Source organism: Bufo gargarizans, chromosome 5, assembly GCF_014858855.1.
Source record: "Bufo gargarizans isolate SCDJY-AF-19 chromosome 5, ASM1485885v1, whole genome shotgun sequence".
Taxonomy (NCBI): domain Eukaryota; kingdom Metazoa; phylum Chordata; class Amphibia; order Anura; family Bufonidae; genus Bufo; species Bufo gargarizans.
The window spans coordinates 24,191,602-24,442,594 of record NC_058084.1 but is presented as its reverse complement, the minus strand read 5'-3'; the positions used below and the strand labels follow the sequence as shown (position 1 = coordinate 24,442,594).

The window sequence follows — 250,993 nt, the reverse complement described above, 5'->3', positions numbered from 1 at the left end:
GTGCTGCCAGGTAGCAGGGGGCAGTCTTGTACACAGTTTGTAGTGTATTCTAACTAGAAGCGTCCCCATCACCATGGGAATGCCTCTGTGTTAGAATATACTGTCGGATCTGAGTTTTCACAAAGTGAAAACTCAGCTCTGAAAAAGCTGATCTTCGGATCCGTCTGTATGAAAGTAGCCTACGGCCACGGACCACGGACGCGGATGACAATCTTGTGTGCATCCGTGTTTTTTCACGGACCCATTGACTTGAATGGGTCCGTGAACCGTTGTCCGTCAAAAAAATAGGACAGGTCGTATTTTTTTGACGGACGGGAAACGCGGATCACGGACGCGGATGAACAATGGTGCATTTTCCGAGTTTTCAACTGACCCATTGAAAGTTAATGGGTCCACAGAAAATCACGGAAAACGGCACAACGGACACGGATGCACACAACGGTTGTGTGCATGAGGCCTTAGAGAAGTGGTGGGGAGGGTGAAGAGTCTGATGATTATTTGGAGGGCTGAAGAGGAGGCAATATCTGAGGAGGAGGGTGGTGGAAGCGGCAGCAATAAAGAGCAAAAGCGACTTATGACCCGAGTCTCATAAAGAACTGGTGATGAGGCTGATACTGTGAGTACAGAAGGCCCAAAACGGGCTGTCGTTAGCTCTGTGTGAGTATCTCCCATCTGTAAGTCTTTCTCATTGCTTTAGGAAGACAGAAGCATTGTCCTCTGCTAGACCTGCAAGAGTAAAATTAGCTGTGGGCAGGCAGACACAAACATAGGCACCTCAGCTCTATTGGACCACATGAAGTGGCGTTAACCCATCCCGTGGGCAAACAGAGGTGGCCGCCAGCTATCGCATGAAGAGTTTCCGACTTCTTCCGTATCCTTTCCTGCCCCCCGGCCTCATCCACATGGAGCAGTTTCTTTTTGTCATTGTTATCATCAGTTACCGCTCCCCTCACTTAGATTCCCCTTCCTCCGCTCCGTATATATAATCTCTGTAAGTGGTGGATTTAACATACGGTATATGTAGGTAAGGCTGCCGTGCAGCCTGTATTTGTGGGAGGGGCATAGGCCCCGCCCCTTGGCTATTAAATCCCACGGAGTGCAAGGGACGGGACGTGCAGCCAGGTACATGGTACTTCCGGTCACGTCTGGTTCCTGCACGTCCCGCTCCCTTAAGCCTCGATCCGGGTAAGTAGTTGGATCGGCTTCGCCTCGTCCGGGTCAGGTAAGCAACGTGTATCCGATGCCAGCAGGCCGGTCGGATCCTTGCCACGGTACGGGGGCAGGCGGACAGCGGCTCTAATCCTAACCACACCGGGGACGCCGCAGACACGCGGGGGGGGGAGTTGGGGCCGGAACTCCACACCTCACCTCTGGTTCAGGCCGGGCGGCGCTGGCTGTTCGCGGACGGGCGGGTGGTCCGGGGGCGGCCGCGTGTGCCGGTTGCTAGGCACGCTCGGCGGCTCCGCCCCTGGTCACGCTCGGCCTATGTTGGTAACCCCGCCGCCGGCCGGGGCCCTGCGGGTGCAGTCACAGAGGCGCACGTACACCAGCACGTGCACATCACTATGCACGTGGCTGGTACAGGGGAGCGTCACCCTGTTTCAGTGTTCCACATACGGTGCCCACATTACTGAACTTCGGTCAATACCATGTCAATAGCATTATGTCTGGGCTCAGCTCACTTAGGGGCACAGTCACCCAGCATCACATACCTATAGATCTGCGTCTAGTTTCTTTAGGTAAGGTGGTGCAGTTGAGACAGTCTACCTGGGCATGTATTCATTGTAATTCAGGGAACCTAGACATGTATTCATTGTGCACATTCTCATTATGTTCCCTGAATCGCATACGGCGGCCACCCCCTGACCCGGTTACCCACGGGTCAGAGTACTCCCGGTGTCACCAAGGCACTGGGGTCGCCAAACCTCGCAAGTGTACGTTTTTATGTTGCAGGGTTTTTCAGCTGTGAATTCCTGGAATCAGTCGGGGGTCATACGTTCCCCGAACCGCTCAGGCGCTTGTGTTTGTGGTATTTCTTGAAGCACGCCTGTGCTCTGGCTTCCCTGAATCGCTCAGGTTTTGTTCCCTGTTTCGCTCAAATGTCATGTTTTCCCCCGAATCACAGGTGTCACGTGCCCGGAATCGCAGGTCACGTTCCCAAAATCGCTCGTGTCATGTCTTCCCTGAATCGCTCAGGTTATGTTTCTCCAACTCTCAGGTGTCATGTCCCCAAGAATTGCATGTGTCATGTCTTTCCTGAGTCCCTCAGGGTTATGTTTTCTCTAAATTGCAGGTGTCTGGTCCCCAAGAATTGCAGGTGTCATGTCTTCCCTGAATCGCTCAGGGTTATGTTTTTTCTCCAAATCACAGGTGTCAGGTCCCCAGGAATCGCAGGTGTCATGGCTTCCCTGAATCGCTCAGGGTTATGTTTTTCTCCAAATCGCAGGTGTCATGTCCCCAGGAATCGCAGGTGTCATGTCTTCCCTGAATCGCTCAGGGTTATGTTTTCTCCAATTCACCCTGTTCCCATTTTTCCCAGAGCTGTATCCCATGCTGGGTGTATCTGAATAAGATCACTGATCACGGCGCTGGGATATGTGGGCTGGGAATTGTTGGCAGGAGCTGTTCCAGAATATTCATTTTACTAAACACCTTTCTCACTCTTTTCATACACACATCATATTGGTGGCAATACGTGACAGTTACGTCATGCCTCCATAGTTGTATCTGAGGCCATGTCCATAGCTCCTGCAACCCCGGTGGTCTGTTGGGCCGTGGAGCACACTACCGGAGTTACCTTATCAGGCATGTATAGATAAGACCGCTCCATGTGGTCCATTTGAATACATCTTACCAGGATCCAACAGGTATCCGGTGGGTTCTAACATTGCCATTGGTCAGCCGGTATTGTGGACTTGTGGGGCTCTCCGTGCTGGGGCAGCAGTTGCCTGCGTCCTGTGGCTCCGGCGGGAAAGCTGGGCTGGCCCGGCCCTGCTAAAAAAAAAAAAAAAAAAAAAAGTTCCGCCATACAGTTACATTGTTGTGATGCATCATCATATTTCAGTGGCTTCGTTCTGGTCGGTTATCTGACGCTTGACACCATTCCAAGGATTCCCGTACGTACAGTAGGTGGTACGTTCTGATTTTACATACGGGTATGTTATGTGTCACTGTCACAGTGGGTTTGGCCGTAGGCACGTTCTCACGTCTCCCACTCACGAGAGGTGGCCAGCCGGGGTTCCTTGGTGGCGTACTCACCTACGTTGTTTTACGTCAGCTTGGGTTTCAAGTCATGTTATGTCCGCCGCTCCGGTGGCATGTTGTCCCGCTTGGCAAGTCCAGGTTGTCATACTCGTCTCTCTCGTTGCTCGTCTGCTTGAAGCGTTCAGGCAGTGTTCTGTCAGCCACCCCGGTGTCACATGATACTGCCTGGAACATCCAGGTTGTCACTTTGTCTATTATGGTACGTCTGCTTGAAGCGTTCAGGCAATGTTACGTCCGCCACTCCAGTGGCACGTGGTCCTGCCTGGAACGTCCAGGTTGTCACTTTGTCTATTGTGGTACATCTGCTTGAAGCGTTCAGGCTATGTTACGTCCGCCACTCCTGTGGCACGTGGTCCTGCCTGGAACGTCCAGGTTGTCACTTTGTCTATTGGGGTACATCTGCTTGAAGCGTTCAGGCTATGTTACGTCCGCCACTCCTGTGGCACGTGGTCCTGCCTGGAACATCCAGGTTGTCACTTTGTCTATTGTGGTACATCTGCTTGAAGCGTTCAGGCTATGTTACGTCCGCCACTCCTGTGGCACGTGGTCCTGCCTGGAACGTCCAGGTTGTCACTTTGTCTATTGTGGTACATCTGCTTGAAGCGTTCAGGCTATGTTACGTCCGCCACTCCAGTGGCACGTGGTCCTGCCTGGAACGTCCAGGTTGTCACTTTGTCTATTGTGGTACATCTGCTTGAAGCGTTCAGGCTATGTTACGTCCGCCACTCCAGTGGCACGTGGTCCTGCCTGGAACGTCCAGGTTGTCATAGTCGTCTCTTGTGGCATGTCTGCTTGAAACGTTCGGGCAATGTTACGTCGTGGTCCTGCCTGTTAAACGTCCAGGTTGTCTTACTCATCGCCCTTGTTGTACGTCTGTCTGAAGCGTTCAGGCAATGTTACGTCCGCCGCTCCGGTGGCATGGTGTCCTGTCTGAATATGTCCAAGGGGTCTTTCTCTCCAATCTTGGCACACATCCGCCATAGCAGCATGCATGACTTTGCAGCACCCCCGGGGGGCTTGTCCCCTGGTTGGTCTGCTCGTCAGTCCTCATCATTGTTTGCCTGAAGCGTTCAGGCCATGTTTTTCTTTACCCTTAGGGGCAGGCTGCACGGCCTGATGCAACCAGGTCGGTAATATTTCCAGTGCACTAAGATGTTCATACATTGTTCTTTGTTTATACAGCAGCACGTTGTGGGGTCTCAGTGCCGTCGTCCTTCCTTAAACAAGGCCTCCATCTCGGTCAGTGGGTACGGGCCTCCGGTACGGTATCTGTTCCATTCTCATCAAATTCCATAACCAGGTGAGTATCGGTTCTGACCCTTGTGGCACATGCCAGTCCATTTTTCATGCCGCAGGATGGTGCCCCAACGAGGCGGCCGTTTAGCCAGACAGAGCCTTCCAGGGACTTCGGGGGTCCCCAGGGGCCCGGCCCTCATGGACAAGTTTGGTAGGCCGATTGTGTATCTGGGCAAGAGCCAGATGTGCAATAAGTTCAACTTCGTCTCTCTCGTTGCTCGTCTGCTTGGAACGTTCAGGCACTATTCTGTCAGCCACTCCGGTGTCACATGTTGTCACTTTGTCTATTGTGGTACGTCTGCTTGAAGCGTTCAGGCAATGTTGCGTCCGTCACTCCTGTGGCATGTGGTCCTGCCTGGAACTCCAGGTTGTCACTTTATTTATTGTGGTACGTCTGCTTGAAGCGTTCAGGCAATGTTGCGTCCGCCACTCCGGTGACATGTGGTCCTGCCTGGAACTCCAGGTTGTCGCTTTATTTATTGTGGTACGTCTGCTTGAAGCGTTCAGGCAATTTTTACGTCCGCCACTCCTGTGGCACATTGTCCTGCCTGGATCTCCAGGGTGTCTTTTCGTCTCATGTCGTACGTCCGCTTGAAGCGTTCAGGCGTTATTGTGGTGGTCACTCCGGTAACAGGTGGTCCTGCCTGGAACGTCCAGGTGGCCATAATCGTCTCCTGTTGCACGTCTGCTTGCAGCGTTCAGGCAAAGTATGTCTGCCACGCCGGTGGCACGTGGTCCTGCCTGGTACGTCCAGGTTGTCTTGCTTGTCTATTGTTGCACGTCTGTCTGAAGCGTTCAGGCAATGTCGCGTCAGCCGCCTCGGCGGCATGGTGTCCTGTCTAAGTACGTCCAACAGGCCATGGCAGACCTGTCAATGTGGAGCACATTCATGTCCTCGTGGAACGGCGTGAGCTTGTTCATTCCCCCTCGTGACCCGTCCTCTCCCACGGTCTATTCTGACGCGGCCGCATCCAAGGGCTTTGCAGCCATTTTTGGCAACCACTGGCTTGCCGGTGCCTGGCCGTCCCAGATGGCAGCGGCCCATGTATGGGGCCACGATTGGTCAGACTCAAGGGTGTTATTCATCACCGAGAGTCAGGACTTGGTTGACATCATCTGCAATGGCAGAGGAAAATCCCCTAAGATCATGGCTCTCATGCGTAGGCTGGTTTGGTTGTCCATGGTGCATAAGTGTTTGCATTGAGTGCTCCCACATTCAGGGTTCCAGGAATACTGCTGCTGATGCGCTGTCCCAGTTTAACGTCAATATCTTTTTCAGAACATACCACTCGCAGACGCAACAGGGGCAGGCGTTCCAGCGTATAGTGACCTGGTGTGGAATTAACATCATTGGTCAGCACAGCAAAGGACCTGTGGCACCAGAGCCTGTCTGAGAATACAGTCAGGAACTATCGCACGGGCTGGAATCTGTATGGAGAATTTGCCGTAAATCATCCACAGGGCAATGTGGATGACTTGTCATTCATAATGGCTTTCATCGCGCATTGCCATGCCGACCTCGGACTCGCTCACAATACCATCCGCCTGTATTTGGCGGGGGTTCAACATCAGTTCACGTTGGTCAATCCGGCCCGGATCTCTTTCTTTACATCGCAGGCCATCAAGGCCACGCTTCGGGGCATTGAGAAAGCCGGTGCAAGTAGGCCGGTGGTCCGTCAACCTATGTCCGGCTCCTTGTTCAGGCAGTTGTCCTTGGCTCTGGGTGGTGTTCCTTTTGGGCCCTTGGTTAGCACAATCATTGAAGCCGCCCTTTACCTAGGGTTTTACGGGTTCCTTCGACCGGGGGAATTCACCACTTCCGTCCGGAACGGCTGTCATCTCCAGAAGCAGCACTTGACCTGGCATCACGACCTGTTGGTTCGAAGCATTCCGTCTACTAAGACCGCTCAGACAGGGCCTCCAACCCTGGTATCATTCTACCCCTCGCTCAACGACGGGTGCCCGGTCAAGGCGCTGCGACAATTGTCTGTGGCCCTGCAGGTGGCGGTAGCAGACAGTCCTCTACTTCCCTTCAAGGGAGGGCCGTTGTCCACGCCCCAGTTCATGTCACACGTATGCTCATTGATGGCGGGGTTAGGTCAGGACCCGAAGGGCATCTCGGGCCACTCCTTTTGTATTGGGGGCTGCCTCTGCGGCAGCTAGGCACCAGATTCCTCCGCATGTCATCAAGTGCATAGGGCGCTGAAGGTCGTCGTGTTTTTCTAGATACGTTCCAAATCCTCAGTCAGAGGTCCGTAATGCTTTCTGTTCTCTGGCCCTGTAACAGTACAACAAAGTGTCTGTCCGTATGGTTGGGTCTCCTTTTTGGCCCCTTTTAGGCCTATCCTCGTTACAGGCTTCCGGCATTAACCAGCCAGAGGTTGGCGCTAGTTCCTACGTCCAGGGGCCGTCGCCCTGACCACAAATATATATATATACACAGGAAAGCCCAGGTTTCGTTCACTGTGCAACCTACTTATCCGTATTTTAAAGTAATACCTAACTAACAAGCACATGGATTTTATTTGGTTAACACCGAAGCTTGATCCCCTGATGACATCAGAGAAAGCCCATAAATATCCCTCGCTTCCCTACCAGCGTTAGGTTGACCCCAATACCCCTGAAGAAGCTGCAGTATGTGGCAAAACATGTCATGGGGCTGAACTTGAAATAGTTTTAAACTATGGACAGGCGACAGAGTGTGAATTGTATACCGCTCGGGGGCTCCTCTGCAGCAGAACAGAATGCAAATAAAGCGATGCTGCTGATTTCCTATATCTGAATGTCTCCATTCATTTCACTCGAGATGTAGGGGGTCATTTCTTAAGACTAGGCATGAGCGAATCGACTTCAGATGAAACATCCAAAGTCGATTTACATAAAACTTTGTTTCAATACTGTACGGAGCGAGCGCTCTGTACAGTATTAGAATGTAATGGCTCCATTGAGCCTAATTACTTCAGAAATTTATTTCCACCAAGAAGTCCCAAACCGGTCCTCCCATACAGATCCGCTTCTTTGAGTCCGAAAACGCCTGGTGTCCGGTGGTGGTACTCCGACGTCTCCTAGATTCCACCCCATCTCCAGATCCAGAGTCTCCTTTGCTTCCATTCCAAGGGAAACCCCTATCCACGCCACAGTTCGTCTCACACATCAGATCCCTGGTCGCAGGGTTGGGGGTGGACCCCAAAACTATATCGGGACATTCCTTCCACATCGGAGCTGCCTCAGCAGCTTCCAAGCACGGGACGCCTCCGCACGTCATTCGTCACATGGGTAGGTGGAGATCTGCCTGTTTCTCCCGGTACATTCTGGATCCGCTGACTTAAACCCGCCAGGTATTCCGTTCCTTGGTTTTGTAAACATGTTCTAACATGCATTAAACAAACAGCACTTCCCCTACCCCGTGTCTTTTGGCCCTCTTTTAGGCAGGCCCACGTCCCGTGGCTCCAGGCACACACCAGCCACTGTTAGGGCCCCTTCCTGTCACTGTTAGGGCCCCTTCCTGTCACCTTACTGATCGTGGACACAAATAGTTAAGGCTGCGTGCAGCCTGTAATTGTGGGAGGGGCCAGGTCCCCCTTCTTAAACCCCCTCGACCAGTTCACCTCACCGCGCCCGGCTACTCGTACTCCCCCCCCCTTTCCCACCCCTTTCTTTTTACTCCTCCTAGGGTTGGCCCTCTTTTAGGCAGTCCCACGTCCTGTGGCTCCAGGCACACACTAGACACTGTAAGGGCCCCTTCCTGTCACCTTACTGACCGTGGCTGCGGCCACAATGTAAAAAAACATTTCCTGAACTCAGGTTCAGTTCCAAGTGGTACCTTGGTACCGTACCTACGTTCAGGAAATGTTTTTTTTACAGTATGAATTAATTTCTGAAGTTATTATGCAAAGTCTCGCAAAATAATAACTTTGGCCCATCGGAGCCAATACATTCTAATACTGTACGGAGCGCTCACTCCCTTGCTGGCATAGTTTAAGACCATTTTCAACACCATAAAATAGCATAGAAAATGGTAAATGAGATGGGCTGGCTAGCCTCTGTGGGGAAAAGTCATAGATTTTGCAGCAATACCCCTCTGCGACAAAATCTACTCCTTAAACATGCCAAAAAGTGGTCTATATATAAGAACTGTTCCCCGAAATCTGCACAGAAATCTGCAACATAATTCGCACGCACAATATCCATCTGCAACAAAATCCATAGCATAATCCACGATAAAAAACGCAACTTTGCAAAATCTGCACCTGCGACTTTTGTTGCGGAAAGTTCCCTAATAAGCCCACTTCTAGCGGATAGGTGGGGGATTTTAATGACAACTCAGTCGGCACCCATAATCACGCTCGGGTGGCTTCCTATAACACACTGACGGCTCCAGGTCTTTGCTGAGACACTGTTTCAATTTAACCCCTGCTTACAAACACACCTTTGCTTTGAGACAATGGGGCACATTTATAGAGCTCGCCTTTTTGTCGAGTTGCATATTGTCAACTCCTTTCTTTAATTTGTGTCTTTTATTATCTTTTAATAAATCAGGTTTTTAATTTGTGGTTCAAGTCTGACCTCTAGTGGTTGTTACTTGCAAGACAGGTTCAAATTCACTACGACTGGTCTAATTGGTATGCGTATGAAAATGTGGCTGAAAAGTGAGCTGTAATTAGGCGCATGTCTCCATGAAAGAAGGCAAAATGTGGCGCTTCTCACCACTCAAAGCAGAGGCAGAAAGGTACGCCGGCTCTGGTGTAGAGCAGAAATTAGACTGTCTTTACAACTACAGTAATTCAGGCGCAAACAGGTCTGTTGTTGATTTCATGAGCAAAAAGCTGTTTTGAAGTCTCATTTACTAACTGATATTTCCCCCATTTTGGAGGCATTCGCGCCTGGCTAATGCCTCCAAAATGGGGGAAATATCAGTTGGCAAATGAGACTTCAAAACAGCTTTTTGCTCATGAAATCAACAGACACTATAGTAAATGAGCCCCAGTGTTCTCTATAGCAGCTACATACAGCCACCATATAGCCACCACGCCTGGGATTGTGCTCATGACGTAAGCCACTGACATGGTTTCAATTTAAAGGAGTTGCGCCACTAATATGAATGTGTCCCGCCCAGCAGATATCCCTGTTATGTCACTTCCCCAAATATCGCTATTTATGAAAACTGCGTTATTCTGAAGTTATTAGCCGAGCATTGCGTCCTGTGGCCAATCGGCTTCGTTACGTCCTGTAGTGGCTTGTAATACAGGACGCACATGCTCACAGCGCTTCTTGTCCTTACCTACAATAACCTCTCTTCTATGTGCAGGGTCAGTTACGGATGGACAGACAGACAGATAAACATAAGGATGGATTTTGCTCTGCAAATGATGGACATTCACACACGTTGTTACAAATCTGGTTACACAGAGCATTTTGAAAATGCGACTTGGAATGTCATGTATGTCGTGTGTAATGGCAGACCTTTCTGCAAGCCAGTATACTTGTTTTTTAAAAAGCCTTACATAACTACATTAATGATGTGTGACATGCAGGGGCCACGTGTTATTTCCCCCAGGTCCAGCACGACCACAATGTTGGGCCATTTCGCTGATGCACTTTAGCAAGTGATCGGCTGTGTGGGTACTCTCACCGGATGGCATGGTGTCACTTTACACATTTGATAAGAAGGAGGGGAAGAAGGCGTGACGCTCTGCCCTGCTGCTGTTGGGGATGACAGGATGTCTATGGAGGAGGAGGTTTGATAAGTGCATGGTGTGGGAGCCAGGCAAACACAATCATGGAGATGTCAAAAGGACCTGGCCTTGTTGCTACTGTGCTGAATCACCACTGCCAAGACAAAAACTAATTTAGAGAGCTGTGAAAAACACGTACTATCTCTGCCCATAACATCTGCTCCAAGTGTCCATCGTGGCATACATCTCGTTCTCTGCCATGTGACAGAACAAGGCCGGGATGGCTTTTTAGGAGAAATAATGCTGGCTAGGTATTTCCCAACAAGCACATGCCATCAGCTCCAACGGCAGTGACTGCACCTCCAGCTACACAACCAGGTGGGAGTCAAGCTTGCGCACCAGTGAATTGCTGGGCAAAAAGTATTTTTTCAATGGCAAATGGTGATATATGTCCCTAAAAAATTACTATGTGCCAGAAGGAATGGTAGCACAGAAGTCTTCCTTGATGAATGTAATGAATTAAAGCATAAGGACCTGGAAAGAGGATATTTGAAAGCACCTCTAAAAAAGGTCCAATGGGCAAGACAGACACAACATTGGTACCCACAACTGTTTCTCTGTGGGTGTAAATTCCTCTGCCAGCGCCCGCAACAGCAGAATGCAGCATCTCTCGCAGCAAGGCCCTATTTGATGCTGGTAACATGTCCGCCATTTTGTGTTTCTACCGGGGGTCTAAGTACATTGCCACCCAGTATTGGTCCTTGCCCTTTATACTTTTTATATGGGGGTCCCTCTTAAAAGACTGGAGCATGAAGGCCCCCATTTGCACTAAATTGGAAGCGGTGGAGTGGCCTGACTTCTGCTCATTGCCCAGGAGAATGTCGTCCGTGTTCTCCTTCCCTCATCCACGGACAACACCAGTTTAAAGCATGCTCTTCTTGCTCCTCTTCCTTCCCCCAGGCACCATCCTCCTCTGACTCCTCTTCAGACTCCTGTTGACTTGTGTCAGATAGAGTAGCCCCCTGGGAATTCCTCCAGCATTGCGACTTAATCATCTTCCTGCTCCTGCTCCTTGACAGCTTAATCAATGACACGACACAATGCATGCTCCAGAAAGGAGGCGTAAGGTACGATGTCACTGATGGTGCCCTGGCTGCGACTTACCAGTTTGGTGATCTCAAATGGCCGCAGAAGTCTGCATGCATCGCACATGAGCAGCCACTTGCGCGGTGAAAAAAAAAAGCTCCCCAGAACCTATCCTGCCGCAGAGTTCGTACAGGTAGTCGGCTTCACGTCAGCCACCACTGTAACAGTCCATTGGCATATATTTAAGCCCAGCACCCAGGCAGAGGAGAAAGGTCCCGTAACAGAGAATATGGCTTCATGTCAGCAGAGAATTAGTCTGCATGTCATAGCAGAGAATCAGGCTTCACGTCACCCACCACTGCAACAGTCCATTGTCAGATATTTAGGCGCAGCACCCAGGCAGAGGAGAGAGGTCCCGTAACAGAGAATCTGGCTTCATGTCAGCAGAGAATCAGTCTGCATGTCATAGCAGAGAATGAGGCTTCACGTCACCCACCACTGCAACAGTCCATTTTCATAAATTTAGGCCCAGCACCCAGGCAGAGGAGAGAGGTCCCGTAACAGACAATCTGGCTTCATGTCAGCAGAGAATCAGTCTGCATGTCATAGCAGAGAATCAGGCTTCACGTCACCCACCACTGCAACAGTCCATTTTCATAAATTTAGGCCCAGCACCCAGGCAGAGGAGAGAGGTCCCGTAACAGAGGATCTGGCTTCATGTCAGCAGAGAATCAGTCTGCATGTCATAGCAGAGAATCAGGCTTCACGTCACCCACCACTGCAACAGTCCATTGTCAGATATTTAGGCCCCGGCACCCAGACAGAGGAGAGAGGTCCCGTCACAGACAATCTGGCTTCATGTCAGCAGAGAATCAGTCTGCATGTCATAGCAGAGAATGAGGCTTCACGTCAGCCACTACTGCAACAGTCCATTGTCAGATATTTAGGCCCAGCACCCAGGCAGAGGAGAGAGGTCCCATAGCAGAGAATCAGGCTTCACGTCACCCAACATTGGAACAGTCCATTGGCATATATTTAGGCCCCGGCACCCAGACAGAGGAGAGGTTCATTCAACTTTGGGTAGCCTCGCAATATAATGGTAAAATGAAAATAAAAATAGGATTGAATGAGGAAGTGCCCTGGAGTACAATAATATATGGTTAAGGGGAGGTAGTTAATGTCTAATCTGCACAAGGGATGGACAGGGCCTGTGGGATCCATGCCTGGTTCATTTTTATGAACGTCAGCTTGTCCACATTGGCTGTAGACAGGCGGCTGCGTTTGTCTGTAATGACGCCCCCTGCCGTGCTGAATACACGTTCAGACAAAACGCTGGCCGCCGGGCAGGCCAGCACCTCCAAGGCATAAAAGGCTAGCTCTGGCCACGTGGACAATTTAGAGACCCAGAAGTTGAATGGGACCGAACCATCAGTCAGTACGTGGAGGGGTGTGCACACGTACTGTTCCACCATATTAGTGAAATGTTGCCTCCTGCTAACACGTTGCGTATCAGGTGGGGGTGCAGTTAGCTGTGGCGTGTTGACAAAAGTTTTCCACATCTCTGCCATGCTAACCCTGCCCTCAGAGGAGCTGGCCGTGACACAGCTGCCTTGGCGACCTCTTGCTCCTCCTCTGCCTTGGCCTTGGGCTTTCACTTGTTCCCCTGTGACATTTGGGAATGCTCTCAGTAGCGCGTCTACCAACGTGTGCTTGTACTCACGCATCTTCCTATCACGCTCCAGTGCAGGAAGTAAGGTGGGCACATTGTCTTTGTAGCGTGGATCCAGCAGGGTGGCAACCCAGTAGTCCGCACACGTTAAAATGTGGGCAACTCTGCTGTCGTTGCGCAGGCACTGCAGCATGTAGTCACTCATGTTTGCCAGGCTGTCCAGGGGTAAGGACAAGCTGTCCTCTGTGGGAGGCGTATCGTCATCGTCCTGCCTTTCCCCCCAGCCACGCACCAGTGATGGGCCCGAGCTGCGTTGGGTGCCACCCCGCTGTGACCATGCTTCATCCTCATCCTCCTCCACCTCCTCCTCATCCTCGTCCTCCTCGTCCTCCAGTAGTGGGCCCTGGCTGGCCACATTTGTACCTGGCCTCTGCTGTTGCAAAAAACCTCCCTCTGAGTCACTTCGAAGAGACTGGCCTGAAAGTGCAAAAAATGACCCCTCTTCCTCCTCCTCCTCCTCCTCCTGGGCCACCTCCTCTTCCATCATCGCCCTAAGTGTTTTCTCAAGGAGACATAGAAGTGGTATTGTAACTCTGATAACGGCGTCATCGCCACTGGCCATGTTGGTGGAGTACTCGAAACAGCGCAACAGGGCACACAGGTCTCGCATAGAGGCCCAGTCATTGGTGGTGAAGTGGTGCTGTTCCGTAGTGCGACTGACCCGTGTGTGCTGCAGCTGAAACTCCACTATGAAAGTCCAGCAAGAATGATATCGATAATATAAAGCATAGGGGTAATCATATATAAAACAGAACGTCCAGCAATAGACCCTATTGAAGGATATAATAACTATATTTAATGAGGAAACTATAACTCTAACAAAGTCAGATCGGGTGGGCCACAGATAAGTAGGACAAACTGGGTGAGCGGTGGGGAAGATATCCCTGCCACTGTTACCTTGATCTAGTTCTATGCCCAGGGACGTCTCCTGGTGGTGGGGACTCCCTGTCCTCGTGCCTAGCCTGAAACTCCTAACAAACCCTGATAAGGTGACGATAGGATGAATGCTAATGACGGAAAGTGGCCCCCCTCGAGGATTGACTAACACAAAAAAAACACAAAAGAATAAAAAGAGGTGTCCACAGTATACAACCCTCGTGACCTAGTGACCTATTGCCAGGAGGTACCAGGTTCACCTAGTGGTTAAAAATTACGTAGACAGAACACACGCACAAAAGAAACATATATACGAAAATTAAATGATATACAAAGGATGCAAAATTAACCCCGACGCGTTTCACCCACGGAGTGGGATCCTCAGGGGGTAATGCGAGGTAGATATATGAAGTATGGAAGGCCCAACTAAAAGATGCAGTGGGCCCCGTCTAATGATAATACGTAATTAATAATTGTGTTAGGAAAATACACCAGACCCAACCAAATTATTGAATAAAGATAGATAAATCAGCCCCCGAAGGAGAGTACATACAGTCAATGGGAAATGAAGTGAATGGCAGGATAACATGCGTCAATGCGAGGTTGCGTATCTAATGGAAACATAAATGTAGGTATAAGGAAAAAAGAGAACATGAAAGGTGCACGTCCACATCTAAATTGATACGTAGATGAACGGATACCTGAAAACAGAGGGAGCAGCCCTATCTCACAAAGATAAATAATGCGGGTGCTCAAAGAGGGGCATCAAGGATGATGACCCCACATCATGGTGGATGAAGCTGCCGTGCACTCCCAGTGTGAGGATGAAAATAGCTCCTATGGTGTAGAGCTATCCACCCAAGAGGACCTAAAGATAAACAGAGGCTAATGTGGTAAACCTAAAGCCGAACAGTTCCAAAACCAGGAGATCATTAAAGTAGGTACTCACATGTTGATGGAGCTGATGGGAAGAGGGTCTGGAGCAACACGGATGAAAGCCAACCTCTCCCTTATTTATGTAAATTAACCGACCCGCCGTCTAAAATAAGGACCTCCCCCAGATGAATGGTCGCGTCAACTGCCGCTTATATGGTGCTTTCCACAGTGGGACGCACACCCAGGGCTGGTGAATGAACCGCTCCCGGGCAGATCGTGCGTTCCACGGTGGGACGCACGCCGAAGACACATGATCGCGGCACTGCCGGGCGGATATCCGGTGTATGAGCCGCACTTCCTGTGTGGCCGTCATTATGCGTGTCAGTGTGGAACGCATGCAGAGGATAATACTTCCGGGTTAGAGCCGAACAGGGTGACAGATGCAGGGAATATACAGATGATCGTGCTCAGTCCTCAGTAAACCCTGTAAGATGTCGGCCTAATTAAGTTACAGTGATAGAGGGATGATATTAATAATGATGACCTCTAAAGATCTATGAAATACATGGCGGAGCGCTAATGAAGGTCTATGTTGACGTATGCAAATTGCTGATTAAACATTAGAGCATAAAAAGGGAGGTGCAGACGGGTGGGGGGGGGGGGAGATTGTGCAGAGAATAGAATGCATAGAGATATAGAAAAAAATACTCAAAATATACTGTAAAAGACTGGCTACCGCATTAAAAACCGGATGCCAGATACACGGTGTGCTTAGATATAGAGCTACACCTAAATATTACGTTCGGGTACTTCACGTACCCAGGCTACGAAACAGGGAATAGTAAATAATTCTACGGATGGCCAAATTGGCAAATGGGACCTAACAGGGAGAGTCACCGCACAGGGCCAAGGATGCAGCAAAACAGAATAAATGCAATATGATAGAATTATGTATTATAAAGTATAAAAGGATGGAAAAATGAAGAGGTAGAGCCTGTATGACAGGCGAAAAAGTAGGAGAGAATAAGAAAAATATATGGAAGAATAAAGGCCCCAGACGCAGGTAAAGCTCATAAAAAGCAAGAAAAAGTTAGACGCTCATTGAGACCACGAGGAGATTGTGAACGGAACCTATGTATCCATTCGCTCTCCTTTTGTAAGATTCGCCTATCCCAGGCACCTCCACGTGGAGAGGGGGGCACCAGTTCAAGGACGGTAAACCTAAGTACTGAGGAATCCCCCCCATGAGAGTCATTGACGTGGGTGGCCAAGGGTGTTGGCTCCTTCTCGGCTAATGTGTTAATGTTTTCAAGGATCCTTCTCCTGAACTCGCGTATGGTCTTGCCCACGTAGTCCATAGGACAAGGGAACTGGCAGAGATACACCAAACCTTTAGACACGCAGTTGATGAAATCGCGAATCTGATATGACTGACCCGTGACCGAGCAAGTGATGGTCCTTGCAGTCGAGATGTATTTACAGGCCTTACATCTCCCGCACTTAAAGACGCCGATAGGTTTACGATCGAGCCAGCAGCCACCTCTCATTGGTGGTGAGAAGTGGCTGCGGACAAGGCGATCCTTCAAGCTCCTACCTCGTCTATAGGGAACCGAGGGGTATTTGCTCACAATGTCCGACAGGTCCACTATGGCCTGCTGCTGCTCGCACAGTCTGTCCAGCATGTGCAAGGTGGAGTTCAAGGTTGGGGTTGAGCGGCACTCCTATTGGAGAGTAGACGGTGCTCTGTGGTAAGGGTATGTCCAAATTTATATCAAAAAACCACGGCACTCTATAGAGAATTTATAAGTTGCTTATTTTATTATTATATTTCATATCTTTTTGTAAATCCATCCATAATAGTAGCCACTGGCCAACGTTTCGGTCTAATCTTAGACCTTGATCACGGCCTTAGTCTGTATAGTAGGGAGAATGGTGGATCCACCATTCTCCCTACTATACAGACTAAGGCCGTGATCAAGGTGGAGTTCCACCTGGTGGGCACGTCGCATATGAGGCGGTGAGCGGGAAGGCCGAAGTTACGCTGTAGCGCAGACAGGCGAGCAGCGGCAGGATGTGAACGCCGGAAGCGCGAACAGACGGCCCGCACTTTATGCAGCAGCTCTGACATGTCGGGGTAGTTGTGAATGAACTTCTGCACCACCAAATTCAGCACATGCGCCAAGCAAGGGATGTGCATCAAACCGGCTAGTCCCAGAGCTGCAACGAGATTTCGCCCATTATCGCACACCACCAGGCCGGGCTTGAGGCTCACCGGCAGCAACCACTCGTCGGTCTGTTGTTCTATACCACGCCACAACTCCTGTGCGGTGTGGGGCCTGTCCCCCAAACATATGAGTTTCAGAATGGCCTGCTGACGTTTACCCCGGGCTGTGCTGAAGTTGGTGGTGAAGGTGTGTGGCTGACTGGATGAGCAGGTGGAAGAAGAGGAGGAGGAAGCCGAGAAGGAGGAGGTGGCAACAGGAGGCAAAGAATGTTGCCCTGCGATCCTTGGCAGCGGAAGGACGTGCGCCAAACAGCTCTCCGCCTGGGGCCCAGCTGCCACTACATTTACCCAGTGTGCAGTTAGGGAGATATAGCGTCCCTGGCCGTGCTTACTGGTCCACGTATCTGTGGTTAGGTGGACCTTGCTACAGATGGCGATGCGCAGTGCACACTTGATTTTATCGGATACTTGGTTGTGCAGGGAAGGCACGGCTCTCTTGGAGAAGTAGTGCCGGCTGGGAACAACATACTGTGGGACAGCAAGCGACATGAGCTGTTTGAAGCTGTCTGTGTCCACCAGCCTAAATGACAGCATTTCATAGGCCAGTAGTTTAGAAATGCTGGCATTCAGGGCCAGGGATCGAGGGTGGCTAGGTGGGAATTTACACTTTCTCTCAAATGTTTGTGAGATGGAGAGCTGAACGCTGGCGTGTGACATGGTTGAGATGCTTGGTGACGGAGGTGGTGGTGGTGTTGGTGGTACATCCCCTGTTTGCTGGGCGGCAGGTGCGAACGTTCCTCCAGAGGCAGAGGAAGAGGCGGAGGCGGCAGCAGCAGAAGAGGCGGAGGCGGCAGCAGCAGAAGAGGCCGAGGCGGCAGCAGCAGAAGAGGTAGCAGGGGGAGCCTGAGTGACTTCCTTGGTTTTAAGGTGTTTACTCCACTGCAGTTCATGCTTTGCATGCAGGTGCCTGGTCATGCAGGTTGTGCTCAGGTTCAGAACGTTAATGCCTCGCTTCAGGCTCTGATGGCACAGCGTGCAAACCACTCGGGTTTTGTCGTCAGCACATTGTTTGAAGAAGTGCCATGCCAGGGAACTCCTTGAAGCTGCCTTTGGGGTGCTCGGTCCCAGATGGCGGCGGTCAGTAGCAGGAGGAGTCTCTTGGCGGCGGGTGTTCTGCTTTTGCCCACTGCTCCCTCTTTTGCTACGCTGTTGGCTCGGTCTCACCACTGCCTCTTCCTCCGAACTGTGAAAGTCAGTGGCACGACCTTCATTCCCTGTGGGGTCTAGGACCTCATCGTCCCCTGCATCATCTTCCACCCAGTCTTCCTCCCTGACCTCCTGTTCAGTTTGCACACTGCAGAAAGACGCAGCAGTTGGCACCTGTGTTTCGTCATCATCAGAGACTTGCTGAGGTGGTATTCCCATGTCCTCATCATCAGGAAACATAAGTGGTTGTGCTTCAGTGCATTCTATGTCTTCCACCGCTGGGGAAGGGCTGGGTGGATGCTCTTGGGAAACCCTGCCAGCGGAGTCTTCAAACAGCATAAGAGACTTCTGCATAACTTGAGGCTCAGACAGTTTCCCTGGTATGCATGGGGGTGATGTGACAGACTGATGGGCTTGGTTTTCAGGCGCCATCTGTGCGCTTTCTGCAGAAGACTGGGTGGGAGATAATGTGAACGTGCTGGATCCACTGTCGGCCACCCAATTGACTAATGCCTGTAACTGCTCAGGCCTTACCATCCTTAGAACGGCATTGGGCCCCACCATATATCGCCGTAAATTCTGGCGGCTACTGGGACCTGAGGTAGTTGGTTCACTAGGACGTGTGGATGTGGCAGAACGGCCACGTCCTCTCCCAGCACCAGAGGGTCCACTAACACCACCACGACCATGTCCACGTCCGCGTCCCTTACTAGATGTTTTCCTCATTGTTATCGTTCACCACAACAACAAAAATATTATTTGGCCCAATGTATTGAATTCAAATTCAGGCCTTTTTTTACAGACACCTAACACTATCTGGCTATCTATTTAGGTACCGTATTACACTAAAACAGGCACGGCAGTAACCACAGATTTAGCTGGATATAAATTTGAGGCCTATTATTTAGCCGCTGGGTGATAGGTATAGGTTTACTGACAGAATTAGACTTGGAAATGCACTGTAGCGTGTGTGTGAAGATATTCAGAATGACCCTATGTGCACCTTGAATCTGATATACCCTTTTAGGGATAGAATTAAAATAGCTCTGATACAGCAGAAGCCACTAAATTAGAAAATTGCTAAATTGGGAATTGTATTTCAACCCAGAACAAAAACTGTGCTTTGACGGACACTAAATAACTTGTCCAGCCACAACAGGACAGCAGTAACGACAGATTTAGCTGGATATAAACTTGAGGCCTAGTATTTAGGCGCTGGGTGACAGGTATACGTTTACTGACAGAATTAGACTAGGATATGGCCAAAAAATAACCACACTATTGATGGTTAAATGCACTTGGTGTGACAGCTTGACCAACCACACTACTGAGGGTTAAATGCACTTGGTGACAGGCGCAGCTTGCCCCTGATGGAGTATATGGCCAAAAAATAAACAGACTATTGCTGGTTAAATGCACTTGGTGTGACAGCTTCACCCTGATGTAGGAATTTGCCAAAAAACAACCACACCATTAAGGGTTAAATACACTTGGTCGCAGCTTGTGCTGGCGCACCACAAGACACAAGAAGGCTGCCGATCACCCCAGTAAAAAGTGACTGACAAACGGTCTGGGCAGCCTAAAAACAGTGAGCAATTGAATTTCAGCAGCTCAATGATCCACAGCTGCAGATCGATCAATAATCAAGTCCTTTGGAGGAGTTAATCTGCCTAATCTCGCCCTACTGTTGCAGCTGCAACCTCTCCCTACGCTAATCAGAGCAGAGTGACGGGCGGCGCTATGTGACTCCAGCTTAAATAGAGGCTGGGTCACATGGTGCTCTGGCCAATCACAGCCATGCCAATAGTAGGCATGGCTGTGATGGTCTCTTGGGGCAAGTAGTATGACGCTTGTTGATTGGCTGCTTTGCAGCCTTTCAAAAAGCGCCAAGAAAGCGTCACAAAAGTGCCAAGAAAGCGACGAACACCGAACCCGAACCCGGACTTTTACGAAAATGTCCGGGTTCGGGTCCGTGTCACGGACACCCCAAAATTCGGTACGAACCCGAACTATACAGTCCGGGTTCGCTCATCCCTAATAGAGATGTGATTTGCTCCGTACGGCCCGACCGCAGGGAGGAATTAGATCTCTATTTGTTTAGGGTGACCGAATTGGGGTACAAATATGGTGGTAGTTCATTCTACGATTATCACTGCTCATTTTCTGCTCAATTTCAATTTCTCACAAACTGGGCTAATATCGACACCGAGATATTTTGCTGACACTTTGCTGGCCTTAGGGCTCCTGATTAGAGTTGAGCGAACACCTGGATGTTCGGGTTCGAGAAGTTCGGCCGAACATCCCGGAAATGTTCGGGTTCGGGATCCGAACCCGATCCGAACTTCGTCCCGAACCCGAACCCCATTGAAGTCAATGGGGACCCGAACTTTTCGGCACTAAAAAGGCTGTAAAACAGCCCAGGAAAGAGCTAGAGGGCTGCAAAAGGCAGCAACATGTAGGTAAATCCCCTGCAAACAAATGTGGATAGGGAAATGAATTAAAATAAAAATTAAATAAATAAAAATTAACCAAAATCAATTGGAGAGAGGTTCCATAGCAGAGAATCTGGCTTCCCGTCACCCACCACTGGAACAGTCCATTCTCAGATATTTAGGCCCCGGCACCCAGGCAGAGGAGAGAGGTCCCGTAACAGAGAATCTGTCTTCATGTCAGCAGAGAATTAGTCTGCATGTCATAGCAGAGAATGAGGCTTCACGTCAGCCACCACTGCAACAGTCCATTGGCATATATTTAGGCCCAGCACACACACAGGCAGAGGAGAGAGGTCCCGTAACAGACAATCTGGCTTCATGTCAGCAGAGAATCAGTCTGCATGTCATAGCAGAGAATCAGGCTTCACGTCAGCCACCACTGCAACAGTCCATTGGCATATATTTAGGCCCAGCACACACACAGGCAGAGGAGAGAGGTCCCGTAACAGAGAATCTGGCTTCATGTCAGCAGAGAATCAGTCTGCATGTCATAGCAGAGAATGAGGCTTCACGTCAGCCACCACTGCAACAGTCCATTGTCATAAATTTAGGCCCAGCACTAGTGTTGAGCGGCATGTCCCATATTCGAATTCGCGAAATTTTGTGAATATTCGAAAGAATATTCGTAAAATATTCGCGATTATTCAAATTCGTTATTATTTCGCATATGCGATAATTCGAATTTTCGCATCGCATAATACATATGCTATGCAAAATTCACATGTGCGCTAATGAAATCGCCTTACGAAGATTCGCAACTCAATTCAATCACTAATGTATGAATGCAATGCCCTTTGCCTCTGTTCTGGGACAAGTGTAGATATTCGCATGTGCGCTAATAAAATCGCCTTACGAAGATTCGCACCTCAATCACTTTCTAGGGAATGTGAGACTTTTGGGAATCAATCGAGATACAGTGGGGGGTGATGACAGTAGTTGACAGAGTACAGATCAATGTAATCTGTAAGGTGGAAAGTAAAATAAAAAATACGAATATTCGTAAATCGAATTTTACGAAGTTCTACGTATTCGCGAATATGGTGCTATACTATATGAATGCACAGGCCTTTGCCTCTCTGTTCTGGGGACAAGTGTAGATATTTGCATTTGCGTTAATAAAATCGCCTTACGAAGATTCGCAGCTCAATTCAATCACTAATGTATGAATGCAAAGCCCTTTGCCTCTGTTCTGGGACAAGTGTAGATATTCGCATGTGCGCTAATAAAATCGCCTTACGAAGATTCGCAACTCAATTCACTAATGTATGAATGCAAAGCCCTTTGCCTCTGTTCTGGGACGTGCCGATATTCGCATGTGCGCTAATAAAATCGCCTTACGAAGATTCGCGCCTCAATCACTTTCTAGGCAATGTGAGTAAGATCTGAGCTGTTGGACCTTTGGGAAACAATCAATTATATGTGTACTGTAATTTTGTGGGGGGGGGGGGGGAAACAAAAAACGAATATTCGTTTTTACGAATATATAGCACTATATTCGAAATATTCGCAAAATCGCGAAGTTGCGATATTCGCGAAAAAAATTTGCTTTTCGAATATTCGCTCTCAACACTACCCAGCACCCAGGCAGAGGAGAGAGGTCCCGTAACAGACAATCTGGCTTCATGTCAGCAGAGAATCAGTCTGCATGTCATAGCAGAGAATGAGGCTTCACGTCAGCCACCACTGCAACAGTCCATTGGCATATATTTAGGCCCAGCACACACAGGCAGAGGAGAGAGGTCCCGTAACAGAGAATCTGGCTTCATGTCAGCAGAGAATCAGTCTGCATGTCATAGCAGAGAATGAGGCTTCACGTCACCCACCACTGCAACAGTCCATTGGCATATATTTAGGCCTAGCACACAGGCAGAGCAGAGAGGTCCCGTAACAGACAATCTGGCTTCATGTCAGCAGAGAATCAGTCTGCATGTCATAGCAGAGAATCAGGCTTCACGTCACCCACCACTGCAACAGTCCATTGGCATATATTTAGGCCTAGCACACAGGCAGAGCAGAGAGGTCCCGTAACAGACAATCTGGCTTCATGTCAGCAGAGAATCAGTCTGCATGTCATAGCAGAGAATGAGGCTTCACGTCAGCCACCACTGCAACAGTCCATTGGCATATATTTAGGCCTAGCACACAGGCAGAGCAGAGAGGTCCCGTAACAGACAATCTGGCTTCATGTCAGCAGAGAATCAGTCTGCATGTCATAGCAGAGAATCAGGCTTCACGTCAGCCACCACTGCAACAGTCCATTGTCATAATTTAGGCCCAGCACCCAGGCAGAGGAGAGAGGTCCCGTAACAGACAATCTGGCTTCATGTCAGCAGAGAATTAGTCTGCATGTCATAGCAGAGAATCAGGCTTCATGTCAGCCACCACTGCAACAGTCCATTGGCATATATTTAGGCCCAGCACCCAGGCAGAGGAGGGAGGTCCCGTAACAGAGAATCTGTCTTCATGTCAGCAGAGAATCAGTCTGCATGTCATAGCAGAGAATGAGGCTTCACGTCAGCCACCACTGCAACAGTCCATTGGCATATATTTAGGCCTAGCACACAGGCAGAGGAGAGGTTCATTCAACTTTGGGTAGCCTCGCAATATAATGGTAAAATGAAAATAAAAATAGGATTGAATGAGGAAGTGCCCTGGAGTCCAATAATATATGGTTATGGGGAGGTAGTTAATGTCTAATCTGGACAAGGGACGGACAGGTCCTGTGGGATCCATGCCTGGTTCATTTTTATGAACGTCAGCTTGTCCACATTGGCTGTAGACAGGCGGCTGCGTTTGTCTGTAATGACGCCCCCTGCCGTGCTGAATACACGTTCAGACAAAACGCTGGCTGCCGGGCAGGCCAGCACCTCCAAGGCATAAAAGGCTAGCTCTGGCCACGTGGACAATTTAGAGACCCAGAAGTTGAATGGGGCCGAACCATCAGTCAGTACGTGGAGGGGTGTGCACACGTACTGTTCCACCATGTTAGTGAAATGTTGCCTCCTGCTAACACGTTGCGTATCAGGTGGTGGTGCAGTTAGCTGTGGCGTGTTGACAAAAGTTTTCCACATCTCTGCCATGCTAACCCTGCCCTCAGAGGAGCTGGCCGTGACACAGCTGCCTTGGCGACCTCTTGCTCCTCCTCTGCCTTGGCCTTGGGCTTCCACTTGTTCCCCTGTGACATTTGGGAATGCTCTCAGTAGCGCGTCTACCAACGTGCGCTTGTACTCGCGCATCTTCCTATCACGCTCCAGTGCAGGAAGTAAGGTGGGCACATTGTCTTTGTAGCGTGGATCCAGCAGGGTGGCAACCCAGTAGTCCGCACAGGTTAAAATGTGGGCAACTCTGCTGTCGTTGCGCAGGCACTGCAGCATGTAGTCGCTCATGTGTGCCAGGCTGCCCAGGGGTAAGGACAAGCTGTCCTCTGTGGGAGGCGTATCGTCATCGTCCTGCCTTTCCCCCCAGCCACGCACCAGTGATGGACCCGAGCTGCGTTGGGTGCCACCCCGCTGTGACCATGCTTCATCCTCATCCTCCTCCACCTCCTCCTCATCCTCGTCCTCCTCGTCCTCCAGTAGTGGGCCCTGGCTGGCCACATTTGTACCTGGCCTCTGCTGTTGCCAAAAACCTCCCTCTGAGTCACTTCGAAGAGACTGGCCTGAAAGTGCTAAAAATGACCCCTCTTCCTCCTCCTCCTCCTCCTCCTCCTGGGCCACCTCCTCTTCCATCATCGCCCTAAGTGTTTTCTCAAGGAGACATAGAAGTGGTATTGTAACGCTGATAACGGTGTCATCGCCACTGGCCATGTTGGTGGAGTACTCGAAACAGCGCAACAGGGCACACAGGTCTCGCATGGAGGCCCAGTCATTGGTGGTGAAGTGGTGCTGTTCTGTAGTGCGACTGACCCGTGCGTGCTGCAGCTGAAACTCCACTATGGCCTGCTGCTGCTCGCACAGTCTGTCCAGCATGTGCAAGGTGGAGTTCCACCTGGTGGGCACGTCGCATATGAGGCGGTGAGCGGGAAGGCCGAAGTTACGCTGTAGCGCAGACAGGCGAGCAGCAGCAGGATGTGAACGCCGGAAGCGCGAACAGACGGCCCGCACTTTATGCAGCAGCTCTGACATGTCGGGGTAGTTGTGAATGAACTTCTGCACCACCAAATTCAGCACATGCGCCAAGCAAGGGATGTGCGTCAAATTGGCTAGTCCCAGAGCTGCAACGAGATTTCGCCCATTATCACACACCACCAGGCCGGGCTTGAGGCTCACCGGCAGCAACCACTCGTCGGTCTGTTGTTCTATACCCCGCCACAACTCCTGTGCGGTGTGGGGCCTGTCCCCCAAACATATGAGTTTCAGAATGGCCTGCTGACGTTTACCCCGGGCTGTGCTGAAGTTGGTGGTGAAGGTGTGTGGCTGACTGGATGAGCAGGTGGAAGAAGAGGAGGAGGAAGCCGAGAAGGAGGAGGTGGCAACAGGAGGCAAAGAATGTTGCCCTGCGATCCTTGGCGGCGGAAGGACGTGCGCCAAACAGCTCTCCGCCTGGGGCCCAGCTGCCACTACATTTACCCAGTGTGCAGTTAGGGAGATATAGCGTCCCTGGCCGTGCTTACTGGTCCACGTATCTGTGGTTAGGTGGACCTTGCCACAGATGGCGTTGCGCAGTGCACACTTGATTTTATCGGATACTTGGTTGTGCAGGGAAGGCACGGCTCTCTTGGAGAAGTAGTGCCGGCTGGGAACAACATACTGTGGGACAGCAAGCGACATGAGCTGTTTGAAGCTGTCTGTGTCCACCAGCCTAAATGACAGCATTTCATAGGCCAGTAGTTTAGAAATGCTGGCATTCAGGGCCAGGGATCGAGGGTGGCTAGGTGGGAATTTACGCTTTCTATCAAATGTTTGTGAGATGGAGAGCTGAACGCTGGCGTGTGACATGGTTGAGACGCTTGGTGACGGAGGTGGTGGTGGTGGTGTTGGTGGTACATCCCCTGTTTGCTGGGCGGCAGGTGCCAACGTTCCTCCAGAGGCGGAGGAAGAGGCCGAGGCGGCAGCAGCAGAATAGGCCGAGGCGGCAGCAGCAGAAGAGGTAGCAGGGGGAGCCTGAGTGACTTCCTTGGTTTTAAGGTGTTTACTCCACTGCAGTTCATGCTTTGCATGCAGGTGCCTGGTCATGCAGGTTGTGCTCAGGTTCAGAACGTTAATGCCTCGCTTCAGGCTCTGATGGCACAGCGTGCAAACCACTCGGGTCTTGTCGTCAGCACATTGTTTGAAGAAGTGCCATGCCAGGGAACTCCTTGAAGCTGCCTTTGGGGTGCTCGGTCCCAGATGGCGGCGGTCAGTAGCAGGCGGAGTCTCTTGGCGGCGGGTGTTCTGCTTTTGCCCACTGCTCCCTCTTTTGCTACGCTGTTGGCTCGGTCTCACCACTGCCTCTTCCTCCGAACTGTGAAAGTCAGTGGCACGACCTTCATTCCATGTGGGGTCTAGGACCTCATCGTCCCCTGCATCGTCTTCCACCCAGTCTTGATCCCTGACCTCCTGTTCAGTCTGCACACTGCAGAAAGACGCAGCAGTTGGCACCTGTGTTTCGTCATCATCAGAGACATGCTGAGGTGGTATTCCCATGTCCTCATCATCAGGAAACATAAGTGGTTGTGCGTCAGTGCATTCTATGTCTTTCACCGCTGGGGAAGGGCTAGGTGGATGCCCTTGGGAAACCCTGCCAGCGGAGTCTTCAAACAGCATAAGAGACTGCTGCATAACTTGAGGCTGAGACAGTTTCCCTGGTATGCATGGGGGTGATGTGACAGACTGATGGGGTTGGTTTTCAGGCGCCATCTGTGCGCTTTCTGCAGAAGACTGGGTGGGAGATAATGTGAACGTGCTGGATCCACTGTCGGCCACCCAATTGACTAATGCCTGTACCTGCTCAGGCCTTACCATCCTTAGAACGGCATTGGGCCCCACCATATATCGATGTAAATTCTGGCGGCTACTGGGACCTGAGGTAGTTGGTACACTAGGACGTGTGGATGTGGCAGAACGGCCACGTCCTCTCCCAGCACCAGAGGGTCCACTAACACCACCACGACCATGTCCACGTCCGCGTCCCTTACTAGATGTTTTTCTCATTGTTATGGTTCACCACAACAACAAATATATTATTTGGCCCAATGTATTGTATTCAAATTCAGCGGGATATAAATTTGAGGCCTAGTATTTAGGCGCTAGGTGACCGGTATGGATTTAGTGACAGAATTAGACTTGGAAATGCACAGAAGCGTGTGTGTGAAGTTATTCTGAATGACCCTATGTGCACCTTGAATATTATATACCCTTTTAGGGATAGATTTCAAATATCTCTGATATAGCAGAAACCACTAAATTATGAAATTGCTAAATTGGGAATTGTATTTCAACCCAGAACAAGAAATGTGCTTGAACAGACACTAAATAACTCGCCCAGCTACAGCACTAGGGACAGATTTAGCTGGATATAAATTTGAGGCCTAGTATTTAGGCGCCGGGTGACCGGTATGGATTTAGTGACAGAATTAGACTTGGAAATGCACAGAAGCGGGTGTGTGTGAAGTTATTCTGAATGACCCTATGTGCACCTTGAATATTATATACCCTTTTAGGGATAGATTTCAAATAGCTCTGATATAGCAGAAACCACTAAATTATGAAATTGCTAAATTGGGAATTGTATTTCAACCCAGAACAAGAAATGTGCTTGAACGGACACTAAATAACTCGCCCAGCTACAGCACTAGGGACGAGATTTAGCGGGATATAAATTTGAGGCCTAGTATTTAGGCGCTGGGTGACAGGTATGGGTTTAGTGCCAGAATTAGACTTGGAAATACACAGTAGCGGGTGTGTGTGAAGTTATTCTGAATGACCCAATGTGCACCTTGAATATTATATACCCTTTTAGGGATAGATTTCAAATAGCTCTGATATAGCAGAAACCACTAAATTATGAAATTGCTAAATTGGGAATTGTATTTCAACCCAGAACAAGAAATGTGCTTGAACGGACACTAAATAACTCGCCCAGCTACAGCACTAGGGTACGAGATTTAGCTGGATATAAATTTGAGGCCTAGTATTTAGGCGCTGGGTGACAGGTATGGGTTTAGTGCCAGAATTAGACTTGGAAATACACAGTAGCGGGTGTGTGTGAAGTTATTCTGAATGACCCAATGTGCACCTTGAATATTATATACCCTTTTAGGGATAGATTTCAAATAGCTCTGATATAGCAGAAACCACTAAATTATGAAATTGCTAAATTGGGAATTGTACTTCAACCCAGAACAAGAAATGTGCTTGAACGGACACTAAATAACTTCGCCCAGCTACAAGCACTAGGGACGAGATTTAGCGGGATATAAATTTGAGGCCTAGTATTTAGGCGCTGGGTGACAGGTATGGGTTTAGTGCCAGAATTAGACTTGGAAATACACAGTAGCGGGTGTGTGTGAAGTTATTCTGAATGACCCAATGTGCACCTTGAATATTATATACCCTTTTAGGGATAGATTTCAAATAGCTCTGATATAGCAGAAACCACTAAATTATGAAATTGCTAAATTGGGAATTGTATTTCAACCCAGAACAAGAAATGTGCTTGACGGACACTAAATAACTCGCCCAGCTACAACAGACAGCGGTAACGGACAGATTTAGCGGGATATAAATTTGAGGCCTAGTATTTAGGCGCTGGGTGACAGGTATGGGTTTAGTGCCAGAATTAGACTTGGAAATACACAGTAGCGGGTGTGTGTGAAGTTATTCTGAATGACCCAATGTGCACCTTGAATATTATATACCCTTTTAGGGATAGATTTCAAATAGCTCTGATATAGCAGAAACCACTAAATTATGAAATTGCTAAATTGGGAATTGTATTTCAACCCAGAACAAGAAATGTGCTTTGACGGACACTAAATAACTTCGCCCAGCTACAGCACTAGGGTACGAGAGATTTAGCTGGATATAAATTTGAGGCCTAGTATTTAGGCGCTGGGTGACAGGTATGGGTTTAGTGCCAGAATTAGACTTGGAAATACACAGTAGCGGGTGTGTGTGAAGTTATTCTGAATGACCCAATGTGCACCTTGAATATTATATACCCTTTTAGGGATAGATTTCAAATAGCTCTGATATAGCAGAAACCACTAAATTATGAAATTGCTAAATTGGGAATTGTATTTCAACCCAGAACAAGAAATGTGCTTGAACGGACACTAAATAACTCGCCCAGCTACAGCACTAGGGACAGATTTAGCGGGATATAAATTTGAGGCCTAGTATTTAGGCGCTGGGTGACAGGTATGGGTTTAGTGACAGAATTAGACTTGGAAATACACAGTAGCGGGTGTGTGTGAAGTTATTCTGAATGACCCAATGTGCACCTTGAATATTATATACCCTTTTAGGGATAGATTTCAAATAGCTCTGATATAGCAGAAACCACTAAATTATGAAATTGCTAAATTGGGAATTGTATTTCAACCCAGAACAATAAATGTGCTTGAACGGACACTAAATAACTCGCCCAGCTACAGCACTAAGGACAGATTTAGCGGGATATAAATTTGAGGCCTAGTATTTAGGCGCTGGGTGACAGGTATGGGTTTAGTGCCAGAATTAGACTTGGAAATACACAGTAGCGGGTGTGTGTGAAGTTATTCTGAATGACCCAATGTGCACCTTGAATATTATATACCCTTTTAGGGATAGATTTCAAATAGCTCTGATATAGCAGAAACCACTAAATTATGAAATTGCTAAATTGGGAATTGTATTTCAACCCAGAACAAGAAATGTGCTTGAACGGACACTAAATAACTCGCCCAGCTACAGCACTAGGGACAGATTTAGCTGGATATAAATTTGAGGCCTAGTATTTAGGCGCTGGGTGACAGGTATGGGTTTAGTGCCAGAATTAGACTTGGAAATACACAGTAGCGGGTGTGTGTGAAGTTATTCTGAATGACCCAATGTGCACCTTGAATATTATATACCCTTTTAGGGATAGATTTCAAATAGCTCTGATATAGCAGAAACCACTAAATTATGAAATTGCTAAATTGGGAATTGTATTTCAACCCAGAACAAGAAATGTGCTTGAACGGACACTAAATAACTCGCCCAGCTACAGCACTAAGGACAGATTTAGCGGGATATAAATTTGAGGCCTAGTATTTAGGCGCTGGGTGACCGGTATGGATTTAGTGACAGAATTAGACTGGGATATGGCCAAAAAATGAACAGACTATTGCTGGTTAAATGCACTTGGTGTGACAGCTTCTCCCTGATGTAGGCTTTAGCCAAAAAACAACCACACCATTGAGGGTTAAATGCACTTGGTGACAGGCGCAGCTTGCCCCTGATTTTGTATATGGCCAAAAAATGAACAGACTATTGCTGGTTAAATGCACTTGGTGTGACAGCTTCACCCTGATGTAGGCTTTAGCCAAAAAACAACCACACCATTGAGGGTTAAATGCACTTGGTCGCAGCTTGTGCTGGCGCACCACAAGACACAAAATGGCCGCCGATCACCCCAGAAAAATGTGACTGACAAACGGTCTGGGCAGCCTAAAAACAGTGAGCAATTGAGGATCAGCAGCTCAATGATCCACAGCTGCAGATCGATCAGTTAATCAAGTCCTTTGGAGGAGTTAATCTGCCTAATCTCGCCCTACTGTCGCAGCCGCAACCTCTCCCTACGCTAATCAGAGCAGAGTGACGGGCGGCGCTATGTGACTCCAGCTTAAATAGAGGCTGGGTCACATGGTGCTCTGGCCAATCACAGCCATGTCAATAGTAGGCATGGCTGTGATGGCCTCTTGGGGCAAGTAGTATGACGCTTGTTGATTGGCTGCTTTGCAGCCTTTCAAAAAGCGCCAAGAAAGCGTCACAAAAGCGCGAAGAAAGCGACGAACACCGAACCCGAACCCGGACTTTTACGAAAATGTCCGGGTTCGGGTCCGTGTCACGGACACCCCAAAATTCGGTACGAACCCGAACTATACAGTTCGAGTTCGCTCATCCCTACTCCTGATTGTTCTCTGTCTCAATCCATCTACCACACAGCAAAATGGTGTCACAAAGCTGCCTCAAGTGCAGATAGTAGCCCTCCCGCACAGCCGTCTAGGCACCCTGATCCCCAGTATGCCTCAGGTTTAGTCAACAAATTGGGAAGGCCCATTCAATACCTCGGCCGGTCACAGATCTGTAATAATTTTCCCTGCTGCAATTATAGTCAGTGTAGGCTGTTACATGTTTGTGTGAATTGTTTCAGAGCCCATCCCAAGTCAGTACATTAAAGGTGGATAAGTCGTATCTGAGTGTCCTGTGGGGATTTGCTCGTGGTAGGCTACGGTAGCGGCGGCAGTATTGAGGCAATCATAGACAGTCTTTGTGATACACTGTGACTTTATTCACACCAACGGCATAACAGGCAATGTGCAGACCACACAGGTGCATATCCACATAGTGCATAAAACAAAAGTCCTTCCATAGAAAATAAACAGCAGGTTTGAGTCACCTTGTTTTGGACAGACCACAGCAGTTCTGCAGGCTTCTAGGCTATCTGCCTTTGTCTCCCTCAGGCCAGAGCCCCTTCGGCTCGTAGCACCACAGGTCCCAGGGCTATCCTTCAATGTGTGCTGCGCCCAGACTCTCCTTCACCAGCACTCACTCTGTCTGTGGAAATCTCCAGCACAGCAAGACACACCCCACCCCCATCATCAGCAGGCTGGGTTCTTAAAGGCCCAGCTCCACCAAAAACCTGGGCTGGCCGTGGGGAACAGTAAGAACCGGCCCGGACACGCTGCGCCAGCAGCATTCGCCGCTGTAACCGCAATGATCCGGTTCTTACTCCACCGAGGCCAGGACCTCTGGTGGCACGTATCGTCCGTCCATTATTATTCCGGGGACTCTCCTACATATCCCCCCCCTTTGTTCACCCCTGAGGGCTTGAACATACCGTTCAAGCCTGAGGGGGTGAACACACGCACAGCAGTGTACCCGGGACAGGGCATCTGCGTTCCCCTGTAAGCGGCCGGCCCTGTGCTCAACAGTGAACTTAAAGTTTTGGAGGGACAAGAACCACCTGGTAACCCGAGCGCTCCCCTCCTTAGCCCGACTCATCCACTGGAGAGGGGAGTGGTCGGTCACCAGACGGAACCTTCTCCCCAGAAGGTAATATCTGAGAGACTCGAGTGCCCACTTGATGGCGAGGCACTCTCTCTCCACAATGCTATACCGGGTTTCTGCTGGGGTAAGCTTGCGGCTTAGAAAAACCACGGGGTGCTCTTCCCCGTTGAGCTCTTGGGAAAGCACAGCCCCTAGTCCTACTCCCGAGGCATCTGTTTGAACTACAAACTCCCGCTTGAAGTCGGGCGTCACCAGAACTGGGGACTCACATAGGGCCGACTTCAAACGGGAGAACGCCTCCTCCTCCTTCTCCCCCCAGCGAACCATCACCGACTTTCTACCCTTCAAGAGGCCGGTTAACGGGGCTGCCAAGGTGGCAAAATGGGGAATGAACCTCATGTAGTACCCAATCAGGCCCAAAAATGACCGTACTTGCTTGGACGTACGAGGCCTGGGCCAATTCCGGATTGCTTCAACTTTATTTACTTGGGGCCTAATGACTCCGCGTCCAATCACATACCCCAAATAGCGAGCTTCCTCTAGTCCCACCGAGCATTTTTTTGGGTTGGCAGTTAACCCCGCCTTCCTTAGAGAATCTATCACTGCCTGAAGTTTTGACAAATGACCCTCCCAGTCTGGGCTAAACACGACTATATCATCCAGATACGCGGAGGTATACTGGTGATGGGGCTTGAGGACGACATCCATCAGACGCTGGAACGTAGCCGGAGCGCCATGTAACCCAAAAGGCAACACCCTATACTGAAAAAGCCCCTCCGGGGTGACAAAGGCCGTCTTCTCCTTTGCCGCCTCCGTCAGAGGTACCTGCCAGTAGCCCTTCGTGAGATCTAGGATCGAAAAATACCGGGCTTTTCCCAGCCGCTCTATCAACTCGTCTACCCGAGGCATGGGATAGGCGTCAAATTTTGATACCTCATTCAATTTCCTAAAATCATTACAGAACCGTAATGAACCATCCGGTTTGGGAATAAGGACAATCGGGCTAGCCCACTCGCTCTTTGACTCTTCTATGACCCCTAGACGTAGCATCGATCTTACCTCCTGCGAAATGGCCTGTCGCCGAGCCTCCGGTACTCGGTATGGTCTTAGGCGGACTTTCACCCGGGGCTCGGTGATAATGTCATGCTCGATCAAGGTGGTACGTCCAGGAAGGTCAGAGAATACGTCCCTATTCCGACTAACAAATTCTTTCACCTCTTGTGCTTGTTTGGTCGACAGTCCGTCCCCTATCGTCACCCCAGCGGCGCTCTCCGGAACACCTGGTGACCCCGGGTCACTCCCTGACGTCCCGACAGAGGGCGGGCTGTCTGCAAACAAATTCTCTCTGTCTCTCCAAGGTTTTAGTAGATTCACATGATATACCTGTTCGGGCTTCCGCCTCCCTGGCTGGTATATCCTGTAATCAACTGGGCCCACCTTCTCCTTAACTTCATAGGGTCCTTGCCACCGGGCCAAGAATTTACTCTCGACCGTGGGCACGAGTACAAGAACTCGGTCCCCCGGGTGAAATGTCCTTACCCGGGCGGTTCGGTTATATACCCGACTCTGGGCCAGTTGTGCCGCTTCCATGTGCTCACGGACGATCGGCAACACGACCCCTATTCGGTCCTGCATTTTTCCTATGTGCTCTATCACACTTTTATGAGGCGTAGGCTGTTGCTCCCATGCTTCCTTAGCGATATCCAGTAGCCCACGGGGATGTCGCCCATATAACAACTCAAAGGGCGAGAACCCCGTGGACGCCTGGGGCACCTCCCGTACCGCAAACAAAACATAGGGCAACAGTAAGTCCCAATCCCTCCCGTCCTTAGCCACGACTCTTTTTAGCATGGACTTCAGGGTCTTATTAAACCGTTCTACTAACCCATCGGTTTGGGGATGGTAGACGGACGTGTGCAGGTGTTTAATATTTAATAGCTTACACAATTCCTTTGTTACTTTGGACATAAAGGGTGTCCCCTGGTCCGTCAGAATCTCCTTTGGTATCCCCACCCGGGCAAACATACTCATGAGCTCTTTAGCTATTACCTTGGCCGACGTATGGCGCAATGGGACCGCCTCCGGATAGCGAGTGGCATAGTCTAACACTACCAGGATGTGTTGGTGACCTCGGGCTGACTTAATAATGGGGCCTACCAGATCCATGGCGATCCTTTCGAAGGGCACCTCTATAATGGGCATAGGGTACCAGTGGACTGCGATAGTGAGGTTGGGGGCTAGTCAGCTGACACACTGGACAGGACTGACAGAACCTCCGGACTTCCTCATATATCCCAGGCCAATAGAACCGTTGTAGAATTCGCTCCAGCGTTTTCTTAACCCCTAGATGACCACCCAACACATGCGCATGCGCTAAATCCAAGACCATTCGCCGGTAAGGCTGGGGCACCACCAGTTGTTCCACCACCTCCTGCCTCACCTTGTCTACCCTATATAACAGGTCCTGGTTATAGGCCAGGTGAGGAAATACGGTATCGGCGCCGGGACGCTGGGCAACACCATTAACCACCGACACACCTTCTCTAGCCCGCAATAACGTCGAATCCTGGAGCTGTGCGGTCCCGAAGGTTTCTCGGGGTACCTCCAGATCCAGGATGGACGAACTTTCTACTGTCTCACCCGCCAATACTTCTAGGGGAAACCGGTCAGGGTTACACTCTACCTCCTCTACAGTGACCCCTACAGCTGGGGTCCCTGCCTCGGGGTCCTCGGGCTCGGGACCTGGACATTTTCCTTCCCCATAGGTAGGCAACCCGTTCCTCCACAAAGTCCAGAACAGGGGAAAGTCCCTCCCCAATATTGCGGCATAAGGGAGCCGTCTCCCCACCCCGACAACATGTGGTACCTCCTTTCCACACACTGCCAGGGTAACCTTAGTGGTGGGATACTCCCTGCGATCCCCATGTATACAGACAATGGTAAGGGTTCGCCTTTCTGGGAGTTTTTCCGTTACCAGCGACTCATGGACCAGAGTTACCAGGCTCCCAGAGTCCAGCAGGGCCTGCACGGAGTGTCCATTAACAACGACATCACACACCGGAGGGTTGTCCGCCGCCAGCAGGGGGTCAGCTATATACACCGGTTGGGCATAAAAAGAGGACCGGCGAGCGAACCCGCAGTCCATGGGTTCGGATGCCCTAGGGCAGTTGGATGCCACATGTCCCCAGTCCTGACAATGCCAACATCTGATCCTCGCAGCCTCCCTCCTCCCCAGGGTATTCCTCCCACGGACTGGAGATCCACTCCCCTCCTTATGTGGTGGGATCCCTTTTCCAGGATCCCGGGTCGGCAACGGGGGCTGACGTGACTTCGGTAGTACCGCTGAGTCCCGCACCAAATCCTGAGTGGCCATATACCTCTCCACCAGGCTAACCAGTTGTTCCAGGTTGCCTGGATCGCCTTGTCCCACCCAGCGCTGTATGGCTCTCGGGAGGGTACGCACGAACCTGTCGACCACGACCCTTTCAACCATCTGAGAAGTGCTCAATATTTCAGGCTGAAGCCATTTTTTTACTAGGTGAAGTAAGTCATAGGCTTGTGACCGGGCGGGTCGGGACTCGGCAAACACCCACTGATACACCCTGTGCGCTCGCACATAGGTGTTTACCCCCAACCTGGCCAACACCTCAGTTTTTAGCCTCTCATAGTCCTTGGCCTCATCGCAGCTGAGGTCAAAATAGGCCTTTTGTGCGTCCCCCACCAGAAAAGGCGCCACCACCTCGGCCCACTGCTCCAACGGCAGCCTCTCTTGCTCCGCGGTTCTTTCGAATACCATCAGGAATGCCTCTATATCATCTCCCGGACCCATTTTCCTCAGGGCGGATCGGACTTTGTCCCTGGCGGTAGACACAGTCGGGGTTGTTGCAGTTGAAACTCCTTGCAGGGATGTTCGCACCGACTCTTGCATGGCTACCAGCTGCTGCATTAGGAGATTGTTTGTTTGCTGCTGTGCACACATAGCCTCATCATGTCTTTCCTTCTGAGCCTGCAATGCCTGTTGCTGCTGTACATTACTCTGAATCAGGTGCTTAATGGCCTCCTCCATCTTGTCAGGAACCATAAAACTTGCAGGCCTGATATATGACATGCAGTCCAACACAACTTTTGCCTCAGGCCTGCCTCACTGCAGGAATGCCCGCTCCAAGCCACCAATTGTGGGGATTTGCTCGTGGTAGGCTACGGTAGCGGCAGCAGTATTGAGGCAATCATAGACAGTCTTTGTGATACACTGTGACTTTATTCACACCAACGGCATAACAGGCAATGTGCAGACCACACAGGTGCATATCCACATAGTGCATAAAACAAAAGTCCTTCCATAGAAAATAAACAGCAGGTTTGAGTCACCTTGTTTTGGACAGACCACAGCAGTTCTGCAGGCTTCTAGGCTATCTGCCTTTGTCTCCCTCAGGCCAGAGCCCCTTCGGCTCGTAGCACCACAGGTCCCAGGGCTATCCTTCAATGTGTGCTGCGCCCAGACTCTCCTTCACCAGCACTCACTCTGTCTGTGGAAATCTCCAGCACAGCAAGACACACCCCACCCCCATCATCAGCAGGCTGGGTTCTTAAAGGCCCAGCTCCACCAAAAACCTGGGCTGGCCGTGGGGAACAGTAAGAACCGGCCCGGACACGCTGCGCCAGCAGCATTCGCCGCTGTAACCGCAATGATCCGGTTCTTACTCCACCGAGGCCAGGACCTCTGGTGGCACGTATCGTCCGTCCATTATTATTCCGGGGACTCTCCTACAGTCCTTAACGTTGATTGCCCTCTGCATTTCCTACGCAACCACCACGACCCTAGCTTCGTACAGTTCCTCATGTCAGGGTTTAGATCAGGTTTCCACACTGGCCTAATTGCCCTGCCTGAATCATCTTATGAGTGCCGGAATTTATTGTCAGCGGAGCTTCCCCCTTCAGGCAGCAGATGAACTGAACTCCATCGAGTTGGCTAAGGGATTCCTAATAGGCCCCTTTTCTTCTCCTCCCTTTGGACGGTGGAGAGTCAGCCCTATAGGCGTAGTCACAGTCAAATTTAGTAATAAAGAAAGATTGATCATCGATTTATCAGCCCAACACGGTCACTCCACTCCTAGTATCAACTCTCTCATACCCTCCGATGAAGTCAGCATGAAATATTCCTCCAAAGATCAGGCTATCGCCATTATACTGCAGTTAGGCTGCAACTCTATTCTGTCAAAAGCTGTTATATCTGACGCCTTTAAGCTACTCCCCATCAGCCAACTTTGTGGCAGTGGCATGGTATAAAGTGGAGAGATCTTTATTACTTTGCCTCTAAACTCACCTTCGGGTCAAAAAGCAGCCCATGGTTGTTTGATAAACTGGCCCAGACTCTCCACTGGATACTTGTGCACGAGTTCCATTGTAGTTTTGTTATCCACTACTTGGGGCCGGCTACAGGTTAAAAGGCTTGTGCCAGCAAGCGGGCATGTCTTTTGCTGAAGGGAGGTCACATCATGCCATGTGTGTAGAGGGACCTGCAACCAGTTGACATCACTGCTTCCCATGTGACTACAGCTAAGAACTTATCACAACCCAGTCTGGTAAACAGACTTTTGTTCTGCTTAACCCTGTTTGTACCACGCCATCTGTATTTGTAACCTCAGACCACTGTATATACAGACGTGGACAAAATTGTTGGTACCCTTTGGTCAATGAAAGAAAAAGTCACAATGGTCACAGAAATAACTTTAATCTGACAAAAGTAATAATAAATTAAAATTCTATAAATGTTAACCAATGAAAGTCAGACATTGTTTTTCAACCATGCTTCAACAGAATTATGTAAAAAAATAAACTCATGAAACAGGCATGGACAAAAATGATGGTACCCCTAGAAAACACAGAACATAATGTGACCAAAGGGACATGTTAATTCAAGGTGTGTCCACTAATTAGCATCACAGGTGTCTACAACCTTGTAATCAGCCATTGGGCCTATATATATGGCTCCAGGTAATCACTGTGTTGTTTGGTGATATGGTGTGTACCACACTCGACATGGACCAGAGGAAGCAAAGGAAAGAGCTGTCTCAAGAGATCAGAAAGAAAATTATAGACAAGCATGTTAAAGGTAAAGGCTATAAGACCATCTCCAAGCAACTAGATGTTCCTGTGAGTACAGTTGCACATATTATTCATAAGTTTAAGATCCATGGGACTGTAGCCAACCTCCCTGGACGTGGCCGCAGGAGGAAAATTGATGACAAATCTAAGAGACGGATAATCCGAATGGTAACAAAAGAGCCTAGAAAGACTTCTAAAGAGATTCAAGGTGAACTTCATGCTCAAGGAACATCAGTGTCAGATCGCACCATCCGTCGTTGTTTGAGCCAAAGTGGACTACATGGGAGACGACCAAGGAGGACACCATTGTTGAAAACGAATCATAAAAAAGCAAGACTGGAATATGCCAAACTACATGTTGACAAGCCACAAAGCTTCTGGGAGAATGTCCTGTGGACAGATGAGACAAAAATCGAAGTTTTTGCCAAGGCACATCAGCTGTATGTTCACAGACGAAAAAATGAAGCATATCAAGAAAAGAACACTGTCCCTACTGTGAAACATGGAGGAGGCTCTGTTATGTTCTGGGGCTGCTTTGCTGCGTCTGGCACAGGGTGTCTTGAATCTGTGCAGGGTACAATGAAATCTCAAGACTATCAAGGAATTCTAGAGAGAAATGTACTAGCCAGTGTCAGAAAGCTTGGTCTCAGTCGCAGGTCATGGGTCTTGCAACAGGACAATGACCCAAAACACACCGCTAAAAACACCCAAGAATGGCTAAGAGGAAAAAATTGGACTATTCTAAAGTGGCCTTCTATGAGCCCTGACCTCAATCCTATTGAGCATCTTTGGAAGGAGCTGAAACATGCAGTCTGGAAAAGGCACCCTTCAAACCGGACACAACTGGAGCAGTTTGCTCATGAGGAGTGGGCCAAAATACCTGCTGAGAGGTGCAGATGTCTCATTGACAGTTACAGGAAGCGTTTGATTGCAGTGATTGCCTCAAAAGGTTGCGCAACAAAATATTAAGTTAGGGGTACCATCATTTTTGTCCATGCCTGTTTCATGAGTTTATTTTTTTACATAATTCTGTTGAAGCATGGTTGAAAAACAATGTCTGACTTTCATTGGTTAACATTTATAGAATTTTAATTTATTATTACTTTTGTCAGATTAAAGTTATTTCTGTGACCATTGTGACTTTTTCTTTCATTGACCAAAGGGTACCAACAATTTTGTCCACGTCTGTATTCTTTGTGTGTATGGTGTTATTTATAGTGAGCCCTTAAGGCGATTAAATATATGATTTAATCTTGTTCTGTCTTGTATCTCGATCACAAATCTCCATGTCTGTGTTTCAGCCTAGTAATACGCTACTGGGGGTTGGTTTCTTACCCTATATAATCCGGTTAGCGGACCAGGCTTATATCAAACAAGAAACTGGTGGCAGTATACCCGGGCTGAGAACGCGCTGTTTCACTAGGGCAGTAAAAAGGCTCTCTCAGCTTGTTGCCTCAGTACCAGTGTGGACAGGAGAAGTCTGTGAAAATTGTACCAAGCTGGCCTTACCTGCTCCTCAGGGACAGCGTAACGTCATGCCTTGGTAACCAGTGACCATACCGTATCTAGCTGGCTCTACGTATTTGATGTTCAACGTCAGTCGGGGTACGGTATTCATCACAGAACCATTCTTCTGTGCCAGGGAAGAGACTGGGAAAGCCAGCCCCATGCCTTGCCTGTATTGTTTTGCCCATGAATTCCTCCAGTAAAGAGGCACACACTGGTTTACTGCAGACCCTGAGTCTCTATATTTAATTCCCATTGGGGTGCACCACACCTTACCTTCCTTTCCAGAGAGCAGAAACATGTGGTGACACCTCGATGGAGTCCGGGGGACCCAGCGTAGTATTGGGGCAACCCTAAGCCACTGCATGGGCCACAAATGTCTGATAGGCAGGTATCCATCTTTGTTACCCACACCTTTAATGAAAAACAACTAAAAGCCCCATCAATATGATTACAAGTTCTGGGGTCAGATTTTTTTTATAGGGTACTGGTCCACAGCCTGAGTTTTCTTTAAGCCACTCTATAAAAGGCCACTACCAGTTTCTTCCACGGTTCACTGCATGGTTATAACCGTCTAAAGGGTTATCTGAGGTTGACATCTCTGAACTCACCCCACTGCAGCACAGCAGCTAAAGATTCACAGGTCAAGGTAGTATGGGGGAGAAAAACTGCTCGCTGGAATGGGGACTGTAAGAGGCACAGGTTCCACAAGAAGTGTCTCACTTATGGTAGGCTGCAGGACTGCTGATATAGTGGGAAGGACCGGACTAGAAGACTCCCATGATGGGAAAAGCAGGAGGAGGAGCAGATCCCAATCCTGTAGCCAGGAAATTATTAGCTTCCAAAGCATCCCTGAGCCTAGAATGCAAAAACACAGATTTTTCCAACCAGCTTCACATGCCAGCGACATGCGTCTAGCGGTAACAATGTCCTCTGTGATGTTGCAGCCCACTTATGATGATGCCAATGTGTCTAATCCTGCTGACGGGAGCAGGCCATAGATGTTATTGTTGCTGGGTGGAGGCTCAGACATCACTTCTGGGTGCCCAGAGCTAATGATAGACGACAATTCCCGGGACCAGGGAGGGCATCCTAAACGGCCTGTCTCCACAGACAGGATAGAGAATAAGCCATTCACTGCTCAGCCAACACAGGACCAGAAGAGGGCAACAGACACTGCAATCCTTGGGCAGCATGAGAGCAGGAGTGGAAAAGCCTGAATTACAGGGCTGCACCCAGGCAGAACATTCTCCTTTACAGCTACAAAGTGTACACCTTCTGCCAGTGATCAGTTTATAGTATTCTATTCTTCCTCAGGTCATCCAGATGAGCTTTAAAGAATACTCTGACAGAATACACAGTGAGGTGATTATCTGCACGTCTCAGGATTCTGACCATAGGGGGAGCCACAACCTCAAGAAGCCAACTGAAGACCAAGGAAATCATCATGACCAGAAGCAAGAACTTCCACCGAGCCCTGTGCCTCTGGCTCCTCATCATACTCATCATTATTGGGGTAAGAGGGCTGATTATTATATAATGTGAGGGCTGACCGGGAGGGACCCCAAAACAAGGAGAGGCAAACAGAGATAGAACCCAAGACCCATGACCTGGAAATCACTGAGCTCCACAACTAGTATAACCGGACTGAGGGCACAACGCAACATCATTACCTTGTACCCCAAGGGTCAGTGTCCTGTACCCCGAGTGTCAGTGTGTCAGCGTCCTGTACCCCAAGTGTCAGTGTCATTATCCTGTACCCCAAGTGTCATTATCCTGTACCCAAGTGTCAGTGTCATTATCCTGAACCCCAAGTCTCAGTGTCATTGTCCTGTACCCCGAGTGTCAGTGTCATTATCCTGTACTTCGAGTGTCAGCGTCATTATCCTGTACCCCAAGTGCGAGTGTCATTATCCTGTACCCCAAGTGTCATTATCCTGTACCCAAGTGTCAGCGTCATTATCCTGTACCCCAAGTGCGAGTGTCATTATCCTGTACCCCAAGTGTCAGTGTCATTATCCTGTACCCCAAGTGTCAGTGTGTCATTATCCTGCACCCCAAGTGTCAGTGTGTCATTATCCTGTACCCCAAGTGTCAGTGTCATTGTCCTGTACCCCAAGTGTCATTGTGTCATTAACCTGTACCCCAAGTGTCAGTGTAATTATCCTGTAACACGAGTGTCAGTGTGTCATTATCCTGTACCCCAAGTGTCAGTGTCATTATCCTGTACCCCAAGTGTCAGTATCTTTATCCTGTACCCCAAGTGTCAGTTTCATTACCCTGTATCCCAAGTATCAGTGTCATTATCCTGTCCCCCAAGTGTCATTGTAATTATCCTGTACCCCAAGTGTCAGTGTCATTATCCTGTACCCCAAGTGTCAGTTTCATTACCCTGTTCCCCAAGTATCAGTGTCATTATCCTGTCCCCCAAGTGTCATTGTAATTATCCTGTACCCCAAGTGTCAGTGTCATCATCCTGTACCCCAAGTGTCAGTTTCATTACCCTGTTCCCCAAGTATCAGTGTCATTATTCTGTACCCAAAGTGTCAGTGTGTTATTAATCGGTGCCTCACGTGTCAGTGTCATTATCCTGTACCCCAAGTATCAACGTTATTATCCTGTACCCCAAGTGTCAGTGTCATTATCCTGTACCCCAAGTGTCAGTTTTATTATCCTGTACCCCAAGTGTCAGTGTCATTACCCTGTACCCCAAGTGTCACTGTCATTATCCTGAACCCCAAGTGTCAGAGTCATTACCCTGTACCCCAAGTGTCAGTGTCATTATCCTGAACCCCAAGTCTCAGTGTCATTATCCTGTACCCCAAGTGTCAGTGTTATTATCCTGTACCCCAAGTGTCAGTGTCATTATCCTGTACCCCGAGTGTCAGTGTCATTATCCTGTACCCCAAGTGTCAGTGTCATTATCCTGTACCCCAAGTGTCAGTGTCATTATCCTGTACCCCAAGTGTCAGCGTCATTATCCTGTACCCCGAGTATCAATGTCATTATCTTGTACCCCAAGTGTCAGTGTCATTATCCTGAACCCCAAGTGTCAGTGTCATTATCCTTTACCCCAAGTGTCACTGCCATTATCCTGTACCCCAAGTATCAGTGTTATTATCCTGTACCCCAAGTGTCAGCGTCTCATTATCCTGTACCTCGAGTGTCAGCGTCATTATCCTGTACCCCAAGTGTCATGTCATTATCCTGTACCCCTAGTGTCAGTGTCATTATCCTGTACCCCAAGTGTCAGTGTCATTATCCTGTTCCCCGAGTGTCAGTGTCATTATCCTGTACCCCGAGTGTCAGTGTCATTATCCTGTACCCCAAGTGTCAGCGTCATTATCCTGTACCCCAAGTTTCAGCATCATTATCCTGTACCCCAAGTGTCAGTGTCATTATCCTGTAACCCGAGTGTCAGTGTCAATATCCTGTACCCCGAGTGTAAGTGTCATTATCCTGTACCCCAAATGTCAGCGTCATTATCCTGTACCCCGAGTATCAATGTCATTATCTTGTACCCCAAGTGTCAGTGTCATTATCCTGTACCCCAAGTGTCATTATCCTTTACCCCAAGTGTCACTGCCATTATCCTGTACCCCAAGTATCAGTGTTATTATCCTGTACCCCAAGTGTCAGTCTCATTATCCTGTACCTCGAGAGTCAGCGTCATTATCCTGTACCCCAAGTGTCAGTGTCATTATCCTGTACCCCAAGTGTCAGTGTCATTATCCTGTACCCCGAGTGTCAGTGTCATTATCCTGTACCCCGAGTGTCAGTGTCATTATCCTGTACCCCAAGTGTCAGTGTCATTATCCTGTACCCCCAGTGTCAGCGTCATCATCCTGTACCCCTAGTGTCAGTGTCATTATCCTGAACCCCAAGTGTCAGTGTCATTATCCTGTACCCCGAGTGTCAGTGTCATTATCCTGTACCCCGAGTGTCAGTGTCATTATCCTGTACCCCAAGTGTCAGTGTCATTATCCTGTACCCCGAGTGTCAGTGTCATTATCCTGTACCCCTAGTGTCAGTGTCATTATCCTGAACCCCAAGTGTCAGTGTCATTATCCTGTACCCCGAGTGTCAGTGTCATTATCCTGTACCCCTAGTGTCAGTGTCATTATCCTGTACCCCAAGTGTCAGTGTCATTATCCTGTACCCCGAGTGTCAGTGTCATTATCCTGTACCCCAAGTGTCAGTGTCATTATCCTGTACCCCAAGTGTCAGTGTCATTATCCTGTACCCCGAGTGTCAGTGTCAATATCCTGTACCCCGAGTGTAAGTGTCATTATCCTGTACCCCGAGTGTCAGTGTCATTATCCTGTACCCCAAGTGTCATTATCCTGTACCCCAAGTGTCAGTGTCATTATCCTGTACCCCAAGTGTCAGTGTCATTATCCTGTACCCCAAGTGTCAGTGTGTCATTATCCTGTACCCCAAGTGTCAGTGTCATTATCCTGTACCCCAAGTGTCAGTGTCATTATCCTGTACCCCAAGTGTCAGTGTCATTATCCTGTACCCCAAGTGTCAGTGTCATTGTCCTTTACCCCAAGTGTCATTGTGTCATTAACCTGTACCCCAAGTGTCAGTGTAATTATCCTGTAACCCGAGTGTCAGTGTGTCATTATCCTGTACCCCAAGTGTCAGTGTCATTATCCTGTACCCCAAGTGTCAGTATCTTTATCCTGTACCCCAAGTGTCAGTTTCATTACCCTGTTCCCCAAGTATCAGTGTCATTATCCTGTCCCCCAAGTGTCATTGTAAATATCCTGTACCCCAAGTGTCAGTGTCTTATTATCCTGTACCCCAAGTGTCAGTATCTTTATCCTGTACCCCAAGTATCAGTGTCATTACCCTGTATCCCAAGTATCAGTGTCATTATTCTGTACCCCAAGTGTCAGCATCATTATCCTGTACCCAAAGTGTCAGTGTGTTATTAATCGGTGCCTCACGTGTCAGTGTCATTATCCTGTAACTCGAGTGTCAGTGTCATTATCCTGTACCCCAAGTGTCAGTGTCATTATCCTGTACCCCAAGTGTCAGTGTCATTACCCTGTACCCCAAGTGTCAGTGTCATTATCCTGAACCCCAAGTCTCAGTGTCATTATCCTGAACCCCAAGTGTCAGAGTCATTACCCTGTACCCCAAGTGTCAGTGTCATTATCCTGAACCCCAAGTCTCAGTGTCATTATCCTGTACCCCAAGTGTCAGTGTCATTTTCCTTTATCCCAAGTTTCAGTGTCATTATCCTGTACCCCGAGTGTCAGTGTGTCATTATCCTGTACCCCAAGTGTCAGTGTCATTATCCTGTACCCCGAGTGTCAGTGTCAATATCCTGTACCCCGAGTGTCAGTGTCATTATCCTGTACCCCAAGTGTCATTATCCTGTACCCAAGTGTCATTGTCATTATCCTGTCCCCCAAGTGTCATTGTAAATATCCTGTACCCCAAGTGTCAGTGTCTTATTATCCTGTACCCCAAGTGTCAGTGTCATTATCCTGTACCCCAAATGTCAGTTTCATTACCCTGTTCCCCAAGTGTCAGTGTGTCATTATCTTGTACCCCAAGTGTCAGTGTCATTATTCTGCACCCCAAGTGTCAGTGTTATTATCCTGTACCCCAAGTGTCAGTGTCCTTATCCTGTACCCCAAGTGTCAGTGTCATTATTCTGCACCCCAAGTGTCAGTGTTATTATCCTGTACCCCTAGTGTCAGTGTCATTACCCTGTACCCCAAGTGTCAGTGTCATTATCCTGTACCCCAAGTGTCAGTGTCATTATCCTGTACCCCAAGTGTCAGTGTGTCATTATCCTGCACCCCAAGTGTCAGTGTGTCATTATCCTGTACCCCAAGTGTCAGTGTCATTATCCTGTACCCCAAGTGTCAGTGTCATTATCCTGTACCCCAAGTGTCAGTGTCATTATCTTGTACCCCAAGTGTCAGCGTCATTATCCTGTACCCCAAGTGCGAGTGTCATTATCCTGTACCCCAAGTGTCAGTGTCATTATCCTGTACCCCAAGTGTCAGTGTGTCATTATCCTGCACCCCAAGTGTCAGTGTGTCATTATCCTGTACCCCAAGTGTCAGTGTCATTAACCTGTACCCCAAGTGTCAGTGTAATTATCCTGCACCCCAAGTGTCAGTGTGTCAATATCCTGTACCCCAAGTGTCAGTGTAATTATCCTGTAACCCGAGTGTCAGTGTCATTATCCTGTACCCCAAGTGTCAGTATCTTTATCCTGTACCCCAAGTGTCAGTTTCATTACCCTGTTCCACAAGTATCAGTGTCATTATCCTGTCCCCCAAGTGTCATTGTAAATATCCTGTACCCCAAGTGTCAGTGTCTTATTATCCTGTTCCCCAAGTATCAGTGTCATTATTCTGTACCCCTAGTGTCAGTGTCTTATTATCCTGTACCCCAAGTGTCAGTGTCATTACCCTGTTCCCCAAGTATCAGTGTCATTATCCTGTACCCCAAGTGTCAGTGTCATTATCCTGTACCCCAAGTGTCAGTGTCATTATCCTGTACCCCAAGTGTCAGTGTCATTATCCTGTACCCCAAGTATCAGTGTCATTATCCTGAACCCCAAGTGTCAGAGTCATTATCCTGTACCCCAAGTGTCAGGGTCATTACCCTGTACCCCAAGTGTCAGTGTCATTATCCTGAACCCCAAGTGTCAGAGTCATTACCCTGTACCCCAAGTGTCAGTGTCATTATCCAGAACCCCAAGTCTCAGTGTCATTATCCTGTACCCCAAGTGTCATTGTAAATATCCTGTACCCCAAGTGTCAGTGTCTTATTATCCTGTTCCCCAAGTATCAGTGTCATTATTCTGTACCCCTAGTGTCAGTGTCTTATTATCCTGTACCCCAAGTGTCAGTGTCATTACCCTGTTCCCCAAGTATCAGTGTCATTATCCTGTACCCCAAGTGTCAGTGTCATTATCCTGTACCCCAAGTGTCAGTGTCATTATCCTGTACCCCAAGTGTCAGTGTCATTATCCTGTACCCCAAGTATCAGTGTCATTATCCTGAACCCCAAGTGTCAGAGTCATTATCCTGTACCCCAAGTGTCAGGGTCATTACCCTGTACCCCAAGTGTCAGTGTCATTATCCTGAACCCCAAGTGTCAGAGTCATTACCCTGTACCCCAAGTGTCAGTGTCATTATCCAGAACCCCAAGTCTCAGTGTCATTATCCTGTACCCCAAGTGTCAGTGTTATTATCCTGTACCCCAAGTGTCACTGTCATTATCCTGTACCCCAAGTTTCAGTGTCATTATCCTGTACCTCAAATGTCAGTGTCATTATCCTGTACCCCAAGTGTCAGTGTCATTATCCTGTACCCCTAGTGTCAGTGTCATTATCCTGTACCCCGAGTGTCAGTGTCATTATCCTGTACCCCGAGTGTCAGTGTCATTATCCTGTACCCCGAGTGTCAGTGTCATTATCCTGTACCCCAAGTGTCAGTGTCATTATCCTGTACCCCAAGTGTCAGTGTGTCATTATCCTGCACCCCAAGTGTCAGTGTGTCATTATCCTGTACCCCGAGTGTCAGTGTAATTATCCTGTAACCCGAGTATCAGTGTGTCATTATCCTGTTCCACAAGTATCAGTGTCATTATCCTGTCCCCCAAGTGTCATTGTAAATATCCTGTACCCCAAGTGCCAGTGTCTTATTATCCTGTACCCCAAGTGTCAGTGCCATTATCCTGTTCCCCAAGTATCAGTGTCATTATTCTGTACCCCTAGTGTCAGTGTCTTATTATCCTGTACCCCAAGTGTCAGTGTCATTACCCTGTTCCCCAAGTATCAGTGTCATTATCCTGTACCCCAAGTGTCAGTGTCATTATCCTGTACCCCAAGTGTCAGTGTCATTATCCTGTACCCCAAGTGTCAGTGTCATTATCCTGTACCCCAAGTGTCAGCGTCTCATTATCCTGTACCTCGAGTGTCAGCGTCATTATCCTGTACCCCAAGTGTCAGTGTCATTATCCTGTACCCCAAGTGTCAGTGTCATTATCCTGTACCCCAAGTATCAGTGTCATTATCCTGAACCCCAAGTGTCAGAGTCATTATCCTGTACCCCAAGTGTCAGTGTTATTATCCTGTACCCCAAGTGTCACTGTCATTATCCTGTACCCCAAGTTTCAGTGTCATTATCCTGTACCTCAAATGTCAGTGTCATTATCCTGTACCCCAAGTGTCAGTGTCATTATCCTGTACCCCAAGTGTCAGTGTCATTATCCTGTACCCCAAGTGTCAGTGTCATTATCCTGTACCCCGAGTGTCAGTGTCATTATCCTGTACCCCGAGTGTCAGTGTCATTATCCTGTACCCCAAGTGTCAGTGTCATTATCCTGTACCCCAAGTGTCAGCGTCTCATTATCCTGTACCTCGAGTGTCAGCGTCATTATCCTGTACCCCGAGTGTCAGTGTCATTATCCTGTACCCCAAGTGTCAGCGTCATTATCCTGTACCCCAAGTGTCAGTGTCATTATCCTGTACCCCAAGTGTCAGTGTCATTATCCTGTACCCCAAGTGTCAGCGTCTCATTATCCTGTACCTCGAGTGTCAGCGTCATTATCCTGTACCCCAAGTGTCAGTGTCATTATCCTGTACCCCAAGTGTCAGTGTCATTATCCTGTACCCCAAGTATCAGTGTCATTATCCTGAACCCCAAGTGTCAGAGTCATTATCCTGTACCCCAAGTGTCAGGGTCATTACCCTGTACCCCAAGTGTCAGTGTCATTATCCTGAACCCCAAGTGTCAGAGTCATTACCCTGTACCCCAAGTGTCAGTGTCATTATCCAGAACCCCAAGTCTCAGTGTCATTATCCTGTACCCCAAGTGTCAGTGTTATTATCCTGTACCCCAAGTGTCACTGTCATTATCCTGTACCCCAAGTTTCAGTGTCATTATCCTGTACCTCAAATGTCAGTGTCATTATCCTGTACCCCAAGTGTCAGTGTCATTATCCTGTACCCCTAGTGTCAGTGTCATTATCCTGTACCCCAAGTGTCAGTGTCATTATCCTGTACCCCGAGTGTCAGTGTCATTATCCTGTACCCCGAGTGTCAGTGTCATTATCCTGTACCCCAAGTGTCAGCGTCATTATCCTGTACCCCAAGTTTCAGCGTCATTATCCTGTACCCCGAGTGTTAGTGTCATTATCCTGTACCCCAAGTGTCAGTGTCATTATCCTGTACCCCAAGAGTCAGTGTCATTATCCTGTACCCCGAGTGTCAGTGTCAATCTCCTGTACCCCGAGTGTCAGTGTCATTATCCTGTACCCCAAGTGTCATTATCCTGTACCCAAGTGTCAGTGTCATTATCTTGTACCCCAAGTGTCAGCGTCATTATCCTGTACCCCAAGTGCGAGTGTCATTATCCTGTACCCCAAGTGTCAGTGTCATTATCCTGTACCCCAAGTGTCAGTGTGTCATTATCCTGCACCCCAAGTGTCAGTGTGTCATTATCCTGTACCCCAAGTGTCAGTGTCATTGTCCTTTACCCCAAGAGTCATTGTTTCATTAACCTGTACCCCAAGTGTCAGTGTAATTATCCTGCACCCCAAGTGTCAGTGTCATTATCCTGTACCCCAAGTGTCAGTGTCATTATCCTGTTCCACAAGTGTCATTGTAAATATCCTGTACCCCAAGTGTCAGTGTCTTATTATCCTGTACCCCAAGTGTCAGTGTCATTACCCTGTTCCCCAAGTATCAGTGTCATTATCCTGTACCCCAAGTGTCAGTGTCATTATCCTGTACCCCAAGTGTCAGTGTCATTATCCTGTACCCCAAGTGTCAGTGTCATTATCCTGTACCCCAAGTGTCAGCGTCTCATTATCCTGTACCTCGAGTGTCAGCGTCATTATCCTGTACCCCAAGTGTCAGTGTCATTATCCTGTACCCCAAGTGTCAGTGTCATTATCCTGTACCCCAAGTGTCAGTGTCATTATCCTGTACCCCAAGTGTCAGCGTCTCATTATCCTGTACCTCGAGTGTCAGCGTCATTATCCTGTACCCCAAGTGTCAGTGTCATTATCCTGTACCCCAAGTATCAGTGTTATTATCCTGAACCCCAAGTGTCAGAGTCATTATCCTGTACCCCAAGTGTCAGGGTCATTACCCTGTACCCCAAGTGTCAGTGTCATTATCCTGAACCCCAAGTGTCAGAGTCATTACCCTGTACCCCAAATGTCAGTATCTTATTATCCTGTACCCCAAGTGTCAGTTTTATTATCCTGTACCCCAAGTGTCAGTGTCATTATCCTGTACCCCAAGTGTCATTGTAATTATCGTGTACCCCAAGTGTCAGTGTCATTTTCCTTTATCCCAAGTGTCAGTGTCATTATCCTGTACCCCAAGTGTCAGTGTCATTATCCTGTACCTCAAATGTCAGTGTCATTTTCCTGTACCCCAAGTATCAGTGTCATTATCCTGTACCCTAAGTGTCAGTGTCATTATCCTGTACCCCAAGTGTCAGTGTCATTATCCTGTACCCGAGTGTCAGTGTCAATATCCTGTACCCCGAGTGTCAGTGTCATTATCCTGTACCCCGAGTATCAATGTCATTATCTTGTACCCCGAGTGTCAGTGTCATTATCCTGTACCCCGAGTGTCAGTGTCATTATCCTGTACCCCAAGTGTCATTATCCTGTACCCAAGTGTCAGCATCATTATCCTGTACCCCAAGTGCGAGTGTCATTATCCTGTACCCCAAGTGTCAGTGTCATTATCCTGCACCCCTAGTGTCAGTGTCATTATCCTGTACCCCAAGTGTCATTGTGTCATTAACCTGTACCCCAAGTGTCAATGTAATTATCCTGTACCCCGAGTGTCAGTGTGTCAATTTCCTGTACCTCAAGTGTCAGTTTCATTATCCTGTACCCCAAGTGTCAGTTTCATTACCCTGTTCCCCAAGTGTCAGTGTCATTATCCTGTCCCCCAAGTGTCAGTGTCATTATCCTGTACCCCAAGTGATAGTATCTTATTATCCCGTACCCCACGTGTCAGTGTCATTATCCTGTACCCCAAGTGTCAGTGTCATTATCCTGTACTCCAAGTGTCAGTTTCATTACCCTGTTCCCCAAGTATCAGTGTCATTATTCTGTACCCCAAGTGTCAGTGTCATTATCCTGTACCCCAAGTGTCAGTGTCTTATTATCCTGTACCCCAAGTGTCAGTGTCATTATCCTGTACCCCAAGTGTCAGTGTCATTATCCTGTACCCCAAGTGTCACTTGGATAGCTACTCTTAGAAAACCTTCAAACAGTTTACACACAACAGGTGTTAGACTCACCGACTTATAGTTTCCATTTTTACTCATGGACCATTTTTGACACACTTTTTGTGTATTTGTTTTTCTTTTCTGCCTTTCATAATTTTTTTAATTTTCCATTCAAACAGCCATATAAGGGCTTATTTTTTGAAGAATAGATTTCTTAAACAAATTTTTTGGTATCTTAAACAGAAATTCCATTTTTGTTTGACCTCTTACAGCATTGTTGTTTAGCAATACAGTGCATTTGAAAAGTGTTCAGACCCTTTCACTTGTTGTTATATTGAGTAGTGTTGGGCGAGCATGCTCGACCGAACACCAGTTTGGCTCGAGCATCGTGTGTGCTTGAGTCAGTGTTTTTAATCTAATTTAGCCTCTATTTCTGAAAAGTTTCTGGCGTGATTTGACCTCACAATCTTCTACATTACAGCCCATAATGTTAACCACTATGCTATAGAGCTGCATGGCCAGTTACTTCAAAAAATAAAATAAAAATATGAGACTTCTGCTGTATAGGAATACTTACTACTAGTAAGTATTCCTATACAGCAGAAGCCTTATATTGTTTTTGTTTTTTATTTTTTTTTGTGACTGGCAATGCAGCTCTATAGTGTAGTGGTTAACATTCTGGGCTGTACTGTGGAAGGTTGTGAGTTTAAATCTCGTCAGAAATTGAGGCTAAATTAAATTTATATATTTGATATTATTTTTAGTTATTGTAAAAAATAAATCATACTTCTGATGTATATGAATGCATAATATGTGGGAAACTACTTCTGATGTTTTAACCATAATATATTTACATATATTATAATATATTATATATTCTAAATATATAATAGTATATGTAAATATACTATGGCTAAACACACACACATATATATATATATATATATATATATATATATATATATTTAAATTAAATGTATCCTCTATTTGGATTAATATGTGGTAAGTTCAGTTGATTTTAACATGATTTGGAAGGACTCAGCCCTGTCTATAGAAGATTTCACAGCTGACGATGGATCAGAGCAAAAACCAAGCCACGAGGAGGACACTCAGTCACTCTGCCTGACATCCAAATATCCTGTGTGCAGATGGGAGAAGCTTTGAGAAGGTCAACCATCACTGCAGCCTCCACCAATCTTTATAGCAGAGTAGACAGAAAGAAGCTTCTCCTCATTAAAAAAAATAACTTAACATGAAAGTTTGCAAAAAAGCACCTAAAGGACTCTCAGGCTGTGAGAAACAAGATTCTCTAGTATAATGAAGCCAAAATGACATTGTTTGGCCTTCGTTCTAAAAGTCGTGTCTGGAGGAAACCAGGCGCCGCTCATCACCTGCCCAATACCATCCGTACAGTCAAGCATCTCGGGGCCAGCATCATGTCTGGAGGAAACCAGGCTCTGCTCATCACTAGTGATGGGCAAACATCGTCCGGGACGGCGAACCGCAGGTTCACGGTGGGCCCCATTCACTGTAATGGCAGGTGAACCTAAAAAACCTTCAGCTCATATTTGCAGCCACCAAATACTTAGTTGAAGTGCACAAATAGTCCCATAACATGGACAGTGACATACTAGAGGGGGATCAATGACAAAAATTCCAACAAAAAATATGTGTCTCAATCAGGGGACATTTTTATGCATCTTAAAGTGAAATTCTCTGAAATGTGCCCTACTGGAGCCTAGAATTTTTTTATTTTAAGCTATGAGAGTATGGGCCTTAAAAATTAGGCATTCACCTGGCATAAAACAAATTGTGATTATGTGGCTCGAGGTACATTATGCGGTCAATGGACAGAAATTTCACTGTAGGCCACTGGACTACAGGCCCCAAACATTATAGATTCACCGGACAGAAAAGATCAAGTGATTATGTGGCCAGAGGTATATTACACGGTCACTGGATATCAATTTTACTGCAGGCCAGTACAAATAGAGGTCAAATACATACAGATGTAGCAGGGTTAGCACTCCAGCTCTTAACTCAAATTTCTTAACTCATCGCGTTATCTTGAGACAAAAGCCATTGAAAATGAATTGAAGGTGTTTGCTTAGATTAGATAACCCAACTCAGAAATCTCAGAAAAAAGGAGTGTTAACTCTACTCCATCCGTATGTTTAAAAATTAAAATAACTAAAAATATAAATTTGGATTAAAAACATAGCTAACGAAATCCCCCCTCTTGAAAAAAAAAATAGTGATAATAGTTGAAATTTGATAACACGTGGTCGTCACTGGTGTTGAATTCCTCCGAGGCCCCAACAATTATTCATTCACCGTACAGAAAAGAACAAGTAAGTATGTGGCTGGAGGTAGATTACACAGTCATTGCATATCAATTTTACAGCAGGCCAGTGGACTACAGGCCCCAAAAATTATGCATTTAGCAAACAGAAAAGAACAAGTAAGTATGTGGCTGGTTTGAAGTAGATTACACGGTCATTGGATATCAATTTTACAGCAGACCAGTGGACTACAGGTCCCAAAAATTATGTATTCAGTGTACAGAAAAAAACAAGTAAGTATATGGATGGCTGGAGGTAGATTACACAGTCATTGGATATCAATTTTACAGCAGGCCAGTGGACTACAGGCCCCAAAAATTATGCATTCAGCGTACAGAAAAGATCAACTGATTTTGTGGCTGGAGGTCTATTAGAAAGTCAATGGATATCAATTTTACTGAAGGCCAGTACAAATACAGGTCAAATACATATGTTTAAAAGAACTAAAAATATTAAATTGGATTAAAAACATGGCTAACGAAAATGATAATAGTTAAAACACGTGGTCTTCACAGGTGTTGAATTCCTCCGAGGCCCAAAACATTAGGCATTTAACAGACAGAAAAGGCCTTTTATGCTGCTGTATTTAGCTAAGACAGGGACCATTATTTGATCTGGGTGGTGGCAGATATTTGTGTGCTGTCATGAGGAAATTCAATTAATCGTGGTCATTACAGGTGTTGAATTCCTCCCAGATCCATGCCTCATTCATTTTAAGAAATGTGAGGTAGTCCACACTGTCGTGAGCTAGGCGAGTGCGCTTATCAGTCATGACACCCCCTGCTGCGCTGAACGTCCTTTCGGACAGGACACTGGACGAGTGGCAAGCCAACAGTTCCATGGCAAATTGTGCCAGCTCTGGCCAGAGGTCCAGCCTGCACACCCAGTAGTCCAGGGGTTCCTCGCTTCTCAGAGTGTCCACATCGGCCGTTAACCCGATGTAGTTGGACACCTGTCGATCTAGGCGTTCCCTGAGGCTGGATCTGGAGGGCAGCTGTCAATGGGTAGGCTGCAAGAATGATCTCACAAAGTGACCAACACATCTTCAAACCGCCCTCGTCTTGCATGCGCTGTTGGATTGGTACCCGCAACTGTTTCTCTGTGAGTGGAAATTCCTCTGCCAGCCCCCGCAAAAGCAGAATAAGGTATTTCTCGAAGCAAGGCCTGGAAGTCCTGCATTCTGACAGCCCTCTGTGATGCTGGTAACATGTCCACCATTTTGTGTTTGTATCAAGGGTCTAAGTACTTTTCCACCCAGTACTGGTCCTTGCCCTTAATGCTTTTTATACGGGGGATCCCTCTTCAAACACTGGAGCATGAAGGCCCCCATTTGCACTAAACTGGAAGCGGTGGGGTGGCCTGGCTCCCGATCTTCGTACACGATAATGTAAACCTCGGTCTCCTCCCCCCATTCACGGACAACACCAGGGATCCCAGAAAAGTTTAAAGCATGCTTTTCTTGCTCCTCCCCTGCCCCGGCACCATCCTCCTCTGACTCCCCTTCATACTCCTGTTGACTTGTCTCAGATCAAGTAGCCCCTCCTGGGAATTCATTCAGCATTGCTTCTTTCTTATCTTCCTGCTCCTGCTTCTCGACGGCTTGATCAATGACACAACGAAATGCACGCTCCAGAAAGAAGACGTAAGGTATGATGTCACTGATGGCCCCCTGGCTGCCACTGACCAGTCTACATGCATCGCACATGGGCAGCCAATGACACAGTGAAAAAAAAACAAGCTCCCAGAACCTGTCCTGCTGCAAAGTTCATACAGGTAGTCATTAACTGCACGTTTCTGCTGGAGCAGCCTATAAATCATATACAAGGTGGAGTTCCAGTGCGTCGGGCAGTCACAAATCAGACGTCTGATGGGCAGGTGGTGTCGCTGCTGAACGTCAGCAAGGCGAACCATGGCCGTTTAAGATCTTCTAAAATGGCTAGAGATTTTCCTGAACTGCCGCAAGATGTCCTGGACCCCGGGTAGCACGACTAAATTCAGGACGTGTGTAATTTTACCCTGTTTCAGCATGCTCAGCAGATTGGCACCGTTATCACACACCACTTTACCAACTGTCAAATCGAGTAGGGTTAGCCACTAATCGGCCTGTGACCCCAAAGCTGAAAGGAGTGCAGGACTGGTGTGTCTCTTGGCTTCCAGGCACAATAGCCGCAGCACAGCATGGAAATGTCTCAACTGGTATGTCAAATAGGTTCTGGGGAGCTGGGTGGTGCAGCAGAAAAGGTGGTAGCAGTGGAAAAGGAGGAGTCAGCCGGAGAGGAGACAGAGGATAGAGTAGGAGGAGGAGAAGAAGAGACAGGCCTGCATGCAATCCGCGGTGTTAACATCAAATCCACACGGGTGCCACGGGTTACATGCTTGACGAAAGTCTGAAAGTTCACCCAGTGGGCAGTAAAAGTTATGTACCTTCCCTGCCCGTGTTTGCTAGACTACGTGTCTGTGGTCAGATGTATCTTGGCAACAACACTGTGTGCCAGAGATAAATTCACTTGCCTCTGAATGTATATAGCTCTAGGATGCCCTTTTGGGAGACCTATTTCCTTCCAGGGACCTTCCATTGCGGTGTGCCAATGACCACAAATTTTCTAAAGGCCTCCGAGTCCACCAGTTTATATGGCAGTAGTTGGCGGGCTAGCAGTTCCAACAAGCCAGCGGTTAGCCATTGGGCAAGAGGGTTATCCGGATTCATCATCTTTTTCCGCTCAAAAATTTGGGCCACGGAAGCCTGCCTTGTGCCAGAAGAATGCGACGACGGCGCGGTGGAAGGTGTAGTGGAGGACAAATGAGATGAGAGAGTAGAAGGAGAAGAGGAAGGACGTGGAGCACCGAGAGTGTGGCTTTGTGGGTTCTGAGGGTGTTGCTCCCACTAGGTTCGGTGATGGGAGGACAGGTGCCTTCTTAAGGTGGTCGCCCCTAGGTGAGTGTTAGGATTACCAAAACTTAAACGTTGACAGCAGAGGCTGCAGATGGCAACACTATTGTCAGCAGACACATAAAAAAAGCCCACATTGCAGAGCTATGTGCAGGCGTCCTGGGAGCGCCAGATGTGACCGTGCATGGTGGATGGCTTGTTCCAGATACATTAGCAGTCTGCTTCTCCTGTGCACTGTAAATTCTGCCTGCTTCTCCTCCTTCTCCTCCCTATCTGCTTCTCCGTTCTGTCCATCGACACGTCATCATCGTCACCTTCACCACCACTGACATTAGAGATCTCGGAGTAGGCAGCAACAGTGGGGACCACCCTCCTTGGGCTGATCTGGGTACTGTCGTCAGTCCGCTGATGTCATGCCCCACTCTGACGATGTGCGGAGGTCGGCCAGGATAGCAGCACGAGTTTAGTGTTGTTTTGGTGCCATGCTGGATCCGCCTCTCATCAGGTGCACTGGGTGGAGTCATTAGTTTAAATGGCCTCCAGCCAAGTGTTCTGAGCAGATTATACTAATCATTGTGGTCTGGGAAGCTTGGAGGGATGGTTGGCTGGCTGTTCCTGCTCTGGAAGATAAGTGTCATTTCTAGTTTGGTTGTTTGTGTCATCTATCCCATCCAGGTTCTGTGCGAGCAGGCTGCTCCTATTTCCCCAATTCACCATCTCAGGGAATTCAGGGTTTTGTCAGCCCAGGCTGGAGGACACATCACACCTACCTTCAAGGTCTGCATGTGGGCTGAGCAGTGCAGGGAAAGAGGTCAAGGATTAGCTAGGAGGTGACCCTTCCCCTGTCTCTCCTCCAGAGCCTGGTTAGTGCGTTATCTGTTATACTGAGTGCACGTCCGCCGTGACAGCTGAATGGTGGCCGTTTCTACCTCCTCTTCCTGATCCGATGCCAAGAATGGCTGCACATCGGTAAGGTCTTGTACTGGATGGGAAAATAATTTCTCTGACTCAAGCGGAGGGAATATGGTGTTGGTGTCTTCACAGCAGAAAGTGAAGAGGGTGCAGATAGAGAGGATGAGGAGGGTGCAGAAGCAGAAGTCTGAGTGAGCCACTCAACCAAGTCTGGTGCGTCCTTTGACGTAATTGCATGCAGCTTCTGCAACTTCCCACTTAGGCTCTGGTCTGGTGCACCTGCCCAACCCCTACCACCCCTGCGGAATGGCCTGCCTCTTCCTCTGCCTGTCATTTTCAAAATTACCCTGTGCCAAAGTCTCTTGAGAAGAGCAGTATTTGTGGAATATGGTATATCACACCCCTGCTTCAATCTGTTTTTTTGGGGGGCAACTAGTATATCACACCAGTAGAAATTATTTGTTCCAATAGCGTTTGTCACTATCTGTAGCTGACGTAACGCAGCAAAACCGCAAACAAATGCTGCACTACCTAAATGCACTATATAGAAAATATATTATAGGTTTATCACACCCCTGCTTCAATCAGTTTTTTGGGGGGGCAACCGGTATATCACACCAGTAGAAATTATTTGTTCCAATAGCGTTTGCCCCTCTGTATAGCTGCGGTATCGCAGCAGAACCGCACACAACTGCTGCACAATACAAATGCACTATAATATACTTTCTATGTTAGAAAGTATATTATAAGTATATTACACCCCTCAGTATATCACACCTATCGATAGCACATCTATACCAGTCCTTAAAAGGACTTTTGTGGCCCTATTAGCTAGCGTTTGGGGTCCCTAACAGTCTGTCCCTGCTCCACACAGCAACCTCTCCCTACACTGGCAAAAGACAAAATGTAAAATGGCTGCCAGATCGGGTTTATTTATAAGGTAGGGGGTGTGTTCATGTGCTGAAACGTCTTAATTGGCTGTCCTGTACCACCTAATGGATGTGTCATGGGTTAAAGTTCTTTGCAATGTAAAAGAATATGGCGCCGGCGGACATTGCCATATGTTCGCCTGTTCAGCGTACAGCGAACAATGAAAGTTCACTGCGATATGACCTCCAGGCGAACCGCAAGGCCATCTCTACTCATCACCTTCCCAATACCATCCCTACAGTGAAGCATGATGGTGGCAGCATCATGCTGGGGGGACAGGGAGACTGGTCAGGGTGGAGGGAAAGCTGAATGAAGCCAAGTATAGTACAGATATATTCTTAATAAGAGCCTGATCCAGAGATCAGGACCTCAGACTGGGGTGAAGGTTCAGCTTCCAACCATACAATTAACCTAAGCACATAGGAATGGCTTAGGGATAACTCTGGGAATGTTCTTGAGTGGCCCAGCCAAAACCATGAATCCAATGGAACATCTCTAGAGAGATCTATAAATGGCTGACCACCGAAGGTCCCCATCCAACCTTACAGAGCTTGAGAGGATGTGCAGAGAAAAATGGCAGAAAATCCCCAAATCCCGGGGTGTAAACCTTTGACATTATCCCCAAGAAGATTGGAGGCTGTAATCACTGTCAAAGGGGCTTCAACTAAGTCCTGAGTAAAGGGGTGGAAAGCTTATGTCCAAAAAAGATTTTAGTGTTTATTTTCAATAAATTAGCAAAGATTTCTGTTCTCATTTCTCCTTATTGAGTGTAAAATAACAGAGACAAATTAGCACCTTTATATTTTAGCATAAGGAGCAACATAAAATGCACAATAAATCTGTGAAATCTTGTTTTCTTTGACTTATTCTTATGTCTTTTTACAGATCATATTCCAATTGCTCACAATAAGATCTCCAGGTCAATGGCATCCACCACCTGTCAGCAACTTGTCTTCAAAAATCTCATCCAATTCAGACCAAGAAGAGATCCAAAGACTAATCAAGCTCATTGAATGGCCTGAGGTCCCCAGTGGAGTGGACTTCATGTCTTCTACAAGTCCAAAGACCACATTTTATGTTTTGCTGCATCCACAAGAAGTCTACCACATAGGAGATCGTATAACTGTTGTCATATTTGCTCGGGATCATTATGGTCGACCAAAAACCTATGGAGGAGATTATTTTCAGGTCAAGCTGCATTCTCCAAAGCTGAAAGCTGGAGTAACGGGTGCAGTCACCGACCACAGAAATGGCAGATATTCAGCCACGTTCCTTCTGCTCTGGCCTGGAGACGCTGAGGTTCACATCTCTCTGGTACATTCCAGTGAAGCCATTTCCATTATAAGCAGGAAGAGGGACTCTCGGGCCGACAAGGTGAAAGCAGAGGTTTTGTGTTAGTTTTGATTCCTATTGATCGGATCATAAATTACTCTGATGCCAGCAGATTAAGGGATTGCAGATAACTATGCTCCATACATTAGAGCTAAAGTGGGCATAGTAAAATGATTTTTTTCCCGTTCCAAGGCATGTATCTATTATTATTATCTCAGACAACTTCATTAGGTAGTTTAGATGGCCATTTCCTAAATAACTGGTTGTTCATGGATTGTGATAGTTGTCCTTTTAGATGATAATGCTATAGATTAATATAAAAACTTCTAGTAGACCTCGGCCGATATCTGTGGCCTGGTTTGGGCTTCCATTGATAGGAATGAGATATGCTATTCTGCTCTAGAAACTTTTATAAACACACAAAAAAAAAAATCCAACATGGCAGATGAAGTGTTTGGCAGATGTCAGCCATTGGTTAGCACCTGTCATCTTAGTCATTGAAAGTGTTCTGCTTCTGAATGCACCCTGATTCCTCCTTCATCAAAGACAGGCGCCTGGAGAGCTATGTCTCAATGACACACTATGGTCTCTGAAACAGCTCTGAGTTTATTCTGAGAATACACCCTGTTATACATACATCCATTCATACAGGAAACAGATGTGGTTCACATTACACTGGTGCTGAGTAGAAACAATTCCTTTTATGGAAATAATGCTAATGTAAATACATTCACCCTCTAGTATGATGTCACCCAACATCCTGACATTCATACAGATCATATAGCTTATTCTATTTAACCCTTGAATCCCCACTTAAGTCATGAATATGACTTATCTTCTTTCTCTCATAGAGAGGTAAGTAGTAATTATAATACTGATAAATAATGTTCTTAACCAACTCAAATCCGGCAGCCAGCTCAATAACCAGTCCCACCAAGAGGATGAATCAACATCCTTCTTGATATTATTGGCAATTTCATGTAACGCTTGAATATGGGACTGGATTGATCTGGAATGGTCAGATAAATCAAAGCAACACATTCCTTTAAAATTTTGACATGCTATAATATGTTTAAGTAACAGATAATCCACAGCAAATCTAGTTTCTAGCACTGCTCCTCTTACTTCTTGTAGACCTAAAAGCATGTCTGATAAGGCGATAGAGGTATGATTCAGAGATTTAGCCAAGTCACATGCAATAGAATTTATAGTACGAGTATTATATATAGCCAGTCCAGGCACTCCTAATATAGAGGCGCCCAAACTTGTATATTCTGCACGGCTGAAAAGGGGTAAAGTAGAGTCACAGTTTTTTCATAAAGTCTTGGTAACCGATCTTCAAGCTCTCCTGATAGGGGGTTGACTGGGAAGGGCCAAAGTCAGCCTGGATAACACACAGGGACTTCCAATAACATTAGCAGGAATGTAATTGTAGGTGTTGTTACCACAAGACAAAAACCATCCCTTAGGGAGCATTATATTATAGATAAAACCGGGAGTCACAATGGTCTTATTACAACAGCAAGCCTACTATTCTTTTTACAGTTGTCGTCAATATAATCATATACACTATTCTTAGGTAATCAACTTTTTATGTCTCTATTATCACAATATAAAGTCATATCCTGGGAAAAGGTAAAACAAGTCTCTGCTGCAGTCACATTAATAGTAATTATTCTAATATTATCCCTGCTATTTCCTGATTTCTGACATTCCCCACAGAAGTCATAAAAGGGAATAAAAGATTGTGTATTGTTAGGCTTCAACCAGGCTTCAAGAAGGGATTCATCGGGTGTAGGCACAGCAATAACACATGTTTGTATAAGATCCCGTGGGCTCTGTAAGTCTTTAAGGCACAATGAACTAACATTTAGGGCATTTGCCATCCTGACTATACTATTCTGCTCAGAATAAAAGGGGATGGGAGCAAAGGGATCTTGCTCCTGAGCTCTTTTATATACTGACTGATTATTTGGTGCACCGCAGAAGAAACTAATCTCCTCTGGGTGATACATACATGTAGTTATAAGCCAGACTGGCAAGAAAACACAAATATTAATCATTATCAGCAGACAAACAAATCTCCCAGAATATTGTGGGGTCATCATCTTCAGCCTGTGGCAAGGCACTTTTCAGGGAAACTTCTTCTGAGCTTCCCTCTTTGTTCAGGGATTTCACACCTGCTTCACCCTCTTTGTCTTTGTCCGTCACCAGAGAAGAAGCCTCAGGAACCCTTTTCACTCTGCTAGCGTGAATCCAGATTGGAGCCTCTTCTGTGAGAATCGCTGTTCTGGTGACTGCTACCACTCGTGTGGGTGGTCCAAACGGGAACTCAGTCTGTTTTCATCCGTTTGCCAGGTGCTGGACTATCACCACATCTCCTGGTTGGAAAGGATGCGTAGGTTCCTGTGGAGAGAAAGGAGAGGCACAAGCAACATCTCGTTCAATTAGATCTAAAGTTTCTACAAGTTTCCTCACATATTCTGCCTGTACTGCTTCTAGATCCCCTTTTTCTATCACAGGGGCCTTTGGACCCCAAGGGGTGGGGAAGGGTCTTCCCATTAGGACCTCAAATGGTGAGTAACCAGTATTCTTATTAGGCTGCATCCTAATTTCTGCTAGGGCTATAGGCAATATTTTTTTCCAATTAGTGAACGTTCCTCCAGCAATTTTCCTTATCTTTTCTTTAATTGTTCTATTCATCCTTTCTACTACCCCGGAACTCTGTGGGTGATAAGGGAGGTGGAACTTCCAGTCAATCCTAAGGGCTTTGGAAAGCTCCTTACATACCCTGGATGCAAAAGCTAGGCCATTATCTGAGTCAATTTGAACAAGACTGTTCTCTGATCTCTTGTAACAAAATGTTTACCACAATTTGTGTTGTTTCATTGGTGGTAGGAAAGACCTCCGGCCATCTAGAGAACATATCCACAATTACAAGGGCATACTCCTACTTTCTTCCTGTCTTTGGGATATGGGTGAAGTCAATTTGTAAGTGAGTGAATGGCAAAGTCGGGTAATTCAGATGCTGGTGTTGGGCCTTCTTTGAATTATTTGGGTTGTTCCTGAGACATGTAATACACCGTGAAACATAAGATTGTACCTTTCATCTGAGACTTGGCATAAAAAAAATCTCTCTGAATGAGGTCAGTGGTTACCTGTGCTCCCCTATGGCCAAGACCATGATATTGTGCAATTAAAATCTGGGCGCTTGCAACTGGGATACATGCATCCCCTCTCTGCAGATAAGACCTGTATCAGGGTCTTGTACTGCACCTACCGACTGCCATTCTATTTTGTCACTACTGGTAGACAAATCCTGGAGGCTTAGCAATAGATTGTCAGTAAGGGTAATGTCTGGAACTAGGGAAGCATTTGAACTGTTGCTGCCGTTCTAATAGCAGCCTCCTTTGCTGCCTGATCAGCCAGGGCATTCCCTTTAGCTATGTGCGTTTGGAGTCCAGTATGTGCCTTACAATGGATAATAGCAACTCTGCTTGGTAATTGGATGGCGGCCAGGAGATCATGTACTAGGGTGGAATGTGAGATTTGTCTCCCATCTGCAGCTATGAAGCCTCTCCTCTGCCAGATTACCCCATGATCATGTACAACCCCAAAGGCATACTTGGAATCAGTGTATACATTTACATCATTCACCTCAAAAAGACAACAAGCTCTAGTGAGGGCAATCAGTTCAGCTGCTTGGGCTGACTGAAAAGGTATAGGATTCGATTCCAGTATAACCTCAGGGAGTTGAACCACAGCGTATCCTGCATGATAAGTGTTGTCATTAGGGCGGGAACAGGATCCATCCACAAAAATATCAGGTACTCCTTCAATGGGTGTGGAATGTAAGTCAGGCCTAGGTGAGGTATGTTCATGTATAAGTTCAGTACATGCATGGGGAGGAGTCAAATCATCCTGCTCCCCCTTATAGCCAAGTAGGGTATTCAGTATAGCCATTGGACCGAATGTGGGTGCTGAGTATTTGATATGAAGTTGAGGATTAAATAGCAACAAAACTTCATATCCACTCAGTCTTTGTGCTGACATATGTTGTGTATGTATGTTCCTCAACAGGGCCTGAACATTGTGTGAGGTATGTAGAGTGAGGGGATGTCCTAGGGTGATAGGCGTGGCCATCTCAGTGACCATAGCACAGGCTGCCAAATGTCTGAGACACGCAGGCATGCCCTGAACCTGTACGGGAAGCACTTTTGAGAAAAAAGCAACTGGGCAGAAATTGCCTCTATGATCCTGCGCCAGGACTCCCACCATGGTTTTACAATTGTCCCTGGCAAAAAAGTGAAACATCATGCCATAGTCGGGTAGGCCCAAACCAGGACTGGAAACCATTGCAAATTTCAAATGACTAAAAGCTTGTAACATTTCATCAGACCATTTGATGAAGTCAGGCATCTCAGTATTGGTGACTTGTCTCAGAGTATTATCATAGTAGGAATAGTAGGAACAATCAGCAATCCATTGGCGGCAGTAACCAATCATGCCAAGAAAGGTCAACATGTCTTTCTTGGTTTGTGGGCGGGGTAGACCCAGTACGGCGGTAATTCTGGCATGGCTGATTTTTCTCTCACCTTTTCTGAGAACAAAGCCCAAATACTCAACACTTTCCATACACCATTGTAATTTCTTCCTAGAAACTTTGTGACCACATTCACATAACCACAGTAATAAACTAACACAGTCTGCCTGGCAGGCCTCCCGAGTAGAACTACATATGAGGAGATCGTCCACATATTGTAGAAGGACAGAACCATGAGGGGCAGTCCAAGGGCGCAGTGTAACTTGGAGGACAATGGAGTAGACTACTGGGGAGTCTACATAACCCTGAGGCATTCTACACCAAGTATACTGGCGAAATTTAAATGTGAAGGCAAAGAGTGGCCGTGTCTCCTTGTCAACTGGGACATAAAAAATGCATTCTTTAAATCAATAGCAGAGAAAAACTTTGCATGGACAGGAATAGCCGATAGCAGAGATGGTACGTCTGGAACCACAGGGGCTATGGGTATGATCTGTGCATTTACTAATAATAATTTCCTCAATAACCCCTGCCTCTAGGAATTCCATCAACATAGAATGAATCCCCTTTTCTTTTTCTGGGGAAAGGGGATATTGTATTGTTCAATATAAACAGGTGCAGTGCCGAGCTTAAGCATTGCCTGATATGGTGTACAAGAGATAAGGCCAACATCTTGGTCAGCATTTGCCCAAACCTCAGGAGGAACCGGATCAAGTAGCAGATCCTGAGGTTGGCATTCCAAATATAAAAAACAATTACCCTTTGGTAGATGAATGGGCATAACTGAGGATGTGACATGTAGGTGTCCCGTCTTGCTAATCCCCAACAGCAACTGTAACAGAACAAACAAATCTCTCCTAATAAATTCACAGGACAATTTAGAATGATCCTAAAACTGTGTGTGAACATTGACTGGTGCTTATGTGGATGTTGGATCGAGAGGGGAGGAGTTTTATAAGATCTGGTCAGTTTAATTCCCACAGAGGGCTCAGCATCCTCTCTTGGACCACTATAATAATCCTCACATGTTTCTCCTACATACGGAGGGGGTGCAGATACCTTTCCTCCATTTCTTATAACCTAATTGAGACTGAGGCAGAGCAGAACTCTCCCCAGGACTGGCTGTACTGAACCGTAAAGGCTCCGACAATTCCTGTTAACTGGTTAGAGAGGACTTATGTCTATGCTCAACTTCCTTCTCAACTGTCTGTTAGTATTATCCCTTAAAACCGTCACTTGCTTTCACCAGTTTCTGGGTTAGCGGGTTTCCCCTTGCCAGAGTGGTGGGGCGTCTTACGGTCTTCCAGGACACACACAATAAAGTTAGTACTGAGTCTGGTCATCAGGTCTATTATTTGACGTGTGCAGTTCCTCTCAGATCCTGTTATTCTGATCTTGTTATAGTTTAGTGTATATTCTGAAATCTGGAGCTCCACACAGTCTAGTGTGTTTTCTTGTATTTTTGGGACCTGTATTTTTATGTTTTTTGTGTTTGAGATTTGTTTGCTGCTGACGAGTTCCGTATAGGGACAGTTCAGTAACGCGCCATTTCCATTCACTGTCATTTATACGCTATTTACCTGTATGCTGTAAAATACTTACAGGAGCTGATCCATGCAGGGCCGGCTCCAGGTCATGTGGGCCCTTGGGCGATAAATATCAGTGGGCCCCGCACACAGTATAATGACCCCGCAGTGGCCCTCTATTCAGAATAATGACCCCCAGTCACCCCCCCATTCAGAATAATGACCCCCAGTCACCCCCTAGTCAGTTCTATTGCACTGACATATTTCACAGCATTTTACTGACATTATCATCCCGCTGTCCCCAGGAGCTCACAATCTAAGGTCTCTATTAGTCTGTCTTTGGATTGTGGTAGGAAACCAGAGATCCTGGGGAGAACATACAAACTCCATGTACTACCATTTTGGGGTACATATGAATTTCTGATCATTTTCTATAAAAAAAAAAATTGTGAGGGAAGAGAGGTGACCAAAAATGGCAAATTAGTAAAAAGTTATTTTACAAATTTTTATATAATAATAAATGTGGTAATACCAATAATGTTTATTTTTATTGTTTATCTTTTTTTATTTACAACTTTTTTCTCTGTAATTTGTATTCCTCTTGGGACTCGAATATGTAGTTATCAGCCGATGTCTCCGCTCTGTTCACCTCTCGGCTGATGTACTATTACGTCAGTGGCGCAAAGGGGTGCGTTGCACAGTTGTGTTTAAATGAGAATCTGCTAAAATTATTTCTCCTTCTATTCTGGAAAATAAACAATCTGAAACATCACGAGAAGTCTCCTGAGCGCGCCCCTCTCTCCACGCTCCCTCTTTATTCAGTGGTAAAAGAAAACTGTTATTTATGGCGCCATTGTTCTTTAGTAAGACTAGACTGATAGGTATTAAGAATCAATCTGTGTGTTTTATGATAAAGGACTTAGACAATGTAAACTGTATGAACTGATTCTGACGCTGTGATTTGGACTTTAATAAATGCTCGGGCCACGGAGTCAATAAATTATGTGCACAGAGTTGTTAAGCATGGAAAAAGACAAAAGTCCATCAAGTCCAACCCGTGATCCTATTATATTGATCCAACAAATCCCTGGATCAATGTCTATCTTCTTTACAAAAAAGGCTGGGCCAAAGGGAAAGGGTGTGTAGAAGACGATTTCTGTGCCTTGTCAGAAGCCTCAATGTTATTTAGAAGTAAAAAGTCATCTAAACCCTTTTTGAAGCATCTCCTGGATTTGCTGTGAGCGTCTCCTGCGTCTCCTCCAGAGATTCACAGCCCTCACTGTAAAGAAAGCTTCTCACCTCTTATGACTGATTCTGTTTTTCTCCGGGCGTAGGGAGTGGCCCCTTGTTTTTTTAGGAGGTTTAACACAGAATAGCTTCCCTTGATATTTCCATTTATATATATATATATATATGCACAGTGGTGAATAAATGGGAAACTGCTCAAATTCTTATTTTCTAGATAAAAAAAGACCGAAAAAAGTCTGAAAAGTAATCTGAAGTCATAAAGGAGGATCACAAATCAGAGTTCCTCCTATCCCTGCCCATGCCTTGCTCTCCCCGCTTCCCTTCTGTCCTTTGCACAGGGTAAAGTGACAGTTTCAATTATATGCATGAGGTTTCCTGAGCTAGAGCCACTTACAGTGCAGATATAACACCTCTCCCCAGGCAGTTTAACTCCACCTAACAGCTTCAGTCATGCAAATGCTATCAATTCCTTACATGCATGACTGAAGAACGAGTCAACAGTATTTAATGCAGGAGAATTCTCGTACAAGTCATTCTAATTGAGAAAGACATGCAGATGACTAGTGAAACCTCTTCAAGAAAAAATACAAGAACTCCAGTTGCTCTGACTTATTAATACTGATATTGAACAGGTTGACTTCAATGGATATTTCATCCACAATGGAAGCAGCGCTACGGTGAAATGTAATGTGCAGCCTCCAGGACCTGACGTGTGTACATACCGTGACGTACAATCCAGAGAGGAGTGGTTCTGCAACCGGCCAAAGGGCTTTCCCTGCAGTGCCTACCAGGAGCATTCAGCAGGTGGCAGCTACCCAATACTCAATGCCACCGAGCAGCAATTTCTACAAAAGTGAGTACAAGTCAGAATGAACATCAGACATTACATCATGTCAGGTTTCTATGTGTTGTGCCCAATAGTCGCCCCAACTCAAACCTTCTCATAAGTCCCATCTTTACATAAGGAATATGGTGGGTATTAGTTTATGCTGAATGTAGATGTGCAGGGAGCATTTATTGGGGAAGGAGATGATAAAGGTTACCCAGATCAGTTGACTTCCTTGGGATTGCTCACTAGTCTTCACTCTTATACGTAGGCATTAGTGTTGGGCGCAAATATTCGAATCGCAAATATTAATCGCGAATATCGCAACTTCGAGAATTTGCTAACATTTAGAATATACTGTAGTGCTATATATTCATAATTACGAATATTCTTTTTTTTTTTTTTTTTCATCTGAACCAATAATCCTGTCTGAACCTTGCTTGTGGGCAAATGAGAAGGCTGCAATGTCTTTGTCTGAACTTAGCAACATCCCTAACAACCGATAGGAAAGTTGTCTGCCCCTTACTATATAAGAACCTCCCCAGCAGCCGATTTCTACAGTTTATTGCAGTTCTGAGAGAGACAGCAGTGACATTGCTGAGCTCTGTGCTTTCCACTCATTACATTAGACAGTTAGTTGGCTTATATATATAATTAAGATAGTCAGTGTAGGTTAGATGAATTTCTACTGTAGCTGATAGGTTCCAGTGCAGGGTGTTAGGTAGTGTGACAGGTTCTGCTGTCCATACATACCTGCTACAGACATAGTGCTGTGATGTCACAAGTTGCACATATTGCGAAAAAATATGCGCATCATTAATTGCTGAAAATTTGCAAGCACAAATATATTGGAGCACTATTGCAGCTATTGTAATATTCTGCTGTGCCAACCATGTTCTCCATTCCCAGGAAACTTAAAAACTTATACCAGCTTGAAAAATGTTGCATAAGTGACCAACACCTGTATTTTGCGCGCATTACGCAAATATTACATTGCCGATTTTCGCAATCAAGAATATATGAATTTATGACAAATATGCTTCAAAATATTAGCAAAATATCGCAAATTTGAATATTGCCCCTGCCGCTCATCACTAGTAGTCATCATTGAAGACATCCTGGACGACTGGTCCCAGATGAATCATTAGTCAGTTGGATTGTTTTGTACTTGTAGTTAGCACTAGGACCATCTGACTACCATCTCAAGTGATTCAGGTGCACATCTGTGGAAACACAGCAGGTCATAGGCTAGAATGTTCTACTACCAATCAAGAACTATGAGTAGGTATAACATACTGGATTTTATGAATCTCCGTAGGGATACCAATAAACATAATGTCTGAAGTTAAGAACCACCAGATCCCAGTCTATATGTTGTGTCCTCACAGGTCGGTCACGGATCAGACAATTTCATCAACTCTGAGACAAATCACCATCCTTCCCCAGACTTCCAGCACAGGTGAGAACATTCGGGAGGTGGGACAATCGTGGATGTATTACTTCTGGTACCATGAATAGTCATTGCACAATATTGTTGCAGGGGATAAAAGTGTTTGTAGACCTGGACTCCCCATTCCGGACCCCTCAGGGTATTATTATCAGGACGTGTGGCAGTCTCGTGTGTGCAGGAACAGACGCTTCACTTCTCCATCCAACATCACCTCCTGTCTGAAGGGAAAGGTTGTCTACATGTTTGGAGATTCAACGCTTATGCAGTGGTGGCAATACCTTGTAAAGTTCATCCCATGTGAGTTACTGAAACGGTTAACATATTAACATAGTATATAAGACTGAAATAAGACATTTGTCCATCCAGTTCGGCCTGTTATCCAGCAAGTTGATCCAGGGGAAGGCAAAGAAAACCCTGTGAGGTAGAAGACAATTTTCCTCACTTTAGGGGAATAAAAAATTCCTTCCCGACTCCAATCAGGCATCAGAATAACTCCCTGGATCAATGACCCCTCTCTAGTAGCTATAGCCTGTAATATTATTACACTCCAGAAATACATCCAGGCCCCTCCTGAATTCCTTTATTGTACTCACCATCACCACCTCCTCCGGCAGAGAGCTCCATAGTCTCACTGCTCTTACAGTAAAGAGTCCATAGTCTCACTGCTCTTACAGTAAAGAGTCCATAGTCTCACTGCTCTTACCGTAAAGAGTCCATAGTCTCACTGCTCTTACAGTAAAGAGTCCATAGTCTCACTGCTCTTACAGTAAAGAGTCCATAGTCTCACTGCTCTTACCGTAAAGAGTCCATAGTCTCACTGCTCTTACCGTAAAAAACCCTCTTCTATGTTTGTGTACAAACCTTCTTTCCTCCAGACGCAGAGGATGTCCCCTCGTCACAGTCACAGTCCTGGGGATAAATAGATGATGGGAGTGATCTCTGTACTGACCCCTGATATATTTATACATAGTAATTAGATCTCCTCTCAGTCGTCTTTTTTCTAAAGTGAAAAACCCTAATGCTGATAATCTTTCAGGGTACTGTAGTCCCCCTATTCCAGTTATTACTTTAGTTGCCCTCCTCTGAACCCTCTCCAGCTCTGCTATGTCTGCCTTGTTCACAGGAGCCCAGAACTGTACACAGTCCTCCATGTGTGGTCTGACTATTGATGTGTAAAGTGGAAGGACTATGTTCTCATCACCGCCATCTATGCCCCTTTTGGTGCAACCCATTATCTTATTGGCCTTGGCAGCGGCTGCCTGACACTGGTTTATACTGCTTAGTTTGCGGTTCACCAAAATTCCTAGGTCCTTTTCCATGTCAGTGTTACCCAGTGTTTTACCATTTAGTATGTATGGGTGACTTGCATTATTCCTTCCCATGTGCATAACCTTACATGTGTCAGTGTTAAACCTCATCTGCCACTTCTCTACCCAAGCATCTAATCTATCCAGATCCCTCTGTAGCAGTATACTGTCCTCTGTAATATATATACAGTATACTGTCCTCTGTAGTATATATATAAATATATATATATATATATATATATATATATACAGTAAAGACTAAAAGTTTGGACACACCTTCTCATTCAAAGAGTTTTCTTTATTTTCATGACTATGACAATTGTCGATTCACACTGAAGGCATCAAAACTATGAATTAACACATGTGGAATTATATACATAACAAAAAAGTGTGAAACAACTGAAAATATGTCATATTCTAGGTTCTTCAAAGTAGCCACCTTTTGCTTTTATTACTGCTTTGCACACTCTTGGCATTCTCTTGATGAGCTTCAAGAGGTAGTCACCTGAAATGGTCTTCCAACAGTCTTGAAGGAGTTCCCAGAGATGCTTAGCACTTGTTGGCCCTTTTGCCTTCACTCTGCGGTCCAGCTCACCCCAAACAATCTCGATTGGGTTCAGGTCCTGTGACTGTGGAGGCCAGGTCATCTGGCGCAGCACCCCATCACTCTCCTTCATGGTCAAATAGCCCTTAGAAAGCCTGGAGGTGTGTTTGGGGTCATTGTCCTGTTGAAAAATAAATTATGGTCCAACTAAACGCAAACCGGATGGAAAAGCATGCCGCTGGAAGATGCTGTGGTAGCCATGCTGGTTCAGTATGCCTTCAATTTTGAATAAATCCCCAACAGTGTCACCAGCAAAGCACCCCCACACCATCACACCCCCTCCTCCATGCTTCACGGTGGGAACCAGGCATGTAGAGTCCATCCGTTCACCTTTTCTGTGTCGCACAAAGACATGGTGGTTGGAACCAAAGATCTCAAATTTGGACTCATCAGACCAAAGCACAGATTTCCACTGGTCTAATGTCCATTCCTTGTGTTCTTTAGCCCAAACAAGTCTCTTCTGCTTGTTGCCTGTCCTTAGCAGTGGTTTCCTAGCAGATATTCTACCATGAAGGCCTGATTCACACAGTCTCCTCTTAACAGTTGTTTTAGAGATGTGTCTGCTGCTAGAACTCTGTGTGGCATTGACCTGGTCTCTAATCTGAGCTGCTGTTAACCTGCGATTTCTGAGGCTGGTGACTCGGATGAACTTATCCTCCACAGCAGAGGTGACTCTTGGTCTTCCTTTCCTGGGGCGGTCTGCATGTGAGCCAGTTTCTTTGTAGCGCTTGATGGTTTTTGTGACTGCACTTGGGGACACTTTCAAAGTTTTCCCAATTTTTCGGACTGACTGACCTTCATTTCTTAAAGTAATGATGGCCACTCGTTTTTCTTTACTTAGCTGCTTTTTTCTTGCCATGATACAAATTCTAACAGTCTATTCAGTAGGACTATCAGCTGTGTATCCACCTGACTTCTCCACAACGCAACTGATGGTCCCAACCCCATTTATAAGGCAAGAAATCCCACTTATTAAACCTGACAGGGCACACCTGTGAAGTGAAGACCATTTCAGGTGACTACCTCTTGAAGCTCATAAAGAGAATGCCAAGAGTGTGCAAAGCAGTAATCAAAGCAAAAGGTGGCTACATTGAAGAACCTAGAATATGACATATTGTCAGTTGTTTCACACTTTTTTGTTATGTATATAATTCCACATGTGTTAATTCATAGTTTTGATGCCTTCAGTGCGAATCTACAATTGTCATAGTCATGAAAATAAAGAAAACTCTTTGAATGAGAAGGTGTGTACAAACTTTTGGTCTGTACTGTATATATGCACAGTATACTCGCCTCTGTAGTGTATATACAGTATACTGTCCTCTTCTGTGTTAATTAATTTACACAGTTTAGTGTCATTTGTAAAAAAAAAAATAATTTTATTGTGCAAGCCTTCTACAAGATGTGAGGCAGTGACAGGCCTCATATATGAAGGATGGTATGTATCTCCCAGAATGGTGCAGGAAACCTATTAAGGAGATACATATTGTGGTTTGCTGTGGTGCACCTGAGCTGTGCCACCTTGGTGGAATGGAAGCCGGAATCTAGAGTGTCCACTAAGATAGATAGTCGACATTGGTGTTACCTAGTATATCTAGTAACAACTAATCCGAACCTGGCTTTTACTGAGAGTAAGCAAAGAGCTGAGTGGGTGCTTACTCCCCACGATCCACTCTGGGGTTTATACGTGGCCCATGTCCACGATTGTGTTTAAAAGTCAGCAGCATGAGGCAGGGTGTGTCTGTTGTGTGGGACGCTGCAGATCACACCCTGCAAGGAGTGTGTGAAGCAAACACTGGCCTGTGGATGCTTGTAAAGGAGCCCCAAGACTGCAGGACTTTATTGTGGATGATATGAACTGACTACTTGTCCCTGCTGCGATCCGGCTGAACTGAACTGTAAGTTGCTGGAACAAGCAATAAACTGCATTGAAGTGACTTTGTTGTGTCCCTGCCTTTCTTCAAAACTGGTCATAGGAGCCCATTAAAAAGATCATTAATAAATATATTGAAGAGAATTGGGTCCAATACTGACCCCTCCAATACTTACCCCTGTGGCACCCCACTAGTGACAGTGACCCCTCCAATGTTGACCCCTGTGGTACCCCACTAGTGACAGTGACCCCTCCAATACTGACCCCTGTGGTACCCCATTATTAACGGTGACCCCTCCAATACTGACCCCTGTGGTACCCCACTAGTGACAGCGTCCCAATCTTAATGTGTACCGTTAATACCTCTGTTTATTATCACTGAGACAGTTACCCACATACAGACATTTTCTCCCAGTCCAAGCATTCTCATTTTATATACTAACCTTTTATGTGGTACAGTGTCAAATGCTTTGGAGAAGTCCAGATATATGACATCCATTGATTCGCCGTGGTCAAGTCTAGAACTTACCTCCTCATAGAAACTGATTAAATTAGTCTGACATGACCAATCCCTCATGAAGCCATGCTGATATGGCGGTATTTGCTTATTTTCATTGACTTACTCCAAGATAGCATCTCTTTGAAAACCTTCAAACAGTTTACCCACGATGTTAGACTTACCGGCCTATGGTTTCCGGGCTCTGTTTTCGGACTCTTTTTGAATATTGGCACCACATTTGCTATGTGCCAATCCTGTGGAACATTCCCTGTCAGTATAGAGTCCACAAATATCAGAAATAAGAGTCTGGCTATGACATTACTTAATTTTCTTAGGATACAGGGGTGTATGCCAGTAAGCCTGACATCAATAGTGGGGAAATTAATGGAAACCATACTTAAGGAGAGGATTGTGGAACATCTAAAATCCCATGGATTGAAAGATGAAAAACAGCATGGGTTTACTTCAGGGAGATCATGTCAAACTAATCTTATTGATTTTTTTGATTGGGTGACTAAAACAATAGATGGAGGAGGTGCAGTAGACATCGCTTATCTAGACTTTAGTAAGGCTTTTGATACTGTCCCACATAGAAGGCTTATCAATAAATTGCAGTCTTTGGGCTTGGACTCCCATATTGTTGAATGGATTAGGCAGTGGCTGAGGGACAGACAACAGAGGGTTGTAGTCAATGGAGTATATTCAGACCAAGGTCTTGTTACCATTGGGGTACCTCAGGGATCTGTTCTGGGACCCATATTGTTTAATATCTTTATCAGCGAAATTGCAGAAGGCCTCGATGGTAAGCTGTGTCTTTTTGCTGATGACACAAAGATTTGTAACAGGGTTGATGTTCCTGGAGGAATACACCAAATGGGAAAGGACTTAGGAAAACTAGAGGAATGGTCAAAAATCTGGCAACTAAAATTTAATGTGGATAAGTGCAAAATAATGCACCTGGGGCGTAAAAACCCAAGAGCAGAATATAAAATCAGTGATACAGTCCTAACCTCAGTATCTGAGGAAAGGGATTTAGGGGTCATTATTTCAGAAGACTTAAAGGTAGGCAGACAATGTCGTAGAGCAGCAGGAAATGCTAGCAGAATGCTTGGGTGTATAGGGAGAGGGATTACCAATAGACAGAGGGAGGCGCTCATGCCGCTCTACACAGCACTAGTGAGACCTCATCTGGAGTATTGTGCCATATCTCCAGAAGGATATTGATACTTTGGAGAGAGTTCAGAGAAGAGCTACTAAACTGGTACATGGATTGCAGGATAAAACTTACCAGGAAAGATTAAAGGACCTTAACATGTATAGCTTGGAAGAAAGACGAGACAGAGGGGATATGACAGAAACTTTTAAATACATAAAGGGAATTAACAAGGAAAAAGAGGAGAGAATATTTAAAAGAAGAAAAACTGCTACAAGAGGACATAGTTTTAAATTAGCGGGGCAAAGGTTTAAAAGTAATATCAGGAAGTATTACTTTACTGAGAGAGTAGTGGATGCATGGAATAGCCTTCCTGCAGAAGTGGTAGCTGCAAATACAGTGAAGGAGTTTAAGCATGCATGGGGTAGGCATAAGGCCATCCTTCATATAAGATAGGGCCAGGGGCTATCCATAGTACTTAGTATATTGGGCAGACTAGATGGGCCAAATGGTTCTTATCTGCCGACACATTCTATGTTTCTATGTTTCTATGCCATCTGGTCCTGGCGATTTGTCTATTTTAATCTTTTTAAGACGCCACTGTACTGCTTCCTGGGTCAAACAGGGCACTTTTAATGGGGAATTAACTTTTACATTCTGCATTTTATCTGACAGTTAATTTGCTTCAGTGAATACAGTGGAGAAAAAAATATTTAATAGCTTTGCTTTCTCCTCATCGCTCTCTACAATTCCTCCCTCATTACTCTATAGAAGGCCGGCATCTTCAGATTTATACTGTATACTGTAGATGAATATTGCTCATTATTATATTTAAGACACCTGTAGTAACTCCTGCAGATGCCCCTAAAGACAATAGATCATGTGTATCATGTACAGTATATGGTGAGTGTGCATGTGCATTTGTCTGTATATTACACCCATCAGCGATAAGATTAAAAGGACAGGGAATAATGTAGTACCTGGTTGCAGTAGCACCTGGTGGGAGATATTAAGCAGCAAGTGAACAGTCAATTTTTTAAGCTGATTTTTTTTAAAGCAGGAAAAATGGGGAAATGTAAAGATCTGAGAGACTATCATAAAGGTCAGATTGTGACGGACAGATATCTGAGTCACAGCATCGCCAAAACATTTGGATTTATGGGATGTCCCCAGTGTGCAAGTGGTTATTACCATCCAAAAGTGGTCAAAAGAAGAGCAAATGGCTAACCAGTGACAGGCTCATGGGTGACCAAACGCCACAAATGTACCTGCAATCCATGGAGGAACCATCTCTTTGTCTATAGTTCATCGTATTCTATTATTACTGTAATAGGATTTATCCCTCCATGCCCTCACCTTTTGCTTACACATGGCAGCTAATCTGGGCAAGCAAAGCTGCAATGTAAAGCATAGGTCATAAAGGCAGGCTGAACTTCTGATGAACCAGGACGTGAATTTCTATAGTAACCCAGAGTGGGGCACTACAATTCCTACACCCTGCTACTGTCTCCAATGGTTAACAAAGAATGCCATCTGTGCATTTGACTCCAGGTCCTTTGAAATTGTGCCTTAATAATATTGTTATGCAATGTACAGTGGATATAAAAAGTTTACACACCCCTGTTTAAATGTCAGGTTTCTGTGCTGTAAAAAAATGAGACAAAGATGAATCATTTCAGAACTTTTTCCACCTTTATTGTGACATATAAACTGTACCACTCAATTGAAAAACAAACTGAAATCTTTTAGGTGGAGGGAAGAAAAAATATAAACATAAAATAATGTGGTTGCATAATTGTGCACATCCTTAAACTAATACTTTTTTGAAGCACCTTTTGATTTTATTGCAGCACTCTGTCTTTTTGGGTATGAGTCTATCAGCATGGCACATTTTGACTTGGCACAAATCTTTCCCACTCTTCTTTGCAAAAACACTCCAAATCTGTCAGATTGCGAGGGCATCTCCTGGGCACAGCCCTCTTCAATTCACCACACAGATTTTCAATCGGATTCAGGTCTGGGCTCTGGCTGGGACATTCCAAAACTTTCATCTTCTTCTGGTGAAGCCATTCCTTTGTTGATTTGGATGTATGCTTTGGGTCGTTGTCATGCTGAAAGATGAAGTTCCTCTTCATGTTCCGCTTTCTAGCAGAAGCCTGAAGGTTTTGTGCCAATATTGACTGGTATTTGGAACTGTTCAGAATTCCCTCTAGCTTAACTAAGGCCCCAGTTCCAGCTGAAGAATAACAGCCCCTTGGCATGATGCTGCCACCACCATGCCTCACTGTGGGGATGGGGTTCTTTTGGTGATGTGCAGTGTTGTTTTTGGGCCAAACATATCTTTTGGAATTATGGCCAAAAAGTTCAACCTTGGTTTCATCAGACCATAACACCTTTTCCCACTTGCTTTTGGGAGACTTCAGATGTGTTTTTGCAAAATGTAGCCTGGCTTGGATGTTTTTCTTGGTAAGAAAAGGCTTTCGTCTTGCCACTCTACCCCATAGCCCAGACATATTAAGATGAAAAATACGGGAGATTGTTGTCACATGTACCACACAGCCAGTACTTGCCAGATATTCCTGCAGCTCCTGTAATGTTGCTGTAGGCCTCTTGGTAACCTCCCAGATCAGTTTTCTTCTCGTCTTTTCATCAATTTTGGAGGGACGTCAAGTTCTTGGTAATGTCACTGTTGGGCCATATTTTCTCCACTTGATGATGACGGTCTTCACTGTGTTCCATGATATATCTAATGCCTTGGAAATTCTTTTGTCCCCTTCTCCTGAGTGATACCTTTTACCAATGAGATCCCTCTGATGCTTTGGAAGCTCACTGTGGACCATGGCTTCTGCTGTGGGATGCGACTAAGAAAATTTCAGGAAAGACCAACTAGAGCAGCTGAACTTTATTTTTGGTCTATCAGAGGCACTTTAAATGATGGCAGGTGTATGCTGACTCAGATTTAACATGATTTTAAATGTGATTGCTTTAGGCCTCATGCACACAACCGTTTTTTTTTGAAGTCCGCAAAAACGGGTTCCGTAGTTCTGTGATCTCTGTCCGTTTTTTCTTCCGTGGGTCTTCCTTGATTTTTGGAGGATCCACAGACATGAGGGAAAAGTCTTTTTGGTGTCCGCCTGGCCGTGCGGAGCCAAATGGATCCGTCCTGAATTACAATGCAAGTCAATGGGGACAGATCCGTTTGACGTTGACACAATATGGTGCAATTGTAAATGGATACGTCCCCCATTAACTTTCAATGTAAAGCCAGGAGTCCCTATTATACCATCGGATCGGAGTTTTCTCCACTTGAAGCGTCCCCATCACCATGGGAACGCCTCTATGTTAGAATATACCATCGTATTTGAGTTAGATCGTGAAAACTCAGATCCGACAGTATATTCTAACACAGGACGCTTCAAGTTAGAATATACTATGAACTGTGTACATAACTGCCCCCTGCTGCCTGGCAGCACCCGATCTCTTACAGGGGGCAGTGATCCGCACAATTGGTGGCCAGTGCGGCCCCCCCGGCCCCCTCTCCCTCTACTGTATTAATTTCATTGGTGGCCAGTGCGGCCCCCCCCCGGTCCCCCCTCCCTCCCTCTATTGTATTAATTTAATTGGTGGCCAGTGTGCGGCCTCCCCTCTCCTCCCTGCGCTGTCTGTGACCGGCCGGGCGCTCCTCCTACTGGTAAGTGACAGGTCTGTGCGGCGCATTGCTTAATGATCTGTCACTTACCAGTAGGAGGAGCGCCCGGCCGGTCACAGACAGCGCAGCAGGTAAGTATAATGCTTCTAATATTGCTAAGTAACCATGGCAACCAGGACTGCAGTAGCGTCCTGGTTGCCATGGTTACCGTTCGGAGCCCCAGCGATTAAACTGGGACTCCGATCGGAACTCTCCGCTGCCACCAATAATCGGGGGGGAGAGGGGAGGCCGCACACTGGCCACCAATTAAATTAATACAATAGAGGGAGGAAGGGGGGGGGCCGCACACTGGCCACCAATGAAATTAATACAATAGAGGGAGGGGGGGCCGGGGGGGCCGCACTGGCCACCAATTAAATTAAAACTGGGGAGGGAGGGGGGTCTGCCCCCCTGCTGCCTGGCAGCCCCTGATCTCTTACAGGGGACTATGATATGCACAATTAACCCATTAGGTTCAGCACCTAAGGGGTTAATTGTGCGGATCACAGCCCCCTGTAAGATATCGGGTGCTGCCAGGCAGCAGGGGGCAGTCATGTCCACAGTTCGTAGTATATTCTAACTTGAAGCGTCCCCATCACTATGGGAGCGCCTCTGTGTTAGAATATACTGTTGGATCTGAGTTTTCACAAATCTTTTATGCAGACGGATCTTTGGATCCGTCTGTATGAAAGTAGCCTACGGACACGGATGACAATCTTGTGTGCAACCGTGTTTTTTCACGGACCCATTGACTTAAATGGGTCTGTGAACCGTTGTCCATCAAAAAAATAGGACAGGTCATATTTTTTGGACGGACAGGAAACATGGATCAAGGACGCGGATGAACAACGGTGCATTTTACGAGTTTTCAGCGGACCCATTGAAAATCACGGAAAACGGAACAACGGACACGGATGCACTCAACGGTCGTGTGCATGAGGCCTTATTCTGAACACAGCTACATCTCCAATTATAAGAGGGCGTGCACACTTATGCAACATTATTTTAGTTTCCTTCCACCTAAAATATTTCAGTTTGTTTTTTTAATTGAGTTGTACAGTTTATAGGACACATTAAAGGTGGAAAAGGTTCTGAAATGATTTATCGTTGTCTCATTTTTTTACAGCACAGAAACCTGGCATTTTAACAGGGGTGTGTAGACTTTTTATATCCACTGTATGTATTGTATTACACCTGCTGGTAAACTATGCATATTACATGTATATGGCAGAAACAGATGTTTAGATAGAATGGAACATACCATTCCATTCTCCCCCCTATTGCGCATAAGTCAGCTAGTTCTTCTTCCTACCAAGGGAAGAGTTCTAGGAAGCTACAGTCAGTCTAGAGTGGGGTTGGAAAGATACAAGACATGGCACAATCAGCGGAATGCCCCCCCCCCCCCCCTACTTCAGCAGGGGTCTCCAAAGGGAAGCAGCTCATAGAGCACTTTTACAGTTTATAGACAGAGTATTATGAGGGGGTCAATGGCCAAAGGCACTCCACTCAAAGGTAGAAGAACTGTGAGTAAGTCTAGCTACCAGACCAAAGCCAGAGTTTAGCACAGCAGAGAAAGAGATAGCAAGGTATCCAAGTTTGCCTGCCAGTTTACCCCAAAACCTGCTGGAGCCAAGAAAAGACCAAATATTGTCTGGATGCAAGTTTATTCATTTAAAGCTGTTGAACTTTATAAAGTCTGGACTCGGATTATTCTACCAAAAACCACAACTCTTCCGTTTATTGCTATGGAGTCTAACCCTGGGGAGTGACAGTATCCAGGTAGGAGCACCGTGACACACACAAAACTAATAAGGGCGCATCACCATTCGGAATTCCTAAAAACCTGTGACACGGTCATACCTGAGGGGGGGGGGGCATGGTGAATTTCATAATACCTTAGACTCTTGTAAACAATGCAGCTGAACTGTGTCCTAACATAGCTGAAGAATGTCTGCACCTGCAGCAAAGACAATAACTTGCAGGCATCACCTTGATGGTAGTGGCTGCTTCCAGTGTATAGGACTGATGAAGGTAGCATAGGTGTGTACTTGCTATCTCCATCAGGGCTACTGATGTTTATTGGATGGCTCTGTACATAGGAGATATGTTGTGGTTTGAGTACATCCTCTTAAACTGTATATGGAATGATGTCACCTATGTGTAATATAACAGTGTGTTTTGTTTTGGCAGCTCTACAGAAGGTGGACCGTAATGTCAGCTATGCCCCTGTAGTGCTGCTGGCCACGGATACTGATCATGGCTACCTAGTACAATGGCGAGTACACCAGAGGCCACTTACCATGCTTCGCACACGTGTACATGACCTGCACTACATCGCCAATGAGCTGGATAACATTGGCGAAGGGGACAATGACCTGGTGATTGTCATAAACTGCATGGCGCACTTTGTTTTATTCCCGGTAAAATTTTATCTGCAGAGGATAAGAAATATCCGTAATGCCGTTGTCCGGTTATTGAAGCGAAGCCCCCAGACCAAGGTCATCATCAAGTCCGGGAACACCGGCTTCCTCTATGAACACGGCAGTGACTGGCTGTCCCTCCAGCTGGACACCCTAATGAGGGCCGTCTTCTCAGGACTTCCAGTTACAATAATAGATGCCTGGCAGATGACCTCCTGCCATTACCTGCCCAAAGACCTTCACCCTTCGGAAATCATAATCAAGAATATGGTGGACTCGATGCTCTCCTACATTTGTCCAGAATAGGTTGGTACAGACAACATTGTGACAGGAATCCTCATCATCATTGCTGGAACATAGGACCACAACCTCCACCTTCACTATGCCTGAAAGAGACATCACGAGCTGTTCTGTACAGTATGTTGTGGTATAAAGAACAAATCTGATGGGTTAGACATAGGAAAAAAAACACTTACTGCTCTTAATAATGGTGCAGCCATTGGCTGAATGCTCTTGACTCTCCATACACCCTTGGCTAGATGAGCGTATATGGCAACCAGTTGTCTATGGGGAGAGAGGAGAAAGCTGCCGCCATACACTTCTGTTGACGTGGTGTTATCTCTTGGAAGAAGGAAAGGATCGAGTACTAAAACGGATATATGTAACTAAGTGAGCACAAGTCGACTTCAGAGGGGTCACTCTGAGGGGTCACTCTTCTATTTGGAGGAGACTCTAGTTTTGCTGTACCAGTTCTCTGGAATGCTCTGCCCCAAGCAAATACAGTAGATGAATTCACAACATCCACAGTTTTAGATACTCCATAAAACATATATTTTTAGTTTGGCCAATCTCATCCTCTGATCTAACTTTCCTCCATTCACCGCCCCCATCCCCATCATTGATCCATCATCAAATATTTACACCCCTGCACTCAGAGGCGCTACATATATCGTCTGGTGACGGCTCGTGCAGTTTTATATCTTCTCCCCTATTGTGATAAGATGGCCGACCACTGTACAAAACCGGCTGTTGTTATCTTCTGTGTCAGGCCATCTCCTCATAGCGTAGAGTGTAAGCTCTTGTGAGCAGGGCCCTCATTCCTCTGGTTGTAATTGTTGACCTGTTCGTTGCTATGTTATTTATGACTCTGTACTTGAACCCCCTGATTGTAAAGTGCTGTGGAATATGTTGGCGCTATAGAAATAAAGATAGTTAAAATTATTATTATTTTCCTGTAATGAGCTAATTTGCATAGTTTTACCATTTTCATATGGTTTCTGCTGTTTACTGGGTTACACAAATTTTCAGCTTCAGGTCAGTGTTTCATTTTGGCTTTAAAGGGAACCTGTCATCAACGTTATGTTGCCCATACTAACAGCAGAATACAGTAGAGACAGGAGAGCTGATTTCAGCGGTCTGTCATTTAAAAGTTAAATGTAAGTGGTTGCCGAGAACCAACATCACATTCATTGCAGACTAGGCCTGGAAAAGAGTAATGGCCTCCTGAGAAGAGTCCTGGCTATTCATGAATTCCTGCTCTCCCGCCCACCTGCTGATGACTGACCGGCTTCTACCTCGTTTTCTCCCTTTCTCTCTAGGAGACAATCATCAGCAGATGGCCGGGAGAGCAGGAGATTAAGAATAACTGACTCTTTTCAAGGCCTGGTCTGCAATGACTATGATGCTGATTCTCAGGAACCACTAACCTTTGGCTCATGAGTAGGGATGAGCGAACCCGAACTGTATAGTTCGGGTTCGTACCGAATTTTGGGGTGTCCGTGACACGGACCCGAACCCGGACATTTTCGTAAAAGTCCGGGTTCGGGTTCGGTGTTCGTCGCTTTCTTGGCGCTTTTTGAAAGGCTGCAAAGCAGCCAATCAACAAGCGTCATACTACTTGCCCCAAGAGGCCATCACAGCCATGCCTACTATTGGCATGGCTGTGATTGGCCAGAGCACCATGTGACCCAGCCTCTATTTAAGCTGGAGTCACATAGCGCCGCCCGTCACTCTGCTCTGATCAGTATAGGGAGAGGTTGCAGCTGCGACAGTAGGGCGAGATTAGGCTGATTAACTCCTCCAAAAGACTCCATCCAGTGATCGATCTGCAGCTGTGGATGATTGAACTGCTGCTATTGAATTGCTCACTGTTTTTAGGCTGCACAGAGCGTTTTTTAGTCACTTTTTTCTGGGGTGATCGGCGGCCATTTTGTGTCTTGTGTTGCGCCAGCACAAGCTGCGACCAAGTGCATTTAACCCTCAATGGTGTGGTTGTTTTTTGGCAAAAGCCTACATCAGGGCGAAGCTGTCACACCAAGTGCATTTAACCAGCAATAGTGTGTTTATTTTTTGGCCATATACTACATCAGGGACAAGCTGCGCCTGTCACCAAGTGCATTTAACCCTCAGTAGTGTGGTTATTATTTGGCCATATCCCAGTGTAATTCTGTCAGTAAACCTATACCTGTCACCCAGCGCCTAAATACTAGGCCTCAAGTTTATATCCAGCTAAATCTGTCGTTACTGCTGTACTGTTGTGTCTGGGCAAGTTATTTAGTGTCCGTCAAAGCACATTTTTTGTTCTGGGTTGAAATACAATTCCCAATTTAGCAATTTCCTAATTTAGTGGTTTCTGCTGTATCAGGCCTACTTTAAATACATCCCTAAAAGGGTATATCAGAATCAAGGTGCTGATAGGGTCATTCTCAATAACTTCACACACATGCTACTGTGCATATCCCAGTCTAATTCTGTCCGTAAAACGTATACCTATCACCCAGCGCCTAAATACTAGGCCTCAAATTCATAGTCAGCTAAATCTGTGGTTACTGCTGTGCCTGTATTAGTGTAATACGGTACCTAAATAGATAGCCAGATAGTGTTAGGTGTCTGTTAAAAAAGGCCTGAATTTGAATTCAATACATTGGGCCAAATAATATTTTTGTTGTTGTGGTGAACGATAACAATGAGGAAAACATCTAGTAAGGGACGCGGACATGGTCGTGGTGGTGTTAGTGGACCCTCTGGTGCTGGGAGAGGACGTGGCCGTTCTGCCACATCCACACGTCCTAGTGTACCAACTACCTCAGGTCCCAGTAGCCGCCAGAATTTACAGCGATATATGGTGGGGCCCAATGCCGTTCTAAGGATGGTAAGGCCTGAGCAGGTACAGGCATTAGTCAATTGGGTGGCCGACAGTGGATCCAGCACGTTCACATTATCTCCCACCCAGTCTTCTGCAGAAAGCGCACAGATGGCGCCTGAAAACCAACCCCATCAGTCTGTCACATCACCCCCATGCATTTCAGGGAAACTGTCTGAGCCTCAAGTTATGCAGCAGTCTCTTATGCTGTTTGAAGACTCTGCTGGCAGGGTTTCCCAAGGGCATCCACCTAGCCCTTCCCCAGCGGTGGAAGACATAGAATGCACTGACGCACAACCACTTATGTTTCCTGATGATGAGGACATGGGAATACCACCTCAGCATGTCTCTGATGATGACGAAACACAGGTGCCAACTGCTGCGTCTTTCTGCAGTGTGCAGACTGAACAGGAGGTCAGGGATCAAGACTGGGTGGAAGACAATGCAGGGGACGATGAGGTCCTAGACCCCACATGGAATGAAGGTCGTGCCACTGACTTTCAGAGTTCGGAGGAAGAGGCAGTGGTGAGACCGAGCCAACAGCGTAGCAAAAGAGGGAGCAGTGGGCAAAAGCAGAACACCCGCCGCCAAGAGACTCCGCCTGCTACTGACCGCCGCCATCTGGGACCGAGCACCCCAAAGGCAGCTTCAAGGAGTTCCCTGGCATGGCACTTCTTCAAACAATGTGCTGACGACAAGACCCGAGTGGTTTGCACGCTGTGCCATCAGAGCCTGAAGCGAGGCATTAACGTTCTGAACCTTAGCACAACCTGCATGACCAGGCACCTGCATGCAAAGCATGAACTGCAGTGGAGTAAACACCTTAAAAACAAGGAAGTCACTCAGGCTCCCCCTGCTACCTCTTCTGCTGCTGCCGCCTCGGCCTCTTCTGCTGCTGCCGCCTCGGCCTCTTCTGCTGCTGCCGCCTCGGCCTCTTCTGCTGCTGCCGCCTCGGCCTCTTCTGTTGCTGCCGCCTTGGCCTCTTCCTCCACCTCTGGAGGAACGTTGGCACCTGCCGCCCAGCAAACAGGGGATGTACCACCAACACCACCACCACCTCCGTCACCAAGCATCTCAACCATGTCACACGGCAGCGTTCAACTCTCAATCTCACAAACATTTGAGAGAAAGCGTAAATTCCCACCTAGCCACCCTCGATCCCTGGCCCTGAATGCCAGCATTTCTAAACTACTGGCCTATGAAATGCTGTCATTTAGGCTGGTGGACACAAACAGCTTCAAACAGCTCATGTCGCTTGTTGTCCCACAGTATGTTGTTCCCAGCCGCCACTACTTCTCCAAGAGAGCAGTGCCTTCCCTGCACAACCAAGTATCCGATAAAATCAAGTGTGCACTGCGCAACGCCATCTGTAGCAATGTACACCTAACCACAGATACGTGGACCAGTAAGCACGGCCAGGGACGCTATATCTCCCTAACTGCACACTGGGTAAATGTAGTGGCGGCTGGGCCCCAGGCGGAGAGCTGTTTGGCGCACGTCCTTCCGCCGCCAAGGATCGCAGGGCAACATTCTTTGCCTCCTGTTGCCTCCTCCTCCTACTCGGCTTCCTCCTCCTCTTCTTCCACCTGCTCATCCAGTCAGCCACACACCTTCACCCCCAACTTCAGCACAGCCCGGGGTAAACGTCAGCAGGCCATTCTGAAACTCATATGTTTGGGGGACAGGCCCCACACCGCACAGGAGTTGTGGCGTGGTATAGAACAACAGACCGACGAGTGGTTGCTGCCGGTGAGCCTCAAGCCCGGCCTGGTGGTGTGCGATAATGGGCGAAATCTCGTTGCAGCTCGGGACAAGCCGGTTTGACGCACATCCCTTGCCTGGCGCATGTGCTGAATTTGGTGGTGCAGAAGTTCATACACAACTACCCCGACATGTCAGAGCTGCTGCATAAAGTGCGGGCCATCTGTTCACGCTTCCGGCGTTCACATCCTGCCGCTGCTCGCCTGTCTGCGCTACAGCGTAACTTCGGCCTTCCCGCTCACCGCCTCATATGCGACGTGCCCACCAGGTGGAACTCCACCTTGCACATGCTGGACAGACTGTGCGAGCAGCAGCAGGCCATAGTGGAGTTTCAGCTGCAGCACGCACGGGTCAGTCGCACTGCGGAACAGCACCACTTCACCACCAATGACTGGGCCTCCATGCGAGACCTGTGTGCCCTGTTGCGCTGTTTCGAGTACTCCACCAACATGGCCAGTGGCGATGACGCCGTTATCAGCGTTACAATACCACTTCTATGTCTCCTTGAGAAAACACTTAGGGCGATGATGGAAGAGGAGGTGGCCCAGGAGGAAGAGGAGGAGGAGAAAGAGGGATCATTTTTAGCACTTTTAGGCCAGTCTCTTCGAAGTGACTCAGAGGGAGGTTTTTTGCAACAGCAGAGGCCAGGTACAAATGTGGCCAGCCAGGGCCCACTACTGGAGGACGAGGAGGACGAGGATGAGGTGGAGGAGGATGAGGATGAAGCATGGTCACAGCGGGGTGGCACCCAACGCAGCTCGGGCCCATCACTGGTGCGTGGCTGGGGGGAAAGGCAGGACGATGACGATACGCCTCCCACAGAGGACAGCTTGTCCTTACCCCTGGGCAGCCTGGCACACATGAGCGACTACATGCTGCAGTGCCTGCGCAACGACAGCAGAGTTGCCCACATTTTAACGTGTGCGGACTACTGGGTTGCCACCCTGCTGGATCCACGGTACAAAGACAATGTGCCCACCTTACTTCCTGCACTGGAGCGTGATAGAAAGATGCGCGAGTACAAGCGCACGTTGGTAGACGCGCTACTGAGAGCATTCCCAAATGTCACAGGGGAACAAGTGGAAGCCCAAGGCCAAGGCAGAGGAGGAGCAAGAGGTCGCCAAGGCAGCTGTGTCACGGCCAGCTCCTCTGAGGGCAGGGTTAGCATGGAAGAGATGTGGAAAAGTTTTGTCAACACGCCACAGCTAACTGCACCACCACCTGATACAGAACGTGTTAGCAGGAGGCAACATTTCACTAACATGGTGGAACAGTACGTGTGCACACCCCTCCACGTACTGACTGATGGTTCGGCCCCATTCAACTTCTGGGTCTCTAAATTGTCCACGTGGCCAGAGCTAGCCTTTTATGCCTTGGAGGTGCTGGCCTGCCCGGCGGCCAGCGTTTTGTCTGAACGTGTATTCAGCACGGCAGGGGGCGTCATTACAGACAAACGCAGCCGCCTGTCTACAGCCAATGTGGACAAGCTGACGTTCATAAAAATGAACCAGGCATGGATCCCACAGGACCTGTCTGTCCCTTGTCCAGATTAGACATTAACTACCTCCCCTTAACCATATATTATTGGACTCCAGGGCACTTCCTCATTCAATCCTTTTTCATTTTACCATTATATTGCGAGGCTACCCAAAGTTGAATGAACCTCTCCTCTGTCTGGGTGCCGGGGCCTAAATATATGCCAATGGACTGTTCCAATGTTGGGTGACGTGAAGCCTGATTCTCTGCTATGACATGCAGACTGATTCTCTGCTGACATGAAGCCAGATTCTCTGTTACGGGACCTCTCTCCTCTGCCTGGGTGCTGGGCCTAAATATATGACAATGGACTGTTCCAGTGGTGGCTGACGTGAAGCCTGATTCTCTGCTATGACATGCAGACTGATTCTCTGCTGACATGAAGCCAGATTCTCTGTTACGGGACCTCTCTCCTCTGCCTGGGTGCTGGGCCTAAATATATGACAATGGACTGTTCCAGTGGTGGCTGACGTGAAGCCTGATTCTCTGCTATGACATGCAGACTGATTCTCTGCTGACATGAAGACAGATTCTCTGTTACGGGACCTCTCTCCTCTGCCTGGGTGCTGGGCCTAAATATATGACAATGGACTGTTCCAGTGGTGGCTGACGTGAAGCCTGATTCTCTGCTATGACATGCAGACTGATTCTCTGCTGACATGAAGACAGATTCTCTGTTACGGGACCTCTCTCCTCTGCCTGGGTGCCTGGGCCTAAATATATGCCAATGGACTGTTGCAGTGGTGGCTGACATGAAGCCTGATTCTCTGCTATGACATGCAGACTGATTCTCTGCTGACATGAAGCCTGAATCTCTGTTATGGGACCTCTCTCCTCTGCCTGGGTGCCGGGGCCTAAATATCTGAGAATGGACTGTTCCAGTGGTGGGTGACGTGAAGCCAGATTCTCTGCTATGGGACCTCTCTCCAATTGATATTGATTAATTTTTATTAATTTTATTTTTATTTTAATTCATTTCCCTATCCACATTTGTTTGCATGGGATTTACCTACACGTTGCTGCCTTTTGCAGCCCTCTAGCCCTTTCCTGGGCTGTTTTACAGCCTTTTTAGTGCCGAAAAGTTCGGGTCCCCATTGACTTCAATGGGGTTCGGGTTCGGGACGAAGTTCGGATCGGGTTCGGATCCCAAACCCGAACATTTCCGGGAAGTTCGGCCGAACTTCTCGAACCCGAACATCCAGGTGTCCGCTCAACTCTACTCATGAGTTACACAACGCTGAGATCAGCATTTTGGTCACTATTTTATGCTGCCCTCAGTGAGGTCAGCATAAAGTTGATGACGGGTTCCCTTTAAATGTGAGACAATAAGATTTTGTTTTTGCTTTAAGCTTTTTCCCTATTTTTCTACAACATAGACAACCCCGATAGGACAGAGATGAACACATAAAAAAATATACTTTGCTTAGTTTGTCAAGAAGCGAGTTAAATCAGCTATATCCTGGCCTGCAGGAAGAGTGCATTGCAGCAACATGCATAGCTAGTCCTTCCTGGCAGTGAAACAGTTACTGTGCGTCAGTTTTCACTATCAAGCTTAGTTCACACTTCACTTATTTGGTCAGTTACAGGTGCAGATCTTTTCATGATACTGTATCTGAGAGTAGGACTAGCTCTTAGTAACTCCTGCCCCCCCCCCCCCCCCCCAGGGCCGATCATGTCTCAGGTCTCTTATTCGGGGGTCATTCTCACAATGATCTTCATTGACCACAGGGTTAGGGGCCAAACATTGCTTTTATTTGGCACCTCAGCAAAACCAAAACAAACAATACAAATAAAACACCTGCCCGGCTGCGCTCTAACTAGACATGAGGACTCCCTACCTCACTGAAAGCCTCGTTCACACACGGGAAGAACATGCGGCTTTTCCCAGCCTAACAATCCAGCACTTCCAGGCTGTAACAAAGTCCAGTAGCTTTTGGGGGATTGTGGCCCAGAAGTCCTCCTGACTCTGGCCTAGCGAACGTCGATTCCAAGACCTCGCGGAGTCCCCCAAAGTTCAGGCTAAAACCTAGCCCCGTGGCCCCTCAGCCAGCTCGGCTAAGCCCACTTGTACAGAGCCTTCCCAGGCCTCTGCTGCACACAGACTCTTCCTCCTCCTAACAGTCTGGACTGGGCTCTTATCCTAGACTGATTGTTCCACCTGGTGCGGCCTCTGACCTGCTGATTGACAGCGAAGAAATGGAAACTCCTGCCATAACTCTAGCAGCCGTGAGGCCTGTCACTGCCTCACAGAATGCATAGTGATGTGGCCTTAATGGTCTCTGCGTGTGTCACGGTGCTCCTACCTGGATACAGCCGATTCCCAGCGTTAGTCTCCAAAGCAATAAAGGGGGATAGTTGAGGGAGGAGATGGAGAATCCAAAGTTCACCAGCTTTACTTGTGCAAACTTGCATCCAGACAATATCAAGGTTTTCTATTGCTTCAAGCAGGCTTTGACGTAAACTGGCAAGCAAACTTGATAACTCTGCTTTCTGTCTCTCTGCCATGCTAAACTCGGCTTGAGTCTGGTTATTGGACCTTCAGTCAGATCTGGTATCCCTGGATTGGGGTGTCTTTGGCGGTTGTCCCCCTCCTGACGATAAGTAAGTAAATTAGCAAGGAGTCAGAGGTCTCTATGAGCTACTTCCCTTTGGAGAGACTCCTGCCGCAGCCAGAGAACATTTTACCTTTGCTGCTACATCTTTCATGTCTTCTCAGGTTCACTATCGAGTCTAAACTGGAATAAACTAAAACTGCCACCACTCCTACTGGTAGGAAGCAGGACTGGTCCACTTCTGCCCAGAGGGGGGAGAATGGAATGTTGAGTTCCCTTCTGTATAGTGATAGCTTTGCCATATACACTGCCACCTGCTGGTGAGCCAAGCACATTGCATGAACATAATGGTTACATAGCAAGATTCTGAATGCATGATGTGAAGGACCTTGAAATAAATACAAAGATGACATTTATGTTAACCATTAGAGACAGTAGCGGAGTGCAGAAATGGTAATACTACTCTGGGGTATTACACATATAAGTATAATAAAAAAGACTTGGAGGCAAATACAACACCACATACCTCTCATATCCAGTGACATCATGATTGATAATGCTATGTGCTGTTTGTGTGAGGGAGTCCTTATAATTTAACTTGTGACCTGATTCTTCAAACTACCTATCCACTGCACCAATCCCCAGGGAGCAATGTCCTGAGGCAGTACATCGCGACACAACAATTCATAAGGCCCACTACCACTCCCATCCTCTGCACCGGCTCCTCAGGAGCTAATGGCAGATGTTATCAGAGACTTTACTCATTTTTATTGCCTCACTTTAATGACATCACTCATGGGTGATGGTGTCTTACAGTAGTTAAAAGGTACAGTACATGGTAAGTCACATAACATCATTGTATGGCATATTATCATGGGTGCAAGTGCTGGGAGAGTGCAGCAGAGTTAACAGTCACACTTGGTGAGTTATCACATCTAGTTAACATGTTATGACTGTGACTGTTAACTCTGCTACATCTTTATAATATCATGCATACAGTAGATAGTACCCTGAAGGAGGAATACCTTGAAGTCTGGACATTTCTGGACATTTGCAGCTATTTCCCCCATGCAAAGTCATCAACTCCTTACTTTATTGCACTTTGGGAGGTTAACTTGCACTGACTTATACTGTTTATTACTGTGTAACTGCATTTATATGTTGTAATATATATCATGTTCATTTGCACTGTATTTGCACAGTACTACGGAAAGGGTTAATGAATACTGAGAGACTTTTGGGACTTTCTAGCTAATAATGAGAAGCTGATAATTCTCCACAGTTACCATAAGAGTTTAAAAAGAGCATGTTTTGGAGGGAAAAAGACAGACTTGTTTACCACCAAAACCAGACAGACTGACCTCTCAAATGTCTGTGTTAGCTCTGTTGTTATGTCTGGAATCTTCTTTTTGTCTGGAAAAACTGATGTGTCATTGCTATTGAGTATCATTGAAGCTCTAATGTAAGTCTATACCAGATGTGAGTTGTAACATAGTATCTATTTGTGCTGAGCTTCTCCACTCCACCCCTCCCACTAGAAGGTTCTAGTTCAGCCAGAAACTGAATATAAGGAGAGCAGTCAGAGTGCCTAGTGTTCTGCAGTTATGGAACATGGCTTAGAAGAGGAGACTCTGCCAGACTATTGATTGACCATAAGAAGACACTGAGATGGGTATACTCTGCCACAGATCCTGGATCACCAGCCTTTGACCACATTAAAAGCCATCTGTGCACAATGCCTTCCAATCCCCACAGAGAGAAGCAGTATGTGGTACACCTCCACAATCTCCAGCAAAACCAGTGCAGCATTGGGGCCACTGCAATCCCAGCCACTACATATCAACATATCATTATAGCAATGCTGGCATGTTCAAGCATCGGTAACATTACAATTCTGCTAGGTGGAATTGTCACCATAACAAGGTCATTCAGTAATCCAGAGCACCAGGCACTGCACTGGATACAGTTTTCTTTGTGAAAGGCACTAGCTGATCTCAGATCTGTAAAGAATAAATCAAGGCAACTGGACTTACTGTAAATTTCTTGAAAACATTTCACTCGTTCTTCCAACGAGCTTTCTCAATTCTGAGTGACTGTACAAGAATTCTCTGGGAATAAATATGTAACTGAATCAACACCCTCCCCCTCGCTTCTATTCAAGCTTGGCTTCTCCATTTTTACGTAGATGGCCTCCTTCACACCTCATTTGTACCAATCGGCCTCCTTATCCAAAACACATACTTGACTGTCTTCAAAGGTGTAACCAGATGTTGATTCAGTTACATATTTATTCCCAGAGAATTCTTGTACAGTCACTCAGAATTGAGAAAGCTCGTTGGAAGAACGAGTGAAACGTTTTCAAGAAATCTACAGTAAGTCCAGTTGCCTTGATTTATTCTTTACAGATATACCATGACCTGGATAAATGAGAACCTTCACATACACTAGCTGATCTCCAAACATCTTACACGCTACTGAATTTACAGCCACCGTACATAAAAATTCACTGCATTAAAGGGGAGATTTATCAAAACTGGTGCTAAGGAAAAGTGACTTAGTTGTCCATAGCAGCCAATCAGATTCCACCTTTTAGTTTTTAGAACTCATTTGGAGAATGAACAGATCAATCTAATTGGTTTCCATGAACAACTAAGCTAGTTTTACTTTGTAATAGTTTTTTTTTTTAAATAACATTTTATTCCATTTTTGTAAGTATTCAAAATCACAAATTATTTGGACAGTAGTATAGGAACAGTGTTACATATAATTCTAGTACACCAAATTTCGTCCAAGAATACAAACATCGCATTTGTCAATCCCACAATAACTATGTAAACTGCCCCCCCTTCCCTCCCCCCTATGCTGTCTGAATGCGTCTCTTCCCACCTACAAACCTTTCCATGATCATACAAAGAAAATTCCTGTTTATGACACTTTCAACTTCCCCAATTCTCCACGAACATCTTTTCGTAGGTACCACTCTGTATGTTTAAAGTTATTCATAAGAGACTGTATTTCTTCTGTCGATAAATGTTTGGCAATAAAAGTTGACCATTTATTCAAAAACCCTGTTGTACTGTTATTTTTATGAGATTCCGCTTCTAGCTGGTCCATTAACAGAAAATGTCTCATTAGACCCTGAAATTCTGCAATTGTGGGAATCTGAGGCTCTAACCATTTTTGTAACATACATTTTAATGCTACCAGTAGCACCCCATCTATTAATTTGGGTACTCGTATTAGATCTGGGTACACATGAAACAAAACCACCTCTGGTTTACATGATAGATTAATCTGCCACGTATCTTTAATCCATGACAGTAGCCACTCCCAATATTGTCTTGATTTGGGGCACAACCACACCGCCCTCAAAAAACCACACTTTGGATATTTAGTCAATCTTGTATCCCTACTGTTTGCTGGAGATATATTAAAGGTGTATATCGCTCTGTTCTTAGCACTTGTTGGCCCTTTTGCCTTCACTCTGCGGTCCAGCTCACCCCAAACCATCTCGATTGGGTTCAGGTCCGGTGACTGTGGAGTCCAGGTCATCTGGCGCAGCACCCCATCACTCTCCTTCATGGTCAAATAGCCCTTACACAGCCTGGAGGTGTGTTTGGGGTCATTGTCCTGTTGAAAAATAAATGATGGTCCAACTAAACGCAAACCGGATGGAATAGCATGCCGCTGCAAGATGCTGTGGTAGCCATGCTGGTTCAGTATGCCTTCAATTTTGAATAAATCCCCAACATTGTCACCAGCAAAGCACCCCCACACCATCACACCTCCTCCTCCATGCTTCACGGTGGGAACCAGGCATGTAGAGTCCATCCGTTCATCTTTTCTGCGTCGCACAAAGACACGGTGGTTGGAACCAAAGATCTCAAATTTGGACTCATCAGACCAAAGCACAGATTTCCACTGGTCTAATGTCCATTCCTTGTGTTCTTTAGCCCAAACAAGTCTCTTCTGCTTGTTGCCTGTCCTTAGCAGTGGTTTCCTAGCAGATATTCTACCATGAAGGCCTGATTCACACAGTCTCCTCCTAACAGTTGTTCTAGAGATGTTTCTGCTGCTAGAACTCTGTGGCAACTGATGGTCCCTACCCCATTTATAAGGCAAGAAATCCCACTTATTAAACCTGACAGGGCACACCTGTGAAGTGAAAACCATTTCAGGTGACTACCTCTTGAAGCTCATCAAGAGAATGCCAAGAGTGTGCAAAGCAGTAATAAAAGCAAAAGGTGGCTACTAGGAAGAACCTAGAATATGACATATTTTCAGTTGTTTCACACTTGTTTGTTATGTATATAATTCCACATGTGATAATTCATAGTTTTGATGCCTTCAGTGTGAATCTACAATTTTCATAGTCATGAAAATAAAGAAAACTCTTTGAATGAGAAGGTGTGTCCAAAAGTTTGGTCTGTACTGTGTGTCCGAAAGTGACCATTTATTCCCCATCTGCTTGAGTAATGAATCGAATCCATTCACCTTACACTCTTGAATGACATCTTTTAGTCTGGACTTACAGTAATGCATTATTTAGTAATACTGCAGTTCTTGCCCTTTAGGAAGCTGATATTTATCATATAGCTCTGATAGTGTCAAATATATTTGTTCTTTATCATATAATAAGTGTTGAAAAGTGACAATGCCCTCCCTTCTACACTGGTGGAATAGTTTGTTAGTGCTTCCTACCTTGAAGTCTGGGTGTGTCCATAACAACATGTATTTGGATGCCCTAAAGGATAAGTTATATAACTTTCTCACTTCCTTCCATGTTATTATAGTATCCCTTAATATTACTGAGCTTTTAATATCTGATGATAGCGATGCTAGTTGAACATGTAGGAGAGATCCCAAGTTCCAACCCTGGGCTAATTCTTTTTCCAACGTAACATTTGAGTAAAAAGATGTCATAGCCAACCAGTCCCTACAATGACGAAAGAGACTAGCCAAATTGTATCTCCTCAGGTCAGGGAAACAAATTCCACCCTTGTCCACAGGTAAGTATAACTTCCTCATAGCTATTCTAGCCCTCTTTTTGGACCATATGAACCGTGAGAAGGCACTATTCAACGCCATCACATCACTATGTCTAATTAATATGGGCAGGGTCTGCATTGGATATAATAATCTGGGAACACTTATCATTTTAACCAAGTGACATCTACCCAAAATAGACAGAGGCAGAGAGTGCCATCTCTCTAGTTCTTGCTTTGTTTTATCAGTGGTGTGTAGTTGAGGCCGTACAAAGAATGAGGGGAGGGACCAATTTTAATACCTAAATACGTGACATGATTTTTGGAAATAGAAACCGGGCAATCGTGTATTTCTCGCCTTGTCCCTGGGTGTGGCTTCCCTATATAAAGGAGTTTGCATTTTTCGGCATTAACCTTGAAGCCTGAGCTTTTTCCAAAGTCTACTCATTTTTTAAATATTTGGTGTATATCCCTTGAAGGACGTGCCAAGAACAGGATTACATCGTCTGCAAAAAGTGAAATTCTCCCTTCCCGTGTCCCTACTTTTATGCCTTCAAACACTCCTGACTGTTCTAAATATCTGGCCAATGGTTCAATTGCTATATTAAACAATAGTGGGGAGAGGGGGCAACCCTGTCTTGTTCCTTTTAAAAGTGGAAAGGATTGAGAAAGAAAACCCGGTAACACTATTTGTGCCTTAGGATCTGAATATATAGCCGTTATATAAGTTTGGAAGGCTCCTTTAATATTCATTGCGTCTAATACTTGTGCCAGCCATCCCTAGTTTACATTATTGAATGCCTTCTCGGCATCTATTGTAAGGAGTGCTGGTGATTCTCCTATTTGTTGTCTCCTAGTAACAAAGTCCAGTACTGTCAGCACCCTCCTCAAATTGAACACTGCCGACCTGCCTTTTACAAAGCCCACCTGAGATGGACCAATCAGATTCGGTAAGAAATCAGCTAGTCTATCAGCCATAATTTTAGAAAATAACTTGTGATCAACATTAATAAGGGAGATAGGTCTGTAAGACGAGGGCAGAAGCAAATCCTTCCCTGGTCTCGATAGTAGTCTTATATACGCTGAGTTATTAGTACGTTTTGGGACTTTACCTTCCAGAACCCTATTAAAACCCTCCATTAACAATTGAGTTATGTCATCTTTCAGTATTTTATAAAATTCACCTGTATGTCCGTCCGGGCCCGGAGCTTTCCCTGAAGGCATGTATTTTATTGCCCTAGAGACTGGAGTTTAGGCACAGCAGACTGGTTAAGATAATGCACCAGGGATGGCTGACTGTCAGAGTCGGCTGAGTATAATTTCTGATAATAATCTCTGAAAATCTCTATGACTTTCTCAGGATTATTCTGACAATTACCTTGATGATCTAGCAGTGTCGGGATATATACCTGACCTCTTGGTCCCTTAGACAACCTTGCTTGCAACCTCTCGGATTTGTTCCCATATCGAAACAGTTTAGAGTCTTTCTGTGAGCGATACATCCCTTCCCACCTAGTGTACCACACTCTAATCTAAGGTGCTCTGTGGGGGATTGAAGGAAAGCTGTATAGGTTTTCCTAAGCAAATCTGTCATTTCTCCTAACTTTTTCTTTGTTTTTGCTTTTAGTGCATGTACATAGGACATTATTTTACCTCGCAGTACTGCCTTTTCAGTATCCCAAAAAAGAGTTGGGTCATCCCTGTGTTGAGCGTTGTCCTCAAGAAATTCCAAATGCCACCCCCTTAGCAAGTCTTTAAAGTTGTCGTTTTCCCCAAGGAATGTTGGGAAACGCCATATATAGTTAGTCCCTTTTTGTATTTGATCTTTTAGGTCAAGTTGCACTGCAGCATGATCTGAGATGACCATATCCAGTATTCTAGGATTGTCAATCATATTGCGCATTGCGGTAGAGACCAAAAGATAGTCGATTCGAGACCATGAATCATTAGGGGCCGAATAGAAAGTGTAATCTCTTCCCTCTGGATTAACTATTCTCCAAGGGGCAATGAGGTCATTGTCTCATGTCAACTGTTCTAAAACTTTTTCCCTCCCAGCAGATGCCTTGTTCATTGCTCTGGCAGATTTACGGTCCTCCCTGCTCACCATCACCGTGTTCATATCTCCAGCCATGACAAAATTACGCTGCCGTAATGTTCCTAGGCGAGTATTTAATGCCTCAAAGAATTTTATATTATCACCGTTAGGGCCGTTTATTAAGACTATTTCTCCCACTGGGGATTCTATATTCACTATCTGCCATCTACCAGCTTCATCTGTTTTATGATGCAATATTTTGTATTGCAGGTTCTTGTGAAATAGTAACAACGTACCTCCCTTCCTATGTACTGATTCAGATCCTATAACTTTCCCCACCCACATCCTCTCCATGCGAGTGAATTCTTCTGCCCTCAAGTGAGTTTCCTGGAACATTGCAATATCGGCCCTACACTTCAGCAAGTGTTTTATGACCATATTTATTTTAGCAGGGGAACGAAGTCCCTTTACATTCCATGATATTACTCGCAATATATTAACATCACACAAAGAGGATGTGGCATGGACAGTCTATCTCTGTGTTTGAGTTCAAACATAATAAGGCCTTGAGTGTTAATTGCCTTGTTCCGCAGACATTAGAAACAATATATTCAACATAATGAACATGAAATTTGACTATATAGTCACCCCTTCAACGCGATGGCAATTTCTGCGATTCATCGATCATGTCAGATTGTGACCCAACTGCTCCAACGCTGGTCTCTCCATTATTGGCTTGCTTCACTGGTGGTCTGTTTCTGCCTAGTGTTCTCGGTGGCAGGTGTTGTAGGCCTAGGTGATTTCTCACCTCCTCTGCTGTTATGTATGTAGATGTCGTGCCATCCGAATGGAATATTTAGAGAATTGCTGGGTACAAAAGCGCAAATCTGGTGTGTCTCTCGTATAGCTCTAAGCATATCCCAGAAAACTCTCTCCTCCTCTTTTGTACATCCGCCGAATAGTCCCCGAATATAAGAACTTTCTGTCCCCGGATTTCAAGGGAGGACCTCTGGCGTTTGTATGGCCGCAATATGGCTGACTTATCGGTAAAGTCCAAATACTTCACTATAACGGGTCTTTGTCTTTGATGTAAGGCAGAAGGCGCCTTTAAACTGCGATCTGCTCCAGGTCTCAGGTCAGGACCTATACGGTGGGCTCTTTCTACCGTGCATGGTTTTTAAAGCCCTAAAGCCATCGGAATCTCTTGCTCGCAAATTGCGATTAGCTCCTGAGCTGGAATCGATTCTTTTAGCCCCAGTATGCGTAAATTGCTTCTTCTTGAGTGGTTTTCCAAATCATCCACCTTCATTTTTAGGGCCACTGACTCATTTACTGCTTTATCCAGCAGTGTGCGCATTTCGGAACTCGATTCCTCCAGTATCTGTATTCTGCTCTCCGCGCTTTCCAGCCTCGACCCATGTTCAGCTGCGGTCGCTTGCAGAGATTGAAGCGTTACTGTGCTAGCCAGGGATTCCTGGAGGTCAGGTAAAATCCGATTGGGAACCTCTATTGCCAGTTTCACAAAATCAATGCATGTGTCGTCCCTTTGGAGATCAGCATCTTCTGGGGCAATCTGCTCCTCCATGACACTTCGCTGTGTAAGCAAGGGAACGCCTTCCTCCACTATCTCGTTTTCCCGCGCTGCTGATTTCAAAGATCTGCTTTGGCCTTTTCGTCTTGCTTCTGGTCCCCATGTTTAGGATAAAACGATCCATATGCTCCCGCCTATCTAGCGGTTAAGATATTCCCAGAGTTTGTCCGGTATGTAGGGGTATATTTATCCACAGAGTTCCGACTGCACGGAGCCGAGGTTAGCTGCATTCTACCATGTTGGTGCCGGAACCGGAAGTCCCACTTTGTAATAGTTTTAATAAATCTCCCCCTACGTGTCTGTGTACTGTGCAGAGAAAAAGAATTATAAGGTTATAACGGCGCCGACTCCACAGTATTTACAGGGTTAATACATGACCAGCTCCGTGTGATAAATGGTAGATCCCTCACCAGTAACCACCACTATAGATGAGATAAGATGCCTTTATTGTCACTGTACAATACAATGAATACAATGTACAATACAATCAAATGTTTGGAGCAATCCTAGAGGCCATGGACAGAGGAACAAAGAACTGACATTTTAAAGTATTATAATAGAAAAAAGAAACACATTGCACTAGAAAGCATCACTATTCACAGGTCACAGCAAATATATATATATATATACACACACACTCACCTAAAGAATTTTTAGGAACACCTGTTCAATTTCTCATTAATGCGATTATCTAGTCAACCAATCACATGGCAGTTGCTTCGATGCATGTAGGGTTGTGGTCCTGGTCAAGACAATCTCCCGAACTCCACACTGAATGTCAGAATGGGAAAGAAAGGTGATTTAAGCAATTTTGAGCGTGGCATGGTTGTTGGTGCCAGACGGGCCGGTCTGAGTATTTCACAATCTGCTCAGTTACTGTGATTTTCACGCGCAACCATTTCTAGGGTTTACAAAGAATGGTGTGAAAAGGGAAAAACCTCCAGTATGCGGCAGTCCTGTGGGCGAAAATGCCTTGTTGATGCTAGAGGTCAGAGGAGAATGGGCCGACTGATTCAAGCTGATAGAAGAGCAACGTTGACTGAAATAACCACTCGTTACAACCGAGGTATGCAGCAAAGCATTTATGAAGCCACAACACGCACAACCTTGAGGCGGATGGGCTACAACAGCAGAAGACCCCACCGGGCACCACTCATCTCCACTACAAATAGGAAAAAGAGGCTACAATTTGCACGAGCTCACCAAAATTGGACTGTTGAAGACTGGAAAAATGTTGCCTGGTCTGATGAGTCTCGATTTCTGTTGAGACATTCAAATGGTAGATTTTGAGGCTTTATGTCCCTGTTTGCTGATTTGTCTCAGCTTTGTATGGCACATGAAAGAATTGCTCCATCATGTCCATGAGACTGAACTGGCCACTGCTGTGACTTCTGCTACTTGTCTGACCCAGGGAGGGGTGGGGGATGGATATTGACCTCAGACACAATGACGATGGGAGTCTGCTCTTCGAAAGCTAGAACAAGTATTTCTTGGTAATAAAGTAATTTAACCTTGGCAACAGAAAAACATTCCCCCATTTGATAGCAGGGGTCTAAAATCATGGCTACCCAGTAATCATCAGACTGCTTCATGTGAGTGATATGCCTGTCAATGCAAAAGTAAATAAGCATACAGCTCGCCATTCTCACCAGCCAGCCCGAGATGTCTTTCCAGCCCTGTTCCCTATTAAGATGATTGGTCATCAAGATCAGTATTGTCGTCATCATCATCAGCCTTGTCCGCTGCAAGCAGCGTTTTGTTGTCCACCTCCAAAGCGGAATGGAGGCGAAATGGGGCCAAATTAAGCCAAACTGATGTAATCCGAGCGGATCCTCATCTATTCAGAATGCATTAAGGGCAAAACTGATTTGTTTTGGACCGCTGAGCCCTGAATGGATCTCACAAATGGAAACAAAAACACCAGTGTGAAAGTAGCCTAAGCTACAGTTGTTCAGACACAAACATAGGTACCGGATCTCTATTGCAGCACATGAGGCGGCATCACCATATCTTGTGGGAAAAAATAACTGAATTAAAACAAGTTTGTTCTTCTCCTATTCTTCCTTGTGGCAGCCAGGTCACATCCACAAGCAGTACCTTTTCATCATCATCAGTGGAGGTAACATACAGCCTAAACCTCAAAATAAAAGCTGTCTGAGCTAGATCTGCTTCTATTGAGGCTACCTTGAGAACCGTTTATGCTGCTGATACCATTAGTGCAGACTCAAAACGTGCTAGATGTAGGCCATGCTTGGCTGCTGGAAGCTCTGTGCAGGTGTCTCCTGAATGGTAATTTTCCTCCACAATGCCTGCGGAAAAGACCACTGCCACGTGCAAGATCTGCAGGATGAAAATAAGCTGGGGGCATTTAAACAAACACATGGCACCATGGCTCTATTGAAGTACATGAGACTGCAGAGAACTAAATCCCAACCACCTAACCGCATGTCTTCCCCCACAAAACCAAATAACCGCACAAGAACATCGATTTTGTTGGAATGAGGGTCGGTCACAGCATTATTTAACTTCTTATTTTTTCTTTAAAGGGAATCTGTCACCTGCTTTTAGCATTTTAAGCTGGCACCATCACTATGTTGACTAAAGTGCCTTATTTCCAGGACTCTTCTTTTTACTTATTTTCGTTTGGTAGTTTTGATATAAAAGCAATTTTCATGTTATGCTAATTAGGGTCCAAGGTGCCCAGAGGGGCGTTTTTTTCACTCTCCGGTGCCCAGTGACGCCCCCCTGCAGTGCCCAAGACAGCCTCCTGATCATCAAAACACCTCCCACAGCCCGGCAAATGGTTCCACCCCCTCCCGACGTCATAATCTACCTTATAGATATGCCCCGTCCTTCTTCCTGTCTGCGGCCAGAAAACTCGCGCAGGCGCAGTACCGCCTGCCCCTGCACGATCATCAACGTCCTGAGGGCAACAGCGCTCAGGTCACATCACTGGGCTCGGCGCATGCCCAGTGAGACTTTTGAGGCTGTTGCCCTCAGGAGGTGGATGATCGCGCAGGGGCAGGCCGCAGGCGGTACTGCGCCTGCGTGAGTTTTCTGGCCACAGACAGGAAGAAGGACAGGGCATTTCTATAAGGTAGATTATGACGTGGGGAGGGGGCGGAACCGTTTTCTGGGATGTGGGAGGTGTTTTGATGATCAGGAGGCTGTCTTGGGCACTGCAGGGGGGCGTCACTGGGCACCGGAGAGTGAAAAAAACGCCCCTCTGGGCACCTTGGACCCTAATTAGCATAACATAAAAATCGCTTTTATATCAAAAGTACCAAACGCAAATAAGTAAAAAGAAGACTGCTGGAAATAAGGTACTTTAGTCAACATAGCGATGGTGCCAGCTTAAAATGCTAAAAGCAGGTGACAGAATCCTTATGAAATTCCAGCAGTGAGGATGCCTATTTATACAGAATAGGGGTATTAGTAAGGAAATCAACAAGTCCAGCAGTGATACCCTGTTCAAAAATTGGATAACTCAATTTAATGAGAATAAGCAAACTTATACATAGTCAATAGGGTGGGCCATGACACAGTGAGGCACACTAACGTGAGTGGTGGGGAAATTGTCCCTGCCACTGCTGCCCTACTCTGGTCCTCTGCCCAGGGACGTCCCCTAATGGTGGGGACTCCCTGTCCTCGTGCCTAGCCTCACCTCCTGTCTAACCCTGATGAGGTGACAGGTGGAGAAAGACTAGTGTCAGAGTGGTCCCCCAGTGGATGACCAGCACAGATGACAAAGAAAGGAAAAAAGGTGACCACTGTATACAGCCCTCGTGACGGATCGCCAGGAGGTACAGGGTCAACCTAGTGGGTAAAATACGCACACAAATACACAGATAAGATAGTTTAATGATGTAGATATGATACACTACAACCCCGACGCGTTTCACCCATCGAGTGGGATCATCATGGGGTAATACGAGGTAGGTATACTACAGACAAGGGGCCAATCATGATAAAAGGAATAGGCCTCGTCCAGTAATGATGCGTAATTTAGAGTTGCGTTTAGGAATTACGTCAAGACAACAGACCCATATGCTATATGCCGAAAAATAGATAAATGTATGCCAAAAGGCAAAGTACGTACGGTCACTTGACGCAGAAAAATGACGATGGAAAATGACCAATGCACCTAAAGTGCAAATCTCTGCAAAGCATAAAAACAACAGAGATATGGACATAAGTGAAGATGAACACTAGCCATGTAAGTGCACTACCAGTACTAAATAAATACCTGAAGTCACAGAGGGCACCAAGTCAAAAAGTGATGACTTGTAGGAGTGCTCATGGAAAAGCGTCAGGGGTAATAACCCTGAATAGCCCATTCGTCGATACAACTGAGAGTGACTGCCAATGCAGGGCGGTCCCGCAGAGTATGGCTCCTAAAATCTGGAGCTACCAAACGTCCAGTGCATGGTACCACCGTCAATGTAGAGTAAAGGGTCTGAGGCAGGTGACAGAATCCCTTTAATTTCGCAAATCACAAACTTTTCCCAAAACCACAACCACTTCAGGAGTGTGAGAAGTGATATGCCACCACTGCACCCCATTGGGCAAGTCCGCCTTCTCCTCCCTCTTAGCATATTATTTGAACGGACCTACAGCTGTGACTTAACAATGATAACTGCAAAAGAAAATATATTACTAAACAATCACAAGCAGGGCAGGAAGGTGGGAAACAGCTTAGTGGAGGTGCCAGTGAAAAGAGACCGGGGAGAAGGTAAGCCCTCCAATTTAATCACTCTAGAGGAGGGACAGCCAGGACCATCATGAATGTACTGTAGGGGAAGGAGAGGGAGAAAAGGGAGGGACATAACCTGCCGGTGGCAGCAGAGAAGAGCCAAACACCCCCCCCCCCCCCCCCTTGCGGAACAAACCACAAGCTACAGGCAGAAGACATGTGGATTAACCCCTCGGGCTCTAACTCTCAGTCTCTGCAGTCAAAAACGCCCTCGCTATGCGCTGTGGCGTTAACTAGACTGCAGAGAACTAAACCCTAACCACCTAACCACATGTCTTCCCCCACAAAACCAAATACCGACACAAGAACAATGATTTTGTTGTAATGAGGGTCCGTTTATTTAACTTCTTATTTTTTCTTTAATTTCGCAAATCACAAACTTTTCCCAAAACCACAACCACTTCAGGAGTGTAAGAAGTGATATGCCACCACTGCACCCCGGTGGGCAAGTCCGCCTTCTCCTCACTCTTAGTATATTCTTTGAACCGACCTCCACAGAGGAGCCCGTGTAAACCTACACGACGCTCCGACCCCCACCCAACAAAAACAAGGCCTGTTCCACCGCATCTTGAAGGCCAGATCGAGGCCGATCTCATTCAAATGCACCCCATATGGACGCATAAGGCGCTGATTATTAGAAATAATATAAGAAATTCTGGCATTAACAGTACGTGTCCGTGTCGATTGCGCCCGTGTCCCAAACGCCCTGCCAAGTGACTCTCGAGACAATCTCCGACCAAACCAAGATCACCTCTAAAAAAAAGTACTGGATTCTCTCCAGGTCGCCTCTAATGAGGGTAATGAGCTCCACGACCTTAAGCATGCACAGATCATTCCCTCCAGCGTGAACTACTAGAATAACCGGGGTTTGCAGCACCTTGCTGAGCTCAACAGCCTCCGGGAGGGCCTGCGACCAGCGAAGCCCGCAAACACCAAGCCAGACAACCCCTATGTTTCGGAAACCCAGGCTCAGGCCACCTGGCCTGAACTCAGCTCTTTGCTCGGCACAGAGAATATATGAATGCCCCAGAAAACACACTGAGGGGTGAGGGGTGTCTGAAAAGAAAATCCAAATAATCATAACAACAACTCAGGGTGAACATAAGAAGTAAAACATGCAGACTTCCACCTGCCAATGCGCTGTACTTCAGAATCAGGTAACCCCGCCCTGGCGGCCTCCGTGGCTTCTCCAATCCTAAACAAATGGGAACCATAGTCAGAGGGAGGTAGGCCAATAGTGGCAAGGCATCGCCAAAGAACGGAGCAAAACTGAAAACGGGTGAGGGGAAAACCGGAGACATGACATAAGAAAGAGGAGCCATCAGACCGAGAGGCGGCATAATTTACCATGGCTCGGTAAGGCCAAACCGGGCCGTCGATGCGGTACAAAGGGACCCATGACCCGATGGCAAAAACTTCAGTTTTTGAGCGCCGAATGCAAATGCGGACAGATGTGTCAGAAATAGATACGTCAGAGGGGGCAATGCCGACTGGCCGGTGTCTAGACTGGGGGAGAAGTTCGCTGATCCTAAAAGCGCCCAAAAAAGTGAGACAAAAAGCATCAGTGAAGAGGGAAACTTGAGTGGTCGGATAACCAGACACGGTCTAAAGCTTGTATAAGTTGAGTGAGGACCTAGTATGAAATGGGGCGCTTGCGCTCCTTGCGAACATACTCTTTTCGCCACCCTTTAAGGGCTTGGCGAACTATAAAGAACTTGGTGACATCCAACCATCCTTTTAAACGAAAGGGAAAACCGACACGCTGCGCAACGACCTCCGACACCCCAGCAGTGCGCAACAACAAGTAATCAATAGTAACGCTAAGGCGTGTAGACACAGAATTGTGAACCAGCTGGTCCGCTGCCAGCGAAACCCATTCTGACCATGCCTTACCATAACCTGACCAGGTCCCAGGAGCCACTGAAGCTCGGACAATAGGCATCAGCCGTTCAACGGTACTTCCCAAAGCTGAGGAGGGCACGGAAGACCCTCTAGCGCAGCGTCCAGAACAAGCTCCCGAAATTCCTGCAAACGAAAACGTGAGAGAGAATCAGCAGCCACATTTATAACCCCTGGGACGTGGGAAGCCCTGAAATAGATGTTTAAGACAGGCAGTGAAGAATGAGGTGACGTAATACGGACAAAACTGGAGGGGGGGGGGAAGATGTTAATTTGTTGATGCAATAAACCACCACCATATTGTCCCTCCAAAAGCAGACACGCCTGTCTTGCAGCCAAGGACCCCAAAATTCAATGGCGACTATGATGGGAAACAATTCTAACAGAGTGATGTTAGAACAAAGACCAGCTGTGCGCCACTAGGACGCCAGGGAGCGGCACACCATTCTGTACCCAAAATTGCACCAAAACCCGTGGATCCAGCGGCGTCAGTACGAGAGAGGTCAGGGATAGAAATATCCATAAGCTGCTAGCATGTGTGACCGTTATAACTCTGCAGAAAGTCACGCCATACCGAGAGGTCACGTTTTAACTGCAGGGTTAAATGTACGTGGTGATGAGGTTTTGAAACGCCTCGCGTGGCCAATGATAGTCGCCTAGAAAAAACCCTGCCCATTGGCATGACCCGACACGCAAAAAACAATAAACCCAGAAGAGACTGGAGCTTCTTGAGTGTAACGGATTTTAAAGCTCAAAAAACGCCAATAAGGCCTAGGAGTTTCGATAGCTTATCTTGGGAGAGTCAAAAAACCATTAGGGAGAAGTCCATCTCGATTCCTAAAAAGGTAATGGAGGTAGATAGACCGAACATTTTTTCCGCAGAAAGGGGGATGCCAAAACGGGACATAAAAAAACAAAAGGAGTTCAAAAGGAATTGGCACTGGGAAGAATCATCGGGGGAGACGAAAAGTAAATAATCTAGGTAATGAATGATGGAGCGGGAGCCGGTTTCTTAGCGTATTACCCATGCCAAAAAGGAGCTAAATAACAAAAAAAATTGAATGAAATGGAGCAACCCATGGGGAGACAGGTGTCGTAATTATAATACCAGTCCACCATGCAACCCAGCAGAGGATAACATTCTGGGTGCACCGGAAGAAGCCAGAAGGCAGATTCTATGTCCGATTTTGCCATCAAAGCACCTCTGCCTGCTTCCCTGACTAATGTGACCGCCCTATCAAAAAAAACATAGGAAACGGATGCATTGTCTTTTGAAATGCCATTGTTTACTGGGGCACCCTTGGGGAAGAAGAGATGGTGAATCAGGCGAAACTTCCCGGTTTCCCGTTTTGTAACGATACCCAACGGAGAAACCCGGATGTTCGAAAAAGGGGGTAAATTAAACGGGCCAGCAATTCTACCCAATTCAACCTCCTTGAAAATTTTTGCAGGCAAAACCTCTGGGTGGCGTTTCGCGGATAGTAAATTATCAGCATGAGTGGGGGAACTGGAAAAAGAAAAAGGGATGAAAAAATCTAAAGTAAAACCTCTGCGAAGTTGGGTGGCAGCACTTTTATTGAGATACCGGTCGAGGTACGGGGACATCGCGAGTACGCTCACTGGGGTCTTTTCCACTAAAGGGCACTTGGGGTCTGGGGGCTGGCTGTCGGGAACAGTGGATTGCCGCGTGGGTTCCTCCGCATACAGGGCATTTGTGTCTATATTTGCACAGTGCGCAGAATTTGCAGTAGCCCTCATTATAGAACCAACAAGCTCCTGGTCTGCGAACAGCCACTGCCCCATGACCACTAGCGGAGGCAAGGGCCCCGGCAGGAAAGGGATGTATTCTCTGGGACATCAATAGACGTAGCCAGAGGTCTGGGCTAAGCGCCAGGCGTCTGAGAAATTCTTGATCATACTGCCACCAAGCAGACCCCCCATGGGAGAAAGACCCCAGGAGAAAGCCTGTAACTAATTACACATGGTGTAAGCCACCTTTGGCCTGCGATCAATAAATCTGTAGTTGGGCCTACGTTCTTTGTCGACCGTGTGCCGGTCAACGGTAATCAAGGACCAGGTGTCCACATACTGATTGTTCCAAATTTTTGCTTTGGTGTCATTATCTAAATGTGCTCCCAAAGTGAAAAGGCCACAAAATAGAGACTCTTATGAAACAGTGGGGTTGTTGGCCATGGTTATGGAGGGGACTGGAGGCTGATGTGCGGTGAAGGCAGTCACAGAAGAGAGCGCGAGAGCAGATGCGCACGCAACAGGAGCGGGGGGCGGAGCCACAGAACACGCAGCTGTAAGGAGAAATGGGAGTCCCTGGCTGCGCGCTGGATGCAGCGCCCACCCGCTTAGAAGAATTAGCAACTTTTCTAAGGGAGGAGGGAGGGGGCTGACTGCGGCTAAGGTGGCATGGTGGGCGGGTGTGCCAAGCGGTCCGCCGGCCAACAACTGAGGGAGATGCTGGGGGAGCAGGAGGGGGCTCCTGCAATCCAGCCAGCAAACAAGCCAAGAAGCCTGGTCCCTCAGATTGAACCCTGGCAGAGATGGCTGCCAGGATCACCTTCTCGTTGGTCATACCTGCAGCAAAACAGCTTGGTGGAGGTGCTGGTGAAAAGAGACCTGGGAGAAGGTAAGCCCTCATATTTAATCACTCTAGGGGAGGGATGGCCAGGACCATCATGAATGTACTGTACGGGAGGGAGAGGGAGAAAAGGGAGTGACATAACCTGCCGGGGGGAGCAGAAAAGAGCTAAACACCCCCCCTTGCGGAACAAACCACAAGCTGCAGGCAGAGGACATGGGGATTAATGCCTCAGGCTTTAACTCCCAGTCTCTGCTGTCAAAACCGCCCTCGCTATGCGCTGTGGCGTTAACTAGGAAGCATCAAGTGGGAAATTAGAAGTGGTCAGCAACCACAACAAGACTGGCCATCTACTGATCTCCTTTGTGCAGCCAGGGTGCATCCACACGCCTTACAGTGCCCTTGTCATCGCCTTCCTCACCTACTGCTTCTTACACTCAGACTACTCTTCTTCGTCCTTTGTTTCATCATCAGTCATCCATAACAGAATGTGTGGCCAGGAAAAAACTATATGGACCCAGCAATCTGATGGTGTGCAAGCTGAACACCCACCTGGACAAGTAGCAGCTGTACAACAAGGAGGCCAGGTCCTATTGACACCTCCACATTTGACTCAGGTTCTTATGCACCTTTTACACTTTCTTCTCAAAGGACATCCTCCTGTCTGCAGCAGAACCAGGGCAGAACTTTGCTGCCCCACCTCCCTATTACCATATATCTAAAGTGAAGCATTGTAATGCTGTCTTAGAACTCATGAGTCTGAGAGAGAAGCCACATGGCAAATTAGTTCCTTAAGTGCATCAAGCAGCAAATATCCCACCGGCTGTCCCCTTTACCAACTCCAGCTGGGCAAGGAGGTCAGCGACAATGGCGGAACCATAAAACATGCTCCCTGTATATAGCATGTAGTGGTGCAACGCTATTTGAAAAGTGTCAAGGCTTATAGAAGTTGCTGCCTCTGAGAAAAAATGCACAAATCATCTGCAGCACTCCTTCAGTTCCAAAGAATCAAGTGTGTTTGTTCACCAAAATGCATCATAACAGAACAACATTTCGACTCTTACTCTGCTGCAACCTCTGCCTTCTCCAGAAACATTTAGGCCTTTGGCATTCCCCTGTGCAGGGCCTGGCACTTCTCTGTCTGATGTACTGTTAGATCAAACAAATAAATAAAAAGGAAATTAAAACACCCCAAAAAGTCTGTAATTTTCTCACTTCACCATACATCGGCTAATAAGTCCTTTTTCCCCCCACTAATAAACACAAAAAAGAGCTTTAGAACATATAACTGCACCTCTGAATGGCAAATATATTTATTTCTTTTTCCACTAATACATGCCACAGAAGGCTTTAGAACATATAACTGCACCTCTGAATGGCAAATATTTGTTTTCTCTTTCCTCTAATGCACGTCACAAAAGACTTTAGAACAGGCATCTCAAACTGCGCCCTCCAGCTGTTGCAAAACTACAACTCCCACAATGCCCTGCTGTAGGCTGATACCTGTAGGCTGTCCGGGCATGCTGGGAGTTGTAATTTTGCAACAGCTGGAGGGCCGCAGTTTGAGATCCCTGCTTTAGAACATATAACTGCACAGCTGAACGGCAAATATATTTTACTTCTGCACTATAACACGCCACAAAAGGCTTTAGAACATATAACTGCACAGCAGAATGGCAAATGTGTTATATTTTTACTTTTGACACTAATACATTCCACATTCCATGGCAAATTCGGCCAGCTCTGGCCACAGGTTAAGCCTGCACACCCAGTAGTCCAGGGTTTCCTCGTTAACCCGATGTAGTCAGACACCTGTTGGTCTAGGCTTTTCCTGAGGATGGATCTAGAGGGCGGCTGTCGATGGGTTGACTGCAAGAATAATCTCATATCTGAAGTGACCAACACATCATCAAACCGCCCTCTTCTTGCATGCGCTGTTGGATTGGTACACGCAACTGTTTCTCTGTGAGTGAAAATTCCTCTGCCAGCGCCTGCAAAAGCAGAATGCAGCATTTTTTGAAGCAAGGCCTGGAAGTGCTGCATTCTGACAGCCCTTTGTAATGCTGGTAACATGTCCATCATTTTGTGTTTGTACCGGGGGTCTAAGTACATTGCCACCCAGTACTGGTCCTTGCCTGTGACGAAACCAACCTCGCCACTGGGTGGTGGAGAAGCCTGGCTACCAGCCTCTTGCCCAAGGATTATGAGCCCTCTCATCAGCCAGGCTTCCTTTGTTCACAAAGGACTTTTACTAACTTTTGAACCCCTGGTCTAATTCGTGCCATTTTGGAATATGTTAAATGTCTATGTGTACTGTAAAGGGTGGGACATTGTATATTTGAGTAGTGATGTCTGTCCTATTGTCCCCATGTGTGTATTGGCGATTCCCCTTTGTCCTGAGAGATAATTGACTTACTCCTCGGTTGTCTCCAGGACAGAAGACATTGTGTATTCTCCTGCCTGTGATACAATGGCATCAACCCATTGTGTGGGGTAATTGTATCACAGGCAGAGGGGAGGATTTTGTGTGGGAGAGTCTGAGTTTACTGTACATGTTTTTTAGTTGTTTTTACAAAACCCTGTGGGTGGTGACCTTGTTGGAAAATGTGTATAAGTCAATGCTTGTGTGTTCAATAAAGAGTTCCTGTTTTACCCTTCATCATGTTGAGGCTGGTGTTTGGGTAACTGATCGACACTGGGGATTGCTATACGCTGAAGATTTGCTATACTCCCCTGGCTATACTATTCGCTCTTGTAAGAGCTGTTCCTGCTCTTTGGATTTAGGAGAGGTTCACCCACTGGAGCCTGGAGCCTTGTCATAGTTCCAGGGTGGGTAGGAGACAGCGAGACCTCAAGCAAGCTTTGGCGGTTCGTGAGGTCTGCAGCGCTTACAGTGTTAAGTGTAGTGCTTGGAGTCCTCGGGAAGCGCTAGGAGCATAATTCAACGGAGGTACCCGGTCGGGGTGCCAGGAGATCCGTTACATTGCCCTTTATGCTTTTTATATGGGGGTACCTCTTCAAATACTGATGCACTAAACTGGAAGTGGTGGAGTGGCCTGGCTCCTGAACATCGTCCATGATAATTTCGTCCTCGGTCTCCACCCCCCAGCCACGGACAACACCAGGGATCCCAGAAAAGTTTAAAGCATGCTCTTCTTGCTCCTCCTCTGACTCCTCTTCATACTCCTGTTGACTTGTCTCAGATGGAGTAGCCTCCCCTGGGAATTCATGCAGCATTGCGACTTCCTCATCTTCCTGCTCCTCGATGGCTTTATCAATGACACGACGCAATGCACGCTCCAGAAAGAAGGCATAAGGTATAATATCCCTGATGGCGCCCTGGCTGCGACTGACCAGTTTGGTGATCTCCTCAAATGGCTGCAGAAGTCTGCATGCATCGAGCATGAGCAGCAACTGGCGCAGTGAAAAAAAACAAGATCCCCAGAATCAGTCCTGCCGCAGAGTTCGTACAGGTAGTCGTTAATGGCACATTTCTGCTGGAGCAGTCTATCAAGCATATACAATGTGGAGTTCCAGTGCGTCGGGCAGATGTCTGACGAGCAGATGGTGTCGCTGCTGAACGTCAGCAAGATGAGCCGTGGCCGTGTAAGATCTTTTAAAATGAGATCAGATGTTTCAGCACGCTTGGCACCGTTGTCGCATACCACTTTACCAACTGTCAAATTGAGCGGGGTTAGCCACTGATCGGCCTGTAATCGCAAAGCTGAAAGGAGTGCAGGACCGGTGTGGCTCTTGGCTTCCAGGCACAACAGCTGCAGCACAGCATGGAAATGTCTCACCTGGCATGTCAAAAATGGTTCTGAGAAGCTTGGGGTGCTGCAGTGGAAAGTGGAAAAGGAGGAGTCAGCCAAGGAGGAGACGGAGGATGGAGTAGGAGGAGGAGAAGAAGAGGCAGGCCTGCATGCAATTCATTAGTGGTAACACCAAATCCACACCGGTGCCATGGGTTGCATGCTTGACAGCCTTCAGAAGGTTCACCCAGTGGGCAGTAAAAGTTATGTACCTTCCCTGCTCGTGTTTGCCACGTGTCTGTGGTCAGATGTATCTTGGCACCGACACTGTGTGCCAGAGATACATTCACTTGCCTCTGAACGTGGCCATATAGCCCTGGGGTTCCCTTCTAGGAGAAATATTTCCTTCCGGGGACCTTCCATTGCAGTGTGCCAATGGCCACAAATTTTCTAAAGGCCACTGAGTCCACCAGTTTATATGGCAGTAGTTGAGGGGCTAGCAGTTCCAACAAGACAGCAGTCAGCCATTGGGCAAGAGTGTTATACCATCTTTTTACGCTCAAACATTTGGGCCATGAAGCCTGCCTTGTGCCAGATGAATGAGACGACGGCACGGTGGAAGGTGGAGTGGAGGACAAATGGGTGGAGAGAGGAGAAGGAGAAGAGGCAGGACGTGGAGCGCCGAGAGTGTGGCTTTGTGGGTTCTGACGGTGTTGCTCCTACTAGGCTCGGTGATGGGAGGCCAGGTGCCTTCTTAAAGGGAACCTGTCACCAGTATTTTGGGTATAGAGCTGAGGACATGGGTTGCTAGATGGCCACTAGCACATCCGCAATACCCAGTCCCCATAGCTCTCTGTGTTATTAATGTGTAAAACAAAAAACGTTTTGATACATATGCAAATTAACATAAGAGTCATATCTTACTTGTGTGACAGAGAAGAGTCATATTTTAAAGCTCTGACTCATCTTAGGTTATTTTGCATATGTATCAAATCTTTTTTTTTTACACATAAAAAGCACTAAAAGAGCTATGGGGACTGGATATTGCAGATGTGCTAGTGGCCATCTAGAAACCCATGTCCTCAGCTCTATACCCAAAATCCCGGTGACAGGTTCCCTTTAAGGCAGTCGACCCTAAGTGGGTGTTGGGCTTACCGCGACTTTTGCGTTAACAGCACAGGCTGCAGATGGCAACACTATTGTTAGCAGCGGACAAGTTAAAAAAAAGCCCACACTGCGGAACCATGTGCCGGCGTCCCTAGAGCACCAGATGTGACCGTGCATGGTGCATGGCTCGTTTCAGATACATTAGCAGTCTGCTTTTTGCCTCCTTTGCAGTGAAGTTCTGCCTGCTTCTCCTCCTTCTCTTCCCTATCTGCTGCTTTCTTTCTCTGAACTTCCCTCATCTTCCTCTCTTGTGGGCACCCTTGTGACGTCCATCGACACATCATCATCATCATCGTCAACTTCACCACCACTGACAATAGAGATCTCTGAGTAGGCAGCAACAGCGGGGACCACCCTCCTTGGGCTGATATAAGTACTGCTGTTAGAACACTGGGTGGCAGCGTTGATACCTCCTCTTCTTGATCCGATGCCAAGAATGTCTGCACATTTCCAGATCTCTCTAGATCCAACCTTACAGAGCTTGAGAGGATGTGCAGAGAAAAATGGCAGAACATCCCCAAATCCAGGGGTATAAAACTTTGACATCATCCCCAAGAAGATTGGAGGCTGTAATCACTGTCAAAGGGGCTTCAACTAAGTCCTGAGTAAAGGGGCTGAATACTTATGTCAACAAAGGATTTTTGTGTTTATTTTCAATAAATTAGAAAAGATTTCTAACCTTCTGTTCTCATTTTCTCCTTATGTGGGATTGAGTGCAAAATAACAGAGACAAATTAGCACCTTTATATTTTAGCATAAGGAGCAACATAACAAAATACAAACAAGTGAAAGGGTCTGACAGAAGACTTTACGAATGCTCAATAAATCTGTGAAATCTTGTTTTCTTTGACTTCTTCTTGTGTCTATTTACAGATCATATTCCAATTGCTCACAATAAGATCTCCAGGTCAATGGCATCCACCACCTGTCAGCTACCTGTCTTCAAAAATCTCACCCAATTCAGACCAAGAAGAGATCCAAAGACTAATCAAGCTCATTGAATGGCCTGAGGTCCCCAGTGGAGTGGACGTCATGTCTTCTACAAGTCCAAATACCACATTTTATGTTTTGCTGCATCCACAAGAAGTATACCACATAGGAGATCGCATAACTGTTGTCATATTTGCTCGAGATCATTATGGTCGACCAAAAACCTATGGAGGAGATTATTTTCAGGTCACGCTGCACTCTCCAAAGCTGAAAGCTGGAGTAACAGGTGCAGTCACCGACCACAGAAATGGCAGATATTCAGCCACGTTCCTTCTGCTCTGGCCTGGAGACGCTGAGGTTCACATCTCTCTGGTACATTCCAGTGAAGCCATTTCGATTATAAGCAGGAAGAGGGACTCTCGGCCCGACAAGGTGAAAGCAGAGGTTTTGTCTTAGTTTTGAGTTCTGTTGAATGGATCATAAATTACTTTGATGCCAGCAGATGAAGGGAGTGCAAATTACTATGCTCCATACATTGGAGCTAAAGTGGGCATAGTAAATTGATTTTTTTTCCCGTTCCAAGGCTTGTATCTTTTATTATTATCTGAGACAACTTAATTAGGTAGTTTAGATGGCCAGTTCCTAAAAAACTTTTGTTCATGTAATGTGATAGTTGTCCTTTTAGATGATAATGCTAAAGGTTAAAACAAAAACTTCTAGTAGATCTCTGCCAATATCTGTGGCCTTGTCTGGGCTTCCATTGATAGGATTGAGATATGCTATTCTGCACTAGAAACTTTTATAAACACACAAAAAAAAATTCCAACATGGCGGCAGATGAAGTGTTTGGCAGATGTCAGCCATTGGTTAGCACCTGTCATCTTAGTCATGTCTTAAAAAGTGACGCTCATCAGCAAAAAATGTTCTAAACTGACCGATATGGATATCCAAAATCTAGTGGGCGGTCAGCAATTGGCAGGTATCTCAACAGGACGGGCTGTCAATCATTGAGTTATTCTTCCTACTAGACTCCCAAGTAGAGTTGAGCGAACACCTGGATGTTCGGGTTCGAGAAGTTCGGCCGAACTTCCCGGAAATGTTCGGGTTCGGGATCCGAACCTGATCCGAACTTCGTCCCGAACCCAAACCCAATTGAAGTCAATGGGGACCTGAACTTTTCGGTACTAAAAAGGCTGTAAAACAGCCCAGGAAAGAGCTAGAGGGCTGCAAAAGGCAGCAACATGTAGGTAAATCCCCTGCAAACAAATGTGGATAGGGAAATGAATAAAAATAAAAATTAAATAAATAAAAATTAACCAAAATCAATTGGAGAGAGGTCCCATAGCAGAGAATCTGGCTTCACGTCACCCACCACTGGAACAGTCCATTCTCAGATATTTAGGCCCCGGCACCCAGGCAGAGGAGAGAGGTCCCGTAACAGAGAATCTGTTTTCATGTCAGCAGAGAATCAGTCTGCATGTCATAGCAGAGAATCAGGCTTCACGTCAGCCACCACTGCAACAGTCCATTGTCATATATTTAGGCCCAGCACCCAGGCAGAGGAGAGAGGTCCCGTAACAGAGAATCTGGCTTCATGTCAGCAGAGAATCAGTCTGCATGTCATAGCAGAGAATCAGGCTTCACGTCAGCCACCACTGCAACAGTCCATTGTCATAAATTTAGGCCAAGCACCCAGGCAGAGGAGAGAGGTCCCGTAACAGACAATCTGGCTTCATGTCAGCAGAGAATCAGTCTTCATATCATAGCAGAGAATCAGGTTTCACATCACCCACCACTGTAAGAGTCCATTTTCATAAATTTAGGCCCAGCACCCAGGCAGAGGAGAGAGGTCCCGTAACAGACAATCTGGCTTCATGTCAGCAGAGAATCAGTCTTCATGTCATAGCAGAGAATCTGGCTTCATGTCAGCAGAGAATCAGTCTTCATATCATAGCAGAGAATCAGGCTTCACGTCACCCACCACTGTAAGAGTCCATTTTCATAAATTTAAGCCCAGCACCCAGGCAGAGGAGAGAGGTCCCGTAACAGACAATCTGGCTTCATGTCAGCAGAGAATCAGTCTTCATATCATAGCAGAGAATCAGGCTTCACGTCAGCCACCAATGCAACAGTCCATTGTCAGATATTTAGGCCCAGCACCCAGGCAGAGGAGAGCGGTCCCGTATCAGACAATCAGGCTTCACGTCAGCCACCAGAGCAACAGTCCAATGGAATATATTTAGGCCCAGCACCCAGGCAGAGGAGAGAGGTCCCTTAACACAGAATCTGGCTTCATGTCATAGCAGAGAATCAGGCTTCACGTCAGCCACCACTGCAACAGTCCATTTTCATAAATTTAGGCCCAGCACCCAGGCAGAGGAGAGAGGTCCCGTAACAGAGAATCTGGCTTCATGTCAGCAGAGAATCAGTCTTCATGTCATAGCAGAGAATCAGGCTTCACGTCAGCCACCACTGTAAGAGTCCATTTTCATAAATTTAGGCCCAGCACCCAGGCAGAGGAGAGAGGTCCCGTAACAGAGAATCTGGCTTCATGTCAGCAGAGAATCAGTCTTCATGTCATAGCAGAGAATCAGGCTTCACGTCAGCCACCACTGTAAGAGTCCATTTTCATAAATTTAGGCCCAGCACCCAGGCAGAGGAGAGAGGTCCCGTAACAGACAATCTGGCTTCATGTCAGCAGAGAATCAGTCTTCATATCATAGCAGAGAATCAGGCTTCACGTCAGCCACCAATGCAACAGTCCATTGTCAGATATTTAGGCCCAGCACCCAGGCAGAGGAGAGCGGTCCCGTAACAGACAATCAGGCTTCACGTCAGCCACCAGAGCAACAGTCCAATGGAATATATTTAGGCCCAGCACCCAGGCAGAGGAGAGAGGTCCCTTAACACAGAATCTGGCTTCATGTCATAGCAGAGAATCAGGCTTCACGTCAGCCACCACTGCAACAGTCCATTTTCATAAATTTAGGCCCAGCACCCAGGCAGAGGAGAGAGGTCCCGTAACAGAGAATCTGGCTTCATGTCAGCAGAGAATCAGTCTTCATGTCATAGCAGAGAATCAGGCTTCACGTCAGCCACCACTGTAAGAGTCCATTTTCATAAATTTAGGCCCAGCACCCAGGCAGAGGAGAGAGGTCCCGTAACAGACAATCTGGCTTCATGTCAGCAGAGAATCAGTCTTCATGTCATAGCAGAGAATCAGGCTTCACGTCAGCCACCACTGCAACAGTCCATTGTCATAAATTTAGGCCCAGCACCCAGGCAGAGGAGAGAGGTCCCGTAACAGACAATCTGGCTTCATGTCAGCAGAGAATCAGTCTTTATATCATAGCAGAGAATCAGGCTTCACGTCAGCCACCAATGCAACAGTCCATTGTCAGATATTTAGGCCCAGCACCCAGGCAGAGGAGAGAGGTCCCGTAACAGAGAATCTGGCTTCATGTCAGCAGAGAATCAGTCTTCATGTCATAGCAGAGAATCAGGCTTCACGTCAGCCACCACTGTAAGAGTCCATTTTCATAAATTTAGGCCCAGCACCCAGGCAGAGGAGAGAGGTCCCTTAACACAGAATCTGGCTTCATGTCATAGCAGAGAATCAGGCTTCACGTCAGCCACCACTGCAACAGTCCATTTTCATAAATTTAGGCCCAGCACCCAGGCAGAGGAGAGAGGTCCCGTAACAGAGAATCTGGCTTCATGTCAGCAGAGAATCAGTCTTCATGTCATAGCAGAGAATCAGGCTTCACGTCAGCCACCACTGTAAGAGTCCATTTTCATAAATTTAGGCCCAGCACCCAGGCAGAGGAGAGAGGTCCCGTAACAGACAATCTGGCTTCATGTCAGCAGAGAATCAGTCTTCATGTCATAGCAGAGAATCAGGCTTCACGTCAGCCACCACTGCAACAGTCCATTGTCATAAATTTAGGCCCAGCACCCAGGCAGAGGAGAGAGGTCCCGTAACAGACAATCTGGCTTCATGTCAGCAGAGAATCAGTCTTTATATCATAGCAGAGAATCAGGCTTCACGTCAGCCACCAATGCAACAGTCCATTGTCAGATATTTAGGCCCAGCACCCAGGCAGAGGAGAGAGGTCCCGTAACAGAGAATCTGGCTTCATGTCAGCAGAGAATCAGTCTGCATGTCATAGCAGAGAATCAGGCTTCACGTCACCCAACATTGGAACAGTCCATTGGCATATATTTAGGCCCCGGCACCCAGACAGAGGAGAGGTTCATTCAAATTTGGGTAGCCTCGCAATATAATGGTAAAATGAAAATAAAAATAGGAATGAATGAGGAAGTGCCCTGGAGTACAATAATATATGGTTAAGGGGAGGTAGTTAATGTCTAATCTAGACAAGGGACGGACAGGTCCTGTGGGATCCATGCCTGGTTCATTTTTATGAACGTCAGCTTGTCCACATTGGCTGTAGACAGGCGGCTGCGTTTGTCTGTAATGACACCCCCTGCCGTTCTGAATACATGTTCAGACAAAACGCTGGCCACCGGGCAGGCCAGCACCTCCAAGGCATAAAAGGCTAGCTCTGGCCACGTGGACAATTTAGAGACCCAGTAGTTGAATGGGGCCGAACCATCAGTCAGTACGTGGAGGGGTGTGCACACGTACTGTTCCACCATGTTAGTGAAATGTTGCCTTCTGCTAACACGTTGCGTATCAGGTGGTGGTGCAGTTAGCTGTGGCGTGTTGACAAAACTTTTCCACATCTCTGCCATGCTAACCCTGCCCTCAGAGGAGCTGGCCGTGACACAGCTGCCTTGGCGACCTCTTGCTCCTCCTCTGCCTTGGCCTTGGGCTTCCACTTGTTCCCCTGTGACATTTGGGAATTCTCTCAGTAGCGCGTCTACCAACGTGCGCTTGTACTCGCGCATCTTCCTATCACGCTCCAGTGCAGGAAGTAAGGTGGGCACATTGTCTTTGTAGCGTGGATCCAGCAGGGTGGCAACCCAGTAGTCCGCACACGTTAAAATGTGGGCAACTCTGCTGTCGTTGCGCAGGCACTGCAGCATGTAGTCGCTCATGTGTGCCAGGCTGCCAAGGGGTAAGGACAAGCTGTCCTCTGTGGGAGGCGTATCATCATCGTCCTGCCTTTCCCCCCAGCCACGCACCAGTGATGGACCCGAGCTGCGTTGGGTGCCACCCCGCTGTGACCATGCTTCATCCTCATCCTCCTCCACCTCCTCCTCATCCTCGTCCTCCTCGTCCTCCATTAGTGGGCCCTGGCTGGCCAAATTTGTACCTGGCCTCTGCTGTTGCCAAAAACCTCCCTCTGAGTCACTTTGAAGAGACTGGCCTGAAAGTGCTAAAAATGACCCCTCTTCCTCCTCCTCCTCCTCCTGGGCCACCTCCTCTTCCATCATCACCCTAAGTGTTTTCTCAAGGAGACATAGAAGTGGTATTGTAACGCTGATAACGGCGTCATCGCCACTGGCCATGTTGGTGGAGTACTCGAAACAGCGCAACAGGGCACACAGGTCTCGCATGGAGGCCCAGTCATTGGTGGTGAAGTGGTGCTGTTCTGTAGTGCGACTGACCCGTGCGTGCTGCAGCTGAAACTCCACTATGGCCTGCTGCTGCTCGCACAGTCTGTCCAGCATGTGCAAGGTGGAGTTCCACCTGGTGGGCACGTCGCATATGAGGCGGTGAGCGGGAAGGCCGAAGTTACGCTGTAGCTCAGACAGGCGAGCAGCAGCAGGATGTGAACGCCGGAAGCGCGAACAGACGGCCCGCACTTTATGCAGCAGCTCTGACATGTCGGGGTAGTTGTGAATGAACTTCTGCACCACCAAATTCAGCACATGCGCCAAGCAAGGGATGTGCGTCAAACTGGCTAGTCCCAGAGCTGCAACGAGATTTTGCCCATTATCACACACCACCAGGCCGGGCTTGAGGCTCACCGACAGCAACCACTCGTCGGTCTGTTGTTCTATACCCTGCCACAACTCCTGTGCGGTGTGGGGCCTGTCCCCCAAACATATGAGTTTCAGAATGGCCTGCTGACGTTTACCCCGGGCTGTGCTGAAGTTGGTGGTGAAGGTGTGTGGCTGACTAGATGAGCAGGTGGAAGAAGAGGAGGAGGAAGTCGAGTAGGAAGAGGTGGCAACAGGAGGCAAAGAATGTTGCCCTGCGATCCTTGGCGGCGGAAGGACGTGCGCCAAACAGCTCTCCGCCTGGGGCCCAGCTTCCACTACATTTACCCAGTGTGCAGTTAGGGAGATATAGCGTCCCTGGCCGTGCTTACTGGTCCACGTATCTGTGGTTAGGTGGACCTTGCCACAGATGGCGTTGTGCAGTGCACACTTGATTTTATCGGATACTTGGTTGTGCAGGGAAGGCACGGCTCTCCTTGAGAAGTAGTGCCGGCTGGGAACAACATACTGTGGGACAGCAAGCGACATGAGCTGTTTGAAGCTGTCTGTGTCCACCAGCCTAAATGACAGCATTTCATAGGCCAGTAGTTTAGAAATGCTGGCATTCAGGGCCAGGGATCGAGGGTGGCTAGGTGGGAATTTACGCTTTCTCTCAAATGTTTGTGAGATGGAGAGCTGAACGCTGCCGTGTGACATGGTTGAGACGCTTAGTGACGGAGGTGGTGGTGGTGTTGGTGGTACATCCCCTGTTTGCTGGGCGGCAGGTGCCAACGTTCCTCCAGAGGCGGAGGAAGAGGCTGAGGCGGCAGCAGCAGAAGAGGCCGAGGCGGCAGCAGCAGAAGAGGTAGCAGGGGGAGCCTGAGTGACTTCCTTGGTTTTAAGGTGTTTACTCCACTGCAGTTCATGCTTTGCATGCAGGTGCCTGGTCATGCAGGTTGTGCTCAGGTTCAGAACGTTAATGCCTCGCTTCAGGCTCTGATGGCACAGCGTGCAAACCACTCGGGTCTTGTCGTCAGCACATTGTTTGAAGAAGTGCCATGCCAGGGAACTCCTTGAAGCTGCCTTTGGGGTGCTCGGTCCCAGATGGCGGCGGTCAGTAGCAGGCGGAGTCTCTTGGCGGCGGGTGTTCTGCTTTTGCCCACTGCTCCCTCTTTTGCTACGCTGTTGGCTCAGTCTCACCACTGCCTCTTCCTCCGAACTGTGAAAGTCAGTGGCACGACCTTCATTCCATGTGGGGTCTAGGACCTCATCGTCCCCTGCATCGTCTTCCACCCAGTCTTGATCCCTGACCTCCTGTTCAGTCTGCACACTGCAGAAAGACGCAGCAGTTGGCACCTGTGTTTCGTCATCATCAGAGACATGCTGAGGTGGTATTCCCATGTCCTCATCATCAGGAAACATAAGTGGTTGTGCGTCAGTGCATTCTATGTCTTTCACCGCTGGGGAAGGGCTAGGTGGATGCCCTTGGGAAACCCTGCCAGCGGAGTCTTCAAACAGCATAAGAGACTGCTGCATAACTTGAGGCTCAGACAGTTTCCCTGATATGCATGGGGGTGATGTGACAGACTGATGGGGTTGGTTTTCAGGCGCCATCTGTGCGCTTTCTGCAGAAGACTGGGTGGGAGATAATGTGAATGTGCTGGATCCACTGTCGGCCACCCAATTGACTAATGCCTGTACCTGCTCAGGCCTTACCATCCTTAGAACGGCATTGGGCCCCACCATATATCGCTGTAAATTCTGGCGGCTACTGGGACCTGAGGTAGTTGGTACACTAGGACGTGTGGATGTGGCAGAACGGCCACGTCCTCTCCCAGCACCAGAGGGTCCACTAACACCACCACGACCATGTCCACGTCCGCGTCCCTTACTAGATGTTTTCCTCATTGTTATCATTCACCACAACAACAAAAATATTATTTGGCCCAATGTATTGTATTCAAATTCAGCTGAATATAAATTTGAGGCCTAGTATTTAGGCGCTGGGTGACCGGTATGGATTTATTGACAGAATTAGACTGGGATATGGCCAAAAAATAACCACACTATTGCTGGTTAAATGCACTTGGTGTGACAGCTTGACCAACCACACCATTGAGGGTTAAATGCACTTGGTGACGGGCGCAGCTTGCCCCTGATGTAGTATATGGCCAAAAAATGAACAGACTATTGCTGGTTAAATGCACTTGGTGTGACAGCTTCATCCTGATGTAGGCTTTAGCCAAAAAACAACCACACCATTGAGGGTTAAATGCACTTGGTGGCAGCTTGTTCTGGCGCACCACAAGACACAAAATGGCCGCCGATCACCCCAGAAAAAAGTGACTGACAAACGGTCCTGGGCAGCCTAAAAACAGTGAGCAATTGAATTTCAGCAGCTCAATGATGCACAGCTGCAGATCGATCGATTAATCAAGTCCTTTGGAGGAGTTAATCTGCCTAATCTCGCCCTGTCGCAGCCGCAACCTCTCCCTACGCTAATCAGAGCAGAGTGACGGGCGGCGCTATGTGACTCCAGCTTAAATAGAGGCTGGGTCACATGGTGCTCTGGCCAATCACAGCCATGCCAATAGTAGGCGTGGCTGTGACGGCCTCTTGGGGCAAGTAGTATGACGCTTGTTGATTGGCTGCTTTGCAGCCTTTCAAAAAGCGCCAAGAAAGCGACGAACACCGAAACCGAACCCGGACTTTTACGAAAATGTCCGGGTTCGGGTCCGTGTCATGGACACCCCAAAATTCAGTTCGAGTACGCTCATCCCTACTCCCAAGTCCAGAAGATCTAAAATTTATGCAGATTTTTCTTCCAGAAAAATATAGCTCAATCTACTCAATTGCTTCTCCTGCTTTCCATATGATGGTACCTACAGATTAAATTGCATGTGTCAGGGTCCCCCTAATGATCATCCTCAGCAGGGTGACTGATAAGTATGGCCAATTCATTCATGCTGTCAATATAAGCCACAAGAGCCAGCCACAGTGCCCCCATAGTGTTAATCATTTTTTCACTGTAATTTGTATTCCTCTTTGGGGACTTGAATATGTAGTTATCATCTGATGTCTCCGCTCTGTTCACCTCTCGGCTGATGTACTATTACATCAGTGGCTCAAAGGGGTGAGTTGCACAGTTGTTTTTAAATGAGAATCTGCTAAACTTCTTTCTCCTTGTATCCTGGAAAATAGACAATCTGAACCGTCACGAGAAGTCTCCTGAGCGCGCCCCTCTCTCCACGCTCCCTCTTTATTCAGTGGTAAAAGAAAACTATTATTTATGGAGCCATTGTTCTTTAGTAAGACTAGACTGATAGGTATTGAGAAGCAAGCCGTGTGTTTTATGGTCAAGGATTTGGACAATGTAAACTGTATAAACTGATTCTGACGCTGTGATTTGGACTTTAATAAATGCTCGGGTCACGGAGTCAATAAATTACGTGCACAGAGTTGTTAAAGAGGGAAAAAGACAAAAGTCCATCAAGTCCAACCTGTGATCATATTATTTTTTTCCAATGAACAAATGTCTATCTTCTTTACAAAAAGGGTTGGGCCAAAGGGAAAGGGCGTGTAGAAGACGATTTCTGTGCCTTGTCAGAAGCCTCGATGTTATTTAGAAGTAAAAAATATTCTAAACCCTTTTTGAAACATCTCCTGGATTTGCTGTGAGCGTCTCCTGCGTCTCCTCCAGAGATTCCCAGCCCTCACTGTAAAGAAAGCTTCTCACCTCTTATGACTGAATCTTTTTTTCTCCGGACGTAGGGAGTGGCCCCTTGGTTTTTGAGGGGGTTTAACACAGAATAGCTTCCCTTGATATTTCCGTATATATATTATATATATATGCACAGTGGTGAATAAATGGGAAACTGCTCAAATTCTTATTTTCTTGGGAAAAAAAAGCCTGAAAAAAGTCTGAAAAGTCATCTGAAGTCATAAAAGAGGATCACAAATCAGAGTTCCTCCTATCCCTGCCCAAGCCTTGCTCTCCCCGCTTCCCTTCTGTCCTTTACACAGGGTAAAGTGACAGTTTCAATCATATACATGAGGTTTCCTGAGCTAGAGCCACTTACAGTGCAGATATAACACCTCTCCCCAGGCAGTTTAACTCCACCTAACAGCTTCAGGCATGCAAATGCTATCAATCCCTTACATGCATGACTGAAGAATGAGTCAACAGTATTTAATGCAGGAGAATTCTCGTACAAGTCATTGTAATTGAGAAAGACATTCAGATGACTAGTGAAACCTCTTCGAGAAAAAATACAAGAACTCCAGTTGCTCTGACTTATTAATACTGATATTGAACAGGTTGACTTCAATGGATATTACAGCCACAATGGAAGCAGCGCTACGGTGAAGTGTAACGTGCAGCCTCCAGGACCTGACGTGTGTACATACCGTGACGTACAATCCAGAGAGGAGTGGTTCTGCAACCGGCCAAAGGGCTTTCCCTGCAGTGCCTACCAGGAGCATTCAGCAGGTGGCAGCTACCCAATACTCAATGCCACCGAGCAGCAATTTCTACAAAAGTGAGTACAAGTCAGAATGAACATCAGACATTACATCATGTCAGGTTTCTATGTGTTGTGCCCAATGGTCGCCCCAACTCAAACCTTCCCATAAGTCCCATCTTTACATAAGGAATATGGTGGGTATTAGTTTATGCTGAATGTAGATGTGCAGGGAGCATTTATTGGGGAAGGAGATGATAAAGGTTACCCAGATCAGTTGACTTCTTTGGAATTGCTCACTAGTCTTCACAATTATACGTAGGCATTAGTGTTGGGCGCAAATATTAATTGCAAATATCGCAACTTCGAGAATTTGTGAATATTTAGAATATAGTGCTATATATTCGTATTTCCGAATATTCTAGATCATGATCCCTCCCTGATTCTTGCTTGGGGGCAAATGAGAAGGCTGCAATGTCTCTGTCGGAGCTTAGCAACATCCCTAACAACCAATAGGAAAGTTGTCTGCCCCTTACTTTATAAGAACCTCCTCAGCAGCCGATTTCTATAGTTTATTGCAGTTCAGAGCGAGAGAGCGGTGACATTGCTGAGCTCTGTGCTTTCCACTCATTACATTAGATAGTTAGTTAGCTTATATATATATACTACAGATAGTTATTGGGAGATAGTCAGTGTAGGTTAGATTGATCTATAGTCAGTGTAGGTTAGATTGATCTATAGTCAGTGTAGGTTAGATTGATCTATAGTCAGTGTAGGTTAGATTGATCTATAGTCAGTGTAGGTTAGATTGTTCTATGGTCAGTGTAGGTTAGATTGTTCTATGGTCAGTGTAGGTTAGATTGGTCTATAGTCAGTGTAGGTTAGATTGATCTATAGTCAGTGTAGGTTAGATTGATCTATAGTCAGTGTAGGTTAGATTGTTCTATGGTCAGTGTAGGTTAGATTGATCTATAGTCAGTGTAGGTTAGATAGTGATCTATAGTCAGTGTAGGTTAGATTGATCTATAGTCAGTGTAGGTTAGATTGATCTATAGTCAGTGTAGGTTAGATTGGTCTATAGTCAGTGTAGGTTAGATTGATCTATAGTCAGTGTAGGTTAGATTGTTCTATGGTCAGTGTAGGTTAGATTGATCTATAGTCAGTGTAGGTTAGATAGTGATCTATAGTCAGTGTAGGTTAGATTGATCTATAGTCAGTGTAGGTTAGATTGATCTATAGTCAGTGTAGGTTAGATTGGTTTATAGTCAGTGTAGGTTAGATTGATCTATAGTCAGTGTAGGTTAGATTGATCTATAGTCAGTGTAGGTTAGATTGATCTATAGTCAGTGTAGGTTAGATTGATCTATAGTCAGTGTAGGTTAGATTGATCTATAGTCAGTGTAGGTTAGATTGGTTTATAGTCAGTGTAGGTTAGATTGATCTATAGTCAGTGTAGGTTAGATTGATCTATAGTCAGTGTAGGTTAGATTGATCTATAGTCAGTGTAGGTTAGATTGATCTATAGTCAGTGTAGGTTAGATTGATCTATAGTCAGTGTAGGTTAGATTGTTCTATGGTCAGTGTAGGTTAGATTGTTCTATGGTCAGTGTAGGTTAGATTGTTCTATGGTCAGTGTAGGTTAGATTGGTCTATAGTCAGTGTAGGTTAGATTGATCTATAGTCAGTGTAGGTTAGATTGATCTATAGTCAGTGTAGGTTAGATTGGTCTATGGTCAGTGTAGGTTAGATTGTTCTATGGTCAGTGTAGGTTAGATTGATCTATAGTCAGTGTAGGTTAGATAGTGATCTATAGTCAGTGTAGGTTAGATTGATCTATAGTCAGTGTAGGTTAGATTGATCTATAGTCAGTGTAGGTTAGATTGGTTTATAGTCAGTGTAGGTTAGATTGATCTATAGTCAGTGTAGGTTAGATTGATCTATAGTCAGTGTAGGTTAGATTGATCTATAGTCAGTGTAGGTTAGATTGATTTATAGTCAGTGTAGGTTAGATTGATCTATAGTCAGTGTAGGTTAGATTGGTTTATAGTCAGTGTAGGTTAGATTGATCTATAGTCAGTGTAGGTTAGATTGATCTATAGTCAGTGTAGGTTAGATTGATCTATAGTCAGTGTAGGTTAGATTGATCTATAGTCAGTGTAGGTTAGATTGGTTTATAGTCAGTGTAGGTTAGATTGTTCTATGGGCAGTGTAGGTTAGATTGATCTATAGTCAGTGTAGGTTAGATTGATCTATAGTCAGTGTAGGTTAGATTGATCTATAGTCAGTGTAGGTTAGATTGATCTATAGTCAGTGTAGGTTAGATTGATCTATAGTCAGTGTAGGTTAGATTGGTTTATAGTCAGTGTAGGTTAGATTGTTCTATGGTCAGTGTAGGTTAGATTGATCTATAGTCAGTGTAGGTTAGATTGATCTATAGTCAGTGTAGGTTAGATTGATCTATAGTCAGTGTAGGTTAGATTGGTCTATAGTCAGTGTAGGTTAGATTGATCTATAGTCAGTGTAGGTTAGATTGATCTATAGTCAGTGTAGGTTAGATTGGTCTATAGTCAGTGTAGGTTAGATTGATCTATAGTCAGTGTAGGTTAGATTGGTCTATAGTCAGTGTAGGGTAGATTGGTCTATAGTCAGTGTAGGTTAGATTGGTCTATAGTCAGTGTAGGTTAGATTGATCTATAGTCAATGTAGGTTAGATTGGTCTATAGTCAGTGTAGGTTAGATTGATCTATAGTCAGTGTAGGTTAGATTGATCTATAGTCAGTGTAGGTTAGATTGATCTATAGTCAGTGTAGGTTAGATTGATCTATAGTCAGTGTAGGTTAGAATGATCTATAGTCAGTGTAGGGTACATTGGTCTATAGTCAGTGTAGGTTAGATTGGTCTATAGTCAGTGTAGGTTAGATTGGTCTATAGTCAGTGTAGGTTAGATTGGTCTATGGTCAGTGTAGGTTAGATTGATCTATAGTCAATGTAGGTTAGATTGGTCTATAGTCAGTGTAGGTTAGATTGATCTATAGTCAATGTAGGTTAGATTGGTCTATAGTCAGTGTAGGTTAGATTGATCTATAGTCAGTGTAGGTTAGATTGATCTATAGTCAGTGTAGGTTAGATTGATCTATAGTCAGTGTAGGTTAGATTGCTCTATAGTCAGTGTAGGTTAGATTGCTCTATAGTCAGTGTAGGTTAGATTGATCTATAGTCAGTGTAGGTTAGATTGCTCTATAGTCAGTGTAGGTTAGATTGGTCTATAGTCAGTGTAGGTTAGATTGATCTATAGTCAGTGTAGGTTAGATTGCTCTATAGTCAGTGTAGGTTAGATTGGTCTATAGTCAGTGTAGGTTAGATTGGTCTATAGTCAGTGTAGGTTAGATTGGTCTATGGTCAGTGTAGGTTAGATTGATCTATAGTCAGTGTAGGTTAGATTGGTCTATAGTCAGTGTAGGTTAGATTGGTCTATAGTCAGTGTAGGTTAGATTGGTCTATGGTCAGTGTAGGTTAGATTGATCTATAGTCAGTGTAGGTTAGATTGCTCTATAGTCAGTGTAGGTTAGATTGGTCTATAGTCAGTGTAGGTTAGATAGTGATCTATAGTCAGTGTAGGTTAGATTGATCTATAGTCAGTGTAGGTTAGATTGCTCTATAGTCAGTGTAGGTTAGATTGATCTATAGTCAGTGTAGGTTAGATTGCTCTATAGTCAGTGTAGGTTAGATTGGTCTATAGTCAGTCTAGGTTAGATAGTGATATAGTGTAGGTTCCAGTGCAGGGTGTTAGGTAGTGTGATAGGTTCTGCTGTCCATACATACATGCTACAGACATAGTGCTGTGATGTCACAAGCGCAAATATATTGGAGCACCCTATCTGCATATAAAGCTATTGTAATGTTCTGCTGTGTCAACCATGTTCTCCAGTCTCAGGAAAATTATACCAGCTTGAAAAATGTAGCATAAGTGACCCATGCCTGCATCACGCTTGCATTGCACAAATATTACATTGCCGATTTTCGCAATCAAGAATAAAATCGCAAATTCTTGAATTTGGGACTATATGACAAATATTCTACGAAATATTTGCAAAATATCACAAATTCGAATATTGCCCCTGCTCCTCATCATTAGTATGCATTATTGAAGACATCCTGGATGACTGGTCCCAGAAGAATCATCAGTCAGTTGGATTGTTTTGTACTTGTAGTTAGCACTAGGACCATCTGACTACCATCTCAAGTGATTCAGGTGCACATCTGTTGAAACACAGCAGGTCATAGGCTAGAATGTTCTACTACCAATCAAGAACTATGAGTAGGTATAGCATACTGGATTTTATGAATCTCTGTAGGGATACCAATAAACATAATGTCTGAAGTTAAGAACCACCAGATCCCAGTCTATATGTTGTGTCCTCACAGGTCGGTCACTGATCAAACAATTTCATCAACTCTGAGAAAAATCACCATCCTTCCCCAGACTTCCAGCACAGGTGAGAACATTCGGGAGGTGGGACAATTGTGGATGTATTACTTCTGGTACCATGAATAGTCATTGCACAATATTGTTACAGGGGATAAAAGTGTTTGTAGACCTGGACTCCCCATTCCGGACCCCTCAGGGTATTATTATCAGGACGTGTGGCAGTCTCGTGTGTGCAGAAACAGACGCTTCACTTCTCCATCCAACGTCACCGCCTGTCTGAAGGGAAAGGTTGTCTACATGTTTGGAGATTCAACGCTTATGCAGTGGTGGGATTACCTTGTGACGTTCATCCCATGTGAGTTACTGGAACGGGTAACATAGTAACATAGTATATAAGACTGAAATAAGACATTTGTCCATCCAGTTTAGCCTGTTATCCTGCAAGTTGATCCAAAGAAAGGCAAAGAAAACCCTGTGAGGTAGAAGACAATTTTCCCCACTTTAGTGGAAAAAATTCCTTCCCGACTCAATTCAGGCATCAGAATAACTCCCTGGATCAATGACCCCTCCTATTATTACGCTCCAGAAATACATCCAGGCCCGTCCTGAACTCTTCTAGTGAACTCACCATCACCACCTCCTCAGGCAGAGAGTTCCATAGTCTCACTGCTCTTACTGTAAAGAATCATCTTCTCTGTTTGTGTACAAACCTTCTTTCCTCCAGGCGCAGAGGATGTCCCCTCGTCACAGTCACAGTCTTGGGGAAAAATAGATGATGGGAGTGATCTCTGTACTGACCCCTGATATATTTATACATATTAATTAGATCTCCCCTCAGTCGTCCTTTTTCTAAAGTGAATAACCCTAAATTTGATAATCTTTCAGGGTCCTGTAGTTGCCCCATTCCAGTTATTACAAACCGGATTCCAAAAAAGTTGGGACACTAAACAAATTGTGAATAAAAACTGAATGCAATGATGTGGAGATGGCAAATGTCAATATTTTATTTGTAATAGAACGTAGATGACGGATCAAACGTTTAATCCGAGTAAATGTATCATTTTAAAGGAAAAATACGTTGATTCAAATTTTCACGGTGTCAACAAATCCCAAAAAAGTTGGGACAAGTAGCAATAAGAGGCTGGAAAAAGTAAATTTGAGCATAACGAAGAGCTGGAAGACCAATTAACACTAATTAGGTCAATTGGCAACATGATTGGGTATAAAAAGAGCTTCTCAGAGTGGCAGTGTCTCTCAGAAGCCAAGATGGGTAGAGGATCACCAATTCCCACAATGTTGTGCAGAAAGATAGTGGAGCAATATCAGAAAGGTGTTACCCAGTGAAAAATTGCAAAGACTTTGCATCTATCATCATCAACTGTGCATAACATCATCCGAAGATTCAGAGAATCTGGAACAATCTCTGTGCGTAAGGGTCAAGGCCGTAAAACCATACTGGATGCCCATGATCTCTGGGCCGGTACACGACACTGCACCACAAACAGGAATGCTACTGTAAAGGAAATCCCAGAATGGGCTCAGGAATACTTCCAGAAACCATTGTCAGTGAACACAATCCACCGTGCCATCCGCCGTTGCTAGCTAAAACTCTACAGTGCAAAGAAGAAGCCATTTCTAAGCAAGATCCACAAGCTCAGGCGTTTTCACTGGGCCAGGGATCATTTACAATGGAGTGTGGCAAAATGGAAGACTGTTCTGTGGTCAGACGAGTCACGATTCGAAGTTCTTTTTGGAAATCTGGGACGCCATGTCATCCAGACCAAAGAGGACAAGGACAACCCAAGTTGTTATCAACGCCCAGTTCAGAAGCCTGCATCGCTGATGGTATGGGGTTGCATGAGTGCGTGTGGCATGGGCAGCTTGCATGTCTGGAAAGGCATCATCAATGCAGAAAAATATATTCAGGTTCTAGAACAACATCTGCTCCCATCCAGACGTCATCTCTTTCAGGGAAGACCATGCATTTTTCAACAAGATAATGCCAGACCACATTCTGCATCAATCACAACATCATGGCTGCGTAGGAGAAGGATCCGGGTACTGAAATGGCCAGTCTGCAGTCCAGATCTTTCACCTATAGAGAACATTTGGCGCATCATAAAGAGGAAGGTGCAACAAAGAAGGCCCAAGACGATGGAACAGTTAGAGGCCTGTATTAGACAAGAATGGGAGAGCATTCCTATTTCTAAACTTGAGAAACTGGTCTCCTCGGTCCCCAGACATCTGTTGAGTGTTGTAAGAAGAAGGGGAGATGACACACAGTGGTGAAAATGGCCTTGTCCCAACTTTTTTGGGATTTGTTGACACCATGAAATTCTGATTCAACATATTTTTCCCTTAAAATGGTACATTTTCTCAGTTTAAACTTTTGTTCCGTGATTTATGTTCTATTCTGAATAAAATATTAGAAGTTGGCACCTCCACATCATTGCATTCAGTTTTTATTCACGATTTGTATAGTGTCCCAACTTTTTTGGAATCTGGTTTGTACTTTAGTTGCCCTATTCTGGACCCTCTCCAGCTCTGCTATGTCTGCCTTGTTCACAGGAGCCCAGAACTGTACACAGTCCTCCATGTGTGGTCTGACTAGTTATGTGTAAAGTGGTAGGACTATGTTCTCATCACGGGCATCTATGCCCCTTCTGATGCAACCCATTATCTTATTGGCCTTGGCAGCAGCTGCCTGACACTGGTTTCTACAGCTTAGTTTGCTGTTCCCTAAAATTCCTAGATCCTTTTTCATGTCAGTGTTACCCAGTGTTTTACCATTTAGTATGTACGGGTGACTTGCATTATTCCTTCCCATGTGCATAACCTTACATTTGTCAGTGTTAAACCTCATCTGCCACTTCTCTGCCGCAGCCTCCAGTCTATACAGATCCATCTGTAGCAGTATACTATCCTCTGTAGTATATATACAGTATACTGTCCTCTGTAGTATATATATATATATATATATATATATATATACAGTATACTGTCCTCTATAGTATATATACAGTATACTGTCCTTTGTAGTATATATACAGTATACTGTCCTTTGTAGTATATATATATATATATATATACAGTGTACTGTCCTCTGTAGTGTATATACAGTATACTGTCCTCTGTAGTGTATATACAGTATACTGTCCTCTGTAGTATATATATATAGTATACTGTCCTCTGTAGTATATATACAGTATACTGTCCTCTGTGGTATATATATATAGCACACTATCCTCTGTAGTATATACAGGTCCTTCTAAAAAAATTAGCATATTGTGATAAAGTTCATTATTTTCTGTAATGTACTGATAAACATTAGACTTTCATATATTTTAGATTCATTACACACAACTGAAGTAGTTCAAGCCTTTTATTGTTGTAATATTGATGATTTTGGCTACAGCTCATAAAAGCCCAAAATTCCTATCTAAAAAAATTAGCATATCATGAAAAGGTTCTCTAAACGAGCTATTAACCTAATCATCTGAATCAACTAATTAACTCTAAACACCTGCAAAAGATTCCTGAGGCTTTTAAAAGCTCCCATCCTGGTTCATTACTCAAAACCGCAATCATGGGTAAGACTGCCGACCTGACTGCTGTCCAGAAGGCCATCATTGACACCCTCAAGCAAGAGGGTAAGACACAGAGAGACATGTCTGAAGGAATAGGCTGTTCCCAGAGTGCTGTATCAAGGCACCTCAGTGGAAGTCTGTGGGAAGGAAAAAGTGTGGCAGAAAACACTGCACAACGAGAAGAGGTGACCGGACCCTGAGGAAGATTGTGGAGAAGGACCGATTCCAGACCTTGGGGAATAAAAGAAAAGTGTTTTTAATACAAAAAAAGTCAACCTTCAAATAATTGTGTTCAGTTCTGCACTCAGTACTGAGTCTGGAGTAGAAACATCCAGAGCCACCGTGTACAGGCGTGTGCAGGAAATGGGCTACAGGTGCCGCATTCCCCAGAAACAGCGGCAGAAGCGCCTGACCTGGGCTACAGAGAAGCAGCACTGGACTGTTGCATGTCATTCGGAAATCAAGGTGCCAGAGTCTGGAGGAAGACTGGGGAGAGGGAAATGCCAAAATGCCTGAAGTCCAGTGTCAAGTCCCCACAGTCAGTGATGGTCTGGGGGCCATGTCAGCTGCTGGTGTTGGTCCACTGTGTTTTATCAAGGGCAGGGGCAATGCAGCCGCCATCAGGAGATTGTGGAGCACTTCATGCTTCCATCTGCTGAAAAGCTTTATGGAGATGAAGATTTCATTTTTCAGCACGACCTGGCACCTGCTCACAGCGCCAAAACCACTGGTAAATGGTTTATTGACCATGGTATTACTGTGCTCAATTGGCCTTCCAACTCTCCTGACCTGAACCCCATAGAGAATCTGTGGGATATTGGGAAGAGAAAGTTGAGAGACGCAAGACCCAACACTCTGGATGAGCTTAAGGCCGCTATCGAAGCATCCTGGGCCTCCATAACACCTCAGCAGTGCCACAGGCTGATGACCTCCATGCCACGCCGCATTGAAGCCTCCTGGGCCTCCATAACACCTCAGCACTGCCACAGGCTGATTGCCTCCATGCCACGCCGCATTGTAGCCTCCTGGGCCTCCATAACACCTCAGCAGTACCACAGGCTGATTGCCTCCATGCCACGCCGCATTGAAGCATCCTGGGCCTCCATAACACCTCAGCAGTGCCACAGGCTGATTGCCTCCATGCCATGCCGCATTGAAGCAGTCATTTCTGCAAAAGGATTCCCGACCAAGTACTGAGTGCAGAACTGAACACAATTATTTGAAGGTTGACTTTTTTTGTATTAAAAACACTTTTCTTTTATTCCCCAAGGTCTGGAATCGGTCCTTCTCCACTATCTTCCTCAGGGTCCGGTCACCTCTTCTCGTTGTGCAGCGTTTTCTGCCACACTTTTTCCTTCCCACAGACTTCCCACTGAGGTGCCTTGATACAGCGCTCTGGGAACAGCCTATTCCTTCAGACATGTCTTTCTGTGTCTTACCCTCTTGCTTGAGGGTGTCAATGATGGCCTTCTGGACAGCAGTCAGGTCGGCAGTCTTACCCATGATTGCAGTTTTGAGTAATGAACCAGGCTAGGAGTTTTTAAAAGCCTCAGGAATCTTTTGCAGGTGTTTAGAGTTAATTAGTTGATTCAGATGATTAGGTTAATAGCTCATTTAGAGAACCTTTTCATGATATGCTAATGTTTTTAGATAGGAATTTTGGGTTTTCATGAGCTGTATGCCAAAATATCAATCTTAATCATCAATATTAAAACAATAAAAGGCTTGAACTCCTTCAGTTGTGTGTAATGAATCTAAAATATATGAAAGTCTAATGTTTATCAGTACATAACAGAAAATAATGAACTTTATCACAATATGCTAATTTTTTTAGAAGGACCTGTATACAGTATACTGTCCTCTGTAGTATATATAAAGTATACTGTCCTCAATAGTACATATATACAGTACAGACCAAAAGTTTGGACACACCTTCTCATTCAAAGAGTTTTCTTTATTTTCATGACTATGGAAATTGTAGATTCACACTGAAGGCATCAAAACTATGAAATAACACATGTGGAATTATATACATAAGGGGGGGAGTATACTAATTTAAAATATAACTTTTAATAAGATCAATGATAACAGACTAATAGAACTCACTATTAATTGAACATACACACACATAAGCGACCAAATAATGGTACCAGGCTGGTATAAACAGAGAATCTGTTCCGTCTGGGGAGACGTGAACAGTCTTACCAGACCCTTTGTAGGTAGTGGGAGAGGTCCTTGGATACAGAAGACAGGAGACACTTCGATCATGCCGTGCGGGAATAGGGTGCATTCACTGTGGAGCCGCGTAGATGGAGCACTGGAAAGGATCCTATATAGCCCTAACAAGGTGAAAGGGGCTATTATGCCTCTACCTATCTACACGGAGCACTCGCCTTAGAAAAGGCGACCCCGTCCGGTAGCCTGTCCCTATGGTGGGCCTGGCCCTAAAACTACAGAAGTTGTGCCAGTGGTTGGAGTATAAAATGCTTCCAATGGTCCCCCGACGTGGCACGTTTCTGTCCGTGACTCTTCAGGGAGAGACTGCAGGAAGGTAAGATATGGAGCCGAAGGTAAATATCCTGGGGCTGAGTACACACTGGGAGGGAAACAAGCCAGAGGGCTTGTACTCTGCTATCCTGGGGTAGGATGCAGCGTTGCACAGGAGGGGTAGTCCTGAGCAAGACGGTCCGGGGGACACTGTGGTCCCTAGCAAATGAAACCCTTCTGGTTAGGGGTGACAGAGCAATAAACCAGCCGCAGTGATGTGCCTCCGTGGTGGATTTAAATAGTCGCGCTGCCAACTCCATCTCCCCTCCTCCCCACATGCATCACCAGCATGCGACGCCAGCCTGAAGCGCCGCCAGCCTGAGAGCCTGAGCCGAGGCAGTGTATACAGAACAAGGGGCGGGCGCAATCAGTGGCATCACATGTCGGCGGCACCACATGGGGTGGGCGGGAACACGGCAGGAGATGGGCGGAGTTACGGAACACTCAGCCTGTATCATACAGGTCAGAGGATCATATGGGACACATAGTGTATCCGTCGCCATGGTAACATATACGAAAGTCAAGCCTTAAATCGGCTAGTAGCATTTAGTGCAGAATTTAGTGGTGGACAGGTAAACAGTAATGCAGATACTGTCGGAGAAACCCCAGACAGGGCAACACGAAGTCACAGATCAACAGCTTGGCCACGATTGCACGGGTATAGTGCAACCCGGGCCAAACCGCAGACATACAGGGAACGCTGTAATAGTGCCTATAATAGCGCATCTGAAACGCAGGCACCTTTGGAAGACTGCAGTTGCGCAATCACAGTGAATGTCAGCAAACAATGCAGTCACTCATAGTGTCCACAAGTTGACCCCGAGTCGCAATGCGCCTTTTTGGAAACGCCTGCGCCTTTAAGCTAGTGGGGTACTGTCATGGAACCATGAACCAGACGTACAACAAGAGATAAGTGGAAATAAGAAGGCTTTATTGAAAATCAAGCTGTCAGGCAAAAGTCCAAACGGATGGCTAAACCGAAGCAGGGTCTTGCGAAGCCAGAGGTCAGGAACCAGAAGGGTAGTCAGACGAAGCCTGGATCAGGAACCAGCAGGGTAGTCAGACGAAGCCAGGATCAGGAACCAGAAGCAGCAGCAGTCTTAGAAGCATGTGAACACAGGAGGACCAAGCAAGGAACTGAAGCCACAGACCTCCTATATATATGAGCTAGGCATCCAGCTCCTCCCAGTGGGAAGGAGAAGCCGCAGGGTGGGAGGCTACAAGAAACCCAGAAACCAAGATGGCCGCCAGCACATGTCAAACGAAGGAGAACAGCAAGAAGGTAAGACCATGACAGTACCTCCCCCTCAAGGGCCCCTCCTCCGCGGAGTAAAGAACGGTTTCTGAGGGAAGCGTGCGTGGAAGGCTCGGAGCAAGGCAGGAGCATGGACATCTGCGGAGGGAACCCAGGAACGCTCCTCTGGACCATAACCACGCCAATGGACCAAAAACTGCACCCGACCGCGGACCAGGCGTGAGTCCAGGATATTGCTCACCTCATACTCCTCACGATTGCCCACTTGGACCGGACGAGGCCGAGGAACCGAGGAAGTGAAACGATTACACACCAGTGGCTTCAACAGGGAGACATGAAACACGTTGGAGATCCGCATGCCAGGAGGAAGCGCAAGGGCATAGGCTACCGGGTTTACCCTGCGAAGCACTCGGAAGGGACCAACAAAGCGAGGCGCCAGCTTGGGAGTGGGCACTCGAAGGTTGAGGTTGCGGGTGGACAACCATACGCGGTCTCCGACCTGGTAGGAAGGAGCGGGCGCTCGTCTGCGATCAGCCTGGAGTCTCTGGCGCTGCGCAGAGACCTCAAGGGACCTCTGGATCTGTACCCAAGAAGCACGTAGGACGGAAAGGTGATCCTCCACAGCCGGAATATCCTGGGGAGAGAATACCTCCGGTAACACGGCAGGTTGGAACCCATAATTGGCCATGAAGGGAGACGTCCCAGAGGAAGAGTTCACCGCCGTGTTCCTGGCAAACTCAGCCCAAGGCAGGAGGTCAACCCAATTGTCTTGGTGATCGGAGACATAGCAACGAAGGAATTGCTCCAAGGCCTGATTGGATCGTTCTGCGGCCCCATTGGACTGAGGGTGGTAGGCCGAGGAGAAAGAGAGATGAATCCCCAACTGGGAGCAAAAGGCGCGCCAGAACCTGGACACAAACTGACTCCCCCGATCCGACACAATCTCCTTGGGCAAACCGTGCAACCGGAAGACCTCCCTGGCAAAAATCGTGGCCAACTCTTGTGCAGAGGGTAACTTCTTGAGAGGAACACAGTGGCACATTTTGGAAAACCGATCCACAATCATGAGAATGACCGTATGGCCTCGGGATGCAGGGAGGTCCACAATGAAATCCATCCCCAGGTGTGACCATGGACGCTCCCCGGTGGCTATGGGTTGCAAAAGGCCCAACGGAAGGTGCCGAGGGGACTTACTCTGGGCACAAACGGAGCATGCCGCTACATATGCGGCGATGTCGGAACGTAGAGAAGGCCACCAGAACAGACGTGAAACAGCCCAGGACAGCTGATTCTTTCCAGGATGCCCCGCGGCCTTGGAGTTATGGTAGGTTCGCAACAACCGAGTGCGCAACTCCTCAGGCACAAAACATCTGCCGTTGGGTCTCCCAGAGGGAGCACCAGATTGAGCCGCCAAAATCTGCTCACCCAGGGGAGAGGTCAGGCTGGTGCGAATGGCGGCCAGGATCTGATTCGGAGGTATGACCGAAGTCGGAATCGACTCCTCCCCGGACAGCTCGGAGTACTGCCGTGATAAGGCATCCGCTCTGATGTTCTTGGAACCGGGTAGGTAGGAGACCACGTAATTAAAACGTGACAAGAACAGAGCCCATCTGGCCTGACGTGGTGTCAATCTCTTGGCCTCAGAGAGGTAGGTCAGATTCTTGTGGTCCGTCAGGATGAGAACCGGAACCACCGAGCCCTCGAGCAAGTGCCTCCATTCTTTAAGGGCCTGCACGATGGCCAATAACTCCCTGTCACCAATCTGATAGTTGCACTCCGCGGAAGACAGTTTCCGGGAGTAAAACCCACAAGGAAGCAGAGGACCCTCTGGTGTTCTACGCTGAGACAGAAGGGCGCCTACTCCCGTCTCAGACGCGTCCACCTCGAGGACAAAAGGCAACCCAGGGTTGGGATGCGACAGAATCGGAGCCGACACAAAGGCGGACTTTAGAGCCTCAAAAGCTCGGATGGCCTCGAGCGGCCAGACCTGGGGATTACTGCCCTTCCTGGTCAGATCCGTGAGAGGCTTGGCTAGCATGGAAAAGTCCCTGATGAACTTCCGATAATAATTGGCGAAGCCCAAAAAGCGCTGCAGGGCACGAAGACCACTGGGCTGGGGCCACTGTAAGACAGCCGAAACCTTCTCAGGATCCATGGAGAACCCCTCAGCGGAAATGATGTAACCTAAGAAGGTTACCTGGGATCGGTGAAATTCGCATTTCTCAAGCTTACCGAACAGCTTGTTCTCTCGTAACCGTTGCAACACTCGTCTGACATCCAGAATGTGGGCCTCCATGGATTCAGAATATACCAAGATGTCATCCAAATAGACCACCACACACTGCTGCAACAGGTCACGGAAAACATCGTTGATGAATTCCTGGAAGACTGCGGGCGCATTGCACAACCCAAAGGGCATAACCAAGGATTCATAATGACCGGTCCTGGTGTTAAACGCGGTCTTCCACTCATCGCCCGCCTTGATCCTTACCAGGTTATATGCCGCCCTCAGGTCGAGTTTGGTAAAGACCGTGGCCCCTTTGAGGCGATCGAACAGCTCGGAAATCAAGGGTATCGGGTAAGCGTTCTTGATCGTGATGCGATTGAGACCCCTGTAATCGATGCAAGGCCTCAACTCACCGCCCTTCTTTTTCACAAAGAAAAATCCAGCCCCTGCCGGGGACGAGGATTTGCGAATGTGTCCGCGTGAAAGTGCCTCCCTCACATACTCCTCCATGGCCTCATTCTCCGCTACCGACAGTGGATAGACCTTGCCACGAGGAGGAACGGCACCAGATTGTAACTCTATGGCACAATCGTATGGGCGGTGCGGAGGTAGGGCAACCGCACGCACCTTATCGAATACATCCCGGTACTCCTCGTATTCAGGAGGCAACAGAGAGTCCGAGGAAGTACACAGCAACTTGACAGACCCATGGATGCAACTAGCCCCACACTGCGGTGACCACGAGAGGATCTCGGCCGATCTCCAATCGAAAGTCGGATTATGCTTCTGGAGCCAGGGGTACCCCAAGACCACCGAGTAGTGTGGAGACGAAATAACCTGGAGACAGACCGACTCTCTGTGAACTGGCACCAATGGCCATCCCCACTGGAAGGGTCTCATGAGTCACGTGTGGCGGCAGAAGGGGTCCTGCCGTCTATCGCCTCAAGAGCCAGTGGGGAACCTCGAGGCTGCAGAGGAATGGAATTGGCGGCAGCGAACACACTATCAATGAACAAACCACCAGCACCAGAGTCCACCAACGCCTGGGTCGTCACCGAGCCCCCGACCCAGGAGAGGACAACAGTAATCAGTGGTTTGTCAACACGGGAAACCGGGGACGAGGAGACTCCACCCAAGATCTGCCCCCGACAGGATCTCAGGTGCGAGCGTTTCCCGGACGGTTCGGGCATGCCAACCGAAAATGCCCACCGAGACCACAGTACATGCATCGGCCCTCGCGTCTCCGGAGTACCCTCTCCCCCTCGGACAGGCGAGCAAACCCCAGCTGCATGGGTTCACCCCCAGACAAGTCATCCCCAGGAGGCGTGGGAGGAGAGGGAGGCATGGGTGGGACAGCAAACGTAGGCGCCAATCTGTTAGAAGACCTCCGCAGGCTCTCCTTAAAGGAAGGTCTCTCCCTGAGTCTGGTGTCAATCAAAATCAGGAAAGAAATAAGAGACTTGAGCTCCACTGGTAGGTCCTTAGCTGCAACCTCATCCTTCAAGGCATCCGAGAGACCATGAGAGAAAGCAGCGACCAGAACCTCATTATTCCAGCCCACCTCTGCTGCCAGGGTACGAAACTCAATGGCGTATTCAGCTACGGATCGTGAACCCTGTCTGATGGACATAAGGAGCTTCGCAGCAGAGGCAGCACGAGCCGGCACATCGAATACCCTCTGAAGAGAAGCAACAAAACCGGAAAACTCGGCAACCACCGGATTGTTGTTCTCCCATAAAGGGCTGGCCCAGGCCAAGGCCTTGTCCGAGAGCAGCGAGATCAAGAAGCCCACCTTTGATCTCTCAGTAGGGAAAGGCATGTGGCAGCAACTCGAAATAAATGCCCACCTGGTTAAGGAAACCTCGGCACTGAGTTGGCTCTCCCCCAAAGCGCTGTGGAAGGGGGGCAGAACCGGTCATACCCCGAAACACCGCAGGCGCAGCAACAGGTGTCGGGGTAGACTCTGGCGCAACAACTGGAGCGGCAGTAGGAGCGGGCCCAGGAGCGACAACCGACCCATCGGCAACGGAAGCTAAATGAGCCGTGCGTTCAAGCAGGGTTTGCAACGCCACAGCGAACCGACCCAACAGGTGATCCTGCTGATCAAGTCTGGCAACCAGCGTAGGTAGCGAGGATGGCCCTGTACCGTCAGAATTCATGGCTTGGTCCTAATGTCATGGAACCATGAACCAGACGTACAACAAGAGATAAGTGGAAATAAGAAGGCTTTATTGAAAATCAAGCTGTCAGGCAAAAGTCCAAACGGATGGCTAAACCGAAGCAGGGTCTTGCGAAGCCAGAGGTCAGGAACCAGAAGGGTAGTCAGACGAAGCCTGGATCAGAAACCAGCAGGGTAGTCAGATGAAGCCTGGATCAGGAACCAGCAGGGTAGTCAGACGAAGCCAGGATCAGGAACCAGAAGCAGCAGCAGTCTTAGAAGCATGTGAACACAGGAGGACCAAGCAAGGAACTGAAGCCACAGACCTCCTATATATATGAGCTAGGCATCCAGCTCCTCCCAGTGGGAAGGAGAAGCCGCAGGGTGGGAGGCTACAAGAAACCCAGAAACCAAGATGGCCGCCAGCACATGTCAAACGAAGGAGAACAGCAAGAAGGTAAGACCATGACAGGTACAGACCAGCGAGAACTCTTGTGCAGATATGAACTTAAGAGCATAAGGGGGAGGGGGGACAGAGAGAGATCCGGGTAGAAACGCGCAAGCAAGGAGAGTGGAGTCATATGCGCATGTATAGGCACAATATGCCCTATACCCTCAATATGATTGCAGCAGCGTGGCAAATGAGACATGTCAGTTGGCCTGCGATATTAAAGAAAACAGGCAAAGTTCAGTCTCTCGTTCATGCCACCTGGTGCTGCTGTTTTCAGACTGAAGATCCAGCGCGCCTCCCGTTGGAGGAGGCTCCTGTCCCAGTCCCCCCCTCTAAGAGGGGGTTTCACGAGATCAATGCCCATGAATTTCAACCAGGCTTTGCCATTGTGATCGGTGTGCACATGTTTTGACACCAGAGTGTCCCTCTTGTGTGTGACGTCCTCCATGTGCTCACCGATCCTCCTCCGAAATTCACGTATGGACTTACCGACGTACTCCAGACCGCATTCACAGAGGATACGATATATCACGCCTCTGGATTTACAGTTGATAAAATGCGGAATGGAGTACGTCTTACCTGTGACCAAACTGGTAAAGAATTTAGTGGTCAAAATGTATTTGCAGGCGACACATCTGCCACACTTGTGACTGCCTACCAAACTGGACCGCAGCCATGTAGACTGTGTGCTGATGGACGAAAAATGACTGCGGACGAGTTTGTCACGCAAGTTAGTACCGCGTCTATAGGTTATCTGAGGGTTGTCCCCTAATATGTCATGCAGGTCGGGGTCCATTTTAAGGATCCCCCAGTGGCGTTGTAAAATCTCCCTGACCTGACTTGAACCTCTATCAAATGTGGTGATGATGCGGGACAGTTTGGTTGTGGGAGTGTTCGTCTGTTTCTTTACCAATAAAGTAGGTCTCTGACGTGCAAGGGCCAACTTAAAGGCAGATCTCAGGATATAATCCGGGTAGCCCCTCTGCAGAAATCTAGCCCTTAAGTCAGCTGCCTGCTCCACAAAGTCTTTTTTATCTGAGCAATTCCTGCGCAGGCGGAGGTACTGTCCTCTTGGTATCCCTCTCCTGAGTGGGAGAGGATGACTACTCTCCCATCTCAGGAGAGAGTTTGTCGCATTTGGTTTCCTATGAATCGAGGTGTCCAGTTCCCCCCTGCCATTCTTGGTGATTTTAATATCCAAGAATGGCAGATTAGTTGGATGGGTCTCAAATGTGAACCTCATGCCAATGTCATTCTGGTTCAACCGGGACACGAACGATTCAAATTGGGAGGGGCTCCCATTCCAAGTGATGAAGATATCATCTATATACCGCGCCCACAACCCAATTCTAGACAAATCATCCTGATTCCTCTCCCCAAATACCAGGGTCTCCTCCCACCAACCCAGGAATAAGTTGGCATACGATGGGGCACAAGGACTCCCCATCGCAGTACCCCTGAGCTGGTGGTAGATTTTATTATCAAAGGAGAAAAAATTCCTGTTCAGGGTAAATTCCAGGATCCGGATGATGAATTGGTTGTGGGCGCGGTATTGGCAGCCCCTATATTTCAGGAAGAATTCCACCGCCACTAAACCCAACAGGTGTGGTATAGAGGAGTATAAAGCCTCTACGTCAATACTTGACAGTAGACACTCATTCTCAAGGGTAAGACCCTCCAATTGTTTGAGGAGGTCCGTAGTATCCTTGAGGTGGGAAGGTAGCGTGGTAACAAATGGTGCTAAAACTCGATCAATGTAGATCCCCAGATTTTGATTAAGGTTGTCTACCCCTGACACTATCGGTCTCCCTTTCAGGGGAGAAATCCCCTTGTGGACCTTGGGGAGACAATAAAATGTGGACCTGCGGGGAAATTGAGGTAGCAAGAATGTATATTCTTCCATCGAGATAATTTTGGAGCCCTTAGCCTCGTCAAGAATGGATTTAAGTTTGCGTTTATAGGTGTCCATGGGATCTCTTTCCAGGACCTCGTAAGTTGCCCTATCAGATAGAAGACACCTACACATGTCCCTATATTGCACAGAGTCCATGACCACGATATTGCCCCCCTTGTCTGCAGGTTTAATGAAAATCATGGGGTCGTTGCCAAGAGATGAGATGGCGGTGGTCATGTACTCTGCGCAATTCGAATGGTGTGAAGAAATCTGAAGATTTTCCAAATCCTTGGTAACCATATTAAGGAAAACATCTACGCAAGAGACTTCACTGGAGCTGGGTGGCATCTTATTACTTTTGCATTTAAGGTCTGTAAAAGGGCCCAGGCCTGACGCTGGGTTATCTATCACCGCTAATGAGTGCAAGAGTTGAACATCATCTAGCATCTCTACCGGAATACCCAGTTCAAGGCATCGGCGCCTGTCCATGTATTTATAGTGCTTGTGCCACCGAAGCTTGCGGATAAATAGATTCAGGTCTTTTACGGCCATGAATCTATCAAACTTTGGGGTAGGCACAAAGGAAAGTCCCAGCTCAAGGGCTCTAGTCTCGTCTTGTGACAGAGGACGTGAGGACAAATTGATTACCTCTGGTCCTGTGATGGAATGGGTAGTTGTGGTGTGCGGCTGCGGAGTGAGTAGTCCAGAGTCTGACTCGGTTGTCCTAAAAAACGGGTATCTCGTGCTTTATAAGAACCCCTGGGTCGACCCCTTCTGGATGAGCCCCTATTAGGATATTTGGTTGTTTTGGGTCCCGTTTCCCGTTCTGAGTCGGAGTGATCCGTTTCGGTCGAGGATCTCTCAGAATTACTAGGTCTACTGTCCCTTTTTCCGTTACTCAGAGAGGAATAAATACGGTTCTCCTTGAAATCAGAAAGGTCTCGTACAAACTGACGGTGCTTTCTTTCCTTGAGGTGGTACTGGTACTTCTCAAGGGTAAGTTGTAACTGTTTTTCCCTATTGGAGAATTCGGTCTCCTGTGAGAAGGCCCTCACCACCTCAATTTGTTCAGACAGTTTCTGATTAAGGATAGACAATGTATTTTTCTCCTCATCCACCAGTAGTCTCATTAACCTGAGGGAGCTGTTAGTTGCCTCTTGCTCCCACTTTGTCATAAAACCCGGGTTGCGTGATCGAACTGATGGAAGGAGAGAAATACGGAGACCTCTGGGGACTATACTGTTTTTTATATAGTTGTCAAGACTCTGGACTTCCCACCACGACGTGATCTGCTCTTTATAAACCTGAGTCAGGTCCGTAAAGGCAGTGTGAAAAGATGGCTGGTACTTTTTCTGAAAAAATTGTTTCTCAGAAAAAATATCTTTGGCTTCATGCAACCAATTATCTACATTAAAGCCCGTCGCCAAAAAACCTGCCATGCCACAATAGGAGAAACGTGCCACGTCGGGGGACCATTAGAAGCATTTTATACTCCAACCACTGGCACAACTTCTGTAGTTTTAGGGCCAGGCCCACCATAGGGACAGGCTACCGGACGGGGTCGCCTTTTCTAAGTGGAGTGCTCCGTGTAGATAGGTAGAGGCATAATAGCCCCTTTCACCTTGTTAGGGCTATATAGGATCCTTTCCAGTGCTCCATCTACGCGGCTCCACAGTGAATGCACCCTATTCCCGCACGGCATGATCGAAGTGTCTCCTGTCTTCTGTATCCAAGGACCTCTCCCACTACCTACAAAGGGTCTGGTAAGACTGTTCACGTCTCCCCAGACGGAACAGATTCTCTGTTTATACCAGCCTGGTACCATTATTTGGTCGCTTATGTGTGTGTATGTTCAATTACGTGTAGTGAGTTCTATTAGTCTGTTATCATTGATCTTATTAAAAGTTATATTTTAAATTAGTATACTCCCCCCTCTTGCTTTAGGGGCCCATTGTCTACCTGTAAATTGGAGTGTCCTCATAGCCTGAATTGCCTCAGTGCTCTGACCATTTTTGAATTATATACATAACAAAAAAGTGTGAAACAACTGAAAATATGTCATATTCTAGGTTCTTCAAAGTAGCCACCTTTTGCTTTGATTACTGCTTTGCACACTCTTGGCATTCTCTTGATGAGCTTCAAGAGGTAGTCACCTGAAATTGTCTTCACTTCACAGGTGAAGGTCAGGCTTAATAAGTGGGATTTTGTCATGGTCTTACCTTCTCACTGTTCTCCTTCGTTTGACATGTGCTGGCGGCCATCTTGGTTTCTGGGTTTCTTGTAGCCTCCCACCCTGCGGCTCCTCCTTCCCACTGGGAGGAGCTGGATGCCTAGCTCATATATATAGAAGGTCTGTGGCTTCAGTTCCTTGCTTGGTCCTCCTGTGTGCACATGCTTCAAAGACTGCTGCTGCTTCTGGTTCCTGATCCTGGCCTCGTCTGACTACCCCGTTGGTTCCCGATCCTGGCCTCGTCTGACTACCCCGTTGGTTCCCGATCCTGGCTTCGTCTGACTACCCCGTTGGTTCCTGATCCTGGCTACGTCTGACTACCCTCCTGGTTCCTGACCTCCGTCTACGCAAGACCCTGCTTCGGTTTAGCCATCCGTTTGGACTTTAGCTACGGCTTGATTTTCAATAAAGCCTTCTTATTCCACCTATCTCTGTTGTACGTCTGGTTCATGGTTCCATGACATTAGGACCAAGCCATGAATTCTGACGGTACAGGGCCATCCTCGCTACCTACGCTGGTTGCCAGACTTGATCAGCAGGATCACCTGTTGGGTCGGTTCGCTGTGGCGTTACAAACCCTGCTTGAACGCACGGCTCATTTAGCTTCCGTTGCCGATGGGTCGGTTGTCGCTCCTGGGCCCGCTCCTACTGCCGCTCCGGTTGTTGCGCCAGAGTCTACCCCGACACCTGTTGCTGCACCTGCGGTGTTTCGGGGTATGATCGGTTCTGCCCCCCTTCCACAGCGCTTTGGGGGAGAGCCAACTCAGTGCCGAGGTTTCCTTAACCAGGTGGCCATTTATTTCGAGTTGCTGCCACATGCCTTTCCTACTGAGAGATCAAAGGTGGGCTTCTTGATCTCGCTGCTCTCGGACAAGGCCTTGGCCTGGGCCAGCCCTTTATGGGAGAACAACAATCCGGTGGTTGCCGAGTTTTCCGGTTTTGTTGCTTCTCTTCGGAAGGTATTCGATGTGCCGGCTCGTGCTGCCTCTGCTGCGAAGCTCCTTATGTCCATCAGACAGGGTTCACGATCCGTAGCTGAATACGCCATTGAGTTTCGTACCCTGGCAGCAGAGGTGGGCTGGAATAATGAGGCTCTGGTCGCTGCTTTCTCTCATGGTCTCTCGGATGCCTTGAAGGATGAGATTGCAGCCAAGGACCTACCAGTGGAGCTCGAGTCCCTTATTTCTTTCCTGATTTTGATTGACACCAGACTCAGGGAGAGACCTTCCTTTAAGGAGAGCCTGCGGAGGCCTTCTAACAGATTGGCGCCTACGTTTGCTGTCCCACCCGTGCCTCCCTCTCCTCCCATGCCTCCTGGGGATGACTGGTCTGGGGGTCAACCCATGCAGCTGGGGGTTGCTCGCCTGTCCGAGGGGGAGAGGGTACTCCGGAGACGCGAGGGCCGATGCATGTACTGTGGTCTCGGTGGGCATTTTCGGTTGGCATGCCCGAACCGTCCGGGAAACGCTCGCACCTGAGATCCTGTCGGGGGCAGATCTTGGGTGGAGTCTCCTCGTCCCCGGTTTCCCGTATTGACAAACCACTGATTACTGTTGTCCTCTCCTGGGTCGGGGGCTCGGTGACGACCCAGGCGTTGGTGGACTCTGGTGCTGGTGGCTTGTTCATTGATAGTGTGTTCGCCGCCGCCAATTCCATTCCTCTGCAGCCTCGAGGTTCCCCACTGGCTCTTGAGGCGATAGACGGCAGACCCCTTCTGCCGCCACACGTGACTCAGGAGACCCTTCCAGTGGGGATGGCCATTGGTGCCGTTCACAGAGAGTCGGTCTGTCTCCAGGTTATTTCGTCTCCACACTACTCGGTGGTCTTGGGGTACCCCTGGCTCCAGAAGCATAATCCGACTTTCGATTGGAGATCGGCCGAGATCCTCTCGTGGTCACCGCAGTGTGGGGCTAGTTGCATCCATGGGCCTGTCAAGTTGCTGTGTACTTCCTCGGACTCTCTGTTGCCTCCTGAATACGAGGAGTACCGGGATGTATTCGATAAGGTGCGCGCGGTTGCTCTACCTCCGCACCGCCCATACGATTGTGCCATAGAGTTACAATCTGGTGCCGTTCCTCCTCGTGGCAAAGTCTATCCACTGTCGGTAGCGGAGAATGAGGCCATGGAGGAGTACGTGAGGGAGGCGCTTTCACGCGGACACATTCGCAAATCCTCGTCCCCGGCAGGGGCTGGATTTTTCTTTGTGAAAAAGAAGGGCGGTGAGTTGAGGCCTTGCATCGACTACAGGGGTCTCAATCGCATCACGATCAAGAACGCTTACCCGATACCCTTGATTTCCGAGCTGTTCGATCGCCTCAAAGGGGCCACGGTCTTTACCAAACTCGACCTGAGTGCGGCATATAACCTGGTAAGGATCAAGGGCGGGCGATGAGTGGAAGACCGCGTTTAACACCAGGACCGGTCATTATGAATCCTTGGTTATGCCCTTTGGGTTGTGCAATGCGCCCGCAGTCTTCCAGGAATTCATCAACGATGTTTTCCGTGACCTGTTGCAGCAGTGTGTGGTGGTCTATTTGGATGACATCTTGGTATATTCTGCATCCATGGAGGCCCACATTCTGGATGTCAGACGAGTGTTGCAACGCTTACGAGAGAACAAGCTGTTCGGTAAGCTTGAGAAATGCGAATTTCACCGATCCCAGGTAACCTTCTTAGGTTACATCATTTCCGCTGAGGGGTTCTCCATGGATCCTGAGAAGGTTTCGGCTGTCTTACAGTGGCCCCAGCCCAGTGGGCTTCGTGCCCTGCAGCGCTTTTTGGGCTTCGCCAATTATTATCGGAAGTTCATCAGGGACTTTTCCATGCTAGCCAAGCCTCTCACGGATCTGACCAGGAAGGGCAGTAATCCTCAGGTCTGGTCGCTCGAGGCCATCCGAGCTTTTGAGGCTCTAAAGTCCGCCTTTGTGTCGGCTCCGATTCTGTCGCATCCCAACCCTGGGTTGCCTTTTGTCCTCGAGGTGGACGCGTCTGAGACGGGAGTAGGCGCCCTCCTGTCTCAGCGTAGAACACCAGAGGGTCCTCTGCTTCCTTGTGGGTTTTACTCCCGGAAACTGTCTTCCGCGGAGTGCAACTATCAGATTGGTGACAGGGAGTTATTGGCCATCGTGCAGGCCCTTAAAGAATGGAGGCACTTGCTCGAGGGCTCGGTGGTTCCGGTTCTCATCCTGACGGACCACAAGAATCTGACCTACCTCTCTGAGGCCAAGAGATTGACACCACGTCAGGCCAGATGGGCTCTGTTCTTGTCACGTTTTAATTACGTGGTCTCCTACCTACCCGGCTCCAAGAACATCAGAGCGGATGCCTTATCACGGCAGTACTCCGAGCTGTCCGGGGAGGAGTCGATTCCGACTACGGTCATACCCCCGAATCAGATCCTGGCTGCTATTCGCACCAGCCTGACCTCTCCTCTGGGTGAGCAGATTTTGGCGGCTCAATCTGGTGCTCCCTCTGGGAGACCCAACGGCAGATGTTTTGTGCCTGAGGAGTTGCGCACTCGGTTGTTGCGAAACCTACCATAACTCCAAGGCCGCGGGGCACCCTGGAAAGAATCAGCTGTCCTGGGCGGTTTCACGTCTGTTCTGGTGGCCTTCTCTACGTTCCGACATCGCTGCATATGTAGCGGCATGCTCCGTTTGTGCCCAGAGTAAGTCCCCTCGGCACCTTCCGTTGGGCCTTTTGCAACCCATAGCCACCGGGGAGCGTCCATGGTCACACCTGGGGATGGATTTCATTGTGGACCTTCCTGCATCCCGAGGCCATACGGTCATTCTCATGATTGTGGATCGGTTTTCCAAAATGTGCCACTGTGTTCCTCTCAAGAAGTTACCCTCTGCACAAGAGTTGGCCTCGATTTTTGCCAGGGAGGTCTTCCGGTTGCACGGTTTGCCCAAGGAGATTGTGTCGGATCGGGGGAGTCAGTTTGTGTCCAGGTTCTGGCGCGCCTTTTGCTCCCAGTTGGGGATTCATCTCTCTTTCTCCTCGGCCTACCACCCTCAGTCCAATGGGGCCGCAGAACGATCCAATCAGGCCTTGGAGCAATTCCTTCGTTGCTATGTCTCCGATCACCAAGACAATTGGGTTGACCTCCTGCCTTGGGCTGAGTTTGCCAGGAACACGGCGGTGAACTCTTCCTCTGGGACGTCTCCCTTCATGGCCAATTATGGGTTCCAACCTGCCGTGTTACCGGAGGTATTCTCTCCCCAGGATACTCCGGCTGTGGAGGATCACCTTTCCGTCCTACGTACTTCTTGGGTACAGATCCAGAGGTCCCTTGAGGTCTTTGCGCAACGCCAGAGACTCCAGGCTAATCGCAGACGAGCGCCCGCTCCTTCCTACCAGGTCGGAGACCGTGTATGGTTGTCCACCCGCAACCTCAACCTTCGAGTGCCCACTCCCAAGCTGGCGCCTCGCTTTGTTGGTCCCTTCCGAGTGCTTCACAGGGTAAACCCGGTAGCCTATGCCCTTGCGCTTCCTCCTGGCATGCGGATCTCCAACGTGTTTCATGTCTCCCTGTTGAAGCCATTGGTGTGTAATCGTTTCACTTCCTCGGTTCCTCGGCCCCGTCCGGTCCAAGTGGGCAATCGTGAGGAGTATGAGGTGAGCAATATCCTGGACTCACGCCTGGTCCGCGGTCGGTTGCAGTTTTTGGTCCATTGGCGTGGTTATGGTCCAGAGGAGCGTTCCTGGGTTCCCTCCACAGATGTCCATGCTCCTGCGTTGCTCCGAGCCTTCCACGCACGCTTCCCTCTGAAACCGTTCCTTACTCCGCGGAGGAGGGGCCCTTGAGGGGGAGGTACTGTCATGGTCTTACCTTCTCACTGTTCTCCTTCGTTTGACATGTGCTGGCGGCCATCTTGGTTTCTGGGTTTCTTGTAGCCTCCCACCCTGCGGCTCCTCCTTCCCACTGGGAGGAGCTGGATGCCTAGCTCATATATATAGAAGGTCTGTGGCTTCAGTTCCTTGCTTGGTCCTCCTGTGTGCACATGCTTCAAAGACTGCTGCTGCTTCTGGTTCCTGATCCTGGCCTCGTCTGACTACCCCGTTGGTTCCCGATCCTGGCCTCGTCTGACTACCCCGTTGGTTCCCGATCCTGGCTTCGTCTGACTACCCCGTTGGTTCCCGATCCTGGCTTCGTCTGACTACCCCGTTGGTTCCTGATCCTGGCTACGTCTGACTACCCTCCTGGTTCCTGACCTCCGTCTACGCAAGACCCTGCTTCGGTTTAGCCATCCGTTTGGACTTTAGCTACGGCTTGATTTTCAATAAAGCCTTCTTATTCCACCTATCTCTGTTGTACGTCTGGTTCATGGTTCCATGACAGATTTCTTGTCTTATAAATGGGGTTGGGACCATCAGTTGCATTGTGGAGAAGTCAGGTGGATACACAGCTGATAGTCCTACTGAATAGACTGTTAGAATTTGTATTATGGCAAGAAAAAAGCAGCTAAGTAAAGAAAAACGAGTGGCCATCATTACTTTAAGAAATGAAGGTCAGTCAGTCAGAAAAATTGGGAAAACTTTGAAAGTGTCCCCAAGTGCAGTCACAAAAACCATCAAGCGCTACAAAGAAACTGGCTCACATGTAGACCCATAAACTAAGGGGGCAGTAACTATTAAAATATTATTTTTATTAAATCATAGGAGTAAAAAAGATGGCCCCTACAGACAAACAACAAGTAAGACTGATACATACATACATAGACTGGTATATGGATGGAAACCAGTATATTATATATGGTGTGAAAAAGAGGTGGACACGACCATAGGTAGCAGGTCAGGCACAGCAATGTCGGATGACAGTGACTAGCCCTAATCAGTCCCTGCTTGGCCTAGTCCACCCTATAACATAAATCCTCAGGACGGGGTCCAAAAATGCCCCGCAACGGGTGGCCCAGACAGGAGCTCTTGACCTGCGTAGGTGACCCTGTCAGGCCCTAGTGCATCTGGCAGGAAAAATGTCCAGAGGAGCAAAAAACACTCATATATATATATTTTAAAACGTAACCCCACCACAAAGAATGACCACCGAGGTGGTTAAGGAGTGAGAGGAATACTTAAGTGTCCCGACGCGTTTCTTCAAAAAAGGTTTACCCCAGGATTCATCAGGGGACACGGGGCAGTAGCTAGAGTCAGTTCGTAGCTGAGTCTAAGAATAATATCCGAAACAAAGAAAGTAAGTATAATGTAACATCATACGTATGCCTACAGCCCACATGGAGCCAAGGAAGGTAGTTACTTACTTATTGTGTGGCAGCGGTCAAGCGTGTAGCTTTTTCCCACCGAAAGGCTGAGACCCAGGGTGGTGGTGTCTTCAGTGATGGAGCGACCGGCATCTAATGTGGCGATAAACGCCCCTTTTAAAGGGCTGTGGGGCCATGTGTGTTCCACAAACGAGTTACCGGCGCCTCCATGTGACGTCATGGAGGACGCGCCTGTAATGCGGTCGCGCGACCAAAAAAGTCGCATTTGCGCATGCGCGGCGAATATTCCCCGCGCATGCGCAGCGAATATTCAGTTTGCGCATGCGCGGCGAATCTTCCTTGCGTCTCAAATGCCGAGGTGGAACGCACAAATGTGCTTCCGCATCACGTGACCGCGATAGTCCGCCCATGTCTCTGGGATGTCTTGACATCGCGGGGGTCACGTGATGGGAGCACAGTGATACCAAAAAGTCCTAGGTGAATGAGTGTCCAAGTCGGACTACAATACAATAAGACTTTTTAAGATAATATGCATATCCACTCCCATAGTATGCATACCTTCTGAATCTGATTAGCCTCCCTGCCTTAGACAATTAATAAAGTCGGAGGGGCTATTTAACCCCATCATTATTAGTAGATGGGGGAAGTGACACTATAAAGGGAATGGGGGGGAGCAAGACCATGCTCTTTGGTCTGGTTGGATCATAACCCCACCGTCCCTCATGTTTGAGAGGACGTGGTAGTGCCTATCCACTGTTCCCCTATTTAGACCGGGTATACAGAGTTTAAATGACCAGGATTGGCCGGTATCAGAAGTACGATAGGAATCTATGATATTTAGAGGAAACAGGTGAAGTTGATTTGTTCATTTAGGCCCTGAGGGGTGACTGTATTAAGGGTGAAAGTCCACCAGCACTCTCTCTGTAAAATGAGCCTGTTCCAGTCGCCCCCTCGTGTGGGTTTATGCACCCGTTCAATGGCCATGAATGAAATAGCCGAGGTGCGTCCGTCATGTGCCATCTGCACGTGGCGTGCTATGGGGGTGTCCTTGTTGTTACGAATATCCCCTAGGTGTTCTCCCATGCGCTTGCGTAGTTCTCTGAATGTTTTTCCTATGTATCGGAGTCCGCACACACATGTTACCAGGTATATCACGCCCGCCGTGCGGCAATTCATGAAGTCCTTCACCTGATAGACCGTGTTGTTCGGTTCTCCAGTGAAGGACTTACCTTGTGAGAGGCTGCCACAGAAGCTGCAATGTCCACATCTGTGGCAGCCTATCACGGTTGTATTCAGCCATGTTCGTGGCTTAGTCGTTGGGGCGAAGTGGCTATGTACTAGCCTGTCTCGCAAATTGTTGCCTCTTCGGAACGTGAGTGAGACGCTCGGGCCCAAGACATCTGTGAGGTCAGGGTCCATTAGAAGTGTCTTCCAGTGTCGTGACAGGATCCTCCTGACTTGGGAGGCTGCGGCATCAAACGTTCCTATCATCCGGACAGTACCTTGAGGTTCTCTCTCCTTGCTGGTTACGGGGTGGAGAAGTTCTGTCCGCGTACGTAATTTGGTCTTCTCATACGCCAGGCGAAGAGTCCTATCAGGGTACCCCCTCTCCTGAAATCTTGCTCTGAGGTCCCTCGCCTGGCGTCTGAAGTCCCCCGGTTCTGAACAGTTGCGTTTCAACCTAAGGTACTGTCCGGTCGGAATACCTCTCTTGAGGGGCACAGGGTGGCAGCTGTCCCACCTGAGGAGAGAATTGGTGGAAGTGGGTTTGCGGTAGATGGAAGTGCTGAGCCCACCTCTCCCATCCCTGCAAATCACCACATCTAGAAAGGGGAGGCAATCCTCCATGATCACCGAGGTGAACCTCAAGTTGAAATTGTTAATGTTCAACTCGGAGATGAACCTTTCAAAATCGCTCTCTGGTCCGCTCCACAACACGAATATGTCGTCGATGTAGCGGGACCAGAGAGCGATCATGTCCGAGAACCATGGTGTCGGTTCGGCAAATACCACCGACTCCTCCCACCAGCCCAGGAGCAAATTAGCATACGATGGGGCACAAGAGCTACCCATCGCGGTGCCCCTGAGCTGGTGGTACACAGATCCATCAAATAGAAAAAAGTTGCTCACCAATATGAACCTCAATAGTTCCAGAGTGAAGGTATTGTGCTCCACAAATTGTTGACCCCTGGTTTTTAAAAAATGGCCGCTTGCCTCCAAACCGCACTCATGGGGGATGGAGGAATACAGGGCCTCCACGTCCACAGACGCCAGAAACCAGTGTGGCTCGATACAGATGTCCTCAAGTTTACCTAGAAGATCCCCCGTGTCCCTAATGTAGGACGGCAGGGATGACACAAAGGGGCGTAACACCCTGTCCACGTAAATGCCACTGTTTTGGGAAAGACTCCCTACCCCAGAGACAATTGGGCGTCCCCTAATGGGGGTTGTCTCCTTGTGGACTTTCGGCAGACAATAAAATGTAGCCGTGACCGGGTGGAGTGGATATAAAAATTCATATTCCTCTCACATGTAGACCCCCCCAGGAAAGGAAGACCAAGAGTCACCTCTTATCCAAGTCATTCAGAGATTGTTTTCTCGTGACACATTGTACTTCATGACAGTCATAAATTTGAGTCAATATATTTCACCTTTATTTATGAAAAAATCCCAAATTAAAAAAAAAAAAATTAAAAAATTAAAAATTTTTCATTTCTCTGCTTTTAAAACAGTAAGTGATCCATAATAAAAATATGTATTACGTTAAGAAGGCTGAGAAGTTTAAAAGCAATTTTTCACATTTTTAAAAAAAATTGCCAAAACCCTTTTTAAGGACAAGTTCATGTCTGAAGTCACTTTATGGGGCCTACATAGTGGATACCCCCATAAATGACCCTATTGTAGAAACTACACCCTTCAAGTTACTTAAAATCGAATTTACAAACTTTGTTAACCCTTTAGACGTTCCACAAGAATTAAAGGAAAATGGAGATCAAATTTTTAAATTTCACTTTTTTAGCAGATTTTCCATTTTAATCCAATTTTTTCTTTAACACATCGATGGTTAACAGCCAAACAAAACTCAATATTTATTACCCAGATTTTGCGGTTTACAGAAACACCCCACATGTGATCATAAACTGCTGTATGGGCACACGGCAGGGCGCAGAAGAAAAGGAACTCCACATGGTTTTTAGATGCCATGTCCCATTTGAAGCCCCCTGATGCACCCTTACGGTAGAAACTCCCAAAAAGTGACCCCATTTTGGAAACTAGGGGATAAGGTGCCAGTTTTATTGGTACTATTTTTGGGTACATATGATTTTTTGATCATTCATTATAACACTTTATGGGGCAAGGTGACCAAAAAATTGGTTGTTTTAGCACAGTTTTTATTTATTTATTTTTCCAGAGTTCACCTGAGGGGTTCGGTCAAGTGACATTTTTATAGAGCAGATTGTTACGGATGTGGCGACACCTAATATGTATACTTTATTTATTTATTTCACTTTAACACAATAATAGCATTTTTGAAACCCCAAAAATTATGTTTTAATGTGTAAATGTTCCAAGAGCTATATTTTTTTATTTTTTTAAAGATTTTCTTATGTAGGGGCTCATTATTTGCTGGATAAGGTGACGGTTTTATTGGTACCATTTGTGGGACATACGCCCTTTTGATCACTTGGTGTTGCACTTTCTGTGATGTAAGGTGACAAAAATGGCTTTTTTTGACAGTTATTTATTTATTTTTATGGTGTTTATTGGACTAGGTCGATTATGTTATATATTTATATGGCCGACCGTCACGAACGCGGCAATACCAAATATGTCTATTTTATTAAATTTTTTCTATTTTATTTTTTTAACACTTTATTTTTTTTTTTTTTTTTTTACACTTTTCATCCCCCATAAGGTCATACAAGACCTCCGGGGGACTTTTACTACACTTTTCTTTTTTTCACTGTTGATTTCTCCTGTAGCCCCAGTTACAGGAGAAATACATCCCCCCAGAGAGGCTGTACAGTGCAATACAGCGCTGCACAGCCTCAGTGCAGGGCTGATCGAGGTCTCTCAAAGACCTCACAGCTACTGCACTCTCCCGACCACGGCGATCACATGACCGCCGGGCCGGAACAGGAAGCGCAATACAGCGCTGTACAGCCTCAGTGCAGGGCTAATAGAGGTCTCTGAAAGACCTCACAGCTCCTGCACTCTCCCGGCCCCGGCGATCACATGACCGTCGGGCCGGAACAGGAAGCGCAATACAGCGCTGTACAGCCTCAGTGCAGGGCTAATAGAGGTCTCTGAAAGACCTCACAGCTCCTGCACTCTCCCGGCCCCGGCGATCACATGTCTGCCAGGCTGGAACAGGAAGCGCATAGCGCTTCCTGCTCTGCATACACAGCACTCGGTGAGCACTGTGTATGCAGTGATCCAGAAGGCAGGGACACCTGGGCACTGTCCCTGCTTTTTCTAAGGGTTGCCCTGCTGTCACTGACAGCAGGCAACCCGATCAGCAGCTGCACGATTAGCATGCAGCTGCAGTTTCTGAATGGACGTTCTGGAATGTCTATTCAGAAATAGAGAACCACCTCCTGGAAGTTTATAGTCAACGTGCGAATGGGAGGTGGTTAAACGGTGAAGCTAACATATGAGAAAGACTCATTACAGGCAAAGCGAGATATTTCAAGCCTTTATTTGTTATAATTTGGATGATTATGATTTATAGCTTATGAAACCCCAAAGTCACAATTTTGAGGTCCCCTTTGCTCAGGGGGTATGGATTAATTAGCTGACTAGAGGGGGACACTTTGAGCTTAGAATATTGAACCTTTTCACAAAATTCGAATTTTAAGCTACATTAATGCAAATCCTTTTAATTTGCATTACTGAAATAAAAGGACTTTTGCACGATATTCTAATTTTTCTAGTTTCACCTGTATATACAGTATACTGTCCTCTTTAGTATATATATACACAGTATACTGTCCTCTGTAGTATATATATATATATATTGTAGGAGAGTACCTGGGGTGGTAATAGACGGCAGGTACGTGCCACCGGGGGTCCTGGCACCGGTGGAGTAAGAGCCAGAAAAGTGCATATTGCAGCGGTTATGCTGTTAACACAGCGGATCCGGGCCGGCTCTTATTGGGAGCAGGCAGATATGCTGGCAGGTGCCTGTCTCCCCACGGTCCAGGCCAGGTTTTGCAGGGAAGGGTTAAAAACCTGACCAGCAACAAGGGTGGGGTGTGCAATGTGAAGCTTCTGTGTTCTCTGGCTGTGAGAGTGAGAAGTGGAGGTGAGCTGGGCTGTGTGCTGAGGCCTGTGGAGGACTGTGCAGGATCCTGCAGCTGAACCCAGGAGGGATCCGTGTCCTGTGGCTAGAAGCAAGACCCATGGACTTACTTCACCAAGGAGAAAAAGGTGACATTACTCCTGGCTTTAAATAGACTTTGCTTTATGTGACTGAAACAGGCCTCAAGTAGCTGCAGCAGGGACTTGCTGTGTTTGAATTATTATTTTGCTGTTGTGTGTGACCACCCTCCCTATGAACTGCACCGTCTTTCACTTGTATGCACCGTGTGAATAAACAAAGCATCGTGTTTTACACCAAGACCATTCTGTGTTGCCTCTATACTGCACTCGCTACCACTGCCTACCAGAGCGGATCCCCACAATATATATATATATATAGTACACTGTCCTCTTTAGTATATATATACACAGTATACTGTCCTCTGTAGTGTATATATATATATATATATATATATAGTACACTGTCCTCTTTAGTATATATATACACAGTATACTGTCCTCTGTAGTATATATATATATATATATATATATATATATAGTACACTGTCCTCTGTAGTATATATACAGTATACTGTCCTCTGTAGTATATATATACAGTATACTGTCCTCTGTAGTATATATACAGTATACTGTCCTCTGTAGTATATATACAGTATACTGCTCTCTGTAGTATATATACAGTATACTGTCCTCTGTAGTATATATACAGTATACTGTCCTCTGTAGTATATATACAGTATACTGTCCTCTGTAGTATATATACAGTATACTGCTCTCTGTAGTATATATACAGTATACTGCTCTCTGTAGTATATATACAGTATACTGCTCTCTGTAGTATATATACAGTATACTGTCCTCTGTAGTATATACACAGTATACTGTCCTCTGTAGTATATATACAGTATACTTTCCTCTGTAGTATATACACAGTATACTGTCCTCTGTAGTATATATACAGTATACTGTCCTCTGTAGTATATATATACAGTATACTTTCCTCTATAGTATTTATACAGTATACTTTCCTCTGTAGTATATATACAGTATACTGTCCTCTGTAGTATATATACAGTATACTGTCCTCTTCTGTGTTAATTACTTTACACAGTTTAGTGACATTTGTAAAAATTGATATCTTACTTTGCAAGCCTTCTACAAGATGTGAGGCAGTGACAGGCCTCATATATGAAGGATGGTATGCATCTCCCAGAATGGTGCAGGAAACCTATTAAGGAGATACATATTGTGGTTTGCTGTGGTGCACCTGAGACGTGCAACCTTGGTGGAGTGGAAGCCAGAATCTAGAGAATCCACTAAGAAAAATAGTATAGCTGGTAACAGCTAATCCGGGCCTGGATTTTACTGGGACTAAGCAAAGTGCTGGGTAGGTGCTTACTCCCCATGATCCACTCCGGGGTTTATACGTGGCCCATGTCCACGATTGCATTCAAAAGTTAGCAGCATGAGGCAGGGTGTGTCTGTTGTGTGAGAGGCTGCAGATCACACCCTGCAAGGCACATGTTAAGCAAACACTGGCCTGTGGACGATCTAAAGGAGCCTCAAGACTACAGGACTTTATTGTGGATGACATGAACTGACTACTTGTCCCTGCTGCAATCCGGCTGAACTGAACTGTAAGTTGGCTGAAACAAGCAATAAACTGTATTGAAGTGACTTTGTTGTGTCCCTGCCTTTCATCAAAAGTCATAGGAGCCCATTACAAAGATCATTAATAAATATATTGAAGAGGATAGGGCCCAATACTGACCCATGTGGTACCCCACTAATGACAGTGACTCCTCCAATACTGACCCCTGAGGTACCCCACTAATGACAGTGACCCCTACAATACTGACCCCTTAAGGTACTCCACTAGTGACAGTGACCCAATCTGAGTGTGTACCATTAATAACCACCCTCTGTTTTCTATCATTGAGACAGTTACTTACCCACATACAGACATTTTCTCCCAGTCCGAGCATTCTTATTTTATATACTAACCTTTTATGTGGTACAGTGTCAAATGCTTTGGAGAAGTCCAGATATACGACATCCATTGATTCGCCGCTGTCAAGTCTAGAACTTACCTCCTCATAGAAACTGATTAAATTAGTCTGACATGACCGATCCCTCATGAACCCATACTGATATGGCGTTATTTGCCTATTTTCATTGAGGTGCTCCAAGATAGCATCTCTTAGAAAACCTTCAAACCGTTTTCCCACAACAGATGTTAAACTTACCAGCCTATAGTTTCCGGGCTCTGTTTTTGGACCCTTTTTGAATATTGGCACCACATTTGCTATGCCCCAATCCTGTGAAACACTCCCTGTCAATATAGAGTCCTTAAATATCATAAATAAGAGTCTGGCTATGACATTACTTAATTATCTTATGATACGAGGGTTTATGCCTTCTGGTCCCGGCGATTTGTCTATTTTAATCTTTTTAAGACGCCGCTGTACTTCTTCCTGGGTCAGACAGGGCAGTTTTAATGGGGAATTAACTTTTACATTCTGCATTTCATCTGACAGTTTATTTTCTTCAGTGAATACAGTGGAGAAAAAAAGATACAATAGCTTTGCTTTCTCCTCATCGCTCTCTACAACGCCCCCCCCTCATCACTCTGTAGAAAGCCAACACCTTCAGATTTATACTGTATACTGTAGATGAATATTGTTCATTATTATATATATATAAGACACCTGTAATAACTCCTGCAGGTGCCCCAAAAGACAATACCGTAGTTCATGCTTATTGTGTACAGTATGTGATGAGTGTGCATGTGCGTTTGTATATTACACCTATCAGCCAATATATCCCACCATGGCAGTAGCACCTGATGGGAGATATTAAGCAGTAAGTGAACAGTCAATTTTTAAGCAGATTTTTTTGAAAGCAGGAACAATAGGGAAATGTAAGGATCTGAGAGACTTTCATAAAGGTCGGATTGTGATGGACAGATATCTGAGTCACAGCATCGCCAAAACAATTGGCCTTGTGGGATGTCCCCAGTGTGCAAGTGGTTAGTACCATCTAAAAGTGGTCCAATGAAGGGCAAATGATTAACCATTGACAGGCTCATGGGTGACCAAGCACCACAAATGTGCCTGCAATCCATGGAGGAACCATCTCTTTGTCTATAGTTTATAGTATTCTATAATTACTGTAATAGGATTCATCCCTTCATGCCCTTACCTTTTGCTTACACATGGCAGCTAATCTGGGTAAGCAAAGCTGCAATGTAAAGCACAGGTCATAAAAACAGGCTGAACCTCTGATGAACCAGGAAGTGGATTTCTATAGTAACCCAGAGCGGGCACTACCATTCCTACACCCTGCTACTGTTTCCAATGGTTAACAAAGAATGCCATCTGTGCATTTGATTCCAGGTCCTTTGATGTTGTGCCTTAATAATATTGCTATGCAACGTATGTATTGTATTACATGTAATATGCATGGTTCACCAGCAGGTGTATCTGGAAGAAACAGATCTTTAGATAGAGTGCAACTTACCATTCCATTCTCCCCCCTGTTGGGCATAAGTCGGCTAGTCCTGCTTCCGACCAAGGGAAGAGTTCTAGGAAGCTAAAGTCAGTGTAGAGTGGAGTTGGAAAGATACAAGACATGGCACAGTGAGCGGAATATCCACTTCAGCAGGGGTCTCCAAAGGGAAGCAGCTCATAGAGCACCTTTACAGTTTATAGACAGAGTATTAGGAGGGGGTCAATGACCACAGGCACTCCACTTAAAGGTACAAGAACTGTGAGAAAGTCTAGCTACCAGACCAAAGCCAGAGTTTAGCACAGCAGAGAAAGAGATAGCAAGGTATCCAAGTTTGCCTGCCAGTTTACCCCAAAACCTGCTGGATCCAAGAGAAAGACCAAATATTGTCTGGATGCAAGTTTATTCAAGTAAAGCTGTTGAACTTTATAAAGTCTGGACTCGGATTATTCTACCAAAAACTATAACTCTCCCCTTTATTGCTATAGAGTCTAACCCTGGGGAGTGACAGTATCCAGGTAGGAGCACCGTGACGCACAAAAAACTAATAAGGCTGCATCACCATTCGGCATTCTTAAAAACATGGGACACGATCGTACCTGGGGGGGGAGGGGCACGGTGAATTTCGTAATAACTTAGACTCTTTTAGACAATGCAGCTGGACTGTGTCCTAACATAGCTGAAGAATGTCTGCACCTGCAGCAAAGACAATAACTTGCAGGCATCACCTAGATGGTAGTGGCTGCTTCCAGTGTATAGGACTGATGAAGGTAGCATAGGTGTGTACTTGCTATCTCCATCAGGGCTAATGATGTTTATTGGATGGCTCTGTACATAGGAGATATGTTGTGGTTTGAGTACATCCTCTTAAACTGTATATAGCATTATGTCACCTATGTGTAATATTACAGTGTGTTTTGTTTTGGCAGCTCTACATAAGGTGGACCGTAATGTCAGCTATGACCCTGGAGTCCTGCTGGCCTCGGATACTGATCATGGCTATCTAGTACAATGGCGAGTACACCAGAGGCCACTTACCATGCACCGCATGCGTTTACAGGAGCTGCACTACATCGCTAATGAGCTGGATAACATTGGAGGGGGGGACAATGACCTGGTGATTGTCATAAACTGCATGGCGCACTTTATCTCATTCCCGGTAAAAATTTATCTGCAGAGGATAAGAAATATCCGTAATGCCGTTGTCCAGTTATTGAACCGAAGCCCCCAGACCAAGGTCATCATCAAGTCCGGGAACACCGGCTTCCTCTATGAACACGGCAGTGACTGGCTGTCCCTCCAGCTGGACACCCTAATGAGGGCCGTCTTCTCAGGACTTCCAGTTACAATAATAGATGCCTGGCAGATGACCTCCTGCCATTACCTGCCCAAAGACCTTCACCCTCAGGAAATCATTATCAAGAACATGGTGGACTCGATGCTCTCCTACATTTGTCCAGAATAGGTTGGTACAGACAACATTGTGACAGGAATCCTCATCATCATTGCTGGAACATAGGACCAAAACCTCCACCTTCACTATGCCTGAAAGAGACATCACAGAGCTGTTCTGTACAGTATGTTGTGGTGTAAAGAAAAAAAACTGATGGGTTAGACATAGGAAAAAAACACTTACTGCTCTTAATAAAGGTGCAGCCATTGGCTGAATGCTCTTGACTCCCCATACACCCTTGGCTAGATGAGCGTATATGGTAACCAGTTGTCTATGGGGAGAGAGGAGAAAGCTGCCGGCATACACTTCTGTTAGCCTGTTATCTCTTGGAAGAAGTAAAGGATCGAGTACTAAAACAGATATATGTAACTAAGTGAGCACAAGTTGACTTCAGAGGGGTCACTTCCATTTGGAGGAGACTCTAGTTTTGCTGTACCAGTTCTCTGGAATGCTCTGCCCCAAGCAAATACAGTAGATGAATTCACAACATCCACAGTTTTAGATACTCCATAAAACATATATTTTTAGTTTGGCCTCACATCCTCTGATCTAACTCTCCTCCATTCACCGCCCCCATCCCCATCATTGATCCATCATCAAATATTTACACCCCTGCACTCAGAGGCGCTACATATATCGTCTGGTGACGGCTCGTGCAGCTTTATATCTTCTCCCCTATTGTGATAAGATGGCCGACCACTGTACAAAACCGGCTGTTGTTATCTTCTGTGTCAGGCCATCTCCTCATAGCGTAGAGTGTAAGCTCTTGTGAGCAGGGCCCTCATTCCTCTGGTTGTAATTGTTGACCTGTTCGTTGCTATGTTATTTATGACTCTGTACTTCAACCCCCTGATTGTAAAGTGCTGTGGAATATGTTGGCGCTATAGAAATAAAGATTGTTAAAATTATTATTATTTTCCTGTAATGAGCTAATTTGCATAGTTTTACCATTTTCATATGGTTTCTGCTGTTTACTGGGTTACAAAAATGTTCAGCTTCAGGTCAGTGTTTCATTTTGGCTTTTGTCATCAACTTCATGCTCCCCATACTAACGGCAGAATACAGTAGAGACTGGAGAGCTGATTTCAGAGGTCTGTCATTTATAAGTTAAAAGTAAGTGGTTGCCGAGAACCAACATCACAATCATTGGAGACCGGGCCTGGAAAAGAGTCAAGGCCACCGGAGAAGAGTCCTGGTTATTCATGAATTCCTGCTCTCCCGCCCACCTGCTGATGTCTTCTACCTAGTTTTCTCCCTTTCTGTCTAGGAGACAATCATCAGCAGATGGACGGGAGAGCAGGAGATTATAATAACCAGGACTCTTCTCAGGTAGATGTGACTCTTCTCAAGGCCTGGGCTGCAATGACTATGATGCTGATTCTTGGCAACCACTAACCTTTGGCTCATGAGTTACACACCGCTGAGATCTGCATTTCGGTCACTATTTTATGCTGCCCTCAGTGAGGTCAGCAGAAAGTTGATGACGGGTTCCCATTAAATGTGAGACAATGAGATCTTGTTATTGCTTTAAGCTTTTTCCCTATTTTTTGACAACACAGACAACCCCGATAGGACAGAGATGAACACATAAAAAAAAAAAAAAACTTTGCTTAGTTTGTCAAGAAGCGAGTTAAATCAGCTATATCCTGGCCTGCAGGGAGAGTGCATTGCAGCAACATGCATAGCTAGTCCTTCCTGGCAGTGAAACAGTTACTGTGCGTCAGCTGTCACTATTAAGCTCAGTTCACACTTCACTTATTTGGTCAGTTACGGGTGCAGATCTTTTCATGATACTGTATCTGAGAGTAGGATTAGCTCTTAGTAACTCCTGGGATTAACAGAACAAATACCTGAAGTGTGAACTAATCCTTACAGGTGAATGTTAGCGTCAGGTATAAAGAACCGTGCAGAGGCCCAAGATCCTACTGTAGTGTGAAAGAGCGCAGTCCTTTTACACTGTCATCAGCTGATTCCACATAGATGTCTACAGAACCTGTTCTATTAAACGCTTATACAAGTAGAGGCCCCGACAGAGTGGAGATGGGGTCAGCAGTCAGTTTGTGTTGACATCACTATTATTTTTCCCTTCTTATGATGCATCAGAAAAACAACCCCCCCACCCTTCCCAAGGACCGACTCCTGCTTTTGGCTTCCAAATTATGATCAAACCCGATGCAAAATACTGACCATGTGATAGAGGCCTTATTGCTGCTCCAAAGACACGATCCGGTGTGTTTTTCGTTTTTTTTGTTCTTCTGACAAATCAGAAAAAGGGTAAAGTTAACGGTGATGTCAACAAGGCCAAACGGACACTAGTGGCCCTGTCACAGACTGGCGAGGGTGGTAACAGCAAGAGGAGTCACCATAGTGGCCCAATCACATAGTGGGAAGGGTGCAACAGCATGAGGAGTCAACATAGTGGATCAGTGACAGACAGGGGCGGATTAAGTGCATGTGAGACCCGGGGCTTTCTACCCCACACGGCTCCTCCCTCCATTTTGACATGACATTCATCTAGGACGAAGCAGCACACAGTGCTCCAGACAAAAAAAAAAAGAAGCCAAATTACATTTTTAGTCGCCAAATTTAAAATACATATGCCACGTGCTGCCCCCCCCCCCCCCCCCCGGGCTGATCATATCCCAGGTCTATAGGGATGCAGAGTGATGTGGCCTAAATGGTCTCTGTGTGTGTCACGGTGCTCCTACCTGGATACAGCCAATACCCAGGGTTAGGCTCACAGGCAATAACGGGGGATAGTTGAGGTAGGAGATGGAGAATAAATATCGAGTCCAGACCTTGATAACGTTCACCAGCTTTACTTGGGTAAACTTGCATCCAGACAATATTAAGGTTTTCTCTTGGTTCCAGCAGGCTTTGGCGTAAACTGGCAAGCAAACTTGATAACTCTGCTTTCTGTCTCTCTCTCTTCAGTCAGCTCTAGTATCCCTGGATCGCGGTGCCTTTGGCTGTTGTTCCCCTCCTGATGCAAAGTACTGTAAGCAAATTAGCAATGAGTCAGGGGGCTATATGAGCTACTACCCTTTGGAGAGACTCCTGCTACAGCCAGAGGACATTTTACTCTTGCTGCTACATTTTTCATGTCTTCTCAGCTTCTTCATCGAGTCTAAACTGAAATAAACTAGAACTGCCACCCCTCCTACTGGTAGGAAGCAGAACTGGTCCACTTCTGCCCAAAGGGGGAAGAATGGAATGTTGAGTTACATTCTGTATAAGGATAGCTCTGCCATATACACTGCCACCTGCTGGTGAACCAGGCACATTACATGAACATAACAGCTACATAGCAAGATTCTGAATGCACAATGTGAAGGACCTTGAAATAAATATAAAGATGACATTTATGTTAACCATTAGAGACAGTAGCGGAGTACAGAAATGGTAATACCACTCCGGGGTATTACACATAGGATTATAATAAAAAAGACTTGGAGGCGAATACAACACCACATACCTCTCATATCCAGTGACATCATGATTGATAATGCTGAGTGCTGCTTGTGTGAGGGAGTCCTTATAAATTCACTACTGATCTGATTATTCAAACTACCTATCCACTGCAACAATCCCCAGGGAGCAATGTCGTAAGGCAGTACATCGCGACACAACACTTCATAAGGGCCAATACCACTTCCATCCTCTGCACCGGCTCCTCAGGGGCTAATGGCAGATGTTATCAGAGACTTTACTCATTTATATATTGCCTCACTTTAATGACATCACTCATGGGTGATGGTGTCTTACAGTAGTTAAAAGGTATAGTACATGGTAAGTCACATAACATCTTTGCATGGCATGCTATTATGGGTGCAAGTGCTGGGAGAGTGCAGCAGAGTTAACAGTCACACTTGGTGAGTTATCACATCTAGTTAACACATTAACTCTGCTACATCTGTATAATATCGTGCATACAATATGTAGTACCCTGAAAGAGGGATACCTTGAAGTCTGGACATTTGTGGACATTTTCTCCTATTTCCCCCATGCAAAGTCATCAACTCCTCACTTTATTTCACTTTGGGAGGTTAACTTGCACTGACTTATACTGTTTATTACTGTGTAACTGCATTTATATGTTGTAATATATATCCTGTTCATTTGCATTGTATTTGCACAGTACTATGGAAAGGGTTAATGAATACTGAGAGACTTTGGGGACTTTCTAGCTAATAATGAGAAGCTGTTCATTCTCCAAAGTTACCATAAGCGTTTAAGAAGAGCATGTTTTGGAGGGAAAAAGCCAGACTTGTTTACCACCAAAACCAGACAGACTGACCTCTCGAATGTCTTTGTTAGCTCTGTTGTTATGTCTGGAATCTTCTTTTGTATGTAAAAACTGCTGTGTCATTACCGTTGAGTATCATTAAAGCTCTAATGTAAGTCTATACCAGACGTGAGTTATAACATTGTATCTAGCTGAGAAGCTGAGCTTCTCCACTCCACCCCTCACACTAGAAGGTTCTAGTTCAGCCAGAAAATGAATATAAGTAGAGCAGTCAAAGCCCCTAGTGTTCTGCAGTTATGGAACATGGCTTAGATGAGGAGACTCTGCTAGACTATTGAGTGACCAGAAGAAGACGCTGAGATGGGTATACTCTGCCACAGATCCTGGATCACCAACCTTTGGCCACATTAAAAGCCATCTGTGCACAATGCCTTCCCATTCCCCCAGAGAGAAGCAATATGTGGTACACCTCCGCAGTGTCCAGCAAAACCAGCGCAGCGTTGGGGCCACTGCATATAAACATATCATTATAGCAATGCTGGCATGTTTAAGCATCGGTCACATTACAGTTCAGCTAGGTGGAATCGTCACCATAACAGGGTCATTCAGTAATCCAGAGCCCCAGGCACTGCACTGGATACAGTTTTCTTTGTGAAAGGCACTAGCTGATCTCGAAACATCTTACACACCACTGAATTTACAGCCACCGTACATAAAAATTCACTGCATTAAGGAGGAGATTTATCAAAACTGGTGCTAAGGAAAAGTGACTTAGTTGTCCATAGCAGCCAATCAGATTCCACCTTAGTTTTTAGAACTCATTTTGAAAATGAACGGATCAATCTAATTGGTTTCCATGGACAACTAAGCTAGTTTTACTTTGTAATAGTTTTAATAAATCTCCCCCTACGTGTCTGTGGACTGTGCAGAGAAAAAGAATTATAAAGTTATAACGGCGCCGACTCCACAGTATTTACAGGGTTAATACATGACCAGCCCCGTGTGATAAATGGCAGATCCCTCTCCAGTAACCACCACTATAGATGAGATAAGATGCCTTTATTGTCACTGTACAATACAATGAATACAATGTACAATGCAATGAAATGTTTGGAGCAATCCTAGAGGCCATGGACAGAGGAACAAAGAACTGACATTTAAATTAAAGTATTATAATAGAAAAAAGAAACACATTGCACTAGAAAGCATCACTAGTCACAGGTCACAGCATATATATAGCAAGAGCAAAGTAGGAAGTCCTTATGAATATATATACAAACTGATTCTGACACATGACTGCAGACAAGAGATCATCATGGAGTCTTGAATGCAGCAGTCAATTACAGTCTGTGGTGGTTTCTATCCTTGGAACGGGCAATAGTCTCTGAACATTTAGGAGACTGATTGTTTTGGGGTAAAAGCTGTTCTTCAGCCTAGTGGTGCGGACTTGTATGGCTCTAAGACGCCTACCAGAAGGTAAGGGAGTGAAAGGGCTGTGGCCGGGGTGAGTTGGATCCCCGCAGATAATCTTTGCCCTGTTGCTGTAACGAGCAGTGAAGATGTCATCCAGTGATGGTAACTGAATACCAAGGATTTTTCCAGCCATTCCGAGGATGTGCTTGAGGGTCTTCTTGTCCTCAGAAGAGCAACCGGAAGACCACACTGTAATGCAGTATGTGATAACAGTAGGGTTGCCACCCGTACGGGATTGACCCGGACAGTCCGGGTTTGTAATCCAGTGCCCGGGTACAAGCCTTTCTCAGACTGGGACACAGGATTCATTTCAAACTGCAGTGCAGACTGTCTGACTTGCTCGCTCACGCTCCTGACAGCTGGCGGTGAGTGAGCGGCCGGCACTCCGGGACCGGCTCGAACCTGAAGAGGACGAGGCCGCTGGTTAGGATGGATTGGAAGCCGGAGAGCTGGGGGCTGCGGGTGGTCAGGAGCAGGAAGACGCTGCTGAAGGAGAGCAGCAAACCCTCACCCTACAGCATGGAGGCCGCACCGGGACTGAGCTGCTCTCACTCCCAGATCAGGCCGGCTAACAATGAGACGAGCCAGTGTTTAGTGTTAAGGATGAAGAGAAGTGCTTGCCCATGCGTACGATTTGTGGTCTTTTTGTAAGAAAAAACAGTATCCAGTTGCACAGGTGTGAGCTGAGACCCAAGTTGTTCAGTTTCGTTGCCAACTTGTTGGGAGGGATGGTGTTAAAGGCGGAGCTGTAATCAATGAACAGCATCCGCACATCGCTGTCTCTCTGCTCCAGGTGTGAAGGGCAAGTGACACAGCATCCTCAGCTGACCTATGTGCTCTGTTTGAAAACTGGTATTGGTCCATGGAGGTGTTCAAAGCACTTCATAACAATCGGAGTGAGAGCAACCAGGCGATAATCACTTAAGGTCTTCACCCCTGCCTGTTTTGGAATTGGGACAATTGTGGAGGACTTCATGCAAGTGGGGACAATGGAGCAACGCGGCGGTTTATGTAAATAAGTGATGCTCGGCGGCACCAAAAAAATATAATCAGGTGGTCCTACCGCTTCGATGAGGCGCTCCAGAGACTCCTTGAGTACCTGTTGACGCACAATTTTTTCTACTTCGGCATGAGGCTCTATCACCAGCTCAGGGGCACGGCGATGGGGTGTTCCTGTGCGCCGGCCTATGCCAATCTGCTCCTGGGCTGGTGGGAGTCTACCTACGTGTTCTCTGAGGAGATGTCGTCGAGTACCGGGCCCATCGGTTTGTGGGCCCGTTACATCGACGACATTTTCATCATCTGGAACAATTCTAAGTCAGCTTTTTCTGACTTTGTTGACAAATTGAACATTAATGATGTAGGCCTTAGGTTTACACATGAATCTGACCCAGTTAGTCTGCCTTTCCTCGATATTACCATCGCGAGGAAGGGTAGTGATGAACTCTCGACAACCATCTTTAGAAAACCCACTTCTACTAACTCAGTCCTTCACTGGAGCAGTAGCCACCCCACTGCCCTGAAAAGGGGTATTCCATGTGGCCAATATCTACGCCTCAGGCGTAACTGCTCCGAGGGACCTGAGTTTAAGAAGAGGGCTAAAGATCTTAGGACCAGATTTCTCAATAGGGGGTACCCTGATAATGTACTTAGGCAGGCTTACCACAGGGCGGTCGATACTGCCCGTTCGGACCTCCTGGTGCCCAGAGTGCGAACTCCTCAGGACCAGAAGATCCGTATGCTGGGCACTTTTGATGGCTGTGCTGATAAGGTACGAGGGATCCTAAGGAAACACTGGCCCATCTTAATGATGGATCCAGAAATTAAGGAAGCCATCCATGACTACCCCCAGATAACGTTCAGAAGGGGTAGCAACCTGAAGGATCTCCTTGTACACAGCCACTTTACATCAGTGCCTAGACAGGGCACGTGGCTCGACCGTAGGCCCACAGGCTGCTTCAGGTGTAATGGCTGTGTAGCTTGTGGCCTTATGCAAACTGGCAAAACCTTCTTCAGCTCTAATCTGTCGAAAACGTTCCCCATTAAAGATTTTATTAATTGCAAGACGCAAGGTGTTATCTATAAAATCACCTGCGATTGCGGATTGGAATACGTGGGAAAAACTAGGCGTGAGCTACGAAGGCGCCTTGGCGAGCATCTTGGTGACATCGCGAATAATAGAGATACAGCAGTATCAAGGCATGTTCAAGAGCATCATCAAGGAAATCCAATTTGCCTCAGGGCAATTGGAATTGAGAAAGTTCTGCAACAAACCCGCGGTGGAGACTGGGACTGTGTGTTACTCCAGAGGGAATCTCGCTGGATTTATACGCTCGGTACAGTCTCACCCACGGGACTTAATGAACAGCTCAATTATAGCTGCTTCATTTAGTTAATCGGTATCTGTATGTATCACTCTTCATCTACTTTTGTGCTTGTCCCACTTTCCTCCCCCCCTCCCCTCCCTTCTTTTTCATTACCATCATCCCTTCCCCTTTATCCTTGTGTCTAATCATTGGGCCAACATATTCCAGACTCTATTGTTGTTATAATCTTTGCCAAAATACCATTTCTATAACTAGCACCGCTGCACATCCGTAGCCGTGCGGCCCGACGGTGCCCTGATTCAGCGTCCCGATTGCTTGGCAACCGTCGCGTCGTCTCGCGTGCATCAGTGAGACTGGACGTGGTGACGTCATCTCTACCACTCACGTCCGCCTACGTACCTCCCTCTCTCTATGCGTTCCACCGCTCCGCGCATGCGCGGGCCTGTGCCGCTTTCGTCGATTGAGGGAGGAGCGTCCCAACCAAGCCTCATTTTGGGGCTGGTTCCATCTTTAAAAGGTAGCGGTTTCCACGTGCTACCTAGGTTACATCAACCTATGCGCCTGAACTGGTTATTAGGAGAGGGGTTTCACATCCTAATCCCCTCTTCCCCTAGACCACACTGATCCATATCCGGATCATGGTGTGACTTTTTCTCTGTGCAGGACGCACGCTTGACACCATTGTCAGTTCTTCGTGCACAGACTCAGCCCAAGCTCCCGGCTTTTCCCCTGATGAGCTTGTTACTCATCTCCTAGCGAAACATGTGTGTAGGGACCAGGTAAGCAAGGGCCAAACAGGGCGCACTAATTCCAGGGTGAGGTTCCTGTAGGTGACTGGTGGTGGTCTCCGCCATCCGGTCACATAGGCCATTGTAGGGCTCTAGGGCATCACTAGGGCCAGCCAGTACTACAGACCACCCTGCGTTGTACAGTTGTCGCTAGCAACGGTGTGCTCATCAATCAACACCGGCTAGTCAATTGTTGTCTCTGGAGCGCCTCATCGAAGCGGTAGGACCACCTGATTATATTTTTTTGGTGCCGCCGAGCATCACTTATTTACATGATTCCACTCTGTGCACCATCAGATCCTGTGTGGTAAACCGCCGCGTTGCTCCATATTTATATATTGTTATCTAATATCATGGGACCTATTTTCTAATTTACTTTCATTAAATGTTAAGTTTTAATTTTGACCACTCATTACACAAGTTTCTGTTTGAATTTAGGTGGTCACTCAATATTATCTAATTGTCATTTAAGTGGGGACAATGGCCTGCTCTAGTGAGCTGTTAAATATACTGGTAAACACTGTTTTTAGCTGTTTAGCACAGTTTTTAGGACCTTTCCAAGAACTTCATCAGGTCCAGCTGCTTTGTGGGGATTAATGTGGCTTAAGGCCCATTCTACCTCATGTGCTCTCAGCATCGGGGAACATGATGGAGCCTCTTGCTGGGATACTTTAATGATAGGCAGCTCATTGTCTTTGTCAAATCTTGCAAAAAATTATTTAGATCATCAAGAGAGAAAGAATTTCCAGACAATCATCAACTAATGTGGACATACAGGAAAATGGTGACACCCGGTTATAAATAGATTTACACAAGAAGAACTAGGACGCTATGTTTAACGAGAAATACCGTAAACCTGTCGGTACAGAAAGGTGGAGATAACTATGATGAGATGGCCGGGCAGGACGCTGTAGAAGAAGGGTAGGTCTGGATAGCAGATGAGAAGTGACTCTCTTCCAGAATACACAGTGAGGTGATCATCTGCACTTCTCAGCATTCTGACCATAGGGGGAGCCACAACCTCAAGAAGCCAACTGAAGACCCATGGAAATCATCATGACCAGTAGAAAGAACTTCCACCGAACCCTGTGCCTCTGGCTCCTCATCATACTCATCATCACTGGGGTAAGAGGGATAAGTATTATATCATCTTTGAGCTAACTGGAAGGGCCCCCATGGAATATAATAATACATAGATTTCTAAATAATTTACTGGTATTTGTTTGGGATTCTCTTGGGAAGAAGATTCAGTGTTCTCCACCTCAGGGTAATAATCTTTACATAATGATGTATGTCCTTCAAATTAAATCTGGGGGAGGGCCTTGTAGAGAAGGAGCTTGGTATATGGTGGATCACTGACTCAATAACAGCACAATAACAATGAGCTACATCTACAGTAGGTCCAGGAAGGTGAGACATCATCTTAATATTGGGAATGAGTGAAATTAATTTTGTGTCTTATTCGTCAATTTGCACATTCAAAACCCTCTCTGAGATAACACTGGAGGCTGGGCAAGAGAGAACAGAGCGACTATTCTGGGCCAGTTCGGGCCACTGTTCTAGTCTGCCTGCCAGAATTCTATAGGGTCGGGGAACATGGTCTGCACTGGAAAAGAGTCATAGTCTAGGTATGACTGAACCCCATTGTTGAGGCTGTGTGTCTCTGTTTGCTGATTTGTCTCAGCTTTGCATGGCACATGAAAGAATTGCTCCATCATGTCCATGAGACTGAATTGGCCGATGCTGTGACTTCTGCTACTTGTGTGACCCAGGGAGGGGTGGGGGGTGGAGATTGACCTCAGACACAATGACGACGGGAGACTGTTCTTCGGAAGCTAGAACAAGTATTTCTTGGTAATAAAGTAATTTAACCTTAGCAACAGAAAAACATTCCCCTATTTGATAGTGAGGGTCTAAAATCATGGCTATCCAGTGATCATCAGACTGCTTCATGTAAGTGATATGCCTGTCAATGCGAAAGTAAACAAGCATACAGCTCGCCATTCTCACCAGCCAGCCCGAGATGTCTTTCCAGCCCTGCCCCCCACTGAGATGATTGGTCATCAAGGAGTCTACTCCTTCTCTAATGGCAGTGCGGTCACAGCGATCTGCCTCACCTCGGAGCACCGGAAGATCGCAATGTAACACAATTTTTTTATACGTTGGGTCAAGGGCGTAGCTAAAGGCTCATAGGCCCTGGTGCAAGAGTTTAGCTTGAACCCCCCACACACTTTCCCTCATTGCTTAATGGCAAGGGGCAGGGGTGCACATAACCTTTCTGCTGTCTGAGGCAAAATTCTCAATCTAAATCATTCCCTCCAGTCCTAATGTTAAAGGGGTCGTCCTCTTTTTACTACTGATTACCTAGCCTCAAGATAGGTCATCAATATCAGATTGGCAGGGGTCTCCAGGCACCAGTGGCGTATCTATCACGAGGCAAACAAGGCATTTGCCAATGGGGCGGCAAAATGCCTTGTTTGCCCCTTGTCCCATCCGTCGTATGCTATACTCAGAAGATCCAATGGTATATTCTAACACCCAGGCGTTCCCATGGTGACAGGGACGCTTGCCTGGGGGTTAGAATATACAGGGCCACGCCGCTCACAGAGGTACATTTATAAACTGTAATCAGTAACTTTAACTTTAATCATCGCTGATCTCTTTACTTGGATACCTTACTCTGTCTTAGCTCCGGTAACAGCAGGCAGTGCGGGCGGCGCTCACTCACTGACGTCACGTGCCTGCTCCTCCCACTAGGCGGCGCAGGCTCGTGACGTCAGTGAGTGAGCGCCACCCGCATTACCTGCTGTTACCGGAGCTAAGACAGAGTAAGGTATCCAAGTAAAGAGATCAGCGATGATTAAAGTTAAAGTTACTGATTACAGTTTATAAATGTACCTCTGTGGGCGTCGGGGAGGGGGATCTGTGGATGGCACTGTTTAGGGGAGGGGGATCTGTGGATGGTACGGTTTATGGGAGGGGGATCTGTGGATGGCACTGTTTAGGGGAGGGGGATCTGTGGGTGGCACTGTTTTGGTGAGGGGGATCTGTGTATGGCACTGTTTAGGGGAGGGGGATCTGTGTATGGCACATAGGAAGGGGTAGGGTTTAGAGAGGAAGGGGTTTGGCCTTGACAGGAAGGGGTGGGTCAAATTTATATTAGGGGGGTTTAGTCTCGCCTAGGGCAGCACAAAACCAAGATACACCACTGCCCGGCACCATGGACGATCAGCTGGTTTGTGGAGAGGGCAGCGCTCATATGAGAGCTGCTTTCTCTGCTCTGTTCACCTGCTTGTAGCAGCAATTGCAATGATGATCAGGTAAACAGAGCAGAGAAGGCAGCGCTCGTGCGGAAAAAAAAAAGCGGACAACCCCTTTAAAGACATACTTGGAAAACATTACATACAGCGCTACAGAACATACAGGGTAATACAGCAGCACATATGTACCTCTTACATCCAGTGGTGTCTCCTCTGATGTAGACATTCTCTTTCCTCATCTTCTCCTTTCAGACCAGACCGCCATGGTGACTTCTTTCAGCCGCGTCTCGTCCCTGCAGAGTTTAATAAACAGACATCTTACTTTCCTACTTTTCCATCATCCTCCTCACCTTCTCAACACCCCATCCTGCCCCCCCAATACTATACTGCAGAAACAGTCCCCCTGAAAATACTAGTACCATACAGATAGTGTGCCAGTACTAAAAAATACCTCCTTACCTTTTAGATCAGACCCCCATATCAAACCCCAGATGAGACCCCCCCATCTCAGACCAGACCCCCTTTACACATCTGTCAGACCCCATATCGGACTCGCCTTAGACCTCCATGTCAGACCCAGCCCCAATATCAGACCTCAGATAAGACCCCCATTAGACCTCTAGACCCCCATTAGACCTCAAACCAGACCTCCAGACCCCCATTAGACCTCCAAACCACAATTTCTGACCCACATTGAAACTAAAGACCCCCAATCATCTGATTAGACCTCCAGACCCCCAAGCAGACCCCCATTAGACCTCTTCAGACCCCATTATACCTCTCTAGACCCCCAGTCAGACCCCAAATCAGACCATTCAGACCCCGAATAAGACCCTTCAAACCCCCAATCACACCCTTCAGACCCCCATATCAGATCTCCAGCCTCCCCATTAGACCCTTCAGACCCACATATCAGACCTCCAGTCCCCCCATTAGACCCTTCAGACCCCCATATCAGACCTCCAGTCCCCCATTAGACTCTTCAGACCCCCATATCAAACCTCTAGTCCCCCATTAGACCCTCCAGACCCCCATATCAGATCTCCAGTCCCCCCCATTAGACCCTTCAGACCCCACATATCAGACCTCAGATCAGTCTAATATAATAAAATAACTTACCTCTCCTGCCGCCACTCTCTCTGTCCTGGCTCTCTTCTCAGGGCCCGCACTGCAGTCACCTGACTGCTTGCAGCGTCGGGTCAGAGTGCGCTCTGTACGTCCTGACGCTGCAAGCAGCCAGGACAGAGCATCGTTCTACCTAAGAATAGCGAGCAGGAGGAGGGGGTAAGTACGGCGCTCACAGCGCTTCTCTCCTTGCCTCCTGCATACCAGTGAGCGTTTCCATAATGGAAGCGCTCACTAGGATTCTCTTTATAAGATGCAGTGCATCTTATAAAGGGAAAATACAGTGCCACTGGCAAGGGGGGCCCTATAGGGGTCGCAACTGCGACTGCTGTGACCCCTATAACTACGCCACTGCATTAGGTTACAGGCAAGAGTCTACCGGCACAACGTATAATGTCATGCAGCGATAGGCAAGAGGTTAAACAAATTGGATTTGTTATAAATTTCACAAAAAGGAATTAATCAAATTAATACAATGTTTTAGCGATTTGTTTCGAATGATTCACATAAAGAGGGAGAAAGAAGATGAAGGACCACTGGGCACTTGAAGGAAGTCGGAGGTGCTTGCCCTAATAGGCTCAGACAGAGAACCTAGATTCAGCCGATCAGGAGGCAATATTCGGCCAGGTCCTTCTGCTGAGTACGAGCCAGATCCCATTCTGTTCTTTGCTGTGGATGTGATCGGATGTGCTGTGGCAGTGTCTGCGAAAAACCAATTGCAGACACGAGAAAATTACTATATGGACACTATGGAGGCACTAGGGAAATAATTGGGAAGATTTTAGAATTTTTTTAGGGAAAGCCTATTGCATAAAGTGAGTAACATACTAGTAATTATTGTCTCATACAGCTGACAGGATTACAAAATCCTGCAAGAAACTAACTTTTTCTGTAGTCACCCAGCTTTTTTTTGGAGGGGAAAAGTTTCCACAGTTCATAGGCCAATTTCCAGCACCCTAATAGCATATATTTTGCTACAAAACCTGAGCAATTGTCCTTTTTGTTCTAAAAAACATACTGCGTGATATCAGTGAATGTGTTTTGCTGCAATAACAGCTTGTGTATACCAGTTAACTGTGAACACATTGTACTGTATCATAACCCGCATTATTACTGAATGCATTCTGCTGAAAATACAGCATTTATTTACCAGTTAACTATTAACCGATAACTACATTAATATAGCAGTTTCATTTCATGCATTTTATTATCATTGACATTGTCAATACCAGTGTGCATTGTGTTTGTAGACAGGAAGAGATAATTAATAGTGCTTCTGTCTTTAAATGACTGAAACATGTGCAATTTTGCTAGTTTCATTTAATAAGCCATGTCCCAAACTCATGAGTTTAAAGTCTTAGGTCTCATAATAAAATGTTTGGAAAACAGAAGAGTTCAAAACAAAAGACCCAGGCCTTGTCATTGGAGAGTTAGCATTCGGTAGTAGCTGCAGCAGCAGCACAAGCCACCCAGCCTATAGTAGTAGGCCATATTTCTCCCTAGCTTCTGATCAGTGCCATATTATTATTCTGGACAAATAGGATGAGATTGTGAACTGGATGCCTCAATTTTCCTCTTAGTCACTTCAAAAAGATGTCAATGGCACCTCTGAGTCTGGCATTGTGTCTTGGGGCCAAGGGCCACACTATTCCTCCACCATCTCCTCCTTGCAATCCTAAAGAAGCCTTTAAGGTGTGTCCTCTCTTTCTTCACTGTCACCTCCTAGTGGGGCACCTTCTTTTTTCAAGAGAGTGCTATGGAGTCAAGAGAGTCTCCCTGTTGATGACTTGTGTGAGAGCAGACAGCATTTGAACTTCTATGAGAAGGAGGTTCAAGTAGAGGCTGGGGACCCCATGCATAGCTGTAATGTGGTGGTGATGGTAGTGGCACTTGTGGACATTGTGGTGATGGTAGGGACAGTGGTAGTAACAGTGGCACTCAGGGAAAATACAAAGCAGGGATTGGGGAGAAATGACTCAAAGATTAACTGTGCTGTTGTTGGTAATATTAGTAGCAACTGTATCAATGGTGGTTGCAGTAAGGGCACTGGTAGCTCGTGGTCCCTTCAGAATTTGGTGATGAGGCTGATACTGTGGTAACAGGCTCAAAATATACTAGATCTAAGCCTAGCTTGGCTGTCTAGTATGGCAGTTTTTTCCACAAGGCTAACACACAAAACCACTCCCATGTGAAAATAAGGCTACTTTCACACTCGCGTTTGGTGCGGATCCGTCATGGATCTGCACAAACACATCCGTTCAGATAATGCAACCGCATGCATCCATTCATAACGGATCTGTTTGTATTATCTTTAACATAGTCAAGACGGATCCGTTTTGAACACAAGACATTGAAAGTCAAAACGGATCTGTCCCCATTGACTTACATTGTTTGTCAGGACGGATCCGTTTGGCTCAGTTTCACCAGATGGACACCAAAGCAGAATGTAGCCAAACTGATCATTCTGAGCGGATCCTTATTAATTTAGAATGCATTAAGGGCAAAACTGATTTGTTTTGGACCGCTGAGCCCTAAATGGATCTCACAAACGGAAAAAAACACCAGTGTGAAAGTAGCCTAATCTACAGTTGTTCAGACACAAACATAGGTACCAGATCTCTATTGCAGCACATGAGGCGGCATCACCATATCTTGTGGGAAAAAATAACTGAATTAAAACAAGTTTGTCCTTCTTCTCCTATTCTTCCTTGTGGCAGCCAGGTCACATCCACAAGCAGTACCTTTTCATCATCATCAGTGGAGGTAACATACAGCCTAAACCTCAAAATAAAAGCTGTCTGAGCTAGATCTGCTTCTATTGAGGCTACCTTGAGAACTGTTTATGCTGCTGATACCATTAGTGCAGACTCAAAACGTGCTAGATGTAGGCCATGCTTGGCTGCTGGAAGCTCTGTACAGGTGTCTCCTGTATGGTACTTTTCCTCCACAATGCCTGCAGAAAAGACCACTGCCATGTGCAAGATCTGCAGGATGAAAATACGCTGGGGGCATTCAAACAAACACATGGCACCATGGCTCTACTGAAGTACATGAGACTGCAGAGAACTAAACCCCAACCACCTAACCGCATGTCTTCCCCCACAAAACCAAATAACCACACAAGAACATCGATTTTGTTGGAATGAGGGTCGGTCACAGCATTATTTAACTTCTTGTTTTTTCTTTAATTTTGCGAATCACAAACTTTTCCCAAAACCCCTTCAGGAGTGTAACAAGCGATATGCCACCGCAGTTAAAGAAGTTAAATAATGCTGTGACCGACCCTCATTCATTTGGTTTTGTGGGGGAAGACATGCGGTTAGGTGGTTGGGGTTTAGTTCTCTGCAATCTCGTGTACTTCAATAGAGCCATGGTGCCATGTGTTTGTTTGAATGCCCCCAGCTTATTTTCATCCTGCAGATCTTGCACATGGCAGTGGTCTTTTCTGCTGGCATTGTGGAGGAAAAGTACCATACAGGAGACACCTGCACAGAGCTACCAGCAGCCAAGCCTGGCCTACATCTAGCACATTTTGAGTCTGCACTAATGGTGCAGTACCCCAGTGGGCAAGTCCGCCTTCTCCTCCCTCTTAGTATAATCTTTGAACCGACCTCCACAGAGGAGCCCGTGTAAACCTACACGGCGCTCCGACCCCCACCCCACAAAAACAAAGCCTGTTCCACTGCATCTTGAAGGCCAGAAAGAAAAATATCAAGGCCGAACTCATTCAAATGCACCCCATCTGGACGCATAAGGCGCTGATTATCCCCCTTAAGTTAATGATGACGTACCAAGACGCCCCCCCCGGAGCAAACAAAACGAGAAATTCTGGCATTAACAGTACGCCTGGCTCTCTCGATTGCGCCCACGTCTCAATCGCCCTGCCAATTGACTCTCAAGACAATCTCCGACCAAACCAATATCACCTCTGAAAAAAAAGGACAGGATTCTCTCCAGGTCGGCTCTAATGAGGGTAATGAGCTCCGCGACCTTAAGCATACATAGCTCATTCCCTATAGCGAACCACTAGGATAACCAGGGTTTGTACCACCTTGCTGAGCTCAACAGCCTCCGGGAGGGCCTGCTACCAGCGAAGTCCGCGAACACCAAGCCACACAACCTCCACATTTCGGAAACCCAGGCTTCAGCCGCCTGTCCTGAACACAGCTCTTTGCCCGGCCCAGAGAATATATGAATGCCCAAAAAAACACACCGTGAGGTGAGGGGGGGTCTGAAAAGAAAATCTAAATAATCATAACAACAACTCAGGGCGAACATAGCACTCAGATTTCTGAGTTGTGTTATCTAATCTAAGCAAACACCTTCAATTGCTTTTCAATGGCTTTTGTCTCAAGATAACATAATGAGTTAAGAAATTTGAGTTAAGAGCTGGAGTGCTAACCCTGCTCCATCTGTAAGAAGCAAAACATGCAGACTTCCACCTGCCAATGCGCTGTACTTCAGAATCAGGTAACCCCGTGCTGGCAGCCTCTGTGGCCGGCCCGATCCTAAACGAATGGGAACCGTAGTTTGAGAGAGGTAGGCTGATGGTGGTGAGGCATCGCCGAAGAATGGAGCAAAACTGAAAACGGGTGAGGGGAAAACTGGAGACATGGCATAAGAAAGAGGCGCCATCAGACCGAGAGGTGGCGCAATTTACCATGGCTTGGTAAGGGCAAACCGGGCCGTCGATGCGGTACAAAGGGACCCACAAACCTATGGCAAAAACTTCAGTTTCTGAGCGCTGAATACAAATGCGGACAGATGTTTTAGAAATAGAAACGTCTAGACTGGGGGAGAAGTTCGCCGATCCTGAAAGCGCCGAAAAAAGCAAGGCAAAAAGCGTCAGTAAAGAGGGAAACTTCTGCGGGGGATGAGCAGACACGGTCTAAAACTTGTATAAGTTGAGGGAGGACTTGGTATAACTCTCCAGAAAGTCACGCCATACCGCGAGGTCACGTTTTAACTGCAGAGTTAAACGCATGTGGTGATGAGGTTTTGAAACGCCTCGCGTGGCCAATGATAGTCGCCTAGAAAAATCCCTGCCCATTGGCATGACTCGACATGCAAAAAACAACAAACCCAGACGAGACTGGAGCTCCTTGAGTGTAATGGATTTTCGATAGCTTATCCTGGGGCAGTCGAAAAACCATTTAGGAGTAGAGATGGCCTTGCGGTTCGCCCGGCGGTCGTTTCGCGGCGAACTTTGCGTGTTCGCAATTCGCCGAACATGCGAACATATGGAGAAATTCGTGCCCGCCATATTCTATTACATTGTGAAGAACTTTGACCCATGACACATCCATCAGGTAGTACAGGGCAGCCAATTGAGACGTTTCCGGACATGGACACACCCCCTACCTTATAAATAAACCCGATCTGGCCGCCATTTTACATTCAGTGTTTTGCCAGTGTAGGGAGAGGTTGCTGTGTGGAGCAGGGACAGGCTGTTAGGGACACCAAACGTTAGCTAATAGGGCCACAAAAGTCCTTTTAAGGACTAGTAAAGGTGTGCTATCGATAGGTGTGATACACAGAGGGGTGCGATATACTTATAATATACTTTTATAATGAGTCAAAAACACACAGATCTATATAGTGATCACCTGGAAGTCAGGGGCCTAGGGGCTAGGGGCTTACTAGGGTTATTTTTATATAGGGTAAAGTTCCGTACGGGGTCGCTTTTATCAGGGCGGGTGGTCTGTGGTTAGGCTATCGAGGCCGGAATAGCACCCCCTGTAGGGCAATATCAGGGACAGTTCTTTGCCCACCCTGTCCTTCAATACCACATCATTATCTAGCCCAGGGATAGATGTTTTTTGCTTTCCCTCCGGGATTCATGGATGTGCACTGGAACCCCCCGGATTGTGGTAGGACATATGGTTTCGGATTTGGTGCCGCCGAGCACTTGTTATTGCCGACCACATCTATGCTTTTTGTTTAACTTTAATAATTTAATTTATTTTCATTTTGAGGGATATCTTTTCCAATTACACGTTCGCAAAATGGGTCCGCATCCGTTCTGCAATTTTAGTGCCGCCAAGCACTTGTTATTGCCTACCACATCTATGCTTTTTGCTTAAAGGGGTTCTGCACTTTGTTTTAATTGATGATCTATTCTCTGGATAGATCATTAGCATCTGATCGGCGGGAGTCCGACACCCGGGACCCCCGCCGATCAGCTGTTTGAGAAGGCAGCGGCACTTCAGCAGCGCCGCAGCCTTCTCGCTGCTTACCGCCGGCCCAGTGACGTCACGACTAGTATCAACTAGCGTGGGCGGGGCTAAGCTCTGTTCACTTGAATGGCGCTTAGCCCCGCCCACGCTAGTTGATACTAGTCGTGACGTCACTGGGCCAGCGGTAAACAGCTGACTTCTAAAACAGATGATCCAGAGGATAGATCATCAGTTAAAACAAAGTGCAGAACCCCTTTAACTTTAATCATTTAATTTATTTTTATGTTGAGGAATATCTTTTCCATTCACACGTCCGCAAAATGGGTCCGCATCTGTTCCGCAATTTTGCAGAACGGGTGCAGACCCATTCATGTTCAATGGGGCCGGAATGTGCTGTCCACATCCGTATTTGCGGATTCACATTCGCGGATCCGCACTTCCGCATCTGTGTTTCCGAAAAAAAATAGAACATGTCCTATTCTTGTCCGCAATTGCAGACAAGATTAGGCAATTTTTTATTATAGTGTCGGAGATGTGCAGTCCACAAATTGGGGAATGCACATTGCCGGTGTCCGTGTTTTGCGGATCCACAAAACACTTACGGACGTGTGAATGGACCCTCATAGTAAAATTATTAAAGGTTACGTTTTATCTTTATGTATATTCTAATGGATCGCCTTCCTTGTACAATGTTATAATATATTTTCTATGTTAGACGGTATATTATAGTGCATTGGTATTGTGCGGCAGTTGTGTGCGGTTCTGCTGCGATACTGCAGGTATATAAAGGGAAAAGCTTTATTGGAACAAATAATTTCTACTGGTGTGATATACCTGTCGCCCCCCAAAAAAACAGATTGAAGCGGGGTGTTATAGTGCATTTGGGTACTGCATAGTGCATTTGCGCATGCGCTTACGCGAATATTATATTGCCGATATTTCGCATTGAAAAAAATAATAAATGGAGATCGCAAATTGGAATAATCCATCTGGTGTCACTGTCCATGTTGTGGGACTATTTGTGCAATTCTAGTAATTATTTCTTGGCTGCAAATATGAGCTGAAGGTTTTTCAGGTTCGCCTGCCATTAAAATGAATGGGACCCGCCACAAACTTGCGGTTTGCGAACATTTGATAGCGTTCGCGTGATCGCGAGCCGTCCCGGTAGATGTTCGTCCATCACTACCCATCATGCCTGGTGCCTACTATACTGTACTGTACTGCCTGTGGGGGCAGTGCTATGATCTGGGGTTGCTGCAGTTGGTCAGGTCTAGGTTCAGCAACAGTATGTGCTCCAAGAATGAGGTCAGCGACTACCTGAACCTACTGAATGACCAGGTTATTCCATCAATGGAATTTTTCTTCCCTGATGGCACAGGCATATTCCAAGATGACAATGCCAGGATTCATCAGGCTCAAATTCTGAAAGAGTGGTCCAGGGAGCATGAGACATCATTTTCACACATGTATTGGCCACTACAGAGTCCAGACCTTAACCCCATTAAGAGTCTTTGGGATGTGCTGGAGAAGGCTTTGCGCAGCAGTCAGACTCTACCATCATCAATGCAAGATCTTGGTGAAAAATGAATGCAACACTGGATGGAAATAAATCTTGTGACATTGCAGAAGTTTATCGAAACAATGCCACAGCGAATGCGTGTCGTAATCAAACCTAAATTTTTTTTTTTTTGGTGGTGACTTTTTTTTGGGACAGGCAGTGTATAGCTGCACAGCAGAACGGCAAATACATTTTTTCTTTTTCCACTAATACACGCCACAAAAAGCTTTAGAACATATAAATGCACCGCTGAACAGCAAATATATTTTTTATTTTTCCACAAATACACACCATAAAAGGCTTTAGAACATATAAATGCACAGCAGAACGGCAAATATATATTATTTTTTCACTAATACACACCACAAAAGGCTTTAGAACATATAACTGCACCGCTGAATGGCAAATATATTTTTTTCTTTTTCCACTAATACACACCACAAAAGGCGTTAGAACATATAACTGCACCACTAAACTGCAAATATATTTTTTCTTTTTCCACTAATACACACCACAAAAGACTTTAGAACATATAACTGCACAGCTGAACTGAAAATATATATTTTATTTTTTCACTAATACACACCACAAAAGGCTTTAGAACATATAACTCCACTGCTCAAGAGCAAATATATTTTATCTTTTTCCACTAATACATGCCACAAAAGGCTTTAGAACATATAACTGCACCGCTGAATGGCAAATATACTTTTTTCTTTTTCCACTAATACACACCACAAAAGGCTTTAGAACATATAACTGCACCGCTGAACTGCAAATATATATTTTTTTATTTTTCCACTAATACACACCACAAAAGGTTTTTGTCACGGCCTATGGTGTGAGCTGTGACACTGTTGCCACACTTGCGGTTGTCTGCGGCAACGTGTTGCTGTGAGAGCATGTGGTGGCAGTGTCTTGGCCTTCTGGGAGATTGCCCTGACATGGTTGCCACACATGCTGTTGCCGGGGGGTAACGTGTGGCTTAGTTTGCTCGTGTGTGCACTTCCCCTTTAAGTGGCTACCTTCCTCTGTCTGGTGTTGGAAGGGTTAACTCCCTTCCTGGTGTTTTGTGAACACTGTGTGTGTGTGGGTGTGGCTGCTTCGGCTATTTAGCCTCTGATGGATGCCTGAAGCTCGGGGTTCCTCCAGCCTTGGTGTTTGCTGATGGTTCACAGTTCCTGGCTTGTTCCATCTTTCCAGTGAGGGCCACCCTTGTGGTTATAGATGTTCTATGTCATTCCGGTGTCTCCTTACCTTCCAGTCCCAATTTATATGGAGTGGGTTATGTGCAGGGTGTTTGTATGTCTAGGTTGGTGTTACATGTCTGGTTGTGTTTGGTGTCATGTTTACTAGACATTCCCCTGTCTCAAGTTATTGCAGCTATGGTGTCCTGGGTTTCTGTGTGGTTCGTGGTGTGTGCTGTGTCCTTTAATGTTGGTGTGGACACTATCACTTGTGCACGGGTTCCAGTCAGTGTGTCTGTGGCAGGTAAGTGTGTTACTGGTTTCACTTACATGCCATCTCCATATGCTGTATGTGTTCCCCTCTACTTGCAGCCTGGCCTCAGATAGAGACTCCTAATCCTTCATGACTGGGATGAACAAGTCGTCTCTCCCCTGCTCCTAAGTGAGGGATTTCCAGGGCGACTCAGGATATTAGGTATCCAGTATATGAGCCATCCCACCATTGGGGTCCGCTCATATGTTGACGAGTCAGGGAGAGGATTAGGTACACGGTAGGAGGTGACCTGCTCCCTTATCTCTCCCTTTTGGCCAGGCTGATTCCCTTTTTCCCTTTGACACCACACAGTGTAGGGTTTCCCCCACTCCCCGTCGTGACAGTTTTAGAACATATAACTGCACCGCTGAACGGCAAATATATGTTTTCTTTTTCCACTAATACATGCCACAAAAGACTTTAAAACATATAACTGCACCACTGAACGGCAAATTTTTTTTTTTTTTTCCACTAATACACGCCACAATAGGCTTTAGAACATATAACTGCACCGCTGAACAGCAAATATATTTTTATTTTTCCACTAATACACACCACAAAAGGCTTTAAAACATATAACTGCACCACTGAACGGCAAATATTTTTTTTTCTTTTTCCACTAATACACACTACAAAAGGTTTTAGAACATATAACTGCACCGCTGAGTGGCAAATATATTTTACATTTGCCACTAATACACACTACAAAAGGTTTTAGAACATATAACTGCACCACTGAACGGCAAATATATTTTACATTTGCCACTAATACATGCCACATAAGGCTTTAGAACATATAACTATACAGCTGAAAGGCAAATATATTTTTTCTATTTCTACTAATACATGCCACAAAAGGCTTTATAATATATTACTGCACAGCTGAAAGGCAATATATTTTTTTATTTTTCCACTAATACAAGCCACAAAATGCTTTAGAACATATAACTGCACAGCAGAACGGCAAATATATTTTTTATATTTTTTAATCTAATACACACAACAAAAGGCTTTATAATATATTACTGCTCAGCTGAACGGCAAATATATATTTTTCTTTTTTCTACTAATACATGCCACTAAAGCTTTAGACCATACAACTGCACTGCTGAACGGCAAATATATATATATATATATATATATATATATATATATATATATATATTATTTTTTTTTGTTTTATTTTTATTTATTTTTTCCCACTAATACATGCCACAAAATGCTTTAGAACATATAACTGCACAGCAGAAAGGCAAATATATTTTTTCTTTGTCTAATAATAAACACCACAAAAGGCTTTATAATACATTAATGCACAGCTGAATGGCAAATATATATTTTTTTCTTTTTTCCACTAAAACATGCCACAAAAGGCTATAGAACATATAACTGCACCACTGAACGGCAAATATATTTTTTCTTTTTCCACTAAAACATGCCACAAAAGGCTATAGAACATATAACTGCACCACTGAACGGCAAATATATTTTTTCGTTTTCCACTAAAACATGCCACAAAAGGCTTTAGAACATATAACTGCACCGCTGAACGGCAAAAATATATTTTTCTTTTTCCACTAATACACGCCACAAAAGGCTTTAGAACATATAACTGCACCGCAGAGCGGCAATTTTTTTTTTCTTTTGCTACTAATACATGCCACAAAAGGCTTTACAACATATAACAGCACAGCTGAAAAGCAAATATATTTTTTCTATTTCTACTAATACACGCCACAAAAGGCTTTATAATATATTACTGCACAGCTGAACGGCAAATATATTTTTTCTTTTCTAAATAATACACTCCACAATAAGCTTTAGAACATACAACTGCACCACTTAACGGCAAATATTTTTTTTGTTTTTCCACTAATACACTCCACAATACGCTTTAGAACATACAACTGCACCACTGAACGGCAAATATATTTTTTTATTTTTCCACTAATGCACACCACAAAAGTCTTTAGAACATATAACTGCACCGAAGAAAGGCATTTTTTTTCTTTTTTCACTAATACACGCCACAAAAGGCTTTAGAACATATAACTGCACCGCAAAAGGGCAAATATATTTAATTTTTTTTTACTAATACAAGCCACAAAAGGCTTTACAACTTATAACTGCACAGCAGAATGGCAAATATATATTTTTTCTCTTTTTTTTTACTAATGCACGCCACAAAAGGCTTTAACCTCTTCCTGACACAGGGCGTACAGATACGCCCTTATTTCCTGTTACTTAAGGACACTTAAGGTGTATTTTCGATCACTGCCGTGCGGCTGGCAGTGATCGATACCCGGTGTCTGCTCAAATCATTGAGCAGGCACCTAGGCTAAATGCGCAGGGGGGGGTCCCGTGACCCCCCCATGTCGGCGATCGCAGCAAATTGCAGGTCAATTCAGACCTGCGGTTTGCTGCACTTTCTGTAGTTTCTGACCGCGGGGATAAGAAACTTTAGTACTCCTAAAATATATCTTTATCTCCCCCCCTGCACCCCTGAGTGATTTCATCCCAGTGGTAGCTGCAGGGGGAGGGTTGCGGGCGGAGCGGGCGGTATGCGAGGCCGGCGCTGCGGCAGGCGGGATCGCGATCCCCCGCCCGCCTCCCCTTGAATAATCATTGGTGGCCAGTGGTTATACCAGAGTGTCAACACATTGCTGACACCCTGGTATAAACGGCTGACATCTGTGATGCGATGTCAGCCGTTTAACCCTTTCCATACCGCGGTCCGTACGGACCGCTGTATGGAAGAGGTTAACAGTCAGGGAGCTCCCTCTCCCATCGGGGGGCTGCTGTGCCTTTGCAAGCCCCTGATGGGATAGAGAGAAAGCCCTCAGACAGCCCCCAGACAGATCATCTCCTTACCCTACCCCGTCTGCGAAGTTGTGGCAGACGGGGAATGTTCCCATGGCAACAGGACGCCTTCTCAGGCATCCTGCTGTCCATGGTGCTGAACAGATCTGTGCTAAAGGCATAGCTCTGTTCAGACAAAGTGTAAGTAAAATACAGTACAGTACACTATATAGTGTACTGTACTGTATTATACAGACATCAGACCCACTGGATCTTCAAGAACCAAGCGGGTCTGGGTAAAAAAAAAGTGAAAAAAAACACATTTATCACTGATTAAAAATGAAAAAAATAAAATTCCCTACACATGTTATATATCACCGCGTCCGTAACGACCTGATCTATAAAAACGGTCATGTTACTTTACCCGAATGGTGAACGCCATAAAAATAAAACATAAAAAACTATGATGAAATAGAAATTTTGCCCACCTTACTTCCCAAAAAAGGTAATAAAAGTGATCAAAAAATTCGTATGTACGCCAAAATAGTACCAATCAAACCGTCACCTCATCCCGCAAAAATGAGACCCTACATAAGATAATCGCCCAAAAACTGAAAAAACTATGGCTCTCAGAATATGGAGACACTAAAACTAAAAATAATTGTGTAAAACTTACATAAATAAAAAAATTGGATACATATTAGGTATCTGTCACAACCAGACAGCTGAGAAGCTCTGACAGAGGCCTTTCAGAACCTCCTCCTTGAGTTTGTGTTGTGGTATTCAGCTCCTCCTCTCATTAGCCTCTCTCAGCTGTTATGTGTTGGACTAATTGCTTCCCTTTAAATTCTTCCCCAGAAGGCTTTTCTGGGCGGCTTATATTTCTTCCTGGAGTATGTGTGCATGCCCATCTGGTTCTCCTCTCCTCTACAAAGTTAAGTGTTATACTGTTATCTGTTATTTTCTGTTTGCTGGATCCCAGGTGACCCTGACTCCCTCCGTGTCTGGTGTAGGGAGCCGGTGGTCGTGTCCCCTCACTATTGCAGGGTGCTCAGGGGTGATATAGTCAAGGTACGTGGATATGCATACCTCCACCATTCGGATCTATGCATAGGCTGAGCAGCCAGGGAAAGTCCCAGGTCTTCTACAGGGGTCCCCCTTTTGTTCCTTAGCTTCTGGATCCAGCGAGTCATTTATGCATGTTGTTTTGCCTTGTTTCCTGTACACCGTCCGTGACATTATAAGCCGCCATAACCGTATCAAGCATGGATCCGGTTTCACTTTTGGCTGAACGCCTTCAGGGTCTTTCATTGGAGGTAGCTGATCTCCGCAGGACTTTTTCTCAGCTTCAAGTGACCGGTTCAGCTGGCGTTCATGGAGTTTGTTCTGAGCCTAAGATCTCGCTCCCGGATACGTTCTCCGGGGGTAGTGAGAATTTTGTGCGTTTTAGAGAGGCTTGCAAACTCCATTTTCGCCTTCTTCCCCATTCTTCTGGTGATGAGGAACGGAGGGTGGGGATCATTATATCGCTGCTCAGGGGTAACGCTCAGTCCTGGGCCTTTTCGCTGCCGGAGGGGGCACGGCCCCTCCGTTCAGTGGATGAATTCTTTTTAGCCCTCGGTCAGATATATGATGATCCGGATTGTATTGCTCTGGCGGAGTCTAGACTACGTCTCCTATGCCAGGGTAAACAATCCGCAGAAATATACTGCTCAGAATTTCGGAGATGGGCAGCTGATACTGGTTGGAATGATGCTGCACTCCTAAGTCAATTTTGCCATGGTCTTTCAGAGGGATTGAAAGATGCATTTGCCTTTCATGAAAGGCCTATTTCTTTGGACTCTGCTATGTCTCAGGCCGTTCGTATTGACAGGCGTCTTAGAGAGAGAGGCGAGATCTCTCCTTCCTGTCATACTCGGTCCCAGGACTGTGCAGCGGTCCCATTCTCTGCGCAGGGGTCTCAGTCGCTGTCAGTCCCTTCTGAGCAGGAGCCCATGCAGCTGGGGTTGATTGCTTCTGACAATAGAAGATTCAGCCCGCATGGGAGGGTTTGTTTTTGTTGTGGAGGTATTAATCATTTGGCAAATATTTGTCCCTCTAGGAGATTCAGGCAGTTCTCTGGGTATAATAAAGAAACAAAGAGGAAAAAAATCTTTGAAAAATGTTCCGTCTGTTACTATTGGCAGGATTGAGGCGGAGATTGAAGATTTTCTGTTTGCTTGTAGTTCCCGTTTTGTCCTGCCGGCTAGGGTGGCGCTAGAGAGCAAGAACATTTTTTGTGAGATTTTTGTGGATAGTGGAGCAGCGGTCAATCTCATTAATAATCACTTTGCGATAACTCATGGTTTCCAGGTGTGCGCTTTGAGAAAGGATATTCCTGTTTTTGCTATCGATTCCGTTCCACTTTCTCAGAAATCATTAAAGGGCATAGTTCACAATATCCGTTTAATTGTGAGTGATGCTCATGTTGAGGATGTGTCATGTTTCGTCCTTAGCGGTTTGCCCACCCCTCTGGTGTTGGGGCTGCCCTGGCTCACTAAGCATAACCCCACCATTGATTGGCAAGCAAAGCAAATAAATGGTTGGAGTGACTTTTGCAGAGAGAATTGCCTCATGACATCTGTTTCTGAGGTTGCTACTAAGACTATACCATCTTTTCTCTCTGAATTTTCGGATGTCTTCTCTGAGAGTGGAGTTCAGGATTTGCCCCCGCACAGGGAGTACGATTGCCCTATTAATCTCATCCCAGACGCCAAGCTGCCTAAATCTCGTTTATACAATCTTTCCCAACCTGAGAGGATCGCTATGCGTGCTTATATCTCTGAGAGTCTGAGAAAGGGACACATACGACCCTCGAAGTCACCTGTTGCCGCTGGTTTTTTCTTTGTTAAGAAAAAAGATGGTTCTTTAAGACCTTGTCTGGATTTCAGGGAGCTGAACAATATCACAATTCGTGACCCTTATCCGCTTCCTCTGATCCCGGACCTATTTAACCAGGTTGTTGGGGCTAAAGTCTTTTCCAAATTAGATTTAAGAGGGGCATACAACCTGGTCAGGGTCAGAGAAGGGGACGAATGGAAGACGGCCTTCAATACCCCTGAGGGCCATTTTGAAAACTTGGTTATGCCTTTTGGTTTGATGAATGCCCTAGCCGTTTTCCAGCATTTCGTGAACAGCATTTTTTATCATTTGATGGGAAAATTTGTATTGGTGTATTTGGATGACATTTTGATTTTTTCTCCCGATTTCAAAACTCATAAGGAACATTTACGTCAGGTCTTGCTCATCCTGCGGGAGAATAAATTATATGCGAAACTGGAAAAATGTGTGTTTGCGGTTCCAGAAATTCAATTTCTGGGGTTTCTTCTCTCCGCTTCTGGTTTTCGCATGGACCCCAAGAAGGTCCGCGCTGTGCTTGAGTGGGAGCTTCCTGAGAATCAAAAGGCGCTGATGCGTTTTTTGGGCTTTGCCAATTATTACAGGAAGTTCATTTTGAATTATTCTTCTATTGTTAAACCACTCACTGATATGACCAGAAAGGGGGTAGATTTTTCTTCTTGGTCAGTAGAGGCGCGTAAGGCTTTTTCTGATATCAAGGAGAGTTTTGCTTCCGCTCCCATCTTGGTGCAACCTGATGTTTCGTTACCCTTCATAGTTGAGGTTGATGCTTCTGAGGTGGGTGTGGGGGCGGTCTTGTCTCAGGGTTCCTCTCCTGCCAATTGGCGACCGTGTGCCTTTTTCTCAAGAAAACTCTCCTCCGCAGAGAGAAATTACGATGTGGGAGATAGGGAATTGTTGGCCATCAAGTTGGCTTTTTAGGAATGGCGCCATTGGCTAGAGGGAGCCAGACACCCTATTACCGTATTTACTGACCATAAAAATCTGGCCTACTTGGAGTCAGCCAAGCGTCTGAACCCGAGACAGGCCAGATGGTCGTTGTTCTTTTCTAGGTTTAATTTTGTTGTCACGTTCCGCCCTGGAGTTAAGAATGTGAAGGCAGATGCCCTGTCACGTTGTTTTCCGGGAGGCGGGAATTTTGAAGACCCGGGTCCCATTTTGGCTGAAGGTGTGGTGGTCTCTGCTCTTTTTCCTGAATTGGAGGCAGAGGTGCAGGCAGCCCAGTCAGAGGCTCCTGATCTTTGTCCTCCTGGGAGCTTGTATCACGATCGGCGTAACTGTCACATACGTGACACGGAGGGAGGAAAAGAGGGAGGCCCTGCCCTAGTGAGAGGGAAGGTGGTGACCACTGACTCACCTTGCATCTGGCACCTGGCTGCCCTGTCGTCCCTAGACGGGTTCCTCACCCGTACGCCGATCACGTGCCTAAAACCCTGGCTTTCCCTAGGATGAGCCCTAGATAGTGAACAGGGCGGTGGGAACACTAGTCCGCACCACTAGCTCTAGAGGAAAACACCAAGGGGAGGACAGACAATACAAACTAAACATATAATCCCAGGTGGGCAACAACAGGAGACAACAAAAGCCCAACAGGGATCCGGAGGGTAGCACTCTGGAACAACAACCAGATTCTCAGCTCCAGTGGGTCAGCATAGATGTCCAGGCAGGAAGCTCTATAACTGGCAACAAGAGAAGTGTGAGAGGAGAATATAAGGAGTTTGGGAGTGGCAGACAAGAAACAGCTGAGGAGGAGAAGCTACGGATCCCTGAGTGAGACAAAAAGGATAGCAAGGCAAACACAGAAAACAAACACTAAGAAACACCGTGATCTTTAGACATAGAGCGCGCAGCCACCCGCTGCGACTTCCTGACCCCGGGTATAACGGAGTCAGACGTGGCTCTTGACACCCTCGTGACAGCTTGTTTGTGCCTCTCGCTTTAAGACACAAGATTTTTAAAGAACACCACGATACGGTCCTTGCTGGGCACCCGGGGGTAAGAGCCACACTGGATCTCATCGCTCGGAGATTCTGGTGGCCTGCGCTTCGTAAGTCGGTTGAGGGTTTTGTGGCAGCCTGCGAGACTTGCGCTCGTGCCAAAGTCCCTCATTCACGGCCATCAGGTCCTCTCCTTCCCTTACCCATTCCTTCCCGTCCTTGGACACATCTGTCCATGGACTTTATCACGGACCTGCCTCGTTCCTCGGGGAAGACTGTGATTCTGGTGGTGGTGGACCGTTTTAGCAAAATGGTGCATTTCATCCCTTTTCCTGGTTTGCCCAATGCTAAGACGCTGGCGCAGGCATTTGTTGATCACATTGTCAAATTGCACGGTATTCCTTCAGACATAGTCTCTGATAGGGGCACGCAGTTTGTTTCCAGATTCTGGAAGGCTTTCTGTTCTCGCTTGGGGGTTCGGTTGTCATTCTCTTCTGCTTTCCACCCGCAGTGGAATGGCCAGACAGAGCGCGTCAATCAGAATCTGGAGACATATCTGCGTTGTTTTGTGGCGGAGAATCAAGAGGATTGGTGTTCTTTTTTGTCCCTTGCTGAGTTTGCTTTAAATAACCGTCGTCAGGAGTCCTCTGATAAGTCACAATTTTTTGGTGCATATGGGTTTCATCCACAGTTTGGGACTTTCTCGGGAGAGGGGTCTTCTGGTTTACCTGATGAGGACAGATTCTCCTCGTCTTTGTCATCTATTTGGCAAAAGATTCAAGATAATCTAAAGAGCATGAGTGAGAGATATAAGCGTGTGGCTGATAAGAGACGTGTGCTTGGTCCGGACCCGAATGTTGGTGATCTGGTGTGGTTGTCTACCAAGAATATCAAATTGAAGGTTCCCTCCTGGAAGTTGGGTCCTAGGTTTATTGGGCCTTACAAAATCCTGTCTGTCATCAATCCTGTTGCATACCGTCTTGATCTTCCTCAGACTTGGAAGATCCATAATGTTTTTCATAAGTCCTTATTGAAACCTTATGTTCAACCCATTGTACCCTCGCCTTTGCCTCCTCCTCCGATTATGGTTGATGGGAATCTTGAATTTCAGGTCTCTGGGATTGTGGATTCTCGTCTTGTCCGCGGTTCTCTTCAGTACCTTGTTCACTGGGAGGGGTATGGTCCTGAGGAAAGGATGTGGGTCTCAGTGACGGACATTAAAGCCTCTCGTCTCATCAGGGCTTTCCATAGGTCCCATCCTGAGAAGGTGGGTTCTGAGTGTCCGGAGTCCACTCGTAGAGGGAGGGGTACTGTCACAACCAGACAGCTGAGAAGCTCTGACAGAGGCCTTTCAGAACCTCCTCCTTGAGTTTGTGTTGTGGTATTCAGCTCCTCCTCTCATTAGCCTCTCTCAGCTGTTATGTGTTGGACTAATTGCTTCCCTTTAAATTCTTCCCCAGAAGGCTTTTCTGGGCGGCTTATATTTCTTCCTGGAGTATGTGTGCATGCCCATCTGGTTCTCCTCTCCTCTACAAAGTTAAGTGTTATACTGTTATCTGTTATTTTCTGTTTGCTGGATCCCAGGTGACCCTGACTCCCTCCGTGTCTGGTGTAGGGAGCCGGTGGTCGTGTCCCCTCACTATTGCAGGGTGCTCAGGGGTGATATAGTCAAGGTACGTGGATATGCATACCTCCACCATTCGGATCTATGCATAGGCTGAGCAGCCAGGGAAAGTCCCAGGTCTTCTACAGCGGTCCCCCTTTTGTTCCTTAGCTTCTGGATCCAGCGAGTCATTTATGCATGTTGTTTTGCCTTGTTTCCTGTACACCGTCCGTGACAGTATCGCCGCGTCTGTGACAACCTGCTCTATAAAAATATTACATTATCTAACCTGTCAGACTAATTTTGAAAATAACAAAAAATAAAAACAGTGCCAAAACAGCTATTGCTTGTTACCTTGCCTCACAAAAAGTGTAATATAGAGCAACCAAAAATCATATGTACCCTAAACTAGTCCCAACAATACTGCCACCCTATCCCGTAGTTTTTAAAATGGGGTAAAGTTTTTGGAGTTTCTACTCTAGGGGTGCATCAGGGGGGCTTCAAATGGGACATTGTGTAAAAAAAAACGGTCCAGCAAAATCTACCTTCCAAAACTGTATGGCATTCCTTTCCTTCTGCACCCTGCCGTGTGCCCGTACAGCGGTTTACAACCACATATCGGGTGTTTCTGTAAACTACAGAATCAGAGCCATAAATATTGAGTTTTGTTTGGCTGTTAACCCTTGCTATGTAACTGGAGAAAAAAAAATATTAAAATGGAAAATCTGCCAAAAAAGTGAAATTTTGAAATTGTATCTCTATTTTTCATTAAATCTTGTGGAACACCTAAAGGGTTAACAACGTTTGTAAAATCAGTTTTGAATACATTGAGGGGTGTAGTTTATTAGATGGGGTCACTTTTATGGAGTTTCTACTCTAGGGGTGCATCAGGGGGGCTTCAAATGGGACATGGTGTAAAAAAATTACAGTCCAGTAAAATCTGCCTTCCAAAACCATACGGCGCACCTTTCCCTCTACGCCCTACTGTGTGCCAGTACAGTAGTTTACGGACACATATGGGGCGTTTCTGCAAACTAGAGAGTCAGGGCAATAAAGATACAGTCTTGTTTGGCTGTTAACCCTTGCTTTGTTAGTGGAAAAAATGGGTTGAAATGGAAAATTAGGCAAAAAAATGAAATTCTCAAATTTCATCCCCATTTGCCTATAACTCTTGTGCAAGGGTAAACAAAGTTTGAAATATCAGTTTTGAATACCTTGAAGGGTGTAGTTTCTAGAATGTGGTCATTTTTGGGTAGTTTCTACTATGTAAGCCTCGCAAAGTGACTTCAGACCTATAGTGGTCCCTAAAAATTGTGTTTTTGTAAATTTCTGAAAAATTTCAAGATTTGTTTCTAAACTTCTAAGCCTTGTAACATCCCCAAAAAATAAAATATAATTCCCAAAATAATTCAAACATGAAGTAGACATATGGGGAATGTAAAGTCATCACAATTTTTGGGGGTATTACTATGTATTACAGAAGTAGAGAAACTGAAACTTTGAAATTTGCCATTTTTTTTCCATTTTTGGTAAATTATTTTTTTTTTTGTAAAAAAAATAAACTTTTTTGACCCAATTTTAGCAGTGTCATGAAGTACAATATGTGACGAAAAAACTTTCTCAGAACAGCCTGGGTAAGTCAAAGCATTTTAAAGTTATCAGCACTTAAAGTGACACTGGTCAGATTTGCAAAAAATGTCCTGGTCCTTAAGGTGAAATAAAGCTGTGTCCTTAAGGGGTTAAAACATATAACTGCACCGCTGAGCGGCAAATATATTTTAATTTTGCCACTAATACATGCCACAAAAGGCTTTAGAACATATAACAGCACAGCTGAAAAGCAAATATATTTTTTCTATTTCTACTAATACATGCCACAAAAGGCTTTATAATATATTACTGCACCACAGAGCGGCAAATATATATTTTCTTTTTCCACTAATACACTCCACAAAAAGCTTTAGAACATACAACTGCACCACTGAACGGCAAATGTATTTTTTTCTTTTTCCACTAATACACACCACAAAAGTCTTTAGAACATATAACTGCACCGAAGAAAGGCAATTTTTTTTTTCTTTTTTTACTAATACAAGCCACAAAAGGCTTTAGAACATATAACTGCACCGCAGAGCGGCAAATATATTTTTTCTTTTTCCACAAATTCACGCCACAAAAAGCTTTAGAATATATATAACTGCACCTCTGAACTGCAAATATATTATTTTTTCTTTCTCCATTAATGCACGCCACAAAAGGTTTTAGAACATATAACTGCACCGCTGAACAGCAAATATATTTTTATTTTGCCACTAATACATTCCACATTCCATGGCAAATTGTGCCTGCACACCCAGTAGTCCAGGGGTTCCTCGCTTATCAGAGCATCCACATCGGCCGTTAACCCGATGTAGTCAGACACCTGTCGTTCTAGGCTTTACCTGAGGATGGATCCGGAGGGCGGCTGTCGATGGGTTGGCTGCAAGAATGATCTCATATCTGAAGTGACCAACACATCATCAAACCGCCCTCTTCTTGCATGCGCTGTTGAGTTGGTACCCGCAACTGTTTCTCTGTGAGTGAAAATTCCTCTGCCAGCCCCCGCAAAAGCAGAATGCAGCATTTTTTGAAACGGGGCCTGGAAGTGCTGCATTCTGACAGCCCTCTGTGATGGTGGTAGCATGTCTGCCATTTTGTGTTTGTACCGGGGGTCTAAGTACGTTGCCACTCAGTACTGGTCCTTGCCCTTTATGCTTTTTATACGGAGGTCCCTCTTCAAACACTGAAGCATAAAGGCCCAAATTTGCATTAAATTGGAAGCGGTGGAGTGGCCTGGCTCCTGATCACTGTCCAGGATAATGTCATCCTCGGTCTCCTCCACCCGGGCACGGACAACACCAGGGATCCCAGAAAAGTTTAAAGCATGCTCTTCTTGCTCTCCCTCTGCCCCGACACTCTCCTCCTCTGTCTCCTCTTCATACTCCTGTTGACTTGTCTCAGATTAAATAGCCTCCGCTGGGAATCCATCCAGCATTGTGACATCCTCATCTTCCTGCTCCTGCTCCTCGCTGGCTTGATCAATGACACAACGCAAAGCACGCTCTAGATAGAAGGCATAAGGTATGATGTCACTGATGGTGCCCTGGCTGCGACTGACCAGTTTGGTGATCTCCTCAAATGACTGCAGAAGTCTGCATTTATCGAGCATGAGCAGCCACTGGCGCGGTGAAAAAAAAAACAAGCTCCCCAGAATCTGTCCTGCCAACAGAATTCGTACATCTAGTCATTAACTGCACGTTTCTGCTGTAGCAGCCTATCAAGCATATACAAGGTTGAGTTCCAGTGCGACGGGCAGATGTCTGACGAGCAGGTGGTGTCGCCGCTGAACGTCAGCAAGGTGAGCCATGGTCGTGTAAGATTTTCTAAAATGGTCAGAGATTTTCCTGGCCTGCCGCAAGATGTCCTGGGGTGTCCAGGGGTATTTGGCAATGAATTGCTGCACGACTAAGTTCAGGATGTGTGCTATGCACTGCACGTGTGTCATTTTGCCTTGTTTCAGCACACTCAGCAGATTGGCACCGTTGTCGCACACCACTTTACCAACTGTCAAATTGAGCGGGGTTAGCCATTGATCGGCCTGTAATTGTAAAGCTGAAAGGAGTGCAGGACCGGTGTGGCTCTTGGCTTCCAGGCACAACAGCCACAGCATAGCATGGAAATATCTCACCTGACACGTCGAATAGGTTCTGGGGAGCTTGGGGGTGCAACGGAAGAGGCAGTAGCAGTGGAAAAGGAGGAGTCAGTCGAGGAGGAGACAGAAGATGGAGTAGGAGGAGGAGAAGAAGAGGCAGGCCTGCATGCAATCCGTGGTGGCAACACCAAATCCACATGGGTGCCACGGGTTGCATGCTTGACGGCCTTCAGAAGGTTCATCCAGTGGGCAGTAAAAGTTATGTACCTTCCCTGCCCATGTTTGCCACGTGTCTGTGGTCAGATGTATCTTGGCACTGACACTGTGTGCCAGAGATACAATCACTTGCTTCTGAACGTGGCCATATAGCTCCGGGATGCCCTTCTGGGAAAAATATTTTTTGCACTTAAACATTTGGGCCATGGAAGCCTGCCTTGTGCCAGATGAATGCGACGATGGCACGGTGGAAGGTGGAGTGGAGGACAAATGGGAGGAGAGAGGTGAAGGAGAAGAGGCAGGACGTGGAGCTCCGGGAGTGTGACTTTGTGGATTCTGACGGTGTTGCTCCCAATGGAAGGCCAGGTGCCTTCTTAAGGCGGCCGTCCCTAGGTGAGTGTTGGGCTTACCGCGACTTATGCATTGACAGCACAGGCTGCAGATGGCAACACTATTGTTAGCAGCGGACACGTTAAAAAAAGCCCACACTGCAGAGCCATGTGTCGGCGTCCTGGGACCACCAGATGTGACCGTGCATGGTGGATGGCTCGTTTCAGATACATAAGCAGTCTTCTTTTTGCCTCCTGTGCACTGTAAGTTCTGCCTGCTTCTCCTCCTTCTCGTCCCTATCTGCTGCTGCGTCTCTTTCTCTGAACTTCCCTCCTCTTCCTCTCTTGTGGGCACCCATGTGAAGTCCATCAACATATCATCATCATCAAATTCACCACCATTGACATTAGAGATCTCTGAGTAGGCAGCAACAGTGGGGACCACCCTCCTTGGGCTGATCTGGGTACTGTTGTCAGACCGCTAGGTGGCCAAGTTGATACCTCCTCTTCCTGATCCGATGCCAATAATGGCTGCTCATCGGTAAGGTCTGGGACTGGATGGGAAAATAATTCCTCTGACTCGAGCGGAGGGGATATGGTGGTGGTGGTGGTGGTGTCTTTGGGGGTGCACACAGCAGAGAGTAAGGAGGGTGCAGATAGAGAGGATGAGGAGGGTGCAGAAGTGGAAGGCTGAGTTAGCCACTCAACCAAGTCTGGTGCGTCGTCTGACGTAATCGCACGCACCTTCTGTAACTTCCCACTTAGGCTCCGGCCTGGTGCACAAGCCCGACCCCTACAAACCCTGAGGAATGGCCTGCCTCTTCCTCTGCCTGTCATTTTCAAAATGACCCTGTGACAAAAGGTACCTATAGAAGAGCAGTATTTTTGGAAGAAGGTATATCACACCCCTGCCTCAATCAGATTTTTTGGGGGGCAACTAGTATATCACATCAGTAGAAATTATTTGTTCCAATAGCGTTTGTCACTATCTGTAGCTGTGGTAACACAGAGAAAACTAAAACAAATGCTGCACTACCCAAATGCACTATATAGAAAGTATATTATTAGTATATAACACCCCTGCTTCAATCAGTATTTTTGGGGGGCAACTGGAATATCACACCAGTAGAAATTATTTGTTCCAATAGCGTTTGTCACTCTATATAGCTGCAGTATCGCAGCAGAACCGCACACGACTGCCGCACAATACAAATGCACTATAATATACTTTCTATGTTATAAAGTATATTATAAGTATATTACACCACTCAGTAAGTCACACCTATCCTTAAAAGGATGTTTTGTGGCCCTATTAGCTAGCGTTTGGTGTCTCTAACAGTCTGTCCCTGCTTCACACACCTCTCCCTACACTGGCAAAAGACTGAATGTAAAATGGCGGCCAGATCAGGTTTATTTATAAGGTAGGGGGTGTGTCCATGTGCTGAAACGTCTCCATTGGCTGTCCTGTACCACCTGATGGATGTGTCATGGGTCAAAGTTCTTCACAATGTAAAAGAATATGGCGGCGGCGGACATCGCCATATGTTCGCCTGTTCAGGGAACTGCGAACGAGCAAAGTTTGCAGCGAAACAACCGACAGGTGAACCGCAAAGCCATCTCTACTCATCACCTGCCCAATACCATCCCTACAGTGAAGCATGATGGTGTCAGCATCATGCTGGGGGGACAGGGAGACTGGTCAGGGTGGAGGGAAAGCTGAATGGAGCAAAGTATAGTACAGATATATTCTTAATGAGAGCCTGATCCAGAGATCAGGACCTCAGACTGGGGTGGAGGTTCAGCTTTCAACCAGACAATGAACCTAAACACATAGGAATGGCTTATGGATAACTCTGGGAATGTTCTTGAGTGGCCCAGCCAAAACCATGAATCCAATGGAACATCTCTAGAGAGATCTGAAAATGGCTGACCACCGACCATCCCCATCCAACCTTACAGAGCTTGAGAGGATGTGCAGAGAAAAATGGCAGAAAATCCCCAAATCCAGGGGTGTAAACCATTGACATCATCCCCAAGAAGATTGGAGGCTGTAATCACTGTCAAAGGGGCTTCAACTAAGTCCTGAGTAAAGGGGCTGAATACTTATGTAAAAAAAAAGATTTTAGTGTTTATTTTCAGTAAATTAGAAAAGATTTCTAACCTTCTGTTCTCATTTTCTCATTATGTGGCATTGAGTGCAAAATAACAGAGACAAATTAGCACCTTTATATTTTAGCATAAGGAGCAACATAACAAAATACTAAAATGAAAGGGTCTGATGGAAGACTTTTACGAATGTACAATAAATCTCTGAAATCTTGTTTTCTTTGACTTCTTCTTGTGTCTATTTACAGATCATATTCCAATTGCTCACAATAAGATCTCCAGGTCAATGGCATCCACCACCTGTCAGCTACCTGTCTTCAAAAATGTCACCCAATTCAGACCAAGAAGAGATCCAAAGACTAATCAAGCTCATTGACTGGCCTGAGGTCCCCAGTGGAGTGGACTTCATGTCTTCTACAAGTCCAAAGACCACATTTTATGTTTTGCTGCATCCAAAAGAAGTCTACAACGTAGGAGATCGTATAACTGTTGTCATATTTGCTCGGGATCATTATGGTCGACCAAAAACCTATGGAGGAGATTATTTTCAGGTCAAGCTGCACTCTCCAAAGCTGAAAGCTGGAGTAACAGGTGCCGTCACCGACCACAGAAATGGCAGATATTCAGCCACGTTCCTTCTGCTCTGGCCTGGAGACGCTGAGGTTCACATCTCTCTGGTACATTCCAGTGAAGCCATTTCCATTATAGGCAGGAAGAGGGACTCTCGGCCCGACAAGGTGAAAGCAGAGGTTTTGTCTTAGTTTTGATTTCTGTTGAATGGATCATAAATTACTCTGATGCCAGCAGATGAAGGGAGTGAAGATAACTATGCTCCATACATTGGAGCTAAAGTGGGCATAGTAAATAGATTTTTTTCCCGTTCCAAGGCTTGTATCTTTTATTATTATCTCAGACAACTTAATTAGGTAGTTTAGATGGCCATTTCCTAAATAACTGGTTGTTCATGGAATGTGATAGTTGTCATTTTAGATGATAATGCTACAGGTTAAAATAAAAACTTCTAGTAGACCTCTGCCAATATCTGTGGCCTGGTCTGGGCTTCCATTGATAGGACTGAGATGTGCTATTCTGCACTAGAAACTTTTATAAACACACAAAAAATATTTGCAACATGGCTGATGAAGATGTCAGCCATTGATTAGCACCTGTCATCTTAGTCATGTCTTAAAAAGTGACGCTCGTCAGCAAAAAAATGTTCTAAACTGACCAGTATGGATATCCAAAATCTCAAGCTTATGGCCAGCTTCAGGAGTCTAGTGGGCGGTCAGCAATTGGCAGGTATCTCAACAGGAAGGGCTGGGAGAGTTACTCTTCCTACTAGACTCCCAAGTTATGAAAAGCAGAGATTTATGATCCATATCATGGTACCTACAGATTAAATTGTATGTGTCAGGGTCCCCCTAATGATCATTCACAGCAGGATGACTGATAAGTATGGCCAATTCATTCATGCTGTCAATATAAGCCACAAGAGCCAGCCACTGTGCCTCCCATAGTGTTAATCATGATATCCCTGTTAGCGGGCCAGTCAATGTCAAACATAACACTGCCCCATGAGACTATTGGTGGGTACCTCTATGAGAATGAAAGTCCACAGAACATTCCATGCCACAGTGTCCCCATATAATGGGATGCCTGACTCTTTATTAACCTTCACAGTGAATGTTGTCACCGCTGCTGCTGGCTTTTCCATGTTTATTGCATTCTTTCCAAATCTCCTGTAATACCTGGGAATTCTCCTTGGATCCTGGAGTAACTACAAATTCTCATGAGTGACACAAATACTTACCTCTCCCCATTCCTGCGCTTCACTCATTCCCGAACACCACTGCAGATGTCAAGCAGAATGAGGAAGCTTTCAGGCCCAGGAACTATGACCAGTGAGAACGGAGTATGTGACAGTTGTCAACTTTCCTGGAACATCTGGGAGACTTGAAATATAGGGAATACTGTATCCCAGACTCCAGAACCAGCAAATTATTGAACATCTCAGAAACCTCTGAGAATGAAGCACTCCCTAAAAATCCTGCTTCTGTAGCGGTGGGACGCTGCCTCATCGTCCTCAGCTCCAGGATGCACACAGGGGTCAGTGTAGTGGTGTCAGGAACAGTCTGTCTGTGGTTTCACGTTCACCTAGTTACCAGGTTTATTTGTGCAATCACAAGACAGCTGCTTTTACTATGACTATGGCTGGTTATCTCGTAGCTCTGGCTGGTTATCTCGTAGCTCTGGTTGGTTATCTCGTAGCTCTGGCTGGTTATCTCGTAGCTCTGGCTGGTTATCTCGTAGCTCTGGCTGGTTATCTCGTAGCTCTGGCTGGTTATCTCGTAGCTCTGGCTGGTTATCTCGTAGCTCTGGCTGGTTATCTCATAGCTCTGGCTGGTTATCTCGTAGCTCTGGCTGGTTATCTCGTAGCTCTGGCTGGTTATCTCGTAGCTCTTGCTGGTTATCTCATAGCTCTGGCTGGTTATCTCGTAGCTCTGGCTGGTTATCTCGTAGCTCTGGCTGGTTATCTCGTAGCTCTGGCTGTTGATTAGTGTGAAGTGCTGCTTGCTGAGTCTATTTAAATGCAGTTCTCCTCTGAGTCTGGTTGTCAGGTCTATTATTTGTCATGTGCAGTTCCTCTCAGATCCTGTTATTCTGATCTTGTTATAGTTCAGTGTCTATTCTGAAATCTGGAGCTTCACACAGTCTAGTGTGTTTTCTTGTATTTTTTGGACCTGTATTTTTATGTTTTTTGTGTTTGAGATTTGTTTGCTGCTGACGTGTTCAGTATTAGGTCAGTTCAGTAACGCTCCATTTCTATTCTCTGTCATTTATACGCTAATTACCTGTTTGCTGTAAAATACTTACAGGAGCTGATCCATGCAGGGCCGGCTCTAGGTTCATGTGGGCCCTTGGGAGATAAATTTCAGTGGGCCCCTACACAGAATAATGACCCCCAGTGGCCCTCCATTCAGAATAATGACCCCCAGTCACCCCCCCATTCAGAATAATGACCCCCAGTGGCCCACTATACTGTATGGAGGAAGCACTGGGGGGTCATTAAACTGCGTAAGGGGCCCTCACTATCTAGAACTGACTGGGCCCCACAGCAAACTTTTCCCTGCTCATGCCAGGTCTAAAAAAGGTAGAGTGGGAAGAAGATACAGTTATCGGATAACACCGCCATACAGTGACTCGATACCACCACCATACAGTGACCGGATAGCACCACCATACATTATCGGATAACACCGCCATACAGTGACTCGATACCACCACCATACAGTGACCGGATAACCACGCCATACAGTAACTGGATACCACCACCATACAGTGACCGTATAACACCGCCATACAGTAACAGGATAGCACTGCCATACAGTAACAGGATAACACCGCCATAGAGTAACTGGATACCACCACCATACAGTGACCGTATAAAACCGCCATACAGTAACAGGATAGCACTGCCATACAGTAACCATATAACACCGCCATACAGTAACAGGATAGCACTGCCATACAGTGACTGGATAAAAGGGTATAAGAGGGCAGAATACAGGGAATGACTAGGGGCACTATACAGGGTATGGTAAGAGGGAAAAATTCAATGTATAAGGGGCACAGTACGGGGTGGGGGGCACAGTACAGGGTGAGGGATGCAGTGACAGGGTGAGGGATCACATGACCCTGTGACAGAAGGTCCTTATGGTGCATGCGTTTTAGATACCACCATAATGAGAGGTAGAGGAGTAAGACAGGGGTCAGGGGCTCTGGATGGACAGGAGATGTGGACACAGCAAGTAGGTGGAAGGAGCTGTGAGGATGATTCATACAAGCAGTAGGGGCAGGAGGTCTGTGCAAGGCAGCAATAGGAGGGGTCAATGAGAATAAGATAGGACAGGATAGGGGCGAAGGTGTCAGGGAGGAAAACTGCTTAATGAGACAGTAAAACAACTAAACAGCATGAAGCTGCTGGTCTACTACAGCATCCAGCAGCAGTTCGAAGAGTTCCCTGACCCCCTCCTGTCCCACAGAGAAGAGACAGTCACAGTGCAGACTCACTCACAGACAGTCTTCACACTGCTGCTCCAGTCCTGCGGTCTCTCTCCTCCTCAGGCAGCACGTCCTGTGTAGAGGGGGCGTGTCTGAAGCTTCGCAGGCGAGATATCCTGCTCTGATGAAGGGAGTGAAGAGGGGGCGTGTCTGAAGCTGGTAATGTAAGGTGCTGCTCTGCTGGAGTGATGAGGGGGCGTGTCTGAAGCTGGTACGGTAAGGTGCTGCTCTGCTGGAGTGAAGAGGGGGCGTGTCTGAAGCTGGTAAGGTAAGGTGCTGCTCTGCTGGAGTGAAGAGTTGGCGTGTCTGAAGCTGGTAAAGTAAGGTGCTGCTCTGATGGAGTGAAGAGGGGGCGTGTCTGAAGCTGGTAAGGTAAGGTGCTGCTCTGCTGGATAGAAGAGGGGGCGTGTCTGAAGCTGGTAATGTAAGGTGCTCCTCTGCTGGAGAGAAGAGGGGGCGTGTCTGAAGCTGGTAAGGTAAGGTGCTGCTCTGCTGGAGAGAAGAGGGGGCGTGTCTGAAGCTGGTAATGTAAGGTGCTGCTCTGCTGGAGTGAAGAGGGGGCGTGTCTGAAGCTGGTAAGGTAAGGTGCTGATCTGCTGGAGAGAAGAGGGGGTGTGTCTGAAGCTGGTAATGTAAGGTGCTCCTCTGCTGGAGTGAAGAGGGGGCGTGTTTGAAGCTGGTAAGGTAAGGTGCTGCTCTGCTGGAGTGAAGAGGGGGCGTGTCTGAAGCTGGTAAGGTAAGGTGCTGCTCTGCTGGAGTGAAGAGGGGGCGTGTCTGAAGCTGGTAGGGTAAGGTGCTGCTCTGCTGGAGGGAAGCGGGGGCGTGTCTGAAGCTGGTGAGGTAAGGTGCTGCTCTGCTGGAGTGAAGAGGGGGCGTGTCTGAAACTGGTATTGTAAGGTGCTGCTCTGCTGGAGTGAAGAGGGGGCGTGTCTGAAGCTGGTAATGTAAGGTGCTGCTCTGCTGGAGTGAAGAGGGGGCGTGTCTGAAGCTGGTGAGGTAAGGTGCTGCTCTGCTGGAGTGAAGAGGGGGCCTGTCTGAAGCTGGTATTGTAAGGTGCTGCTCTGCTGGAGGAAAGAGGGGGCGTGTCAGAAGCTGGTAAGGTAAGGGGCTGCTCTGCTGGAGTGAAGAGGGGGCGTGTATGAAGCTGGTAAGGTAAGGTGCTGCTCTGCTGGATTGAAGAGGGGGCGTGTATGAAGCTGGTGAGGTAAGGTGCTGCTCTGCTGGAGTGAAGAGGGGGCGTGTCTGAAGCTGGCAAGGTAAGGTGCTGCTCTTCTGGAGAGAAGAGGGGGCGTGTCTAAAGCTGGTAAGGTAAGGTGCTGCTCTGCTGGAGGGAAGAGGGGACGTGTCTGAAGCTGGTAATGTAAGGTGCTGCTCTGCTGGAGTGAAGAGGGGCGTGTCTGAAGCTGGTAAGGTAAGGTGCTGCTCTGCTGGAGGGAAGAAGGGACGTGTCTAAAGCTGGTAAGGTGCTGCTCTGCTGGAGTGAAGAGGGGGCGTGTCAGAAGCTGGTAAGGTAAGGTGCTGCTCTGCTGGAGGAAAGAGGGGGTGTGTCTGAAGCTGGTAAGGTAAGGTGCTGCTCTGCTGGAGGAAAGAGGGGGTGTGTCTGAAGCTGGTAATGTAAGGTGCTGCTCTGCTGGAGTGAAGAGGGGGCGTGTCTGAAGCTGGTAAGGTAAGGTGCTGCTCTGCTGGAGGAAAGAGGGGGCGTGTCAGAAGCTGGTAAGGTAAGGTGCTGCTCTGCTGGAGGAAAGAGGGGGTGTGTCTGAAGCTGGTAAGGTAAGGTGCTGCTCTGCTGGAGGAAAGAGGGGGTGTGTCTGAAGCTGGTAATGTAAGGTGCTGCTCTGCTGGAGGGAAGAGGGGGCGTATCTAAAGCTGGTAATGTAAGGTGCTGCTCTGCTCGAGTGAAGAGGGGCGTGTCTGAAGCTGGTAATGTAAGGTGCTGCTCTGCTAGAGTGAAGAGGGGGCATGTCTGAAGCTGGTAAGGTAATGTGCTGCTCTGCTGGAGTGAAGAGGGGGCGTGTCTGAATCTGGTAAGGTAAGGTGGTGCTCTGCTGGAGTGAAGAGGGGGCGTGTCTGAAGCTGGTAAGGTAAGGTGCTGCTCTGCTGGAATGAAGAGGGGACATGTCTGAATCTGGTAAGGTAAGGTGCTCTGCTGGAGGGAAGAGGGGGCGTGTCTGAAGCTTGTAAGGTAAGGTGCTGCTCTGCTGGAATGAAGAGGGGACGTGTCTGAATCTGGTAAGGTAAGGTGCTGCTCTGCTGGAGGAAAGAAGAGGCGTGTCTGAAGCTGGTAAGGTAAGGTGCTGCTCTACTGGAGTGAAGAGGGGGCGTGTCTGAAGCTGGTATGGTAAGGTACTGCTCTGCTGGAGTGAAGAGGGGGCATGTATGAAGCTGGTGAGGTAAGGTGCTGCTCTGCTGGAGGGAAGAGGGGACGTGTCTGAATCTGGTAATGTAAGATGCTGCTCTGCTGGAGTGAAGAGGGGGCATGTCTGAAGCTGGTATGGTAAGGTGCTGCTCTGCTGGAGTGAAGAGGGGGCATGTATGAAGCTGGTGAGGTAAGGTGCTGCTCTGCTGGAGGGAAGAGGGGACGTGTCTGAATCTGGTAATGTAAGATGCTGCTCTGCTGGAGTGAAGAGGGGGCGTGTCTGAAGCTGGTAAGGTAAGGTGCTGCTCTGCTGGAGTGAAGAGGGGGCGTGTCTGAAGCTGGTAAGGTAAGGTGCTGCTCTGCTGGAGGGAAGAGGGGACGTGTCTGAAGCTGGTAAGGTAAGGTGCTGCTCTGTTGGAGTGAAGAGAGGGCATGTCTGAAGCTGGTAATGTAAGGTGCTGCTCTGCTGGAGTGAAGAGGGGGCATGTCTAAAGCTGGTAAGGTAAGGGGCTGCTCTGTTGGAGTGAAGAGAGGGCGTGTCTGAAGCTGGTAATGTAAGGTGCTGCTCTGCTGGAGGAAAGAGGGGGCGTGTCAGAAGCTGGTAAGGTAAGGGGCTGCTCTGCTGGAGTGAAGAGGGGGCGTGTTTGAAGCTGGTAAGGTAAGGTGCTGCTCTGCTGGAGTGAAGAGGGGGCGTGTCTGAAGCTGGTAAGGTAAGGTGCTGCTCTGCTGGAGTGAAGAGGGGGCGTGTCTGAAGCTGGTAAGGTAAGGTGCTGCTCTGCTGGAGGGAAGCGGGGGCGTGTCTGAAGCTGGTGAGGTAAGGTGCTGCTCTGCTGGAGTGAAGAGGGGGCGTGTCTGAAACTGGTATTGTAAGGTGCTGCTCTGCTGGAGTGAAGAGGGGGCGTGTCTGAAGCTGGTTATGTAAGGTGCTGCTCTGCTGGAGTGAAGAGGGGGCGTGTCTGAAGCTGGTGAGGTAAGGTGCTGCTCTGCTGGAGTGAAGAGGGGGCCTGTCTGAAGCTGGTAAGGTAAGGTGCTGCTCTGCTGGAGGAAAGAGGGGGCGTGTCAGAAGCTGGTAAGGTAAGGGGCTGCTCTGCTGGAGTGAAGAGGGGGCGTGTATGAAGCTGGTAAGGTAAGGTGCTGCTCTGCTGGAGTGAAGAGGGGGCGTGTATGAAGCTGGTAAGGTAAGGTGCTGCTCTGCTGGATTGAAGAGGGGGCGTGTATGAAGCTGGTGAGGTAAGGTGCTGCTCTGCTGGAGTGAAGAGGGGGCGTGTCTGAAGCTGGCAAGGTAAGGTGCTGCTCTGCTGGAGGGAAGAGGGGACGTGTCTGAAGCTGGTAATGTAAGGTGCTGCTCTGCTGGAGTGAAGAGGGGCGTGTCTGAAGCTGGTAAGGTAAGGTGCTGCTCTGCTGGAGGGAAGAGGGGGCGTGTCTGAAGCTGGTAAGGTGCTGCTCTGCTGGAGTGAAGAGGGGGCGTGTCAGAAGCTGGTAAGGTAAGGTGCTGCTCTGCTGGAGGAAAGAGGGGGTGTGTCTGAAGCTGGTAAGGTAAGGTGCTGCTCTGCTGGAGGAAAGAGGGGGTGTGTCTGAAGCTGATAAGGTAAGGTGCTGCTCTTCTGGAGAGAAGAGGGGGCGTGTCTAAAGCTGGTAAGGTAAGGTGCTGCTCTGCTGGAGGGAAGAGGGGACGTGTCTGAAGCTGGTAATGTAAGGTGCTGCTCTGCTGGAGTGAAGAGGGGCGTGTCTGAAGCTGGTAAGGTAAGGTGCTGCTCTGCTGGAGGAAAGAGGGGGTGTGTCTGAAGCTGGTAAGGTGCTGCTCTGCTGGAGTGAAGAGGGGGCGTGTCAGAAGCAGGTAAGGTAAGGTGCTGCTCTGCTGGAGGAAAGAGGGGGTGTGTCTGAAGCTGGAAAGGTAAGGTGCTGCTCTGCTGGAGGAAAGAGGGGGTGTGTCTGAAGCTGGTAATGTAAGGTGCTGCTCTGCTGGAGTGAAGAGGGGACGTGTCTGAAGCTGGTAAGGTAAGGTGCTGCTCTGCTGGAGGAAAGAGGGGGCGTGTCAGAAGCTGGTAAGGTAAGGTGCTGCTCTGCTGGAGGAAAGAGGGGGTGTGTCTGAAGCTGGTAAGGTAAGGTGCTGCTCTGCTGGAGGAAAGAGGGGGTGTGTCTGAAGCTGGTAATGTAAGGTGCTGCTCTGCTGGAGGGAAGAGGGGGCGTATCTAAAGCTGGTAAGGTAAGGTGCTGCTCTGCTGGAGGAAAGAGGGGGCGTGTCAGAAGCTGGTAAGGTAAGGTGCTGCTCTGCTGGAGGAAAGAGGGGGTGTGTCTGAAGCTGGTAAGGTAAGGTGCTGCTCTGCTGGAGGAAAGAGGGGGTGTGTCTGAAGCTGGTAATGTAAGGTGCTGCTCTGCTGGAGGGAAGAGGGGGCGTTTCTGAAGCTGGTAAGGTAAGGTGCTGCTCTGCTGGAGGGAAGAGGGGGCGTTTCTGAAGCTGGTAAGGTAAGGTGCTGCTCTGCTGGAGGGAAGAGGGGGCGTGTCTGAAGCTGGTAATGTAAGGTGCTGCTCTGCTAGAGTGAAGAGGGGGCATGTCTGAAGCTGGTAAGGTAATGTGCTGCTCTGCTGGAGTGAAGAGGGGGCGTGTCTGAATCTGGTAAGGTAAGGTGGTGCTCTGCTGGAGTGAAGAGGGGGCGTGTCTGAAGCTGGTAAGGTAAGGTGGTGCTCTGCTGGAATGAAGAGGGGACATGTCTGAATCTGGTAAGGTAAGGTGCTCTGCTGGAGGGAAGAGGGGGCGTGTCTGAAGCTTGTAAGGTAAGGTAGTGCTCTGCTGGAATGAAGAGGGGACGTGTCTGAAGCTGGTAATGTAAGGTGCTGCTCTGCTGGAGGAAAGAAGAGGCGTGTCTGAAGCTGGTAAGGTAAGGTGCTGCTCTTCTGGAGTGAAGAGGGGGCGTGTCTGAAGCTGGTATGGTAAGGTGCTGCTCTGCTGGAGTGAAGAGGGGGCATGTATGAAGCTGGTGAGGTAAGGTGCTGCTCTGCTGGAGGGAAGAGGGGACGTGTCTGAATCTGGTAATGTAAGATGCTGCTCTGCTGGAGTGAAGAGGGGGCATGTCTGAAGCTGGTATGGTAAGGTGCTGCTCTGCTGGAGTGAAGAGGGGGCATGTATGAAGCTGGTGAGGTAAGGTGCTGCTCTGCTGGAGGGAAGAGGGGACGTGTCTGAATCTGGTAATGTAAGATGCTGCTCTGCTGGAGTGAATAGGGGGCGTGTCTGAAGCTGGTAACGTAAGGTACTGCTCTGCTGGAGTGAAGAGGGGGCATGTCTGAAGCTGGTAAGGAAAGGTGCTGCTCTACTGGATTGAAGAGGGGGCGTGTATGAAGCTGGTGAGGTAAGGTGCTGCTCTGCTGGAGTGAAGAGGGGGCGTGTCTAAAGCTGGTAAGGTAAGGTGGTGCTCTGCTGGAGTGAAGAGGGCGCGAGTATGAAGCTGGTAAGGTAAGGTGCTGCTCTGCTGGAGGGAAGAGGGGCGTGTCTGAAGCTGGTAAGATAGGGTGCTGCTCTGCTGGAGTGAAGAGGGGGCGTGTCTGAAGCTGGTAATGTAAGGTGCTGCTCTGCTGGAATGAAGAGGGGGCGTGACTGAAGCTGGTAAGGTAAGGTGCTGCTCTGCTGGAGTTAGGAGGGGGCGTGTCTGAAGCTGGTAAGGTAAGGTGCTGCTCTGCTGGAGGGAAGAGGCGGCGTGTCTGAAGCTGGTAAGGTAAGGTGCAGCTCTGCTGGAGTAAAGAGGGGGCGTGTCTGAAGCTGGTAAGGTAAGGTGCTGCTCTGCTGGAGTTACGAGGGGGCATTTCTGAAGCTGGCAAGTTAAGGTGCAGCTCTGCTGGAGGAAAGAGGGGTGTGTCTGAAGCTGGTAATGTAAGGTGCTGCTCTGCTGGATTTAGGAGGGGGCATGTCTGAAGCTGGTAAGGTAAGGTGCAGCTCTGCTGGAGTGAAGAGGGGGCGTGTCTGAAGCTGGTAAGGTAAGGTGCAGCTCTGCTGGAGTGAAGAGGGGGCGTGTCTGAAGCTGGTAAGGTAAGGTGCAGCTCTGCTGGAGTTAGGAGGGGGCGTGTCTGAAGCTGGTAAGGTAAGGTGCAGCTCTGCTGGAGTTAGGAGGGGGCGTGTCTGAAGCTGGTAAGGTAAGGTGCTGCTCTGCTGGAGAGAAGAGGGGGCGTGTCTGAAGCTGGTAATGTAAGGTGCTGCTCTGCTGGAGGAAAGAGGGGGCGTGTCTGAAGCTGGTAAGGTAAGGTGCTCTGCTGGAGGGAAGAGGGGGCGTGTCTGAAGCTTGTAAGGTAAGGTAGTGCTCTGCTGGAATGAAGAGGGGACGTGTCTGAAGCTGGTAATGTAAGGTGCTGCTCTGCTGGAGGAAAGAAGAGGCGTGTCTGAAGCTGGTAAGGTAAGGTGCTGCTCTACTGGAGTGAAGAGGGGGCGTGTCTGAAGCTGGTATGGTAAGGTGCTGCTCTGCTGGAGTGAAGAGGGGGCATGTATGAAGCTGGTGAGGTAAGGTGCTGCTCTGCTGGAGGGAAGAGGGGACGTGTCTGAATCTGGTAATGTAAGATGCTGCTCTGCTGGAGTGAAGAGGGGGCATGTCTGAAGCTGGTATGGTAAGGTGCTGCTCTGCTGGAGTGAAGAGGGGGCATGTATGAAGCTGGTGAGGTAAGGTGCTGCTCTGCTGGAGGGAAGAGGGGACGTGTCTGAATCTGGTAATGTAAGATGCTGCTCTGCTGGAGTGAATAGGGGGCGTGTCTGAAGCTGGTAACGTAAGGTACTGCTCTGCTGGAGTGAAGAGGGGGCATGTCTGAAGCTGGTAAGGAAAGGTGCTGCTCTACTGGATTGAAGAGGGGGCGTGTATGAAGCTGGTGAGGTAAGGTGCTGCTCTGCTGGAGTGAAGAGGGGGCGTGTCTAAAGCTGGTAAGGTAAGGTGGTGCTCTGCTGGAGTGAAGAGGGCGCGAGTATGAAGCTGGTAAGGTAAGGTGCTGCTCTGCTGGAGGGAAGAGGGGCGTGTCTGAAGCTGGTAAGATAGGGTGCTGCTCTGCTGGAGTGAAGAGGGGGCGTGTCTGAAGCTGGTAATGTAAGGTGCTGCTCTGCTGGAATGAAGAGGGGGCGTGTCTGAAGCTGGTAAGGTAAGGTGCTGCTCTGCTGGAGTTAGGAGGGGGCGTGTCTGAAGCTGGTAAGGTAAGGTGCTGCTCTGCTGGAGGGAAGAGGCGGCGTGTCTGAAGCTGGTAAGGTAAGGTGCAGCTCTGCTGGAGTAAAGAGGGGGCGTGTCTGAAGCTGGTAAGGTAAGGTGCTGCTCTGCTGGAGTTACGAGGGGGCATTTCTGAAGCTGGCAAGTTAAGGTGCAGCTCTGCTGGAGGAAAGAGGGGTGTGTCTGAAGCTGGTAATGTAAGGTGCTGCTCTGCTGGATTTAGGAGGGGGCATGTCTGAAGCTGGTAAGGTAAGGTGCAGCTCTGCTGGAGTGAAGAGGGGGCGTGTCTGAAGCTGGTAAGGTAAGGTGCAGCTCTGCTGGAGTGAAGAGGGGGCGTGTCTGAAGCTGGTAAGGTAAGGTGCAGCTCTGCTGGAGTTAGGAGGGGGCGTGTCTGAAGCTGGTAAGGTAAGGTGCAGCTCTGCTGGAGTTAGGAGGGGGCGTGTCTGAAGCTGGTAAGGTAAGGTGCTGCTCTGCTGGAGAGAAGAGGGGGCGTGTCTGAAGCTGGTAATGTAAGGTGCTGCTCTGCTGGAGGAAAGAGGGGGCGTGTCTGAAGCTGGTAAGGTAAGGTGCTGCTCTGCTGGAGTGAAGAGGGGGCGTGTCTGAAGCTGGTAAGGTAAGGTGCTGCTCTGCTGGAGTGAAGAGGGGGCGTGTCTGAAGCTGGTAAGGTAAGATGCTGCTCTGCTGGAGGGAAGAGGGGGCGTGTCTGAAGCTCGGCAGCACAGGAGCTTGTAAGGGGGACAGCAGTAGAGCATCCTGTTGATACTCCCTTGCTCCAGTCTGATGCTGTGGCCCTGCTACTGCTCCCGGGCTTCTTCTGCCCTAAGGGCCCAAAGCAGTGGCTACCCCGATAGCTACTCCCCTGGAGCTGCGGTTAGTGAATGAAATGACTGCAGGTCCCCTGAGCTCCAGCAATCAACTCATAGCAGCGCAGTGGGCCCCCCCAGAAGCAGTGGGCCCCGGCCCTTGCCTGGGTATGCCGGGTGCTGACGCCGACCCCTGATCCATGCCATCATCGCACTGACTGAATGTGTTTAGAAGATGGCAGTACTGGTGTATATAGACAGAGCTTTGTTGTACCTGGTCAATCAGTGGACTTTACGATAAATATTAGGGACAGGATCAGGACAATGTAACATTTATAACCTTTCATCCCTTTAAAGACCAGGATAATTTCCACGTTTGTCTTTTCATTTTTGACTCGCCGCCTTCCAAACACAATAACTTTTTTATGTTTTTGTTCACACAGCCTTATTTTTATATTTTAAAAGGGCAAGTTGTATTTTCAATGGCATATCTTGGAAACTGGAAAAAATATATCTGGTAAAAAAAGCAAAAAAAAAAAACATTTCCACCATGGTTTTTCGGGTTTTGCTCTTTATGGTGTTCATTATAAGGAAACAATTACATGATATCCTTACTCTGCGGGTCAGTTGGATTCAGGTGATACACAATTTTTATCATTTTTATTTTGTTTTAATACTTTTAAACATATAAAAACCAAAACTATTCTTTGCATCACCATTATTTACTCAGTTCTATTGCGCTGACATATTCCACAGCATTTTACAGACATTATCATCCCGCTGTCCCCAGGAGCTCACAATCTAAGGTCTCTATCAGTCTGTCTTTGGATTGTAGTAGGAAACCAGAGATCCCGGGGAGAACATACAAACTCCATGCAGATGTTGTCCTTGAACCTAGGACCACTGCAATGCAAGTCACCAGTGCTGAACACTGAGCCACCATGCTGCCCAGAACTATTCCGACCACCGTTTAGGGGTACATATGAGTGACCAAAAATGGCAAATCAGTAATTTAACTTTTTTTCCATTTTTATATAATAATAAACGTAGTAATGGCAATAATGTTTATTTTTTTTAATTGTTTATCTTTTTTTATTTACAACTTTTTTCACTGTAATTTTTATTCCTCTTGTGGACTTGAATATGCAATTATCAGCCGATGTCTCCGCTCTGTTCACCTCTCGGCTGATCAGTGGCATAACTACCAGGGAAGCGGCTGTTTCGGGGCCCAGGAGCAGTGTCTCACACACACACACACTTACTGTGTGTACATAATTTTACATTTTCTATCCGTCCCCACCCCCGAAAACAACCCCTCCGAATCCCCTCCCCTTTACATTTGGTGCGGTCACATAGGGGCTGGGCCCGGGGCAGGGCCCGCCCACCCCTCCCATCCATCCTAGACCCCCATTCATTAACACAGGGCCCGCCTCCATCTATGATTATCTGCTGACTCGCTGCCTCTTCTGCCCGCATAGCTTGACACCTGCCAGAGAACAGGTCGGCAGCGCACTATGCAAATGCATCTCTTCCGGCAGTCCGCCCACCAAATGAAGTCCTCCTCAAGGGGCGGGGAGGCTGGGAGAAGCAGCGCATCATGGCAGAGGGCGGAGGGAGGCACCACAAGCATGCACAGCACTCATTTTTTCAGGTATGTGCCTGGGCCCCCCTGTCCCCTCCCCTCCCCCCCTTGCCTGCTGCACTAGTACACAATGGTTCTGGGGCCTCTCTGGGCATGAGGAAAGAGGAGGGCAGTAGTTAACCCTTTCCTCCTCTCCCAGTCTGTCACGTTCACAGACTGGGAGAGTGGGTAAGGTCAGGTACAGCAGCAGGCAAAGTTCTGAGTGTGCAGCCATGGCAGGCTGAAGCATGTAGCTGCCACAGGCTGCCATCCTAGTCCCACCAGCCTCCTATATGATATAATGCATGCATCTGCTTCTGTTATAGTGCAGGAGGCTGGCAGATGCTGGGATCGCCACCTGGCGGCTGCATGCTGAAGCTTTCAGCATGTAGCTGCCAGGTAGCCAGATCACAACCTCTGCCCACGCTTCCTCTGCCAGGCAACTGTACTATAGCATGCGGTACGTGGCAGCCTCCCCTCTCTGTCTGCCGTTATGCCATGTACTAGTGCTTATTATGGCACTCTTTTAAGTTACATATACACAAATGTGATGCCAGGATGGTTCTGGGCTGGCATCGGGTGCATGCATATGTGTGCCCCAATAAGCACTAGTACATGGCAGAGCAGCGGAGGCAGAGAGGGGAGGCTGCCATGTACCGCATGCTATAGTACAGGAGGCTGGCAGAGGAAGGAGTGGGCAGAGGTTGGGAGGAAAGTGTTTTAAATATAGGTAAATAAACATAGAAAGAAAGCATTGCCATGTCCACAAACGTCTTCACTATTAAAAAATAGAAATTATTTTCAATCAAACAGGGCACCAATAAAAACTACAATTCATCCACCTGAAAAAAGCTTCAGCTCTTTAGGCAGAAATCAAAAAAATAAGTTTTAGCTGTCAAAAAATTGTGATACAAAGACAAATAGTTTTTTTCAAAGGTTTTAGTAAGGGTCCATTCACACGTCCGGAACAGGTGCAAACCCATTCATTTCAATAGAGCCGCAAAAAATGCGGACAGCACACCGTGTGCTGTCCGCATCCGTAGTTCCATTCCGAGGCCCCCCGCAAAATAAGATGGAACGAGTCCTATTCTTGTCTGCAATTGCGGACAAGAATAGGCATTTCTATCTTAGGGAACTATCAAAATGCGGAACGCACACGGCTGGTATCCATGTTTTGTGGATCCGCATTTTGTGGACCGCAAAACACTTGCGGACGTCTGAATGGACCCTAAGGGAGGGGGGCCTCGTAAAAATTTTTGCTGTAGGGCCCAGTCATTTCTAGTTACGCCTCTGCGACTGATGTACTATTACATCAGTGGCGCAAAGGGTGAGTTGCACAGTTGTGTTTAAATGAGAATCTGCTGAACTTCTTTCTCCTTGTATCCTGGAAAAAAGACAATCTGAACCGTCACGAGAAGTCTCCTGAGCGCGCCCCTCTCTCCACGCTCCCTCTTTATTCAGTGGTAAAAGAAAACTATTATTTATGGCGCCATTGTTCTTTAGTAAGACTAGACTGATAGGTATTGAGAAGCAAGCCGTGCGTTTTATCATCAAGGACTTGGACAATGTAAACTGTATAAACTGATTCTGACGCTGTGATTTGGACTTTAATAAATGCTCGGCTCACGGAGTCAATAAATTACGTGCACAGAGTTAAGGATGGAAAAAGACAAACTCCATCAAGTCCAACCTGTGATCCTATTATATTGATCCAATGAACAAATGTCTATCTTCTTTACAAAGAGGGTTGGGTCAAAGGGAAAGGGTGTGTAGAAGACGATTTCTGTGCCTTGTCAGAAGCCTCAATGTTATTTAGAAGTAAAAAGTCATCTAAACCCTTTTTGAAGCATCTCCTGGATTTGCTGTGAGCGTCTCCTGCTTCTCCTCCAGATTCACAGCCCTCACTGTAAAGAAAGCTTCTCACCTCTTATGACTGAATCTGTTTTTCTCCGGGCGTAGGGAGTGGCCCCTTGTTTTTTGAGGAGGTTTAACACAGAATAGCTTTCCTTGATATTTCCGTTTATACACTCACCTAAATAATTATTGGGAACACCTGATAGATTTCTCATTAATGCGATTATCTAGTCAACCAATCACATGGCAGTTGCTTCAATGCATGTAGGGTTGTGGTCGTGGTCAAGACAATCTCCTGAACTCCAAACTGAATGTCAGAATGGGAAAGAAAGGTGGGCTACAACAGCAGAAGACCCCACCGGGTACCACTCATCTCCACTACAAATAGGAAAAAGAGGCTACAATTTGCACGAGCTCACCAAAATTGGACTGTTGAAGACTGGAAAAATATTGCCTGGTCTGATGAGTCTTGATTTCTGTTGAGACATTCAAATGGTAGAGTCCGAATTTGGCGTAAACAGAATGAGAACATGTATCCATCATGCCTTGTTACCACTGTGCAGGCTGGTGGTGGTGGTGTAATGGTGTGAGGGATGTTTTCTGGACACACTTTAGGCCCCTTAGTGCCAAATGGCCATCATTTAAATGCCACGGGCTACCTGAGCATTGTTACTAACCATGTCCATCCCTTCATGACCACCATGTACCCATCCTCTGATGGCTACTTCCAGCAGGATAATGCACCATGTCACAAAGCTCCAATCATTTCAAATTGGTTTCTTGAACATGACAATGAGTTCACTGCACTAAAATGGCCCCACAGTCACCAGATCTCAACCCAATAGAGCATCTTTGGGATGTGGTGGAACGGGAGCTTCGTGCCCTGGATGTGCATCCCTCAAATCTCCATCAACTGCAAGATGCTATCCTATCAATATGGGCCAACATTTCTAAAGATGCTATCAGCACCTTGTAGAATAAATGCCACATAGAATTAAGGCCGTTCTAAAGGCAAAAGGGGGTCCAACACCGTATTAGTATGGGGTTCCTAATAATTTTTTAGGTGAGTGTATATTATATATATGCACAGTGGTGAATAAATGGGAATTCTTATTTTCTTGGAAAAAAAAGACTGAAAAAAGTCTGAAAAGTTATCTGAAGTCATAAAAGAGGATCACAAATCGGAGTTCTTCCTATCCCGGCCCATGCCTTGCTCTCCCCGCTTCCCTTCTGTCCTTTACACAGGGTAAAGTGACAGTTTCAATTATATGCATGAGGTTTCCTGAGCTAGAGCCACTTACAGTGCAGATATAACACCTCTCCCCAGGCAGTTTAACTGCACCTAACAGCTTCAGTCATGCAAATGCTATCAATCCCTTACATGCATGACTGAAGAATGAGTCAACAGTATTTAATGCAGGAGAATTCTCGTACAAGTCATTCTAATTGAGAAAGACATTCAGATGACTAGTGAAACCTGTTCAAGAAAAAATACAAGAACTCCAGTTGCTCTGACTTATTAATACTGATATTGAACAGGTTGACTTCAATGGATATTACAGCCACAATGGAAGCAGCGCTACGGTGAAGTGTAATGTGCAGCCTCCAGGACCTGACATGTGTACATACCGTGACGTACAATCCAGAGAGGAGTGGTTCTGCAACCGGCCAAAGGGCTTTCCCTGCAGTGCCTACCAGGAGCATTCAGCAGGTGGTAGCTACCCAATACTCAATGCCACCGAGCAGCAATTTCTACAAAAGTGAGTACAAGTCAGAATGAACATCAGACATTACATCCTGTCAGGTTTCTATGTGTTGTGCCCAATGGTCGCCCCAACTCAAACCTTCTCATAAGTCCCATCTTTACATAGGGAATATGGTGGGTATTAGTTTATGCTGAATGTAGATGTGCAAGCAGCATTTATTGGGGAAGGAGATGATAAAGGTTACCCAGATCAGTTGACTTCTTTGGGATTGCTCACTAGTCTTCACTCTTATAGGTAGGCATCATTGAAGACATCCTGCACGACTGGTCCCAAAAGAATCATCATTCAGTTGGATTGTTTTGTACTTGTAGTTAGCACTAGGACCATCTGATTGCTCACTGGTCCTCACTATTATACGTAGGCATTAGTGCTGGGCACAAATATTAATTGCGAATATTGCAACTTCGAGAATTCGCAAAGATTTAGAATACAGTGCTATATATTTGTATTTACAAATATTCTATTTTTTTTTCCATCTGAACCCATGATCTCTCCCTGATTCTTGCTTTTGGGCCAATGAGAAGGCAGCAATGTCTCTGTCGGAGCTTAGCAACATCCCTAGCAACCAATAGGAAAGTTGTCTGCCCCTTACTATATAAGAACCTCCCCAGCAGCCATTTTCTACAGTTTATTTAAAATTCGGAGAGAGAGAGCAGTGTCATTGCTGAGCTCTGTGCTTTCCACGCATTACATTAGATAGTTAGTTAGCTTATATATATACTACAGATAGTTAGTGGGAGATAGTCAGTGCAGGTTAGATAGTGATATAGTAGTGTAGCTGATAGGTCCTGCTGTCTATACAGACCTGCTACAGACATGGTACTGTGATGTCACAAGTTGCACATATTGCGAAAAAATATGCACATTATTAATTGCCGAAAATTCGCAAGCGCAAATATATTGGAGCACTCTACCTGCATATAAAGCTATTGTAATATTCTGCCGTGCCGACCATGTTCTCCAGTCTCAGGAAACTTATACCAGCTTGAAAAATGTAGCATAAGTGACCAACACCTGTTTTTCGCGCGCATTACTTAAATATTAAATTGACGATTTTCGCAACCAAGAATAAAATTGCAAATTATTAAATTTGTGAATATACAGTTGCAAGAAAAAGTATGTGAACCCTTTGGAATGATATGAATTTCTGCACAAATTGGTCATAAAATGTGATCTGATCTTCATCTAAGTCACAACAATAGACAATCACAGTCGGCTTAACCTAATAACACACAAAGAGTTAAATGTTTCCATGTTTTTATTGAACACTCCATGTAACCATTCACAGTGCAGGTGGAAAAAGTATGTGAACCCTTGAATTTAATAACTGGTTGAACCTCCTTTGGCAGCAATAACTTCCACCAAACGTTTCCTGCAGTTACAGATCAGACGTGCACAACGGTCAGGAGTAATTCTTGGCCATTCCTCTTTACAGAACTGTTTCAGTTCAGCAATATTCCTGGGATGTCTGGTGTGAATCGCTTTCTTGAGGTCAGGCCACAGCATCTCAATCGGGTTGAGGTCAGGGCTCTGACTGGGCCGCTCCAGAAGGCGGATTTTCTTCTGTTTAAGCCATTCTGTTGTTGATTTACTTCTATGCTTTGGATCGTTGTCCTGTTGCAACATTCATCTTTTGTTGAGCTTCAGCTGGTGGACAGATGGCCTTAAGTTCTCCTGCAAAATGTCTTGATAAACTTGGGAATTCATTTTTTCTTCGATGATAGCAATCCGTCCAGGCCCTGACGCAGCAAAGCAGCCCCAAACCATGAGGCCCCCACCACCATACTTCACAGTTGGGATGAGATTTTGATGTTGGTGTGGACACTTTGGTTTCATCTGTCCACAGAATATTTTGCCAGTGCTGCTGTGGAACATCCAGGTGCTCTTGTGCAAACTGTAAACGTGCAGCAATGTTTTTTTTTTGGACAGCAGTGGCTTCCTCTGTGGTGTCCTCCCATGAAATCCATTCTTGTTTACGTATCATATATTCGCTGACAGGGATGTTAGCATATGCCAGAGACTTTTGTAAGTCTTTAGCTGACACTCTATGATTCTTCTTCACCTCATTGAGCAGTCTGCGCTGTGCTCTTGCAGTCATCTTTACAGGACGGCCACTCCTAGGGAGAGTAGCAGTAACCCTTTCCAGCTATGCAAGTCAACTATTCAAAATTGTAGGTTTTCTGAGAGCTTTTTTGTGTGAGGCATCATTCACATCAGGCAATGCGTCTTGTGAAAAGCAAACCCAGAACTGGTGTGTGTTATTTTTATAGGGCAGGGCAGCTGTAACCAACACCTCCAATCTCATCTCATTGATTGGACGCCAGTTGGCTGACACCTCACTCCAATTAGCTCTTTTTCCACCTGCACTGTGAATGTTTACATGGTGTGTGTCATGGAACCATGAACCAGACGTACAACAAGAGATAAGTGGAAATAAGAAGGCTTTATTGAAAATCAAGCTGTGAGGCAAAAGTCCAAACGGATGGCTAAACCGAAACAGGGTCTTGCGAAGCCAGAGGTCAGGAACCAGAAGGGTAGTCAGACGAATCCTGGATCAGGAACCAGCAGGGTAGTCAGACGAAGCCTGGATCAGGAACCAGCAGGGTAGTCAGACGAAGCCAGGATCAGGAACCAGAAGCAGCAGCAGTCTTAGAAGCATGTGAACACAGGAGGACCAAGCAAGGAACTGAAGCCACAGACCTCCTATATATATGAGCTAGGCATCCAGCTCCTACCAGTGGGAAGGAGAAGCCGCAGGGTGGGAGGCTACAAGAAACCCAGAAACCAAGATGGCCGCCAGCACATGTCAAACGAAGGAGAACAGCAAGAAGGTAAGACCATGACAGTACCTCCCCCTCAAGGGCCCCTCCTCCGCGGAGTAAAGAACGGTTTCTGAGGGAAGCGTGCGTGGAAGGCTCGGAGCAAGGCAGGAGCATGGACATCTGCGGAGGGAACCCAGGAACGCTCCTCTGGACCATAACCACGCCAATGAACCAAAAACTGCACCCAACCGCGGACCAGGCGTGAGTCCAGGATATTGCTCACCTCATACTCCTCACGATTGCCCACTTGGACCGGACGAGGCCGAGGAACCGAGGAAGTGAAACGATTACACACTAGTGGCTTCAACAGGGAGACAAGAAACACGTTGGAGATCCGCATGCCAGGAGGAAGCGCAAGGGCATAGGCTACCGGGTTTACCCTGCGAAGCACTCGGAAGGGACCAACAAAGCGAGGCGCCAGCTTGGGAGTGGGCACTCGAAGGTTGAGGTTGCGGGTGGACAACCATACGCGGTCTCCGACCTGGTAGGAAGGAGCGGGCGCTCGTCTGCGATCAGCCTGGAGTCTCTGGCGCTGCGCAGAGACCTCAAGGGACCTCTGGATCTGTACCCAAGAAGCGCGTAGGACGGAAAGGTGATCCTCCACAGCCGGAATATACTGGGGAGAGAATACCTCCGGTAACACGGCAGGTTGGAGCCCATAATTGGCCATGAAGGGAGACGTCCCAGAGGAAGAGTTCACCGCCGTGTTCCTGGCAAACTCAGCCCAAGGCAGGAGGTCAACCCAATTGTCTTGGTGATCGGAGACATAGCAACGAAGGAATTGCTCCAAGGCTTGATTGGATCGTTCTGCGGCCCCATTGGACTGAGGGTGGTAGGCCGAGGAGAAAGAGAGATGAATCCCCAACTGGGAGCAAAAGGAGCGCCAGAACCTGGACACAAACTGACTCCCCCGATCCGACACAATCTCCTTGGGCAAACCGTGCAACCGGAAGACCTCCCTGGCAAAAATCGTGGCCAACTCTCGTGCAGAGGGTAACTTCTTGAGAGGAACACAGTGGCACATTTTGGAAAACCGATCCACAATCATGAGAATGACCGTATTGCCTCGGGATGCAGGGAGGTCCACAATGAAATCCATCCCCAGGTGTGACCATGGACGCTCCCCGGTGGCTATGGGTTGCAAAAGGCCCAACGGACGGTGCCGAGGGGATTTACTCTGGGCACAAACGGAGCATGCCGCTACATATGCGGCGATGTCGGAACGTAGAGAAGGCCACCAGAACAGACGTGAAACAGCCCATGACAGCTGATTCTTTCCAGGATGCCCCGCGGCCTTGGAGTTTTGGTAGGTTCGCAACAACCGAGTGCGCAACTCCTCAGGCACAAAACATCTGCCGTTGGGAGCACCAGATTGAGCCGCCAAAATCTGCTCACCCAGGGGAGAGGTCAGGCTGGTGCGAATGGCGGCCAGGATCTGATTCGGAGGTATGACCGAAGTCGGAATCGACTCCTCCCCGGACAGCTCGGAGTACTGCCGTGATAAGGCATCCGCTCTGATGTTCTTGGAACCGGGTAGGTAGGAGACCACGTAATTAAAACATGACAAGAACAGAGCCCATCTGGCCTGACGTGGTGTCAATCTCTTGGCCTCAGAGAGGTAGGTCAGATTCTTGTGGTCCGTCAGGATGAGAACCGGAACCACCGAGCCCTCGAGCAAGTGCCTCCATTCTTTGAGGGCCTGCACGATGGCCAATAACTCCCTGTCACCAATCTGATAGTTGCACTCCGCGGAAGACAGTTTCCGGGAGTAAAACCCACAAGGAAGCAGAGGACCCTCTGGTGTTCTACGCTGAGACAGAAGGGCGCCTACTCCCGTCTCAGACGCGTCCACCTCGAGGACAAAAGGCAACCCAGGGTTGGGATGCGACAGAATCGGAGCCGACACAAAGGCGGACTTTAGAGCCTCAAAAGCTCGGATGGCCTCGAGCGGCCAGACCTGGGGATTACTGCCCTTCCTGGTCAGATCCGTGAGAGGCTTGGCTAGCATGGAAAAGTCCCTGATGAACTTCCGATAATAATTGGCGAAGCCCAAAAAGCGCTGCAGGGCACGAAGACCACTGGGCTGGGGCCACTGTAAGACAGCCGAAACCTTCTCAGGATCCATGGAGAACCCCTCAGCGGAAATGATGTAACCTAAGAAGGTTACCTGGGATCGGTGAAATTCGCATTTCTCAAGCTTACCGAACAGCTTGTTCTCTCGTAACCGTTGCAACACTCGTCTGACATCCGAAATGTGGGCCTCCATGGATTCAGAATGTACCAAGATGTCATCCAAATAGACCACCACACACTGCTGCAACAGGTCACGGAAAACATCGTTGATGAATTCCTGGAAGACTGCGGGCGCATTGCACAACCCAAAGGGCATAACCAAGGATTCATAATGACCGGTCCTGGTGTTAAACGCGATCTTCCACTCATCGCCCGCCTTGATCCTTACCAGGTTATATGCCGCCCTCAGGTCGAGTTTGGTAAAGACCGTGGCCCCTTTGAGGCGATCGAACAGCTCGGAAATCAAGGGTATCGGGTAAGCGTTCTTGAACGTGATGCGATTGAGACCCCTGTAATCGATGCAAGGCCTCAACTCACCGCCCTTCTTTTTCACAAAGAAAAATCCAGCCCCTGCCGGGGACGAGGATTTGCGAATGTGTCCGCGTGAAAGCGCCTCCCTCACGTACTCCTCCATGGCCTCATTCTCCGCTACCGACAGTGGATAGACTTTGCCACGAGGAGGAACGGCACCAGATTGTAACTCTATGGCACAATCGTATGGGCGGTGCGGAGGTAGGGCAACCGCACGCACCTTATCGAATACATCCCGGTACTCCTCGTATTCAGGAGGCAACAGAGAGTCCGAGGAAGTACACAGCAACTTGACAGACCCATGGATGCAACTAGCCCCACACTGCGGTGACCACGAGAGGATCTCGGCCGATCTCCAATCAAAAGTCGGATTATGCTTCTGGAGCCAGGGGTACCCCAAGACCACCGAGTAGTGTGGAGACGAAATAACCTGGAGACAGACCGACTCTCTGTGAACGGCACCAATGGCCATCCCCACTGGAAGGGTCTCATGAGTCACGTGTGGCGGCAGAAGGGGTCTGCCGTCTATCGCCTCAAGAGCCAGTGGGGAACCTCGAGGCTGCAGAGGAATGGAATTGGCGGCAGCGAACACACTATCAATGAACAAACCACCAGCACCAGAGTCCACCAACGCCTGGGTCGTCACCGAGCCCCCGACCCAGGAGAGGACAACAGTAATCAGTGGTTTGTCAACACGGGAAACCGGGGACGAGGAGACTCCACCCAAGATCTGCCCCCGACAGGATCTCAGGTGCGAGCGTTTCCCGGACGGTTCGGGCATGCCAACCGAAAATGCCCACCGAGACCACAGTACATGCATCGGCCCTCGCGTCTCCGGAGTGCCCTCTCCCCCTCGGACAGGCGAGCAAACCCCAGCTGCATGGGTTCACCCCCAGACAAGTCATCCCCAGGAGGCGTGAGAGGAGAGGGAGGCACGGGTGGGACAGCAAACGTAGGCGCCAATCTGTTAGAAGACCTCCGCAGGCTCTCCTTAAAGGAAGGTCTCTCCCTGAGTCTGGTGTCAATCAAAATCAGGAAAGAAATAAGAGACTCGAGCTCCACTGGTAGGTCCTTAGCTGCAACCTCATCCTTCAAGGCATCCGAGAGACCATGAGAGAAAGCAGCGACCAGAGCCTCATTATTCCAGCCCACCTCTGCTGCCAGGGTACAAAACTCAATGGCGTATTCAGCTACGGATCGTGAACCCTGTCTGATGGACATAAGGAGCTTCGCAGCAGAGGCAGCACGAGCCGGCACATCGAATACCTTCCGAAGAGAAGCAACAAAACCGGAAAACTCGGCAACCACCGGATTGTTGTTCTCCCATAAAGGGCTGGCCCAGGCCAAGGCCTTGTCCGAGAGCAGCGAGATCAAGAAGCCCACCTTTGATCTCTCAGTAGGAAAGGCATGTGGCAGCAACTCGAAATAAATGCCCACCTGGTTAAGGAAACCTCGGCACTGAGTTGGCTCTCCCCCAAAGCGCTGTGGAAGGGGGGCAGAACCGGTCATACCCCGAAACACCGCAGGCGCAGCAACTGGTGTCGGGGTAGACTCTGGCGCAACAACCGGAGCGGCAGTAGGAGCGGGCCCAGGAGCGACAACCGACCCATCGGCAACGGAAGCTAAATGAGCCGTGCGTTCAAGCAGGGTTTGCAACGCCACAGCGAACCGACCCAACAGGTGATCCTGCTGATCAAGTCTGGCAACCAGCGTAGGTAGCGAGGATGGCCCTGTACCGTCAGAATTCATGGCTTGGTCCTAATGTCATGGAACCATGAACCAGACGTACAACAAGAGATAAGTGGAAATAAGAAGGCTTTATTGAAAATCAAGCTGTAAGCAAAAGTCCAAACGGATGGCTAAACCGAAACAGGGTCTTGCGAAGCCAGAGGTCAGGAACCAGAAGGGTAGTCAGACGAAGCCTGGATCAGGAACCAGCAGGGTAGTCAGACGAAGCCTGGATCAGGAACCAGCAGGGTAGTCAGACGAAGCCAGGATCAGGAACCAGAAGCAGCAGCAGTCTTAGAAGCATGTGAACACAGGAGGACCAAGCAAGGAACTGAAGCCACAGACCTCCTATATATATGAGCTAGGCATCCAGCTCCTCCCAGTGGGAAGGAGAAGCCGCAGGGTGGGAGGCTACAAGAAACCCAGAAACCAAGATGGCCGCCAGCACATGTCAAACGAAGGAGAACAGCAAGAAGGTAAGACCATGACAGTGTGTTCAATAAAAACATGGTAACATTTAACTCTTTGTGTGTTATTAGTTAAGCAGACTGTGATTGTCTATTGTTGTGACTTAGATGAAGATCAGATCACATTTTATGACCAATTTGTGCAGAAATCCATATCATTCCAAAGGGTTCACAAACTTTTTCTTACAACTGTATGACAAATATTCTTCTAAATATTCGCAAAATATTGCAAATTCGAATATTTCCTCTGCCACTCATCACTATCCTACTACTCTATCCTACTAGGCATCATTAAAGACTGGTCCCAGAAGAATCATCAGTCAGTTGGATTGTTTTGTACTTGTAGTTAGCACTAGGACCATCTGACAACTTTCTCAAGTAATTTAGATGCACATCTGTGGAAACACAGCAGGTCATAGGCTAGAATGTTCTACTAGTACTACCAATCAAGAACTATGAGTAGGTATAACATACTGGATTGTATGAATCTCCATAGGGATACCAATAAACATAATGTCTGAAGTTAAGAACCACCAGATCCCAGTCTATATCTTGTGTCCTCACAGATCGGTCACTGATCAGACAATTTCATCAACTCTGAGAAAAATCACCATCCTTCCCCAGACCTCCAGTACAGGTGAGAACATTCGGGAGGTGGTCAATCGTGGATGTATTACTTCTGGTACCATGAATAGTCATTGCACAATATTGTTGCAGGGGATAAAAGTGTTTGTAGACCTGGACTCCCCATTCCGGACCCCTCAGGATATTATTATCAGGACGTGTGGCAGTCTCGTGTGTGCAGGAACAGACGCTTCACTTCTCCATCCAACGTCACCGCCTGTCTGAAGGGAAAGGTTGTCTACATGTTTGGAGATTCAACTCTTCATCAATGGTGGTTCTACCTTGTGAAGTTCATCCCATGTGAGTTACTGGAACGGGTAACATAGTAACATAGTATATAAGGCTGAAAAAAGCCCTTTGTCCATCCAGTTCAGCCTGCTGTCCTGCAAGTTGATCCAGAGAAAGGCAAAGTAAACCCTGTGAGGTAGAAGCCAATTTTCCTCAATTTAGTGGAAAAAAATCCTTCCCGACTCCAATCAAGCAATGAGAATAACTCCCTGGATCAACGACCCCTCTCTAGTAGCTATAGCCTGTAATATTATTACACTCCAGAAATACATCCAGGCCCCTCCTGAATTCCTTTATTGTACTCACCATCACCACCTCCTCAGGCAGAGAGTTCCATAGTCTCACTGCTCTTACAGTAAAGAGTCCATAGTCTCACTGCTCTTACAGTACAGAGTCCATAGTCTCACTGCTCTTACAGTAAAGAGTCCATAGTCTCACCGCTCTTACCGTATAGAGTCCATAGTCTCACTGCTCTTACCGTAAAGAATCCTCTTCTATGTTTGTGTACAAACCTTCTTTCCTCCAGACGCAGAGGATGTCCCCTCGTCACAGTCCTAGGAATAAATAGATGATGGGAGTGATCTCTGTACTGACCCCTGATATATTTATACATAGTAATTAGATCTCCCCTCAGTCGTCATTTTTCTAAAGTGAATAACCCTAATTTTGATAATCTTTCAGGATACTGTAGTTGCCCCATTCCAGTTATTACTTTAGTTGCCCTCCTCTGGACCTAATCCAGCTCTGCTATGTCTGCCTTGTTCACAGGAGCCCAGAACTGTACACAGCACTCCATGTGTGGTCTGACTAGTGATGTGTAAAGTGGTAGGACTATGTTCTTATCACGGGCATCTATGCCCCTTTTGATGCAACCCTTTATCTTATTGGCCTTGGCAGCAGCTGCCTGACACTGGTTTCTACTGCTTAGTTTGCGGTTCACCAAAATTCCTAGGTCTTTTTCCATGTCAGTATTACCCAGTGTTTTACCATTTAGTATGTACGGGTGACTTGCATTATTCCTTCCCATGTGCATAACCTTACACATGTCATTGTTAAACCTCATCTGTCACTTTTCTGCCCAAGCCTTCAATTTATCAAGATCCCTGTGTAGCAGTATACTGTCCTCTGTAGTATATATACAGTATACTGTCCTCTGTAGTATATATACAGTATACTGTCCTTTGTAGTATATATACAGTATACTGTCCTCTGTAGTATATAAATGTATATACATATATATATATATATATTTATACAGTATACTGTCCTATGTAATATATATACAGTATACTGTCCTCTGTAGTATATATATATATATATATATATATATACAGTATAGTGTCCTCTGTAGTATATATATATGTATATATATATATATATATATTTATACAGTATACTGTCCTATGTAATATATATACAGTATACTGTCCTCTGTAGTATATATATATATACACACACACAGCATACTGTCCTCTGTAATATATTTACAGTATACTGTACCCTGTAGTGTATATATACAGTATAGTGTCCTCTGTAGTATATATGTGTATATATATATATATATATATATATATATATATATAAAGTATACTGTCCTCTGTAGTATATATGTGTATATATATATATATATATATATATATATATATATAAAGTATACTGTCCTCTGTAGTATATATATGTATATATATATATATATATATATATATTTATACAGTATACTGTCCTATGTAATATATATACAGTATACTGTCCTCTGTAGTGTATATATAGTATACTGTCCTCTGTAGTATATATACAGTATACTGTACCCTGTAGTGTATATATACAGTATAGGGTCCTCTGTAGTATATGTATACAGTATACTGTCCTCTGTAGTGTGTATATATATATATATATATATATATAAAAACAGTATACTCTCCTCTGTAGTATTTATATACAGTATACCTTCCTCTGTAGTATATATATATATATATATATATATATATATATATATATATATGCAGTATACTGTCCTCTGTAGTATATACAGTATACTGTCCTCTGTAGTATATGCATACAGTATAATGTTCTCTGTATTACATATATATATATATATATATATATATATATATACAGTACAGACTAAAAGTTTGGACACACCTTCTCATTCAAAGAGTTTTCTTTATTTGTAGATTCACACTGAAGGCATCAAAACTATGAATTAGCACATGTGGAATTATATACATAACAAAAAAAGTGTGAAACAACTGAAAATATGTCATATTCTAGGTTCTTCAAAGTAGCCACCTTTTGCTTTGATTACTGCTTTGCACACTCTTGGCATTCTCTTGATGAGCTTCAAGAGGTAGTCACCTGAAATGGTCTTCCAACAGTCTTGAAGGAGTTCCCAGAGATGCTTAGCACTTGTTGGCCCTTTTGCCTTCACTCTGCAGTCCAGCTCACCCCAAACCATCTCGATTGGGTTCAGGTCCGGTGACTGTGGAGGCCAGGTCATCTGGCACAGCACCCCATCACTCTCCTTCATGGTCAAATAGCCCTTACACAGCCTGGAGGTGTATTTGGGGTAATTGTCCTGTTGAAAAATAAATGATGGTCCAACTAAACGCAAACCGGATGGAATAGCATGCCGCTGCAAGATGCTGTGGTAGCCATGCTGGTTCAGTATGCCTTCAATTTTGAATAAATCCCCAACAGTGTCACCAGCAAAGCACCCCCACACCATCACACCTCCTCCTCCATGCTTCACGGTGGGAACCAGGCATGTAGAGTCCATCCGTTCACCTTTTCTGCTTCGCACAAAGACACGGTGGTTGGAACCAAAGATCTCAAATGTGGGCTCATCAGACCAAAGCACAGATTTCCACTGGTCTAATGTCCATTCCTTGTGTTCTTTAGCCCAAACAAGTCTCTTCTGCTTGTTGCCTGTCCTTAGCAGTGGTTTTCTAGCAGATATTCTACCATGAAGGCCTGATTCACACAGTCTCCTCTTAGCAGTTGTTCTAGAGATGTGTCTGCTGCTAGAACTCTGGGTGGCATTGACCTGGTCTGTAATCTGAGCTGCTGTTAACCTGCGATTTCTGAGGCTGGTGACTCGGATGAACTTATCCTCCACAGCAGAGGTGACTCTTGGTCTTTCTTTCCTGGGGCGGTCTGCATGTGAGCCAGTTTCTTTGTAGCGCTTGATGGTTTTTGTGACTGCACTTGGGGACACTTTCAAAGTTTTCCCAATTTTTCGGACTGACTGACCTTCATTTCTTAAAGTAACGATGGCCACTCATTTTTCTTTACTTAGCTGCTTTTTTCTTGCCATAATACAAATTCTAACAGTCTATTCAGTAGGACTATCAGCTGTGTATCCACCTGACTTCTCCACGACGCAACTGATGGTCCCAACCCCATTTAAAAGGCAAGAAATCCCACTTATTAAACCTGACAGGGCACACCTGTGAAGTGAAAACCATTGCAGGTGACTACCTCTTGAAGCTCATCAAGAGAATGCCAAGAGTGTGCAAAGCAGTAATCAAAGCAAAAGGTGGCTACTTTGAAGAACCTAGAATATGACATATTTTCAGTTGTTTCACACTTGTTTGTTATGTGTATAATTCCACATGTGATAATTCATAGTTTTGATGCCTTCAGTTTGAAGCTACAATTTTCATAGTCATGAAAATAAAGAAAACTCTTTGAATGAAAAGGTGCGTCCAAACTTTTGGTCTGTACTGTATATATATATTTATAAAAATATACACAGTATACTGTCCTCTGTAGTATACATATATATATATACGGTAAACTCTCCTCTGTAGTATATATACAGTATACTGACCTCTGTAGTATATTTATACAGTATACTGTCCTCTGTAGTGTATATATATATATATATACATACAGTATACTGTCCTCTGTAGTATATTTATACAGTATACTGTCCTCTGTAGTATATATACAGTATACTGTCCTCTGTAGTATATATTCAGTACACTGTCCTCTGTAGTATATATATATACAGTACACTGTCCTCTGTAGTATATATATATATACAGTATACAGACCTCTGTAGTATATTTATACAGTATACGTTCCTCTGTAGTATATATATATACAGTATACAGACCTCTGTAGTACATATATATACAGTACACTGTCCTCTGTAGTATATATTCTGTACACTGTCCTCTGTAGTATATATACAGTATACTGTCCTCTGTAGTATTTATATATATACAGTATACAGACCTCTGTAGTATACATACAGTATACTGTCCTCTGTAGTGTATATACTGTCCTCTGTAGTATATATACAGTATACTTTCCTCTGTAGTATATTTATACAGTATACTGTCCTCTGTAGTATATATACAGTATACTGACCTCTGTAGTATATATATACAGTATACTGTGCTCTGTAGTATATATACAGTATACTGTCCTCTGTAGTATATATATACAGTATACTGTCCTCTGTAGTGTGTATATATACAGTATACTGTCCTCTGTAGTATATATGCAGTATACTGTCCTCTGTAGTATATATACAGTATACTGACCTCTGTAGTATATTTATACAGTATACTGTCCTCTGTAGTATATATACAGTATACTGACCTCTGTAGTATATTTATACAGTATACTTTCCTCTGTAGTATATTTATACTGTATACTGTCCTCTGTAGTATATATACAGTATATTGACCTCTGTAGTATATTTATACAGTATACTTTCCTCTGTAGTATATGTATACTGTCCTCTGTAGTATATATACAGTATACTGTCCTCTGTAGTGTATATACAGTGTACTGTCCTCTGTAGTATATATACAGTATACTGTCCTCTGTAGTATATATACAGTATACTGTCCTCTTCTATGTTAATTTACAGTTTAGTGACATTTGTAAAAAAAAAAAAAAAAAATATTTTGTGCAGGCCTTCTACAAGATGTGAGGCAGTGACAGGCCTCATATATGAAGGATGGTATGCATCTCCCAGAATGGTGCAGGAAACCTATTAAGGAGATACATATTGTGATTTGCTGTGGAGCACCTGAGCCGTGCCACCTCGGTGGAATGGAAGCCGGAATCTAGAGTGTCCACTAAGATAGATAGTGGACATTGGTGTTACCTAGTATAGCTGGTAACAACTAATCCGGGCCTAGATTTTACTTGTAGTAAGCAAATTGCTGGGTGGGTGCTTACTCCCCACGATCCACTCCGGTGTTTATACGTGGCCCATGTCCACGATTGTGTTTAAAAGTCAGCAGCATGAGGCAGGGGGTGTCTGTTGTGTGAGAGGCTGCAGATCATGTTAAGCAAACACTGGCCTGTGGACGCTTGTGAAGGAGCCCCAAGACTGCAGGACTTTATTGTGGATGACATGAACTGACTGCTTGTCCCCGCTGCGATCCGGCTGAACTGAACTGTGAGTTGCTGGAACAAGCAATAAACTGTATTGAAGTGACTTTGTTATGTCCCTGCCTTTCTTCAAAACTGTTGTAGAAGGGGACTTCTCTAACCTCCACTCGAACCACAAGTGGGGTGGTGAGCGAGAGAGAAAGGGGCGCACAATAGGATAGTACGTTCGAATAAATTAACGTGCATGGTTCACCAGCAGGTGTATCTGGCAGAAACAGATCTTTAGATAGAATGGGACACACCATTCCCCCCCCCCCTCCCCTGTTGGGCATAAGTCGGCTAGTCCTGCTTCCTACCAAGGGAAGAGTTCTAGGAAGCTACAGTCAGTCTAGAGTGGAGTTGGAAAGATAAAAGACATGGCACAGTGAGAGGAATGCCCCCCTCCCCCCCACCTACTTCAGCAGGGGTCTCCAAAGGGAAGCAGCTCATAGAGCACCTTTACAATTTATAGACAGGATATTACGAGGGGTCAATGGCCAAAAGCACTCCACTCAAAGGTACAAGAATGGTTAGAAAGTCTAGCTACCAGACCAAAGCCAGAGTTTAGCACAACAGAGCCAGAGAAAGCAAGGTATCCAAGTTTGCCTGCCAGTTTACCCCCAAAACCTGCTGGAGCCAAGAGAAATACCAAATATTGTCTGGATGCAAGTTTATTCAAGTAAAGCTGTTGAACTGTTTAAAGTCTGGACTCGGATTATTCTCCAACAAGTACAACTCTCCCCTTTATTGCTATGGAGCATAACCCTGGTGAGTGACAGTATCCAGGTAGGAGCACCGTGACACACACAAAACTTATGAGGCCACGTCACCATTTGGCATTCCTAAAAACTTGGGACACAATCGTACCAATGTCTGCACCTGGCAGCAAAGACAATAACTTGCAGACATCACCTAGATGGTAGTTCCAGTGTATAGGACTGATGAAGGTAGCCTAGGTGTGTACTTGCTATCTCAATCAGGGCTACTGATGTTTATTGTATGTCTCTGTACATAGGAGATATGTTGTGGTTTGAGTACATCCTCTTAAACTGTATATGGAATGATGTCACCTATGTGTGATATAACAGTGAGTTTTGTTTTGGCAGCTCTACAGAAGGTGGACCGTAATGTCAGCTATGACCCTGGAGTCCTGCTGGCCTCGGATACTGATCATGGCTATCTAGTACAATGGCGAGTACACCAGAGGCCACTTACCATGCTTCGCATGCGTTTACAGGAGCTGCACTACATCGCCAATGAGCTGGATAACATTGGAGGGGGGGACAATGACCTGGTGATTGTCATAAACTGCATGGCGCACTTTGCCTCATTCCCGGTAAAATTTTATTTGCAGAGGATAAGAAATATCCGTAATGCTGTTGTCCGGTTATTGAAGCGAAGCCCCCAGACCAAGGTCATCATCAAATCCGGGAACACCGGCTTCCTCTATGAACATGGAAGTGACTGGCTGTCCTTCCAGCTGGACACCCTAATGAGGGCCGTCTTCTCAGGACTTCCAGTTGCATTAATAGATGCCTGGCAGATGACCTCCTGCCATTACCTGCCCAAAGACATTCACCCTCAGAAAATCATAATCAAGAATATGGTGGACTCGATGCTCTCCTATATTTGTCCAGAATAGGTTGGCACAAACAAGATTGTAACAGGAATCCTCATCATCATTGCTAGAACATAGGACCAAAACCTCCACCTTCACTATGCCTGAAAGAGACATCACCCAGCTGTTCTGTACAGTATGTTGTGGTGTAAAGAAAGAAACTGATGGGTTAGACATAGAAAAAAACACTTACTGCTCTTAATAAAGGTGCAGCCATTAGCTGAATGCTCTTGACTCCCCATACACCCTTGGCTAGATGAGCGTATATGGTCATCAGTCTATGGGGAGAGAGGATAAAGCTGCTGGAATACACTTCTGTTGGTGTGTTATCTCTTGGAAGAAGGAAAGGATCGAGTACTAAAACGGATATATGTAACTAAGTGAGCACAAGTCGAATTCTGACACCATCGATCAGTACTGACTATGAGAAGGTTATGTGCCATTTTAGGGATCTTAGAAGTTGTAACGTTACATCAATCCTTGTGAAAATTGTTAAAATCTGTCACAAATTTATATTCCAAGACTCATGAAGAGCAACCTGTAGACCTTTAGACAGCTGTTTCTTAGTTATTGTACCTGATCAGCAGAGAGTACAGAACACCAACCAAAACAGCTGTCTTCATTTGGGTCTCTCACCTTAGAAGGAATCTCAAGTTTTACTGACGAGCGAATATACATACTTTTTTCCCATCGAGCATTGCCTGAAGATACTATAAGTCTGCGTGCACCAATGGGGTTCTTCAGTTAGAACCAGTACCTCCTACCAGGGCATCTCCTCCTGTCAACCAGCCAGCAGATTTATATATTATCCTCTATTGTGATAAGATTTCCCCCATGCAAAGTCATCAACTCCTTATATTGTTTATTACTGTGTAACCACATTTATATGCTGTAATATAAATCCTGTTCATTTGCACTGTATTTTCAAAGTACTATGGGAGGGGTTAATAAATAATGAGAGACTTTTGGGACTTTCTAGCTAATAATGAGAAGTTGATCATTCTCCACAGTTACAATACGAGTTTAAGAAGAGCATGTTTTGAAGGGGAAAAGCCAGACTTGTTTACCACCAAAACCAGACAGACTGACCTCTCGAAAGTCTGTGTTATCTCTGTTGAGTATCATTGAAGCTCTAATGTAAGTATATACCGGAGTTGTAACATTGTATCTATTTGTGCTGAGATTATCCACTCCACCCCTCCCACTAGAAGGTTCTAGTTCAGACAGAAACTGTGTATAAGGAGAGCAGTCAGAACCCTGCCAGCAGAGTCTTCAAACAGCATAAGAAACTGCTGCATAACTTGAGGCTCAGGCAGTTTCCCTGGTATGCATGGGGGTGATGTGACAGACTGATGGGGTTGGTTTTCAGGCGCCATCTGTGCGCTTTCTGCAGAAGACTGGGTGGGAGATAATGTGAACGTGCTGGATCCACTGTCGGCCACCCAATTGACTAATGCCTGTACCTGCTCAGGCCTTACCATCCTTAGAACGGCATTGGGCCCCACCATATATCGCTGTAAATTCTGGCGGCTACTGGGACCTGAGGTAGTTGGTACACTAGGACATGTGGATGTGGCAGAACGGCCACGTCCTCTCCCAGCACCAGAGGGTCCACTAACACCACCACGACCATGTCCACGTCCGCGTCCCTTACTAGATGTTTTCCTCATTGTTACCGTTCACCACATCAAGAAAAAAATTATTTGGCCCAATGTATTGAATTCAAATTCAGGCCTTTTTTTATAGGCACCTAACACTATCTGGCTATCTATTTAGGTACCGTATTACACTAATACAGGCACAGCAGTAACCACAGATTTAGCTGACTATAAATTTTAGGCCTATTTTTTAGGCGCTGGGTGACAGATATACGTTTACGGACAGAATTAGACTTGGAAATGCACGGTAGCGTGTGAAGTTATTGAGGGTGACCCTATCAGCACCTACAATCTAATATACCCTTTTATGGATAGATTTAAAGTTGGCCTGATACAGCAGAAACCACTGATTTAGGGAATTGCTAAGTTGTGAATTGTATTTCAATCCAGAACAAAAATATATTCTTTGCCAGACAGCAGACAGTATTACAATTGGCTAGCCACAGCTGAAACACCAGATTTAGGGTACTTATATTTTGGCAATTGTATTTCACCCCTCAATAAAATAGTAAGCACAGCTTCCTCCGCCTCTGGAGGAACGTTGGCACCTGCCGCCCAGCAAACAGGGGATGTACCACCAACACTACCACCTCCGTCACCAAGCATCTCAACCATGTCACACGGCAGCGTTCAGCTCTCCATCTCACAAACATTTGAGAGAAAGCGTAAATTCCCACCTAGCCACCCTCGATCCCTGGCCCTGAATGCCAGCATTTCTAAACTTCTGGCCTATGAAATACTGTCATTCAGGCTGGTGGACACAGACAGCGTCAAACAGCTCATGTCGCTTGCTGTCCCACAGTATGTTGTTCCCAGCCGCCACTACTTCTCCAAGAGAGCCGTGCCTTCCCTGCACAACCAAGTATCCGATAAAATCAAGTGTGCACTGCGCAACGCCATCTGTGGCAAGGTCCACCTAACCACAGATACAGGGACCAGTAAGCACGGCCAGGGACGCTATATCTCCCTAACTGCACACTGGGTAAATGTAGTGGCAGCTGGGCCCCAGGCGGAGAGCTGTTTGGCGCACGTCCTTCCGCCGCCAAGGTTCGCAGGGCAACATTCTCTGCCTCCTGTTGCCTCCTTCTCCTACTCGGCTTCCTCCTCCTCTTCTTCCACCTGCTCATCCAGTCAGCCACACACCTTCCCCACCAACTTCAGCACAGCCCGGGGTAAACGTCAGCAGGCCATTCTAAAACTCATATGTTTGGGGGACAGGCCCCACACCGCACAGGAGTTGTGGCGGGGTATAGAACAACAGACCGACGAGTGGTTGCTGCCGGTAAGCCTCAAGCCCGGCCTGGTGGTGTGCGATAATGGGCGAAATCTCGTTGCAGCTCTGGGACTAGCCGGTTTGACGCACATCCCTTGCCTGGTGCATGTGCTGAATTTGGTGGTGCAGAAGTTCATTCACAACTACCCCGACATGTCAGAGCTGCTGCATAAAGTGCGGGCCGTCTGTTCGCGCTTCCGGCGTTCACATCCTGCCGCTGCTCGCCGGTCTGCGCTACAGCGCAACTACGGCCTTCCCGCTCACCGCCTCATATGCGACGTGCCCACCAGGTGGAACTCCACCTTGCACATGCTGGACAGACTGTGCGAGCAGCAGCAGGCCATAGTGGAGTTTCAGCTGCAGCACGCACGGGTCAGTCGCACTACAGAACAGCACCACTTCACCACCAATGACTGGGCCTCCATGCGAGACCTGTGTGCCCTGTTGCGCTGTTTCGAGTACTCCACCAACATGGCCAGTGGCGATGACGCCGTTATCAGCGTTACAATACCACTTCTATGTCTCCTTGAGAAAACAGGGCGATGATGGATAAGGAGGTGGCCCAGGAGGAGGAGGAGGAGGAGGGAGAGGGGTCATTTTTAGCACTTTCAGGCCAGTCTCTTCGAAGTGACTCAGAGGGAGGTTTTTTGCAACAGCAGAGGCCAGGTACAAATGTGGCCAGCCAGGGCCCACTACTGGAGGACGAGGAGGACGAGGATGAGGAGGAGGTGGAGGAGGAGGAGGAGGAGGCATGTTCACAGCGGGGTGGCACGTTGGTAGACGCACTACTCAGAGCATTCCCAAATGTCACAGGGGAACAAGTGGAAGCCCAAGGCGAAGGCAGAGGAGGAGCAAGAGGTCGCCAAGGCAGCTGTGTCACGGCCAGCTCCTCTGAGGGCAGGGTTAGCATGGCAGAGATGTGGAAAAGTTTTGTCAACACGCCACAGCTAACTGCACCACCACCTGATATGGAACGTGTTAGCAGGAGGCAACATTTCACTAACATGGTGGAACAGTACGTGTGCACACCCCTCCACGTACTGACTAATGGTTCGGCCCCATTCAACTTCGGGGTCTCCAAATTGTCCACGTGGCCAGATCTAGCCTTTTTTGCCTTGGAGGTGCTGGCCTGCCCGGCAGTCAGCGTTTTGTCTGAAAGTGTATTCAGCACAGCAGGGGGCGTCATTACAGACAAACGCAGCCGCCTGTCTACAGCCAATGTGGACAAGCTGACGTTCATAAAAATAAACCAGGCATGGATCCCACAGGTAAACCAAAACTAACAAGTGGAGAATGGTATAAAAAATTTAAATTTATTGATAAAATACAAAGGATGGAGCTACTACAGAATTACAAGAGTACGGAGAAGCACAGGGTCACAGACGCCACAGTTGACCAAAGTGTCTATGAATGATGACACATAAACAGGTACCGAAATAAAGTGCTAATGTGCATTTAAAGATGACCAAAATGGCCCAATATGAAGGTTCTACACTATATCTACATACAATTAATGCTATTAGCCCTGTTGATAGCAGGGGAAAGGCACAACGTATCCACACATGGCATTGAAACAATAAAACAGCAGACCATGGAAGTGAATTCTCAGATGGAAATCACAATGTAAGCAAGTAGTTACCTTGGATGCATGGAGAGACTCACTATGGATACGTGCAAAGTCACTGGCAGAAGTTAGGACAGGGAGATATCAGTGTAGAACGTACCTGAAGACATTCTGAAGGTGAGTGGGCGTGAGGACTCTGAGCGCACAACCTCGACGCGCGTTTCGCCCTACGGCTTCGTCAGGAGGTATGGAATGATATGTAGACAGGGTATATATAGGGAGAAGTGGGTGGGTAAGGGGAAAATTACCTCCATATGGTACACCTGTGGTCCACATGTCTGGGCGCGGGATGCTCCATGATGCTCGACGCCATCTCTCGGCGCATCCACGTCATCGCGCTAGCGCGAAAATATGGCGTCGAGCAGCGCATGCGCAGTCCGCGGCCCTGTGGAACGCAGGTGACCCGCAACCGCTAGTATATAGATAGGGAGACAGGAAGTGCTACAACCATGTAACTGACTGTAACAAAATGCCAAAAAGGGGACACCGGACGTATCCATACTGAGTCTCACACAATTTCAACTGCGCCTGGAACCAACAATTCACATCGTGTGCACGTGCCAAATAATACATAGAGTCAGCCGTGTGTGAGTGGGGGCGGGGCGGAGCACATCCATAACCAAATGGTTGCTCCAGCCCGTCCCCACTGACCACGGCCGAAACATGGAAAGTGCCCCCCAAGGACCATATAATTATGGACCTTAATATCATATGCCATAAAATGACTGTGAAACAGAAAATAATAAATAACATGATGTGTTGTACATTATATAAAAATATACACATATATATGTAACCAATATAAAGAATATAGGCAATATCAACATTAATTTAGCAATACAATTTCATATATATTTTTAATGGTTATAGTCAGATGTCGACTATGTGTTCAGAATCGATGATCCGGGAGGCGTAATTAAATACGCCTACCCGTTAGTAAATGCTCTTTAGATTTAAAGTTAAGAAGTCACCGGAGCATAGATAGATCCATGCCTTAATAGATAAACGATCTATACATATTACCTAATTCGATATCGAACACACAGTCGACATCTAAAAACCAAGCAGCATGATTCAAAAAAGCATGATACAAAAATCATAATTATGATTGAATAGTCATAATTAGGGATGAGCGAACTCGAACTGTATAGTTCGGGTTCGTACCGAATTTTGGGGTGTCCGTGACACGGACCCGAACCCGGACATTTTCGTAAAAGTCCGGGTTCGGGTTCGGTGTTCGTCGCTTTCTTCGCGCTTTTGTGACGCTTTCTTGGCGCTTTTTGAAAGGCTGCAAAGCAGCCAATCAACAAGCGTCATACTACTTGCCCCAAGAGGCCATCACAGCCATGCCTACTATTGGCATGGCTGTGATTGGCCAGAGCACCATGTGACCCAGCCTCTATTTAAGCTGGAGTCACATAGCGCCGCCCGTCACTCTGCTCTGATTAGCGTAGGGAGAGGTTGCGGCTGCGACAGTAGGGCGAGATTAGGCAGATTAACTCCTCCAAAGGACTTGATTAACTGATCGATCTGCAGCTGTGGATCATTGAGCTGCTGATCCTCAATTGCTCACTGTTTTTAGGCTGCACAGACCGTTTGTCAGTCTCATTTTTCTGGGGTGATCGGCGGCCATTTTGTGTCTTGTGGTGCGCCAGCACAAGCTGCGACCAAGTGCATTTAACCCTCAATGGTGTGGTTGTTTTTTGGCTAAAGCCTACATCAGGGTGAAGCTGTCACACCAAGTGCATTTATCCAGCAATAGTCTGTTCATTTTTTGGCCATATACAAAATCAGGGGCAAGCTGCGCCTGTCACCAAGTGCATTTAACCCTCAATGGTGTGGTTGTTTTTTGGCTAAAGCCTACATCAGGGTGAAGCTGTGACACCAAGTGCATTTAACCAGCAATAGTCTGTTCATTTTTTGGCCATATACAAAATCAGGGGCAAGCTGCGCCTGTCACCAAGTGCATTTAACCCTCAATGGTGTGGTTGTTTTTTGGCTAAAGCCTACATCAGGGTGAAGCTGTGACACCAAGTGCATTTAACCAGCAATAGTCTGTTCATTTTTTGGCCATATACAAAATCAGGGGCAAGCTGCGCCTGTCACCAAGTGCATTTAACCCTCAATGGTGTGGTTGTTTTTTGGCTAAAGCCTACATCAGGGTGAAGCTGTCACACCAAGTGCATTTAACCAGCAATAGTCTGTTTATTTTTTGGCCATATCCCAGTCTAAGGCCTCATGCACACGACAGTTTTTTTTCACGGCCCGCAAAAACTGGGTCCGTGGGTCCGTGATCCGTGACCGTTTTTTCGTCCGTGGGTCTTCCTTGATTTTTGGAGGATCCACGGACATGAAAAAAAAGTCGTTTTGGCGTCCGCCTGGCCGTGCGGAGCCAAACGGATCCGTCCTGAATTACAATGCAAGTCAATAGGGACGGATCCGTTTGAAGTTGACACAATATGGTGCCATTTCAAACGGATCCGTCCCCATTGACTTTCAATGTAAAGTCTGGAGTTCTGTTATACCATCGGATTGGAGTTTTCTCCAATCCGATGGTATATTTTAACTTGTAGCGTCCCCATCACCATGGGAACGCCTCTATGTTAGAATATACTGTCGGATATGAGCTACATCGTGAAACTCATTTCCGACAGTATATTCTAACACAGAGGCGTTCCCATGGTGATGGAGACGCTTCAGGTTAGAATATACAAAAAAACTGTGTACATGACTGTCCCCTGCTGCCTGGCAGGTGCTGCCAGGCAGCAGGGGGCAGACCCCCCCCCTGTTTTTAACTCATTGGTGGCCAGTGGGCCCCCCCTCCCCTGTTGTTAACTCGTGGGTGGCCAGTGTGCGCACCCCCCTCCCTCCCTCTATTGTTTTAATACATTGGGGCCAGTGTGCGCGCGCCCCCACAACCCCCCCCCCTCCCTCCCTCTATTGTTTTAATACATTGGGGCCAGTGTGCGCGCGCCCCCCCAACCCCCCCTCCCTCCCTCTCTCTATTGTTTTAATACATTGGGGCCAGTGTGCGCACCCCCCCAACCCCCCCCTCCCTCCCTCTATTGTAATCATCATCGGTGGCAGCGGAGTAGAAGATTTTCATACTTACCTGCTTCTTGCTGCTGCGATGTCTGCGTCCGGCCGGGAGCTCCTCCTACTGGTAAGTGACAGCAATGCGCCGCACAGACCTGTCACTTACCAGTAGGAGGAGCTCCCGGCCGGACGCAGACATCGCAGCAGCAAGAAGCAGGTAAGTATGAAAATCTTCTACTCCGCTGCCACCGATGATGATTACAATAGAGGGAGGGAGGGGGGGTTGGGGGTTGGGGGGGTGCGCACACTGGCCCCAATGTATTAAAACAATAGAGGGAGGGAGGGGGGGTTGGGGGGGCGCGCGCACACTGGCCCCAATGTATTAAAACAATAGAGGGAGGGAGGGGGGGTTGGGGGGGGGGCGCGCACACTGGCCCCAATGTATTAAAACAATAGAGGGAGGGAGGGAGGGGGGTGCGCACACTGGCCACCAACGAGTTAACAACAGGGGAGGGGGGGGGCCGCACAATGATATTCAAACTGGGGAGGGGGGGGGGGGTCTGCCCCCTGCTGCCTGGCAGCCCTGATCTCTTACAGGGGGATATGATGGGGTTAATTGTACTATCATATCCCCCTGTAAGAGATCGGGTGCTGCCAGGCAGCAGGGGGCAGTCTTGTACGAAGTTTGCAGTGTATTCTAACTAGAAGCGTCCCCATCACCATGGGAACGCTTCTGTGTTAGAATATACTGTCGGAAATGAGTTTTCACGAAGTGAAAACTTAGATCAGAAAAAGCTTTTATGCAGACGGATCTTCGGATCCGTCTGTATGAAACTAAAACCTACGGCCACGGATCACGGACACGGATGCCAATCTTGTGTGCATCCGTGTTCTTTCACGGACCCATTGACTTGAATGGGCCCGTGAACCGTTGGCCGTGAAAAAAATAGGACAGGTCATATTTTTTTCACGGCCAGGAAACACGGCTCACGGATGCGGCTGCCAAACGGTGCATTTTCCGATTTTTCCACGGACCCATTGAAAGTCAATGGGTCCGTGAAAAAAAACGGAAAACGGCACAACGGCCACGGATGCACACAACGGTCGTGTGCATGAGGCCTAATTCTGTCACTAAATCCATACCGGTCACCCAGCGCCTAAATACTAGGCCTCAAATTTATATCCAGCTAAATCTGTCCCTAGTGCTGTAGCTGGGCGAGTTATTTAGTGTCCGTTCAAGCACATTTCTTGTTCTGGGTTGAAATACAATTCCCAATTTAGCAATTTCATAATTTAGTGGTTTCTGCTATATCAGAGCTATTTGAAATCTATCCCTAAAAGGGTATATAATATTGAAGGTGCACATTGGGTCATTCAGAATAACTTCACACACACGCTTCTGTGCATTTCCAAGTCTAATTCTGTCACTAAATCCATACCGGTGACCCAGCGCCTAAATACTAGGCCTCAAATTTAAATCCCTCTAAATCTCTCGTTACCCACCGCTGTACTGTTGTTGCTGGGCAAGATATTTAGTGTCCGTCAAAGCACATTTTTTGTTCTGGGTTGAAGTACAATTCCCAATTTAGCAATCTCATAATTTAGTGGTTTCTGCTATATCAGAGCTATTTGAAATCTATCCCTAAAAGGGTATATAATATTGAAGGTGCACATAGGGTCATTCAGAATAACTTCACACACACGCTTCTGTGCATTTCCAAGTCTAATTCTGTCACTAAATCCATACCGGTGACCCAGCGCCTAAATACTAGGCCTCAAATTTAAATCCCTCTAAATCTCTCGTTACCCACCGCTGTACTGTTGTTGCTGGGCAAGATATTTAGTGTCCGTCAAAGCACATTTTTTGTTCTGGGTTGAAGTACAATTCCCAATTTAGCAATTTCATAATTTAGTGGTTCCTGCTATATCAGAGCTATTTGAAATCTATCCCAAAAAGGGTATATAATATTGAAGGTGCACATTGGGTCATTCAGAATAACTTCACACACACCCGCTACTGTGTATTTCCAAGTCTAATTCTGTCACTAAACCCATACCTGTCACCCAGCGCCTAAATACTAGGCCTCAAATTTAAATCCCTCTAAATCTCTCGTTACCCACCGCTGTACTGTTGTTGCTGGGCAAGATATTTAGTGTCCGTCAAAGCACATTTTTTGTTCTGGGTTGAAGTACAATTCCCAATTTAGCAATTTCATAATTTAGTGGTTTCTGCTATATCAGAGCTATTTGAAATCTATCCCTAAAAGGGTATATAATATTGAAGGTGCACATAGGGTCATTCAGAATAACTTCACACACACCGCTTCTGTGCATTTCCAAGTCTAATTCTGTCACTAAATCCATACCGGTGACCCAGCGCCTAAATACTAGGCCTCAAATTTATATCCCTCTAAATCTCTCGTTACCCACCGCTGTACTGTTGTTGCTGGGCAAGATATTTAGTGTCCGTCAAAGCACATTTTTTGTTCTGGGTTGAAGTACAATTCCCAATTTAGCAATTTCATAATTTAGTGGTTTCTGCTATATCAGAGCTATTTGAAATCTATCCCTAAAAGGGTATATAATATTGAAGGTGCACATAGGGTCATTCAGAATAACTTCACACACACGCTTCTGTGCATTTCCAAGTCTAATTCTGTCACTAAATCCATACCGGTGACCCAGCGCCTAAATACTAGGCCTCAAATTTAAATCCCTCTAAATCTCTCGTTACCCACCGCTGTACTGTTGTTGCTGGGCAAGATATTTAGTGTCCGTCAAAGCACATTTTTTGTTCTGGGTTGAAGTACAATTCCCAATTTAGCAATTTCATAATTTAGTGGTTCCTGCTATATCAGAGCTATTTGAAATCTATCCCTAAAAGGGTATATAATATTGAAGGTGCACATAGGGTCATTCAGAATAACTTCACACACACCCGCTACTGTGCATTTCCAAGTCTAATTCTGTCACTAAATCCATACCGGTGACCCAGCGCCTAAATACTAGGCCTCAAATTTAAATCCCTCTAAATCTCTCGTTACCCACCGCTGTACTGTTGTTGCTGGGCAAGATATTTAGTGTCCGTCAAAGCACATTTTTTGTTCTGGGTTGAAGTACAATTCCCAATTTAGCAATTTCATAATTTAGTGGTTCCTGCTATATCAGAGCTATTTGAAATCTATCCCTAAAAGGGTATATAATATTGAAGGTGCACATAGGGTCATTCAGAATAACTTCACACACACGCTTCTGTGCATTTCCAAGTCTAATTCTGTCACTAAATCCATACCGGTGACCCAGCGCCTAAATACTAGGCCTCAAATTTAAATCCCTCTAAATCTCTCAGTTACCCACCGCTGTACTGTTGTTGCTGGGCAAGATATTTAGTGTCCGTCAAAGCACATTTTTTGTTCTGGGTTGAAGTACAATTCCCAATTTAGCAATTTCATAATTTAGTGGTTTCTGCTATATCAGAGCTATTTGAAATCTATCCCTAAAAGGGTATATAATATTGAAGGTGCACATAGGGTCATTCAGAATAACTTCACACACACGCTTCTGTGCATTTCCAAGTCTAATTCTGTCACTAAATCCATACCGGTGACCCAGCGCCTAAATACTAGGCCTCAAATTTAAATCCCTCTAAATCTCTCGTTACCCACCGCTGTACTGTTGTTGCTGGGCAAGATATTTAGTGTCCGTCAAAGCACATTTTTTGTTCTGGGTTGAAGTACAATTCCCAATTTAGCAATTTCATAATTTAGTGGTTCCTGCTATATCAGAGCTATTTGAAATCTATCCCAAAAAGGGTATATAATATTGAAGGTGCACATTGGGTCATTCAGAATAACTTCACACACACCCGCTACTGTGTATTTCCAAGTCTAATTCTGTCACTAAACCCATACCTGTCACCCAGCGCCTAAATACTAGGCCTCAAATTTAAATCCCTCTAAATCTCTCGTTACCGCTGTCCTGTTGTAGCTGGGAAAGTTATTTAGTGCCCGTCAAAGCACATTTTTTGTTCTGGGTTGAAGTACAATTCCCAATTTAGCAATTTCATAATTTAGTGGTTCCTGCTATATCAGAGCTATTTGAAATCTATCCCAAAAAGGGTATATAATATTCAAGGTGCACATTGGGTCATTCAGAATAACTTCACACACACGCTTCTGTGCATTTCCAAGTCTAATTCTGTCACTAAATCCATACCGGTCACCCAGCGCCTAAATACTAGGCCTCAAATTTATATCCCGCTGAATTTGAATACAATACATTGGGCCAAATAATATATTTGTTGTTGTGGTGAACCATAACAATGAGAAAAACATCTAGTAAGGGACGCGGACGTGGACATGGTCGTGGTGGTGTTAGTGGACCCTCTGGTGCTGGGAGAGGACGTGGCCGTTCTGCCACATCCACACGTCCTAGTGTACCAACTACCTCAGGTCCCAGTAGCCGCCAGAATTTACAGCGATATATGGTGGGGCCCAATGCCGTTCTAAGGATGGTAAGGCCTGAGCAGGTACAGGCATTAGTCAATTGGGTGGCCGACAGTGGATCCAGCACGTTCACATTATCTCCCACCCAGTCTTCTGCAGAAAGCGCACAGATGGCGCCTGAAAACCAACCCCATCAGTCTGTCACATCACCCCCATGCATACCAGGGAAACTGTCTCAGCCTCAAGTTATGCAGCAGTCTCTTATGCTGTTTGAAGACTCCGCTGGCAGGGTTTCCCAAGGGCATCCACCTAGCCCTTCCCCAGCGGTGAAAGACATAGAATGCACTGACGCACAACCACTTATGTTTCCTGATGATGAGGACATGGGAATACCACCTCAGCATGTCTCTGATGATGACGAAACACAGGTGCCAACTGCTGCGTCTTTCTGCAGTGTGCAGACTGAACAGGAGGTCAGGGATCAAGACTGGGTGGAAGACGATGCAGGGGACGATGAGGTCCTAGACCCCACATGGAATGAAGGTCGTGCCACTGACTTTCACAGTTCGGAGGAAGAGGCAGTGGTGAGACCGAGCCAACAGCGTAGCAAAAGAGGGAGCAGTGGGCAAAAGCAGAACACCCGCCGCCAAGAGACTCCGCCTGCTACTGACCGCCGCCATCTGGGACCGAGCACCCCAAAGGCAGCTTCAAGGAGTTCCCTGGCATGGCACTTCTTCAAACAATGTGCTGACGACAAGACCCGAGTGGTTTGCACGCTGTGCCATCAGAGCCTGAAGCGAGGCATTAACGTTCTGAACCTGAGCACAACCTGCATGACCAGGCACCTGCATGCAAAGCATGAACTGCAGTGGAGTAAACACCTTAAAACCAAGGAAGTCACTCAGGCTCCCCCTGCTACCTCTTCTGCTGCTGCCGCCTCGGCCTATTCTGCTGCTGCCGCCTCGGCCTCTTCCTCCGCCTCTGGAGGAACGTTGGCACCTGCCGCCCAGCAAACAGGGGATGTACCACCAACACCACCACCACCACCTCCGTCACCAAGCGTCTCAACCATGTCACACGCCAGCGTTCAGCTCTCCATCTCACAAACATTTGATAGAAAGCGTAAATTCCCACCTAGCCACCCTCGATCCCTGGCCCTGAATGCCAGCATTTCTAAACTACTGGCCTATGAAATGCTGTCATTTAGGCTGGTGGACACAGACAGCTTCAAACAGCTCATGTCGCTTGCTGTCCCACAGTATGTTGTTCCCAGCCGGCACTACTTCTCCAAGAGAGCCGTGCCTTCCCTGCACAACCAAGTATCCGATAAAATCAAGTGTGCACTGCGCAACGCCATCTGTGGCAAGGTCCACCTAACCACAGATACGTGGACCAGTAAGCACGGCCAGGGACGCTATATCTCCCTAACTGCACACTGGGTAAATGTAGTGGCAGCTGGGCCCCAGGCGGAGAGCTGTTTGGCGCACGTCCTTCCGCCGCCAAGGATCGCAGGGCAACATTCTTTGCCTCCTGTTGCCACCTCCTCCTTCTCGGCTTCCTCCTCCTCTTCTTCCACCTGCTCATCCAGTCAGCCACACACCTTCACCACCAACTTCAGCACAGCCCGGGGTAAACGTCAGCAGGCCATTCTGAAACTCATATGTTTGGGGGACAGGCCCCACACCGCACAGGAGTTGTGGCGGGGTATAGAACAACAGACCGACGAGTGGTTGCTGCCGGTGAGCCTCAAGCCCGGCCTGGTGGTGTGTGATAATGGGCGAAATCTCGTTGCAGCTCTGGGACTAGCCAATTTGACGCACATCCCTTGCTTGGCGCATGTGCTGAATTTGGTGGTGCAGAAGTTCATTCACAACTACCCCGACATGTCAGAGCTGCTGCATAAAGTGCGGGCCGTCTGTTCGCGCTTCCGGCGTTCACATCCTGCCGCTGCTCGCCTGTCTGCGCTACAGCGTAACTTCGGCCTTCCCGCTCACCGCCTCATATGCGACGTGCCCACCAGGTGGAACTCCACCTTGCACATGCTGGACAGACTGTGCGAGCAGCAGCAGGCCATAGTGGAGTTTCAGCTGCAGCACGCACGGGTCAGTCGCACTACAGAACAGCACCACTTCACCACCAATGACTGGGCCTCCATGCGAGACCTGTGTGCCCTGTTGCGCTGTTTCGAGTACTCCACCAACATGGCCAGTGGCGATGACACCGTTATCAGCGTTACAATACCACTTCTATGTCTCCTTGAGAAAACACTTAGGGCGATGATGGAACAGGAGGTGGCCCAGGAGGAGGAGGAGGAGGATGAGGAAGAGGGGTCATTTTTAGCACTTTCAGGCCAGTCTCTTCGAAGTGACTCAGAGGGAGGTTTTTTGCAACAGCAGAGGCCAGGTACAAATGTGGCCAGCCAGGGCCCACTACTGGAGGACGAGGAGGACGAGGATGAGGAGGAGGTGGAGGAGGATGAGGATGAAGCATGGTCACAGCGGGGTGGCACCCAACGCAGCTCGGGTCCATCACTGGTGCGTGGCTGGGGGGAAAGGCAGGACGATGACGATACGCCTCCCACAGAGGACAGCTTGTCCTTACCCCTGGGCAGCCTGGCACACATGAGCGACTACATGCTGCAGTGCCTGCGCAACGACAGCAGAGTTGCCCACATTTTAACCTGTGCGGACTACTGGGTTGCCACCCTGCTGGATCCACGCTACAAAGACAATGTGCCCACCTTACTTCCTGCACTGGAGCGTGATAGGAAGATGCGCGAGTACAAGCGCACGTTGGTAGACGCGCTACTGAGAGCATTCCCAAATGTCACAGGGGAACAAGTGGAAGCCCAAGGCCAAGGCAGAGGAGGAGCAAGGGGTCGCCAAGGCAGCTGTGTCACGGCCAGCTCCTCTGAGGGCAGGGTTAGCATGGCAGAGATGTGGAAAACTTTTGTCAACACGCCACAGCTAACTGCACCACCACCTGATACGCAACGTGTTAGCAGGAGGCAACATTTCACTAACATGGTGGAACAGTACGTGTGCACACCCCTCCACGTACTGACTGATGGTTCGGCCCCATTCAACTTCTGGGTCTCTAAATTGTCCACGTGGCCAGAGCTAGCCTTTTATGCCTTGGAGGTGCTGGCCTGCCCGGCAGCCAGCGTTTTGTCTGAACGTGTATTCAGCACGGCAGGGGGCGTCATTACAGACAAACGCAGCCGCCTGTCTACAGCCAATGTGGACAAGCTGACGTTCATAAAAATGAACCAGGCATGGATCCCACAGGACCTGTCCGTCCCTTGTCCAGATTAGACATTAACTACCTCCCCATAACCATATATTATTGGACTCCAGGGCACTTCCTCATTCAATCCTATTTTTATTTTCATTTTACCATTATATTGCGATGCTACCCAAAGTTGAATGAACCTCTCCTCTGCCTGTGTGCTAGGCCTAAATATATGCCAATGGACTGTTGCAGTGGTGGCTGACATGAAGCCTGATTCTCTGCTATGACATGCAGACTGATTCTCTGCTGACATGAAGCCAGATCCTCTGTTACGGGACCTCTCTCCTCTGCCTGGGTGCTGGGCCTGAATATATGCCAATGGACTGTTGCAGTGGTGGGTGACGTGAAGCCTCATTCTCTGCTATGACATGCAGACTAATTCTCTGCTGACATGAAGCCAGATTGTCTGTTACGGGACCTCTCTCCTCTGCCTGTGTGTGTGCTGGGCCTAAATATATGCCAATGGACTGTTGCAGTGGTGGCTGACGTGAAGCCTCATTCTCTGCTATGACATGCAGACTGATTCTCTGCTGACATGAAGCCAGATCCTCTGTTACGGGACCTCTCTCCTCTGCCTGGGTGCTGGGCCTAAATTTATGACAATGGACTGTTGCAGTGGTGGCTGACGTGAAGCCTGATTCTCTGCTATGACATGCAGACTGATTCTCTGCTGTCATGAAGCCAGATTGTCTGTTACGGGACCTTTCTCCTCTACCTGGGTTCTGGGCCTAAATTTATGAAAATTGACTCTTACAGTGGTGGGTGACGTGAAGCCTGATTCTCTGCTATGATATGAAGACTGATTCTCTGCTGACATGAAGCCAGATTGTCTGTTACGGGACCTTTCTCCTCTGCCTGGGTTCTGGGCCTAAATTTATGAAAATTGACTCTTACAGTGGTGGGTGACGTGAAGCCTGATTCTCTGCTATGATATGAAGACTGATTCTCTGCTGACATGAAGCCAGATTGTCTGTTACGGGACCTTTCTCCTCTGCCTGGGTTCTGGGCCTAAATTTATGAAAATTGACTCTTACAGTGGTGGGTGACGTGAAGCCTGATTCTCTGCTATGATATGAAGACTGATTCTCTGCTGACATGAAGCCAGATTGTCTGTTACGGGACCTTTCTCCTCTGCCTGGGTTCTGGGCCTAAATTTATGAAAATTGACTCTTACAGTGGTGGGTGACGTGAAGCCTGATTCTCTGCTATGATATGAAGACTGATTCTCTGCTGACATGAAGCCAGATTGTCTGTTACGGGACCTTTCTCCTCTGCCTGGGTTCTGGGCCTAAATTTATGAAAATTGACTCTTACAGTGGTGGGTGACGTGAAGCCTGATTCTCTGCTATGATATGAAGACTGATTCTCTGCTGACATGAAGCCAGATTGTCTGTTACGGGACCTTTCTCCTCTGCCTGGGTTCTGGGCCTAAATTTATGAAAATTGACTCTTACAGTGGTGGGTGACGTGAAGCCTGATTCTCTGCTATGATATGAAGACTGATTCTCTGCTGACATGAAGCCAGATTGTCTGTTACGGGACCTTTCTCCTCTGCCTGGGTTCTGGGCCTAAATTTATGAAAATTGACTCTTACAGTGGTGGGTGACGTGAAGCCTGATTCTCTGCTATGATATGAAGACTGATTCTCTGCTGACATGAAGACAGATTCTCTGTTACGGGACCTCTCTCCTCTGCCTGTGTGTGTGCTGGGCCTAAATATATGCCAATGGACTGTTGCAGTGGTGGCTGACGTGAAGCCTCATTCTCTGCTATGACATGCAGACTAATTCTCTGCTGACATGAAGACAGATTCTCTGTTACGGGACCTCTCTCCTCTGCCTGTGTGTGTGCTGGGCCTAAATATATGCCAATGGACTGTTGCAGTGGTGGCTGACGTGAAGCCTCATTCTCTGCTATGACATGCAGACTAATTCTCTGCTGACATGAAGCCAGATTGTCTGTTACGGGACCTCTCTCCTCTGCCTGTGTGTGTGCTGGGCCTAAATATATGCCAATGGACTGTTGCTGTGGTGGCTGACGTGAAGCCTCATTCTCTGCTATGACATGCAGACTAATTCTCTGCTGACATGAAGACAGATTCTCTGTTACGGGACCTCCCTCCTCTGCCTGGGTGCTGGGCCTAAATATATGCCAATGGACTGTTGCAGTGGTGGCTGACGTGAAGCCTCATTCTCTGCTATGACATGCAGACTAATTCTCTGCTGACATGAAGACAGATTCTCTGTTACGGGACCTCTCTCCTCTGCCTGGGTGCCGGGGCCTAAATATCTGAGAATGGACTGTTCCAGTGGTGGGTGACGGGAAGCCAGATTCTCTGCTATGGAACCTCTCTCCAATTGATTTTGGTTAATTTTTATTTATTTAATTTTTATTTTAATTCATTTCCCTATCCACATTTGTTTGCAGGGGATTTACCTACATGTTGCTGCCTTTTGCAGCCCTCTAGCTCTTTCCTGGGCTGTTTTACAGCCTTTTTAGTGCCGAAAAGTTCGGGTCCCCATTGACTTCAATGGGGTTCGGGTTCGGGACGAAGTTCGGATCGGGTTCGGATCCCGAACCCGAACATTTCCGGGATGTTCGGCCGAACTTCTCGAACCCGAACATCCAGGTGTTCGCTCAACTCTAGTCATAATGCATATAATGAAAATTAAAAAAATTCACGAAAAATACATACAACTTAAATATAATATTTCATAAACGACAAACAGTGAACACCAGTGAAAGAATAATTATGATTATCTGGTGAATAAATAAATTACATGTGCTGAGGCAGTGATATATCAAATCACCCGCCCCTGCAGTTATTGAGAGTCGAGGTTTGGGTGGGGGACATGAGGGTCGACACTGCGGGCGGCAAAAAAGGGCCGCCGGCGGGGTCGACCGAAGAAGTCCCCCATCCAACAAAAACCCAGACATCTGCAGTGAAAACAAGGAGGGAAAGGGGGTCGAAATCGACCCAAAAGTGAAAAAAAAAAAAAAGGGACGATCCAGGCCAGACTGGGACTCGGAGATATCCACATAATCAGAAGGCGATGTCAGACCTGCTAACGAAATGAAAACTATGTTGCAACCCTGCATATTAGGGCAATAGGATAGCTGTGCTGAGGAACAGTGTCCTTCATATGTCCAATGATGCAACATCAGGTGTTATCCCGCATGACGACCGTATTCTCCTATGGTTGATGGCGACCTCCCTTACCACCAGAACCCACAAAGAACTGGATATGTGAAATCTCAAAAAGAAGGGAAAAAACATAATATTATAGTCATGAAACATATATTGACATCCAAATATATATATACCCTGTGATTAAAATTTGCGCGCTATTCATAGAAAAGAAGAAAAGCTGCTAAACTCATTGAGGCCATGGGGTGTGACGGTATCTAGGGTGAAATACACCACTGGTCAAAAGACCAAAGAAAGTCCCTGTAGGGGTCTACTAATTTGGAAAATAAAAACCAAATACTTTATTATGTTCATTTAAAAAAGGGGAGTTATTACCCCACAAAAACCACACATTTTAAAACTAACAGGTGGCAATGCAAATTTATGTAAGGATTTGCTTCTCTCTCATTTAATTTGAGAAGAGATATATGTGCAGGTGGGTGGTTGGTGACAGTATACCACAAATTTGATATACCCTATTGCTTTGTGTCCTGGGACCTGGGCCCAGGTTCCGGACACCGCTGCGTTGGTTGTCTCTACACTGGCACCAGATAAACACCACACTAGTTCATAACACACAGAGCTGTAGCCCTACTGAGGTTTACACATTTGCTGCCAACTGAACTAAAACAAGCGCCTAACACTAGTCCCCACCCGACATGT

General features: G+C 46.8%; 3 protein-coding genes across 3 annotated transcripts; all 3 read left to right on the top strand.

Moving 5' to 3' along the window:
* The first annotated feature begins 40,821 nt into the window (after positions 1-40,821).
* On the top strand, positions 40,822-81,440 carry LOC122938974 (NXPE family member 3-like). Its single transcript, XM_044294881.1, has 6 exons — positions 40,822-41,025; positions 58,700-59,188; positions 67,096-67,316; positions 68,678-68,748; positions 68,830-69,036; positions 80,054-81,440. Exons 1-6 carry the CDS (start codon positions 40,957-40,959, stop codon positions 80,587-80,589), a joined length of 1,593 nt encoding a protein of 530 aa, XP_044150816.1. The 5' UTR covers positions 40,822-40,956; the 3' UTR covers positions 80,590-81,440.
* A 25,515-nt stretch (positions 81,441-106,955) lies between these two features.
* LOC122939283 (NXPE family member 3-like) lies at positions 106,956-161,484 on the top strand. Its single transcript, XM_044295356.1, has 6 exons — positions 106,956-107,175; positions 113,011-113,408; positions 123,183-123,403; positions 127,751-127,821; positions 127,903-128,109; positions 160,086-161,484. Exons 1-6 carry the CDS (start codon positions 106,956-106,958, stop codon positions 160,619-160,621), a joined length of 1,653 nt encoding a protein of 550 aa, XP_044151291.1. The 3' UTR covers positions 160,622-161,484.
* Positions 161,485-170,352: 8,868 nt separating this feature from the next.
* On the top strand, positions 170,353-231,840 carry LOC122939169 (NXPE family member 3-like). Its single transcript, XM_044295172.1, has 6 exons — positions 170,353-170,568; positions 198,890-199,378; positions 216,048-216,268; positions 224,462-224,532; positions 224,613-224,819; positions 231,305-231,840. The coding sequence occupies exons 1-6, from the start codon at positions 170,488-170,490 to the stop codon at positions 231,838-231,840; spliced, it is 1,605 nt and encodes a 534-aa protein (XP_044151107.1). The 5' UTR covers positions 170,353-170,487.
* The last annotated feature ends 19,153 nt before the right edge of the window (positions 231,841-250,993 follow it).

Coding starts and splice junctions, on each gene's coding strand:
- LOC122938974 (XM_044294881.1), top strand. CDS start 40,957: ATGACCAGAAGCAAGAACTTCCACCGAGCCCTGTGCCTCTGGCTCCTC. Junction 41,026..58,699: donor TCATACTCATCATTATTGGG/GTAAGAGGGCTG, acceptor GTCTTTTTACAG/ATCATATTCCAATTGCTCAC. Junction 59,189..67,095: donor GGGACTCTCGGGCCGACAAG/GTGAAAGCAGAG, acceptor GATATTGAACAG/GTTGACTTCAATGGATATTT.
- LOC122939283 (XM_044295356.1), top strand. CDS start 106,956: ATGGTGGGCGGGTGTGCCAAGCGGTCCGCCGGCCAACAACTGAGGGAG. Junction 123,404..127,750: donor GAGCAGCAATTTCTACAAAA/GTGAGTACAAGT, acceptor GTGTCCTCACAG/GTCGGTCACTGATCAAACAA. Junction 127,822..127,902: donor TCCCCAGACTTCCAGCACAG/GTGAGAACATTC, acceptor ATATTGTTACAG/GGGATAAAAGTGTTTGTAGA.
- LOC122939169 (XM_044295172.1), top strand. CDS start 170,488: ATGGAAATCATCATGACCAGTAGAAAGAACTTCCACCGAACCCTGTGC. Junction 199,379..216,047: donor GGGACTCTCGGCCCGACAAG/GTGAAAGCAGAG, acceptor GATATTGAACAG/GTTGACTTCAATGGATATTA. Junction 224,533..224,612: donor TCCCCAGACCTCCAGTACAG/GTGAGAACATTC, acceptor ATATTGTTGCAG/GGGATAAAAGTGTTTGTAGA.